The 288,358-nt window shown below is 31.8% G+C and overlaps 3 protein-coding genes, 2 long non-coding RNA genes and 18 other non-coding genes across 36 annotated transcripts; 22 read left to right on the top strand and 1 right to left on the bottom strand.

Annotated features, from left to right (window-relative positions):
• Positions 1-64,051: 64,051 nt before the first annotated feature.
• Positions 64,052-72,286, top strand: LOC143193655 (S-methyl-5'-thioadenosine phosphorylase-like). Its single transcript, XM_076399980.1, has 5 exons — positions 64,052-64,312; positions 64,389-64,523; positions 69,153-69,369; positions 69,643-69,805; positions 72,161-72,286. Exons 1-5 carry the CDS (start codon positions 64,123-64,125, stop codon positions 72,284-72,286), a joined length of 831 nt encoding a protein of 276 aa, XP_076256095.1. The 5' UTR covers positions 64,052-64,122.
• A 56,601-nt stretch (positions 72,287-128,887) lies between these two features.
• On the top strand, positions 128,888-173,697 carry LOC143192549 (uncharacterized). Of its 12 annotated transcripts, XM_076397948.1 has the most exons (51): positions 128,888-128,955; positions 138,892-138,959; positions 139,017-139,119; positions 139,169-140,965; positions 141,029-141,154; positions 142,556-142,696; positions 142,767-142,847; positions 142,980-143,060; positions 144,226-144,306; positions 145,715-145,795; positions 147,801-147,875; positions 148,281-148,415; positions 149,322-149,393; positions 149,465-149,539; positions 150,043-150,120; positions 152,345-152,419; positions 152,609-152,677; positions 152,794-152,862; positions 152,980-153,048; positions 153,166-153,240; positions 154,197-154,271; positions 154,422-154,496; positions 156,729-156,803; positions 156,934-157,008; positions 158,973-159,047; positions 160,337-160,468; positions 160,527-160,604; positions 160,660-160,734; positions 160,803-160,934; positions 161,505-161,579; positions 161,642-161,716; positions 161,779-161,853; positions 161,916-161,990; positions 162,098-162,172; positions 162,416-162,490; positions 163,115-163,189; positions 163,977-164,048; positions 164,176-164,247; positions 164,375-164,446; positions 164,574-164,645; positions 164,772-164,843; positions 164,953-165,024; positions 165,110-165,217; positions 166,863-166,937; positions 169,351-169,419; positions 169,509-169,580; positions 169,707-169,856; positions 170,424-170,498; positions 171,444-171,659; positions 171,715-171,869; positions 173,404-173,697. In XM_076397948.1, the coding sequence occupies exons 2-51, from the start codon at positions 138,903-138,905 to the stop codon at positions 173,560-173,562; spliced, it is 6,168 nt and encodes a 2,055-aa protein (XP_076254063.1). In that variant the 5' UTR covers positions 128,888-128,955; positions 138,892-138,902; the 3' UTR covers positions 173,563-173,697. The 12 variants fall into 12 exon arrangements, with proteins under 12 accessions (XP_076254063.1, XP_076254064.1, XP_076254065.1 ...); XM_076397949.1 differs by lacking the exon at positions 152,794-152,862; XM_076397950.1 differs by lacking the exon at positions 152,980-153,048.
• TRNAF-GAA (transfer RNA phenylalanine (anticodon GAA)) lies at positions 173,119-173,191 on the top strand. The gene has a single exon. It is a non-coding gene; the product is annotated as a tRNA-Phe (tRNA).
• Positions 173,698-175,138: 1,441 nt separating the features above from the next.
• TRNAF-GAA (transfer RNA phenylalanine (anticodon GAA)) lies at positions 175,139-175,211 on the top strand. Its single transcript has one exon. It is a non-coding gene; the product is annotated as a tRNA-Phe (tRNA).
• A 435-nt stretch (positions 175,212-175,646) lies between these two features.
• On the top strand, positions 175,647-175,719 carry TRNAF-GAA (transfer RNA phenylalanine (anticodon GAA)). The gene has a single exon. It is a non-coding gene; the product is annotated as a tRNA-Phe (tRNA).
• Positions 175,720-176,127: 408 nt separating this feature from the next.
• TRNAF-GAA (transfer RNA phenylalanine (anticodon GAA)) lies at positions 176,128-176,200 on the top strand. Its single transcript has one exon. It is a non-coding gene; the product is annotated as a tRNA-Phe (tRNA).
• Positions 176,201-176,616: 416 nt separating this feature from the next.
• Positions 176,617-176,689, top strand: TRNAF-GAA (transfer RNA phenylalanine (anticodon GAA)). Its single transcript has one exon. It is a non-coding gene; the product is annotated as a tRNA-Phe (tRNA).
• Positions 176,690-177,102: 413 nt separating this feature from the next.
• TRNAF-GAA (transfer RNA phenylalanine (anticodon GAA)) lies at positions 177,103-177,175 on the top strand. The gene has a single exon. It is a non-coding gene; the product is annotated as a tRNA-Phe (tRNA).
• Positions 177,176-177,588: 413 nt separating this feature from the next.
• TRNAF-GAA (transfer RNA phenylalanine (anticodon GAA)) lies at positions 177,589-177,661 on the top strand. Its single transcript has one exon. It is a non-coding gene; the product is annotated as a tRNA-Phe (tRNA).
• A 413-nt stretch (positions 177,662-178,074) lies between these two features.
• TRNAF-GAA (transfer RNA phenylalanine (anticodon GAA)) lies at positions 178,075-178,147 on the top strand. The gene has a single exon. It is a non-coding gene; the product is annotated as a tRNA-Phe (tRNA).
• Positions 178,148-178,560: 413 nt separating this feature from the next.
• TRNAF-GAA (transfer RNA phenylalanine (anticodon GAA)) lies at positions 178,561-178,633 on the top strand. Its single transcript has one exon. It is a non-coding gene; the product is annotated as a tRNA-Phe (tRNA).
• A 413-nt stretch (positions 178,634-179,046) lies between these two features.
• Positions 179,047-179,119, top strand: TRNAF-GAA (transfer RNA phenylalanine (anticodon GAA)). The gene has a single exon. It is a non-coding gene; the product is annotated as a tRNA-Phe (tRNA).
• Positions 179,120-179,532: 413 nt separating this feature from the next.
• TRNAF-GAA (transfer RNA phenylalanine (anticodon GAA)) lies at positions 179,533-179,605 on the top strand. Its single transcript has one exon. It is a non-coding gene; the product is annotated as a tRNA-Phe (tRNA).
• A 413-nt stretch (positions 179,606-180,018) lies between these two features.
• On the top strand, positions 180,019-180,091 carry TRNAF-GAA (transfer RNA phenylalanine (anticodon GAA)). Its single transcript has one exon. It is a non-coding gene; the product is annotated as a tRNA-Phe (tRNA).
• A 413-nt stretch (positions 180,092-180,504) lies between these two features.
• TRNAF-GAA (transfer RNA phenylalanine (anticodon GAA)) lies at positions 180,505-180,577 on the top strand. Its single transcript has one exon. It is a non-coding gene; the product is annotated as a tRNA-Phe (tRNA).
• Positions 180,578-180,990: 413 nt separating this feature from the next.
• TRNAF-GAA (transfer RNA phenylalanine (anticodon GAA)) lies at positions 180,991-181,063 on the top strand. The gene has a single exon. It is a non-coding gene; the product is annotated as a tRNA-Phe (tRNA).
• A 1,018-nt stretch (positions 181,064-182,081) lies between these two features.
• TRNAF-GAA (transfer RNA phenylalanine (anticodon GAA)) lies at positions 182,082-182,154 on the top strand. Its single transcript has one exon. It is a non-coding gene; the product is annotated as a tRNA-Phe (tRNA).
• Positions 182,155-182,710: 556 nt separating this feature from the next.
• On the top strand, positions 182,711-182,783 carry TRNAF-GAA (transfer RNA phenylalanine (anticodon GAA)). The gene has a single exon. It is a non-coding gene; the product is annotated as a tRNA-Phe (tRNA).
• Positions 182,784-185,797: 3,014 nt separating this feature from the next.
• TRNAF-GAA (transfer RNA phenylalanine (anticodon GAA)) lies at positions 185,798-185,870 on the top strand. The gene has a single exon. It is a non-coding gene; the product is annotated as a tRNA-Phe (tRNA).
• Positions 185,871-187,274: 1,404 nt separating this feature from the next.
• TRNAF-GAA (transfer RNA phenylalanine (anticodon GAA)) lies at positions 187,275-187,347 on the top strand. Its single transcript has one exon. It is a non-coding gene; the product is annotated as a tRNA-Phe (tRNA).
• A 16,211-nt stretch (positions 187,348-203,558) lies between these two features.
• Positions 203,559-245,212, top strand: LOC143192547 (uncharacterized). Of its 2 annotated transcripts, none has more exons than XM_076397945.1 (7): positions 203,559-203,719; positions 233,023-233,229; positions 233,281-233,526; positions 233,584-233,786; positions 236,303-236,431; positions 236,494-244,851; positions 244,905-245,212. In XM_076397945.1, exons 2-7 carry the CDS (start codon positions 233,043-233,045, stop codon positions 245,058-245,060), a joined length of 9,279 nt encoding a protein of 3,092 aa, XP_076254060.1. In that variant the 5' UTR covers positions 203,559-203,719; positions 233,023-233,042; the 3' UTR covers positions 245,061-245,212. The 2 variants fall into 2 exon arrangements, with proteins under 2 accessions (XP_076254060.1, XP_076254059.1); XM_076397944.1 differs by having other exon boundaries at positions 203,562-203,719; positions 233,581-233,786.
• A 1,101-nt stretch (positions 245,213-246,313) lies between these two features.
• Positions 246,314-248,184, top strand: LOC143192704 (uncharacterized). 2 transcript variants are annotated; one of them, XR_013004866.1, is made up of 3 exons: positions 246,314-246,443; positions 246,507-246,584; positions 246,644-248,184. It is a non-coding gene; the product is annotated as an uncharacterized LOC143192704 (long non-coding RNA). The 2 variants fall into 2 exon arrangements; XR_013004865.1 differs by having other exon boundaries at positions 246,630-248,184.
• Positions 248,185-271,204: 23,020 nt separating this feature from the next.
• LOC143194077 (uncharacterized) lies at positions 271,205-271,680 on the bottom strand. Its single transcript, XR_013005180.1, has 2 exons — positions 271,434-271,680; positions 271,205-271,349 (listed from the first exon to the last, which is right to left on the bottom strand). It is a non-coding gene; the product is annotated as an uncharacterized LOC143194077 (long non-coding RNA).
• Positions 271,681-288,358: the final 16,678 nt, after the last annotated feature.

The raw sequence follows: 288,358 nt of genomic DNA, 5'->3' as shown, positions 1-288,358 counted from the left end.
TGCCATTGTCTAATTTGGATACTAAGTAGTGGTATTTCGTCTTGTCTTGTGTGATTGTATTGGGTGCTTCCACTTGAACAAACTACAATGTTAGTTTGTCTGTACAGAAAGCGGTAAGTTTGATTTTTCCGGCTACATTTTTGGTATGATTCTTCTTGGTTGCTTGCTTCATTCGCGTGACTTTTGAGGGTCATCAATATCCGGCCAATTGTCGAAAATGTGGATAAAATCATGGAAATTACATCAAATAAGATCTGTTTCTATTGATAGGAAGCTAAACTAGATCGTATGGAACTATACGGAAAATGCAGTTTACAAAAAGGAGCCGGATGTATGGGTGTCAAACAAGTTAAAACAAAAAGCCTCACCGACTGAATTTCCATGTGTGAATCCTAACGAAAACGACCCATTTTTGAGTCGAACGGTGACTGGTGATGAATTTATGACAATGTCAAGCGAAAACGGTCGTGGTCGAATCTCGGTGCTTGAGCGATTGGAAAAATTTTGCTGTGCGTTTGGTGGGATTGGCAAGGAAAATTGACTGTCCCAGGTTTCTAGCATTAGAGACAAAAGACTTCTGTCAGTGAGAATTAATTTCAAAAAGGTAAGTTGTCGAACAAAACGGCTCTAAACCTAATCATCATAAAAATATGTAAAAACCTTCAATTTCATGTAAAATTAATGGATATCTTTTTACTATTTTTATAATATATACTTAAATAAAGAAATATGTATTTATGTACGTATGTATAATTTATTTAAAAATAATCCTTAATTCTTCTTCGCTCTTTCGAATTTGTATTTCCTTATCCTTGAATCATATCATTGGCAGATATACCAGTTTTAAATATACTTTCTTTCTTAATTCTGGTCTTATTTCTTTGCAAAACATTGAAATTAATTATAAATTGGTATATCATATTCTGCATCGTACGATTACAATATGTTTCAAGTTAAATCTTTGGAAACACTAATTACAGTCATTACCATGAGAAATAATGTAAAAGAGTATCAGATGAGGTGTGTGAAGGTGTGTAATTTAGTCGTAAGAATATAGTTTGAATATTACTATTACTTGATTCGAGATCCTTGATTATTTCGATGGACAGCTTTGCTGGTTAAAGGTTCCTCGGGTTCGGGCAAGTTGGATCTGTACGTGTCGAGGATAAATATGCTTTATAATTAAGTACCACACACAAAAATGAAAAAGATATTGTATTATTGGCATATAAAAATATCATTACGTAATTTAAAATATGTGTTAAATTGTTGCGAACAAACACCACTACTTACTTATTGTCAGTTAATCAAATTGAATCATATATTACTGAAATAAGGAAAGAATACAAACAAGTAGAAAATAAACATTATGTTGGGATTATTTGTAAATAAAAATGTATGCTTAAACAATTAATTCATTCATTTTTTGTATCTGGTATTCATGTTAATTTAATTTCATTCAAGTCTGCTTCAATATAATAAGGAATAATAATTTTTCCTAAATAAAAAGTGTATAGTTATTAGTGTAGTTTTGTTATAGTGTTAATTCCTCTACAAATAAAATTTGACCAAGAATAATCATTTTAAATAACACAGTAACAAGGCTACTTATCACCAGATGCGTTACAGCTTTTTGCTTATGCTTTATATAAATTTGCTTTATACGTTAGAATATTTTTGTAACATTCTAAAGACAACTTTTCCTGTTTAATTAGATTTTTATGGTTATATATGAAAGCAGAGATAATTTTACGAAGCTAATGTCATACTTATTAATATGAATACCATTCGTAACGATATAATCCTTAGAATGTATTATAAAACGTAATAGGTCAATTGTAACGATGCATTTTATTTTGAAATACTTAATGGGTTAATTAAGGACGATAAAAATTGTTTTGTAATAGTTAAATTAATAAAAGGAATGTTACCGTGTAATTTAATGTACAATGCTTGCCTAGATACGCTTTCCATTTTATTATGTAGGTAGAAACACGATTCAGTTATCTATTTATTTTAAATTGAATAATTTTTCACCTTCCAACAAGTAAATATGTATTATTAACAGGATATATAATCACTAAATAATAATCAATGATAAATTTGTATCTGTCTGATATATTGTTGTTCCTGCTATGCACTTTCCTTAATTAATTTTTATTTTATGCTTCCGGTCATGTCAATACGCTCGTATAGTCTAAATACATTGATCAAACGCGAAATTTAGAACAATAAAATAACTAAAACGAAAGCGTAACTAGATTTTAAAACAAATATTTTTTATTATTTAAGTAATTTTCTTTTGTTATATTCTGTAGTCTCTCAAGAGGAGTTTTTACCAACTGCTTAACATTCCGAACGACGGTCCTCTGCATTCCGACCGCAGGTCTTACCCGGCTTGGTTACTGGCGTGACTGGGATCATTTGTCGAATTTTACACTCATGTATTAGCAGACTATGCTTCAGTAGGATTGTGTGGCACTGTGGCAATCAAGCGGGCTTTAAATAATAATGTTATAGTGGTCATTGTAATATATATTAGCGAAAATTCCGGAAACTGTCGAAATGAGTACAGTTTAATTTTTTACACACCTTGTTTCTGAATCTTATCTGGCTTTAGAATTTGAAATACTGGGTTCAAACCACTTCTTGCCTCTTGTTTCCATCCATGATTATGGTAGTAGATGTTCAGTGTGGTTTTTATAGCTATATGACGGTACGTTGGGTCTCTCTGGCAGAATATTTTAATGGTGCAGCCTGGCCTCTAATTTACTTGGAAAAAGAAAAACCCTTATAAGTGGAGTTTTGTTGTCAAGAAAAGGTGATTGTCAGATACCATATAGTTTCAGAGTGGGTGAGACATACACACCACCTTAAATAGGGCGAACAAAGAGGTTCGCAAGCGTTCACGACCTATTCACAATAAAGCATTCATGAACGTTTTTAAGAAATATTCACGACTAGTTATTAGTCAAGTTTGTTTAATAAGATCGATCCGTATGATCGAAGATAGTTCAGGTATTTTATAGTGTTGTATACATGTCATATAAGTAATTAAGAAACAGTTTACTTTTATTCAAAGAAAGATACCCAGGAATTAATTGATTGTTGTAGTAATTCAGTTATATTGCTCAGGTATGTAAATTCTGATAGAGATGATAAACAGCTAAAAGTAAAAAAATATGCTGACCAGTAGCAAAGAAAAATTATAAAAGGAAGAGATTAAAAAATTACGTAGGAATTACAGAATATGTTGAGAAAATTGAACGATGGAAACGCACTGGACCGCATAAAATAGTACAATAAATGTTTAACTATGAAGGGACAGAAGGCATTTATTCCAATATATATTACTGTAAATTTATAGTAAAGACCAAGACGTCATTTAGCCTAATAAGCTAATTTCAGCCTAATACAAATCGCAGAACAGGTATAACTCAAAAAACTGATATTTATAGATTTGTAAAGTACATTTGACAGGGTAAGAAGAGTGGGATATTAAAATATAAATATTGAAAGAAACAGTAAGTGATAAAATAATTAGACTACTTATAATAATAACAATAAATATTTGAGATAAATTCAAATGCTGTAATTACAGATAACAATAAATAAAATACGCCGAAGTTTAAGCACAATTTTTTTCATAATATTTATTAATGATATAGGAAAAAAGTATGTGATCGAAAGGACAGGGCTGCATAATAATTTGAAAAAAATTGAAACAACAGAACTGGTCTTTATAGACTAAACAGTTGGTACCAAAGGAATATAGAATGATATTGAACAAAAGTAAAATGAAAGTCGTGGCAGTGAAAGAGCTACAGTAAATAAATATAAACATTGAAAAATTTATATAATATTAACAAAATATATATATCGAAAAAACGTATAGAAAATATAGAAAACTATAATATGAGTATGTTTCAATGTAGAGCCATTAGAAGAGTGTATAGAATCAGCAAATTTGTGTCACCAATTTGGGGAATTTTTGGTCTTGGATTATTGGGAAATTTGATAAATTGAAGTTGACAGCCCTGGTTATAAACGTCACATCTAATATGAAGTATCAAATTATTATATTGTTCTTGTAGTTAGGTAAAATTACTAAAGATTCCTCGGTTCTAAACATTAAGCAGATATTATGTATATTAGGGTTCTTGAACTATAGGTAGACATCAAAAATCTAGGGGTATATAAATATCTAATCCAATTCCATAATCATACTGAAGGAATTGTTAAGACCATTTATATGAACTCTATATGAATATTACATTATTGGGGGAACCGTATATGTCTTCAAGTATAATTTTTAAGATCCTAATTGGACATTTCTAGTAACACTGGACAATACTTCTTATTAATGCACTCCATGTATTTTATTTCTAATATATTCCTTCAATGAAAATTGTTAATGATCATTAGTTGCTACTTGATATTACGATGGGTCTGATATATGCGGGTATGTATTGTCTCATTTAATAGTATTTTCACGAAAGAACCGTTTTACTTTATTCATAATATGGGATTAACTATGCTATTAATTACACTTTAGAAAATGTCGGCGATACAAGCTTGGTATAGAGAAATGTTGAAAATTAATATCAAAATAGTTTTATACATTATATTTTAATAATATTTACGTAGGTATTGTGCTAACAGGTCAATTAAAAAGTCTCCGGCCTGACACATAGATGGCGCTACTACAATTAAATCCATATTTAGTTAGACCTAACCCTCAAAGGATGCGTGTATAAATTTGAAAGCTGCCGGATCATTAATTTACGAATTATAGCATTTTGAGTGAAGCAACTTTTGTTATTGTGAAAAAAAATGGATAAAAAGGAATTTCGAGTGTTGATAAAATATTGCTTTTGGAAAGGAAAAAATACAGTAAAATACAAAAAATACAAATAAATTTAAGCAAAAACTTAGCTTGATTCCGAGTTTCCGGACATTGCCCCAAGAAAATCAACTATCAAGGATTGGTATGCTATGTTTAGACGTGGTGAAATGAGCGCCGAAGACGATGAACGCAGTGGACGCCCAAAAGATGTTGTTACCGACGAAAATATTTAAAAAATTCACAAAATGCTTTTGAATGACCGTAAATTGAAAATGAATGAATAGCAGACACTCTAAAGACATCCACTGAACGTGTACATCATATTATTCACGAATATTTGGGTATGAGAAAGCTCTGTGAAAATGGGTGCCACGCGAGCTGACTATTGACCAAAAACAACGAGTCGGCTAGCAAGGTTATGGCGTCGTATTTTGGAATGTACATGGAATAATTTTCATTGACTACCTTGAAAAAGGAAGGACCATCAACAGCGACTATTACATAGCGTTATTGGATCGTTTGAAGGACGAAATCGCCGAAAAGCGGCCGCATTTAAAGAAAAAGGAAGTGCTGCTTCACCAAGAAAATGTACCGTGTCACAAGTCAGTGAAGACGATGGCAAAAATCCATGAATTGGGCTTCAAATTGCTTCCTCATCCACCGTATTCTCCATATTTAGCCGCCAGCGACTATTTCCTGTTTCAAAAGAATGCTCGCTGGGAAGACATTTTCGCCGAATGAAGAGGTGATCGTCGAAACTGAGACCTATTTTGAAGCAAAGGACAAATCGTACTACAAAAATGGTATCGAAAAGTTGGAGAGTCGCTATAATCAGTGTATCACCCTTGAAGGGAATTATGTTGAATAAAAAAAACTAATTTTGCCACAAAATGTGTTTTACTATGGTAGGCCGGGGACTTTTCAACTAACCTATAAACAATATTTTTAACGGTCTAAAGGCAAGAAATGTCCCATTTTAATTTCTTTAAAGTTAACAATTCTTAGCGATGCTTTTATTACTCATTCAACATAAAGATTACTGGAAAACCAATTGTACATATGAAAACATAAATAAACTCCGTATAATTTCCGTTAGCTTTTAATAGATGGTAATACAAATATTTAAAGAGAAAGGAAAAATTAGTTGAAGTTGTAATTATGTGAAAATTGACTGTGTCCAATTTTCAGTTAAAATCACAGTTGGAGCTATGACACGAACGTATTGGACAAGAAAATATCGGTTTGAAGAAATAGGAAGCGATGAAATAAATACAATTTCCTATTTTACTGCCAGTGGATTTATGGCTTTAATTATGGGAGACTATTATTATTAATGGGCTTAATGGATATGGCAGTAGGTAGTTATATAAATAAACTATAATCTAACTATAATAAGGGGTGAAGTTTAAATAATTTTTATACCGGGTAAAGCAAATACGTAGAATTGTCATAAGCTGTTTTTTCAAAAATAGTTATCTAGCAGATTTTTTATTTGCGCAACAAGGATCGTTATCAGAATTGCATAATTAATATACAAATTCAAAATAGTGACATTAAAAATACTTTTTGTCAACTCAATAAAACTCTAATTAATTACGTAACTTAATTCTTATGTATTATTGCATATCTTATATATACAGGCTGTATTTGACGAGTTTCCAAAATAGGCAATAGTACTACAAGATTTTTTTTATTACCATATATAAGACAGGAACGATTTCTAATACGTTTTTTATTCTGTTAAAACGTCGAATGTACTTTAGAACATTTTTCTGGTATAATACTAAACGACTTATCCGTACACGATTCAGCAATTTAGTTCACACCGCATGTAGGTTACAATCAAACTTTATAGTGGAAATCAGCCTCCGCTGTGTCTATCCATTAATTCTATTCCATGTCGTTGACTTTTAATTAGATAAACAACACCGTAATCGAACGATTTTCGGTAAATTACAGTGCACAAAGGCATGAGTTCGCGCCTAGCGAGAGGATGTTTCGCTATTTCCTGATGGGCGAAAGTCGACGATCGAGGTTATTACACATCATCGGGGTCCGATTAGATATATAATTATTCGCGACCGTAAATTGGTTTGTTGTTGATAAACGGTTTTACGAACGTGCAAAGTTCACGATTGTTTCGCCGATTTTCCTCGGCATGAATCGTGAGAAACTGGAACAAAATCATATTTGAATAGGGCGTTTTATATTCAGAGTGATAGAACTTTTAATGGGGTTAAATATTGTATGCAGATGATGGGTACCATCTTATGATATTTCTGTTTAGTAAGTGTTGACCAGTTACCATGAATTATTTGATTATGATGACTCAATCGCTCACTTTATTAGCAAGTAGTGGCTAGTCTATCGCAGAGCTCCAAGAAATAGACACATTTTTTAAAAATACCTAAAAAGCCATACATTTACTGACAGTTACATGAGAATGAGGTGCATAAGAACCATCAGTGTGTCGGAGGTAAAAAGCAAAAAACAAATGTAAAAACGAAACAAAAATGCTACGTTCCAGAATGTGTGACTCTTTTCCAAATGATCCTGCTTAGCCTAGACATGGTAATAATGATCATAAAGAATCATAAAGTTAAGGAAATCTCTTATCAGCTTATATATAACTAAAGTTTGTTATTTGCATTTCAGACCTGGTGATTATAGATTCAAATGCAGAAGTGCATTGCTTAACCAAGATGCAATATTTAATTATAATAGTAAGTCTTCTATTATAGTCGATGTTCATAATTGAATTGAAATACGTAACGTGTGGTTGTTCAGAGATCATTTCCTTAACCTATTCAAAAGGAAATTGTATCAATATAAGGTCAGTATTAGAGTCAGCAGAAGTTCAGATATCTGATTACTCACATCTCATTTATTTAAATTATCTAAAAGGAAAATATGGCTATATAAATTCAATATTAGAATAAGCAGAAGTTGTTCGGTCCACATTAAGATCTACAAAAACAATTAGAAGTACAAATGTTTATTTTCGAAGAAAGCAAACAGAGTTTTGAACGCTCAAAATTATGTGTTCTTCCACAAATTGCTTTGAAATACCTTCAAGCAATAAAGCACCAAAAACACCAAGAACTGAGTGTTTATCTAATAATACTGTACGCAAGAATTATTATATATTGAATTGAATAACTCTTGATTATTATACTCTTATGTTATTCATATATCTCTTAATTATTCAGTTATTACTACTATTTTGTGTTATCTGAATGTTACGTAACGCTGCCAGGAATCTATTTAATTCATTAGTATCAAATTCCTGTATTATTTTAAATATAATTAATTGTCTAGAGCATGTTAAAAAGTTTGAACAATTATAAATAAGTGTTGCTTATTGACCGGTGGTTGAAAAAAGTTACTAGAACGTTAAAGGTCCTTTTTACATCTATTTTCATATTGTAGAAATGGACAATTTTTCATTAATGTTGAATGAAGGGGATATGCTTTATGTACGTTATATTTAATATTTTACAGGATAAAAATTTTGGTAGGCGACTTGGTTGGCGCAGTGGTAAAGGGGCCAGGAAGGTCGTCCTACTGTTGAGATAGTCGCGGGTTCGAATCCTGCTGGAGCATGGTCGTAAATTTATGTTTGTGATTGTTTAATATCTGTAATTGTCCTAGGCAAGAGTGCAACATCCGACAATGAAAATGATCCCAGTCACGCCAGTAACCAGACTGGGTAAGACCGGATGTCTTCTGCGATGATTTCTAAGTTGGTTACTCACCAGTCGGTAGGCTTAATGCCGAAGACCGTGTTTCGGAGCCCACGTTAAACAGTCCAGATAAATTCCAGTCCAGGTATATTTATATTTAAAATTACATTATTGGGCTAATTTTTAACCACTATTTTTAATAGTTTTTATGATAGTAGAATTTTCCATATTGTTATCGTCCCAAATCGTTGCCTGATAATTGATGACACCATAATTGATAGTTGATTCACGACAACGTTTACATTTTATGAATTTTGTGATTTTTTAATTTATTTTTATTAATAATTTTCAAAACGCTCATCCACCATTATATTCTATTTTGATTTTGATAAAACTAATTTAAACTTTAAAAATAATAATAAAATAAATAATCGTTGAAAACTAACATTATTTGACCTCAGTTTTATTCCAATTTAAAATCTTATTCCAATTATAGCAATTAGGATTACGAATTAGTGGTGATGGTCATTTTGAAAAAGATTTTATCGTGAAATATTTTATAAATCATTGTTTTCCTTTACGTATCATTCGAATCTGAATGACGTTATATTGAATAATCAATGACAGATATAAGCAAGAAATTAATAGAAACTAAAATATGTTTAAAACTCTTTTAATGAGCTCAGTTCAGTAATTTCTAATCTATCTAGCTAATTATACTCATTTTTTACGCTTTTATCATATTTACAAATAGTTATGTCAGAGGGAGCTACATTTGGCGAATAAGGCGGATATTGTGACAATTTATACTTGAGCGAGTTCTTTGATTTTCGTAATTTTCGGCGTTTTAAGCTGTGCAAAAATGCTTTTTGTCTTAATAAAAATCATTATTTTCTTCTGTAAACTAGATCTGTTCCCATTATTTTTTAAATACAGCTATTCTGAAGGGTTATAGTAAAAATATAACTTTATTGTTTTACCATTTCATAATTAAAAAACCCAATTAACAAATACAATTTATTTTGCATTGTCAAGATCTGAAGCCTTCTTGTATCAAGCTTCAAAATATTGCTATGATTAAGTAATAATGCTTTATAAAATATTTCTTTATTTGTTAACTGAGATTAGTTAATGACTATTACATGTTTTTAAATAAATGTTTGTTTAATTTCATTATTTTAAATAATTTTAATGTAGTTGTTTTTATGAAATAACTTAATAGATGTGTTGTTTTTCTTATTAAAAACTTAAAAATTGAAAAAAAATGGCAGTTACTATATTTTATATTTTCAACTATATAGCAATGTTTTTTTATTTAATTAAGTTTTAACTTATTAGGTTAATAATAATATTGAAATAATAAATTATGATACTATATCTTAATAAAAATATTTTCCATAATTTAACGTTTTGCCAATCATCGATTCATCGCGCTTCTTTGGTATTTAGAAACTGTGTGCCAGCGAACCATCGATCTGAACAAGTGGTAGTCAGAAGTATCGCTATGTCTGGTGAATACGTTGACGTATCAGAAGTTGCAATAGTGTATCTGTTGTTGCATTTGTTAATCGCAATTGCCAGTCCGTTTTCAGTAATTGACTTTAGCAGACATCTATAGTAACAATTTCATTCTATGTTAACAGCTCCTATAGACTAGACTTTGCGAGGCCATTATTTGCACATCAATACTTTATATCCTTTAATATTTCTGGACCAATCTATGATTTTTCTGCCCTTGGGATTGACGTAGTAGATCTACTTCTTAACAGCTAGTCATAATTTGCCACGGATATCTCTTCCTTGTTTGCCTGATAAGCAATGAAACAGCGATATTGAAACGGTTCGTACTTTGACATTGACATCAAAATCACAACTTTTAGAATATTGAAACGTTGAAACTAAAGCCGAAATTTTGGTATATGGCGGAGCAGCATCACCATAAGTTTCTAAAAAGGTTTGGTGGGCTTCGATAGAAAATGTCTAAACAACTAAAGTAATGAATGTCAAAGATCAAATTTTGCGCGTTGCATGATTAACATCTGTATACACTGAATAACTTAATAAAACTCAATGAAAAGCTACTATTTTATGTAGAGAATTATCGAAACTATGGAATTTAACAGTTAGGTTAAGTTATTTAAGAATTATTTGTATTCATTGTATTTTCACTAATAGATATCGCTGATGAAAATGCAGTAAGTACGTAATAAAATACCGATAATTTAAAATCATATTTTAAACCATCTCTTCCACAGTACAGGCATGGTTGTATTTTATGCAGACAGATGTTTGAGAACACTATTTTATATATTTCAGTAAAATATGGTCGGTATTTATATTTAATAATAGGCTATGGGATACTTTTTCATAATAACATAATATGGTATATCTGTTCTTCAGATTTAAGATTTTTTCAGGCTAATATTATAAAAATTATATCGATTGGACATAAAAATTACAGTTATTTCGTGTAATAAATAAAAAGTTTTTGTGAATATTTGTCCTGCGTATGCTATAAAGATAAAATGAAAAAATATTTGTTGGAAATTCCCACGAACAATAATAAATATTAATTATATCGACTTACTGTTAAAATAATTAAACGCTTTTGAAAATAAACTTTCAAAATGGATGCAAAATGTAAATTAATATTACTGGAATTCAATAGGGGCTTGTTAGTGTTTGCGATTTTTATTAGCATATGTCCTTCAAAATCTCTTTTAAGTAAGAATAGGAACATTTCTTTAGTTTTTGTATCGAAGACATAGTTAATTTCTTGTAGTAGTATAAAGTAATGCATAACAAGTAAGAGAACTTGCAGTGAGTGCTTTTAATCGTTTAAAGACAGTGAATTTAGTTTCCAAGACAAGAAGGGTCCAAAGTGTGAGAAATTGCAGAATAGAAAGTTCAAGCTCAACGAAATTACTTTGATCACCAGATAGTAGCACATTGAAAATTAAAAGAAATAATTACTTTTTTTAGTGAGAAGGTATGGAAACATTTATTTTAACGCAGTTTTAACAGAGCATTACTCCTTCAGATTAATACTACTTGGAGCAAAGCACGTGATCTATTTAAGCAGCATATTATATCACACTGAGCACCAAAAAATGAGTTGATTCGCGTAAAGCTTCACAAGATCTTTCTTCTAAAGCGACTGTATGTTGACGGAAACAGGAAAAAAAAGGCTAATGATTGACTATATTTTGTATATTTTGAATATTGCCAATATATATATATATATATATATATATATATATATATATATATATATATATACTTACAATAATACTTATATATTATATGTATTATTGTAAGTAAACTGAGGACAATAAAAAGAGATTTTTTATATCATTGCCCAGGGGCCACCATCATTGCCACCAAACATTCATTGATGAATCATGCTTTTGATCAAAGGAATATCTCATTCGTTTGATCCACTACGGTGAAAATTTATGGCAAAATATACTTTTTGTCCTTTCAAAAATGGTCCAAATGTTGCTTGAATATGTTTTTGTTGGATTGTATTTGTATGTGGCATTACTGGCAGACAGCTTTTTAAAACCCACAATTTAATTTAAAATATTGTTCTCCGATTTGATCTTCTGAAACCATATCCTGTATTTTTGATTTCTGGTATTAAAGCAAATCTTGGACGTCCTTTGAACCGTCTTAAAATTTGGTACAACTACTTTCAAGCAACCACACCCACTTACAAACCATTGTTTTTAAAAACTAGATTTAATCACATTCACCATCTCGATATGAATTTTCATAGCGGTTAAACCTTTTTTTTTATAAAGAATTTAATCATTTCACTATGTTCAATGATTGGAATTATTAAGAACAAAAAAATGCGAATTCAAGATAACAGCTGGATAAAGGAAGTAAATAATGATATAAACATATCACTCGATATAAATATAAAATTAAAAATAACAAATAGATATTAATTTAGAGATTTCATATATGAATATTAGGTTTGAAATGTAAATAGACAAAGAAAAGTGAAGCCAAGAATTACATATAGATAAATTAAATAATACGAACTAGGAACAACATAGGTGATTCTAGAGACTAACTTTTTATACTAGAACTTATAGTAATGTTAAAGGTACTATATTGAATTCAGCTGCCTTTATCCCTAAAAAGCTTTTGAAAAAGAACTTCTCGTATGCATACGCAGCTGTTCATGTTAACTAATATAGACCACTATGGGAAAATACATACCCTGGATATACTGTTGTATTTCTGTTTTTTAAAAATAATTTCACCATTTAAGCTAAATAACTTAAAGGATTATTTGTGTTAATATTTATTATCACTAGTACCTGTTAATAATATTAAGATTGAAATTATTCAATCTATGTATTAAACTTATTATAAACTTTATTAATAAAAACAATTGAAAACAATAGCCACAAAATTTACTATGAATTAATAATTATAAAATAAATATAAATATTAAACTGGATATATTGCTGTATATAACATTTTATGTCTAATTCTTTTAATACTCTTTATATTAGTATGGTCTTCACTGTTAATTAATGTTGTTTGCTTCATTATTTATCATTTCAGAAAAAAAGTTGTTATCATAGTTATATTTGTGGTTAAAATAATATTTAATTTTAAATATAAACACTTTTTATTTGAATAGTATATATTTAATTCATATTCTCCTTCCTAATCTTTTATTTATTAATAGTAATTAAACTTAATAAAACCTGCATAAGCAAAATTAAGTTATATTATGTTATTAACACTGATTTTAAGTACTTTTAACACCAATTTTCTAATATATAAAATAGTCCTGAACAAAAAAAAGTTAATGCAGGTTCCAAGAATGTTATAAAATTAATCATTAATTCAGTTTAAAAATAATGGATATTCTTGAAGGAATAATATCATTAAGAGAAAATAATATATATGGATAGATTTAAAATTAAAAATTCTAAAAATATATTTAAAATCCTCCAAATGTAGTGAACTCGGCGCAGGGAGAGAGAACTTAGGAAATCGAGAAATAACAGTATTTAAAAAAAATTAAATATAATAAACTATTTGCACATCTTTTACGGTTTTAATAAACTTTCATATGTCGCTAATTGAGTTAAAATTAGCATCAGCATAGTCATGCAATTTATAATCCTCATAGCTATATATATTAATATGAAAATAATAAAAATCAAATGTCAATAAAAACCACTTTTAAGGATATTTTAAAATATAATTAATTAAAAATATAATTTTACAATATAATGTCTAAATAAATCATTTATAAAATATCTTTGCTATTTAGTATATATCAGTGCCTATCTTAAACGTATTGGGTTTATGTAGTTTGATATAAAGATGCCCCTTTAAATATTGGAAGACTGTAAAACGGAAATAAGTGGAAATCATTACAATTAGAAATAACGCACCCTTGGAAATATTTTATGTAATTTTTAGATGCTCAATTAAAAAAGAATATGTTGGTTATAAAAATATGAAAGATCAATAATTCTGTAGAAGTAACTGCGATGTTTCTGAATGTATTTACACACAAATACAACTAATTTTATTATTATGCATATTTAGTATAAAATCAAGGCGTCAATGAACCAAACGAGATTAGTCGCAAAATAAAAAAATTCATTTGTTTACGAACCTTTTTGCACTATAGAATTGGCAAACGTTCATCAAATCACATAAGCACAATAACGTACAAAACTGCCACCGTTCACCCTACAAAGAAACGTTGAGAATGACGAACGTTTTTCAACCCTCTGACCATCCCCTTTGAAGCTACCGTCCGTCACCCTTAAAACATGTATCTTTTGTTTACGATGTCGTCACGGAACAAAGTCAGTTTCATCGAGTTTTCTTCGGGCGGTCCGGCACCGCAAGCCGGATCAGGATCAATTTTTTTATTATTATTTCGCGCTTTCTTCTAACGCCTATTTCCACGCGTTTCCGATGTCTACTGCGATCGGCGTTATTCAATAGCATGCCCGCCGGTTATGACGGCGTTGCCGCTTCTGGCGGTAGTTTCGTTTGTTTTGAAAATTTGACAACGTCCTCCTAAGGTAGGTCGTGATGTTACATGAATTTTATAAGAGCTTGTTTTGTTTCTCTAATCTAAAACAAACGAGGACGAGAAAGAAATCCGTTCCAATAAATGTTATCGGTAAAGTAGATCCGATACATACGATATTGCTATGGTGCTAAATTATGTACTAATGATCATATAATACTGATTAGAACTCTTATGAATGTTAAAGCAACATTATATGTCTCAAAATAAAATTATATATTAACATAACAACCTAGCAAACACTTATAATAATCATATATTAATATAAAATAATACTATATTTAAACAGTAAACTCTTTTGACATAATAAGTTTATTAGCAAGAAATACGAATCAATTAATACAAAATTACAATTTTCAATTTTCTGAGTATGATTTCTACCAACCAGCAGCAAAAGCCAACTAGCAAAATGAAAAGTATACAAGATAAAATGTAAGGAACTGAATTATTTATAGAAAATTGTTGATTGCTTTATTATGGAACATTTGTAGTATGATTACGTTAAACATTGATTTATAATAAAATATGGAGTAAACAAGTTTGTATGCAACCTTCAAAATAAACAAAAAAGATCGACAAAATTTTAAGATGTCAGAAAGAAACACCTAAAGCTTTAAACTGTTGTTGGTGCAATTTGAAGATGTTTATAGTTTATCTGATCATAAAATTTGTTAATAAATACCAGAAAACCTGTTAAACTGTTGACGTAACACTATTAGTTGACGACTTGGGCTTGTTTGACGATAAATGTTCATATTAGCGTAGTATCTAGTGAATAATAAAATCAAGTGGCGGGAATGATGGCCAAAAATAATCATTATGTAGAGAGATTGGAAAAATAGGAGAAATTAAAAGCATTTATTTATCATTTTTCGCACTACTATTCCCAATTTTAATATCGAAATATCACAAAAAAAACTGTAAATTAAAAACTGAAACAAACATTTCTAAGATATATTTAATTACATATAAGAGCTTTTTTAAATCATAGGTATGTTAGGCGTAATTTTATACATATTTAAACATATCTAGGCTATAAGTTAAAGCAACAAAAAATAAGCAGTGGAAAAAGTATAATTGGTGTAAATAATAGGCGTCTTTGACTTCTTACATATCATAAAATAGTCTCGTTACAATTTGTGTGAAAAGTTGAAACGCAGTTGTGACATACACAAATAGAGATATTAAATTACCTTTTATAGAAAGGTGAAACAATTTTTATTTTCAACGGATATTAGAACAATACTTAGCAGACATAAAAAACAGATATCAGATAGAACAGATATTAAAATGATATGTTTATGTTAATGCATTAATGATATGAATGATTAAGATGTTAAAGTTGAAAGAAACAAAAGAATTCAGTCAAATTCCGCAATTTAAAGTGATTAGTTCTTTTGTGTGTTTGTATATTTAGAACGATTCTAGACGTAATTAAAAAGTAAATGATAAAATACCTATTACATAAATGTATAAGTTTGTTAGAACTAATATTAGATTATAATTTTTGTTGCTGTTTCTAATACTTTTGCCTATCACTTTGCTGGCTATAGCATAAAATAGAGGTAAGTTTAGTAATGCAAATTACATCAAAGTTTTATATAATATTTCTTTTAACCACCTACATCTATATTTATATATATATATATATATATATATATATATATATATATATATATATATATATTCATTGTCAAATTAACTAAGTTACATAGTAATATCATCTTTCAAATACAATAATAGTTCAGAGTAAAATAAAATACACTATCTAACTTAAACAATATCAAAACTATGAAACTAATTTCATCCATTGCAATAGCTTCAATGAACTCTAAATTGGAAAATAACAGTAAGTATCATACAGATAAATATAATTGAGCCTTTTCAAGCATTTTACGGTTTCCATTTATGCCCATAAATCACCAATTAAGTGTACCAGACCAGTGACAAAACTTTTTAAATTAATTGCACTATTTCTTTCTTTTGCAGCAAAAGCAAAACCACTTGACCTAAATAACTTTTTTGATTAAAACATATGTCTATATAAAATAAATCTTGACTTGAGTTAATATATTAAATGTAAATTAGGAAGGTCAATCATCAGTTTTCGTTTATTGATGTGAAAAATCAATATTCTTTTAAGTCTAAAAAGTAATATAAATTAATAGTAGTTTATTTCGCAAAAGGACTGTATAAGTTTAGGAGAAAAATACTAATAAATCAATGTTTCTAGCTGTTCTTTTATGAACATTGCGGTCAGGTTTTAGCTTTGTTATAATGTAATGTGAAATATGGTCTGAAAAGTCGTTGTAGTTTATGTTTAGTTTACAGTTTCATTGTTATGTGGTCGTTTAAGTTTAATTAATTAATTTTTAAATCGTTAGGTTCCATTAGATGAAAAAGGAACCATCGAAATAATACATCGAAATTAAAACTGTAACAAGATACGTATTTTTTATATTAAATGATTAAAAACACAAAGATTAAGATGAAATATTATTGTCTTAATATAACTGGCTGTTAAAGGATTAGAAAAAATAAATCAATTCGTCCCTTTTTTAAACCATAATGGATCATATATTGCGAAAGGATGAACACTTTTCTTGAGGCTATGGGCGTCCCAAGTTTTTGATATCTTCATATGATGTGGATTGTTGCTTAGACTATCATACCCTTTCGCTCAAAATAAATAGTAATCACAAGGAGTAATGTACGGTGAATAGAGTGGAACATCTAGTTTAAACGATTTCATGTAAATGTTAATAGATTTTACTTTATTTTATCATGTAGTTGAACGCTGTCATCTTGCTAATTCACTTGATCGCATTTTTAAGAAAAAAATCATTTCTTTCAACTCTCAGCCTTAAACTATTTTATACGAAATTTTGAAGAACAATAAAAGTGAAAAATACATACTCATATCAAATTGCAAATATTTCAAGGTTATGTTGTTAACAGATATCTAATGGCATCAAGTCGTAGGCAAAGGACGAAGATGCGTCACTTTATGTGGTTGAACACTATCATCTTGCTCAATCACTTGATCGCGTTTCTTCAAGAAAAATATTTGTTTCTTTTAATACTTGACTTTAACACATCAATTGCAGTATTTAATTACAGTTTCGATTTGAACTTCAAGTTATGCGAGTATTATTACTCTCCGCTACCTATTACTCTATGTCTCTTGTCTTCGAGGTTAATTTCACCAGCATTAAACTATAAGTCAGCCTTACCATTTACTTTTACAATTATACTTATTACATTATTACAATAAATTAATGCTATTTGACGCCTATTCGAAAGGAAATTTGGAAGAAGAATAAAAGAGAAAAAAATATATGCTCATATCAAATTGCAAATATTTCAAGGTTATGTTGTTAACAGATATTTAATTGCATCAAGTCAGAGGCAAAGGACATCACTTTATAGAAAGTTCCTATATAAATAAATACTAGAGAACGTTGCATTAAATCTCTTGACTAAGGTTATATTTAAAATATTATGAATATTTGTTTAAACCGGCAATTTTTTATTTCAAATGCAACTAAAATTTATTAAAAAATATATATAAAGTATGGAACCCTTATTAAAAATCTTTAATATAAATTTATTTTTGTAATATTTTACTACATTCCTAACAATCCGGCATCGTCGCTTCCGAACATGTGCCTTTTCGGCACTCTGACGCACGCGCTACGTCTATTTTGGGGCGCTTGTTCACGCTGTGTTTATATTCTTCTATTTACCGCTGCACAATAGACCTGGTGTCAACTATCGATCAGCGTCGAAGCAAACGAGGTAGTACACCACCTCTTTCGACCTTTAAATCACATTAAAGAAAATCCTATTAAAAAAATAAAGGTCACGCCGCCTTATTAAATTATTCTTGCGATCAATAGAATCTAGCAAATTGAATCGAGGGTATACTGAGCGATCGATAGTAAGCTCCGTTCTAAAAAAGTTGGTGTATAATTGCAATTTCAGTATAGAAAATAAAATAAAGTTTTACAGCATGAAAAGCGAAGAAGACACAAGAAAGATAAATGCACTAAAAAAGGACATGAAATGAATCATCTCTTTTAATACTAGCTCTATCAATGACATACATATATTTTAGTGAGTTTTTGTCACAACAATAGATTAGTTAAATAACTCTCTATTCTTACAAATAACATTCATTTACATTATGTTGTTTTCTTGAAAACGTAGAAAAATACAATTTATTACTTCATTGCAAAAAAGAGGACAGTTTTTCAATAATATTATCTTTATGAGAGGAATAAGCAGAAAATATTGATTATATGAAAATCGTGTTGACTAATCATTATTTATTAAATAGCGCAGTCGTTTATCTATCCAAGTCACTTTAGTTTTTGAAGTTCGACAGACTACTGGCTGAAAAATAATTGAAGAAGAACCTGTTAAATCAAAATAAAAATAAAAAAGGAGTTCTTAAGATGTAACTTTTAAGTTGAATGCGGTGAGAGGAAGATTTATAGGTGTAAAGAATTTGAACAAAGCTGTAACATGGTTATATACAGAAAAGAAGCTGTCCTCCTTTAACTGCTGTTAAAGTCGCTGTTGATATTGTTATAGCAGTGAAGAAAATGGTAGAGGAGAAAAATTAAATTTAAAATAGGACCGTAACATACAATATCGATCTGATCGAACTGCTGTAATAGAAAGTGTTTTAGGGTACCACTTTAGGGTAAATGATGTGGCTCGGTGAATGGAGGTAAAACGAATTGAAACAGTGGTGCTTACATTATGTGACCGTTATTTATTGGCTATATAAAAAAATGTGAAAAATACAATTAGATAAAACGGATGGCAGCGGTGTTACCTGGAGACGAGGCTTGGGCAGTCGATGGTGGCACGTCTAAACCAAAAGATAGTTGAGCACTGAATTAATGGAAATACCCTTCAATAACATCCGAGATAAATGTCTCGGGGTTGCCAGGTATTCGTTATCGGGTTCTAGTTGGCGCTGCTGACACCCCGCCCGTGTTCAACATCTGGGATTATATTTCTGGGTATTTTGTAGACCGTTATTCCACGATGTAAAATTCGACATGCCTCAAGGTCGCTACAATACTCCCCTGCCAGAATTTTACACACAATTATTTTAAGCAACAAAAATAGAAAAATTTATGAAAAAAAATCAAATGCAAAAAAAAAGATATACCAAACAAAATGTGCTGCATGAAAAGGGCTTTGTAAAATATGATAAATCGAAACGGTTGTGGTTGATCCGGTTGCGTTCTGGTACGGCTGTTGATATCTTCCGGTCCTACATATAACGTTGCTTTGGCACTTGAATGTGGTCCATCGACGACGTTGAGAACAAGCTATTTTTCGACCGTAATCGACGCTGTGGGAGGATCGATTGTTCGACGACGTGGTAGCTTATTTTCTTCGACGACGAGACGTTAGCAATTCTGGTACCTCGGCGAAGACATGACGAGTCTACGGTAGCTGCAATCGGTACCTAGCTTCTGGAGCTGCTCTGTGACTAATCCGTAGTCACATACGTTACGGTAATTCAGAAAGAACATGTAACGACGGTATCTGACCGAAGCTGCCCAAAGCCTTTCAAATCAAAATGTCTGCCATTATGACGGAGACGGCGAGCGACGGAAGACATTATGATTTAAACATAACGCCGAAAGAAATGTTTAGCTGAGACGGTGATGATTAAGCAGTGATGTAAAAATATCTATGAGTTCAAAAGATTGTGAAAGAAAATTTTGACAAAAAAATTTATAAAAATGAATTCATTGTTCCAGCACTAAAATAAAATTTAATGAGGAATAAATGTTTGATGAACAATGTTTGTTGTTGTAATATAGAAGGAATTTGAAAAGGAATAGGAATAAAATGAAAAGGAATATTGAAGCTAAAATCGAAAACGAATCGAATTAAAAATATTGAAAATTTGGAAACAAAAACAGTCCAAACCCAATTTTGCAAAAGATCACGTCGGGGTCACCACTTTAGGGTAAATGATGTGGCTCGGTGAATGGAGGTAAAACGAATTGAAACAGTGGTGTTTACATCATGTGACCGTTATTTATTGAAGTAATATAAAAATGTAAAAATACAAATGATAAAAAAAGGCTGGCAAGGGTGTTACCTGGAGACGAGGCTTGGACAGTCGATGGTGGCACGTCTAAACCAAACGATGGTTGAGCACTGAATGAATGGAAATACCCTTCAATAACATCCCAGATAAACGTCTCGGGGTTGCCAGTTATTCGTTATCGGGTTCTAGTTGGCGGACTGGCACCTCGCCCGTGTTCAACATCTGGGATTATATTTATGGGTATTTTGTAGACCGTTATTCCACGATGTAAAATTCGACATGCCTCAAGGTCGCTACAGTGTGAATGTGTTAGCAAATTATAAATATTGCATGTTGAATACAGGACGCCAATAAATTTTGGTATTATATCATCATCAGTATTAACACCTCTATTCGCAAGGAAGTGTTATTTAAGCTATAATCTGTATCTTGAAAGGTAAAATAGTAGACACTTGCATGTATTTTGATCATTAACATTTATAATTGAAAATACGAAGTATCAATGTAAACAACTGTTAAACAATCTAACTGTTAAATGGTTAAAATTTATTCTTTGACTTTTTTTACTTTTGATTTAAAAAAGCAATTTTCCATTTAGTATTATTTAATTATACAGGAAGCAGGTATTCGATATTCATTGCTTTTGTTAAAAAAATCTGTTGCCGAAGCCCATCAAACACTATTAGAAATCTTAAACGCTATAAAAATAGTGATTTTGTTGTTAATGACAAAGGACGAACTGAATTCAAAAATGTTCGAAGAAAATTGCTCGAAAGACTTATTGGACGAAATCCTAGTTCAAACTTTTAAAGGGCTTTCAGGCAGCTTAGCAGTTGATGAGTCATCTGTTTGCCAACGTTTATATTTTATATACGAGGGAATTTTCAAGGGAAGGAAGGAAAATGGTTTCCATGCGAATTAACCAAAAATGCAATTTTGAATTGTTTCAGCTCAGGATTTCATTGTTGCCAGGAAAAAAGAAGTGTTTTCTGTGGAATAGTATAACTCACGATGAAAAGGGTATCTACTATTTTTGGTTTTTCCAATATTTTATCTGAATCAGTATCAAACTTTTATATATTCAAATAAATTCAAACAAACAAATGTAACACGAATAATGATGTATATTTCATAGTCGCGGAATCAACGTTTTTATAAAACACTCAAAGGGAAAGTTACAAAGCCTCCAAAGAAATATCTTTCAGATAATATTTTTCAGACACATTATATAAGCATTTAAATATTGTATACCTAATGGAAAAACACATATTCCTAAGTTATAATAAATATTATTACATAATATTGTTTCGGATTCTGTGATATGTAACATTAATTTTTCTTCAATAAATTTCTAAATATAAATTAAAGAAGACACAAAAGTATGTTTATATAATTAAAAACGTATGCAAAATGTTTTCATTATATTATACGTACCCCGAATGCGTTGCAATGAGGCGTACATAAAAAGTGTTTGCTTTTATATGTTTTATAATTGTGCATCACAAACACTTTGTTTCTTCTTCATTACTTATTATTCATAACTTATCACTCACTTATAATTACGCAATCAAATGTAACAAATTCCGAATTTACAACTTCTTGTTACTTGAGATTTGAAGACTGAAGTTTTTTTTTGTTGAATTGATTATTATTTTGAGAAGACTTCTTTGAATTCGCTTGCTTTGTTATTAATTCTTTCAGATATTTACTGAATATTGAAACGATAACAAAACGGAAAGTGAATTTGTTAAACATTATTAAACGAAGTTATTTAATTTCGGCTATTCCCGTATTGTTGGAATTATTAAAGAGTTATGGCAAGTGTACCTTCTGATATCAGATAATAGCATGTTAAACATTCATCAGCATCACTACCACTTACATAAACTCTGACTGGTATGTTAAATTTTATATGCTTTTTCTATTATACGTTACGTTATAGTAGAGGCCATGATTGGACAAGAGAACTAAAAATAGTGTTTTCTTCAATATTGTATTGTGTTAGATAAATATAGTAGCTTATGATACACTCTGACCTGGTTATATACACATAAATATATAAATATGACGATTTTGTTAAATTTGATGCATAATATGTTAACATATATTCTCTATTGAGTGTTTAGTATGATTGCAATTTTATAATTAGTCAATAATAAATTCAATAGTAAGTATGGTCGATACATGTTAAAAAGAGCAATCAATACACGTTATCACAGCAAGTATTAATAAAAATACAATATTAATAAAGATAGTAAGATGGTTTGGTAGCCGCAATGGTTAAGGCGACAGGATGATCCTACTGGTACGATATGACATTTTATGTTTATAACTGTAAAAGTCTCTAAGCAATAGTGTAAAATCCGATAAAGAATAACCATATCAACAAGGCTGTAACCTGGGTAAAACCTAATGTGCTATGGGATGGTATTTAATTTGGTCAATAGTCAATGGCTCCATTCCAGATAATCATAGTTAGAAAGTATTTATATCATTTGTCGTATTTGCTAGTAATAAGTTGTCTAATAATGTATTTGCTAAGAGCACACAATGATATTTGGCTCTATCACCACTATTCCAAAACCAAAACAACAGCTCTTTTCTTCATTTCCACGATCTTATTACTTCGTCTCCTAAGTGACCTACGATTGAGAAATCGACCATAAAGGTTTCTGGTATATAAGTAATTATTGTAACTTTTTGGATTAAAGAATTAACATTTGTGAAGAAAGACTGAGCTTAAGTAGGAGAGCCATCCTTATCCATACAATATTCATGGTTTAAACCTTGCTATGCATATGGTGGGATCACTAGGGTTTAACGTATTATAAGTTGCTAAAACCGAATTAAACTCTTACTGCAAATCTCTACCGACATTAAATGAATAAATTGAATGACACATTGTTCCAACATTTTAATTATTTGTAAAAAAATACCTACGAGAAACAGACGCAAAGTCTTCCATAACAACCCACATAACAACTTAAGCTTAACACTTCTCTCTCTTTCATAATTTAAGAGCGCTATAGAAGCTGTCTCATAAATACTATGAACACTGTTGAAATTAGACTTTATTACAATATAAACCTCTTCTTTTGAACCTTTTCTATTGTCTTTCCAACATTGTTTAAGCTGGAAAATAAAATCTGCTGCATAAGGATTTTATTTTTTCAGACCATTACGATGAATCATGATTTACATTTTTTTTTCTAGCACTTAACATCTAGTTCAATTTTTGCATGCGTCCATCGCCATATTCACTACTCGCTGTTTCTTTTGCTATCAAAGGGATTTCATTTGCGTACATTTTGATCTCTGTCAAAGGATAAGTTGTCTTGACTAACATTATTTTTTCTACTTAAGCTCAGTCTTTCTTCCATCACTTCCTGAACGTAGAAATGCGGTAGTATATATATTTTTCATCGTCGATCACGATATGCTACAGAAAGCCCTTCCATTTCGCCTACTAGGCAATAAAACCGCGTTGAAATTGTTCGAAATGACATTTTCAGTCAATTCGTTTGGGAACTATTTTCCCCTATTTTAGATATTTTCCATCGTATGGGATATATCCAAAATAGACATATAAACATATGGAAATAGATAATTCATTAACTGAACTAAGCTGCTCTAATTTGCATAAAGATACAGTAAACACTGTAAATGATGGTACTACTATCAAAGTTGGAATACTAACGCTTTTATCATCTTTATATAAGGGTAGTCCACGTCTTATGAAACAGTAATTAACAATTTTTTATAGTGTTTTTTTAAATAATAACACAAACTCTTTGACTGATCTCATGTTCGCTGATGATTGCGCTATTCGTTGATACAGGTGTTGAGGTTTCTAGCATTCTCCCTGATATAGTTTGCATTGCAGAGCTATATGGCCTGACAATTAATGAAAGATCAAACTATCGACAACTAATGAATCGACTGCTGTTGTAATTCTCGGGATTCAGTTAGAGCAGGTGCAGGACTGCAGTATTTGGGATCAGTAATATAAGAGAAGAAAAATATTGAAGCTTTTGATTCTCTAAGATGGTTCTGTAAAAGAGGAGAAATATAACATCAATATTAAAATCCTCTTCTTTCGAATGCTTATCTTATCAATCCTTTTGTACGGCTCCGAGCGTATATTGATTGTGTAGATTGTGATAATGATGATGTTGTTCAGCATTTTAAACTCTTTTTACGGTTTAACTAGTTTCTAATAGCTCGGAAGAAAGCAGACCTACAATTTTGTCCAGATGAAGGGCAATGGGACAACTTTGTTTGTTGATTGTCGCTAAGAAAACTATGTAGTTTTCTTAGCGACAATGCATTTTTTAATATATTTTAAAGCCTCCTTTTTACCAACGAGGGTTTATCTAGACTAGACCTGTTTTATTCAATAAACATTAAACCTCCGAGTGGTCAGTGACCAACTCAGAGACTATCTCAGAAGACATCCCGTCTTACCCAGCCTGATTATTGGCGTCACTGTGATGGTTATTTCTTGTCGAAAATGTCTACTGTCCTATAAAAACATTTATAATTACAATCAGAACCTTAAAGTACATCCAAGCACAGCAAGATCCGAACCCGCGACTATCGCAGCAATTAGAGGACCGTCCTGTCGCCTTGACCACTGCACCAGCCAAGCTGACGCAACAATGTACTGTTTTGCCTGGGATCTACTCACAACTTTATATGTTTTTAATTCTCGTCAAAAGTTTTTTTGTTACCACACATCACAATTTTTAACGAAAGGTCTCTTAGTATTGAGCGATCCGTAAAAGCCACGTGTTCTTTTCTTATGTCCCGATAAATTGAGTTATGTTCGGTTCGGATTTCACTTTACGACATCTACTGAATTGGCGAGATTGGGCGTCATCAGAAAGATACTGATTTAGTAAAGGTAGGCCATATCGTATACTTGAGAAATTAGAAGACCTTAAAATTACACTTATAAAGTATAATTTTATTTTTCTTAATTTAGAATACAATAAAAAATGTATATTATAGTTACAAGTAAATGAGTGTTAAAAATGTTGTTGAAGAAAATTAAAATCTTACTTAGTCACATAATATTGATAGCATTTCTGTTTTTTTTTGGTTTTTAAGTATTCGAAATCTAAAAAATTCTTTTGTATGCTTTTAAAATTTTTTGATCTTAGGTCAAGATTTCTTATTGCTAGCTAAATTTGTATTGTGTTTGTGTTGATCTTGTGTTTGTTTATGAAGCTTTCCAAATCACTGCTGATCATTAAAATCAAAATACCGGTATTTAAAACAATTTTACCAATTATTACATGATTCATAAAGCACTAAGTACACTATAAATTGATATCCGTGTGGAAAAAACATTGCTATTTAAGAGTTGTTTCTTAAAACTGTTATTTTGTAAGACTACATAACGTATGTTGTTCGACGTTCTAAAATGTTGCACCCCATTGTTTAAAAACTACAAAAAACCGCTAAAATATTAACTTGAAGAATTAAACGACATAACATGAAATAATAAGTACTGGACTCTAATTTGCGCAGGACATTTAATATGACCGACCTGAAATATAGAGAATATAAAAATATTTTGACATATACTATGAAACTCGCGACTGTCAATATACAAGATACTTGTTCGTAAACAAATTCTCAAGCTCATATGGTATGCAGATGTGAATCTAAGCTAAAAATAGTAATGTCTAAATAACCGATTTCTAAAAAGTATTGTAGAACATTATCCATGGTTCATGTTATTCTAAAAATTTGCTCGGAGACATGGGACAACATCCTCCTTCTAAATACCAAAAACAAAACGACAATAATATAAGTAAACAAAAAGGACAAATCGTTATGAATATTTGTTCTAGGGATAAAATTAGGCCAGGGAAAAATATTATCTGTTAAATATCAAATAAAAATTCTTAATAACAATATAGTCAATGTATCATAAATTTTTACAGATTATATTATTAAGCATATATTTAAAGAATTATGAGTCCAAAAGAAACATCATACCAAGGCAGGAAATATTTTATCATCGTATTATGTTAAATTGTACAGAACTCTCGAATTGAAATTTATCTTAATACATCCTGTGATCTATATTTAAAAGTATATGTTTACTTGTACAAACTTACCCCCATTTTTAACTGATTTCCATCCCAGTAAGTCAAATCAATGCACAAAACTGTCGCCCGATTTAAACACTTCGCAAATTATTTTCGCCAGCGCACAAGTGCTCAGAGTGCATTTTTCTCTCTTCATTACAAGCCGATCGTAACCGAGAATACATTAATAAATAAATAATAAATACTCCTTTTCGACTCCTACGGGTTTTAGTTGTAAAAATTATCGTTACCTACGTCCAATATGAGCGAAATTTAGGTCGATTTACAACGAGAACTTTGCTTGATAAACGCTATAACTGAACACCGAAGTTCTTTAAAACGGAGGCAATAAATTGTTGTAAAATTAACCGCTTCCACTGTTTAATTTTTTTGTTTATAACAAATTAAATTTCCTATTTTATATCGTAACAATTTCTTGACAAACCGTCATTGTTTACGTTTCAATAATTAGACCGAGCTACGCTAGACATGTTTCCGTCTATCTCACTTTTTTATATATTATGAGTATACATTGATCTGTAATACGTTAGGCTTGGATACGTCTATTTCGCAATTCCGGCAACGACTTTTTATTTGAAACGGTTTTGCAATGAAATAACACAGGTAGAGTGCAAATAATTACAGTCTTGGGTAATTACTGCATGATTTATATTGTAGAGGGCTAATTAAAGTTATCAAAATAATTGTTCTGACATAGAACATAGCATTGAATTTTGCGTCTTAAAATTTATTTTTATTATAGTAGTAAAAATTGCTAGACAACACATATTACATATTGCTCACGAAATAATATTTCAATTATTAAAATGTTATTTAATATTTAGGTTAACTAGCTTATTTATGTATCTGAGAATTATTTATATTTTTCAAATAAATATATTATTATAACATATTAATTTAGTTAAATACTATTGGCGTATGCAACTAAATATACAAACAGGGAGAGCTGGTACTTGCGCATTCAACATTATCTTATATATATTTATCAATATGAGACATATTGTATAGACAGAGTTATATCAATTTGATAGAATGTTAATGTTGTTAATAAAATGTGGTAAATTTTAAAATATGAACAAAATGATAAAATATATACAAATTATTTCTTATATTTTTAACACAGATTTTGTCTTGATATATTTTCATGACAGTTTGATGACGATGATTTTTATCGAAATCACATTTTGCTTTTGTGGTATTTATTTTAATAAATTAACTAGTGCATTGAATAATATACTACTTTGAGCAGGAATCAATATCATATGGTCACTCAGTTAAATTTTACATTCGTCATTGAATATGACATGTTTATGTTATAGCTACTTATTACATTTTTAATTTATGTGTTATTATTGTTATTATGTTATTCATCTATTATTAATTGGTATTTAAAATGTAAATGTAATTAATTATTGGCAGTTATATTACAAGTACAATTTGTTAAAAAGTATATAATTGAAACATTAATTATATTATTCATCATATTACAACCTATAACGATAAAGATTTATTAAATACTCATTCGCCATTTTTGATTCTTTACAAATGAATTTCTATTTTAAAATATGGTACTGAAAATATTCAGTAGATTATATTTTTGATTGAGCAGATAAAATAATGGTTAAATTAAAATATGCTACTTTACTACTTTAATAGACAAATAAGTAAAGTAAATTCTATGAAATTAACATATTTTATGGTTGTTATATTTAATATATTTTGTAATATATCCTTGGTGTCATTCCATTCATAATATGTTACGTTTATAATTAATTACAATTACTTTTTTTATATAGTTATTATATTTGTATTATTGTTATCTGTATATTGGATACATTCAATTTGTTTATAACGCTAAATTCATCCATCAAATTATAGATAAATAATTTTAAGTAAATTATTCAAAGGGTAGTTCTTTAGAAAGTGATTTAATTGTTGATTAACCTTTACAGCAGGTAATTAATTTGTTCTTGAGCATTGCAATTAACATTATGTTAAAAATAACACTAAAGGAAAATTGTGGAAGGAAGGTGATTAAAAATTAACTGCTTTGATTGATTGATATTAGATTGATTGGTTTATAGTCTCCCGAAAGTTTTAGCATTTTTTGGAGACTATCAACATAGACCGAGAAAAGTTATAATGCTTCAAATTAATTTTTTTTAAATAAAGCAGTAACCAAACTAACACAATAAATATCGAGACAAAATAAATATGTATACAAATAATTAATAATTAATAGTAATAAATAATTAAATAAATAATAAAAGTGTGTCTAGATAAGTCACCTTAAAATAAAACAGTATAGGTTAAAATTGTATTTGAAAATGAAGACCGATTTCCTTGAGCAAATTAAATAATTTGGGCAGGTTTTGAGTCATATCCCTCAATGATTCAGAGAAGCTAAGACTTCTTAGATTGAATAAATTTTCGAATTTTACCAAAACATTGGTGACCTGTTCAATTGAAAAGGCCTTAATCTATCTTTTTTTTTGTTCTGGCCTAAAAACCAGGCGGTGGAATGCATGACGCATATCTGGTCGCGGAGACTTGCCCTGAAGTGACAAGTTGGACCGGGTTATGTGGGACTGCCTCTGGGCTTACCAATACACTAAACCGAAACCGCCTCACAGTTGACCCCTGTGGATCACTACTGCTACTGCATTAAATTTGGGGATATGGCAGCCGCTGATCGGGTAGCCGTTATTGGGCACGAGGGCCCTACGATTCTATTGATTCGCGAACCTGAGTTAACACACAACTGGGTACTGTTGTATGGGGGCAAAAGTTATGACTGTAGCGACGGATGAGGTCGTTTCAGCCTGGAAAAGGGGGAGAGCTTAGCGGTGACGCGGTGCTAAGCTCCCAGCATGTCGACCAGCTCGCGAACAAGCGCGTTTTCAGAAGAACTTGAGCTGAGTTGCTGTTTGTGGAATGATTGAGATATGAAGTGCTTGATTTCTGGAGTGTCAGTTTCCCTATGAATTTGATTATTTCTGACAAACCATGGAGCGTTTAATATTCTCCTGAGGAGCTTATTTTGGAAAACTTGAAGCCGTTTGACCTGGTTGGGTGTAACAAACTTGAAGTAAACATTAGATCCGTAGAGGAGTACGGACCGATTTAACATCTTGTAAAATAAGCATTTGATGGAGATTGGAAGTCTGCTAGAAGGGCAGATCAGAGGAGATAGCAGGTTTACTATCCCCGAACCTTTTTGGATTGCTTTCTGGATTTGGGAATGCCAACCGAACCGCCGGTCGAAGTGAAGACCTAGGTACGTGACGTTATCCAGCCATGGAATTATTGCGGTGTCGATCTTAAGTTGCGAGACGCGCAGTGCGTAACGCTTCTTGTGGAAAATGATGGCCTGGGTTTTCAGGGGGTTGATTTGACAACCTCCAGAATTTGAACCACTTGACCGCATGATCGAGCTGCTTCTGTAAACGTTCATGAATTGTAACTTCGAACCTGGCGGCCGTGAAGAAAGCAGTGTCGTCAGCGTAAAAGGCGACGTCAATATGCTCTTTTCTCGGCATATCTGAAATAAATAGATTAAATAAGGCTGGGGCCAGCGGGGAACCTTGAGGTACGCCAGTATAGATTTGTTTACGACTGGAAAGTGATTCCCTGATCTTGACCAGGAAAGATCTGTCCGAGAGATAGGACTTGATGAGAGCGGTTAGGTCTTCTGGGAGGCCTAGCCGCACGCACTTTGCGAACAATCCGTCGTGCCAGACCTTGTCGAAGGCTTTGGTTAGGTCCAGAAGAACTGCTCCAAGCTTTTTACGTTGGTCAAGAGCATGATGGATGTGTGCAGCCAGACGGAAAGCTTGATGGACGGATGAGTGGTGAGCGCGAAAACCGAATTGTTCATCTGGAATGATGTTGTTTTCCTTTGTGAAAGAGTTGAGAGCGTAGAGTATTGCCCTCTCGGCAAGCTTCGAAATGGCGCTGAGAAGGCTGATAGGCCTGTAATCAGATGGAGATGATTTTGCTCCTTTCTTGGGTATAACCGCTATATGTGCGTGTTTCCGAGACGCCGGGAAGTGTTGCAGTCTCATGATGGAGTTAATGATGTTTGTCAGTTCTGCGAGCTGCTTATGCGGGAGCTTTTTTAACTGGGTAATCGATATTCCATCGAAACCTGGAAATTTTTTGGTTTGAAGTTTGCCGATCATAGTCTGTAGAGACTTCGGAGACACGCCTTAACCTATCATAGTAAAACACAAAATTTTCTTTTGGCAAAATTTGTTTTTTTTTTCAACATAATTTCCTTCAATGGTGATGCACTGACTATAGCGACCCACCTACTTTTCGATACCATTTTTGTTGTACGATTTGTCCTTTACTTTAAAATAGGCTTCAGTTTTGTCGATCATCTCTTCATTCGACGAATATTTCTTCCCAACGAGCATTATTTTGAGATCTGAGAACAGGAAATAGTAGCAGGGGGGCAGATCTGGAGAATACGGTGGATGGATGGATTTTTGCCATCGATTTCACTGACTTGTGACATGGTGCATTGTCTTGGTAAAACAGCACACACACACACACCGATTTCGGCCTTCAAACTGTCCAATAACGCTATGTAATAGTGGCTGTTAATGCTCCTTTTTCAAGGTAGTCAATGAAAATTATTCCATGTGCATCTAAAAATACAGACGCCATAACCTTGCCAACCGACTGTCTTCACACACTTTAGAGCGGGTTTATCGTGTGCAGTTTAATGCACACGATGCAGATGTAACACACAGATGCAGATGTGCATGTGTGCAGATGCAAAAACTCGGGTTTATTACGCTTGCTCATCTTCAAGCACCATTTCGAATCATCAATTCGTCGTTGTTTTTGGACAAAAGTGAGCTCGTATGGCACCCACTTTGCACAGAGCTTTGTTATAACCCAAATATTTGTAAATGATATGATATACACTCCATTTCCATTTGATATCTTTGGAGTGTCTGCTATTTCATTCAATTTCAATTTACGGTCATTCATAATCATTTTGTGGATTTTTTAAAATGTTTTCGTCGCTAACAACCTCTTTTGGGTGTCCACTGCGTTCACCGATTTCGGTGTTCATTTCACCACGTCTAAACTTAGCATACCAAACCTTGATGGTTGATTTTCCTGGGGCAGTGTCCGGAAACTCGGCATCAAGCCAAGTTTTTGCTTCTACTGTATTTTTTCCTTCTAAAAGCAACATTTTATCACCACGCGAAATTCCTTTTAACCATTTTTTTCACAATAACAAAAGGTGCTTCACTCAAAATGCTATAATTCACAAATTAGTGATCCGACAGCTGTCAAATTTATACACGCATCTTTTGAGGGTTAGGGTTAACTGGCTAACTTAAAGGCTGGTGTAAAACATGGATTTAATTCTAGTAGCGCTCATCTATGTGTCAAGCCGAGAACTTTCCGATTGACTTGTTAGATATCTTTAAGAAAAAACTGTCAGTTATATTCTAATAAAATACTACTACGAAGTTTTATTGAAACGAATAATTTAGGTGCAATATTAATGCTTTATTCTTACTTTATGGTATTTATTATTACTTTATACATAGCTTATGGATATTTTGAAAAGGTTTGCATTGTTTGTCTATTTGAATCGTTGATTCTATATGTGGATAATATTCCAAAGAATTATAAGTAGCGTTGGGAACTATCGACTGAATATTGTCGAAACAGTCGATAGTAGCAAAACAGTCGAAACTGTCGATAGTCAAAAATATAGCGACTAAAAACAGTAATTAGTATTTTCAGTCAAATGCACGGTTCGACTGTTTTTTTCTATTCGTGATGTCAGACGAAGATGTACGAATTCTTATCTGTATAAAATGTGGGATAGGAGAGGACGGGGATAAATGCTTGGAGCAGTTAATTTTAAATGTATTTATATTCTCCAATGGTAGTATAAGAGAAACAGAGATGTATATATATTCATTCACGTGATAACTTTAAAAAAGAAAAGGAAAAATAAAACTAATTTCTACTAACATGTAATGAGTAATGTAATTTTAAAGGAAGTAGGACTACTTTTATATTGAATGTTCTGTGGATATGTAAAAAGGAATGGAATAATAACAACACAAATGTTTTATCGTGTTTTAATATATTAATTGCTATTTTTAAATAACATAGCATAATACATATAAATAGTACAATATAACTTAAACAAAACCTAAAAACTAAAGATTTTCAATAACCATAACTACTAAATAAAATGTAAACGTATACCAAATCACTGAAAAATTTAATCCATGATGAACCTAAAATTGACGGTACAATAACTACCAGACCCTTTTTAAATAAAAGTTTTATTTATTTTTGAACGGAGATATTTTTAAATTAGTGTGAATATTATCATGTTCAACTTTTCTCCTGTGAGGCGATTTCTTCGATCGTTAATTATTTGCCCAGATTTTGAAAAAACTCGTTCCGAGGGGACTGATGTTGCGGGTATAGAGGAATAGTTTAAGTGTAACTGATATAATTCACGTAGTGTCATTTTATGGGCTTGCCAAAAATCCAATGGGTTTTCTAAATGCCCAATAAATGGCATTTCCATGCATACTGCTTAATCTGTAATGTTGCTGCTGTACTTGGAGTAATTACTTCTGTCATTCTAGCCATTTTTTTAATCAAAATATCTTCAGATGTCAATATATTCGTGGTCAGCAGTTGTGTCTTTGAATTTCGAGTTGTGGAAAGATATTTGTATTTTTTCAAGTTGTGGAAGATACTTCTTTTATGATAACTTTATCGCCTCAGCATTATTGCCAATACCAAATCCTGCTTTTTTAAGTCTAGGATCTAAAAATGTGGATTTACCGCATATTGTGTTCATTTCTAAAATTGTCAGTCTTTTATTGATGACATCTAATAGATAATTTTGAAAAATATTTCTCCATTCACTTGTTAAAATCCTGGATTTGCTGGAATGCTGCAGTCCTCTTATTAACGGTATAATTAAAGACATCGTGGGATATCTTTCACCAGATAACTCGGTGGTCATTATTTCAAGGGGCTAAAAAATGTTGAACACAGTCTGTTAAGATAGTCTATTCGTCAACAAATAAAAATTGTGGTGCTTCTTAATATCCATTAAAATAAACAGTTGTTGAATATTAAAATAGAGATTTCCTATCAGAAAATTTATTTATTACATATATTTAATATACTTTATTCACCTCTTCACCGTTAATATTTTTAAAGGAAATTTAACAACCGTTACTGCAAAAACATCTTCAAATCTTTTGGAATCGATGCAATTTCTGAAGCCTTTAGAACCTAATTGTAGTTTTCAATATTAAAAAAAAAGTTTTGACAAACAAAAGGCTTGAACAAAAATTGTGAAAGTTTATTAAAAAAGTATTACCTATTATATCAGTCCAAACTATTACCTATTATGCCAGTCAAAAGTATCTTACTATTTATTATTTACAATTTTATTTTTTTGCCCTCGAAAACTAGCTTCCAAAATGCTGCTATATTAATTTACAATATATAGTTATTCACAAGCAAACTACAAAAAAAAAACATAAAACCACATATATTACATGTAAATCTAGATAAGCATAAATTTGGCGCATTACTTTTAAGGTCGCGGCTAGGACGGAAGGCCAGAATGTTAAAAATCAGTCGAATTAACTAGTAGAATCGAAAATAGTAACTAAAAGTAAACGACTGAAACAGTCGATAGTAAATAGTAATAAAATGAATCGGCGACTGAAAACAGTTACTAGTAAAAACAGTCGAACCAAAAATAGCGACCGAAATAGTCGATGGTAAAAAGTAGTCAATTACTGAACAGTCGATAGTCGATTTCATGTATTGCCATGGTTGTGTATTTAAGTAGTAATATATTTGCCATTCAAAGGTATCGACCAGCGTACATAATCAATCAAGCACATTTTATACTCACATTTCTAATAATTTGGATGATAGAAGGTTGTTAAAAACTGGTAATTGCATTTGTTTTTTATAAATAAATTTAGCATAGAAATATATAATTCTAACGTAAGTACATAAGTATGATATGTTATTAAAAAATCTGTTTGTCTTATGCATTGCATTATATTAATAACAATAATATTTCTCCAAAATATATTACATAATTGTCACGATATTTAAAAGGTACTCTTAGTCATTTGCTATTTAAGCATGATGCATATCTACTCTATGATGAAATAATTATAAAAACATGAATATGGTTTAACTTGAAGACTATATAATAAAATCTTGTTTGCGACATATTTTTTAAATATAAAGTTATTGTATTGCAGGCTGTTATTTAACAAAACTGTCATATTAAAATTTATTGCAACCTTAGTGTTAAAATAGGGATATTATTGTAATACAAGTTTTATTACGAGATAACATTAAATTAATATTTCGAGATTCGAAATATATTTGTGTAGAAGGAAATTACTTGACTAAACATGATTACCATTTTGGAACAATTATTGTTATTTATTATTACACCAGTATTTAGGTTGGGTTATAGTAGATGTTCTTGGATATTGAACATATTTTTAAAAACTTTCTTCATTAATTTGCTTGCTTGATCACCTTATTGTTTTATTTAATGATCTGATATTATGTATTAAGTCTATAAACTTCATGTCTACAATTAATTATAAGTATTGTCATATTACATCTTAAAACTAATTAGTAACCAAATTCTAATTTTTTCGCCATCTTAAGTAATTTTGAGAAACAGCTATATTTAATATTTAGTAATTAATTTTATGTTAACCGAAATGTGATGCTACATCCACTTGAAGTTATGATCAGTTAACTAAGAGGGTTTCATTAGTGAAGAAACTGTATGTACTTAAATGTCATATTCATTATAATATATATACGTTTTGTGCAATTATGTATGAATCTAGTGGATAACTGTTTAAACGTGGTATAGCATTGGATCTTAATAATATTGTTAAATATATTCGCTACCGTTTGACTGGAACCGCCTATTCTTTTCACAACATGCATTATTTCTTATCATCCATTACTTTTTGATGTCCAGCTGTCATTTCAGTGCCTAGTGTTCACTCGTCGGTTTCGAGAGCAGTGGTTAAGTGGTATATTTTAGGGTAATTTTATGCTTTCATTATACTTTAATTAATTTATTAAGATAATATAGGGAAATTAGCAGTAGACAATATGAAAATACGTGTGCAAGCTATTCATAATTAGCAAAATCTTATAATTCACTACTCAGTTTTATCGATTGAATTTTTTCAATATGAAGATCTTCACTTTCATCGAACCAGTGATTTAATGATTCATGTTGACTTTAGTCGCGAACAATCAAGAACCATCACTATGGAAAAAATTTGGATTACCAATAAAAGAAGAAGAGAGTTATGCCAATATTTCGTTTTCGCAAAGCGTGTTGGTCAAAATTTATAACTACAAGATGTTAATTTCATAACAAGATAATAAAGCAACAAATATTAATTATTATTATATCAACTTGGAGCAGCTAGATCTAAGAATTTATGTATAAGGTCCTGTAACGAAGGAATAATAACAGTAATCTTATATATAAAAATGAATCGCAAAATGTGTTGGTAAGCGCATAACTCAACAACGCCTGGACCAATTTGGCCAAATCTTTTTTTAAAATGTTCGTTGAAGTTCAAGGATGGTTTTTACGGCGAGAAAAATTAGAATTATTGCTGGAAAAACCCTAAAAATAGCCCTTTTCTTTTTCCCATACAAATGATTTGTAACTAAAACGTAGTCAATTTGAGCTTTATTGCTATGGTATAAAGTTCATATTAAATTACAAGCACTCACTGTTGTCTAAGCAATGTAGGTGTGTTCCTAACGTCAAAGATCATATCTATCAAAACAATGTGCGTGTGTGCGTTGGAGCACAGAATACATAGTTGGAGGAGTTTAATGTCGCGTTCCGAAACTCGCGTTTCTTTTGTATTAGTTTCGGCACGCGAGATAAAATGCATCAGTTTCCACGTCATTACATCAGTCAAACAAAAATCGCGTTACCAACAGTGTTTTATTATTTTTAATATCCAAATTTTAAATAAATAAAACAATTCGTACGGCTTAAAAGGATTTGAGTTCAAGTCATATCAAATTAAAAAAAAAAGTTGTCTGTTACAGATGACTTTTGACAGATGACAGATGAATTGTCAACTGATACACGAAACAAATTCGTATATCGTGTTTTGTGCAGAGTGTTTAGTTAGTTAGTGTTTGTTTAGTTCGTGATTAGTGAAAAAATAATTTATATTTGATATGCCTCCTATAAGACGAAGCAATTTAGGTAGAAGAACCAGAAATGCTATAAACCAAGCTAATTACCGATCTAATCGTACTGCACAAGAACGTGACGACGGAAATGAACGTGAAAGAATTCGGATATCACAAACGCGTGAAGCGCGAGCGCGACATTCAACTAATAATCGCGCAAGTTTGAATCGAGCTGCTTTCAGTTACGATGTGTCAATTGACTACAGTAACTACCAATGTGTTGTTATTGGTTCTATGAACTTGGTTTGCTCACACTGTAAGGCATTAAAATACAAAAACGAAGCCAATGGATTGTGTTGCGCAAATGGTAAAGTGAAATTGATACCATTGGATCCACCACCAGAACCATTGTACTCATTGGTTTCAGGAATAGGAACAGATTCTATACACTTTTTGACACATATCCAACAATATAACAATTGCTTTCAAAGGACTTCATTTGGGGCAACAAATGCAGTTCGGGAAAATTTTATGCCAACTTTCAAGGTATGTATTATAGCAGTTACTCATAATTATTTTAGCGAACAAAATTTTCTGTCACCAAAGTTAAGATGTGTTACTAATCTTCAATTTCTTAATCATTACGAAATATATCACTTAGTCATCATATTATATGGTGATTCAGTTTCAGTGACACTTTTAGTATATTTTATATTTGATAGATATTAGTTAAAACTAAATATATACTTTTTAAGATCAAATATTATTTAAGTTTGATCACTGACAATCCATTAATTTATACCACACCATAATATTTTTTTTATTTACAGATACAAGGGCAAATATATCACAGAGCAGGTTCACTGTTACCAGTGTCAGATAGCGACAACAAATTCCTGCAAATTTATTTTATGGGCAATTCACCACAAGAAATTGATCTGCGTTGTGCACATAACAATTTAGTAAAGAGGTCTATTGTAGAACCATTACAAACTTTATTTCATCAACACAATCAATTGATTATATTGTTTAAAACTGCCCTGGATCTGATGCCATCCGATAATCACAAAATTGTAATCAGAGCTGATAAAACACCTGCAGGTCAACATACAAGACATTTTAATGCACCAACTATTGATGAAGTTGCTATCGTTGTAGTTGGAGAAAAATTGGAATCCCGTGATATTGTTTTACATCGTCGGAATGATCAATTACAACGTATAAAGGAAACACGCCGCTCATATGATGCACTGCAATATCCCATTATATTTTGGCAAGGTGAAGATGGCTACCATTTATCAATAAAAATGATAAATCCCATTACAGGTAACTAAAATATTAGTTTAGCTATGGCGATAATATCTCAGTCACTATGTTATGTATTTGAATGTTATTAAAACAAAATCTGTTTACAGGTTCTGAAACCAACAAAAAAGTCAGTTCAATGAACTATTATTCATACCGCCTAATGATTCGGGAAACTGAAGATAATCACATATTGAAAGGTCGGCAATTATATCACAAATATGTTGTTGACATGTATGTTAAAATTGAAACGGAGAGATTAACATTCATCAGGTTGAATCAAACCAAACTCCGATCTGAAGAGTATATTCACCTTCGAGATGCGATTAATACTGATGGAAATGCACAGAATGTCGGTCGGATGACTATTCTTCCAGCAACATACATCGGAAGCCCTCGGCATATGCACGAATATGCTCAAGATGCCATGTCGTATGTTCGTCATTATGGTACAGCAGATTTGTTCATCACATTTACATGCAATCCGCAATGGATAGAAATTAAGCAGGAGTTATTCCCTGGGCAATTACCTATTGATCGTCATGATATTACAGCCAGAGTCTTTAGACAAAAGTTGAAATCTTTAATGAATTTCATCGTAAAACATAATGTGTTTGGCGAGACACGCTGCTGGATGTATTCTGTGGAGTGGCAGGATTGCGAGGATTGCCACATGCACACATTTTGATTTGGTTGGTTGAAAAGATAAGGCCAAATGAAGTTGATGCAGTGATATCAGCTGAAATCCCTAATGTACAAGTAGATCCTGGATTGCATGAAGTAGTTATCAAAAACATGATACATGGTCCCTGTGGAACTCTTAATCAAAATTCACCGTGTATGATGGATGGTAAATGTTCAAAACGATATCCACGGACATTAATATCGGAAACAATTACTGGTAATGACGGTTATCCATTGTATCGTCGCAGATCGGCAGCAGACAATGGAAAATCAACAATTGTCAAATTAAATCAACAAGATATTGAAATAGATAATCGTGGGATTGTTCCATATTCACCCATTTTATCAAAGACATTCAAAGCACACATCAACGTTGAATCTTGCCATTCAGTGAAATCGATTAAATACATTTGCAAATATGTAACCAAAGGGAGTGATATGGCTGTGATTGGAATTGGTGCAGAAAATTCTAATGATGAAGTTACCCAATACCAAATGGGCCGCTATGTCAGTAGTAATGAAGCAGTTTGGCGAATATTTTCTTTTCCTATTCATGAGAGACACCCTTCTGTTGTTCACTTAGCTGTGCATTTAGAAAATGGACAAAGAGTGTATTTTACAGCACAGAACGCAGTACAAAGAGCTGCTCAGCCACCATCTTCTACATTAACCAGTTTTTTTGAGACATGCCAAAACGATGATTTCGCACAAACATTGCTATATTCTGAAATGCCAAAATATTATACCTGGAATCAATCCTCAAGGAGATTTATACGACGGAAACAAGGAAAACCAGTTCCAGGATATACAGATGTATATTCCACCGATGCGATTGGCCGGATTTATTCAGTACATCCAAGCAATGATGAATGTTTTTATTTACGACTGCTATTAGTCAATGTACGTGGCCCAACATCATTCCAACAGTTACGAACTGTTGATGGTGAATTGTGTGGATCCTACAGAGAAGCCTGTCAACGTTTGCAATTGCTTGAAAATGACGCTCATTGGGATCAAACTCTCAATGATGCTGTAATATCATCACACGCTCATCAAATACGAACATTGTTTTCTATAATCATATCTACATGCTTCCCATCAAACCCAATTGATTTGTGGATGAAGTACAAAGATTATATGTGTGATGATATTTTGTATCAAATACGGAATAGAATGGGAAATCCAAATATACAAATCAGTGAAGAAATTTACAATGAAGCATTGATTTCAATTGAGGACATGTTCTTGATAATGTCAAACAAACTATTAATTCAATTAGGCCTGACCGCGCCCAATCGTCCAATGCATGACGCTTTTAGCCAAGAGTTGCATCGAGAAAGACTGTATGATCTCAACGCTTTGAAAGAATTAATTCAAACAAATCTTCCACTGTTAAGTGAACAACAGAAGTATGTATTTGAAACTCTTATGAAAGTAACAAATGATGAAACTGGAGGGATTTACTTCTTAGATGCACCTGGTGGTACAGGAAAAACTTTTTTGATTTCATTAATATTAGCAACAATTCGCTCACAAAATAAAATTGCACTTGCACTCGCTTCGTCGGGGCCCATTCAGCACTAAAATTGCCATTAAATATGCAAAGCAATGAAACTCTAACCTGCAACGTTTCGAAGAACTCTGCAATGGCAAAGGTTTTGCAGCAATGTAAATTGATTGTTTGGGATGAATGCACGATGGCACATAAAAAATCTTTGGAGGCTTTAGACAGAACCTTAAAAAATCTACTTAGCAATAATAACCGATTTGGTGGTGCAATGATTTTATTAGCAGGAGATTTTCGTCAAACATTGCCAGTGATTCCACGATCAACGCCAGCTGATGAACTCAATGCATGTCTAAAGTCCTCCAATTTGTGAAAACATGTCAAAGTACTTCATTTAAGCAAGAATATGCGTGTCGAGTTGCAAAATGACCAATCTGGAAACATATTCTCTAAACAACTCATTGACATTGGTAATGGCAAATTTCCTATAGACATGTTGACTGGCTGCATTAACTTTCCTCAAAGTTTTTGTCAGTTAACTCGATCAAAAGATGAACTTATTCAGAAGGTGTTTCCAGATGTTTCTCAAAATTACAGAAACCATGATTGGTTGAGCGAACGAGCTATACTGGCTGCAAAAAACATAGATGTAAATGAATTAAATTTCAAAATTCAAGAACAAATTACAGGCGAATTAAGGATACATAAATCAGTTGATTCGGCTACTAATCAAGATGATGTAGTCAACTATCCACCGGAATATTTAAACTCGCTGGATTTGCCAGGATTGCCACCTCACAATCTTCAATTAAAGGTTGGATCGGTGGTTATAATGTTGCGAAATATCAACCAACCGCGTCTTTGCAACGGTACACGGTTAGCGATAAAAAAATTACTAAACAATGTGATAGAAGCAACTATACTCAAAGGAAAGTATAAAGGAGAAGATGTTCTCATACCGCGCATCCCAATGATTCCGACTGATGTGCCATTTGAGTTTAAACGACTACAGTTTTCAGTGCGGCTTGCTTTTGCTATGACTATAAACAAGTCCCAGGGTCACACACATGGTCAATTGTATGTTGCCTGTTCCCGTGTTGGAAAACCATCAGATTTGTTTATCTATGCGCCGGGTAATCAAACAAAAAACATCGTATACCACAAAGCACTACAATGATAATAATAATAATAATTATGATTCACATGATTAACAATAAAGCGATTACATACTTTTCAATCCTTATATATGTTTTATTTAATTATTTTTTATTCACAACGCCCTATCACCAGGGTGATGGTTCTATTCAGGAGAATTTTTTAAAATACGTAGGCACAAAAACTGCCACATTACAAATCTTTTTGACAGGACGAAGTCTGTCGGGTCAGCTAGTAGTGAATTAAAAATGAATCGCCTAAGCGTATGTAAATACATGACTTCAGAACCATTGCACCTAAATGGATAATTATTTTTTCATCACAAACTCTTCATTACTATCAGGATAAGGTTTGTACAAAAAATTTACGCTTACGGAAAAGCTTTTTATATCTTAATCTCATAATATGAAGAAATAGTGACATAAGACAGATTGACGTTTTCCTCAAAATTGGTTTATATCACAAAACAGAAATATAGAATGGAAACTTAAATGTTTGTGGACACACCTGTAATCATTATTTAAGCGTCCAAACCACTGACGGCCGGCCAATTAAAAATTTAAACATTTTGTGACATATTTGCTATTTCCGTTTTGTACATAATTGGGAGGTAATTTGTTGTTATTACCTAATTTTTACAGCCTTTAAGGTAAATATATTTTTAAGTGTAAAATCATAATATGAGTATTATATTTAAGGGTGTAAAAGTTAAACTAAAATTAATTATTTTCCAAGGTATTCTGGTTAGGGTGCAATGGATTTTAAAAGCAAATAATGATAAACTACGGGAAACTTTTTATGACCTTCTACATGAAGTTTTCGAACAGGAAGGTTTATTCTTTGCGTTATATATATATATATATATATATATATATATATATATATATATATATATACCGATCATGGCGACCCTCCAACTTTTCGATTCCATTTTTGTAGTACGATTTCTCCTTTGCTTCAAAATAGGCATCAGTTTCGGCGATCACTTCTTCATTCGAAGAAAATTTCTTCCCAGTGGGCATTCTTTTGAGATCTGACAACAGGAAATAGTCGCAGGGGGGCAGATCTAGAGAATACGGTGGATAAGGAAGAAATTCGAAGCCCAATTCATAGATTTTTGCCATCGTTTTCACTGACTTGTGACACTGTGCATTGTCTTGGTGAAGCAGCACATTTCTTTTCTTCAAATGCAGCCGTTTTCGATTATTTCGTCGTTCAAACGGTCCAATAACGCTATGTAATAGTCGCTATGTAATAGTTGATGGTCTTTCTTTTTTCAAAGTAGTCAATAAAAATTATTCCATGCGCGTCCCAAAATACAGACGCCATAACCTTGCCAGCCGATTGGACTTCGGAGTGAAATGATGGAGCCATGATTCATTCATTGTTATATATCGAAGCAAAAACTCGGATTAATTACGCTTGATCATCTTGAGACACTGCCGCGAATCATCAACTCGTCGTTGTTTTTGGTCAAAAGTGAGCTCGCGGGGCACACTCTTTGCACATAGCTTTCTCATACCCAAATATTCGTGAATGATATGTTATACACGTTCAGTTGATATCTTTAGTGTGTCTGCTATTTCATTTTCAATTTACGGTCATTCAAAATCATTTTGTGGATTTTTTTTATGTTTTCGTCGGTAACAACATCTTTTGGGCGTCCACTGCGTTCATCGTCTTCGGTGCTCATTTCACGACGTCTAAACTTAGCATACCAATCCTTGATAAATCAACTATCCTGCGACAGCGTCTGGAAGTTCGGCACCAAGCCAATTTTTTGCTTCAAATGTATTTTTTCCCTTCAAAAAGCAATATTTTCTCAACACGCCAAATTCCTTTTTATCCATATTTTTCACAATAACAAGAGTTGCTTCTCTCAAAATGCTATAATTCACAAACCAATGATCCGACAGCTGTCAAATTTATACACGCATTTTTGAAGGTTAGGGCTAACTAAAAACATATGGCTTTAATTCCAGTAGCGCCATCTATGTGTTAGGTCGGGGACTTTTAATTAAATATTAAGGCCGATTAAGTTAAATATTGGAATCAGCAGTTGCTCAGTCGATATATTACATTTTTTTAAGGAAAAACTTAATTATAACTAATAATAACTGTAATGCATTTTAGAGATATTCATAATATATGCGAGAAATAATAGACAAATAATTTTAATATAGGAGTTTTTAAGTAGAATGAGTGGGAGTTGAGTAGAGTCCATGATATTTTGCAAGTATCTGTTTAACTTGTTTATCTTTTAATTGCTTTCAAACCAGACGAAACTAATATTGAACATAAGCTAAATAAAGCTGAAAGAGCTAACCAAAGTTATTAAAACTAACATTATTCCCAGGAAATCACCAGGCTAAGATTTAATAACAGGAGAATTACTGCAAAAGCTACCAAAAAAGGGAATTATAAAACTCATTAACTTGATCAATACAGCAATTAGATTAAAAGATGTTCCAGGTATTTGGAAGATGACGGAAATTATAATGATCTCAAAACCTGCGAAGTCACCAAACAAAATAAAAGCCTATAGACCTATATCACTGTTGACAGTAATATCTAAAGTTTTTGAAAAACTCCTGTTGTAAAGAATTAAACCGATCATAGAGAGAAAATACCTAATACCAACACACCAGTTTGGGTTTATTAACAAGCATTCAACAATTGACCAGGTCTAAAGAATAACAGATGTTATTGAAAAAGCCTACAAAAGTAAAAAAGTATGCTCAGCTATATTCTTAGATTTAGCACAAGCCTTCTATAAGGTTTGACATGATGTCATAAACTACAGAAACTACTTGTTCATAAACTACAGAAAATGTTACCAAAACAACAAACCGAACAATTAAAATTGTACATTACAACTAGAATATTTAGATTCAAACAAGAAGGAGCTTAGTCTACAATAAAAGAAGCTAAAACAGGTGTACTACAAGGAAGTGTACTGGGGCCAATACTTTATCTACTCTACACTAGTGATATACCACAAATGGAGAATATTACGATGGCTAAATTTGCTGATGATACTGCAATTATAGCTGTCGGAGACAATAGTAAAGAAGCCTCACGAATATTATAACAGGCAAGTGACAATATAAATAATTGGACACAAGCTTGAAAAATAAGAATTAATGAATGTAAATCTGTGCATGTGCAGTTCACCTACAATCAGACCATACAAGCATCAATAACATCAAATAATAGTATTATTCCATATAGTAACAACGCTAAATATCTCGGAATGAGATGCAAAACTTCGCTAGAAGGAACATATAAAGAAGAAAAGAAATGAACTGGAATTGAAATATAGGAAAATGTACTGGCTAATTGGAGGAAAATTACAATTATCAGTACATAATAAATTGCTATTATATAAGCAAATACTGAAACCTATATGGACATACGGAGTTCAATTATTGGGATGTTCTGTAAACAGTAACATAAAGAAAATACAAATTTTTCAAAACAAAGTTCTGAGAGGTATTGAGGGCGCACCCAAATACTATAGGACTGATTACCTACATCGAGACCTTCAGATACCCACAGTCAGTCAATAAATCAAGAGAATTGCTAGGGGTATGAGGAAAGACTTACTTATTCTTATTCTCATAAGAATATTGAGATACCACCAGAACAAGACACAGGCTCAAAAGAATCAAACTATCTGATCTTGTGTGGTGTTGTTTCATTATTATCCCCAGAGATTGAGATAGGGCCAATGGGCCATCCTGGTTATATAACTAGATTTAAGTTATCATAACGGAGACGACTAACCTACAATGTAATAATTAAATAATAATAAAAAAATTAGTTGCTGATGTCAATGGCATGGCCATGGCACTTACATTAAAATTACACGAATGAGAAGGATATTGATATGATAAAACTTTAGTTTTAAAATGTGTGTTTAGGCACAACGTTGCGTGAGTTACACCCATTTTACGGCTAATGTGGTGACCTTTCAAAGTAGATGTTTTGCTTGACCGCGCAATATTGGTTCGCAGCGTGTCGTGACGCACGCGGAACGCAGTGTTCTTGTCGTAGTTTTTCATCTAAAGTCACTGTGAGTGTTTAAAAATGGAAAAAGAATGAATCGAATCTGTGGATTCGACAAGTTTTATAGGGTATAAATCATGTAGGCTACATGAGGATTAATTTTTTTAATTAAAACTCTTCACTAAATTCTTTAATTAAAGTATATTCTACGCGAGTCTTTTTTCTTTTTAGATACAACTTCTTAGTTACCTTTTACTAGCCATATGGAAGATAAACTTTACCATTTCAGATTCAGAACTAAATTCCAGTTCAGTCGTTATTATGCAGTATCAATTGCCACTGTATCAGGCCTACTACTGTATACAGCTTTATCTCACTTTATTAGTCACCTCACAATCAAGCGGTGTCCCATTTTGCGCCTAGCCTTACATATTTTTTTTAGGAGTGTTCCTCCAGTATGGGAGTGTTAAAAATAAATATTTTTAGCAATACATTTTACAATGTATATTAAACCCAAAACCAACAAAAACAAAACAAAGAACTTTTTCTTGGTGAATCACCAAACTCGTTGTGGATATACCATGTATTGTCAGGTAGAAATACAGTTTTTGTGATAAAATTTCTACCTACCGAAAATATTCTATCTATTAAGATTAGTATTAAAAAGATTGCTGGTGCGCCTTGGTTACGGTATCAATACGGATATAAAATGATAAGGTCATTTTAATTATTAGGTGTGAAGTAGCAGCAGTATATATTTTTATTTGTATAAATACGTGAATAGATGAAACCTTAAATATTGATGGGTTAAAAAATTCCATGAAAACGTAAGCAATTCTATTATTTCATAAAATATTTCGTTTCTAAAAACTGACGGCTGTTGGACAATTTTTCACCGCCAATTCTACCATCTGAGATAAGATCTCATACCTTTGTCTAGATCTCCAATTTGACCTTTAACTAAGGAGTCTCTTGTAAGAATTATGGCAATGTGCTCGCTCAGCCATTTTTTATTGTGTAAAAACAGAACTTATGCTGATAAATATCTTGACATATCAAGTTATAATTGGATCCACACGGTGGGTCATCTTTTAATAATGCAGTTGAAACTACGTCTGTAACTATTTTAAATTATTGTTGTCCAATTTTGTTGTGTTTTGCCATTATAGGAACTAATTTAGAAATTATTGGAAATAAATTGGGTGGGTAAAATAGGTGGTTTTTGTTTTAGGTATGAATTAGATAGGGTTTAAGACTTTTAATTTACTTCGAAGTACTATTTCAATTTACGGAAAGAATAGGCGACTTTTGAACGGCGAAACTCTACTATAATTTACTAGAAAGTGAACAAAATCACTCTCGACGTCTATTTCTAGACATAAAACTGCTTACCTAATTCAGTCTCAAAACACATGGTGTCGTGTCCTCGAACACAGTGCAGTCCGTAGCTAGTGCCGTCAATAGTCGCGCGAAGTTACACCTCCTTCCTAAAGAAAAAACCAGAGGGATTTACGTAGTTGTGGTTCCGCCTGGATATCTTATAGTTTTAATAAAATTATATTTGATTGTTGCCTGTATTATCTTCCGCCAGTTTGACTTTAATGACCTTCAAAATGGGATTGTTTCTACCCAAATTTCTATGGTATCCCTGTACGGAATCGTTTCCCAGGTCTGAAAATGGGATGAAATGGATAAGATGAGAAACTGAGTCAGTGCAATACGTCTTTGGTGGCTATACACTTAGAACTGCAAGCTTATGCCCAAATTCTACTAGACGATATTAGTTCACAAGTTCAGTCCATCTTTGGTGGTTATATCCTCTCAACTATGGTGCATGTGCCAGGAAACCATGGACTAGGGGTATTTTTCAAAGTATGAATATTTCTTACTTATAATAATTTATGATTAGTGGTCTTTGAGCACTTTTTATTAATCTTTTGCGACTTTACAGTTTGAGATGCAATATTTTGTCCTAACTTCATCCTTAACTAACTAACGTCCTTAACTACACCAAATAATGCTTCGAGTAACTGTAGAACGATTACCAATCCAACGCCAACAAGTTTTTTTTTTGTAATTAATTGGACTCTTGTTAAATGAATGCAAGAGAACAGATTAATGCTCTCGCGGGAATCTAATGTAATATAGAAGGGTTTTAACTAAAAACTTTGAATTTTCCGGTGACTTGTTACACCATTATATCTTAACACTTGCACGTGGTCGCGTTTCTTTGATTGACTGTGGCCATTGACCAACTTAGAGACCATTCCAGAAGACATTTGGTCTTAATTGATCTAGTTCCTACCGTAACTGGGATGTTTACCATAATGGTAGTTTATGCTACTATTATGGTAACTACTACCATAATTACCATAACTACCTATACTACCATAATTGGTGGTTTAGCATTTTTGTACAATATTATCAATTTTTTCTGAGTTGGTTTCTATTATTCATTGTGTTTTTTTATATAACATATCTTGTTAGAAAAGCTTAGAATAATATTAATTTTAAATAAATGTATTACTACTTTTCTTTTGCACTGAGACCAGTTAGCAAAATGAGTGTGCGATAATTACATCAGTATGTATTTCTAAAATTACACATTATTTTATCCCTTTTTTACATTGTAAACAAATATAATTTAACACATAAATTAAATATATGCCGTTTTGGCAAATCTGTATAAAATTTTGCACATATTTATTATATAAAAATAGTTGAATATTTAGAAAGTTCAAGTGATGAATTTAATGATAATATCTAATAACTACTATGAAATTATTTTATAATAGCCAGTTTATTTTAATTTTTAGTACTTTTCCTGTTTAACATCTTTATTTGTCATAATAAATCAATGAGTATTTGGAAATGTATTATAATATATTTTTCGGAATAATATGTAGGTAGAACATCCTAAATATATCATATTGAGATGGTACAGTGAAACTATAATGGTTTTTACTTGAAAAATATTTGCTATTTGTGTCAATGGAATCCTGCCGTTGACCTTGCCCGTGGTTATTTTTTTAAGATTGTTTCATCATCAGTGAGATTCATTGAAGCTGATCAAAACCGTCTTTTCAATATGATGACGTAAAGGTCTGATAATTTGTCTCCTAAATTTATTCAGTTTCTATAAATGCGATATAGACTTAAATATTTGGATGATAGTGAGATGAAATCATTAAATACAGAATATTAAAATAATATATATGTTTATTAAATATAAACCCTGCTGGTTATAGTTTGTACTAAATAATCTGTTTTTCTGAACCTGTTGTTATTTAACTAAAACATTTCATGGAAAAAACCTGAGTTTTTTTGCTCTAAAACGCTTTTGTAATAATTTTTAGGATATACTAACATATGATTGAGCAGTAAGTACAAATAACGTAGTAAATAAATATACCTTTTTGTCAAAATGAGTGTACATTAAGACCCCAATTTTTTCAGAAATATCTTCTTTAGATTCTGGATAAATAGCTATGTTTACAAACATATTTTACTGTATATGGAATGATGCTAAGTAATATGAGGTTAGGTGATAATGCGCCCATAAAAGTTACGGTTTGGTGCGGATTTTGAGCAGGTGACGTCATTATTTCGTGTTTGATGGTAACCAATTTATTTATTACAGTTGAACAAGGTGACTAAAAGAACAAAGAAAAAGTAAAAGAGAGAAGAAAAAGCTAAAAAGAATATAGTTATAGAAATCTTCTGATGTATACCGATCCCAGTCATTATGCTTTAATTATTAATAATGCATTTAATTAACTATAATATTGCAACAAAAAAGTTTCAATAAAAAATCACATATAAAATTGTATTATATAATAACAGCTCAATTGAAAAGTCCCTGGCCTGACACATAGATGTCACTACTAGAATTTAACCCATATGTTTTTTAGTTAGCCCAAACCCTCAAAAGATGCGTGTATAAATTTGACAGCTGTCGGATCATTAGTTTGTGAACTATAGCATTTTGAGTGAAGAAACTTTTGTTATTGTGAAAAAAATTGATAAAAAGGAATTTCGTGTGTTGATAAAATATTGCTTTTTGAAGGGAAAAAATACAGTTGAAGCAATAACTTAGCTTGATGTCGAGTTTCCGGACACTGCCCCAGGAAAATCAACCATCAAGGATTGGTATGTTAAGTTTAGACATTTGACCAAAAACAACGACGAGTTGATGGTTTGGAGCAGGGTTTGAAGATGATGAAGCGTAATAATGGCCTAATTTCAAGAAAAGGAAACTGTCTGTTTCACCAAGATAATGCACCGTGTCACAAGTCAGTAAAAACGATGGCAAACATCCATGAATTGGGCTTCGAGGTGCTTCCTCATCCACCGTATTCTCCAGATCTGGTCCCAGCGAATATGCTCACTGGGGAGAAATTTTCGTCGAATGAAGAGGTGATCGCTGAAAGTGAGGCCTATTTTGAAGCAAAGGACAAATCGTACTACAAAATGGTATCGAAAAGTTGAGAGGTTTGAGGGTCCTTATAGTCAGTGTTTCACTCTTGAAGAGAATTATGTTGAATAAAAAAAACTAATTTTGCTAATAAAATGTGTTTTACTATGGTAGGCCGGGAAGTATTGCATCTAAATCTAGAGATGAATCAGAAACTTTATCGAAAAAGTTATTGAAATAATTGTTAATTTATTCCATAATCAAAGTGATATATAATGAAGAAATCTGAGATATAAATAGTAATTCGAGAACCGTACCTTTTACTTTCTTCTGAACAAGGGTTAATAACTTGAAAAACAATAAAATATGGCGAGCAAAATTACTATGATGATGGAATATTATATCAATATACTGAAAACTGGAATGATATTGTATTAGAAAAGCTTCACGGTTTACATTAATAATACAAATAAATATTCGCTGTTTTATATCAAAGATTGTAAAATACTGTCACTGTTCCCAGTCACTAATTTCTATCTATATTTTTACAATACAAACATGGCTTTTATAGAAAGGTATCGTCAAGATATAAAATAACTAATATTTCAAGGTTATGTTGTTGACAGGTTTCTAATTTTAAGATACGGCATTCGACACATCCGACAATATTAATTAATTTTTACTTTCGGAATCGGATATATAATATAATATAATATAATCGGAATTTGTGTCTTTTTATGTAGAGTAATGGATATTTGGGTTATCCTGATTTTAATAAGTCTTTCTTGAAGATATTTGCGATTATTTTGCCGGAACAAATGGTAGTCGTAGGGGGTAAACTATACGGTAGATGCATGAAAACCATCTGGTTAATTGTTTGATAATTGTTGTGATATAAAATATGCAAGTTGTTTATTCATATGTTTTTATACATTAGCATCATTTGGTGAAAAAATAAAAAACATAATTTATATAGATATTTAATTTTATAAAATTACTAGAAGTTATTATACTCTTGTTTGTGAAAATTATAGATACAGGAATGACTTTTAATTTAATAATTTGCAAACAAAACCGTTTTCTTAATAATAAACCGCCTATGAAGGTAGAAATATATATTCAGCTATATTCTTAGATGTAGCAGTGGCCTTCCAGAAGGTATGACCATGTCCATGACAGATTTGTTTGTGAACTACAGAAAATGTTACTGAAACAACACACTGGAGTACTAAAATCGTAAATGAATGAACAGAATGAATGTCTAGTGTGAAACAAGAGGAAGCTTATTCTGCAATAAAATAACCTAAAGCAGGTGTACAACAAAGAAGTATTTTGCCAATTCTAATTTTTTATATACTTGTGATATGTCACAAATGGAAAATATTATGATAGCTATATTTGCTGATGATGATATTCTTCCTGTCGGAGACAATAGGGAATAAGCCACATGAAAGTTGAAACAGGCAAGTGACGATATAAATAATTGGATTTCAAAAATAGGAAAATGTATTTTTTAATTGGAACAAAATCGCCATTATCAGTACATAATAAATAACTTTTATTTAAGTAAGTATAGGAATGTTCTGCGAAAGGTAATATAAGTACAATACAAAGTTATTTAGAATAAAATAATACATAGTTTAATAGAATAAAGTCCTGAAAAGTATTGTAGGTGCATCTAGACACTACTGGACCAACTATGGATACCGACTGTTACTCAGGAAATTCAGGGAATCTTAAGGAAAGATGAGGAGAGATTTCATTCTCATGTGAATATCGAAGTAAATAACACCAAAACATGATTCAGACTCAAAATAATCATACTATTTGATCTTGTTTAGTGTAGCATAGTGAGGTGAATTTAATAGAAAAATAACAGTATCAATACGTAAATATTATTAGAGACCAAGACCGATGGGCCTTTCTAAGTATATACATAGATTTAACTTATAGTAAAGACAAATTGTATGTTAGTCGGCTTTTTGCAAAGCTTTTTTCCATTAGGATTGAACATTATCATTTTATTTTCGAAGTGTACTTTGAATACAACCACCGATTCTTCAGATTTATAGGAATTTTGCCTTGGCAATTTTTTATTGGGAGTTGCAAACAAAAATAATTTGAAACTTGCCAAATTATTGTTATATTTTGTATATTTCGAAGGCACTTATTTACACTTATTTTTAAGGGTTTAGCTTGTGGTGAAGAATAATTTAATTTAAATTTAACTACAACTTTTAACTTGCAACAGTACTGATACGATATATTTATTCCATTAATACTATACAATATACACTACACGATATTCAATATTTTCATCTTTTGAGAAATTTATGGCATTCAGTTAAGTTAGTTTTAGTTACCTTTTTGCTAAACTTAATTTATTAGTGCACAATAATAAAATAAATGTATGTGAAAGAATGAATGATTAATTTAGATTTTGAAGCATTATGGCTACCGACCCGCCCTTCAGTTATAAATTGTGCTGTTGTAAGCCAGGCACAACCAAGCAGTTTAAAAATTCAGTTGAATAGTTGGTGGCTTCACCAACTCTACAACTGAATTCTTTTATGTTGCACATTTTGTTACACAGTTAATAGATGTAAATGAATGCAGAGTACCAACGATTGGATTCTGAATTACGGTAATATAGCTATCAAAATTATATTCCGACTTGAGCACTTTCTATATATTTCAATATCTTTCTATATTTGAATATTTTATTTTGCTTTTTTTTGTCACCGATTCGCGATGGACTTTAGTTATTACAAATAAGTAAGTTACTGTATAATTCTTTATATTTACTATTATAATTTTTTCCATTAACTTTTGCGACATTTTAATAGTGTGATATTCCGCTATTTGTAGATATATGGTATATATTGCTCATATTGTACGTAACGTATTCTTTTGAAATTTGAACAAAAAGAAACAAAACTACTAAAGAAATAACGAGAATTAACGAAATTTATTAAATCTCTACTTAAATAAATTGAATTTGAAACTATTCAAGTCTATTAAGTCAACCAATATCTCCGCTAAAGAGTGTAATTATTTAAACATACACATCTTAAAGCAATATTGCTACATATTACTTGTATATACGGTAAAATTAAATTTAATGTTTGACTCTAAGAATATCTTAAATTAGTTTAGTTTCCTTAGAATAAATATTAAATTTAATAATCCGATAATTAATAGAAATTTCAACAACTGATTGTATATTTAGCCTCCGGTTCTCTTATGACATTTTCGTTAAATACACAGTTTTCAGTTATTATGTTTACAGTTATGAAATATCTTGATGCCACTTTTGTAATGCTATATTTACCCTTTCATCGCTTTATATTCTAAAAGGTACCGTTTCTGATATAATTCGTGAGAATTATTTTTACGTTTGTTGAACAACAATGGAATGCGGTATAGATGATAAATAGTGCTTAAATTAATTAAGTGGCTTTTGGCGATAACATCAAAATGCTTTTAAAAGTTTAGTAATAATTATACACGCTCATTTTGATGTTGATTTGCTATAATGTAATAAGTTTTATTTTTTATTATTACTAATACTGTAAAAGTCTATTTTGTCATTAACATTTAGTGATTGTAAAGTAATATTATAGATGCATCAGAATTGCATAATTGTCGAAGCTATTATTTGTAATAAGAAAATAATATGTTTGCGCATCAATTGTCTTTTAAACAAAGTAATAACGTAAACCGGGGTTATAATACTTTGAAAGAATAGACAATCGAGGATGATAAATCAAACGAAACTTCAATTAACATATTTCTCAGTTGATATATACAGTTAATAAATCTTTTTTACATATTTTTGAAACTTACCTGCTAAAATATTCATCAAATCTTCGAGGATATGACGTGCAAAAGTAACGATGTATAAGTCTGGTATGAGTAACAATTTATCAAGGATAGTCAGGTGTGATGTTCAAGATCACCCATAATAAATTTATATAAAAAAGTCACCATTAGAGGCATCCGACGAATTTTAACCATGTATTTTGTTTTGGTTTAATCTAATTTCTGTTTATTCTCTTTTAGGTTTTAGATATTAATTTTTTGTTTTTTTTATAATAACACATTGGCTGAAAAGTCTCGGGCTTAAGACATAGATGGCGTTAGTTTTATTGCATTCATCGCTTTTTGAGTTAGTACTAACCTACAAAAAAAAGCTGTTAAAATTTTACGATATTCTATTCATAAGTTTGTGAGTTATCGTGCTAAGAGAGACACTACTTCTGTTATTTTCAAACAAATTAATCAAAAAAAATTTCGTGTTTTAATTTTGCTTCTTGATGGGAAAAATACTGTTCAAGCGAAGTAATAGCTTGGAACGTGTTATAAGGATTTCGCTCCATCAGAAACAACACTAAAACGTTGGTTTGCTGACTTCAAGCGTAATCGTAGAGACACCGATATGGCGAACGCAGTGGACGTCCAAATGAGGTGCCAACACCAGAAAATATTAGAAAAATTAACAAAACCGTACATCGCAATGATATCAAAAGAACGTGTTGGTTTTATATTTCATAAGCATTTGACTATGAGAAAGCCCTGTTCAAAATGGTTGGCGCGTTTGGTCATAGTTGACCAAAAACAAAAACGTTTTGATAATTCTGAGCAGTGTTTGGCCATTTTTGAACCTAACAGACCGGAATTTTTGCGTTAATATGTGACAATGGATGAAACATGGATCTATCACATCACTCTGGAATCAAAACGATCGTCATCTGAGTGGACAGTAACTGGTGAACCTAGTCTAAAGCGCCCGAAAGCACAACAACCGACTGGAAAGGTTATGGTCTCGTTATTATGGGATATGTGTGCTATAATATTCATCGACTATCTTAAACAAGGAAATATCATCAACAGTGAATATTATATAGCATTATTGGAGCGTTTGAAGGCCGAAATTGCAAACAAACGACCGCATATGACAAAGAAAAAATATATATTCCATCAAGACAACGCACCGTGTAACAAATCAATAAAAAAATGGAAAATCTACATGAATTAACTTTTGCCATTTTGGCAGAATTATGCGAAACATTTTTAAAATGAGACATGGCGTTTAATGATATCAAAAAATTCTTGGCCGGTTTAATGCTCTCTGATGATAGTGTTCTATTGTTGATTCAAGGGCTTCGACCCTTCTTTTCAATACAGTTATTGCAGTGCTATATATTTTTAGAATTAATGAAGAAAAAATTCCAAAGTATTGGCAACTGACGGATCAACTCTACTGGAGAAAGAAGTAGGATGTACGGCTTAAGTAATAAAACCCTTCGACCAAGCCACAGCAGCTTTCACTTCTTTAAAGTGTTAAGAGAAGATAAATTTTAAAATCCAAACGAACATATTACTTTTCCGAATTTTTATTTTGTCAATCTTCTTGTAATATTAAGGTGTTTTAAATAAGATGCTCAAGGAAAGTTCTACATGTCTCTCTTTGAGGTAGTATCGAAAACCAAGTTATACGATTAAGATTCGATTAGCAGTACATAGTTGAGGAATAAAACGAAAGAGCAGTAATGGGGTGGATGTGTCTGTCGAAGGATTGTGTTCATACATACTTGTATTGCTAAATCGATCTTTGGATAGAAAACGCAGCTGTAAGATAAAATTAATAAAACGGCCTCCAATTTTTATTGATTCCTTTAATATAGAATGAGATGTTTATACAATAATTTTCTATGTTTTATGATTTTATAATTAACTAGATGTTATTCTGGTCGAACATTGAATTTATGTTTGAGTAGAATACATATAGAGTAGTGGCAACATGGACCAATTGGTTATGGGTTTTCAGAAACGTCTCTAAAGTTGTTAAATTTCTCTGCTCGATGTGGCTGTATAGACAGCGTATGTTGATTAGATCATACAACGCTAAATATTGAAGGTCAAAATATCAAAATTACGGCCGTCCTCATTCTGAATTATATTTTTTGCTCGAAATAATGCCATATGGGAATAAGGCTGGCTCTAGCTAATAGTGTTTTCTATGGTTCTGGTGGTATATAATAATTGGCGTGAACTTTTTCCTGATGCGCGGCAAAGACAATGGTTTACAACTAATAAAAAAATAATAGAGAATATTCTTTGACGGTACTATTTTTTCAGCCTATTATTATTCAGAGTTATATAATCAAATATCTAAATTTACAGAAAGAGATTAACAGGTCATAAAAGTATTATTTACATACATATTTTACTTTTTTTCATAATTATACTAAGATTTTACATCATAGGTATTAATATTACTTTCACAATGTTCACATTTTGGGAATAAATTAAGAACTAAGAGCTACCGGGAACTCATTTTTAATACAAATGTATATAATATATTTAAATTTGACGAATTTGTATTACATTAATTCTGTTGGGCAAATAATTACTTAATATTCAACTTTTAATATCTTATTTTATTTTTTATATCTATTCACATCTTTTGCACTAATCTTTGGCAAGTCCTGAAGCCTATAGACTGGAAAGTGACCAATTTGGACATCTAAGCTATACTAGTAACAATTACAAATAACTATACAGGAGTAGCATTTAAATCTGCGAGATTTTGTAAACTATAAACTATCTGGTTGCCTATGTCTATCATAAAGTATATAATACAATAAATTACATAATACATAGTAAGCTAAAATGTTATTTTGTGTTATTTTATTATATCTTATTTTTAAGTTTTTTTTTTGGAGGACAAATATTTTTTCTGTTATTTTATAAGGGTTATGGCACCGATCCGTTGTAAAATAGAGAACATCTTCGTTGATTTTATCAAGACAAAAGGTCAAAAGTCGCCCCGGCTGTAGGAGGATGTGAAAGGTTAGTCAGTTAACGCAGCATATTTAAGTCACGTAATAGGACATACTAAATAGATTTATTTTAGCAGTATTCAAATAGTTGACAATCTATTTAAATTATATAATTTATTACTGTTATATAATTTATTCCGGGAATTATAATAGGAAAAATAGTATGTTCGAAAATATTTGAAACATAACGAATCAAGGATTTATAAAAGTAGGGTAAACAATATATATATATATATATAAACGATATAACTAATATATCTAAAAAAGTATTCTTGTAATTTTTAAGATTAAAATATATGTAAATAATTTTTATATAGGGTTGCAGAATATTTTATATTATATTAAATATTGCCTCTATACTTTGGATGGACCACTTATTTATTAGTTATTAAACGTTAGCATCATAAAATATTAGAGAGACAATTTTATCTGGTAGTTCGATATTTTATACCTTTTTATTTTGGGTCACTTGTTTTTTTTAAAAAGGGTTGAACAATTATCTAAAGGAACTAGTCGAGATTGCCGCTTCTTTCTAATAGTAGAATTTGTCGCTTTTGCCAATTCTTAGTAATGTATAGTATCATGCTTATGCTTAGTAACAGAAATAATTACCACGAATGGCAAAATTGTTGACGTTTCTTCGTGGTATGTGATATCTTGATAGAAGTCCAAGGGGCGTTAGAACTTTATGAGAGTTGATTTCTGAAGACGTGACGTTCAGAGTTACTGCCTTTTTCTTATTCAGTTTATTTTACTGTATTTTGTGCCGCCTAACCTGAGGTTCATCAAATGGTCAGTTTGTTCACTGAATATTTCAGTTTTCTCTTTTTAATTTTCAATTATTATTTATTCTGTCTACATTTATTATTTTCTATTTATTATTCTTATTTTTTATTTTCTGTTTGTTATTCTCTATTCATTATTATCTACTTATTTATTTATTTATCCATTTATTGTTATCCATTTTTGGCTAGAGTTACTGATGTGTAGTTATGAGCTATGGATAACTTAAAGCATATATAAACGCCACTGAAAGTGGTTTCTGTTGGTTCTTGGTAGCAGCGTATCTAGCGTGTGGCCTTTGGCTTTTTTTCTGAATGCATGGCACCTTCGTTATAGCTGGAGCTGGAGGAGTGAGTGCACAATCTTGCTGTTGTATTGTATTACTTTTATTGTACTGTGTAACATTACTTGCGTTTTTAGCTTAATCCTAGCGAGGCCTTCTAATCTTAGTGGCAGTATCTCGCACGTTGGCTTCCTTGATGTCATTGCACGTCAATTATTGTTAGCATTAGGACATAAGGTGGTATGTCGTATTTTACTTTCCTTTCACATCGTCTGTACATTATCTTAGCATAATTTATCATTGTTATCAGTTACCGTTATATTCTATTGTATTATGATTGTCCGTCAATTTTATTGACTACTATGGACTAAGATTAGAGGTTTTTAACAGTCCTTAGGCAAGAACATTTTTTATTTTAAAAATCAAAAACTAATTTCGAAAATTTAAATATTTTGTAAGCAAAAAAAAACAGACGATTCTTGTTTTTCTCGAATTTTGTTAATCTATGTTGGGATGAAGTTTTCACATATGTCGGGTTTTTCTTTCACAGTTGTATGTACCATCCGTTAGAGCGGACACATTAATTTGTTTTTTCTGCAAAAAAATGTAAAATATAACTTTACGTGACCATATTATTTTTAATAGTTTTTTATACAGTTATACGCCACAAATTTTTAATAATTCCAACAATACGGGAATAACCGAAAGTAACACAAAATCTTAACATTGCTTTAAATTAAAATAACTTCGTTTAATAATGTTTTAACCACTCATTTTCCGTTTTAATATTGTTTGTATAAAATTTAAGAATTTGTCTACCGATTCCAAATTGCCTGCCGGCATTTAGCGGTACACCATTGCCAGATTTTGATTTTCAAATTTACTCGTCCTTTGTTGATTTACGTACAATATAAATTACGAATAAACTACCGTATAAGAGTTAGAGTTGGCAGCGCGTCGGCGGAGCCTAAAATATTTGTTTATTATAATTTTTTAAATTTATTTATTTATAGTCGCCCAACATAGTTGTGTTATTTAGCGACATTAAATACTCATTTAATTTTAACGAATCCTATCTTGTTTTATCTGGACTGGACCTACAGTTTAACGTGGACTTCGAACCACGGTCTTCGGCATTAAGCCTACGGACTGGCGAGTGACCAACTTAGAATTCATCCCAGAAGACATCAGGTTTTACCAGCTTGGTTACTGGCGTGGCTGGGATCATTTTCCTTGTAGGATTTTGCACCCTTCCCTAAGGACAATCACACATGTCAATCAATCACAAACATAAATTTACGACCATGGCATTAGGATTTGAACCCACGACTATCCTAACAGCAGGTGGACCATCCTGTTGCCTTTACCAGTGCGCCAACCAAGTTAGGCCTTTAGCCCCAGTGAGATTCGATCCTACTACGTTATTGTCGGCAAGCCAAACTTTTAGCCCGCACTGTTAGTTGCTAAGTTTTTATAAAATATATTTTAAAATCTCCTTTTACCAACTAGCGGTTTATACGGACTGGGCCTACAGTTTAACGTGGGTTTCGAACCACGGTCCTCGGCATTAAGCCTACCGACTGGTGAGTGACCAACTTAGAAATCATCCCAGAAGACATCCGGTCTTAAATAGCCTGGTTACTGGCGTGACTGGGATTATTTTCCTTGTAGGATTTTGCAATCTTGCCTAGGACAATCATAAATATTAAGTAAGCACAAACACAAATTTACGACCATGTCCTGGCAGTATCCGAACCCGCGACTATCGCAGCAGTAGGTCGCCTTTACACTGCGCCAACACAAGCCGGCTGCCGCTAGTGTTTGCTATTTTATGTCATTGATTTAACGGCTATTCCTTGTCGCTTGATTTGGGCGTTTTTCGCTTGATGTGTCGCTTGATTGGAGCGAATATTACACAAAAATATTAGGCCTAAAAACTCTTCCTCGATATATGAGCTTTAACTGTGTCAAATTTCATGCTTAGAGATGCCCCAGTTTTTTTCATAAAGGGAGGCAAAATTTTCGCTAAGTCGATTAATATACAGATTTTTATATTGAATGTAAAAATGGAAAAATTTCCATTAATGTCGAATGAAGGGTATATGATTTATTATATAAAATATAATATTAAATATTAAATTAAAAATAAAATAAATGTAAAATAAATAATAAATATAAAATAAATTAAATAGAAGTAAAAATGTCAGTATATTTTCATATTTATTCATTCAAGTCTTCAATACTGAAATAAAGTATTTTTTAAAATCGCGTCCTCTAGTGATATAGATCCGCAAAACTTACAATTTACAATTTTATATATGAGATCATATTCTAATTCTTGTTATTTTATTTGAAAGATGTTATTATAATTTTTTTATTGATGGTAAATAGGTATCATTTTTTTAATAGAAGGAAGCACCAATTGCAAATTAAATCTGAATATTTACAACATAACTTTAAAATATTATTAGTTATTTTTTATCACCACCATGTTTATTGCTCCCGCAATATTGAATATTAAGTCATACAAGCGTTATTTACGGACACTGTTTTTTGGAGCTTGGTTTTATAACTCACCCGCAATATAAAAGACATGGGGCTGATACCAATTGCACGTCGATTAAAAATAGTACAACGGAAAGCAGAAATTGTACAAAGGTACAATTGTAAATATAATTGCTTAGAGCTTCGTATTTAATGCAAGAACAACATTTTATGACAAGAGTGAGTCAACAACAGCTAATTTTACATCAATTGGAATGATCCATAAGAAGAAAATCATGTGTAGAGATGTCAATAACAGATGCAAGAAGACAGCCGAGAGAAATATAAAAACTCATTATGTATATATATTTAGTATGATCAGGTTGGCTTTGGGAGATTATTTGATCAAACCGAATGGTTACTGCATTATTGTTAATACGCTTAAGTGAAAATAATTGATGATAATGAGCCTAGAATTCAAGGGAAACGCTTACTTACGATAAAAATCCCACCCGTCCTATTTAACTTAGATGTTCTGATTACTACTGGTCTCGATCGATATCGTTTCTTCTGCCTGAATGGTAATTTATATCATATAAACAAAGCAAACATTGGGCGATTCGAAGTTTTGTTCTATTAGACTATTTATCACGCTAACGTTTTTTTGAAGTTTCATAAAAACGTAAATTATTTTATCTTTAAATGCCTTATTAAAAATGTGTGTGTATTTTGGGTTTCCAATTCAAAATTCAAAAAAAAATTGTTTTTACTAATTTGGCGGTTTTTCGAATCTTTAACATTACGAAATATCAGAATGATATTGAGTTTTGGATGTTTAATAATTTAGTCATAATTTTATATTCATAACAAAAATATAAAATCCATTCGATCTTCATTGGAGATTGAGTTTGGAATTTCATATAAAATTGTTGATGATTTTTTCAGCAACTCAGAGGTGTCTTTTTCTAACAATTTTCATATATTAATATATGTAAATAACTAGTTACCTAAATAATATGATTAATAATATCTCTTTGAATCGCTATAGTAATATATTTGTTGAGTAAACCTACTTGAATGAGCAAAATATATTTTAGTAAGGTCAGTTAAGAAATTCAACTGAAATATACTTCTTTATTGGATCATCTGATATATCAAACAATAGAGGTGTGTTGACATTAAAATTTTATTTATGCCAATACAAAAAAATAGTTGTGAAATGTGTAGAATATAAGAACAGATCGATATATGGAATTTTCAAAGATCTCCGTTCAGGAGAAACTAACCGACTAAAGGTATGGTTTGTTTGAGTGATTGTATTTGTAAGTAATGGCTGTATATTCATCCGCCACTTTGCCTTTAATTGTTCGTAATTAAAGTAACAGTTGTTACCCAAATCTCCATGGTATAGCTAGTATGAAATGGTTTCCCAAGTTTTTTTTTATGTCTCCAAATTGCATTCTGAGCTACTGAGTTACTGCAAACTGCCTTTAGTGGGTGTACATTGTAAGCTCCTGTCCAAGTTCTTTTAGAGTATCTTAATTCATAACAACTTCAGTTCGCCTTTGGTGACCTTACACCTTGAACTACTATGCTCGTATCCATCTCAATCCATATGGGTTTTTCATAAAAATAGTTGTTTAATAATTCTAATTTTTCATGGTTAAACACATTTAATCTATCTTTGAACATTATAGCTTGAACTATTATAATTTTGTCAGAACAACATTAAACTACATCACAGAGCTGTTAAACATCAACGCTTAATTAAATTAATTTAAAAGAAAAGATCCTCTTATGATCTCCTTGGAACTATACCGACTGTGCTAGTTGTGAAAGCTACTGAGTTGAAAACAGAAATTTTAATTTACTCGAAATCTTTCTCTAACGGAAAGAAGAGGTAATTTATTCGAACGGCCCCATAAATACCGCAGACAAAATTTTGCTTTACTGAAATCCTTAATTACAAAAACTTCAACATATATTGAATAAGCATAAATATATGTAACATATTGTAGCGACCGCTACGACCCTTTCAGCCACCACGCATTCACTTACAGCAAGTTCAAATGTTGGCAACGCCGGTGGATTGGTACCATGCGGTTCCCGGCTAGAAAAGACCACCACGATGACGTCTCGCTCTCTTTTCTTTTCTCTACCCCCTTATAACCGTACCACTTCCACAGCGCTGCCTAAGTATTTCCTTTACCTTAACCTAATATCCTGCCAATTCTCCCATCGACCACATGTATCAGTTTAAATCGAAATAAACATGTATTTCTTCATCCAATGTTTTTAGTTCTCCTGCAAATTCCTTCCACAAAATCGTAGTGAGTGTTGGTACAAACAATCGCATCGACAACCACACATTCCGACCAACCGACCGATCAGACGAATATTCCTATAATATTATATTTTCCGTTAATATTTATTTGGAAAAAAGTACATAATTTTCAAGAAAGTGGATAAAATTATTTATTCAAAGTATTAACCATTTTATCCATCTTTCAGGTAATTTATGGATGCCATCCTAAAAATCTGGTTGTCCTTTGATCAAAACCATGTCTTCGGGCCCCTTCTGGACGTTTTTCGATCAACACATGATTCAAATTAATTATTTGTTTCGGTAGCGATCCCTATTAACTGCTTCACCAGGTTTCAACAGTTCGTAAAAGACCATGCCAGTCTGGTTTCAATAAACATAGAGTTTTGCGACCAAAACGATTTGGCCTTGGAGTTGATCGGCCGGCTTCGCCAGGAGTAACCATGATTTTTTGCGTTTAAGGTTTTCAAAATAAATTTTCTTTTCATCACCCTTTACTATTCGATGAAGAAATGATATTTGATCAAACCTTTGAAGCAGCATTTCACAGACAATTTTTCTATTTTCCATTTCCTTGCCATTCAATTTATGTGGGACCCCTCCTTTTATTGTTTTAGAGTTTCCTCATTGCTCGTAATTGGCTGTTAGTCATTTATTGGGCCACATTTAATGCCTTTGTCAATTGATTTTGAGTTTGGGTTGGGTTATCCAATAACTCTTGCAGTTTCGCATTTTTAAACTGTTCTGGTTTACCAGGAAGTTCTTTGTATAGCACATCGAAATCACCACTTTGAATTCTCGAAACCATGCCTCACATGATTTTAAAGTTAGAGCATGCTCACCAGAGAGCTCATCATTTCTACCAACAAATGCTGACATTCAACGGCTTTTTGCTTTTGATTAAATAAGAAAAGTATTGCATGCCGCACATCCACGTTTTCAGGCACGACAATTGACATTTTCAAGTAAGTATAAATCTGCAACGGTGTTACTTTCGCATAGCTTGTATAGCTCTGAAGCTTGATGTCAGCAGAATAAAATGACATATGTGCCAAATCATAATACTGCATACTTAAGCCTAACGACATCTGTTTGTAAAACCGGTAATGAGTTTCCGACACACCTGGTATATATCATATTTAGACTACCATATATATCGACGTTATAGTGTTGATTTGTCATAATTCGAAATAAATGTCATATAATATATATTTTGTGTCGTCAAATTAATATCTAGTTGTATTTTTATATAGAAAACTTTTTTGTATATCGTTGCTAATACAGAGAGTATGGCTCAAATTAAAATTGGAATTATTGGCGGATCAGGTCTAGACGATCCAGATATTTTAAAAAATCGTATTGAGAAAAGTGTAACAACTCCGTATGGCGAACCATCCGATGTAATGATATTAGGGGAAATTGGTGGCGTTGTATGTGTTTTATTGGCCAGACATGGCCGTAAGCATGACAAAATGCCTGGTAAATATAGTTTTGTTTAAAGTTATTTAGTTGTAAATTGTCATTCTATACTGTTAATTATTAACGCGTTTTTGAGGAAATGTTAATTATAGAGCGAATATTTGGGCTCTTAAGGAAGAGGGTTGTACTCACATCATAGCAACAAATGCCTGCGGTTCCTTGAGAGAAACTATACCACCGGGGTCATTGGTTATTGTTGATGGCTTCCTCGGTAAGAAAATATTATACATGACTTGTTTACAATGTTTCTATAGTACTACTATAACTCTATGGCATTAACTATATTCAGATTCAGATCTGTAGTATTAACTCTTCTAAGTAATATGTATATAATTAATTAATTTATTATATTGATTATTAATAGGTGTCATTATTAGCATTGTACAAATAAGATGACGAACGTAATTCATTGCAGCATTCTGTTGTTACTTTCAATAATTAATTCCTTGCCAATCAGCATCTATTCTTGTACTTGTTATCGAGTATGTTAAAAAGTTAGTAATAATAATTTATAATTGTGTCGAAAAGAGCATTTTAGGTTACTAATTTAACATGAAAAAAAGGTGGTGTAAAAATGTAACGTATTTTATAAACTAGTTATTTTTTACATAATCATCAATGTGTCGATGGTATTGATTTCAACAGCAAGTTTTAAGACTTAGAAAATGAAGTTCAGTGATAAAGACTTCTAGGAAAACTTCAAAATTCTAACAATAATCTAAAATCATTAAGGGGTTAATTGTGTATCAAAGACTAAAAAACGTATTTTTACTAATATTTTAATGTCTAAAATTAAATATGGAAGTTTAAATTTAAACAAATGGCAGTTTTTGTAAACTTACATAGACACCGTCACCGTAAAGTTGTCTCTAGATCAGCAATATCCAAAGTATCAATTGGCTCTTGCCTTAACAAGTTTTGCTACGTTAGCTTAGCGTTAGCTTTTTAGATATAAATATATAAATAGTTATGATGTAATTATGTTCTTTATGGGTAAACTCGTGGCTGTTTCGGACAAATTTGATATCCGTAATGTGTCCTAAAGCTGAGATTTCTTTGTTGAATGTGCCACCAGCGACAATCTCTATTATATTTAAATCTGTAGAAAGTATTTTCAAGTAATTTTCCGAATTAACTGGTTCAAAATCTCATTATTATTCTGCGTAAAGCTACCAATACACCGCTTCAGAAGCTCTTTTTTTGTCTTAAATGGGATTGATAGCTGATGAAATGTCACTAGGTAATGGAGAGTATTAGTGTTTGAATGGCAAGGAGTGTTCATAGGAGAAGCATGCTGGCAAGTGCGCCATAAGTCAGGGCCATTAGGACTTTTATTTATCAAGCTGTTGATTTTTATCCGTGTTGTTATAATGAAACTGAGTTACCTATAGTCAATTCAAAACCCTAGTGATACGGAAGACCTGTCAAAACGTCTCAAGGTTGCCGCAGCATCTCTGAGTTTTAGTACATTTTGGCTCTGACATATAACAAAATTTTAATATAAATAAAATAATAAAACAAAAATGTTATGTATTATAATTTATTTTAACATAGTACATCTAATGCCTATATTATCGAAGAACTTAAAACTACAATTAATTATACAGCCACAACAATTTATAGGTTTGAGTTGATTTATTATATATACATTGCACTTTTTTCCACACTAGTATAGGTAGGGTTTTAGGCGCGTTTTTTAATGTATCTCTCGAAGGCCTAATGCACCTACTTAACAATTGTATATCCGAGTAATGTATTTTACTTTCATTAGAGAGCATATTTATGGTTAATGCTTAGTTCTTGTTTCTTTCCAGCAATGTATATGTGTAAAGTCATAATGATATTACTATATTTCTCTTTAGTTTGCCCTGTTACTATCTCTGTACATCTTTTTTGATAAACTACATTTAATTACTGCATTCTCTCTAATACATTTGCCATATCTGCAAAACCGTTAGTATTAGTTCTCTCCTCATAAATGTTAACCAAATTTTCATGTATATTCTGAACAACAACAATCAATTAACACTAATCATGTTAATTACTAAGCTGTTTATTTCCAATCTCTCAAAAATTTGCTCAAGATTCAACCATTTGTCAATTTCTTCTTTAAGGTGTCTGATAGAGCTCACAAAAACCGAAGGTGTTATTTTCGACAATGCCTCTTTCCATAAATCCAGACAGTTCTGGTTTGAATATCCTTATAAAATGCAATTAAATATTTCATATATATTTACCTAGTAATAATTTGAAATAGTCCATTATTTTTAAGTTATGGCTCATTTCTCCACGGTCGTCACCATTGGACTTAGAGGAAAACACTAATTCTGCACCAGTAATAAAACATTCCAATTTCAAGCATCAAGAACTATATGTTCCTAATCGAGAATTATGCCAACGTTTACCTTTTACCATCAAATTTTGCTGTCTTTAAACTATATTTATTATCATCCTGGCATGAGCGACCCAATGTCAATACCATTCTGAAATATTTATGTCTCATTTAAATATATGAATTAATTTAATCATTCTTCCTTGATTTTGTTATATATTTTTAAAAATTGTGTTCTTTTAAAAGCAATCTCTGGAAGTTCCATTAAACCCCTTCGTGGGTTTTCTTTACACCACTTAAATCATATATTAGCCAATAATGTATGAAGGGATATTCTACATCCCTCAAATAACTGTGTATGTTTTGGCTTTTTATGGATATTTTCCAGACTAACAATGTGTTAAAATGACGTTTGCTGGTTTATAACCCTTAATTATAATATTTTGAAGAATTTTGTAGACGATTGACAAACGAACGGCTTTTGCAGGCTCATTCGGTTACACGATCGAACTTCTCTAACAGCACTCCGTCTCTTTTGAAATAGAATAAAATGAGAAGGATAATATTGTCTGACTGTAAAACGAATTTACGACTTTAGACAGACACATATTGACCCACGTGTCACTACTGTTTTGAATTGACTATATATAGCGTCTTCTATATTTTGTATTTAATTAACTTATTTGTAGCCAAACGATAAACTATTCATTTACTGATTAATCCCAATGGCGGCTGTAATGAACTGAATATCTAAAACCAATTGCCCTTAGAAAATGAGGGCAAGCGACAGACAAACAATGGTTAAATCGTTCTTTTAAAATATACCTTCGACGCGTCAGACTGGCATGGCTTGATGGGCGGCAGTTCCGATGACTCTATTATTTAGAATTTTACTCTAATCCACCTCAAATTTTGAAAGAATATTCTAAATATGCTGCTAATTAATAAGACAAAATATCAATATTCTGAGTTTTTGAAACCCCCTTCAAAATTGATTGCTCATTAGTAGTCAGTAGTTTAAATTCCACAAGAACAATGAAAGAAAACGATATTAGTTTCTTTACTAATTTGGATCCCCAATAGCTCGATTTTCTTCTGCGTCGATGACAAAAGCAAGCGATTTTTACAACCTGTTATTATTGTTAATAAAAAATGAGCCCATTACTTCAAAATTATAGACGCGAAATTCATTAATATCAGTTGTAATGTATAATATCTATGCGTAATGTCGTTTTAATTTTTTTTTACTTCGAAAACTCTATTAATTAATAATTACATTTAATAAGCTCCCAAACTCGTCATGGTATATATCTTCCTATCCCTAATTCTTTTAGCCCCTAAAATCAAATGTAAATAATTTTATTTTGTTTATTAAACCTATGTTTATACTAATCAATATCAACAATTCTTTTTATATAGTCTATACAGTCTACATCTTGTATTACTTTTAAACGTCATAGAGCATAAGGAGAATAATAAAGAGTAAAACAAAAACATCCCATTAGAAGAACTTTTATAATATTTGTTGGATTGGCCTTTATTTGGATTGTACATTAACTTGGCAGAAGCACATCTGGACCAAACGCAAACAACTTTACAGCAAATTTCTTGTGGTGTTGGTTAACAAGTCGTCATTTCCACTTAAATAATGAGATCAAAATTATGATATAGAAAGTCATCATCAAACCTACAATACACAATACATCTGTGCATACAATATTAAAAAATTATAGGGCATTGCAGACAAGAGCTTTATTGAAATATTAGGATTCCAGTTCAAAGCATTAAGGGACATGCTCAAATTTCCTAAAGCAAAAGAAACTGTTATATCCTAAACAAGATATGAGAACCTGTATCTATATGCATCTAGAACTCAACATGACAACAGTGAACTAGGGAATAAGCCAGCATACTATAAAACATCACAGGAGAATTGTACAACATACAAGCGAGCTGGTACTGGCGTTGAGTAGAGTAGGATGTCAAGAGTACGCGAGGCTGAAGAAATGTGACATCCTCAGTCTCAGCAACACATGCACGTTGAACATATGAGCTCGATGCGCAGGTGGAAGCTGTCTAATAAAAAAAAACAAACAAATAGTTTAGAAGTTGGACATCACTTATCGGCACCACTTGATGCAGTTGAGATTTATAATAGTAGGTGGTCTGGAAGTTAGTGCTAATAGTTTTTCATAAATTCGACCTTTTTAAATTTTTTCATAAATTCTTAAGACATATGTTTTGAAGGAGCGTCAATATCTGTATCAGCGAACATCACATCGATGTTTATGGCAAGTTTGTAGCACGTTATTAATACCATATTCCTTTCTAAATAATGTTTGCATAATTGTATCTAGGATTATGTTGAAAAATACTATCTTTCATTTATTATATATTATAGTATATTGAACAACATTTAGGGAATATATTAACTAAACATTTGAAACATTATTGTACCTTATTGAAAATGAGATGAAGATATGTAATTTTTCCCAATTTATAATCTAGATAGAACTACAAAAAGACAACAAACATTTTACGATGGCGAGTCTGGGCATCCACCGGGAGTTTGCCATATGCCCATGGAACCCGCCTTCCATCCTCTTATGCGACAAGTTATTTTGGAAGCAGCCTGCGGCGCTAAAATAAAGGTACTGAACGGTGGTTGTATAGTTGTCATTGAAGGTCCGAGATATTCCAGTAAAATGGAAAGTAACATGTATAGGTAAATTATGGTAGTCATAACATTTTAATATATAGTTATTCTGTTTGTAAAAAATCTCCTAAATAGGTACATAGCTAAAATAATTTATTACATCAATAACTTCATTTAGTTAATTTAACATATCGGCTTAGGCTTAAAATGACTAGCTTAAGAAATATTATTTCTGATTTATACCGATTCTGCAAATCGAAATCATTATGTTATGTAATCATGTTTCATTATATTCTTGTGTGGTCTGAAATATTTTTCTTCCTTATGCTCATTTGTTTGAAGGCTACTTGGAGGTGACTTAATCGGAATGACTACAGTACCTGAGGTTGTGTTGGCTAAAGAAGTAGGACTTTTATATGCTGTTATTGCCATGGCGACTGACTGGGATTGTTGGAGAGACTCCGGCGAAAAAGTATCTCATGACGCAGTACTGAAAGTGTTTCAGGTATTAGATTAATTTAAAATTATTAAACATATAAGCAACATATTATTAATAAGTTATCCCTTAAGGTAATTAATGCGTACATTTAATGCTACAATTGTTTTGAAAAATTATTGTCAAAATATAATTTTTAATTCGTTTGTATGGTTTTTGTAGGTACGCATTTAAATATTACAATCGAATAATTACAATGGATTATCAATATTACACACACTTTTATATTAAAAATAAGATAATACAAGCCTTGCAATATATTGCCCTCGAGCTTTTTTAATCCTCCTGGATATTCTTTGACTGACTTCTGATAATTGACTTTCAATTCCTCACTTTTAAATAATTTAAACGAAAATTGGCAATTTATTTTTTATGGTGGAGCATAATCGTATCGTACAATAATGTTAAATTCGACAATATTAAGTGGATATATAGTAACTAGTAATAAGTAATTTAAGCTTAATTGAAGTTTTATAATAGTTATTTAAGGGGTAAAATAAGTGTAGAGGCTTCGAAACATTTTTTGTTGTTTCATAAATCGATAATACAACTATTCAAGAAGATACACTGAATTCCAAACAAATTCCAAAGTAAAATTACACACTATTTAATAGTTATAAGTTCTTTAGTGAGCTTTTTTTGGTCTAATTTTAGTGAGCTTTTTTCGGTCTGGGTTGTTTTAGAGATTTTGGATATAAATGTATAGAAGTATTACTAACTCAGCAAGGATAATTATATTTTAAAGTCAGGCCTAATTTAAATTACATAGCGTGCATTTCATTTATACAAAAATGTCTTCGTAAAACGAGCATGGAGGTTCAAGCCTCCATAGTACTAGATAGTACTAAGTACTAAGCCATAGTACTAAGCCGTAGTACTAGAGCTCGTAAAAGATCCTTTTACGGAAATTGGTATACAATCGGCAGTCAAATAACTGTAGTGAAAATGAAGAATAATGAGAAGAAGAAGTGAAAGAAGAAGAAGGAGAAGCAAGGAAAGAAGAGAATGAAAGAAAGGAAAAAAATAGAAGAAAGTGAAAATGAAGAAAATAAAGATTTATCGAGAGATGATTTACTGATATTTAGGCGGTCATACTCAAAATGCAAATAAAAGCTTAAATTCAACAGTTTAAAAAGTTTTGAAGTTTCAGCATATTTGGCTGCGTGCTTATTTAATGAATGAACTTATCAGTATTTTAACCATTCTGAATCAGATTAATATTACCGTTCGTAGCAGGAGCTTCAATTATGCCCAAGAATTTGACAGTCGTCGCATAATCCGACCAAAGTGAAACAGCTCTCTTTATACGAAAATAATAGCAGTAAGTTGAAAATTGCGTATATGATGTTGTGATAGTTGATTAGTTAGTAAGTTTAATATCGTAAATTTATTTTTACTTTTTTTTTATTGCAGTAAATAGTAAAAAAATGCTAAAAAATCATACTTGATTTTAACATTCCGTAAAAAATATAAATTCTCGTTTTTTTAAAATGTTAGTTCACATAGAAGAGACACTTAAAAAACTAATTTTTTTGAAAAATTTAGTTCAGATGAAAATTGTGATAGATGAAAAACCACATCGCGCGGCAGCCGATATCTTCATTGTGTGATTTAAATCAATGAAATTTGAAAATGCGTTTAGAATCTCTTAACTATATACAACATGCTGTCAAAATATAAATAAAATTAATTTACTTCTGATTTGTTAAAGAAATTATAAAAACTACCCGAAATACGGCGCCCTACACCTATTTCCCCTCTTAAAATGAATACATCGTGTTTTCACCAATAAAAATCGCTGATTAAAACACATGCAAGCACTTGATAAAATTTGTGAATATCATATATCACAGTATCAGCAGACAGAATAAACGAAAAATAGTTATTATCATTATTTTAGATTATACAAAGCAAATAGAAACATATGAAATGTAAGTTAGTCATGGAATTCATAGGATTTTAGCAATCGAAATAGTCTGAATACAACACATTATTTAAACAAAGATCGATCTAATATGTACAAGAGTGCCCTTACTTTTGCTTATGTTTATGCCTTATACCTTTATCGATGACAAACTCTCTATTCTGATATTTTTGATTCATTGTTTAATGATTGTTGCTTGATTTTGCGTTCTAGCTTTGAAGTATGTATAATAGCGGTCTATTTTAGTAAATACTACCTAATGCGTTTACTAAACCATGGTCATAACCAATACCTAATTCTGCTTTGTAACAAGGTTTCTCAGTAATACGATCAAATCTTTGGTCGAGGACAAACATAATAGTGAAACGGCGCCCCAATAATTATCATTCTTTAATCTATGTTCCTAATACGCACGTCAAATCTAATTTTTATGATTTTAGGAAAATGTAAAGAAGATTTTAAGTTTATTACAAATTATTATACCTAAAATGGCTCAGGAGAATTGGTGTGAAGCAATCGAAGAAATGCAAAAATTAGCTAAAGATAGTGTAGTTTTACCAAATTGATAAAATGTGGTAAAATATAATTGCGAAATGGATATTGTTTTATTTTTTAATCGTCTTCGAAAAATATTTCTCCGTCAATTGTGGGCCGGTTCTCAAAATCCTTTATTCGAAAGTTTGCACTTGCACTTGCGGTGGTCCCATTGGAGCCAAATCAGGATCTGTTGAGAGGAAGGGGGGAAAATCGAGGGAAATTTTCAAATTTCAAAGGCACATACAAATTTTTCACATATTTTTTATTTAAGATAATCAGATATTTGGGTATAATGTTATTGCTGAATTGATGTAATGAAAAATAATAAAAAGTCGTTCAGTGTAAAAGGCATTCATATTGCTAACTGTCGCATATAAGACATCGTAAAAATAGTACAAAATATACAAATCTGAATTAATATAACTGTTTGGATTCAGCACCGACTTTAAGTTAGTCAGTTGGTAGTAATTAAAATAATATTGTAAATTGCTAACTAGGTTTGGGTAGATATGAGGCTATATTGTTTGTATACAGAAGAATATAAAATACGTGTAGTAGATAGGTTTAATAAGGTTTTTGATTATTTTTATTTAGTTATTACAACGATTATTATGTACATATTTTAATTTAAAATGTTTTTTTTGTGTTGAAAATCTCAGTTTGATTATTTTTTACCTTTTAGTGATTTTATTTAACTTATATAGTCCATATTTACTTTTTGAAGTCGGTTCAATTTTTTTTTGTTAAAAATACTTTATAATATAGGATAATTATAAAAACCACATTTGTGACAAGTCACAAATACTATTTTAAAAATTAAAAGCAAAAATAAAAGAATTTAGCATAAATTTATATGCAAATCAAAGGCTTTACATACATTTATATTATACGTTAAGAATTGGTGAATAATTTATGATTTTTGCGGAATATTTATGAGTAAGCATTTATATTGATTTAATATAACAGTAGGTAAATTACCATTAATAAATTAAAAGAGTAGCATTCAGCAAAGCTTTCATAGCTAACTGATAATTTTTATTGTATATTTTAACAATAATTATCATAAAGTGCTTATGAAAACTAGAATATAAATAAGAGTTATATACAGAGTCATAACGTAATAATACTTAAATACTAGCTTATAAAATAGGGGTGTCGCAATTTTATATAAAATATGGCATCTTAGTTACAGTGTCTATATAGAGTATGTTCTGAAAGGAAAATAATTTTTACAGAAGATAACACTTTAATTTTAATATTCAGCGTGGGATGTTTTATCATTAAAATAGAAATAATAATGTCATAAAATGGGTACATATTAACCGCTTTAGTTCTGACTTTGTCGACGAACAATACAGTTTCAAGCTTATGAATAAGTCAAACAATAATTGAATGGTCGAAAATTGAATGATTTTGAAGAAACATGTACTAAACGATTTCAACAGTAACGGATATTGTAATTAATTTTCTAAATATATTTATATATTGCATGATATCTTAAATATTACATTACATATTTTATAAAATTATATCTGGAACACTATCTATTCCTTAACAGTAGAATTACAAATTCCATGCTTTTTGAAGATGCTAACTTTCATTAAAATATGCTCATTTTCGATCAAGTTATAATTCACAATTTAACAGACCAAGAAATAGCTAAATTCAGTCAGTCTAAGTTTGAATTGTTTCAACATCTAACTCATGATGAATAAGCTGGCGTTCATTGAATTTGGGTTTTTATCAAATGAACAGGTAATAATGCTTAAAGTATTTCGCAAGCTCTAAAAATAATTATTGTGGTGGGATCCATAAATTGGATGAGGGTTGAAAGAAGTTTAATTTCCACATTTGAAAATGTTCATTTCATTTTCAGGAAATTATTGAACAATTGTTTTAATTAAGTTCATTCTTATATTGTATGTATATGAAGTTTGTATTAGATTCTACAATTACATTTTTAATTTATATAATCTTTATCTAATGTCTAATTATTAAATTTGGAAATGTATAGAAATGTCTAGAAAAACACATCGAAGCCACATTAAAATTAATTCATAATACACAATTAAGTTATTCTAGGGTTTTTATAGAGAATACTTATGACGAAATGTGGATTTACATTAGGAGATGTGGATCTACAATACATGTGGAGGTTTTTTCCAAATATAAGGTTCTTAACTTTTGTTCTGTGTAGGATGCGATCATTTTACATATGTACCGAAACAGAAAAACATTTTTGAGCTTCGAGATTATCTCTACCAGAAATATTAATATTCAGCAAAAAATAGATTAATTAAGTTAAACCTGAGAAGCTATATTAAATACGAGGATGATTGAGAGCATGGATATGAGCAGCATAGGTTTAAAGCTTCTCAGGATAATCTTCAAGGAATTCTATTCGATATCAGTGAATAGAATTGACGAAGGCATTTTGAAGGATTTGGGTGCTTGAATTTGAGTCAAATTACTCTCTTTTGGGTTAATTAATTTATTGATTTATTTTGCTGTTTGAACCAGCAAATGTTATAATTCAATTACTTTGAATCCTTTATTGAATGAGCGTGTTCTCCCTTTATGAGATAAATATAGAACGTATTATGTTTTTTTTTATAATAAAACCTTCATTATATTTTCATATTCTTGTTCTAATTATTTCAAGAAATTAGGTGAAGTCTTGATTCCGAAACCCTTAAAACACTTTTAGAAATTTATATTAATATTGCTCTGTCACATGTCAATTGAATGGTTCACTTTCAACGATTTTGAAGTCGCAATTTTTATGCAAATCATAAAAATGGCCTGGATGGAAATATATTTAAAGATTATGAATTGCAAGACTTATTGGGCGAAAATCCATCTCAAACTTCCAAAGAACTTTCGTATAGCTTAGCTGACCACGAATCGACTATTTATAGATGTTTATATATATTGGAAATAATCTAAAAGGAGAATGAATTGATTGAAACTGTTTTTGCAACTCGCAGTTTACTTTCTTGCTAGGCAAAAAAAGTTAAAGTGTGTTCTGTGGCATATTGTTACTAGAGCTAAAAAGTGCATCTATATATTAAGCAGAAAATGTTAAAGGTTAATCCAGGAAAGCCATCTACATCGACAACTATAAGTTCTTGCTGTATGTATATTGGGATCAATGTCTATTATATTAGGAGCTGCTAAGCCAGAATATTTTTTTTCGACACGGTGTCGCTATATCACTAATATTAATTGAGTTTATTATATTGAATTCATAGCAATCCATTTTTCAGTTTAACTGTAAAAATTCCAACAGGGTCAATAGGTCATCCTGTTAATTTAATTCTACTTACATTTTCTGTCATTTTCGTTAAATGACGTGAAAGAGGTGAACAAATCTTATAGGTATTTTTTTATATTAACTTTTGTAGTATAATCGATGATTTTTTAAATAATGCGAAATTAGTTCTCCTATCTGGCGGAATACATTTAAATGCGACGTTTGATATTTTCGGAATATGTCCTCAAATTGTTTTGACATATTAATACTAAATGTGTTATTTTCAATAGTAACCATAGTTAGTGAAGGACAAATATCGTGAAAGTTGTTGAAAATAATTTGTTATAATAAACAACAATGCGTACTATGATGTATTTCATATTTAATTGGATTTTTGCTTTCATGCAACCATGCTGTTGGAGGGTTCAATAATTATATTTCATTATTGCTTCAATTGTTTTTAATAAATAATTTATATTGATATATAATTTCCATTTCAGGTAATAGTTTTACTACATTACTTTTGATATTACACCAAACAGTGGATTCATCTAAATTATATATTAAAATTAAGACAGATTTGTAGACTGTCTATATATGCAACAATTTTCTGTCACAGTGTATATCGAATTGGTAAAGGATTCCCTTGAACTTGTTGAACCTTGAATTGTTGATTTTCCTATAATTGAATCTTTTATAATTACCCTAGATCTATGTTGAACTTATTACATTAAAATGACTAGATATATAATAGATAAACATCAGATATATTTTAAATAATACAGCTTTCATAATTCATAATAATTTGTTTAAAGAATAATTAAGTAACGTGCTTATTTAGCTTATTAGCTTATTTTGGTATCCAGTTTTATGTAAATTGTAAAAATCTGTTTAATAGTTGATCTTTGGTACCATAATTTTGTCACGAAAAACTTACTGGATTGTCCGTCATCTTTAACATCGAATTACCAAAATTTTCAGATTGAAAACGAACAAGGCAATTCTGATATTAAAGTTTACTTAAGAAATTATCACCATAAACACTATGCGATGTTTGGTCAATATGTACTTCATGCTTCTCTCATAATCTAAAATATCTCTCAACTTTTGTCTCGCTTTTGTTGATCTTGATTTGTTCTTTTCGTTTCTTAATATTTTCGTGAATTTTTACTACCATTTTTTACTGACCTAAATGCAACAAAGGAATAAGTTTATTTCCATCGACAGAAACCACCTGATATTATATACATTTTGATTGATACCATATATTATGACACCATGACTAGACACAGTAATTATTGAATTATTGGATAAGCTCAAAGTTGTAATTTTTTTAACGCAAATAGGAGAAGTTTGAGAAATAGTAATGTGCATAATATTTAGCAATAAAACCTTGAATTTAAAAAATAATCCCTCAAAATTAATTCACTGTCGTTGTTTAATATATTAAAGAAGTAAACAAACGAATTTTTGTAATTTAATTCCAGTATTAATAAAGATGTTTTGAATATTATAACTAAAATTAAAGTGACACAAATTAATTCGGCATAATAAAATGCTTATTAATATCTGAAATTCTAAGTGCTTTTAAATTAAAAATGTAATTTTAAGCAATATATCATGCTATGATATGCATCTCAAAAATCAACATTAATCCGCGTCGTCTTAGCGTCTACGTAAATTTTGGAATACAAAATAGATATTAAATTATTTAGATTTATTGGTCAAAAAAGCTTAAAGCCATTAACTTTTTACATTAGACCTTTTAAGTAGGTTATATAACATTTTGTTCCGAATAAATGTTTGGTTTAAAATGCTATTTTAATCGATCGGATGACCTTTATGGTCAATGTTTCCTCTAAGTTTACAGATTTTCGATGAGGCATGTCTAACCTTTATAGCATCGACACAACAGGTTTTTGTTGATAAAATCGTTTATAAGTAAATCAAATTGACAAGTGATTTTGAATTTCTTAATTAAATACTGATGAGCAGAATAACAGGCAAATATAATTTATTTCTGGAGAGAAACTGAATGCCGACATCAAATTTGGTAATTTTTTTTATTAATTATTATTATTATTAATATGTTTCAAGAACTAATTTAACTACTGATTTATATTTTTATATAAATATAAATATATATATATATATATATATATATATATATATATATATATATCTGAATCAATTTTTGTGCTTTTATAATTGTAATAGATAATACCATTTCTAATATCCACTTTTATAGCTTAAGGTTCACTAATGAAATAAGTGACAAAATAAAGACACATATAATGCAATCTTTCATATATAAAGTTGTAATCAAGTTTTACGTGCCTGCTTTATCACAGGGCACACTATCAAGCGGGGATAAAAAAGAGATTTTAAGATAGTTTATACAAATATGTGTTAACACTTTATTTGTAAAAAAACACAGATAGCCGGATAGTCTGGGCCGTATTACATAACATCTCCCCTCTAAACAACAGCCACATGGATGTACGTAGTCGTTATTTTGTCTGAATTGCTTATAGTTGTAAAATTATGTTTGAGCATCGCCTGCACGTTCGTCTGCCAGTTTGCCTTTAAAGATTTTCGAAATAATATTTTTTATAGCCAAACGTCCATGGTATCCCCATATGGAATGGTTTCCCAGATTCGATGACTCCAGATTCCTATAGTCTATGGCTCAGAAACTGTAAGAACTGCAGATAGGGAAAATTTATTAGGGAGAATGCAGTGATTAAATCTAATTTTATCAAAAAAATACACAAGGGCAATAACAGAAGAAACTAAGAATAAATACAGTGATATGAGAATGATTTGACAAGAAACACAGCAAAGAAGGAAACAGGAACTAAACATATAAAAGTAAATATGTTCTTTAATGGAAATAAAATTCATTACTTTAATATACATATATTAATCACGCGAATTAAGACTTCGGGGGTACCATAGATGGTTTAGAAAATAGTTCAATGTAATTTTAATTAAATAACTCGAGCCTACAAATTATTGTGGTTATTTAATTAACTGTAGTTTATGCCCTTAGATAAAACATGTATTAGATGTACAACAATGTTAGAATAAATTATACTTTATAGCATTTTTATTTCATTATTTTATGTATGTTAGAATGTTGTTATATATCAAAATTAAAATAAACTAAAACGCCCAAACTTAATGGAAACATTGCAACAATTTGAACTCATAAATTGAGATGACGTGAGTTCACTACTACTTTTGACAGACTAAGTGATGAACAATGTATACATAAAATCAACTTATAAATGTGACTCTAAAAATATTATATTAATATATATTGAACCAATAAGGTTAATTGGACCAGCTGTAGATTATTGGATTAAAATGCAGTAGTTAATGCAGTCAAAAAATATATTCAACGACTAGACAACTTCATCGACTGAATATGCATGTATTAGCATCAGAAATACATTGATTGACATTATATAGACTGATCTGAAAGATAGAACGTTAAGTGAACTTCTGAATAATAATTTAATAATAAGCTGAGCGAAGTATGTATATGTATATTTTGAGAAGGCACAAAATATATTTCATTTTTTATGTTCGATATTTGTATTGATAAAGTTATCACTCCTTAGAAAAGAATTATTTTATTTTTGATACTACTACACTTTGTGGCTTATGGACTAAACAAACGAGAGTCTATAGCTTTTAAAAATTATGCTGTAAAGCATATTACGTGATCTATTTAAAGCGTTTGAAAGTAATTATATTTGAATATTTACTATTTAATATAAAATTAATTCTCTAGATAACCCAATAGGAGTTGGACAAAATTTAATGTTACGGGAAAAATAGAATAATGATAAATAGTTTTTCTCTCTAAAACTATTCATAACTTAAAAATATTGTATTTGTGTTGATTTGTTTATTTATATTTTTGTTATAATCAGTTAATAATACGAAACTATATTTCAAAATACCACTACAATGTATATATATATATATATATATATATATATATATATATATATATATATATATATATATATATATATATATATATAGAGGGATTTAGGTTAAGTTATTCATGGTTCAGAGCTCTAGTATCTTCTATACTAAATATCTTCAGCATAATTGAAAAGAAAACGATCCCAGATAAAAAACTACTACTAATCTATTACAAAATGTCAAGTTAATTAACTATAATTATATAAAATCATAGCCATCTCTAATACAATACGACGAAATAATTAATTTATTAATTAAGAAGATTAGGATTTTATATCAAATATATTTTAGGAACTTTATCCTTTGGAATTATATGTTGCGTTATTTAATATTGTGAATCTTAATTATCATTCAATGAATTAATAGGCAATGAGCAGATTCAATAGCAAATATCACGGCATGCTTTAATTAATATGCCAATATTATCAGAAGCTTCTTTAGTTGTGATTTGGCGACTATTCAGAGTCAATTTAGATTTTCATCGGCTTCTGACGTGTTGCTGAGGAGTCGTGTATTCATATTCTCAACATCTTCACGGCCTTTTGAAAAATATATATACTATTCGTAAACATCAGATTTAGTCCGATAATAATTCCGGTAAGATATTCGCCGAAATCCATCAAAAAGTTTAAAGTTATTGCACTTTGTATTATTTTAAAACAAAATTTTATGGAATTTCTCTTATTCATTATTTAAAAATAATGTATGATCATTAATATTATATTATAATGTATTTAAAAATAGCAAATTAATTAAAATAATAAAATAATTAAGTAAATAATAAAATAACAGCATTTAAATCAGAAATCTCTTATAATGTCAAAATTGCTGTTTCTTTTTCAACAATTAGGAAAAAGCCAATATAGATACTTTACATTCTACTATTCTATTTCTTACAGGATTTCCAACACAACAGCAGGAAATTGAGGCAATCGTACCAATACAGCCCGTGATATTTTAAAGTTATTCAAATAGAGAGTGCTGACTCCAGAGAGTTTTCAGGGTTATTTTTTAGAACACCTCATATACCTATACAATATAGCTCTTCTATATATAATATACTTATATAGATACCTTAATGCACCAGTGATGTTTTAAATTATTTTTTATTATAAAATCACAACATATATGATGATATTTTATTTCTATGATATATTTATATACGATATATCTTGCGATTTTAGCCACATTAATCTATTACTGTATTTTTTACTTCTTAATGGTGGGTTGTGAACTGTGGTCCTCGGCATTAAGACGACTTGCCACTGAAAAATAATTTATAATTAAATTTAGAGACCATCCCGTACTATATTAGTTAATGGCGTGTCAGTTAATACGAGATGTTGTATTATTGTTTATGAATTATCAAAACATTAACAAACCCGTAATTATTGCAGCAGTAATAAACCTGTCGACTTCACCACTATATCTATCAAGCCCGCTATTTTATTAATAAACTTCAATATGAGCTGAATGTAATGTTGGTTGAAAAAGGGGTTAATTAACTTGATTCCAGATTTTTGTCCATAACTCCCAGAACTTCTACAGTAACGGAACTTAATATGTTATATCAATATGGTACAGAATATGTTACTGTTAATTCTTAAATTAAATTAGGAAATATTGATAGCACGAAGAAATAATTAAAACACTGTTAAGAAGGGTTGAAAAACTAGAAGTTATCAATAAGACAGCTGCCAAAGCCAAGAAATAAGGGCCAACTATTAGAATTGCTACCTGGAATAAAAATTGGTTATTACAGCAAGTAAGTCTACAAATTAGTTATATTTCTTTTAGACCAAAAAATAGACATCTAATTTATTTATTTAATTTGTGAAACACATTTTACGAAAGAAATTTCGCTAAAAAGGGAAGGTTGCCGTTGTACTATACTATCCATTTAAATAATACACTGGAGGATTCAGCTATAAAGAAGAATAATAAACGATATGACTTTATGTAGGAAAAATGCGAGGTATAAGCAATATCTGTAAAAATTCGTACAAAATCTAAGGGTTATACAGTTTTTGCGGTATACTGACCACCCAGATATGCACTAGAAAAATAGGAAAAATCGAACTATTTCCGATGTTAGGAAACAAGGGTTACAGCTATATTACACTTAATTTGAATTAAATATGCCAAATATATATACCAATCTACCAGTAAACTAACGGTCTAGCCATCAAATGTGAAGAAACATCAGACCAGCTTCTTCATATTGAAAAATATGTCAACTAATTATATTAATGCTGAAGACATCACTTTTCCGTTGTTTTTTACCAAAATACCAAAACAACGACAATAAAAACAAAAACACCGATTTGTTAAGAAAAAGGAGAGTGAGTAAAAAAGATAGCGAGAAGAAGTGCTAAGTGTTGCTGACAGATTTAGTCCCTTAACTAATCAAATAGATATGAAGATCGAGTTATAATTATATAATTAGAGTCCGACTAGGGCCCGACTATAATAGAGTTACTAGTTAATAATAAAAAATATGACTCAATAACTTTAAAGGAAGTTATCAACGGAATTTTGAAAAATTTCCGTATTAAAAAGGCTACAGGATATTGTAATAAATGGCCAAATGCTTAAAAAATTGCCAAGAAAGAGTATAATTAAAGTAGCAGCTATAATACGATTGCAATACGTGCCCATTTAGTGGGAGATTAAATAATTTATTATAACCCCTAAACCAGCTATATTGTACAAGAGCAAAACACCATACAAGCCAATATGCTGGGGGATGCAATTGAGAAAACATCTGAGAAAAATTAAATTTGTTCAGCTTAGTTTTCAGCTGAATATTTCTAGACGTGGCTCAAGCCCTTGATAAGTGTATTATGAGGACCTCGCATACAAGTTAACACACAGATTACCATGTGAGCCAGATTCGCAAATCTTACATCTTCTAACCGGGTGTATCACAAAGCAGTGTCCGTGGACCAATCTTGTATTTACTTCATACTAGTGATATCCCTAAATGCGAAGGAGTAATAATGGCCACATTTGCTGATTATACTGCACTACTCGCTGCAACTAACAATATTGAGACAACTGTAAGTAGAGTACAAACAGCTGAAAATAACATTACTGAGTCGACAAAAATTGGCGATAATAAAATTGAATGGTACGAAGCCTACATATGAAAATTTCGAATAATTCCGTATGCGAACACAGCAAAATACTAGGGCATGGTACTGGACTTCAAGCTCAAGCGGAAAAAGCATTTTAAAGAGAATCCAATTTTTAAGATATTCTGGTTACTTGGAAATAATCAACAATTAACACTTCACATTAAATTATAATGATAAAAACATCTTATTAGTTTAGATCAACGATTGCAATTATGGGGGTGATCCATACTTACCAAAACAAAGCTTTTCACGGTATCATTATCGTACCCTGGTATATTAGAAATGAGAATATATTCGAATCTAAGGGTATCAATAAGGTCAAAGGTCAGCGAAAAACACCAAGAGATTTCATAAACATAAAAACGTCGAAACATGAACTGCTTGACAACAATGGACTTACGCGGAGTTTGGGAAGACAAAAACCTTGTAAACCGATGTAGTTAAAATATATGTGAAAACTATGAATGTTTTAAAACTAAACGAAAACTAAACGTGTTTTAAAACTTCGCTACACCAGTGGGAGTGCGTCCATCATATGATAGTTAAGTTTAGATTTGAAATCTTACATCTGGGCTTTAAGAATAATATGAAGGAAAAATTACTAGATAGCTGTAGGTAATAGCTAGGTCTAATATGTGTGCTATATGCATTAAAACATATATCAATTGAAATTGTGTTTGAAATTTATTAACGTAAAAAATAGAAAAAACCTAAATTAATTTTTTCCAACCTATATTATGAGAAAGATATTTATCAAGTTGACGAAATATAGCCATTTCAGATTTTATCTTACGTAAACTTATATAATGATTAAATATACTAAGGTCTAATCGAGGATCTATCTATGCAGCATTCTCTGCAAATCATTCTGATTTTTGGAAATAAGACAAAAATATGATTAATAGCAGTGATGCTTATGATATTTTATTTGCTGTCACTCAAAAAATAACATTAGCTGGTTTAATCTACAATAAAAATGTCTGAGTAATGTTAAAAACATATTTCGGATTTATCATTGATGCAATTACAATGCAATTTTATTTTATATTACTTAATATTTATGAATAATGAATTTTCTTATATGGTATAAAGGATATTCTTCACTTTCTACTTATAACCTGGTTATCAAAATATCTAAGTAGGCTAGGCATTTTATTTATTTTAAGCTTCTCATTAGCTATAAATCCATCGTTCAAGTGGCGGCGAAACTGATGTTCTCCACTTCTTTCCCTTGTCATCATCATCATAATCAATCTATGCCTCAGGACTTAGTGGGCAGCATTGAATCCCGTTGATATTTTTGCTAGATAGGCGATCCGTTAGTTGGCAATACTTAGACGTTTTATTCATTCATTATCAAGCCATTAATGCAGATCTCTGTATCAGCAAATATAGAGCTATCTTTAGCGAACATTAGATCGGTTAAGGAGTTTGTAGCATCATAGTGTAAGCCATGTTTGTTTTAAAAACTATTGACATAATTGCAATTGCGACTATGTTGAAAAGCAGCGAAGAGATACATCTCCCTAATGAAAATCAGCTTGAATCTCAAATGGATTAAAAGGCGTCTGAAGAAGTTTAGTAACTCTTAGAGGGATATGTACAGCTTTCAAAGCTAGCCAAAGTGAAGACTATTGTATATATTGAAAACCAATAAATAATAAAAACGACAATCGAACTCTTTATATCTAATGGTTTTCCTATTAGTGATTGAGTAATCGCGCCTGCTCTTCTCTTATAGTCTGCTCGCGACTTCAAGTGTCATTTGTATGATCTTTATAAATACTTTCCGACAATTCATAGGAGAGCATCGATAATCCTTATACTGTTTACTGTCGCCTTGATTAATATAGGAACAATTGTCGTTTTCATTTATGCTGACAACTGTTTCAGATCGCCAAATGTATGTAAGCAGCGCTTGAAGCAGTTGAAGCGTTTTCTCATAATTTCTTTCGTCAGTTGGTCGATTCCAACAATCTTACTATACTTCAACAATTTTACTAATATCAACTAATATGATGTTTTTATGGAAGAGCTTCTCAAGCATTCAACATACAACACTTCCATTAAACGAACTGTATATGAAATATTTGAATTTGTATATAATATAAATTAAATTAGAAAATATATTTATTTTTTGCGTTTTGCAGAAAATAAAAACAACATCTTTAACAAATTATAATATGATATATTTAAAAAAGTGCCACTAGAAGATTATATATTAATATAAATGAAATCCTGAAAATGTAAATATTCCGCTCATCATATTCGTATTTCACAGCTAGCTATCAGTCATGCTATACGAGTGTAATGCCTCTTAAAGAAATGACCACAGGGATAAACGTAGTCTAATCTGCTTAGAGATGTAGTAAAATAATTTGAAAATATCGCTAGAACCTTAGTCAGCTGGTTTGCCTTTGATAATGTTTTGAACTTGGTGTCTGAACCCAAATTTCTATGCTATAGCCTGGAAGGAATGTTTTCCCAAGTTTTAGTGTCTCCAAGTTCTAGCAGTATAAGCTGATCAACTCACCTTTGGCCGTACATCCTGGATTGCTAGCTTCTATACAAATTCTAGTGAATTGTTAGTTTACAGCAATTTCAGTCCACCTTACATCTTGAACGGTTATGATTATAACAAAAGTAAACGGACCAGGGTGTTTTTTAAAGCACACATGTTTCATAATTCTAATAGTGTATGGCTAGAGGTTTTTGAGCAAATTCAGTCCGCATTTGGAGACCTAACAGCATGAAACTGCAGTACTTTCGCCCAAATACCAAGTTAATTCCTGTTAACTAAATGAATCCAAAGGAGAATAGTCTTATGTTCTCTCCGGATCTTGTCGACTGCGCCAGTTATGAAACGTATAATGTTTAGAAACAAACATTTTATAAATATTTTATTTGAGAAACATTTTATTTTAACGCAAATAAGTTATAAGACATAAAATTAATAATAAAACATTAAAAAAAATCAGTAAAAATGTAATCAGTAAAAAAGCTTTTATACAGTATTATGTTATAAATTAAAATTTCGTGTAAAATATTATATTTCATTCAGGCAATATAGGCAATAGGAAAACTTATACACATTGAAAATTTATTGTCAATATTTGGTTCAGAGATAATTTCTATATTATTTTTTATATTTCATTTTTAACTTGATATATCCGCAAGCTTACTGTTTTCCTGAATCCTTGAGATTTAAATATCCTTTCTATTTATTTGATCAATAATTTACTTACGTTTGATATATTGTGAAATGTCCGCCAATTTTTATTGTAAATTTATAGTATAATATTAATTATGAAAAATTCAACATAACAGATTTAGATACATAAATTATGTAGATGTTAATTAGTTGTTATAACTTTCTTGTGTTAAAAGTGTAATCGCCGATAAACAAATAGTTTCATTTGTTTTGTATATAGAAAGCACAAGCCCTCTTATCTAATATTTTATATACCACTAAAATATGTTTAATTTTGCAATAATCATAGTGTATTGATGATATAGTATTGTGAATTTTAAATAATTTAATTCCTAAATCTTTAATGGCTTTTTCAAGTGAGTCAAGGATTGTTATCTTCACACAATAAATTGTAATTAATGAATTTCTAGTCAAAATTGATTAATAATGATAAAGAAAGATGCTGTAACGTTAAATACTGTTTACCAGAATTATGAACCATAAATTATTCGTGAGATTTACTTTTCACCAGTCATTGCGTAATTGGTATGCTACAAGAGTTCTGTAATATTAACTGATAAATTTTACATTTGAAGTGTATTTACTTATATAATTTGGAGTTTTTCGAATCTAAATAAATACATCTTCAGTTGAGATTTTCCATGGTCATAGTAGCAATAATACCGTGCGACTATTTACATATAATTCTGAGTGTCTGACTACATTGCTATAAGGATTAAAGCGATTACGTGTAACTGAACAGTGTAGAATTATTATTACGCATGAAAATAAATCAATAGGGCATATAATAAAGCCATGTTTTTATTTATTAATATATTATTTATATTATCGACCAATTATTTCTATTTCACTTAAATAATTAATTAGTCATTGATGCCTCTTATCTCTGATAATCCTCATAAATACATTTTATCGCTTAAGTTAATCTATTTGGTTTTCAACACAATTGATTCACGGATTTTTAGTTTCCACCTCTAAAGTAATAATTTCGAGAAATCTCGACATACTTTCCCTCTTCTCGTTATATTTTCGATTGATATAAATTATTAAGCATAATAAAAGAACAGCCAGAAATCAGAAGTGCATGTTATTTTTATATTTGTAGTCTATTTTCGTATATTTTTAAATCCAGCTATTTTATCAATGTAGAGATACTCTGTGAGTGAATTTCCTCTTGCATTCGAGACAGAAGTGATCCTGGTATCATTCTGGAGATAATATCAGATCATGTTAGAAATTATGTCATTCATCATCATCTCTTGAAATCAGAAAAAATCTAAGAAGGTTGATTTTTGTAAAATATTGTTGGCCTTTGCAGGACTAAGTATTATCAGACGACATCTGATGTTTTTATAGGTAACATAACTTTTTGCCGAACAATATGTTATTTCAGCGCGTTTAGCGTTGTTCATAATAAAAATCACCTCCAGCAAAATTGCTAAAAATACTACAAAAATTTGTTCCAACGTACATTACATGGAAGTGCATTGATTTTCAAAGGGAATATCTTCAGAAACAATAAATTTTGATATAGAATATCAATATTATTATTATTTGACTAGAAATGTATATTGCAGTCCTCGGAGAATGACAACTTTTGGCTTTAAATTTACTACGGATAAATTTATCCGTTTCAATTTTGAACTTTTACTTCTATTATTATCTACTAAAGGAAAAAAAACATAATTGGATGAATATCAAATTTTAAAAATCCTGAGCGTTGCCTTTAGTCTTGCAATTAAGAGGCTTATGTTCCATATGAAAATTATTCCCAGCTTGGTTGGCGTAGTGGTAAAGGCGACTGGGCGGTCCACCTACTGTTGCGATAGTCGCGTTCGAATGCTGCTGGGGCATGGTCGTAAATTTATGTTTGTGATTGTTTAATATTTGCGATTGTCCTAAGCAAGAGTGTAAAATCCGACAAGGAAAATGTTTCCAGTAACGCCAGTAACCAGGCTGGATAAGACCGGATGTCTTCTGGGATGATTTCTAAGCTGGTCACTCGCCAGTCGGTAGGTTTAATGCCGACGACCGAGGTTCGCAGTCCACGTTAAACTATAAGTCCAGTCCCGATAAACCTTCGTTGGTAAAAAGGAGACTTTAAATATATAAAAAAAATATTCCCATATAAATTTTCTAGTTTAGGCATAAAAAAGAGTGTTTCATACAGAATAACAACACAACATTTGTGCTATTACTAGTAAAAACTAAGTCTAGAAAGAAATGGTATAAATAAGTAATTAAAAAAATTTGGGTATATTTGGTTAGAATAAAAAAATAAATAATGTCAGTAAAATATGTTAGAGCGGTAAGAATTGATACTATTAAATATTAAGTTACTGAGGTTTTCATTGAAAATATATTTTGTAGATGAATGAAGTGTTAGTATGGACACTCAAAAAATGAAGAAAAGTATAATGTTAGATTCAGTAAAGAGAAGCCGCTCACGTGCGATTCAAAATTGTATGATAAAAGTGAATAGTTCTAGGAAACTGTGGATCAGATCTTTGAGGGATGTAGGTAGTATTCATATACTGTTAGGAGATGAACTTCTAGACAACTACATGAATGATAAGAGCAGAAACAACTAAAAATGCGTATCTAATTAATATAACAGGTCAACTGAAATGTCTCCGACCTCACACGTAGATGGCGCTACTAGAATTAAATTAATATGCTTTTTAGTTAGCCTTAACCCTCAAAAGATGCGTGTATAAATTTGACAGCTGTCGGATCATTACTTTGTGAATTATAACATTTTGAGTGTAGCAAGTAATGTGAGAAAAATGGATAAAAAGGAATTTCGCGTGTTGATAAAATATTGCTTTTGAAGGGAAAAAATACAGTTGCAGGAAAAAATTGGTTTGATGTCCAGTTTCCGGATACTGCCCCAGGAAAATCAACCACCAAGGGTTGGTATACTTAGTTTAGACGTGGTGAAATCAGCACCGAAGACGGTGAATGCAGTGAACGTCCAAAAGAGGTTGTTATCGACGAAAACATTAAAAAAATCCACAAAACCTTTTGAATGACTGTAAATTGAAGCTGAATGAAATAACAGACACTATAAAGATATCAAATGAACGTGTACATCATATCATTCATGAATATTTGGGTATGAGAAAGCTCTGCGTAAAGTGAGTGCCATGCGAGCTCACTTTTGACTAAAAACAACGACGAGTTGATGATTCGGAGCAGTATTTGAAGATGATCAGGCGCAAAAAAAAGAGTTTTGCGTCGATATGTGACAATGGATAAAACACGGCTCCATCATTTCACTTCGAAGTCCATCGGCAGTCATCCCAGTGGACCGCACACGATGAACCCGCACCAAAGCGTGGGAAAACGCAACAGTCGGCTGTCAAGGTTATGGCGTCTGTATTTTGAGATGCGCATGGAAGGACCATCAACAGCGACAATTATATAGCGTTATTGGACCATTTGAAAGACGGCATCGCCGAAGAACGACCGCATTTGGAGAAAAAAAGTGCTGCTTCACCAAGACAATACACCGTGTCACAAGTCAGTGAAAACGATGGCAAAAACCATGAATTGGGCTTTAAATTGCTTCCTCATCCACCGTATTCTACACATGTGCCCCCCAGGGACAATTTTCTGTTCTCAGATCTCAAAACAATGACCGCTGGGAAGAAATTTTCGTCGAATAAAGAGGTGATCGACGAAACTGAGGCCTATTTTCGAGCAAAATACAAATCGTACTACAAAAATGGTATCGAAAAGTTGGAAGGTCGCTATAATTAGTGTATCACCCTTGAATTATGTTGAATAAAAAATAATTTTGCCAAGAATATATGTTTTACTATGGTAGGCCAGGGACTTTTCAATCGACCTGTTAGGATAATTGTAAAAATATATATTATGTGTAAGATTTAGTGCGTAGATTTGTGTGTAATTTTTAAGTATATACATGAGCATTTGTTTGGAATATATAGGAGGGATACGATCACATTAAATTTTTTTGACAAGGAAATGTAAAATGGAAACACAGCAATGAAGGTAACAAGAATTAAACATAAAAAGGTAATTATGCTCCTCAATGAAAATAAAATACATTACTTGGATATAAAAGTGTTAATTATTGAGATTGGCCCTCCAGTGGATAACACTACATAAAAAACGGGTTTTAACCTGCTTTTGATGGGTTGTGCGGAAAATAGTTCAATGTAAATATAATACAATAACACTACACTTCAAACTATTGTGGCAGCATAATTTACTGTAATTTACCAATTCACTTTTTGTCACAAAAGTTGTGTTTTGTTAGTGAATTTCTTGACTAGGGCATAGCATGTCGTATTTTCGAGAAAAAAAAATTAAGAATATTTTTGTAATTGTAACTGTTATTTCTGAGTATAAAACGTAACTTTTTCTGCCGCCCGCTTTTGCTCACACCATACGCCAGAAGGCGTTTTGTTTGCTCTCATTTTAACATTGAGTTTGTTGTCTAGATTTAAGTCCGTTCAATATGATTAAATGAAACTAAAGTTTTGCAGAACATTTTTAAATGAATATAAAAAATTAGTATATATTTTTTGTTTCTTAATGGTATAGATAACCTGTTCATGATATCAAACATAAATGGAAGTAGTAATATTGCAACAATCACTTGTTATTCGGTACATCTACAAAATAGTATAAACCTGTTAGTTGTTATAACAGATGACATTAAAAACGCATAAGGTATAAAATAGGTGTAAATCATCATATCAATGTGGGAGTGTAAAATTTTTAATGTATTAAAAACTCTGCACGTGCAATGTTCATAAATCATACGGATGAATGGGATAAAAACACACAATAGGGTAATAAAATAATATATATTGTTTATTCATCATATTATATAAAACTGTTTTGATATATTATTAATAAGCAATGGTTAAACTAAAAGTTACTTTAAAGTTATATAAGAGAGTTTTAAAGGAAACGCGATATATGAGTTTGAAATTGGCTGAAAATATCATAAGCATTAGTCAATATATTGAGCAATAGTACTATAGCAACGAAGTATTATGCATGTATTTTATTCAAGTGAATGTCTTGCATTTTCAGTGGCTGGATTTACTGTTTACTATAGGTGAATTATAGACAATGGCCACGTGTCACACCCTTGAGGGAACGTGATGAGAGGTTATACTTTAATTTTTCCATTTGCTTTTATAATTTTATTATTATTTGGAAATAAACTAAAGTTTGTGAATTAATATTGAAAATAACAATTTAATTTAAGTAGTTTCCTTGCTCTTCCCATTTTGTTGTTGTTTCCAAAATTATTCTCGTGATTGGTAAAGATTGTAAAAACGCTTCAGTTTATTTAATGTTGTAGCCATAGATGGTATACTTTTTCTTACAATTAGTATTTCTTCCAGTTCCGTATCTTCAAATCTTTTTTCGATCGATGTTTCGTTTTGTGTTATTTTTCTTTGTTCCTATGGCCAATATTACCACATTGCAACCGTCTAATTATTTATTAATTTAGGCATATACATTAATTTAAAAGGATATACAACAGTTTATGTAACTGTGTATTAAATCACATCGAACACATCTATAATCAACTTTATGTCACTGGCAGTGTTCACTTTTCAGTATGTGTCATTTTATCGAAGTGTGAACCAACATTTCTTTTAATGCTTTGAAAATGTCTAAATTTGCACCGAGTAATAGCATTTGCGGGAAGTTAAATTTTTTTATTTCAACTTGAAGAAAAAGGCTTTTGAAGGTCATTGAATGCTCTGTGAAGCATTTGACAACCATGATCTGAACCATGAAGAAGCTGAAGAAGTCTTTAAAACTAATTTATAGGCCATTAGATGATCATTAAATATGTATGTTAAAGTGATTTTTGTATCCTTTATGATTTTTTATAATAGAAAGAAATTACCCTATTTCATCGTTATAAACTACTGTTCATAGATATTCATAGATGTTCATAGTTAGAAATGTTAGAATCTATAATATCTCAGTCATTTGTAACATCTAAATATTCATTTAATAACTATTATTTTATTAATATTTGACTTTTCTAGGTTGGGTTAAAGGGACTACGGTAGGCTACAACCGCAAAATATTATAACTATAAATCTTTCTCTTAATCCCGTTTTATATTCAGAGTACCATATATGAAGATATTCAACATATATATTTTGTTTAATTTGACCGTTTAAAACTACTACTGTTGTTAAGAAATATACTGCAATTTAAAAGTAATATATTGTCGTACCTACGAAATATTAAGAATTTCTAAAAACTTCTATTATACATAAATCAATTAAACATTTTTGTTGTGACTACCACTGTGCTACTGATCTATTTGACTATAAGTTAATATAATACCAGAAATATGCTTTGAGTGTTATTAATTAATATATAGTAATATCTTGAAATTTTAACGTGAATTATTTAATTAGTTTTAATTAGTGTCGGGAACTATCGACTGAAAATAGTTAATAGTTGCAAAACAGTCGAAACAGTTGATAGTCAAAAAACTAGTGACTGAAAATAGTAATTACTTTAGTAATTACCGTAGTAATTACTATTTCATACATGATATCAGACGAAGATGTACGAATGTTGTACGAACTTCCTGCTTAAATTGTGAGAGAGGAAGAGACGGGGATAATTGCTTAGAGCAGTTTATTTTAAATGTGATTATTTTTTCCAACCGTAGTATAAGCGAGACGGAGATGTACATATTCTTTCTCGTACTAATTTTAAAAAGAGAGAAGGAAATAAATAATTACTGAATACCTCCATGCAATGAATAATTTCATTTTAAAGGAAGTAGAATTACTTATATTTGAATGTTCTGTGGATCTGTAAAAAGGAATTGAATAATGACCTTCTAAATATTTTATCGTATTTTAATATGATAACTGCTATTTTTAAATAACATACTATAATAAAAATAGATAATACAATAGAACTTAAACAAAACCTAAAAACTAAAGATGTACAATAAACATAAATACTGAGGAAAAATTAAACATATACCTAATAATAGAAAAAAAAACTAATCCATGACAACTATAAATGATCATACAATAACTACCAGAGCCTTTTTAAGTAAATAAATGTTGCATTTATTATTGAACGCAAATATTTTTTCATCGCTATTCAAAAATATAATCATATTCAGCGATTCTCCCGTGATGCGATTTCTTCGATAATTAATAATTTGGCCAGATTTTGAAAAAAACTCATTCCGAGGGGATAGATGTTGCGGATATAGCAGAATATTTTAAATGTAACTGATATAGCAAGGTTACAAGCAATATTTGATATAGCAACAAAACAAAATTCTTCGATTCATTACCAATGCCTGTCGCTACGTAACCAACGAAGAACTGCACGATGACCTGGAAATCAAATGGATTTGCGAAGTTATCCAAGTGTTCACCTTGAAACAAGAAAGAAGATTACTTAATCATACTAACGTGGAAGCAATACAACTGCTGGACAGTGCGCAGGATGTCAGGAGATTGAAGCGAACAAAACCATACGAACTTATATAAAGTGTATAACTTTAGTGTAAACTATAGCTATAAGTTATTATAATTTAATTATTGCGGAATATATATTGATGAATTTTCTCGCACTCTCTTGCTTGTGAATTAATCCATGTACATAGGAAAAGTAGTAATAAATTAATTGTAAATTAAGATTGTATTAAGCGTATCTAATAAAGATGTTATAAAAAAATGAATTTGCCAAAAATCTAATGGGTTTTCTAAAGGCCCAATAAGTGGCATTCCCAAATGCTGCTTAATTTGTAAAGTTGTTGTAGTGCCTGGTGTAATTATTTATTTTATTCTAGCTAGTTTTTCATCAAAAGATTTTCAGATGTAATACATTCTTCGTCAGTATTTGTGTCTTGAATTTCGAGTTTGCAGAACTGTATTTGTATTTTTTAAAGTTAAAATGGAAAATATCTGTTTTGTATTAGTTTCTCGTATTGCCTCAGTATTATATGCTATACCGAATACTGTTTTTTTCTAATAGAGGATCTACAAATATGGACTGCCTTTTATTGACTACATCTAATTGCAGAAAGCAGAAGTTGACGAATCCCTTTCTAAATATTCTCAAACCATAGAACGTTTCGTTGAATGCATGATTCTATTAAAATGTTGTAAAATAATAAAAATAGATTATAAAAAGATTTCTCTGTCTTACCTGCTGATAAAATAAATCTTAACCCAAAAGCGTCGCGACCATCATTATTTTCTTGTCATTTTTATTTTATATTATTGCCATAAAACAGTCTTTTATTATTTATGATTCACAATTTTAATCCTTTTGCCCTATTACATTACTGATCTTGAAAGTAGCGTTCCAAAATGCTGTTATATTAATGTATTATATATTGTTGTTCACAAGCATAAATATATGTAGTATAAGTATAAATTCGGCAAATTTTTGCCAAATTAGCGGCTAGGACGACAGATTAGTCGAAGGAAACTATTAGAATCGAAAATAAAAATTAAAAGTAAACGACTGAGACAGTTGATAGCAAATAGTAATAAAATCAGTCGGACCGAAAATAACGACTGAAAGAGTCACTAGTAAAAAGTAGTAATTTCAGTCGAACCAAAAATAGCGACTAAAAGAGTCTATAGTAGAAAATAGTCAATTACTAAACAAAAGTTTTAATAAACCGCAAACATGTACTGACTAAATACTAGTTTTAAATTTTACGTTTCTATCAGAGATCTAAGAGGAATTCCCTATTTGATAATCTATTCTGACATGTATTTATAGAGTTGGAAGTGAATGAATGAATAATGTATATAAAACAACATAATTACTAACCTAACGTTACTATAGCATAATACTGAAAAATCTTATATAACAATATCGTAGTATAATAGCGATTAATTAATGCTATTGGTTGTGATGAAATAGTTTTTTTATCCTACATAACTTGTCCTAGTTGTCATCTGTGGTGATAAAATGAATTAATTTTAATGCGTCGTAGGATGTTCTATTGATGCCATCGAAATACCACTGTTGATCTTAAAAAGTAAGTTTGATTGGTAGATCTGTATTATTGTGAATGTTGACCCCAAAAACATGTTCTTCTCGCTAAATCTATGACATAAATTTCAACACACGTTCGCTGTGGAGTCATAATCTTATTATTGTTTGGTACAAGTTCATTGTTAATTAATTCTTTGGTAAATTGAACAATGCAAAATCATTTATCTTTTATGACAAAAGCATTAATGGTCAATTAATGTTTAGAGGCAGTTTTCAACATGTTATTGATATTGAGGGGTGTGGATGTGAACAGTATAAAAATTGCTATATTTATTGCTATAATAAAGAAAATATTGCGTTAGTTTAAAAGATAAAGTAGCTGTATTTTGATATTTAGTAACACTAAATGTCATCATATCCCATGTGATCATATCTAATTCCTTAAAATACCTAAGCACGATTTGTGCAACTTCTTTAAACATTTTCCTACATTAAAACAATTCAAATCAGTCAATGACCTTACATTACAATGTTACTGTTGATCCTGATTCTTAGTTATTTTGAGAAGCTAGTTTAACGAGTGAGTCAATTCAAGTTGAAATATATTCAATAAAAGCACATACTAGAAGCGTTTTTAAATGAATTGTTATCTTGATTTGTCTAGTGTTTGTGCGTTCGTTTTGTCTGTATCGATCTGTTTAATTTATTTTAGGTACTAAATATTTAAAAGAAAATGATTAAGGAACATACATGGATGAAAATCAGGAAGAACATTATTAACAATATCGATTCTTCAATTGAACATGTCACAAATATATCTTTTCCAAAACAATTTAAACAATTTAAATGAAGAATTGATTTAACATATCAGGTGTACCGGGAAGTCGTTACAGGTTTTTCATATATCATTTTATTCTACTGACATCAACCTTCAAAGCTATACATGTTGTATTTTGCGAAAGTAAATTTCGTAATAGATTTATAACTCTTTGAAAATGTCAAGCTTCATGCCTAAAAATGTGCATGTGCATTGATATGTATTATTTTTCTCATTTAATAATAAGGAAAAAGCCGCTGACAGTCACTGTCGGCTGGTACAAACTTACGGTGAGCATATTCTATTTTGATGCAAGACAAAGAACGTTTTGGTAGACCGAAAAAGTTTGAAGATGCAAAATTGCAAGAGCTTGTGGATGAAGACCCACTCCAAACTCAAAAACAATTGGCAGAAGCGTTAAATGTTTAACAGGCCTAAGAAATGATTATCGACGAATTATGAGCAAATGGAAAATCGAAAAATCGTCTGTGAAATGCTGCTTTCGGAAGTCATTTCTGGAATAATGACGGGTTATGAAAAGTGGATTTATTTTGAAAACTCTAAGTGCAAACAATTAGGATTATCACCTGACGAAGCCGACCGATCGCCTCCAAGGCTAAATAGTTTTAATCGCAAGACAATGCTTTGTGTTACAAGACTAGCGTGGTGTATTACGAGCTGTTGAACCTAAGTGAAATAGTTAATAGTGATCTCTATCGACAACAAAATATTAATTTTAACCATGCATTGATCGTCTACAATGGGCCCGAAGACAGGGTAAAGTGAATTTTCTGCACGGTTAATCGTTGAAAGCGCTTGAATGGGACATATTACCGCACCTGCCGTACCATTCAAACCTTGCTTTGTCTGACTATCAACTTTTCGCATCAATGGAACACGCGCAGTGGTGAACTGCAATCACCACTTCGTCAATTTCGAAGAAGTTAGAAAATGCCTCGATGAATATTTTTTTGGGATGGCATCTATAAATTGTGTGTAAATGACCAGTTTTTTTTTCAGAAAAACGCCGTAAAGACTTTCTGGCACACCTGGTATATGGTTTGGGAAAAAGTAATTCTGTCTTTCAAGTTTAAAGGTAGTGTAAAATGTCCATCAATTAATATGTGACTTGGAGATTAAGAAGGTAGTTTCTTCTTTTTCCTCGAACTAAATATCAGTCATAAGAAACCGACAATTTATGTAAGAGTAAATACCAAATTAAACTCACTACTTAGATTTTACGTGAAGTAACAATGAAAATGTAATGAACCGCGTTTCTATTTAGGAATAGTTGCTGAAACAAAATGAAATCAAACCATTTTTGGAATTATCATTACAGTTGAAACAGTATTCGTATTGTACTTGTGCAAGCGGTTGAAAAGCTCGTATGAACGCCAAAGTAGTTGAGACTAAGTGTTTGGTGGAATTAGAAATAAAAATTCATCACGCACTGCATGAACCTAAACAAACCATTAATTCGACAATAATATCTACCGTCAACAAGTAAAGTCAGGCGATTTAAAAAATATATCAGAATTGATCTATATGAAAGGCTTCCATCATGATAACCTTGGATCGTATTGGACTTTGTCTCGTTTAATACTATGTGCTTTGGTCTCTGCAAAGCTCTCTCTCAAATAGTTTAAAGTTGTTTGTAAAAATAATTTATTTCAGTTTTAATGTAATTGATGTAATTGTTGTTAATGTAATTGATTCAATATATAAAGAAATTTTTAGTGGACAAGATTGTTTATGAGGCCATTAAATAAAGAAAATTAATTTTTGTTTTATTATATGTTAATGGATATAAGTATATAATATATTAATCAATTCGGTAACTACTACACCTACATTACAATTGGTCTACTGATTGGTCAGAAAAAGTTCTAAGCCGACCAAACTGACAATAAATATTAGATATCCACGTACATGAGCCGTCGGATATTTTGGAAACTAATCGGTGAAATATTAATAGAGCTCTGTACATTGTCTCTAGTTATTTGAACCATTAATTTAGATAATTAAATTGTAGTCATACTCATTAGTATTTGCTCACATATTTGAAATGGTAGCTTTACGAAAGATATGACCTCTATAGTGTTGTTGATATTTTCCTAGTTATGAAATAAAGGCTAAGTGATCCGTATACTTTTAACCAATAATTCAGGTAATATTTACATTCTATATCAAAGGCAAATGAATTTCCGCTGGTATTTGATATATATGATTATAATATTATTGTGGCTTCAAGTATTTTATATTTTAAGCATTAGTTTACATTAAAATGCTCGTATTTAAATATTTTAAGCATATTTTAAGAAGGAATACATTAAAAAAAAGTATATTTCAAAAATAAAACAAATACATTGATTATTGGAAGATAATCTTAATTATCCGTACATGATAAGTTGCTGGTGTATAAGCAATGGATCTATGGAATACAGTTAGGGGGATGTTCGGCAAAATAAAAAGTAATATAAATATTCTAAAATACAATTTTCTCTGAACAAAAAAAAACAGTTATCCTAGATTCATTCATCTCTAATAGGAATGATTATTTATATCGAAACCTTAAGATATCAACTGTTACTCAGGAAATCAAGATGATTATAAAGAGGTATTAGGACACTCTCATGTTAATACTGAAACATTGCAAGTTTTATATAACAATTGAGCATGGTGCAGACTCGAAAGAGTCAAACTATTTAATGTTGTAGTGTAGTGAAGGGTATTTAGCAGAATAAAACATAGCAGTGTTAATTATTTTTAACATTATTTTCTAATTAGTTAATTAGATTAAGTTATAGTAAAAACAGCTAGTAATAAAGTTAATTATTTATTGTAATAATAATTATTAAAAAAGCGAAATTAAGAGAAAGTAAATAAAGCGAAAATGTCTCCAGATTGCTAATGCCTTGGTTGGTCAAACATGTAACCACTACTTGTACTTGAAATAAAATTGTTTTCATCCCTACACTAATCCAATCTTATATGTGTTTTTATTATAAAGCATCTATAACAATTACCGATTATCTTTTTAAAAAATATACTAAAATATATTATTGAAAACTATAAAATATTATACGGCATTAAAAATTTAGAATTACTTCTTTTGGAAATGAATAGAAACATAATTAGTAAATGTAAATTTTATATTGAAAAATGCAATACTTCAACAACGTTCTCTTGATTTAATTGCTAAATAATAAAAGTTAATTTAAGTGCAAATGTAATTATGCTTCTTAAAATAATAATGAATAATTCTTCTATGATAATACTGAGTGTATAATTATGTTATACATATATGTGTATAATTAACATATTTGATAATGCATAATTATGTTCTATTACAGTGAATATTATTTTTAAGATATTTAAAAAGTCACCAACATCTGCTTGTTTTAGTAGTGGATTTGACATATTTGACAAAATAAGGACCCAGTCAAGCAAATCAAGTTGAAGACCACAAATGGTAAGCACAACTGAACAAAAATAAACATTAAATATGGCATCTTTAGGTTGAGTCAAGCAATAAGAAAGGAAATCAAAATCCTGTCGACAGTATCTATAAATAAGCGGATTGAAGAGATAATTTTCTAAGATGGGATTTAAATACTGTCGGAAAAATAAGAAAAAATACATACATAATAATATAATACAATAACAACAACAATATATGGATTATCACGATGCAACACATATAATTCAGACATACCAATCATTTACTTGAATCATTAGGATACATTCTTTCAAGTATATTGTAAATATTTTTTTGTTCTAAAGAGATGTTATTTACAGTCCAATTAAGTAGCGAATTAGGATATCAATTGATTTAAACGACGGTTTATCTAACAGGTCAATTGAAAAGGCCTCGGCTTGACACATAGATGGCTGTACTAGAATTAAATCCATATGTTTTCTTTAGTTCTTCCTAACCCTCAAATGATGCGTGTATGAAATTGACAGCTATCGAATCATTAGTTTGTGAATTATAGCATTTTGAGTGAAGAAACTTTTGTTATTGTGAAAAAAATGGATGAAAAGGAATTTCGCGTGTTGATAAAATATTGCTTTTTGAAGGGAAAAAATACAGTTGAAGCAATAACTTGGCTTGATGCCGAGTCTCCGGACACTGCCTAAGGAAAGTCAACCAATGATTGGTATGCTAAATTTAAACGTGGTGAAGTGAGCACGGAAAACGGTGAACGATATAGTACTAGATTGATAACTATATTAACAGTTTACTTCTTCTCTAAGTAATGTAACTAGTAAAATTGCTGTTGAGTAATGAATCAGCTTTACAGTTTTTGGTATCAAACACACCTGAATTAATTATGAATATATCTCTATAAATAACAGGACTACTCTGTAATATTCTGTTTTGTTTTATATTATTTTAAACCTCATGATTTTATGAATGTGTCTTATATGTAAAGAATAAAAAATAAAAAATGGAACCGAAAGAAATTAGTTTCTTAGACTTCAAAGATTATCTAATAAAGATTTGTTGTTCTTGAAAATATCAAAATATCGAAAAACACACAAAAAATTTAAATTACTCTCGGTTGCACAATTATTAGTAATATTTTCTGTTATTTCTTTCTTAACGGCTTTATGTGAAAGTTACACACAATAAAACTACGCTTAGTCAATTATGTATATATGCGTAGATATTTCCAATTATTTTCAAGATCAAGTCTTTTGATGAGTTTATTAGTTATTTGTTGATATTGTAGAACATCTGTTTATACAAACTACTATCTAATGTTTGTGCAAAATTTCATTAGACTATTTGAATACAGTGGCAAATAGTTATTGAGTAATTTATTTTACGAGTTAGTTCGACATTTGTTACCATGTACCAAAAGTTTAATGCAACATGTCATATGTGTTATTGATGATTGAAAGTAATTAATTTACATTGCTAGTTAAAGACTATTTTTCAACTAATATTTACACGTTCAACAACTAAAAAATATATAACTTTTTATGTAATAAAGTAAACTACGTATCTTATTAATTGTCCTATTTTAATTTTTATCGTGCATTGGAATTTATTGAAGTTTTTATGACACAAACAAGCTATTATTTGTTTGAATTATCGCTTTAGACCTTTTAATTCGGTAAATAAATAAAATAATGTAAATAAAATATTTAAGTGATTTGTGGATCATTTCAAAGATGACTAGTTTTTTTAGTAATGGCTATTAATGGAGAATCATAATCGGTATTCGGTAAACTACGGTAGTTTCCGTGTTTGCGACGTTGCCATCTATAAGTAATCGAGAGGTCGAATCCAACGAACTTCAGCGGCCATTTTGGATTTGACCCAGGCGCTGGTAATAGCTCTCTATTGTAACTTATTATTGTTGTTGTTGCTGTTGTTGTTTACAGTTTATTTGTTTTCGTAATGTTCATATTTTGACTAAAAATCGTAAGCAGTGAAGAATGACCTTGTAACATGATTTACAACACAAAAGCTATTATAATACTTTTAATATGAGCAGACATATGAGGACATTCCATCCAGGTGCGTGTACATTAATTTTTATTTTAATTTTGTAAATTGCATTCAGATATATAATAAATTCATTATTTTATGTATAGTTGACCCTAGGAAGTTAAGAGTGCAGATATATATGACTCGATATTCCTTATGTTACTATATTTTACAAAAATTACAGATCGTTGATGATATAATCATTCAACAGCATTAAAGAAGGTTTGGCTTATTTGAAGATTTTTAGGGTTGGAGGTTTCTATTTTGGTAAAAATATTACCACTACTAAATATGAGAATAATCGATCACGAATTTATAAGTGTATCAAAGAGTGTATCTAAAAATTAGATACAAGTGTGGTTGCAGTCGAAGTAGCTGCTAATATTCCAATGGATGCTATATTGCATGAAATCCACGCTAATGCTGCGATAAGCAGTGGATATTTGAGAAGACTAGATTATTGACTCATAAAGATTTATATAATATTAAATAAGCAAAGCAATTGATTTTTATAGGTACAAAATACAAAAGTGACGCTACAAGAGTTGAAATATGGGTAAATGGGGTAAAAAATACAGGATATGTGTTGTTATATAAGCCACAATCTTAGTTTCTGGATACCTATCCTACTTTAAAAGAAGAATATTTTTATGATAATCATAACGAAGAAAATATTAAAAGAATATAGCCATGAATGTATATTATTTAATTCATTCATTTTCATTTTTTAATAGACTGAGAGAGGGGTTTTCATATTATATGCAACATTAAACTTGAAGTTGAGTTTCAAATGATAATTTATGTTAACTTGTAAATTCGAGAATATATATTATATTCTTCAAGTATATGAATACTGTTTATATATTGATAAATAAATACATATTGTTATATTTTCTCTTTTTTCTTTTCAAAATTAATTTAAGACGGTCATAAACGGTTCTTCATATTTCATTTTTTATATTATGGAAGAATGAAAATGCACTAAAAAATTTTAACTTGAGTCTTAATAGAAATACTAGGTTAATTAAATCTTTGTGCGTATGAGTAGTCTTCATAATTAGACTGTGTTTCTCTTTCGTTTCGTACGCTCCACGATATTTCTTCGAAAATAGTGACAATAGTGATGCCTAACTATACAACCAGTTTTTTTTATAACGAAACCGAATTTAGCAAAAAAAAAACCGGCCGAAGCAAACTTGCACACCTGTTAACAGTTTTATAGTTATGATAAAACTATTCGAGTTTAGTATTGAATTTATTATTGCTGAGATGACATTAAATTTTGTCTAATATTTACAATCTATATAATTAAAATTAAAGGTGTTTAAATAACACAAATATTTTTTTAAATATATTTTTAAAGCCTCCATTTACCAACTATGGGTTTATCTGGACTGGGCCTAAAGTTTAACGTGGGCTCCGAACGACGGCCCTCAGCATTAAGCCTATCGACTGGCGGGTGACCAACTTTAGAAATCATCCCAGAAGACATCCGGTCTTATCCAGCCTGGTTACTGGCGTGACTGGGATCATTTTCCTTATCGGATTTTACACTCTTGCCTAGCACATTCACAAATTTTAAACAACCACAAACATAAATTTACACACGACCATGCCCCAGCAGGATTTGAACCCGCAGCTATCGCAACAGTAGGAGGACCGTCCTATCGCCTTTACCACTGCGCCATTAAGCCGGCTGTTTTTATTTTTATTTTTACAATTTTTGTAGTTAGACACTGATAAAAATATAAAATAAAACATTTCTACTCAACAGTTTTAGTTATATAAATATATAGAGTACTACAGAGTAAATTTTTATTTTACGATTTTACAGGTATTCGTTTTTTATATTAAACTAGCTGACCCGACAGACTTCGTCCTGTCAAAAAGATTTGTAATGTGGCAGTTTTAGTGCCTACGTATTTTAAAAAATTCTCCTGAACAGAACCATCACCCTGGTGATAGGGCGTTGTGAATAAAAAATAATTAAATAAAACATATATAAGGATTGAAAAGTAAGTAATCGCTTTATTGTTAATCATGTGAATCATAATTATTATTATTATTATCATTGTAGTGCTTTGTGATATACGATGTTTTTTGTTTGATTACCTGGCGCATAGATAAACAAATCTGATGGTTTTCCAACACGGGAACAGGCAACATACAATTGACCATGTGAGAAACATGGGTTTTCTAGATTAATACCACAAACACTTAATGATTGCCCCTGGGACTTGTTTATAGTCATAGCAAAAGCAAGCCGCACTGGAAACTGTAGTCGTTTAAACTCAAATGGCACATCAGTCGGAATCATTGGGATGCGCGGTATGAGAACATCTTCTCCTTTATACTTTCCTTTGAGTATAGTTGCTTCTATCACATTGTTTAGTAATTTTTTTATCGCTAACCGTGTACCGTTGCAAAGACGCGGTTGGTTGATATTTCGCAACATTATAACCACCGATCCAACCTTTAATTGAAGATTGTGAGGTGGCAATCCTGGCAAATCCAGCGAGGTTAAAAATTCCGGTGGATAGTTGACTACATCATCTTGATTAGTAGCCGAATCAACTGATTTATATATCCTCAATTCGCCTGAATTTTGAAATTTAATTCATTTACATCTATGTTTTTTGCAGCCAGTATAGCTCGTTCGCTCAACCAATCATGGTTTCTGTAATTTTGAGAAACATCTGGAAATACCTTCTGAATAAGTTCATCTTTTGATCGAGTTAACTGACAAAAACTTTGAGGAAAGTTAATGCAGCCAGTCAACATGTCTATAGGAAATTTGCCATTACCAATGTCAATGAGTTGTTTAGAGAATATGTTTCCAGATTGGTCATTTTGCAACTCGACACGCATATTCTTGCTTAAATGAAGTACTTTGACATGTTTCCACAAATTGGAGGACTTTAGACATGCATTGAGTTCATCAGCTGGCGTTGATCGTGGAATCAATGGCAATGTTTGACGAAAATCTCCTGCTAATAAAATCATTGCACCACCAAATCGGTTATTATTGCTACGTAGATCTTTTAAGGTTCTGTCTAAAGCCTCCAAAGATTTTTTATGTGCCATCGTGCATTCATCCCAAACAATCAATTTACATTGCTGCAAAACCTTTGCCATTGCAGAGTTCTTCGAAACGTTGCAGGTTGGAGTTTCATTGCTTTGCATATTTAATGGCAATTTTAGTGCTGAATGGGCTGTTCGACCACCTTCAAGCAAAGTTGCTGCGATTCCCGACGAAGCGAGTGCAAGTGCAATTTTATTTTGTGAGCGAATTGTTGCTAATATTAATGAAATCAAAAAAGTTTTTCCTGTACCACCAGGTGCATCTAAGAAGTAAATCCCTCCAGTTTCATCATTTGTTACTTTCATAAGAGTTTCAAATACATACTTCTGTTGTTCATTTAACAGTGGAAGATTTGTTTGAATTAATTCTTTCAAAGCGTTGAGATCATACAGTCTCGATGCAACTCTTGGTTAAAAGCGTCATGCATTGGACGATTGGGCGCGGTCAGGCCTAATTGAATTAATAGTTTGTTTGACATTATCAAGCACATGTCCTCAATTGAAGTCAATGCTTCATTGTAAATTTCTTCACTGATTTGTATATTTGGATTTCCCATTCTATTCCGTATTTGATACAAAATATCATCACACATATAACCTTTGTACTTCATCCACAAATCAATTGGGTTTGATGGGAAGCATGTAGATATGATTATAGAAAACATTGTTCGTATTTGATGAGCGTGTGATGATATTACAGCATCATTGAGAGTTTGATCCCAATGAGCGTCATTTTCAAGCAATTGCAAACGTTGACAGGCTTCTCTGTAGGATCCACACAATTCACCATCAACAGTTCGTAACTGTTGAAATGATGTTGGGCCACGTACATTGACTAATAGCAGTCGTAAATAAAAACATTCATCATTGCTTGGATGTACTGAATAAATCCGGCCAATCGCATCGGTGGAATATGCATCTGTATATCCTGGAACTGGTTTTCCTTGTTTCCGTCGTATAAATCTCCTTGAGGATTGATTCCAGGTGTAATATTTTGGCATTTCAGAATATAGCAATGTTTGTGCGAAATCATCGTTTTGGCATGTCTCAAAAAAACTGGTTAATGTAGTAGATGGTGGCTGAGCAGCTCTTTGTACTGCGTTCTGTGCTGTAAAATACACTCTTTGTCCATTTTCTAAATGCACAGCTAAGTGAACAACAGAAGGGTGTCTCTCATGAATAGGAAAAGAAAATATTCGCCAAACTGCTTCATTACTACTGACATAGCGGCCCATTTGGTATTGGGTAACTTCATCATTAGAATTCTCTGCACCAATTCCAATCACAGCCATATCACTCCCTTTGGTTACATATTTGCAAATGTATTTAATCGATTTCACTGAATGGCAAGATTCAACGTTGATGTGTGCTTTGAATGTCTTTGATAAAATGGGTGAATATGGAACAATCCAACGATTATCTATTTCAATATCTTGTTGATTTAATTTGACAATTGTTGATTTTCCATTGTCTGCTGTCGATCTGCGACGATACAATGGATAACCGTCATTACCAGTAATTGTTTCCGATATTAATGTCCGTGGATATCGTTTTGAACATTTACCATCCATCATACACGGTGAATTTTGATTAAGAGTTCCACAGGGACCATGTATCATGTTTTTGATAACTACCTCATGCAATCCAGGATCTACTTGTACATTAGGGATTTCAGCTGATATCACTGCATCAACTTCATTTGGCCTTATCTTTTCAACCAACCAAATCAAAATGTGTGCATGTGGCAATCCTCGTTTCTGCCACTCCACAGAATACATCTAGCAGCGTGTCTCACCAAACACATTATGTTTTACGATGAAATTCATTAAAGATTTCAACTTTTGTCTAAAGACTCTGGCTGTAATATCATGACGATCAATGGGTGATTGCCCAGGGAATAACTCCTGCTTAATTTCTATCCATTGCGGATTGCATGCAAATGTGATGAACAAATCTGCTGTACCATAATGACGAACATACGACATGGCATCTTGAGCATATTCGTGCATATGCCGAGGGCTTCCGATGTATGTTGCTGGAAGAATAGTCATCCGACCGACATTCTGTGCATTTCCATCAGTATTAATCGCATCTCGAAGGTGAATATACTCTTCAGATCGGAGTTTGGTTTGATTCAACCTGATGAATGTTAATCTCTCCGTTTCAATTTTAACATACATGTCAACAACATATTTGTGATATAATCGCCGACATTTCAATATGTGATTATCTTCATTTTCCCGAATCATTAGGCGGTATGAATAATAGTTCATTGAACTGACTTTTTTGTTGGTTTCAGAACCTGTAAACAGATTTTGTTTTAATAACATTCAAATACATAATATAGTGACTGAGATATTATCGCCATAGCTAAACTAATATTTTAGTTACCTGTAATGGGATTTATCATTTTTATTGATAAATCATAGCCATCTTCACCTTTCCAAAATATAATGGGATATTGCAGTGCATCATATGAGCGGCGTGTTTCCTTTATATGTTGTAATTCATCATTCCGACGATGTAAAACAATATCACGGGATTCCAAATTTTCTCCAACTACAACGATAGCAACTTCATCAATAGTTGGTGCATTAAAACGTCTTGTATGTTGACCTGCAGGTGTTTTATCAGCTCTGATTACAATTTTGTGATTATCGGATGGCATCAGATCCAGGGCAGTTTTAAACAATATAATCAATTGATTGTGTAGATGAAATAAAGTTTGTAATTGTTCTACAATAGACCTCTTTACTAAATTGTTATGTGCACAACGCAGATCAATTTCTTGTGGTGAATTGCCCATAAAATAAATTTGCAGGAATTTGTTGTCGCTATCTGACACTGGTAACAGTGAACCTGCTCTGTGATATATTTGCCCTTGTATTTGTAAATAAAAAAAATATTATGGTGTGGTATAAATTAATGGATTGTCAGTGATCAAACTTAAATAATATTTGATCTTAAAAAGTATATATTTAGTTTTAACTAATATCTATCAAATATAAAATATAATAAAAGTGTCACTGAAATTGAATCACCATATAATATGATGACTAAGTGATATATTTCGTAATGATTAAGAAATTGAAGATTAGTAACAGATCTTAACTTTGGTGACAGAAAATTTTGTTCGCTAAAATAATTATGAGTAACTGCTATAATACATACCTTGAAAGTTGGCATAAAATTTTCCCGAACTGCATTTGTTGCCCCAAATGAAGTCATTTGAAAGCAATTGTTATATTGTTGGATATGTGTCAAAAAGTATAAAGAATCTGTTCCTATTCCTGAAACCAATGAGTACAATGGTTCTGGTGGTGGATCCAATGGTATCAATTTCACTTTACCATTTGCGCAACACAATCCATTGGCTTCGTTTTTGTATTTTAATGCCTTACAGTGTGAGCAAACCAAGTTCATAGAACCAATAACAACACATTGGTAGTTACTGTAGTCAATTGACACATCGTAACTGAAAGCAACTCGATTCAAACTTGCACGATTATTAGTTGAATGTCGCGCTCGCGCTTCACGCGTTTGTGATATCCGAATTAATTCACGTTCATTTCCGTCGTCACGTTCTTGTGCAGTACGATTAGATCGGTAATTAGCTTGGTTTATAGCATTTCTGGTTCTTCTACCTAAATTGCTTCGTCTTATAGGAGGCATATCAAATATAAATTATTTTTTCACTAATCACGAACTAAACAAACACTAACTAACTAAACACTCTGCACAAAACACGATATACGAATTTGTTTCGTGTATCAGTTGACAATTCATCTGTCATCTGTCAAAAGTCATCTGTAACAGACAACTTTTTTTTTTAAATTTGATATGACTTGAACTCAAAGCCTTTTAAGCCGTACGAATTGTTTTTAAAACACTGTTGGTAACGCGATTTTTGTTTGACTGATGTAATGACGTGGAAACTGATGCATTTTATTTCGCGTGCCGAAACTAATACAAAAGAAACGCGAGTTTCGGAACGCGACATTAAACTCCTCCAACTATGTATTCTGTGCTCCAACGCACACACGCACATTGTTTTGATAGATATGATCTTTGACGTTAGGAACACACCTACATTGCTTAGACAACAGTGAGTGCTTGTAATTTAATATGAACTTTATACCATAGCAATAAAGCTCAAATTGACTACGTTTTAGTTACAAATCATTTGTATGGGAAAAAGAAAAGGGCTATTTTTAGGGTTTTTCCAGCAATAATTCTAATTTTTCTCGCCGTAAAAACCATCCTTGAACTTCAACGAACATTTTATAAAAAGATTTGACCAAATTGGTCCAGGCGTTGTTGAGTTATGCGCTTACCAACACATTTTGCGATTCATTTTTATATATAAGATTCGTTAATATTAAAATATTGATGAAAGATAATTAATGCAGTATTTTATTTTAGAGACTTGACTTTTTATGATGGCATGTCAATTTTGGTCTGAATTGATCCAAATATTGACGTATACCAGATGTGTCGGTAATTAATTTCCAGTTTCTTCTTCAGATTTCACTAACTATGCAATGTTTTGATTTGATATATAAATCATTTAAATTAAAAGTTACAGCGTTATTGATTTATAAATATATTTTTTAATTTTGAGTTGGCATCACGTTAGACAAAAAGCAAAACACATTAGAACCAAAACAAAACAAGTATACTGGTTAGTCGGAAGATACTCTCAACTTGATCTAAAATCAAAGAGGTTGATCTATAATACAATTATAAAGCCAATTTGGACCTATGGGGTGCAAATATGGGGTTGCACTAAAAATTCAAATCAGTTAGTCATACGGCGCTGTCAAAACAAGATTCTTCGATTGATTACCAATGCCTATCGCTATGTAACCAATGAAGAACTGCACGATGACCTGGAAATCAAATGGATTTGCGAAGTTGTGCAGGATTTCGCCTTGATACACGAAAGAAGATTACTAAATCATTCTAACGTGGAAGCAATACAACTGCTGGACAGCGCACAGGATGTCAGGAGATTGAAACGAACAAAACCATACGAACTTGTGTGAACATTTAGTGTGTATTATTGGTGTAAACTATAGCTATAAGTTAATAATTAATAAATAATTATAATTTTATAATTGAGGAATAAATACTGATGTATTTTCTCGCACTCGTCTTGCTTGTTAATTAATCCAAGCACATAGGAAAAGTAGTAATAAATTAATTGTAATAATAATAATAATTAAGATTGTACTAAGCGTATCTAATAAAGATGTTATAAAAAAATAAAAAAAATTGAGTTGGGTCATCGCTTGCTAGTAGAGTGTTACATTGAGCTTGCTCCAATCATAAGATCATGTGAAATGTGGATTTGACAATTCATATGTAGCGACATCAATGTTTAAGGCCAATAATCTTCTGGTAGGTCGAAAACATCGAGGAAACGAGAAGAAAATAAGATATGGAATTGCAAGAGTTATTGCCGGATAACCTAACTCAAACTAAAAAATAATTGGCAGAAAAATTGAATTTGTGTCGAGAAGCAATTTGTGAAGTTTGTTAAAATGTTTATCTCGTTACGCGTGACATTGTCGGCCCGATTTGATCAAAGCTGAAGCTCAACAGTCGTCTTAAAAAAGCTCTAAGCCCAGAGACAGTCTCATAAAATCTAGTTAAACTTGTCAACTAACAGACAAGTGCTTCCACCATGGATGTTTGCATCTTATAACTTTTTTCTATTGCAAATATAACAAGTGTATGCACTAAGTATCAGCTAGTGTTACGTGACTTCCCACTATATGTTTTAAATAACATACATGCAGACATAATACTTATTAATTTTTAATCTATATAGATGAAGCTTCCAATGTTACCAACATTTGGCGCATAGGAAAAAGGTCGAAAACAGAATGAACAAGTCTCTTAAAACTCATTAAAACTTGGAATATCAATTTCGATGGTCGATAACGCCACAAAGAAAAAACTTTTCGATATAACGAATATAGTTAGTTAAATTCTCATAGGTTTGTGACCTCATTACTTTTGGTGTACAAGATGATTCCAAAAAATTAAGAAAGATTAACTCCTCTATTTCATTTAAACCTACTCTGTATACACTAATGCATCTGTATGGCAACAGTAAGTTTGAATCCCGTTGTAATGCTCTAATTAAATAGAAGAGCTTCCCCCATAAATTCGCAACACAACAACTTAATGATCTCCAATTAATGTTAGGGTGTCTGTGGTCTTTAGTGGTCAACAGTGGTCTTTAGACGCTCCATTTTCATTGGTATTTTTGTGCTCCATCCTAATGAAATCGTTCACTTTCCTCTTCACTCATATTTTATTTACCATAGTTTCCCTAAAGTGGTCGAGATGGGATTGAAGAAAATGTGCTTTTAGATTCATTAGACAACCTAAAGTTAAAATGCTTTTAATATTGTTTTAACAATTTGTTTAGAATTAGGGTATTCATAATTACCTAAAAATTTCCCTATGTCCTGTTTAAAATCACTCCACCCTTCTTTTTGATAATCCGTCATAGTCGTGATTATTTATAAATAAGTTATAAGTGATGTAATTGCCTGTTCCGATAAAAACACTTTCTTTCACTTTTGATTCTGAGATGTCTCGAAATTTTGAAACTATGCATGTGAGCTATAATATACTAGCGACCCGCACGGGTGCAATGCTGATACTAAATTAAATACACTACAGAAAAAATATGAACGTTGTATGTAAAAACATAGCGGCGCGCTCCGACTTTGCACGGGCATAAAATATATATGCCTATGTCACTCAATGAAAACATGATTAAAATCGATCCACTATTTTTGGTTCATTCATTACTGCCCTTGGCCTGCACGCATTAAATTTGGAGTAAAACAATTCCTCTTCCCCTATACTTACTATGAAGATTTTCTGCTATCTTTGGAATATCTAAATTCATACAATTTTTATTACATTACACATTTTTAAACGCAAATTTTAAATTTGTAATATCTCCGAAAATATTTGTTTAATTTACATGCTGTAAGGAACCATATTGATCTATATTAATTGCACACTGTATTTAAGGTACTTAATTCGATAAGGATTAATGCCGTATTGCTTAAAATAGCTTCGTAAATAAGCCATTTTCTCACGTAAAAAGTAAACAATAAAAATGGTTAATGTGGGTTATCCCTAAAAGATAAACATATACCATCGCGGACTTTTTTGTAGACCTTTTTATGGTGTACAATACTGTAGTACATTAATTTGATCTAACTCGTAGGGTTAGGCAGCGTTTTTGCTAATTGCTAAATAAGCCTAAAAAAATAGGTTAATTTACGACATCACGTTAGAAACCTCTAAAATTAGCAATGTTGCCTTAGTATATTATGCATGTATTATACATATAAACCTTCCTCTTGAATCACTCTATCTATTGAAAAAAACCGCATCAAAATCCGTTGCGTAGTTTTAAAGATTTAAGCGCACATAGGGATATAGGGACAGAAAAGGCGACTTTGTTTTATACTATGTAGTGATGTGTGTTGGAAGTGATTTTAGAAATAGTTTTATTAATACCAACTTTATGTGCAGCGATTTTAAAATAAATATATATGGGGATACTAATATTTCTTGGAGGACATTCTATTCAAGAACTTTAAGCTTCCTCTGTGGTCAGTATTTTTTGGCCCAGTGATTTACTAGATTTCTGCTATTCTACAGATACAACAGGGAGGGAGAATTGGTTAATCCAGCTTGGAACAGCATGCCGAAGACTTTAAAATAACCGTACATCTTCCAGGTATGGTATTCAAATAATTAACTCCAAGTGCTTGAGGTACAGGAATGGAAGCATAAAACGTTTGTTGTGAAGCAGAATAGATTTAAGGCATGTTTTTAATGAATTTATGAAAGGCGCCATTGTGCCCTATCGAATTTAGTCGTGATGTCCTGGTCCGGAATTGTTTATATTATTTTAATTTTCAGAATACCAAAATAGATAGAAATGAGACGATTTCAGAAACTCAAGCAGCTTTTCTGTTACAAACCTGTGTATATAGCATAACATTATGGATGTCTTGCATATATTATAAATCAGCACGTTCAAGTTTTATATCTGTTTGTTATAAAACATTTCTTTACACTAGTTGTAAATAGTAGTCAAAATGGAAATGACCTACGTTACATAATTCCATTCTATATTATATTAAATATTTACATTGCAGGACGTTTTAATTTGAATATATCATCTCTTGTTTGTATAAGTGTTGTGGAGAAATTGATTACGAAAAGTCGCCACGAAATTTTTCGTATCTTGTTGCGACATTAGAGAAGTTTAACATAAATATTAATCTGCGCATTTTTTCTTAAAATTTAAACTGTAAATTTTATTATGTTTGTATTACTTTTTTATAGAATACCTAATTATTTAAAACTGGAAACCTAATAATTAACGGTATCCCGCAGCAACGGACTAATTGTTGTAATAATTGTAACTGTAACTAATTATCAAATTAATTAACTTTTGTTATTTTTATAATTTCTAAATTATTTTATTCATAAAATGAACTTATCTATTTGGAATTTATCCACTCTATGTATAATATATTATTTAAAACTGGAGACCTAATAATTAACGGTATCCCGCAGCAACGGACTAATTGTTGTAATAATTATAACTGTAACTAATTATCAAATTAATTAACTTTTGTTATTTTTATAATTTCTAAATTATTTCATTCATAAAATGAACTTATCTATTTGGAATTTATCCACTATATGTATAATATATTATTTAAAACTGAAAACCTAATAATTAACGGTATCCCGCTGCAACGGACTAATTGTTGTAATAAATGTAACTGTAACTAATTATCAAATTAATTAACTTTCGTTATTTTTATAATTTCTAAATTATTTCATTTTAAAACGAACTTATCTATTTGGAATGTATCCACTATATGTATAATAGAACACATTTTGTTTTTAAATAGATTCCTATAAAATGAAAATAATTACAATGCATATACTTATGCGGGTGTTTTAATTTATTATATTAAATATATCTAATATATTTATTATAACTGTGGTGTACAATTATTTAAGATAAATTATTTGATATAAAGTTAACAGTTAAGACATTATAAAATTCATTGCTTATTACAACATATGCCGATGATAAGGTATAAAAATAGCAAGTATCATTTATAAATTTTTAAATGTTTATAGTCCTTAAAATCTTTTATTTTAAGTTTAAATTATATACGAGATTACTGTTTAGAACTTTTGTGAGTTAAATGTTGTCTATAGCAAGTTTATCTTTATTTATATTTCCTATATTATTTTTCATCGAACAAGCAAAAACATGTGTCAGTCAAGCCAACTCAAAAGCCAAAATTCAAATAATTATGGTATTTTAAAGTCATCGAAGACCATTTGGTAATGTGATAATTGTGTTTATTTTTTCTATTCTGGGGCATGTATAACAGGTCAATTGAAAAGTCCTCGGCCTGACACATAGATGGCGCTATTAGAATTAAATCCATATGTTTTGTAGTTAGCCTTAACCCTCAAAAGATACGTGTATAAATTTGACGGCTGTCGGATTATTAGTTAATTATAGCATTTCGAATGAAGCAACTTTTGTTATTGTGAAAAAAATGGATAAAAAGGAATCTTGCGTGTTGATAAAATATCCTTAGATAAAATTAGTTAGTTAAGAAATTCATCAAAATTTTGGCGCATAAGATTCAATGAAGTGTCGAACAAGTTAGAGTTGAAGAGATCATGTCATGAGTCTTTTTTGGTCTCCAAAAGTAGCAACTATTGGATAATATTCTGTGTTTATACATTAATACTAGGACACGAAAAGCCAACAGCAGACTTAGTGGAAAGTCTTTGTAAAGTATAACAGAAGTAGATTGCCTTTTCCAATGGAATTAGAAAATACGTGTTTAATGTTTCATCATTTAACAACTGCTTGAGGAAACATGGAAAAGAGCAACACAAAATGAAATGAATTTTAACATAGCAGCAAAAGGTGGAAAATTAATTTAAAGTGTACTATATAGAAGACTAAAATGCAGTCTTAGGTACTCTTCGTTATTTGCGAGATCATAACAGATCAATTTGATAAACCAAAGGAAGTAACAACAGCCAACGATGATAGTGAAGAAATAATTAAAGATGTACCGTTTAGAAGATATTTAGATACACTAACAATAGGTGTATGGAAAGTTGCAAAAAGAGTACTACGATACCTCAGTGGTTGCGAAGGACCATTGATTGATGTATATTGTAAGGTGTTAATGGACTTGTAGGAGCAAGTTATGGAGACTGGGGTGGAAATCAACTAGGAAAAGTTTTAATGCATTTATAAGGCAACCCAGTGGCGCGGAATAAATTCATTCGAAAGCATATACATATGTATGTTTGGCAGTCCAAGAACGAACTAAATAATCGGTATTAAAAACGGACAGTGTATTGGTGGCTGTTTCTATGACTGTTCAAACTTTTTTGTCATTTTTTTTGAACAACAACATTATGTCTAAAAGGGAAAATTAAATGGAAGAAAAATTGTTGTGTTTGTTTATCACATAATTGTGCCCACTTATTCAATTAAATCATTAATTAGGATTAAATTCTCACCATGTAGAAATATTATAGTTCTAAGTTCAAACAAATTCGTATGTAGAATGTAATAGTTTTGTTCTGGCAATATAAATGTATTTTTGCAATCTTTGTTTATAATGTGAATTAAGTCTGAGGCTGTCAAAAATGTACAAAATATCGCCGATAAGTGGCGTTATTAATTCCATCCCGTACCGAATCATAAGTATATGTATAAGTATATATATATGTATGAATCATAGTAACATAAACTAAAATAAATGGACTACATAAATTACACCTGATTAAACACCCGCAATAGTTTTGTGTTGTAGGTTATTATTATTACGCTGAACTTACACTCTCCTACTAATGCACTTGATCATCTTCTATGGTACTACCATCATTTCTCTCCTCATATAAACATTTTTACACAACATATGTTTTAATATATACTCTGCGCAATCACAAACATATTAATGCACACAAATCTGGTACACTTTAGAGATTTTTGTAAATATACATTATAATTTATGAAGCCATGCTTGATAATTCTGTGATAATTCTTGTATTTGTATTTTTCTTGTATTTTGCCGGAATTAACGAACCCTCACCATTATTTATTGCTATTAAAATAAAAAAGCATATACATCAGCTTCTTTTTACACCAACTGGTAGCACCATTTATGGTCTCTGGTATGTTTGCCTAGATATTAAAATATTTTGGGCCATCATCGCTCATACTGTATGTTAAATACAATTACTGAACACATATACTGAATATAACTTCTTGGAAATATTTTCTTTTTAAGTTCGTTTAAAAGAGGTAATAGTTTAGGTGTCTGAGGAACTTAACTCATTAAAAATATTTCCTCAATTTACTGAACTATTGAAATGGCTAAAAAAATTCAACTAGGAATCTGGCATTTTTGTCATCCCTGTCTGTTACTTTTTTTACGTTTTTTTTTCTATGATTGAATTAATGAGAGCCACAGCAATATATGTTTTACCTTTGATAATTGTTATTTGTACTGAAGAGCCCGGCTACTGGAGTGAATGGGATGATTTTTCTTGTGAGGGTTTACTTTGTTGACTTATAGTCAGTCACAATTAGAAAATAACATGCATATAATACAAGCACAAATTTACAATCTTGCCCCAGCAGGATTCTAGTTCGCGGCTATAGCAACATTAGGAGAACGTGATATTATTGTATAAATTTATACTCAAGCCTGTTTGGTCTAATTATGGGGAAACGCTAGCAGGTCTAATATATCTATATCATACAACGGTTCCAAAATAAAGTGTTGCGTGCCATTGTCGATGCTGCGTACTATATTCCAAATGAAGTGACACAACGCGATTTTTATCTATAACCAATAACGAATATAATTCAACGTGTTTGTGTGAAGTACTTCGAAATAGTGTCAGCGCATCTCAATGTACTCGCTAATAAGCTAAATATAAGAAGTGACAGTGAAGTGCGTAGACTAGAAGGTTTGACACCATCCAATCTGATTATTAGAATTACTTAGGATAAGTTTTAAAATAAATATAATTAATTAAAATGGTATTTTATATAGGAGATCACTTGATGAAGTGATTTTCTACATGCCATGTATATATAAGTAACAAAACATTTCGATCCTTATTTCAAATAACATATAACTAATTCTGTTACGTATTTAAATTTTGGAATTTCCTTTATACTAATTAGGGGGAAATTTTCTTACGTAGCTTTATTCAACGTCCGTATAGTCTTCATAAAAATGTGTGATCATGCTGGTTGAATCTGTATTATCCACCAAACAAAACGCCCAATAAGGGAATTCGAGGGACGTTCTGCGAATATTAACGATATTGTGGAAAGTTGAGTTTTTATATCCTGAATATTTTAATAATTACTATTTTATTGTACTCATATGGAATATAAAGTACCACACCCGTCACATTTGGTTATATTAAGAGTGATAAAATAAAAAGATACAGTAACATTGCCTTCAATAAGTATTTCTTCATTTGAGTTGTGAAACTTGGTAGCATCTAAATTAAAACATTTATTTGATTCAACCTTAACGTAGGTCAGAATCTCTCAGAATTAGTAATAAGCTTTTTGCGGTTTCTTTATACGAGTTTCTTTTATTAGCCATTATTGACTAACCAATACGTGTATATACAATATATTATTTCATTAGTTCCCATAATACTAATACTAAAACATAATATAAACAAACATCTTCATCTGATATTGTAATATGTGTAGGGGTCAGATTCGTCGCTTTCTATTTCTTTTACATTGTTACAAGTTCGGAGATACGATTGTAGCTTAAGGCATATAAACTTTTGAATATTTAATAATGTCAAAATTTTAGATTCTGCGAAGGTTAGGGAATCCATGTTATTCATTTGTATGATGATTTTTAATTGTACTAGCATTTTTTCGTTATTTTTCTTATAGGCAGTGAAGGCTAAACTTTGGTAAAAGCAGAAATCCCTAGTGTTGAAATTCAATGACGACTGATATTTTTGAATGTTATTATAAATTTCACTAGACAGTACTGATTGGTATAACTGAGAATAAATATTTCCGATAAAATACGAATGAAATGGAAGCTTGATTAGCAGGACAGAAAATGTAGAACATATTGGAATATAACTAAGGTAAGTCTGGAGAGACGGTTTACAAAAAAAAAACCAATCGCTAGATGTTCCTATATACCAGTCAGGGTTTAGTTACAACACAATCGCTTGAACATGGACATATTTCGAGAGTATTAGTCTCATTGGACATATTGTGTTTATAACATATATAGGTTTATGCTTATGCGTTACGTGATTTAGTCACAATTGTTCAGGATAAATTGTCAGCTCATTATTTTTTGGTTTTGGGACAATATGTTTCAAAACCAATTATGACACTATGTTATACGAGACCAAGCTGACCAAGACCATATATTGCTATAATAACGAAATATTTTCTTTTAACAACTGATGGTGTCAGAAGTATCAGCCAGAGTAATATATATTTTTAGCAATGATATATCTAGTAGGTAGTCTGATTTCGTATTCAGAATGTAAGAGAAGGACTCACAGTTGTAATCGACTGTTTTGAACAAGCCAGAGATAAATGTTTACTTTTGGAACATTTATCTAACGTATATTACTATAACTGAATAATTATTTTGGATATGTAATTAGTAGAGTAGTAGTAAAAATATAACATTATGACAATTATAATTGTTAAATTCAATGAATCTTACGGACACGTATGAGGAAATACTTCCATTTTTGGATGTGCGTTCTGCTCAGTGTAGTTATGTTGTAATATTAGGATTTGTTGAAAGTTATTGAAAATTTATTTTTATGAACAATGTTGATTATAGCTTAAGTGAAAGCTTGTGGCAAGAGAGCTACTTTTGAGAATACTATTGCTGGCTGCAGATAAAAGCAGTAGGTCATATAAAAGCTCTATTTAAAATTTAGGGTTAATTGAATGGAGGTAAAACGAAATGATATATTGTTTCTTCATATGGTGTGACCGTTATTTCTTTGAGTTGTATAGAAAGTGGAAAAATGTAGCGGCGCTGGGTTTATCTGTAGCTTGGCCAGTCGATGGCAACACGTCTGAATTGAACGATGGTCGGCGACTGAATAATCGAAAGTAGCCTTCAATCATATCCCAGATAAACGTCGTGGGATTGCCAGATATTCGTTATCAGATACTAGATGGAGCTGCTGGTAGTACCCCTACCCTTTTCAATATCTGGGATTATATTTCTGGGTATTTTGTAGTTATTACACGACGTAAAGTTCGATATGTTTCAAGGTTGCTACAATACTCCTCTGTCAGAAATTTACATACAACTATCAAAATACAAAAGAAAATAAATATGGAGAAATAATTTTACTACCAAATACAGATATCAGAAAATACAGATACATAAGAAGAGCTTTGAAATACTGTTGTATGTTTGAATTGTTCTCCAATTTTGACTAATTATCCCAAGCTATATTGCTGTGCAATGTAAATTATGTTGTGAAGAAGGTTAGAAGTCTCAAAGGATCTATCAATGAATATAGAGCTATTATCGGAGAACATTAGATCTGTAAATTAGTTTGTGACATCATATCGAACACCATATCTGATCTTAAAGTTTTTCTTGTTACTTTCGTATTCAACACTGGCTGGGATCACAAATTGATTTGATCATTTGATCATTTAGCACCACTACGCAGCTAATGAACCCATAATAAGATGCCTGACGAACTTTCATGGGAGTAATAATTTTCAGGGAACGGGATAAGGTTTTAAAACTACGAACAGTGACGGCCTGTATACTCTATTCAAAATAACATTGAACTCGCGTCATCAACATGTTAAATGTATTACCTGCCATAGTTTTTAAATTCGATTTAGAATCAGACAATATTTTCTTTCTCATTTTATTCCAGTTGATAAGAGACAAAATGATATCTGATACGTTCGAACGCGTAATCGAATTTGACTCTAACTACATATTATAAACCGGCAAATGTTGTTTGTTTTTGATAAATTTTGTTTGCTTGCTTACTTTGATAAATTTAAAATCGCTGCTTATTATTATTACTCTGATTGAAAATGCCGAAGCCAGACAGAACAGATTTCGTCTCTAATCAGTTACTTCGAACAGGAACCAGATAATGGAGGCCTCCTCTTTCCATAATATTCGTTAAAGTGGTAAGCATTTTTATAGTAAATATTAAGTTCCTATGGTTTTATTGAAAAGGTATATTGTAGATATATTGTTTTTCATGCAGGAAACAGGAAGGGTTAATACCACCTTCGGTTTGGATGAACTCGACCAGACACATCTAAGAAGAAATTGACAAATGATGTGAACAAATGATGATGAAATTGTGAACAAATGTTGACAGATTCGAAATTAACAGCTTACTTATTCACTTGAATGAAACTTTCTGAATATGGGTTTATGATTCAAAGAGAGAGAAACAATTAAAGGTGAGTATATAATTAATATCCAATAATTGTAGAAAATCATGTTGTAGAGTATAAAAGATTTAATAAATGCGATAAAAAAATAAAAACTGCTGTGAAAGCTTTTAAATTCCATCACAAAATTAGTTAATACGCATTTTAATCGCATTTGTTCGGCAAAGATTGGCTGGGAATGATTTATGGGAAGTATTTATGGAAGTTCTGATGCATTTGTCATATAGTGCAGCCCAGGCTGCATTCGACTTACTTAATGGTTTGAAAATAGCTTCAGAAGGTACTTGTGAAGATCGCTTACTTGGAGGTCCCAAAGATTTTAGAATTACCTAATGAGAGTTTTACTAGAAAAATGGAAAATGGTCATCGATGAACACGGCACATATATCCTTAATTAATGTTTAACAATTATAAGAAAAATTTCTTAAAAAAGAAAAAAAACTTTTCCTTAACTCAATATATTAATATATTTTATATATTGGAACAATCTGTTATTTTAAAAATATCTCATAATGAAGTAAAATTATCCAAAGGCTAATAATTAATTACACTAAACATTTCCATTCTAATTGACCTTTAATCAAATTTGACATTTTCTTTCTGTGGATCTTAGCATTATAATACAAAAAACTTGAAATTTACTATGGTTTTTGACCTTATAGATTGTTTTGCAAACGTGTCGGCACCAAGAGACATTTTATAACTATTTATAATTATGTAGTATTATATATTGTTTTATTTATATAATATTCAAAGTTTATCATGTCTACTTATTTTAAGATAAATTTATTTTTTTATATATAGGTGTTTGCTTGTCGTTTTTGATTTTTTTGATGTTTTCGGTTTGTTTGTCAAATTAGTGTCGAAAATGTTGATTGTTCCATGTGTCTGTATAGAATGATTAACCTGGATCAAGATGCAAGATTGTTATTTTATTTAGATAAATGTCAATGTTATAACTTTTTGCAGTTGTACGACTTCAACTTGGACTCTAATATGGCTAAATTGCAGGGCGGAAATATCGTATTATTCAGATAGTCTTCTAATTCACATCACTAGCCAGATTACTGCGAGAGAATATCTCGATATCCGCAATGATGAAGTTCTGCCATGACTATATTGCTGCCAAACACTGCGATATTCCAAGATGATAATGCGTCTGTACACAGAGCCAAAAATATTCATGCTTGGTTTGAATAGCAATCTTTAGATCTGTATCTATTTGAAAAGTTTAAAGCAGAGAGTGTGGAGCATATTTTCGTCTCCAACATTAACGAAACAATTGGGGGATGATTCGGTATAAGAATGGGTCAATAATCCCATTGTCTGGATACTATACTATATGAATTTATTTCGCGAAAAATTAAAGCTAATTTAAAAGCAAATCAGTTTAAACATATCTTATTAATTACTAAATGTTGTTTATGTGATAGCTTAAAACCGATAATTTGAGCAATATTAAGACTAAATTCTTTTTGGCAAGAGTTTTCTTAATAAAGGATTGTGTTAAACCATATAAAAGAAATCTTTCTAACAAATATATCGATCGCAGGCACATTATATATGTATATATATATATATACTGTACACATGTATATAATAAAAACAAACTATTCAATCAATCTGAGACTTGATAGAGCAGATTCGGCCAGCTGCAAAAGTAGTTATCCCAACAACAACAAACAAAATAACAATTAGAATAAATTAACAAAATCATCGATATTATCGGTGATATCCAAATGATTTCAAAAACTATTATTAAAACGTCTTAAACCTCTTATCATACTACCAAATATTTAGTTTGGATTTTGAAAACACCTCTTAACAATTGACCAAGTTCATAAAGTCACGGTGTTTATTGTAAAGTCATTTTAAGAAAAGGCTTGTATATTTGCCGACGACACAGTCATTAAAGCAAAAACATTTCTCCGTCTCTACAATATCTGCAAATGAACTAAGGACCGAAAAACACGGCTTAATAGCTCGAAGTCTGCCAATGTCAAGTTGGTGTTACAGATGTCCAATTCCTGAAGCAAATTCAACTAAATATCTTATCGTCCATCTCGATAGTAAGTTAAATTGAATATATTACTTTAGACAAAAGGCTTATCAGATCAGAAAAATTAAACAACTCTGCAGCTTAGTTGAAATATATTCCCACCTTAATTTAATTTCAGTAAATTATTAAGCCTATTTGGATTTATGGGGTCCAAATATGGGGTTGCACTAAAACGTCAAACCGACTACTAATCCAAGTCTGCCAAAACAAAGTTCTTCGATTAACTATAAATGTTTACAGCTACGTAACTAATGAAGATCTACACGAAGATTTCGAAATCATATACATCCACGAAGTTATCCAAGGTTTCGTTTTAAAACATGAAAAAAGGTTACTAAATTACAACAACGTGGAAAAAATATAACTGAACGATGTGCAGGAAGTCATAAGATCAAATAAATAAAACCATACGAATTTGGTTAGTGTATAAGTATTACCTTAAACATTAGTTTAAGTAATATGGTATAAGTTTATTTAACTTGCATCTTGCTTGTGTATTGATGTAAGTGTAACAGAACAATAGTCATAAATTAATTCGTAAAATAAGATGATACTAAGCATATTTAATCTAAGATATAATTAAAATAAAATGAAGTGTGCTTTTTGGAAAAGGGGTTACTCCAAAAACGATACAATGAAATTGGAACAATAATAGCTACTTTATGATCTACTGACTTTACAATACTTTTTGGACAGACTGACGTAGTAAACATATGATACTGATTTAATAATATTCAATTTGTTATATAATATAATATTCATCCAACAACTCAGTACATTTTCTCGTATGACTGATTAGTTGGTTTTAGTTTACTGATTACATTCTAGTACCAAAACAAATTGCTTCTATTTGAATTGCATATGCATTCTGGGGTCATTCGAGTTCTTTCATTCACGAAAGATTAAACACTATAATCCTGAGGCTTATATAAGTTTACTGTATGAAGAAAACAAATGCATATAACAATTTTAATAGTTATTTTGAGTGCGTTTAGGACGATGTATTAAAACTTTCATCAATTGTTGTGGATTTATATATGCCTTCTAAAGTTTATGATAGTCATTACATTGAAGAAAATATTAATTACGCAAGGAATGTGTTTTTTAACCTTTTATTCTTACTAAAATTTCACGTCTAATAAAATTATTACTTAGTTAGCTTTCTAATATATATTTTTTAATTTATAAAGTAGTTCTATATTAACTGCTTAATATTCAATAAAATTATCATTCATGTTTCAAGTTTATATAACATACGCTTTTCGTTGATGTCAGCTATGTTTTTTTATTATTGTACTACCTTTAGTAACAATTAACAAATAATTACTAAAATTTTTTTAAATTTTATGACTCCATTCTTTCTTTATTTAAGTTGTAATTGTTAATATAAATTTAATCATCTACATTATTTTAACTTGATAATCAAACGTCTCTGAATAACCTACAGCTTTTTCGAAGATATAAAAATATTTCAATAAAAAATATTTGCATATACATTATGTTGTTAAAGATTGTTGAAAAGTTACGAAAAATGTGTAACGGCGGTACTAGTAGTAGTATAACATCGAATAACAGAGTATTTCGTAGTAGTAGTGATTGCTTAAGAAATGTTTTCATTATCTCAGGTGTCAAATCAGGACTGTGCAGCGTATGACCTATAAATTTGATATTTGACCTGACAAGATTGACTAGAGTGCTTGTGTTGGAGTGATAGAGAACGATTCGTCCAGTCCTCTAATTTTTTCGAATATCTCTGAAGATTTATGGCTGACAAACGGTCACATACCATTCAGAATTAATAGTCCAATATTGCTCTAATGTCAACCATCCACTTTGACGTGCTTCTTATGTAAGTAAGTTTTTTGGCTTAATCCGTCGATTTTGTTTGGTTCTTATTTATAGGCATATATCCATGGTTTGTTTCATGTTTGATGATATATTTAGCTGTAGGTAAGCCTTGAATATCTTTTATATACATTTTCTTGCACCTATAGATACCATGAATTATTTTGACCATTTGTCAGTATACATAAAAAAAAATTTGACAACAGAAATTGCGTTGAAAATACAAAATATTCTGAACAAATTTTTGATGAAACGGTTGGATAATGTCAGGCCTCCAATGGTACCAACGCCCGAAATATAAATATGAACCTTCGTATAGAACCATATATTGCCATCGATTATAACTGATAAATTTGAGTGAAATTTTAAAATCTCATGATTTTGTGGAATGACAATGTTTAGTGCGTATAGATTTTCTCAAAATACATGAATCTACAAAAAATCATAGAGTTCATATAATAATATTTTTACACAGACAATTATTAAAATGTTTTTTTAAAGATTAGAAAATTTGCCCTTGATTAGTTTTTTGATTATATTTAAATACATTGCTCTGATGATTGAAAAATGTTTAATTATATTTTAAATCAATTTTGGCACGTGTATTCAGTTATGTAATCAAAATAACTTTTAATTTATGTTGAATTCATTAGATTTTAATTTAAAATAAGTATATTGTATATTTAAGGAACAATATTGAATTTGAACATGAATTTTAGAAATGAAAATATGACTCTCAATTTTACAATACATTTTGTACAGAACTGAAATTACCTTCTCAACAATCTATTAGTATTTGGACAGCATGATTTATCAGTAATTTAATTAAATTTCTTTAAGTCCGGTTAGCGATGGGAATTTTTAATGACAATTTATGATTTTAGATATTCGGCTTCTCTAGTCTGGATGTTTATTTTTAGTAAATATATTTGCTTTTCGGCTGAATAACAATGAACTTCAAGGCTATGAAGTGATTATGTTAACTAGACGTAACATAATTTATGAGTATGTAGTAGATAAATAAAAATGTTATTCATCTCTTAGTCAAAATTATTTTGTTACAAGGTGAAGGTGTGACAGAAATAGCCAAATAAATTACTAAAAATGGTAACATCACTGTAGAAATATTTAATATATTTGAATCAACCAACATTTATCAAAATGTTATTTTGGGAGGTAACTGAACTAGTAAGAAGTTATGGTTATTAATAAAAATAGTTTAAGCAATTCAGGGCTGTTTTAATTTTTTTTAATTGAACCTGATACATAACAGATTTATAGAATTAGTAATTTTTTTCAAGTTCAATACACTTACACAAGAGATCTTCTGATATATGTATCCTCATATCATTCTTGTTTTTTTCTTTTCATTATCTAAATTTAATCAGGACATTTTATTATGTTATTTTATTAATGGTGTGTGTATAATCTCTCGCAACATTCATCCTGGAAAATTATATATTTATTTAAGCTTTCTAAAATCTCCATGAGATTTTAATACGTATGTATTATAAAAAGTTATTTCACTAATAAATTAGGTGATTTTCAATACATTTTTAAATATGAAATATTAAATTATTTGCATTAAATACTTGGAAAATTATACTGATTGATTCGAAATTCTATGTCGAACCGCTTGAACATCGCGGTTTTATTTATCTGTCATTTGTTGTTTTTGCTTGTCATGAATAAAGGAAAAGTTTTATCTAGGATTTTCTGACTGGCAATGAAAGGTAAGTTTACTGAGACAATATCAAGCGTAAGAAGTCTTGAGTTCGTTGCAAAAAGAAAGCAGTAACAGACGAAAAGTTATCCTCTTACATGATACTCGGTCACACGTTGCAAAAGTTGTGAATAATTCACCGTTTCAGCTTGAATGAAAAGTTTTGCCGCGTTCAGAATATTCACCAGACATAGCGTTTTTCTGATTACCAGTAGTTCTGATCCATACACTAGGAGTGTCGGCTGTCGAGAAAAATATCGATATTTAAAAAAATATTGATATATCGTTTTCGATATTTAAAAATAAATATGAATATATCGATATATCGGAAGAAACAAATAGGAAAAATATTGGTGTTTTACAAAAAATATATCGATAATTGCATTTGTAAGAAAGAATAAAAATATTTATTTATCGGCTTAAAATATATCTATATTTTCTACATTGTAACATATCGATATTAACAAGATTGTAAAGAATAGCGATATTTTTAACAGACGTTTAAAATTATGTACCAATTTTAATGGTGTAGTAGGAACAATTAAAGGTTTTTTATAATGTCTCAAATAAATATTTTTTTTTTTTTTAAAAATATCGAAAAATATACATATCGGCCAAAAATATCGTACAGTCGAAAAGCCGAAGGAGTAAAAAACTTTACTCTTTTGTTTATTAGAACCAGACTAGAAGTTCTCTTACAGCAAAATCCTACTTTATATCTTTTGATTTTATAGCCATTTTATTTAATAAATTTGTTCTACGTTAATTACAAGTATTCAATAAACAAAGAAAAATAAACACAGTTGATTATTTAATAGTAATTAAATTCAATAATCTGGAATTCAGTTGAAATAAGCTTATATGGCTGTTATATCTTAATCAGTTAAAGAATGTTTTTCTCACAAGAATATTTGAGTTGGGAAAAGCGAGAAATCTGAGGAAGTCAAATCTGGTGCATATTGTTGATTATCGCAATTAAATTTGGTGAGAGGATATTTTCCTAGAATTTCTTTTTTTGTAATTAGTTTTATTTCATAAATTAATCTGCAAGGAAAGTAAAGTTTGAAAGCAACTTATCAGGTATAACTCCTTTTCTATTGGACAAACTGATAGTAACTCAATTTTGTCATCTTTTCTATTCATTTGTCATTTTGTTAAGATTAGGTATTATTATGTAAAACTATCATGTATCCATAGTGATGCAATTGAACACACAATAATTTTAATCCTTTTTAACGTCGCATTCGAGTATGTTCTTGGATTATTTTTAGTAGATCGATTGAATACACAGTTTTATTTTTCAAATTTTCACTAACAGTAACACTTTAAAATATAGTAGTTATGGGCTCTAGAGGAATATGAAGCCGTATCACTTCATTACAGACGTAGTACGGAGCATCCACTATAGCACGCAACACTCATACATATAACATAATATCTGGTTATTAAATGATGTGTTTCTTCCAATTTAGATCTCAGTGTAGAAGCACACCAATATATTTAGTATGTTTCGATTGGGGAAGTTGGTCTGGTGGGGAAGTTATTATTATTATTGAAAATTTACAGGTGTATATTACAGATACCAGACTAAAAAATGGCCAGATAAGAGTTCCAAAGAGCCGGATTTTAGTCTTCATTGTTATATTTTCTCCCTCCCACACGTATTATTTTAAAGAAGCAAAAGATCCTGCTTGGCCAATTGGACTTAATCCTTGGGAAATGGATACCATTTTCATGACATGTACTTCTGATCCCAAGCACTTGAACTCCTGCATTTCCTCTAACAGGATTCCGTTGAGATTTACTACAGCAAGCATTCCGTCAGTTGTAACTAGTATGCTTTTTTCTTCATTAATTTCCGAGCCATACGTTTCTGCAGTTTGAACTATATTATGAAGAATGCTAGAAGTTTCAATATCTGTATCAGGGAATATAGCTATCACCAGCGAATATCAGGTCGGAGTTTGTCGAATCATATGGAGCGCCATTCTTATTATTTTTAAAATTAACATAATTACCACTAAAGAGGAGTGGAGAGACGAGATCTCATTGACGAGTACCGACTGGGATATCAAATGAATTTAATAATCATTTTGTACTGACGTACATCTAATAGAACCATAGTAAGAGGTCTGAAGGGATAAAATTTAAGGGAACATGTTCAGCTTCCTTAGCTGCCCAAAGTGAAGTGTAATTGTCAAAAGCAGAGTGAAAATCAATAAAAGTATCAATCCACATCTAATAGGTTCCTCCATAAACTAGCGGAGTGCGAAAATTTTAGCTATACAATCCCGATTGTGTCTAAATATCTCCTTTTAATCTCGGCTTGTCCCCCGCGAACGTTTCGAAGTTTTTTTGTTCATAAATACCATACCTAGTCTCTACTGTTTTCATTATAAGAAGAAATATCGGTTTCTTCCATGAAGCCATTACCAATGTTTGAAGACATTGAAGCAATGTTTCCCCATCGACATTGATTATTTTTATCGTCACATGGTCGACTCACGCGGTCTTACTACATTTTAATTACTTTAAAATGATCCAAAATCAATTTAAAATTACTAAAAAATGAACAATATTAGCAAGCGGCAATTGTTCATTTTTATCTTAATACCTGATAAAGTGGCTAAACACCGTAGAGGTTCATAAAGTTGAACGAAAAAATGTATTGCTAATTTTAAAAGCATCGTTGCAGTTGTTGGAGGTTTCTGTATTTTTTTGTGAACTAAATTGATCTATTCGTCTTTTCTATTGCAAAAACTTTATTTTTTTTGTTATTAATTTAACTTTAGCTTTGTTTTTGAACTCTTGTTATTGTTTCATCCTCAAATTTGTTTTATTGGATGAGATTCCATATAAAATATTTAAAATATTTTATTTCTTTTATATACTAGAAAAACTGTTTCATGAGATGTTATCTTATATTTTATTAAGATGACTTACAGGATTTGAGATTCTTTTATATGGATTTACCCTGACAAGCATTTAAATAGCCGTTGTTAACCTTTGATGTTCAGTAAAAATAGTTTTTATTTTCAAGGTAATTAGTGTGGACTTTAAGTTGAGACATATTGAATTTTGATCCTACGATTTTTTAAATTTTTATTTGCTTTTCTCAAGATTGTATAATTAACATGGTATAATAGTTATTCTTAAATAACATTAAATTATATTTCTTAAAACATTTCGGTGTAACTAAATATTTGAACATCAGCTTTTACTGGTTGGCGTTTACATGCTAACATTTACTCTTTCTTCATCAATTTCAACACCCATTTCGGAGTCTGTATTATACCAGGATGCGCATCTTTAGACGCGTTACCTACGAGTAACGATTGTTCAAGGCATACCACCTGCGTTGTCTTTGGTGGTGGTGTGGATGGCCGATTGAATTGTGGAGACGCATCGTTTAATATAAAAACGAAATAACGACACTTGGAGGGATCAGTAGCCATTTTCAATCAGGGCGAAGAGTAGTTTTGATAGTTGAGATCGATTGCTCATTGTAAGTACGAGAATGCGAGGTTCCTGAATAATAACACGCGTTCCGTTTTCGGTTTAGAGCAGGAAGTAGGGGCGGGGGTAGGGGATTGATTAGTGCTAATCTGGTGTGTTTTTGTGTTCTATTGGAGGATTATTTAGTGCTCAATCAGTCAATTTAAGGAATTAAAATATTAGTTTTGCAAAGAAATAGCAAATCTCTCTCTTTCGATTTTCTTAAAAAATATACTATAAAATATTCGTTTTTATAATTTATAAATAATTAAATATTATTTTATTATATTGTTAAAATCAGGTAAGTTGTTTTCCCAATAAATTTCAATGGTTTTATTATTGAATTCAACAATAAATATTGTTATAAATTTAATATATTTTTAAATGAAAAATATGTAATAATGAATATTAAAACTGTTCGGAAAAAACTGTTTAAAAAGCAAAATATCTAAATAAAAAAGGATTTAATTAAAACTCAATTAACAATATTAATTTTTATAAACATAAGAAGATATAATATATTTTTTTAATTTTGATTAAAACTCTTTTTTCCCTTTATTATAGCACCTTGAAAATAAGCATTAGTTTATTTGAATTTATTGCACATCGTCAGTCAACATGTCGATTCTTTAGAATATAAAAAAAACTGTTTGAGTAGTAATTACACTTCCTTGTTATATTAGGGAGTTAATTATTGTAATTAGTTAATTGAACATGTCCTTGTTAATTTTCATTGTTAAAATAGTGCACTAAGTAGAATCCAGCGTCAAAAATAGTAAACAGCTCGGTCGGTAGCAATAAGACCAAGAACGTTAACAGTTCTTGAACAGTTTTAACATTATAATCCCAGCTAATAATTTTCTCTGAATATAGCCATTTATTGATATTAAGTTGGTAAAGAAAGAACTTTTATTGTAAAAAATCATATATGCGTTAGAAGTTAATTGTGATCATTATAAATAGACTGAATCCGAAAAATCGGTATTCTTTCTTTATTGCCGTAACCCTAAACACATGGTGTACAAAATAAAAAAATAATTATTCATGAAGACAAGGCATTCAGGATCTATTGGTCAGATTAAGCTCCATGTAACTTTGGGCTGTCCTCAAATCTTGTTAATAATTATACAATGACGGAATTAAGAATAATTCTGACTTTGGTAATTATTTCCAATTCCAAGATCAGGCAGATTACACTAAATTAAAAATATATTTGTAAAGCATTTGAAAACTATGAAACATGGTTTCTATTATTGAACCATAAAAATTATTAAACAAACCAATAAAGCATAAAAATATATTATTTATATTAAATTTCTAAATATACTTTATTTTAGTTTCAAAATTTCCTTTGATTTGATTATTCAATTATTTAGAAATTTATGAAAATTCAGTAAAATATATTTACGACATATTTATAAATTATGTAATTTTTTGAATAGTAATAATATATGCGAAATAAAATGGTAATGAGATAATTAAAATTTAATTTTACTAATTTAACGGCAGTCGTAGATTTTTTTGTCGTCACTTAATATAGTCGAAAATACGCACGAAATTACAAAGACGAACGAGATGAAATCGAAAACTGAAAACGGTGTTTTGTGAATTAATATTCGTGAGTTGCGTAACTGCTTTGTATAACCTTCCACCTGAAGAAAGCAATTTAACATATTTTGTGTAAAAAGAAAATATACGCTGTAGGTTATAAATATTACATCTATTTACTGAGAAGAAGAAAGCTTCATCTCTCATGTGATACTTTATATATTGTTCAAGCGTGGAAACTCATTATATCATCACCTTTTGTGAAATCCTTAACGTTAAGATTTAGTGATAGCATAACGTAAGTTTTGTTAACACACGTTTTGATTTTTGATGAATGGAAAATTTTTTAAAGGAAGCTATTTGTTGACAAAATAATACTCTTGATTCCCTGCCATATATGTAAGTTTTCATATTAATACATTTTACGGGTTGGCTAAATTTTAAATGTTTAAGTTAACAAATGTTTATTCGTAGAGTTTCTGGATTGTTTTCAATACAATGTTGTTTCACTCTTATGCCAAAACCATATTGCATTGTTTTAAAAAATCCCTTAAATATATAATATTACTGTCGGAAATAAATGTTTCCAGAAAGAATTTCTCGCTGGTATCATATGACGTTAATATAGAGTTAGTAAATGGTGAATATGCGTCGAAAGCATACAAATAGTGATCTTGCATTAAGCTGACGTATGCATTTCAGTATTGAAAATATCTTCATCGTTCATCTCTGAAAATATATCTATAAAATCCATTAAAAACCTATTATCTCTCCTAATATTAAGACTGTATAATAAATGAAATTTTTGCCTTTTCTGGTTAAGGTATTTGGACTGGTGTAATTTTCTTTGAATGGTGCTCAACTTATTATGGCGACTTGATGTATTATATGCTTATATTTATCAATTAACGTATCAATCCTTTTTCGAATGTTCATTACTTACTCCATTTTGCTGATCAGGGAACATAGTTGATAAAAAAGATTAACAATTTAGATGTACGTATATTTTGGCACAGTATTACTTTGAAATAAGAGGGTATGATAGCAATTTGATATTAATGGTAATATAATGGTATCAGTGGTTTGGTTCGACCGAGATAATGATTCGCCAAAAAATTCTTATTTCGGTGATTAATATGAATGAATACCATTATAGTCGCCCAAATATTAATATAATGACCTCTTTACCATTCATCAGATAATACGGGTCTGCAAAAAATTAAGATCTGTTTAGGTCTTATGACTTATCTTCATGCTTTTCTTTTAGTTATAGGACGACATATTTCTTGCCAATTTGAGTAACTCTGTATAACGAGTTGTTACATACCTGATATATGTTCAGTAGAACATACTAAAAATGTTTCTTTTTCTTAGTGATGCTCCTCTTTGTACATCTTTGCTTCTGCGAAAAATCTGGATGGTCTCTATAAAATCCAACACTAATCTGATATTATAGAGTCGCTGGATATTCCTCGGCGTCTTTTCTCTATCTTTTTAACATCCTGGTCAAATCCTTCCTTCACGAAGAAATTGTACTTTCTGGCTCATTAATCAACCTAAAGCTTAAATGATTTTAGCACTCTATTGACGAGTTGTTTATATTTGTAAAAGGTCATTGTGATAAAATTTTCTCTATGACCTACTTTAAAAGCGAATTAGAGTATCTTTTTTTAGTATCCATCATAGTCATGATGAATTGTGAATGAATAAGTCGTCTAATGTCTGTCCAACGACAACGATTATAATATTTGTAGTCCTCAGTATCACATATTTCACCGGTTGGTTGTTCAGGTCTTAAAGACACTGAACATAATTGATAAGCAATGTTGCAACACACAATAAAATGTACGATGTTAAAGTGAAAAGTTCCCGGTCTGGCAAAATGGTTAAAAATGGTTTTCTTCCTAGGTTTTGTTTTCTCAAATAATTTGTTTTTATTAATTTTTAAAGTGTTTTTCGTTAAAATAGCTAAAATTGAATATCTTCTGATCAAGAAAGTTTTCCTAAGTTGACAAGTCTTCAGGGGCAGTGTATTACTGACAAGCTTTAAAAAATGGGCAGCTAAATTAATTCGAATATGGTTCTCGTGAAGTTCTGCTAAAAACAGCAACTAGGTCGAAAACCAACTTAAAAGTGCATGATCGAGTTGGTCTGTCTACGAGTAAAGGTGAGTGTAACAACGAAGGTTGTAGGTATAATAGAAGAAAAGGTATGAAACATCTCAGGCAAATAATTAGGGATACGAAATCTCTACGCGTAATGAGTGCCGCATTTGTTTCTCTGGATGAGTCCAGTACTACACGCTATAGACGCATAGTCGTCTAAGCAGTAGGGGCAATGAAAGCAAAGACAAGTGAATTTATTGAAAAGGTCATGGCAGGTCGATTGGACTGGTTTTGAGATGTGAAGGGAATCGATTTAAAGAATTGCCTTGAATAAAAAACAGTACGAATTCATCGGCATTCCCATATTCTCCTAATTTAACACCATCAGACTTCCATCCCCAATTTGATTTTCTATTTTTATGATTTCTGGGAATGCATTTTCTCTGGGAAGAGCTTTTCATTGAGAAGTTGGGGAAACGCTGTACCAAGTTATTTGAAGTGAAAGGAGATTATGCAGAAGAATAAATTACCCTCCTATGATATTGGCTAAATGTGCTACAAAGAATACTGGCTCTTGAATTCTATTTTGCTCATCCTTGTTTTAACATCTTCATAATTTTTTGTATTTCTTTGACAAAATGTAGCAGGCAATCAATAAACCAACATATCAGCGTTGGTTGTTGCATGACGTAATACAACTAAAAAATAGATATATAGCGAATTCAATTCCTTTCAAGTAAATATTTCTATATAAAAGCATCATATTTTTTAAATGGCCGTAAAATCTCGTTTTCTGGAACCACTATATTAGATCTAAGACCAAATATTAATAGTTAGATTGAATTAGCACATTAAATGAGTAATTACTTCAATTTTTTAATCTAGGATACCGAAATTAATTATTTTGTAAAATATTAAGATATAGTTTATTAAATTAGTGTTTAGTTACAATTTTTATAGCGGAAATACCTCTTTTTAATTATTTTATTTTAAAGTAAAAAACTTTATTCTCATTTATAAAACATTAAAATTGTTATAATATTATGTTTATGTTATATACACTTATTGATAGAGGGTCAACAACAAGGTTATCATTATGGCGCATTAATATCATCAAAGTTGCTCAAAATATCCCTAAATGTGGCCCAATGTGAGAAAATGAAATCTTTCAAAAACACTATTTATCTTTATACTAGTGAGTTCTGATAGTATCTAACCTAAAAAAAACTATTAAAATTGAAGGGCCACTAATAGGTTCCAAATTATTATTCTAAATAATTATCTGAAAAATAATTTACTAAATATTCAGTAAATATATTTCAGGAAAAATATTTTTGATTGAACTTTTTTGGGCTATATAATTCTACAAGTCGAATTCATTGTTCATTCAGACATGATTTTCAATGATTAATTTCAAATGCTATTCACTTGGATCTTACGAACCCATCTGATATGAACAGACATCAATGAGCAACATTAACAATAATTTATTTTAAATGATTACAATTTTAGCTCGACCCTCGTAAGCTTACTTAATTTTAAAGTAGAAAACTTAGCACAAAAAGCTAATTACAATATTTATTTAAATGTCACTTACTTTAACTAAACGAAAAAACGTGATTATAGTGGTAAAAGTAGTTTCGCAATATGAGACAAGAAATACAGATATAAGATGAACTATCACGATAAAGAAAACTAAACTTTCTTTTTACAATGGATATAAAGAAATTATCACTCAAAATATATTATTTAACAGTTATATCGCACATTTTTAATATAACGTTGGTTGAGTGATAAGCACATTAATAGTAAATAGGCCTTCCATCTTATATATGGAATTTCTCGATAATGATATATTGTGATTTCACTTTTTTTATGCGATCTTCGTTTAAATATTTCACATCATGATTTTGATTTATAGATGATAAGTAATGTTTAATGAAGTTAATGTTTAAAGTGAGTTTTGTTCAGTAAATTGGTAACACATATTTAACGCATTAGGTGTTTGCTGTAAATGCTGATGAGTTTTTCACTTAATAAATTTAGGATTTTATTATGAAAAATTCATACAGCATATGCTAATCGAATTATTTTCCACAAATCTCTGTTATTTTTACCATTTTCTGGCAACATGGCTATACCAAGTCGAAAAAAAGTTGCTTGTTGATTTTTCCACTTTCATAACGATTACGAAGCATTTTGTGTGCCAACCAAGCCATGCTGCATCATTCTAAAAATTATGATCAGAAGGCGGTACACCTGATGAGTATGCTGGTTGCGGCAGAATTTTACGTTTGTGTTACAACAGCATATACTTCATAATTCATGTTGCTAAGTGGTGTCATGCAAGAGGATTACTTTGCCGCTGTTACTCGCTATAACTGGTCTCTTCCGCAACACTAAGTTGTCCAGATTGTTTAACTGACGTTGGTAGACACCTGCTATAACAATTTAATTTCGTTTTAGGAGTTCGTAATATATTATACTTTACTGATCCCGTAATATAATGGATATATTTTATAGCTATGAATATTTAATTTTGATATCGATATGGATAGTTCTTCGGGATTAATCCATTACTTTTTGTAAATCCACATTTCATGTCCAGTCACAGTACGGTACATGCAATATCTCTTTTTGCCTCATAATCATTTAAACAAGCAATGAAAGTGTGATAGTTCTTTTCGCATCTTTTGCATCCTACCTGTTGTATGTAGGGATCTCGAAGCTGATAATGGATCAGCTAAGAGTTCTGAGAGTTCTGCTGCTGTTCTGAAGCTGCCTGAGAGTTCTTTGAGACAGTTTAAGTGTTTAGTATGCTTTCGAAGTAGATATATTCAAATCAAACAACAAATATAATGAAATCCGAAAGTGTAACTTTGATCCTTCCATGATTAGCGTCATAATAATAATAACTGAATGATGCACAATGGAAAACTATTACAGGGGATAGACAAAATAATAGGACGAAATATGTTTTGCTCAGTTTAGATACCAAGAGATTTTGCGGGGTCTTGTAAGTTATATTTAAATATGTTATACATTTTATTCTGCGACTGTGAAAATAAGCGATTGGGGTGAAATAAGTGATCTCTCTGATCTAATTTGAACGTTTCACGAGCGATATAACAGTAGCCACGGTAATGACAGCATATATAAAACATGGTAAACCATCATCGATGAAGAAGAATACTTGGCGAAACTAACTGTTAACTGACAAAGACTGACGAATATTAAAAAGGAGTGAGACAATATAAAACTACCACGGCAAACGTAACAGCAAAACTCAATAGTCACTTAAGTCATTCTGTTACGACAAGAACATTACGACGGTAGCAAAATAATGCTCCATATTTAAGAAAGGGCGGCAATTGTGAAATCTTTTATAACGGACAAAAACACCAAGTTGTGAAAAAGGTGCAACGATCACAAAACTTGGACGCTCATTCACATCACTAGCCGGAATGATGGAGTTTTTACTAATGACTACAACCAGTCAAACAGATTTAGTCTGGGTTTAAGGAGCGTCAGAATATCATTAAACGTCTTCCAATTCAATTGAACTATTTTGTGCAGTTTTAGAGCACAGAGTGAGTAGTAAACTTCTACCTCCATCATCATTAAAGCAATTGGCAGATGGTTTGGAACAAAAATGGGATAATATTCCATTGTTAACTATTCAGACACTTTACGAATCTTTTCAGTAAAGAACTGTAGTTGCTTTAAAAGCAGACGGTGGCTCAACAACTTTTTAATAAATAAATATTTTTATATATCAGGGTTCATATTACTTTATCAATACACTGTATTATATATATGCAAGCACCTAATATTTATAAAAATCAGAATGTGTAAGAATATATGAACAAACCTTATATATTACTGTTGACGTTTGCTGAGAAACTATTAGGGGAATTATTGCTGGCGATGAAGGTAATATATTTTTGTTGCTCCTATTTGCACATATGAGAGTCCAAAATAATATTTATACATAAATATAAGAAAATGTCTATTATGATATAATTATATGAATAATCAACAATAACGTCAATTTACTACGCATGTACTGTAATCTGATGGCTGCAATCACATTAGAGCAGTTGAAGATAATTAGCACTAAATAGTAGACAGAACATTTTTTGCAGCGGTAATTCTTGGCATGTAGTACTGCAGAAAACATTTGCAAGCCAATATATATTGGTAAGGATAACTGATTATAAGTGTTTTAAGTACTACATTAGAGAAATATGATCATATTTAAAACAAAAATTCTGAAAACTTGTACTAATGTCTTGAACTGTCTAATTCTGAATAAAAATATCGGTCGCCGTGTATAGATTAACACGTCAATTAAAAATTAACTGGCCAACAATAGTAAAACACATTTTTTTGGCAAAATTAGTTTTTTTTATTCAACATAATTCCCTTAAGGGATGATACACTGATTATAGCGACTCTGCAACTTTTCGATACCATTTTTGTAGTACAATTTGTCCTTTGCTTCAAAATAGGCCTCAGTTTCGGAGGGTTATTTCCAAAATCACCTCTTCATTCGACAAGCATTTCCTCCCAGTGAGCATTCCTTTGAGATCTGAGAACAGGAAATAGTCGCTGTGGGCGAGATCTGGAGAATACTGTGGATGAGAAAACATTTCGAAGCCCAATTCATGGATTTTTGCCATCGTTTTCACTGACGTGTGACACGGAGCATTGTTTTGACAAAGCAGCACTTTTTTTTTCTTCAAATTGCGGACATTTTCAGCGATTTCGTCATTCAAACGGTCCAATAACGCTATGTAATAGTCGCTGTTCGTGGTCTTTCCTTTTTCAAGGTAGTCAATGAAAATTATTCCATGCGCATCCCAAAATACAGACGCCATAACCTTGCCAGTCAACTGTTCATCATCGATCAGCGACTCATCTTGTGCAGTCTACTCGGATGACTGTCGATTGGACTTCGGAGTGAAATGATGGAGCCATGTTTCATCCATTGCCACATATCGACGCAAAAACTCGGGTTTATTACGCTTGATCATCTTCAAACGCTACTCCGAATCATCAATTCGTCGTTGTTTTTGGTCAAACGTGAGCTCGCACGGCACCCACTTTACACAGAGCTTTCTGATACCCAAATATTCGTGAATGATATGATGTAGACATTCAGTTGATATCTTTAGAGTGTTTGTTATTTCATTTAATTTCAATTTACTAACTAAGGTCTTACTGAAAAACATATGGACTTAATTCTATTAGCGCCATCTATGTGTCAGGCCGGGGACATTTCAATTGAACTAATTAAGTCCACATTGTCAGTAATAATTAAAATTGATAGATTTAAGCTTTCATGTTGTTGAGTGTAATTGCATAGTCGTTCATGTATAACTTTATTATAATAATCATAATCCCTACCACGCAAGCACTTAAATATTAGGTTTATCACAAGTATTTCGAGATTTGGATGCATATCTTAACAAATTATTCCAATTAAAGGGTTGATTTCAAAAGGAATGGTGCATTGTTATGTTATAAAGCTACTTTATTAAATTATCATTAATTGAAAATATTACTCTTCATCAGTGCTTAGTTTATTTGGATAAAGCTGTTGATGGTACATGCACTAACTCTGCAAATAAGCCTTGTCGTTGATGTCGACTCCGTTTGTTAATTCTAGTTTTCTTTAAGTAGTGGTATAAGTTTTTGATTCTTGTACTAATGGGCAAGTTTTGGAGAATATATCACATACGGGAGAACTTGTAGTGTTAAATTCAAAAGGGTGTGTGATTTATGAAACAAAATTGTGGTTGAATTCTGTCATGTGGTTGTATGGTTTGTGTTGGATTTCAATAACGCATAGTGTTAAATTGAATACAGATTTAATTAATAGTATGTAAAAACTAAGCATTAAAATACAAATGAATGTATGAACTCTTTTGAGATATGAAAGAACAAAAAGTGAAAAGTTATAACTATTATATAGTTAATGGTATAATAGTAATATTATATAATAAGAGCATTGAAATAATATTTTGAATATTATATATTTCCAAGTAGTTTACATATTCCTTTGTCCAGTAAATAGCTTTGTATAACGAAGATCTTCGCTCAGTTTGTTTATTGTTAGCATTTTTTATTGTTTTGGAATTTTCATATATGTTTATACATATTATAGAAACCTAGAAGTATAATTTAAAAGTTTTTTTATATTCCTGGCTCTAATTCGAAAACGTATGGTGTTAAATGTACATAATGTTCATATTGATAAACATATAAAAGAGTATTTATATATTTTTTAGATTCGCCCAATATGTCTCCACTTTTTATAGTGGGGATAACACTTCTTGCTATCGCATGGGGAAATCAGGTATGTAAAACAGCAAATTTATCAATGTGCAATAAACTAGTTTGAATATTTTTTTAGGATGCTAGATTAACACGAGATGTATCACATGTTATATCAGCCTATGGCAACAATGACGTTAGATTTTCCAACTTAGAAAGTGCTGGTTACCTACCACCTGATGGTATGTGTAGTAATGGAATAATATTTTGATTTAATATACTTTTTTATAGACTCACCTCCAGTTTCATGCGCACCAGGATATATACTCGGACCTTTTGGGCAATGTATTCAAATTACTCCTCCCCCTCCTCCACCAACCCCTCCAACTTGTCAACCAGGTTACAGACTTGGGCCTTATGGTCAATGCGTTAAAGTAACTCCTCCTCCAACACCATCTCCAACCTGTCAACCAGGATATAGAGTAGGACTTAATGGTCAATGCGTAAAAGTTACACCTCCACCGCCTCCTCCAACTTCACCAACATGTCAGCCGGGTTATAGAATTGGACCATATGGACAATGTATTAAAGTAACCCCGCCAACACCACCTCCAACTCCACCGCCGACTTGCCAACCAGGATTTAGACTTGGACCTCACGGTCAATGCATTCAAGTTACACCTCCTCCTCCACCACCTCCACCAACATGTCAACCAGGATATAGACTTGGACCTCATGGACAATGTATTCAAGTCACACCTCCCCCTCCACCACCTCCACCACCAACTTGTCAACCTGGATATAAACGAGGACCATATGGACAGTGTGTCAGAGAGACTCCTCCACCACCTCCACCAACATGTCAACCAGGATATAGACTTGGAACACATGGTCAATGTGTACAGGTCACACCTCCTCCTCCACCACCTCCACCACCAACTTGTCAACCTGGATATAGACTTGGACCTCATGGACAATGTATTCAAGTCACACCTCCCCCTCCACCACCTCCACCACCAACTTGTCAACCTGGATATAAACGAGGACCATATGGACAGTGTGTCAGGGAAAGTCCTCCATCACCTCCAGCAACGTGTCAACCAGGATATAGACTTGGACCACATGGTCAATGTGTACAGGTCACCCCTCCTCCACCACCACCTCCACCACCAACCTGTCAACCAGGATATAGACTTGGACCTCATGGACAATGTATTCAAGTCACACCTCCCCCTCCACCACCTCCACCACCAACTTGTCAACCTGGATATAAACGAGGACCATATGGACAGTGTGTCAGGGAAAGTCCTCCACCACCTCCAGCAACGTGTCAACCAGGATATAGACTTGGACCACATGGTCAATGTGTACAGGTCACCCCTCCTCCACCACCACCTCCACCAACTTGCGAGCCAGGATATAGACTTGGTCCATATGGTCAATGTATAAAAGTCACACCGCCTCCACCGCCACCTCCACCGCCAACTTGTCAACCTGGATATAAGCGAGGGCCATACGGACAGTGTGTTAAGGACACTCCCCCAACACCTCCGCCAACCTGTCAACCAGGATATAGACTTGGACCATATGGTCAATGTGTACAGGTAACACCTCCTCCACCACCACCTCCACCGCCAACTTGTCAACCTGGATATAAGCGAGGGCCATACGGACAGTGTGTTAAGGAAACTCCCCCAACACCTCTGCCAACCTGTCAGCCAGGATATAGACTCGGACCTTACGGGCAATGTATACAAATCACACCTCCTCCTCCACCACCTACACCAACCTGCGAAACCGGATATAGACTCGGACCTCACGGTCAATGTATAAAAGTTACGCTTCCTCCTCCACCACCACCCCCACCAACTTGTCAACCTGGATATAAAGTAGGGCCATATGGCCAATGCGTAAAAGTAACCCCGCCATCACCGTCACCTACACCTCTAACATGTCAGCCAGGATATGTATTGAGTCCCTTTGGTCAGTGTATTAAACAAACTCCCATTACTACTCCTAGACCGTATTGCGGACCTGGACAACGTGAAGGTCCAAATCACGAATGTATTGATATTTCTTGTCCCCCAGGTAATATTTTGATTTCAAACAGTGTAGTTAAGAAACTGTAATAACGTTACTTCATTTATTTAGGGTATAAAATCGGGCCATTTAGTGAATGTACAAAGATAATACCACCAACTACTACTGAAGCATATTGTCCATCTGGATATCGTACAGGACCTAACGGAGAATGCATAGAAGTAACATGTGGCCCTGGTAATTGTTTTCACCTATATTTGGAAGAAATACTGTTAAACAACATAATTTTTGGGAACAATTTTTGCACATTTTTTAAAGAACATTTATTTACCGGTATTTCAATTTTAAATTGAATTTTATTATTTTATGCTAACACTTTTTGCATTAGTGTAACAGAAATTGTAATTATAATATGATTAATTGGCGGTCTCCACATCAAAATTCAATCAAATTATAACGATTTTTCTTTCCTTGTGTTTGAAACCTCTAGGAGGACTCCGTGTATTATCTTCGTCCGCCGGTTTACCTTTAAAGATCTTCAAAATCGTTTATACTGAAAATTCAGATCTATTTTGAAATTTTTGATGGCTTGCCAAGTTTTGGTGACACTGCATTCCAATTATCTACAGATGAGAAACTTAACTATTGCTATCCGTCTCTGGTAAGTGTACACCTTGAACTCCAAGCCTCTGTCCAAATTCCTGTAGACTATATGAGTTCACTGCAATTTCAGTCTACCTTTGGTGATCTTACACCCTGAACTGTGATGCATGTGCCGAGAAACCACGGACAGGGAGTGTTTTTGAAGCATGAATGTTGCTTATGTGTAATCGACTGTGGCTAGGGGTCTTTGAGCACCATCAATCCACCTTTTTTAATCTTACAGCTTTAGTTGCGTTTTTGTTTTCGAATACCACTTAGTAACTGCGGAACGTCAGTCCAACATCAACTTAACTTCTTTTATTGTTAATTTCCAGTTATGTAATGTGAATGGGTTTAAAACTCAAATCTTTTAATTTGCTTTAAAATACTATTTTACGTTAAAAAAAAGGAAAAACGACTTGTTGAATGGTGATACAAAACGATACTGAAGGTTTTAATCTATTACAAAACAAACCAGACCTCTTCTTCGACGACGTCCATTTTGAGATATCCTACTCGTTACATGTTACTTGCGGAATAAGCAATTTAATCTCACTCTAAAGCCAGAATAAGCAATGCATGTATTAAGTAAAAGCGTTTTTTCGTCTCTGTTTGAAAATTATATATTTTAAAATTATTTTCGCAGATTGGATAACTGGTAGAAAAAGCTAAAAGATCTACTTATTTTTTATTTATAAAAACATTTTTTCTATTACAAATTATTTATAAGTGCTGACAATATTTTAAATAACGAGAACCTTGTTAGTATCTGTAATTGTTATATTTAATATTATTATATAAATATAAATTTTTTAAACTAGTTTGGTATAATTATACACAACACAGTCTGTGAGCAATGGAGCATGTCGTGAGCATTAACTTAACCACCTGGTCTGTCTAAACGTTACGAATAATTATTGTTAAATCATGGTTTTATAGTTTTAATATATACGGTCATATTAACTATATAATATTTACAGTATAATATTTTTATAGGTTTTGTAACAGGACCTTTCGGCCAATGCGTTAGAGTAACCCCTAAACCAACTCCGCCTTCTCCCACAACCGAAGGATATTGCCCATCTGGATACCGCACTGGACCCAATGGAGAATGCATTGAAGTTACATGTCCTCCTGGTAAGCTCTAGTTAATTTTAATTGAATTATTAAACGGCTATCAACAGTTTTGTTAACATTGATTATTTAGGTTCCACTGTCGGGCCATTTGGTGAGTGTACTCGACCAACAACTACCACTACAACTCCTCGTCCTATAACCTGTCAACCAGGTAAATAACTTATTTCACGCTGAAAAAGTCGAAAATAATTGTTTAAATAAAATTATTATAGGAATATGTTTATAATTAAATGCCACATCTAATGGACAATTTATTTTTACCTGTTTTATTTGTTATATTTAGGTTATCACTTGGGACCATTTGGACAATGTATTCGACCAACCACTACCACCACAACTCCTCGAACTGTAACTTGCCAGCCAGGTAAAAAATGTTGATGTTTTATGCTCAAAATATTGACCAAAAATCACTACATTTAATACCTTCTGAACTATAATCTTACATACTTCTAATTTTGATTTTGTGTAATATTGGGTGCTTGAACGTATTGTATTAAGTTTTCTAATTAGTGTTACTCAATTATATCATGTATATCGAAGCTAATCATGAAATTCTCAAATAAGAATTTTTGATTTGAACTGCCACCGAAGCCTATCAAACTCTTCTAGAAATTTTTGATGATGTCATATCACAATTGCTCGTTTTGGTTTCAATGATTTAAAAGTCGTAATTTTGATGTTAATGGTAACTAAAGGAGGATTAAAATAGTTGGAATATCATTAAAAGCAAGACTTATTGGACGAATATTGAAAACCTAGAAGTGCGATGGGAAAAATTTCAAAGGAAAAAAATGGCTACCACCCGAATTGATGAAAATTCCATTTTGATTCCATTACTTGTGAGGTAAAAAAATATTTCATTGTGCTGTCGATGAAAAAATAATTTCTTGCGACAATCCCAAATGTAAGAAGATGTTGGTTAGTCCAAGAGAGCCACCCGCATCGACCACCATCGAAATATTCATGGCCACAAAGCTTTGCTCTGCATATGTTGGAATCAGCAAGTTAAAGTATATTACGACCTGCTAAAATTGAACTAAACGGTTACTGCATATGTCTAGCGATGTCAATTGAATATATATTGTTTTAAAAAAATTACAACGCTTGATCATACGTTGCAAGAATGTCAATGATACACTGAGTGTACTCACCAGAAGTTGTGAACAGTACTTGTTCACAACGTTACGAAATGCTTAAAAAATGCAAAAATAGATCAACGATTGGATCTCTACCAAACAATGTTGTCAGAAAAGATTGGAAAACTGTAAAAAAATATAGAAAATATTTTGTTGAATATATATTTTTTCAATTTTTTTCAATACAAGTCCTTTCCTTAATAACTGGCTTTCTAAATTGAAGAGATGGCGAGAAAACGAGAAAGCACCTAATAATTATATATGCTCTTTAGTATTACTTATTTGCACTCTCAAAATATGTATCAGCATTAACAACGCCAGCCATTAAAATGTCACTATAATCATCATAATAAAGAACTTATAGATATTCTATATTCTAATTACTATATTTAGGTTATCACTTGGGACCATTTGGACAATGCATTCGACCAACCACTACTACAACAACTCCTCGTCCGGTAACTTGTCAACCAGGTAAATTATTTTGATATTCTATACTAAAAAAGGCATTAAGACTATAAAATTTGTAAATACGTTTAGAATTTAAATTTTTCATGGTTTCTAATTGTGGAATTCTAGTTTTGGTTCAGTAGATAGATATAGAATTCTGTACTATATAATTGTATTGATTTATTCTATAACATGATTGATTATGCTAGATGTGCCTATGTATGGGCCTAAGAATTATCTTCAAGGAATTTGTTTAATTTGTAGCTTTATAGTTGTAAAATTGATACAATGTATTTTTTGAAATCTATTTTCCATCGCTAGCCGCAACTTTTTCCTATCTTTTAGAGAATTTACGAATTCCATTTCGAAACAACATACATTTTGATTCATTGATGGGTCACCACTTATATTTCGGAACAAGTAGTTATCAGAAGGACCAAGGTCGAATTTTAGGGTTTCCAAGTATGCTTTCACTACTTTTGCAAAATGTGGTCGAGCGTTGAAGTTTTATTGAAGAATTATATTGTTATGATTTTGCTCGCTTTTGGTCACTACTGTCACAGTGCTCGGTTTAAACGCATCAAATGTAGTCGACAGCGATTCCCATTGATAACTTCATTAAGTATACCACACCAAGCTGGTTCCACCAAATATAGCTTAAAAGTTGATAGAGAAGGACATTCGGCTTTGCCGTTATTGTTGATCCATGACGAGGTAGTGATTATTCTAATTGTTCTAGCTTTGGATTGTTGTAATTGATCTACTTTTCATCACCATTAATAATAGGATATAAAAATTTTTGCTGTTGAAGCAGCTTTTTACACAGGACCAAACAATATCATGCCTTTCAATATATCTTAGCCTCAATTCATATGGCACAAACTATCCAAGTTTCTGGGTCATTCCCATGTCTTGCGTTTTACACGGATCATCACATAGTAACGCCTTCAAAACTCCGTCTTCCAATTTTTTTCCTGTCAAGAACGCTCTTTGTCCTCGGTGTCAAAATCAGTACTTTTAAACGTTAAAACTAGTATTCACATGTTCCAATTGATGAAGTATTGTTGCCAGAAGCTTCATACAGCATTTGAGAGCCTTCACTCCCCTTTTTCTTCAAATCGAAGCAAAAAACTAAAACTTTCCCGATAAACGATTTACTCAGACAATTTCAGCATACTGAGAAACATTTTTCTCCCACTTTAACGAAATAAAACATACTGAATGCCTGTCTGTCAGGTAGTCCTCAATATGAAGTTTGTTACATATATACCCGATTCAATTTAATACCCAGTAACACCATCTGTTTTAAATCCTTTAAAATTAATTTATAAGCTATGCTATATTCCATAAAATACTTTCAAGCATTAATAAGGCTAGCTATTAAAATTCCTTTATAATATAATTTATTTATATATTTGTTTGCTGTATTTAGGTTATCATTTAGGACCATTGGGACAATGTGTTCGACCAACTACAACTACAACAACTCCCAAACCCGTAACATGTGGACCAGGTAAATAAACATTTTACAGCTATTGAATTATTTCTTTTAGAAGCACCATACATGATAATATGCTAAGTTGATCAATATGTTTGCGGAGCACCATCTGAAAAGTAAAACTAAAAATCCGATGCCATTTTAATATTTCTTTAGTCAAAAGAACATCATCATGTTATTTTTACATAACTAGTTCTTCAGAATGCGAATTTTTAAGCAGTTTATTCACAATATCCTTTAAAATAATTAACAAAAAAGCAGAACAAACAAGTTGAATAAATTAATATTAGATTTCTTTATGTATATATTTCATTTCTATATAATAATATATGTCCCAGGCTCTAATATACTCTGACCATGTACTTTTATGCTTCTTTGAACATATGCGATTAAAAGTCTTAATAATATAATAATCATCTCAGTTATGCCAGTAATCCGGCTGGATAAGGTAGAATCGTATATGAGAATTAGCTATTTTTACATTGGTAATCACTACCCCGTAAGTTCAACGAATTCTTGGTGACAATAAGATGTTGATCAGGATGTGTGATTCGGAAGTCGCTTTCACCAGTAGTATTTACTGTAAATATATTTGAATAACCAGCAAGAAAATTGTCTGAATTTATCCAATTATTGAGCAGCATTGAGATGATTACTTACCACAGATTTTTTAAATCTCGTCTATAAACAAATTTTATTATACTCTGGTTTATTATAGTGGAAACAACCGTGCTAGTGATAACAGTTCAATTGAAAGTCCCCGGCCTGACACATAAATGGCGCTACTAGAATTAAATCCACTTGTTTTTAGTTAGCCCTAACCCTCAAAAGATGCGTGTATAGATTTGTGAATTAGTTTGTGAATTATAGCATTTTGAGTGAAGCAACTTTTGTTATTGTGAAAAAAAAATGGATAAAAAGGAATTTCGCGTGGCTTGATGCCGATTTTCCGGACACTGCCCCAGGAAAATCAACCATTAAGCGTTGGTATGCTAAGTTTAGATGTGGTGGAATGAGTACCGAAAACGGTAAACGCAGTGAACGCCCAAAAGGGATTGTTACCGATGAATACATAAAAAAGTCTACAAAATGAATTTGAATAACCGTGAAATAACAGATACTCTATCAACTATAACAAACACAGATATAAAATGAACGTGTACATCATATTATTCACGAATATTTAGATATGAGAAAGCTCTGTGCAAAGTGAGTGCCGCACGAGCTCACTTTTGACCAAAAACAACGTCGAGTTGATGATTCGGAGCAGTGTTTGAAGATGATCAAGCATTATAAACCCGAGTTTTCGCGTCGATATGTGACAATGAATAAAACATGGCCCGATCATTTCATTTCGAGTCAAATCGACAGTCATCCGAGTGGACTGCACACAATGAACCCGCTCCAAAGCATGGGAAAACGCAACAGTAAGCTGGCAAGGTTATGGTGTCTGTATTTTGGGATGCACATGGAATAATTTTCATTTACTACCTTGAAAAAGAAGGACCGTCAACAGTGATTTTTATATAGCGTTCTTGGATCGTTTGAAGGAAGAAATCGCCGAAAAACCGCCGCATTTTAAGAAAAAGAAAGTGCTGTTTTATAAAGGCGATGCACCGTGTCACAAGTCACAGAAAACGATTTCAAAAATCCATGAATTGGGCTTTGAATTGCTTCCCCGTCCAACGTATTCTCCAGATCTGACCTCCAGCGACTATTTTCTGTTCTCAGATCTCAAAAGAATGCTCGCTGGGAAGAAATTTCCATCGAATGAGGAGGTGATCAGCGAAACCGGGCCTATTTTGAGGCAAAGGACAAATCGTACTACAAAAATGGTATCGAAAAGTTGGAGGGTTGCTATAATAAGTGCTGTAACCTTGCTGTAAAGGAATTATATTGAAAAAAAAACTAATTTTACCAAAAAAATGTGTTTTACTATGGTAGGCCGAGGACTTTTCAATAGACCTGTTATTGTGATGAAATCAATTTTAGCATTCACTATAAATACTTTCATTTTTAGGGTACCACCTTGGACCATTTGGACAATGTATTCGGCCAACTACCACTACACCACGTCCTTTAACTTGTCAGCCAGGTACTAAATATAAGTTAATATTACAGCAAAAGTCAATGCAATCATTTATAATATATTCTGTTTTCAAATCTAAATATATATCCTCCCGTTATCATATTACCATATACATTATGTAATACACATTAATTTAAAAACAAAAACTTTTAATTTACTTATTTTATTTTACGGAAATAAGTGGCGACTTACTGAATTGAAAACACAAAGGAACCAATGCTTTCAACCTTATCCTAATGTAAAAGAGACCTTTATAATGCGATTACATTATTTGTCACATTATAACATCAGACACTAGACCAATAACTTATATATAAATGGTCTAAATTTAACATAAAAATGTTACAAATTTTTAGTCAACCTTTCATAAATACTGTAACTTTAAATTATAAATTTTATTGATCTACACAGGATATATAAAGGGACCTTCAGGCCAATGCGTCATAATAACTTCTACAACTCCTGCCTCAGTGACAGAAGGGTATTGCCCGTCTGGAACTCGTACTGGACCAAATGGAGAATGTATCGACATTAAATGCCCCCCTGGTAAGCATATTGATTGTTTTTGTAATATTTTTGGACTGTCTTATATTGGAATATTCCATGCATTTCTTGAACAGTTTTACAGGCAGGCTTTTGCTGCATTACCTGTTGTAAACTTTTTAATTTGGAATTTTTGAATTAATGTGGTTAATATTGCAGTTACCAAAGGAGCTTGCTTTTAGATGTGTAAAACACTTTAATAATCAGTTAAGGCCAATAGGCATTGTATTTATAACATATATAAAGTTTTGCATATATAAAACACATACATGTTTATTTTCATAACATGATTTAAATGCACAGTGAAATAACCAGCAATGTATGTATAAGGAAAGGTTTGCTGAGGTTACCATTTAGTTTTTGATATATAGACTACATATTTTTCCTGATTTAACTCTATATATTTGAACTGATTCTTATGACTCATTTTTTGTATTGATGTGGTTTTGTTAGTCTGAGTTTAAAATGTTTTTAGCATAAGGCGCCTGAAAATAAAGTTTATTATATTTATTACTTAATGTACTGATTAAAAAAATTATTTTGATAAAATATTATCAAAGAATAATTGGATCATGCTCTCCAGTAGCAGCTGCTTTGATTATTTATCTGTTTACTGAAAGGAAAATGAACTTAATGAATTTAAAACAAGATTTTCACTTGATTTTGAATGTCAAAAAACAATTAATTGTCTGGTTAATGAAGTCAAACTACAAATTGGCATCCTAAAACTTTAAATCTTGGCCCTTGTTAATGTCTGTAAGTGTCTATTAATCACATTTAAACAGTTGATAGAGTAAAAGGGATAAAGTTGCGTGTAAAGTGATAAAGACAAAAATGTTATACAGTTATTTTTAATATATTAAAAATAATTTATAAATGTTAATCTAAATTTCAATTATTTTTGTTTAGGTTATAGCGAAGGGCCATTTGGACAATGCATTGCTCCTACAACAACAACTGTACGACCAACTTGCCCTCCAGGTAATTAATATTAATATATAAACGATAAGCATTTTAACAGTTAATACCTATATAACTTATGTTCATTTTAGGTTACACTCATGGGCCATATGGTCAATGTATTCCGCCTGCAACTACTTCAACCCCAAGGCCAACTTGTCCACCAGGTGAGTAAATTAATAAATCTGACTTGTTTTAAATAAACTTGCTACATAGTTAATTAGAAAATGCTAGAATACAAATGTTCGGTGGCTTATTAAATATGTTCAAATTAAACTCGGAAACTGATGTGTTTTAACTTAATTTGTGTTATTTACTCATATTAATTAATACAGAATATGTCTGCTGTGCGCTTTTTTATCACGATACTAAATAATCATCTCAGAATAGTTATATGTAATTGATACCGTATTTGACTTATGATTTTGTAATACATGTATTTATAATATGCGGATTGTGTGTTCCCAAGTACAACAAGTTGTCGATTCTTACATGTTTTATACGGTATAAATGTTAAAAACCAAATTCTAGAAAATTGAGGTTATGACCTTATGTTTTGAAATTTTACTTGTAATATATAATCTTTGATTATTACTGCATACAATTTGGTGATTGTTTATGCAGATTTTCGTCATATTGATGTAATTATTTTAATGTTGACTTTATTCAGGTTACAGTCACGGCCCCTTCGGTCAATGCATTGCCCCAACAATAACAACCACAACACCACGACCAACTTGTCCACCAGGTAATTAACTAAATTATTTATTTATTTATTATTTATTTTTAACATTTGATATATACACAATATTTATTTATTAATAAGGTGATGCGGTAATTTGCTTTTAAAACAGCTACAATTCTTTATGGAATAGATTCGTAGAATAGTTTATGTTGTCTCATTTTTGTACCATAATATCCGACAATTGTTTAACGCTGTTGGAGATGGAAATATACTCTTCACTCTCTAATTTAAAACTTCTCATACTGTTCGATTATATTGAGATCTGGCGATTGTGCTGTGTAGGGGACATGTTTGATGCTCCTCAAAGCAAAAGTGAACCTTCTCGATGTCTGCATGTAGGTAGTCGTAATACGTTCATCAATGAAATATTTATTCATATTAATCCGGATAGTGATGTGAATGAAAGTTATATTAATATTATTTAGTTTATTATTATTTAGTTATATATCTGTAGGAATGTTCGTCGGGTCGGTCAGTATTATTTGTCAGAACACTCACTACTATTTTTGGAAGGAATTTGCACGAGAACTGAAAACACTGGTTGAAGAAATACTGTTTATTTCAATGTTAAATGATACATGTGTTCGACGGGAGAATTGAAAGGATATTAGGTTAGGTAGAGGAAGTACGGTAGCACTGTGGAAGTGGTACTATTACAAGTGGATTGAGAAAAGAAAAGAGAGCGAGACGTCGTCGTGATGGTCTTTTATAGCCTGGAACTGCATAGTACCAATCCACCGGCGTTGCCAAACTTTGTACTTGTTGGTGAATTCGTGGTGGCCTAAAGGGTCGTGGCGGTCGCCACATAACTCCCCTCCTAGTGGAACTGCCGTGGAACGCACCTCTATGTGGTGCAAGTTCCAGAGTGCACCCGCAATCACGCAAACAAACGCCCGGGGCTGCTGATGAGATGGGGATCCTAACCTGAGCGAGGAGTTTTACGGGATCAGTTGCCATCGGAGCTGTAGCAGGACGTCTTTCGTCTTTTGGCGTTTAGCTTTGCTTGAGGGTACCTATAAATGTGTTACGTGTCCCGTTTTGTGATGCGAGGGTGTTCATGTGTTGATGGTATACATGGTGGGCTTCTGTGGTTTTCGTTCATCAGGCTAGTCTCGTGGGATGTCGTCGACTATGTGATGTTGATGGGTTCCGTTCCTCGTGCTATCCTTTCATGCACGTGTCAAGCACCTGTCGCGTGGCTTATGTTGACTTGATTTACCTGTTAGGCACTTTGATCACGTCGGGGTCACCAATTGTAGGAATGTTCGTCGGGTCGGTCAGTGGTCGAAATGTGTGGCTGCCGCTGCGATTATTTGTCCGAACACTCACTACTATTTTTGGAAGGAATTTGCACGAGAACTGAAAACACTAGTTGAAGAAATACTGTTTATTTGAATGTTAAATGATACATGTGGTTGACGGGAGAATTGAAAGGATATTAGGTTAGGTAGAGGAATTACAGTAGCGCTGTGGAAATGCTACTATTACAAGGGGATGGAGAAAAGAAAAGAGAGCTAGACGTCGTCGTAATGGTCTTTTATAGCCTGGAACTGCATGGTACCAATCCACCGGCGTTGCCAACCTTTGTACTTGTTGGTGAATTCGTGGTGGCCTAAAGGGTCGTGGCGGTCGCCACATATCAAATCAGAGTTATACCACGATATTTCCACCAAAATCATAACGGAACTTCCCCCATTTCCATTTAACTGTAGAAACCAGGCAGTCAAAATAATTGTTCACAAAGAACTGGTACCAGATATTTCACAAAATATTTTATAAGTCACTTCATTTCCTTGATGTTTTCTTATGTCTACATTAATGTTATTGATGCTTGATTTATATTAGATTCAATATGCGCTTCAAGAAAGGCCAACATTTTAAAATTCTGGATCCTTAAATATGCAAACCACAAGTGCTTCAGTACTAAGTTATAATCTGAATAACAGTTGGCAGAAAACACAGGAGAAACTGTGGAACGGCGATTTTAAACCAATTGAAAATTGGAAGATCTGCAGCATACATTATTATTAAATGTAATGAATGTGCAAAACGTTCCTCATTACTTAACGACAAGCACATTTTTTTTCAAAACCTCGATATGAAATATGTGGTGTAAAAATATCTAAAATTATAGATATGAATAAAATTCATTATTTATTTTATATTATATCTATCTTTAGATTAGACATTAGTTCATGAATTATTCAAAAATTACTTTCCATTTTAGGATATACACATGGACCATATGGCCAATGTGTTCCTCCCTCAACAACCACAACTCCAAGACCTACATGTCCACCGGGTAAGTGAACATGTTCAATCACTTATAATATATGTTCGAGCAGTAAATTTACATTAATTTATTTATAATCTATGTAAATATTTAGTTAATTAAATGTTTCTAGGTAATATTACCTTTAATTATTTTGAGTTTGGGTATAGTTAGTCAATAACTATGTAAACCCTTTCATTTATTCTATTATCGATTTAGGTTATAGCCTAGGACCATTTGGTCAATGCATTGCCCCAACTACAACTCCACGACCAACTTGTCCACCAGGTAATTAAATAGAATAATTGTTTTGCTTATAATTTATTAGACATTGTGTAATAATAAAGGTGTACAAATATTGCAAGGAGCAATTTATAAAAAAATAATACATCATTTTATTTTAGGTTATACTCATGGACCATATGGTCAATGTGTTGCCCCAACTACAACTCCACGACCAACTTGTCCACCAGGTAATTAAATAGAATAATTGTTTTGATTATAATTTATTAGACATTGTGTAATAATAAAGGTGTACAAATATTGAAAGGAACAATTTATAAAAAAATTAATACATCATTTTATTTTAGGTTATACTAATGGACCATATGGTCAATGTGTTGCCCCAACTACAACTCCACGACCAACTTGTCCACCAGGTAATTAAATAGAATAATTATTTTGATTATAATTTATTAGACATTGTGTAATAATAAAGGTGTACAAATATTGAAAGGAACAATTTATAAAAAAATTAATACATCATTTTATTTTAGGTTATACTCATGGACCATATGGTCAATGTGTTGCCCCCACGACTACCACAACTCCAAGGCCAACATGTCCACCAGGTAATTTAGTAGAATATTTTGGAAGTTATCGTTAAATAAAAATATATAAAACTAATATGCTATATAGTTCCCTACATTGTTAAATTCTTATTCTATTAATTATTGTGCAATGCTAAATGAATTATGATATTATTAACTAGATATTTATTTGCATTAATATGACGTTTAAGCAAAAGATTGCTATGATTATTAACATATTATATTAATCATGAATAGTGGTCAACATGTTAAGTATTCCGCAGCTATAAGTAATTTAGTAACTCGTAAATTTCATCAAATTTTTTTAAAGGGCAAATTATAAAAATATTTACATTATCAAATATTTTGTGTGCCGATAATTTTGCAGGCAGCTTTACATCTCCTATTTTAGTGATATAGAAACTGAATACTAACCATATCCCCGAAAATTTTGAATACGTCGCTCCATCCGAATACAATTTGTTTCGATAATAGCTTATCGAGATAAGAGTCTAATAGGTTGTATTTAATTTTAATCTTACTTGTAAATACGCAAAGATCTTCGAATTCCAAGGAGGTATCCAAAAGTCAGTCTAGTGGACTACAGGCCAATCGGAATGCTCAGTTCTCTATCATATATATGCAATACATGCACCACAAATCATAATATTATTCCCGACAACCGCGCTTTCCAATTGAAAATTAAAAAATGATCAAGAAAACGGTGTTCTCAGACTAATCGCAGAAGAAGTTAACTTCCCAGCTACATGAAAATTTTCCTTCATACGGAGCGCAGTTGTGGTTAAGGTGTATTATTTCAATAAAATAAAACAAATATAAAATTTTTATTTCATTTGTCGAGAATTATCATCAAGTATTAAGTTTTTCATTTGACGCACAAGACTCCAAAACCGAAATAAGTTTTCTATACTTTTCTTCCATTTTATTATTACATTCAATATAATTCGTTAATTATTAAATACATTTTATCACTTTAGGTTATACACGTGGACCATACGGGCAATGCATTCCTCCCACAACTACTACAACTCCAAAACCTACTTGCCCACCAGGTAAACAAACTAGTTTGCATGATCATAATAAGTAAATGTTACAATTAATTACTCTACAGAAAATATAAAATTTTATTAGTTTATAGATTATTACAAAATGTTGCTTGTATACCATATAACAGCTTTATCATTAACATATTATCATTTTAGGTTATAGTCAGGGACCATATGGCCAATGTATAGCTCCGACAACAACCACAACTCCAAGACCAACATGTCCACCAGGTAATTGATTAAAAATCCTATAATAAAACCTAAACATTAGCTGTACAAGTCTACGTGTTACTGTAGCTCAGATACATGTAGATTTTATCCACTAGAGGTTTGGCCAGATTCAATATAACAGGTCAATTGAAAAGTCCCCGGCCTACCATAGTAAAACACATTTTTTTTGGCAAATTAGTTTTTATTCAACATAATTCCCAACAAGGGTGTCACACTGATTATAGCGACCGTCCAACCAGTTTTGTAGTACGATTTGTCCTTTGCTTCAAAATAGGTCTCAGTTTCGGCGATCACCTCTTCATTCGACGAAAATTTCTTCTCAGCGAGTGTTCTTTTGAGATATGAGAACAGGAAATAGTCGCTGGGGGCCAGATCTGGAGAATACGGTGGTTGAGGATGCAATTCGGAGACCAAGTCATGGATTTTTGCCATAATTTTCACTGACTTGTGACACGGGCATTGTCTTAGTGAAGCAGCACTTTCTTTTTCTTCAAATGCGGCTGTTTTTTTTTTGGCGATTTCGTCCTTCAAATGGTCCAATAACGCTATGTAATAGTTGCTGTTGATGGCCCTTCCTTTCTTAAGGTAGTCAATTCCATGCGTATCCCAAAATACAGACGCCATAAGCTTGCCAGCCGACTGTTTCGTTTTCTCAGCATTTGCCCAGGTTCATCCTGTGCAGTACACTGGGATGACTGTCGATTGGACTTCAGAGTGAAATGATGGAGCCAGTTTTATCCATTGTCACATCCCGCCGCAAAAACTTGGGTTTATTACGCTTGATCATCTTCAAACATTGTCTCGAATCATTAACTCGCAGTTGTTTTTGATCAAAAGTGAGCTCGCGCGGCACCCACTTTGCACAGAGCTTTCTCAAACCCATTATTCCATATTCTTGAATGATATGATTTACACGTTCAGTTGATATCTCTAGAATGTCTACTATTTCATTCAATGTTAATTTACGGTCATTCAAAATTAATTTGTGGATTGTTTAAATGTTTTCATCGGAGAACACGGAGTCTTAAGTAACCTCTTTTGGGCGTCTACTGCGTTCACCGTCTTCGGTGCTCATTTCACCACATCTAAACTTAGCATACCAATCCTTGATGGTTGATTTTCCCGGGACATTGTGCGGAAACTCGGCATCAAGCCAAATTCTTGCTTCAACTGTATTTCTTCCCTTCAAAAAGCAATATTTTATCAACACTCGAAATTCCTTTTTATCTTTATTTTTCACAATAACAAAAGTTGCTTCACTCAAAATGCTGTAATTCGCAAACTAATTATCCGACTGCTGTCAAATTTATACATGCATCTTTTGAGGGTTAGGGCTAACTAAAAACGTATGGCTTTAATTCTAGTAGCACCATCTATGTGTCAGGCCGGGGACTTTTCAATTGACCTGTTAATAATGAAATTACTCACACCAGTTTAATGGAACAATTAATCACTATGCATAATAATTGCAATGGCCATAATCCCAAAAATTATTTGGAATTGTCAACAATTAAGTTTATTTATTATTTAATTATTCTACCCTTATGGTATACTCTGACAATTTCTGGTTCATATATATTTGGACCATTACATTTTCGTATATATTCTTTAACCCCACCTTAGATTTTTTAAAGGGAGAAATTTTGCTTAATGTAATATATGTGTTTTCCATCCATATGGAAACAGAAAAAGGGGATTGATTTTATGATAAATTTATGATTTAACATAAATTCACGTCTATGGCATGTTAGGCGAGTTGTTTAAATGCATCGCATGTTTTCGTATATATGTTCTTTCATTCGGACTAACTCTCGCACTCCTTTCGCTTGAAGATTATTACATTGTAAGTTTCAGCAACCAAATTAGATTACTTTAGCATGCTCAGGCAAACCTTTTGAAGTGAGAAAGCAGAACATTTCACATAAAATATTTATTAATTTCCTCATTCTACACCGTGTCAATATAGACAAAAAAATTGCGTATTTAGTCAAAACATCCATCTTATTTTTGTGAGAGGGGGCTTTAAGCTGAGGTAATTTTAAATATTGTTAATATAGTTTAAAAATTAGATGTTTAATTGCTGCAGGTGTAACACTATATAGATAATTTTTATAGGTATAAACGTATTAATGTACTAATGCTAGCATATTTTTGAATAATAATATACTAGAGCCTATAATATATTTAAAAAACAAAAATTGTTTGCTTTTAATGAATACTTTTTTATTTTAGGTTATACTCCTGGACCATATGGTCAATGCATTGCACCTACAACTACCACCACTCCACGACCAACTTGCCCACCAGGTAATTAAACATATTTAATTGTAGTACTGTAATTACATTAATACATTACATTTACATTTACGTTTGTAAAACTTTATTTTGTTTCCTATTATTTAGGTCAAGTTATTATTACTTGTTAATTATGTTTTAGGCTACAGTCACGGGCCATATGGTCAATGTATTGCACCTACAACAACTACAACACCGCGACCAACGTGCCCACCAGGTGAGTCAATAGAGGCGGTTCGGTTGGCATTCCCAAATCCAGAAAGCAATCCAAAAAGGTTCGGGGATAGCAAACCTGCTATCTTCTCTGATCTGCCCTTCTAGCAGACGATCTCCATCAAATGCTTATTTTACAAGATGTTAATTCGGTCCGTTCTCCTCTGCGGATCTAATGTCTACTTCAAGTTTGTTACACCCAACCAGGTCAAACGGCTTTTTCCAAAATAAGCTCCTCAGGAGAATATTAAACGCTCCATGGTTTGTCAGAAATAATCAAATTCATAGGGAAACTGACACACCAGAAATCAAGCACTTCATATCTCAATCATTCCACAAACAACAACTCAGCTCAAGTTCTTCTGAAAACGCGCTTCTTCGCGAGCTGGTCGACATGCTGGGAGCTTAGCACCGCGTCACCGCCAAGCTCCCCCCCTTTCCCAGGCTGAAACGACCTCATCCGTCGCTACAGTCATAACTTTTGCCCCCATACAACAGCACCCAGTTGTGTGTTAACTCAGGTTCGCGAATCAATAGAATCGCCGGGCTCTCGTGCCCAATAACGGCTGCCCGATCAGCGGGTGCCATATCCCCAAATTTAATGCAGTAGCAGTAGTGATCCACAGGGGTCAACTGTGAGGCGGTTTCGGTTTAGTGTATTGGTAAGCCCAGAGGCAGTCCCACATAACCCGGTCCAACTTGTCACACCAGGGCAAGTCTCCGCGACCAGGTATGCGTCATGCATTCCACCGCCTGGCTTTTAGGCCAGAACAAACAACTTTGATGAAAGTACTTCTAGATTTATTTCCTATTTCCAGTAGAATAATTTTATTTCAGAATTAGATGACCTCGTGAGCGTCATACCACTCTCTCTCTCTCTCTCCTGTAATTTCTCCGACAATAACGCTAGTCACTTCATCGATTGTCGATGAATTAAACCTCCTGACATACTAACTAGCAGGTATTTTTCTGATGATTATGTATCGGATGGCATATGATCCAATGCTATTTGAAATATTTTGACTAAAATCCTTCTTGAAAAGAAACGTCGATAATTCCTGGGCATAATATCTATTAATTTCCGAATCCGGATTGCTCGCAAAATAAATTTTTAAGAATATATAATTTGCATCTGGTAATCATAGAATATTTTGTTATATTATTTATGAATAAAATTGTAATGTTGTTACTAAACAACTTTTATCGCATAATATCTCGAAAGCCGTTATTAAATTATCGTGTATAATATGTGTTATACCAAAGGACGCTATTTGGAAGCAACTGTGATGTTTTGAATGTTGGTCAAGTAGTGGCTAGAATAATTTTCCACCCCAGATTGTAATGAGAGTCAATCTGGTGGTGGGAAGAATAGTGGCAATTTTAATTTTTGAAAATTACAATATAATCTAGTAGATTCACTGCTCTAGTTTAATATCTTAAAATACTGACAAGAAATTGTTATTTGCCTAAATGTAACTGATTTGTTGACACCGCAATCTATTTCCGGATCCGTGCTCGTTCCTGGATTACAGTGCACTGGGTCTGCGGAATCGCCCAAATCCTCTGCTCGCCGTTATTGTGTGTGATGTGCACAAACTCGTTGCATTCTAAGCTTATCCACTTCATTTCCAGTCTCAAATGTGATTGTCGCATGCCAATATGATTAATTTTTTGTCTCTCGCTGGTTATCAGTGCGGTTAGTATATGTAGTTTGCCACACATTTGTTGACTTCTGGTTTTCTTTCTTCCTAAGTCAGGTCAGTCAGTCAGCTTTTTTGCATGTTTAATAATAAAACTAAAAAAAGTTCTGGCTCACTAAATTTGTGACTAAATAATAGGAAATGTAAAATATATTTACAAGTATACTTTAGCACAGACAGTCATTATATATTTCAACACTTTACTTGAAAAATGTTCATCTGAATTTATATTAAATGTATCTCCTAATAATTATTTAATTTTGTTTAGGTTACAGCTATGGTCCATTTGGTCAATGTATCGCTCCAACAACTACCACTCCGGCTCCAGTAACCTGTGCTCCAGGTACTTATTTTACATATAGCTATATAAAGAGTATGGGCAAAACAAAATCAACACCTGACATATAAACATTATTTATTTATTAATAAAGCGTTCAATCACCATTTGCTTTTAAAATGGCCGACATTATTTTCGGAATAGATTCACAAATTGTCTGAATGGTTTTCAATGGAATGTTGCACTATTCTTACACCAAAATATCTGCTAATTACTTTAATAATGTTGAAAGTGAAAATCTACTCCTCACTCTCTGCTAACTCATTCCCCCTAAATTTTTAATTATGTTATGATCTAGCGATTGTATTAAATAATAAAATATTATACTAGGAAAGATACACGATTATATTTTGATGCTTAACACCAGAGTGAATCTGTTTGGTTTTGTGTATAGGCGCATTATCATTTTGGAAGATGGCAGCATTTGGCAGTAATCTGCTAGTCATAGAAATAATATTGTCACTGAGGATGTGTTGACACACTTATTCGAAGTAATCCACGATTCGTTTAATCGCAATATATACCATATTGCCCTCCAAATTATAATAGAACATCATCCAGGCTTGAATATAGGAAGTAAGCTGATGGGATTGTAGGCTTCTTTTGGGGCTCTCCATATATCAATACAATCAAACAAGCAGGAAAAATGCAAACAATGATTCCTCAGTATATGCTACATTGTTCCTATGATTAAGTGTCCAGCTTTTATGATTGCTGTCCTATATTTCTCGCAGCAGAGGGTTGGCTGCCATTATAAAGGGTTTCGCAATAGCAGTCTTTCCATGAATGTTAGCTTTGCACTTTTGTACTGAATAGTATTACTAAAATGAGTTGAGTTCTTCTGTTACTTTTGCCGGGATGTTTCTATGTTATCTGGACGCAATTCTTTTTAATATTCCTTGGTTTCTATATGTTTTTCTTAATTTGGGTTCCGCCTACTATTCCTGTTTACCTATAACATCTTATCATATTTTGTATATGCTGTCTCTTGTGAAACATTTCAGCTGTTTTCATAATAGACCGCTAACCTAACACCAGCCATTTGCCTCCTTTGGAAGTCTGAGAGATCACACATTTTACTGATTGCTTATTTTAACCGTGACAGAACAAATCTGGTAATACACTGAAATATAATCTACAAAGATTGGCATGTAAACTAAACAATACATACACGAAAAAGTGTTTTCAACATACAGTAAGATGTAATATATTTCATGATTATCATATTAATTTGTCTATACTCTTTATACAAGGTGTTAATTATTTAGAAATTAATTTAACTAATATATTGATAGGATTTATAATTGGACCTCTTGGTCGTTGTGTGCGAACAAGTACTCCAACTACCAAACCACCAAAGGGATATTGTCCTTCCGGATACCGCACTGGCCCCAACGGAGAATGCATCGAAGTTACATGTCCTCCAGGTAACGTCTGTTTACTTGCAAGTAAATATAGTGTGACAAAACATTTTTGAAATTTCAGGTCATAGTATAGGACCATTTGGGCAATGTATAGCACCAACAACTACTACAACTCTACGACCTGTAACTTGTCGACCAGGTAACTATTATGAAACAATTTGCTATTATGACAATTAACAATCTACCTATTTCAGGTTATACACTAGGCGCACATGGACAATGCATTCCCCCAACATCCACAATTCCTCCTCCGGTTACCTGCGCACCAGGTAATGTTCATGAAAAAATACAACATATGCATTTAAACCCTATATGCGAATTTTCCATATTTCTATAGGATTCGTAATAGGACCTTTTGGTCGTTGTGTCAGAACAACTACGCCAACTACCAAACCGCCAAAGGGATATTGCCCATCTGGATATCGCACTGGCCCTAATGGAGAATGTATCGAGGTTACTTGTCCGCCAGGTGAAAATTTTTGATTCATTTTCTATATATAGCCGTTCAATAAAACAGTGAATGCACGTCGTCTAAATTTATGATATCAAAACCTGGCAGTGCCGCCGCATCAACTTGGACTTTTAGTTCATTTTGGCTTGATAACACAATTTTCATCTAAATAAAATAATAAGACAAAAATAATGTTATAAAATAAAGTGTATTTTCATATTATAGTACATCTAATGCGTATATTACCTCGTTCAAAATAAACAAAACTTCAAAAATAAAAACTTTTGCCGGTTTATAATCTGTTATTATTATCACTAATATTTGGAAGAATTTTGCGTTTGACAACCAGGCGAATTTGGTAAGCTGATTCGGTTACGTGTTCGAATGTAAATCATACAGAATTTATTTGTACTAGAATAAATTGAGAGGTAAAATTTTGTCTTATTTTAACACGAAATTACAAATTGCGATAGGCAACACATTCGACATCTTCATGACGTGAGTTCACTGCTATTTTGAATAGACAATATATAATTCATCATTAATTTATACAATTCTGTTTATTAAATAAAATATGGAATATTATAGGCCATAATATCGGCCCATTAGGCCAATGTATTGCGCCAACAACTACCACAACACCACGACCAACTTGTCCACCAGGTAATTAATTAACTGTAGTATTTCAATAATATTTCAATCTAATACGATGTAATTATTAATAGGTTACACTCATGGACCATATGGCCAATGTATTGCCCCAACAACTACCACAACTCCGAGACCTACTTGTCCACCAGGTACATAATGAAACGCAGTAGTTTAAAGATATTTCATTTTAATACGGTGTAATTATTAATAGGTTACACTCGTGGGCCACATGGTCAATGTATAGCTCCAACAACAACTACAACTCCAAGACCAACCTGTCCACCAGGTATTTAATAAAATGCAGTAGTTTAAAAATATTTCATTGTAATACGGTGTAATTATTGGCAGGTTACACTCATGGACCTTATGGTCAATGTATTCCTCCCACAACTACTACAACTCCAAGACCTACTTGTCCACCAGGTAATTTATTCAATGCACGATTAATATATAAAAAAGTTTTGCATAATTTTAAATCGCTTATCAAGTAAAATATGTTTAGCCATACTAATCATAACTGTTTCTTTTAGGTTATAGCCACGGACCATACGGCCAATGTATAGCTCCAACGACAACTACAACTCCACGACCAACGTGTCCACCAGGTAATTATTTAATGTTATACTAAAAGAAAATGAGATAAAACTGCGCTATAAGTGTTGTTTTCAATTAGGTTTTCAATTATTATTAAACATTAAATTATCTGTTTTTGGTGTATATTTTCACTCATATTTTGATCTAAATTATGAAAGCACCATATAATAAGCTTGTTTTCAATTAATATTCTTGTACTATATATAAGTATATTAGACAAATTATTTATGCAGGTGTACATTTGTTAATTTCAGGTTACAGTCGTGGACCTTATGGTCAATGTGTTCCTCCGACAACTACTACAACCCCACGGCCAACATGTCCACCAGGTAATCTAGGATTGGTTTTTATTTTTTTCTATTAATTATAATTTATGTTAATTAAATAATATCTTTTATGTTTTTCAGTACGAATTTAAAGATATTTTGAAAAAAGTTATAATAAATAAATTTTATAAATTATTAAACATTATTTAGATTTAATTAACGGTTCTATTTCTAAATATAAAATATCGTTTGCAATATATCGCTTAAAGAAAATAGCCATTATTGATTGGAATTATTTTGATGCTTTAACTGAACGTTGAAAATTCTATATATAACTTTAGCAATATAACTTTATGATAATGTATAAGTACATTAAAAGTCTTTGATATTATGTTATAATGGAAATTTTGGATTTACTGTTTTATTACATATTACATAAAGCTTAAACAGCTTTAAGTGATTGTTTTAATTGGTATATTAGTTTGGAGTTTATGTATTGTCGTTTCTTGTATTACATACCCCGGATGATTAGATCTCAAGATATCTATAAGAAAGATATTTTCCTCTGTCTTAATAACAATGGTTGGTTTTTTATTAATTTTAGTAGTATATTTTTTATAATGCAAAACGTAATGAAAATTTGGTTATATTGTATTTGATGCACAACGTAATAACGTGTTATTTCAGGTTATACTCACGGACCCTATGGTCAATGTATTCCCCCAACAACTACCACAACTCCAAGACCAACCTGTCCTCCAGGTATTTGATTTTTTTAATATAATTAAAATCTATGTCGATCTTTTATTAATATTATTTATAAGATATTTCAAATTATTTACTGATTAAACAATTGTTACTTTAATATTCCATTCAACATACAACATTCAACATCATTATAGAAAGGATACTATTTATATTTTGAACCTTAGAAAAACAAAATTATTGCAGATACTATCTAATGTTTAATATCAAAATTTATCTGCTAACTGAAAGCATAATATATGTAACTATTTTTTTTTGAATAAACGGAAAATTATGTTTCAGTTAGAAAATCATAACTATTTCGTGAATCGTTCTTTATATAATTTAATATGACTGTATAGGAGAGGATACACGTTAAACTAAAATATACAAGCGTATTTTCACTCTTGTACAAATTAATTCGCAAAGAGGTTACTGAATTGATTTTAATAGCCGAGAATATATCATTAATAATTAGATTTGAGTTTGTTTAGTTAATTTAAGAAAAACTTACGAGACTGACGAATATCTATCCGTTTTATCCCTTATGAGAGTGAGTGCTTCTTAATTGATTGAATTCGGCTTGAACGAAAATTCTGTTTTGATAATATTGATTTAATGATGAGTTGTTGATAGATTTTTCGAAATTTAATCCGAACGAACTAGATTAGATTAGATTATTCAGCTACATCTGCTGTTTTTTTCCTATTGCTATATTCTTAACTCATAGTACCATCTCTCACTTACCATATACTTCTATAAGTAATAGATGGTTAAACTATAAATTATATATTATTCTTTCCAGGTCACACCCAAGGGCCATATGGCCAGTGTATTGCTCCAACTACCACAACTCCACGGCCAACTTGCCCACCAGGTAATTAAAAACAAATTAAATCATAATCCTTTATATATACTAATTCACTATAAGACAATATGAATTTCTTATTAAAACATTTCGCTTGATTTAGTTTGTTTATTCTGAAATGAATTATTCTTTCCAGGTCACACTCAAGGGCCATATGGCCAGTGTATTGCTCCAACCACTACAACTCCACGGCCAACTTGCCCACCAGGTAATTAAAAACAAATTAAATCATAATCCTTTATATATACTAATTCACTATAAGACAATATGTATTTCTTATTAAAACATTTCGCTTGATTTGGTTTGTTTATTCTGAAATGTATTATTCTTTCCAGGTCACACTCAAGGGCCATATGGCCAGTGTATTGCTCCAACCACTACAACTCCACGGCCAACTTGCCCACCAGGTAATTAAAAACAAATTAAATCATAATTCTTTATATACTCTAATGCACCATAAGACAATATGAATTTCTTATTGAAATAATTCGTTTGATTTAGTTTGTTTATTCTAAAATATATGATCCCTTCCAGGTCACACTCAAGGGCCATATGGCCAGTGTATTGCTCCAACTACCACAACTCTACGGCCAACTTGCCCACCAGGTAATTAGAAATAATGAAATCATAATTCCTTGTATACACTAATGCACTATAAGACAATATGAATTTTTTATTAAAATAATTCGTTTGATTTAGCTTGTTTGTTCTAAAATAAATTATTCTTTCCAGGTCACACTCAAGGGCCATATGGGCAATGTATTGCTCCAACTACCACAACTCCACGACCAACTTGTCCACCAGGTAATTAAACGATAATTTAATAATAATACACTATATGGTCTAATTGATGACAGCAAAATGAGGAAAATGTTTAGGCAATTAATTATTTAATATACCTGCTTATTTTTAGGCTATACCCAAGGATCATATGGCCAGTGTATTGCTCCAACTACCACAACTCCACGACCAACTTGCCCACCAGGTAACTAAAAGAAAAATATATCCTTTTGAAATTTGAAATGATGGCAGACTCTTATTAAAATACTTTATAAATCGAATAATTTTAGGTCACACCCAAGGACCATTTGGTCAGTGTATTGCTCCTTCTCCACCAACAACAACAACATTAGTTCCTACTTATTTACCACCATCAACAACTCCACCATGTCCACCAGGTATGTATATATAAATATATGTTAGATTTTAAAATTTTGTTCACTTTCATTTATTAGTTGTTATATATGTATACTGTTCTACTAATAACGTGTATACTTTCATGTTTAATTTTCATGTTTTGTGGTTTATTATTGGTCTATTAATACTATTTTATCACATCCCGTTGGTTTTAGTTGTTGAAAAATATGAATTTTATGTTAACGATGAAGATCTCAAACTGACACAAACTTAAGTCGAAGTATTATTGTATATAAATCTCTGCCAAGAGCATAAAGAATATATGAATGAGCTAGCAGTTCATCACTTACAGTTAAAAGTGTTTAACTGAGCCAGGAAAGCTTTAAAATGATTGAAAATGTCAATACTTGACAGTTCATTCAGTTTTGTATATTTTTGTGCTCGTCATGTTGAATAACTAAAATTGACGGTACATTTAGTATAATAAGATATAATAAGTTATCGTAATGGTAACGCTTGACCCGTATTATCGTGATATGTATACACACATGTGTCTGATTATCATTGACGTATGATTATCGCGGTTGGATGTACGCGGAGTGGTTGATGCTCTTTTGAAATGCTGAAGAGTTACGAAAATTTGTACGCCAAGCTATCCATAAAATGTGACATCAATATATCGACGTGTTATATTAAGCACTTATATGTATTTAACAAATGAACAACTGTTAATTATTGTATTACTTAATTATTCACTGTATACAGGCGCTAATAATATACTACTATATTCGACATTTCATTTTCGACATTTATTAGTTTTGTTGTTGAAATAATTGAAACTTGTTACCGAAGTCCATAAAACGTTTTTCGAAACGCATGATGATGCTGCTCTATGATATCTCAATTGTCAGTTGTGGTTTCAACTATTGAAAAGTTGAGATCAAAAAAGTTCGAAGGAAATAAATGTAAATGAATTAAAAGGCTTATTGGGACAAAACCCCAACTCAAATCTTCAAAAACATTTCAATTGTTGAGTAATCAGCTGTTTCTGGATATTTAAATACGATGAGAATGATTTAAAACTGAAGAAAATTATTATCATACAAGTTCACTAACAATGCCAATTCTTTAAAACAATTTTAACAGTTTCCTGTGACGCTTCAAGCGTTTTACTACATACTTCAATACTTACTATTTAATGCTACAATTATACGACCAATATAACAGGTCAATTGAAAAGTTCTCGGCCTACCATAGTAAAACAAATTTTTTTGGTAAAATAAATTTTTTTGTATTCAACATAATTCCCTTCAAAGTTAATACACTGTTTATAGCGACCCTCCAACTTTTCGATACCATTTTTGTAGCACGATTTATCCTCTTCTTCAAAATAGAATCACCTCGTCATTCGACGGAAATTTCTTCTCAGCGAGCATTCTTCTGAGAACAGGAAATAGTCGCTGGGATCACATCTGGAGAAGACGGTGGATGAGGATTCATAGATTTTGACACGGTGCATTGTCTTGGTGAAGCAGCACTTTCTTTTTCTTTAAATGCGGCCGTATATATATAGCTAGCTATATTGAAGAAAATTGTGTTGCCTGAAAGAGAATTTATAGAAAATAATAATAAGATTATATATAGCAGTAACTAATACAATTGATAATCATAAATTTACTATTCCAGGATACAGTCGCGGACCATACGGACAATGCGTTCCACCTACAACAACTACAACTCCAAGGCCAACTTGTCCACCAGGTAATAAACGGTTTTATAGTTAATATAATAGTTTTATAGTTTATAGTTAAGATATTGGCATAATAATGTATATGATATGGATTAGGCATATAGTCAAAATGTTTCTAGATAAAATTTGATAGTAATAATTGAAATTTATAATTTTCTGTTCCGACTGTAGTACCAGAATCACTTGCCGACACCTCTGAGGGTAGTACCGGAATTTAAAGTTAAGAAAAAAATAATTTAGGCAAATACACCTTTGTGTCTTAATATATTGTACAGTTAATTCCTTACGTTTGTAACAGATATAAGAGTCCAAAGCCTTCTTTGTTGGCAAAGTAGTCGATCAAAGCATTCTTCAATTATAGACCCTGAAAATATTTCGAGTAGAAAAGTAGTAAGAGAGTAGTTTGAATTTTGACTTTTGGTTTGTAGCTTGATTGTTAATTACATTTCTAATCAACTTCCTGTAGAAGTTCACTTTTCAGTATTTGTCATTTCAACAAAAAAGTGTGAACAAAAAAAATTTCACTGCATTGAAAATGTCGGAATTTGTACCGAGTAAATCAAATAGGCGGGACGATTTGGAAGGAAAGTCATCGAATACTATGTGAAGTTTATGACAACTATGCTCCATCGATTTTAAAACGTGATTTGTGGTTTTTCTGTGTTTTAAAAGTGATGATTTTGACACCGATCAGTGCGGATCGCTAGCGACTACAATGGATTCATTTGAGCTGAGAACTGTGCGAGAAACGGCCGGAATACAAACAAAGACACAACAGTGTTATTCTTCCACAAGATAACGCACGACCACATATTGCAAAATCGGCGTATGTTTTCACCTTCATGTTTCATCTTGGAAACATTAAAATGGGAAGTGCTACCCACCCGCTGTATTTTTTAGACTTTTCTCCTTCTGATTACTATTTGTTCAAAAGATAGATCGCTCTTTCGAGATGGAAGCAGTAAAGTAGCGGCTATCGATACACTATACTTACATAAATAAAATATATTGTACCTATTTTTTACAACAAATTTCAAATTAATACAAATTCTTTAAAATAAATTTATAGCCCTATAATATAATTATTTTCTGATGTCATATTTTTTGAATTTTTATAATATTTCATTAAACATTTAATGCATTTATTGCAGCGATGCTTCACAATTTTCTGAATAAGTGACCCTTGCAATTTATTTATAGATATGCCAAATGTAAGCCACACTGAAAATTGCAAGTGTTTAAAATTGAATGGCACGTCGTGCGGAATCATAGAGTAGTGTGGAATCAAAACGTCTTCGCCCTTGTGCTCCCCTTTAAACTCTCTTTTTTTGGGGCTTCGATGACATTTATTAATTTCTCCACCGTAAACCGGATGCCACTGCGCTAGAATAATTACCGATCTGACTTTTAATTGTAGATGGTAATTCGGACAATTCAAACGAAGTTGTCAACATCATCTTGGTTAGTAATGGAATCAAACCAATTGTGTGTCGTCAATTCGCCAGCTACCTTATTTTGAGTCTGAAAATTAATTTCGCTGACATCAACTTTTGGCGCGAATATAATACGTTCGCAGACATGATTTGTATAATTTTGAGCAAAGTCTGAGAACTCCATTTCAATGAGTTGTTTCGGTAAACTGACAAAAATTAGCTAGACGATGGGCTAGCAGAAATTTTTCCATTATCTATGTCGAGCAGATGTTTGGAAAAAAACTTCTCCATGCCAGTCGTCTTGCAATTTGACTTAGCTTCAAATATGCATTAAGTTCGTCGGTTGGCGCAAAAAAGAAAAATCAGCTGCCAATAAAATCATTACACGACCAGACCTGTTATAGTTGTTTCGAAAATCTTGCATCGTTTATTATCTCCAAAGTCATTTTGTTTGCTATTATGCATTTGTTCCAAACGATCAATTTGCTTTGCTGAATTACTTTGGTCATCGCAGGATTCCCTAAAGTTTCATGAGTTTGCATATTAAATGGTTACCTGAGTGAGCCGAATGGGCTCTTCGAATAATGTAGCCGTAACACCTGTTGAAGCAAGTGCAAGTTCAATTCCATTTTGTGATTGAATTGTTGCTGAAATAAGTTATATCAAACACATTTTTCCAGTTCTACAGCATTATTATTAAACCTAAATGCTTTATAATACAGTGTTTTGCCATTTTGTTCAATGGTCCAATACCAAAATTCTCAATTGTCTTAAGTTCTTCTAATTCGAAATTCGTTAAGTTATTGCTTTCATAAGGAGGTTCTATGAAGTATTAGAAAAAAAAAAGAAATTGAATAGATGAATAAAATTAAAGTTGGTTAAAGGTATAGTTGGCTCCAACGTTATGACGTGACCAAGGGAAATAAGGATTCATTTATATCTATACATTCATATTCATAAGCATATGATATTCAAATTCTTTCAATTACAGGTTACAGTCACGGGCCATTTGGTCAATGTATCCCCCCTCCACCACCAACAACTCCATCATGTCGAACAGGTAGTTTCTTTGTGCTTTACAAATTTGTCGTAACTTTCTCTTGAAAGTCATTTTTTTTATATGAACCCCTATAATGTGTATTGTTTTAGGTTATACTCGTGGCCCACATGGTCAATGCATTCCCCCTCCAACAACCACAACGCCAAAACCATGCCCACCAGGTAATTAATTATAATCTCTATATATATATATATATATATATATATATATATATATATATATATATATATATATATATATATATATATATAGACATTTATTTCTTTAAAAATATGTTACAATTAAAGGCTATAGCCAAGGACCATTTGGTCAGTGCATCGCACCGCCCACCACAACTACTCCGCAACCTTGTCCACCAGGTTATAGAAGAGGAGCTGGTGGTCGATGTATTCCGCCTCCCCCACCACCACCACCAACAACTCCACAGTGTCCAGCAGGTACTGTGATTAAATATTTATATATTTTATTACATTTACTGAGAGAATAAATTAGTCTCTGTTTAAATAAGAATTGAAACTGAATAATTGTGGAGTTATATATTCTTCTCTTTAACTACTACTGCTAACCTCATCCATTTGGCAGCCTGGATATGGTACTAGACGAAATTAAGCTATGCTATTACAGTACCACTTTTTGCTCAATTTTTTATATGTAGATACGTTTTAATTTTAGTACTTATATATAGGCTTTTATTTTATGAAGAGAGATATTATTAATGTGCACTCTTTTGCTTTTTTTATGTTGATATTATTTTTCTTTAATATTTTATATCCCTTTGCATTTTCCATATCCACCCAACTTACTCTCATAATCATAACTTGAAACAAACTTGAAAAACTTTTAACTTTATTTTAAAAGCCTTTTCAATATATTTAAAGAGACATTGTGAAAATGTTTTTGTCATCTAAACCTTAGTTCTTAAGTATAACATAATATTGATATATGCCATTTGAACATAAACTTACGTTCATGTAAAATTTGATTGAATATGATAATTGGTTTAGGATACACCCGTGGACCATATGGACAGTGTATTCCCCCTCCACCGACCACAACTCCAAGACCACGTTGCCCACCAGGTAAATATTTTTGTTGAAAAAATATCAATATATCAATGTTTTTATTTCAATATCTTATTATAAGCTTATATTATTAGGTATTTTAACGGAATGTATGTGCGGTGTCTTAAAACACGTACTCTGGTAACTTCTTTATTTTAAAGATACATTTATTGAAAAATTGTTACACTTTATATTAATAACAATATTTTGCACAAGTTTTTGACAACATGGCGAAACAAGGATATTGACTTGATCCAATCATAGGTTCATTTTCGCACTTTTTCACTTCATAATTCAGCCAAAGCATGCTGCTTAGATATGAGCAAGTATTAATCTATGTCTGGTTAATCTATTTTTCACAACTTTTCCTGTATCTGACAGTTATCATACAAATATCATACAATTTTTTTACAACAATATGTCATTAAAATTGTTTACTTAACATCGGTAAATATTTGCAGTAACAGTTTTAGTGAGTTTAGTAGCTGTAGTATAAACCTTGCTGATACCACCATATGCTCAGTAAGTCATTTTAGCCATCCGTATTCTGTTTCGGTTTCGTTGTTGTTTATCATTAATGTCAAAATTCCTACTTTTAAATCGTTGAAGCCAAAATCTCCAATTGGTATATAATGGGTTAGGATGATCGTAAGTTCAGTAAGTTCATAACTAGTATATGGGTTTCGGTATAATATATATGCATATCATACAAGAAAATTAATGAATGTTGAACATGCAAGTTTGGACATTCGATGACTCGCGTCTGTGAGCACTCTGTAGCACAATAACGCTAAATGGAAAGGAAATATTAAATTTAATATTAAAGGAAAAATGTCGGAGATATAAATATCGGAGAAAAAAAATAATTTTTTTTGTAAAACCAAAAATAAAAAAACAAAAAAATATATCGCTATTCATAGTATTCTTCAATATAATATTGGCAATAAATATGAAATTTTCAAGGTTACAAACATGGATATAATGGTGACTGTGTCCCAACATGCCAACCTGGCCAAAAACTTAACGAATATGGAGTTTGTATCAATGTTGTGCCACCAACTATAAAGCCATGCAAAGATGGAGAAACCTTATCAGCTAATGGAGAATGTGTAAGGCATTCCACGTTCCCACCAAAAGGTTATTTGCCACCATGCACACATGAAAATTGCACTAAAGAAGGTAATTATATAGTTATTGAGTTAGATTTGTTATCACATTCATATTATTGTTACAGAGACAGCGTCGGAAAATCAATTTGTACCTAACACTGTACGACCAGAGTGTCCAGCGGCTTTTAAATGCGTACAATCGATTTACTGCACGGCTGCAGGTTATATAAGCCCTGTTCCTGTTATCCGTTCCGAAAATGAAAAATCTAGAGAGTCATCGGTAAGTATATAAAGTATAACTATGTATTTCATATATTTGTTGAATCGTAATGGTCGAATAATTAAATGGAAAATAATTAACTATAATATCTTCTAGATATATGTTAACTATGTCTTATAATTCAGGATTCAATATATTTCACATCTGAGCCTCCATGGACTCAGCCCATTATCAAAATAAATTGAACATTACCGTTACTAGTCATAAGTTTATTAGTATTTGAGAAATTATTTCTTCAAATCCTTTTAGAGTACTCAAATTGTGATATTTTTTATATATGTTTTTATATAAGTTATTTATAAGAGTAAGAGCAACAATATATCATAGGTCCTAAAATATTTTTTTACTCTGCGTTGAGTTCACTTTCCACTATACTCAAAACTGAAATGATCTTTAAAAAAGATACCCTAAACCGTGTAATATCTCTTAATAGCCATGCCATTTGGCTTATATGTTCTGGCCTACGAAACACACTCTAATCTATCGATAATCTATTTTCTTCGTATCCGCTGGTCGTACAAATCCCTAAATCCTATATTATATTTATGCCACGACAAAATAATATGGTATTCATCTGGATTCTCATCCATAAGGGCATACCTGTGAATGAATTGGGTGATTAACCACGCGGAAGACGCTATTACACGCGGTCAACAAATTATAAATGCTTTATATTTTAAAGATCGTTCCCCATTTATACGATAGAGATAGATATAGTACGATAGAAAGCCTGAAGAAGAAGTCAGGCTTGTCTGATTCATTCAAAGATGCGTTCTTGTGTCAAAACGATTTATTAGATTTCATTTCCTTCATCAGTTTTTGTTTTGAAACATAATTTTAGCCAGTGTGTAGCTTCATTTTAAGATGACTCTATCTATGCATACATTTATTATATATTTATTTAAAATGTCTAGATGTGTTTGTCTAGATGTATGTTTCTATGTTTATTGCATATGTTTGGTTACTGATTTATTTAATTGTTTTTAAATTCTGATTATTAGAACTGTTGAATGGCTCTACCTTATAGTATTGGAACTCCATGGAATTTGAAACTGATGGAGGAAATTTAGCCTCTGTTTATTTGTTTGGTCACTTCAATTTGACAAATATCATATAGTACTATAGCTACATTACGATAATATTGGTGAATATATTTTTATTATGTATCAGTTTCGGATAGTACTTATTACACTTGACAGTACTTGACACCTTACTTGGCTCATTCAAATTTACTTATAGAATAACACAAGCCGAAATAGCTCAGCTGGGAGAGCGTTAGACTGAAGATCTAAAGGTCCCTGGTTCGATCCCGGGTTTCGGCAAGGTTGTTTTTGACCGAAATGTAAATTCCGAATGTTACCTCATAAATCTGGTCTCCTGAGATGTATTATTCATGTTGTATTTTTATTATTTTATTACATTAATTGTTGCCGTTAAAATATAAATTATAAATTTAAATGAACACCGTATATAATATTTTATTGCTTGTTGGTTTATAATGTTTTCTTTGTAATAATTTAATTATTCTTTTCAGATTTGTCAAGTCCCCGGATCAAGAAGCGCTGGTGTGTGTTGTCAAGAGCTGCATTATGTTGATCCATGGCCATCTGCCAATTTGATAAATGGAATTGACGATGGCAAATATGCAGAAGATGATTCCCTAGGACAATATCATAAGGCAGGAAGAACATAATCTCTATAGTATAAGATCGAAAGGCTCGTATTTAAGAAATAGGTGAAATTTGACATCTTTTAACTTCCTTAAAGGTCGGATTATTCCCACTGCCATAACAATAATATTAAACCATTATTGATGCCGTAACAACATAAATTTTAAATGTATATATAATTTTAATATATGTGTATCATACAAACAAAATTGTAAAATATATAACACAGAACAGGATGATGTATTTTGTAACTATGTAAGCCTTTGTTTATATGAGTATTAAAATATTTTTTATAAATTTGTATGTGAAAAATAAAAGGTAATAAAAACTAGCTCTATTATTTCTACCAAACTATATACTATATATAATATAATAACTATATACAAACATTTTGCAACATTCAATTAAGCTTTTTACATTTACAATATCTTTACGACTTACTTCAATAGAATAAAAGTATTATTAAAAGTTAGTTTCGTATAAAAACCTTTCTAAATAATTATGTAACTATTATTTATAACTCTGTTACAATTCTGTTCCATTTCGGCGATCTTTCTTCAGCGACTTCTCAATATGAATTTGCTTTGTCAATGTATTAATAATTGACGAATGGTCTGTTATTGTAAATCTTAACGAAGTCCAGTTAGAACAAGTGCAGGTGTTCAAGTATTTGGGATTAGTAATATTGAAGAAGAAAATGGCATATACTAACGAAGTGATAAGCCGAATTGGCCAAGCTACAGGAGCTTTTGCTTCTCTAAGATTGTGCTTGTGGAAGAGAAGTAGTATTACACTCAAGACTAAAATCCGCCTCTTTCGAAATTATCTTGCCAAGGTTTCTGTAGAGATTCTAGAGTAGGGCACTATAAGCTTGAGGTCTTTCAAATACTATGCCTAAGGTAAATTATACAAGTTTCTCTTCGAAATCGTGTTAGGAGCCAAGCCATTTGTTTAGGATGCGGCAATCAATTTTCGACAATTAAAGAATACATTCCGAGAAGCAGATTATAATCGTCTGGATATGTCTGTTTAATAAAAGGCGAACCCATTCCTCATGCGAAATTGACCTTGTATATGGAAGATACAGATCCGAAAAATATATGGAGCAAAATCGGAGAAAGGGATCTGAAAGCAAAATACATGACAAACATTGTGCGATATCAGAATATTTGCGGCCGACTGCCAATGGTGAGATTTAGTGAAGAGTGCTAGTACTGCGGTACCAACGGAAGTATATTGGATGAGAAGTAGATAAGCGTAGGCTACGGATTCATGGTGATGATGAGCATATAATATTGGTTTGTTTTTTTTCATAGAATTGTGTAATTATTTCTGCTTGATATTAGTGTGTTTTCCGTTAAACCGGAGAATATAATTTAGCTTATTTCAACTTAATTAATAAATAACAAACGCAGATATAGTTTGGTCCATTTTAGGATTTCGCCATATAATGTTGATTTTTGGTGAAAATCAAAGCACAGTAAAATATTTTTTTTTACAGAATCCTTTGTCTGCTTGCTTGTATATATACATATGTTTTTATGTCAGATATTAAGTGTAAAACTTAGAGGATCAATGTTTGATTACGGAAAGATAAGAGCCGAAATAGCTCAGTTGGGAGAGCGTTAGACTGAAGATCTAAAGGTCCCTGGTTCAATCCCGGGTTTCGGCATGTACCTTTTTTTGGAAAATTTATTTTAAAGAAAATTAATTGATATAGTAGATTAATTGATATTCATAGAGTGATATAATTATTTCCGCTTGATTCCCGCATGAAATAGCATGGATGCACTAATGCGCATCCATGCTATTTGTGTGATGTTGGTGTTTTTCGTTGTACTGAAGAATAATTTAGATAATCTAATCTTAGTTCATAGACAACATAAGCAGAAATACTTTGGTTGGGTTCATTCGCGGATTTTGGAATATAGTGATCGTTCTTGGTGACCTCGAATGTGCTGTGTAGCAATACAATTTTTATATCCACAGCTATCTTCAGTGTATTTGTTATATTAGAACATATCTGCGTATTTGTATATGTATGTTCCTATGTTGGTGTTAAGGTATATAATTTAGTCGATCTAAGCTTGTTTGGCGAAGAACAACAGCCGAAATAGCTCAGTTGGGAGAGCGTTAGACTGAAGATCTAAAGGTTCCTGGTTCAATCCCGGGTTTCGGCAGGTGTATTTTTTTGCTTAATTGAATTTTATGAAAATTAATAGATATAGTAGATTAGTGTTTGACATTCATAGGATCATATAATTATCTCTGCTTGATATTAGTGCATCCATGCTATTCATGTAAAGTTGGTGGTTTTCGTTGTACTGAAGAATACAATTTAGTTTATTTAATCTTTATTCATAGACAACATAAGCAGAAATAGTATGGTTGGATTCATTCGCGGGTTTTAGAATATTGTGATCGCTCTTGGTGACCTCGAATGCGCTGTGAAGCAAAACAATTTTTATATCTACAGCTATCTTCGATGTATTTAGTATATTCGAACATATCTGCGCATTTGGATATATCTATGTTGGAGATTAGGTATATAATTTAGTCGATCTAAGATTGCTTCGTGAAGAACTACAGCCGAAATAGCTCAGTTGGGAGAACGTTAGACTGAAGATCTAAAGGTGCCTGATTCAATCCCGGGTTTCGGCAACTATATTTTTTGCTTTATTGAATATGATGAAAATTAATAGATTTAGTAGATTAGTGTTAGTTATTTATAGAGTCATATAGTTATCTCCGCTTGATATTACTGCATCCATGCTATTGGGGTGATGTTGGTGGTTTTCGTTGTACTGAACAATACAATTTAGTTTATCTAATCTTTATTCATAGACAACATAAGCAGAAATAGTATGGTTGGATTCATTCGCGGGTTTTAGAATATTGTGATCGCTCTTGGTGACCTCGAATGCGCTGTGAAGCAAAACAATTTTTATATCTACAGCTATCTTCGGTGTATTTAGTATATTCGAACATATCTGCGCATTTGGATATATATGTTCCTATGTTGGAGATTAGGTATATAATTTAGTCGATCTAAGCTTGCTTCGTGAAGCCGAACTACAGCCGAAATAGCTCAGTTGGGAGAACGTTAGACTGAAGATCTAAAGGTGCCTGATTCAATCCCGGGTTTCGGCAACTATATTTTTTGCTTTATTGAATATGATGAAAATTAATAGATATAGTAGATTAGTGTTTGTTATTTATAGAGTCATATAGTTATCTCCGCTTGATATTACTGCATCCATGCTATTGGGGTGATGTTGGTGGTTTTCGTTGTACTGAACAATATAATTTAGTTTATCTAATCTTTATTCATAGACAACATAAGCAGAAATAGTATGTTTGGATTCATTCGCGGGTTTTAGAATATTGTGATCGCTCTTAGTGACCTCGAATGCGCTCTGAAGCAAAACAATTTTTATATCTACAGCTATCTTCGGTGTATTTAGTATATTCGAACATATCTGCGCATTTGGATATATATGTTCCTATGTTAGAGATTAGGTATATAATTTAGTCGATCTAAGCTTGCTTCGTGAAGAACTACAGCCGAAATAGCTCAGTTGGGAGAACGTTAGACTGAAGATCTAAAGGTGCCTGATTCAATCCCGGGTTTCGGCAACTATATTTTTTGCTTTATTGAATATGATGAAAATTAATAGATATAGTAGATTAGTGTTTGTTATTTATAGAGTCATATAGTTATCTCCGCTTGATATTACTGCATCCATGCTATTGGGGTGATGTTGGTGGTTTTCGTTGTACTGAACAATATAATTTAGTTTATCTAATCTTTATTCATAGACAACATAAGCAGAAATAGTATGGTTGGATTCATTCGCGGGTTTTAGAATATTGTGATCGCTCTTGGTGACCTCGAATGCGCTCTGAAGCAAAACAATTTTTATATCTACAGCTATCTTCGGTGTATTTAGTATATTCGAACATATCTGCGCATGTGGATATATATGTTCCTATGTTGGAGATTAGGTATATAATTTAGTTGATCTAAGCTTGCTTCGTGAAGAACTACAGCCGAAATAGCTCAGTTGGGAGAACGTTAGACTGAAGATCTAAAGGTGCCTGATTCAATCCCGGGTTTCGGCAACTATATTTTTTGCTTTATTGAATATGATGAAAATTAATAGATTTAGTAGATTAGTGTTTGTTATTTATAGAGTCATATAGTTATCTCTGCTTGATATTACTGCATCCATGCTATTGGGGTGATGTTTGTGGTTTTCGTTGTACTGAACAATACAATTTAGTTTATCTAATCTTTATTCATAGACAACATAAGCAGAAATAGTATGGTTGGATTCATTCGCGGGTTTTAGAATATTGTGATCGCTCTTGGTGACCTCGAATGCGCTCTGAAGCAAAACAATTTTTATATCTACAGCTATCTTCGGTGTATTTAGTATATTCGAACATATCTGCGCATTTGGATATATATGTTCCTATGTTGGAGATTAGGTATATAATTTAGTCGATCTAAGCTTGCTTCGTGAAGAACTACAGCCGAAATATCTCAGTTGGGAGAACGTTAGACTGAAGATCTAAAGGTGCCTGATTCAATCCCGGGTTTCGGCAACTATATTTTTTGCTTTATTGAATATGATGAAAATTAATAGATATAGTAGATTAGTGTTTGTTATTTAAAGAGTCATATAGTTATCTCCGCTTGATATTACTGCATCCATTCTATTGGGGTGATGTTGGTGGTTTTCGTTGCACTGAACAATATAATTTAGTTTATCTAATCTTTATTCATAGACAACATAAGCAGAAATAGTATGGTTTGATTCATTCGCGGGTTTTAGAATATTGTGATCGCTCTTGGTGACCTCGAATGCGCTCTGAAGCAAAACAATTTTTATATCTACAGCTATCTTCGGTGTATTTAGTATATTCGAACATATCTGCGCATTTGGATATATATGTTCCTATGTTAGAGATTAGGTATATAATTTAGTCGATCTAAGCTTGCTTCGTGAAGAACTACAGCCGAAATAGCTCAGTTGGGAGAACGTTAGACTGAAGATCTAAAGGTGCCTGATTCAATCCCGGGTTTCGGCAACTATATTTTTTGCTTTATTGAATATGATGAAAATTAATAGATTTAGTAGATTAGTGTTTGTTATTTATAGAGTCATATAGTTTTCTTCGCTTGATATTACTGCATCCATGCTATTGGGGTGATGTTGGTGGTTTTCGTTGTACTGAACAATATAATTTAGTTTATCTAATCTTTATTCATAGACAACATAAGCAGAAATAGTATGGTTGGATTCATTCGCGGGTTTTAGAATATTGTGATCGCTCTTGGTGACCTCGAATGCGCTGTGAAGCAAAACAATTTTTATATCTACAGCTATCTTCGGTGTATTTAGTATATTCGAACATATCTGCGCATTTGGATATATATGTTCCTATGTTAGAGATTAGGTATATAATTTAGTCGATCTAAGCTTGCTTCGTGAAGAACTACAGCCGAAATAGCTCAGTTGGGAGAACGTTAGACTGAAGATCTAAAGGTGCCTGATTCAATCCCGGGTTTCGGCAACTATATTTTTTGCTTTATTGAGTATGATGAAAATTAATAGATATAGTAGATTAGTGTTTGTTATTTAAAGAGTCATATAGTTATCTCCGCTTGATATTACTGCATCCATGCTATTGGGGTGATGTTGGTGGTTTTCGTTGTACTGAACAATATAATTTAGTTTATCTAATCTTTATTCATAGACAACATAAGCAGAAATAGTATGGTTGGATTCATTCGCGGGTTTTAGAATATTGTGATCGCTCTTGGTGACCTCGAATGCGCTCTGTAGCAAAACAATTTTTATATCTACAGCTATCTTCGGTGTATTTAGTATATTCGAACATATCTGCGCATTTGGATATATATGTTCCTATGTTAGAGATTAGGTATATAATTTAGTCGATCTAAGCTTGCTTCGTGAAGAACTACAGCCGAAATAGCTCAGTTGGGAGAACGTTAGACTGAAGATCTAAAGGTGCCTGATTCAATCCCGGGTTTCGGCAACTATATTTTTTGCTTTATTGAATATGATGAAAATTAATAGATATAGCAGATTAGTGTTTGTTATTTATAGAGTCATATAGTTATCTCCGCTTGATATTACTGCATCCATGCTATTGGGGTGATGTTGGTGGTTTTCGTTGTACTGAACAATATAATTTAGTTTATCTAATCTTTATTCATAGACAACATAAGCAGAAATAGTATGGTTGGATTCATTCGCGGGTTTTAGAATATTGTGATCGCTCTTGGTGACCTCGAATGCGCTCTGAAGCAAAACAATTTTTATATCTACAGCTATCTTCGGTGTATTTAGTATATTCGAACATATCTGCGCATGTGGATATATATGTTCCTATGTTGGAGATTAGGTATATAATTTAGTTGATCTAAGCTTGCTTCGTGAAGAACTACAGCCGAAATAGCTCAGTTGGGAGAACGTTAGACTGAAGATCTAAAGGTGCCTGATTCAATCCCGGGTTTCGGCAACTATATTTTTTGCTTTATTGAATATGATGAAAATTAATAGATTTAGTAGATTAGTGTTTGTTATTTATAGAGTCATATAGTTTTCTTCGCTTGATATTACTGCATCCATGCTATTGGGGTGATGTTGGTGGTTTTCGTTGTACTGAACAATATAATTTAGTTTATCTAATCTTTATTCATAGACAACATAAGCAGAAATAGTATGGTTGGATTCATTCGCGGGTTTTAGAATATTGTGATCGCTCTTGGTGACCTCGAATGCGCTGTGAAGCAAAACAATTTTTATATCTACAGCTATCTTCGGTGTATTTAGTATATTCGAACATATCTGCGCATTTGGATATATATGTTCCTATGTTGGAGATTAGGTATATAATTTAGTCGATCTAAGCTTGCTTCGTGAAGAACTACAGCCGAAATAGCTCAGTTGGGAGAACGTTAGACTGAAGATCTAAAGGTGCCTGATTCAATCCCGGGTTTCGGCAACTATATTTTTTGCTTTATTGAATATGATGAAAATTAATAGATTTAGTAGATTAATGTTTGTTATTTATAGAGTCATATAGTTATCTCCGCTTGATATTACTGCATCCATGCTATTGGGGTGATGTTGGTGGTTTTCGTTGTACTGAACAATATAATTTAGTTTTTCTAATCTTTATTCATAGGCAACATAAGCAGAAATAGTTTAGTTGGATTCATTCGCGAGTTTTGGAATATAGTGATCGTTCTTGGTGACACCGAATGCGCTGTGAAGCAATACAATAATTATATCAACAGCTGTCTTCGGTGTATTTATTATATTAGTACATATCTGGGTATTTGTATATGTATGTTCCTAAGTTGGAGATTAGGTATATAATTTAGTCGATCTACGCTTGTTTGGCGAAGAAAAACAGCCGAAATAGCTCAGTTGGGAGAGCGTTAGACTGAAGGTCTAATGGTCCCTGGTTCAATCCTGGGTTTCCGCAGGTGCATTTTTTTGCTTAATTGAATTTAATGAAAATTAATAGATATAGTAGATTAATAACATAAAACTATCGATTGTGGCAAAAGTGTCGATTTCTGGACACTCATCCTTTACATTGTTTCCAAACGGCTGGGTTTATGTATGGAGAACCCCAAAGGAATAATATAATATTGATTGCTTGCTTCCTACAGTGAAGCTCAGCTGGGGTTCAATATCGTTATAAACATTTGGCTCACATCACTGGTCTGAGCACTGAGAATGAATATTTTGACATCCTCAATGATGAAGTTCTTACCCTGACTAGCATATTGTTGCTAAACATTGACATATTCCCAGATGATAATACGGTCATACAGAGACCCGAACAGGTTTAGTCTTGCTTTGAGGAGCATTATAATATTAACATCGCCAGATCTCAACATAGTTGACTCGTTTTGTGGAGTTTTAGAGCTGAAAGTGGTAGGTCTTCCATCTTCAACATCATTGAAGCAGTTAGTGGCTGTTTTGGAACGTTTATTATAAATTAGCTTGATTGGCGAACAATAGAAGCCGAAATAAATCAGTTGGAAGAGCTTTAGACTGAAGGTCTAAATGTCCCTATTTCAATCCCGGGTTTTGGCGGGTGTATATTTGTTTAATTCAAGTTAATGAAAATTAATAGATTTAGTATACTAATGTTTGATATTCATAGAGTCATAATTATTTACGCTTGATATTAGTGCATCCATGCTAATTGTGTGATGTTGGTGTTTTTCATTGTACTGAAGAATACAATTAAGTTTATCTAATCTTTATTCATAGACAACATAAGCAGAAATAGCTAGGTTGGGTTCTTTCGCAGGTTTTGGAATATAGTGATCGTTCTTGGTGACCTCGAATGCGCTGTGAAGCAATACAATCTTTATATCCACAGCTATCTTCGGTTTATTTATTATATGAGAACATATCTGTATATCTGTATATGTTGGAGATTAGGTATATAATTTAGCCGATCTAAGCTTATTTGGCGAAGAACAACAGCCGAAATAGCTCAGTTGGGAGAGCGTTAGACTGAAGATCTAAAGGTCCCTGTTTCGACCCCGGGTTTCGGCACATATTTTAGGTAAATTTAATGTATTGAAAATTAATGCATTGGTAAGTTAATCTTTTTTCCAGAGAATTTGGTAATTATTTCTGCTTGATACTAAGGTATATATAGGTGAATATATTAACAAAATGTGGTAATGGCAAAAAAGGTGTAATATACAAAAGCAGAAATAGTTTTATTGGGTTAATTCCAGAATTTCGTCATATAATGTTGATTTTGGTAAAAGTCAATGCGCTTTAAAGTAATATATTTTGTAGAATCACACAGCTTTGTCCCATTGATCTTAGTATCTATCTGCTTACCTTTATATACTTAATGAACATGAATATAAAAGTTATTGTTTCAATCCCAGATTTCCGCGCAGTTTTTCTTTTTCGGTAACTTAATTTTATGAAAATCAATGTGTTAGTTAGTTAATTTTTTTTTCGTAGAATTATGTAATCATTTCTGCTTGATATTTGTGTTATATGTTATTTCCAGGTTTCTGCATATAATGTTGACTTTGGGTCAAAATCAAGTACATCATTTAGCCGACCCAAGCTTGATTGGCGTACAATAGCAGCCGAAATAGCTCAGTTGGGAGAGCGTTAGACTGAAGATCTAAAGGTCCCTGGTTCGATCCCGGGTTTCGGCACATACATTTTTTTGGTTAATTTAATTTAATGAAAATCTATATATTAACTTGTAAAAGCTTTTCTCGTAGAATCATATAATAATTTTTCCTTGATACTACTATGCATGAGTTTTTGTAGGTCTTTATGATTGCTGATATAAGTAAATATGATACTAGTATGGCCGAACCTGGAGATGGATAATCTGCGACCGCCCGCCAACTCCGGTGAGATTTAGTGAAGAATGTTCGAAGAGCTGCGGCACTGTCGGTAGCGTATTGATTGAGAAGTAGACGTTTTTCCTAAGCGCTGGCTCTGGAATGATGATGATGATGGAGACTATACTTTTCCCATGTAGACCTAAGTCCAATCCATATATATTTGCACTTAAATCGATATTATTTTTGTTACAGAATACAATACCCATTGCTTACACAGTACCGTGATATTAAAAGTTCAAGTTATAGTTCATTAAATGATTGATGGTGCCTAACGAAATTTTTGAACAAACTAATATTTATATTGATTGCTTTAATTGGCAAAAATGAATATAATACAATAAAACTATGTAGAATCCTATAACTATTTTTCATAGGTATATTGACCTGGCCCCTCTCATACGTGCCAGGCCTCTTATCCAACCCCTTCTATATGCATTTATAACTTCATATCCCATATAAGGGCTTATGTCATCATAGAGATACAGATGCTAGATGAAATAATATGAATACTATGCTATGTAGTACATCTTGTTGTAAGTTGGCAACACTGCTTTGGTGTAAATAATTCGACGAATAGTACTCAATTTACATACCAAGTCACTTAGGGTATATTTTAATGTTTTGTCGCGACGGTTAAAAGATGTGATCGGTGAAATTTTTGATTTCTGAATGTTTATTAAACGTTTCACAGCACTCTCAAAATATGGTAAAATATCATTGGTGAAGAGGAATAGTAAGCGAAATCCTAAGTAAACTAACATATAAAGACGAACAAAAAATTACGACTTAAAAAATGTTTAACGAGAACAGTAAAAATTGTCGCTAGACAACATAAAACTATCGATTGTGGCAAAAATTTCGATTTCTGGACACTCATCGTTTACATTGTCTCCAAACGACTGGATTTATGTATGGGGAACTCCAAAAAAAGAATAAGATCTTGACTGCCTGCTTCCTACAGTGAAGCTTATCTAATCTGGAAATATTGTCATAAACATTTGGCTTACATCATTGGTCTGATCAATGAGGATGAATATTTCGATATCCTTAATGATGAAATTCTTACCCCGACTAGCATATTGTTGCTAAACATTAACATATTGTAAGATGATAATGCGCTCATACAGAACAGGTTCAGTTTTTCTTGGGGCGCATTAGAATATCAACATCGCCAGACCTCAACATAATTGAAGCAGTTAGGTTAGTAGCTGTTTCGGAACATTTTGTGAGAAATTATTCAGGAAAGTTATGACTCTATGAATGAAGTATTCTAGCTACTTTAAAAGCAAATGGTTATTAAGAGCTTATTAATAAAAATATATTGTGTATATGTCATAAAATATATATATATATATATATATATATATATATATATATATATATATAAATCTAGTAACAAGTTTGGGGTAAAGGATTGTTAGTTCCTTTTGTTTTTTTTAAATGTATTTTAAAGTTTCCTTTTACCAACTAGGGGTTTATGTGGACTGAATCTGGACATTTTAACGTGGGTTCCGAGCCACGGCCCTAGCCTACCGACTGGTGAGTGACCATCTATAGAAATGTTCCCAGAAGACATCCGTTCTTACCCAGCCTGGTTACTGGTGTGATTGGGATCATTTTTCTTGTCGGATTTTACACTCCTACCTAGGACAGTCATAAATTTCGAACAATCACAAACATAAATTTACGACCATGCCCCAGCCGGATTCGAACCCGCGAACAGTGATAGCCTTCGAAAGAGTTGTAGTTCAATATTATTAGTCAAATCAAACGAGTTTATGTATTTTGACGTTATTTTTTGTATGGTTATTTATTTCTACTTTCCCCATTAGAACAGGTTTGGTAGTAACATTATTTAAACTCTAAAGATTTGTTAATTCTAGAATCGTATTCAATGGTATATGTTTAAATTTGAAACATTTTGATTAAGTGTTTGATTGTTTTGTTTTAGTACAATTTATTATTACTGATAAGAAATAATTAAATAATTCTTATGCCTTCCATTTTCTCATACGTTCAAGGATAAGTCAGTTGAAAACAAATTTTATTAAACCTGGCTTGTTAAATATTGAAAAATTTCATATTAATGGTTACTTCAAAAATATATGTAAAAAATAACCAAGTAGAGAAGCTCTAGAAAACCTTTTTTAGGCTTTTTATAGTTCAGACAATACTTTGTTTGATAGTCTATTTAGATGATCTTGAGAATAATATTTGGTGAAATAACCATGTGTAGATTGTTCTAAGTTCTCTACTACACTTTGTCCGTGCCTTTGAAATTTGATAATTTCCCAAGTTTTCCCCGGATCCACCATCAGATACTGACTTCTTTCCAATGGGACTATCTCGGAAGTGTACTCTTTCGAATAAAAAAAAATTTGAAAATTGTTCAGTAATTGACGGAGAAAGCAGTGAACATACAAAAATAAAATATACAGTCGAACACAGAACCTCCTGCATTTTTGGAGTCAGTTAACAAAATACGCAGCGCTAGGCTGAATATCTAAAAGTCCTTAGTTAAATTGCGAGTTTCGCCACCTGTTTCTTTTTAGTTAATTTGTTTTAAAGAGAACCAATGAATTAGAAGGTAGCAATTTTTTCTCATAGAATAATATAATCGTTATTGGTCGATATTAATATGCATAAGTTTCGATAGAGCTTATACATATAACGTAACCTATTTAAACGTAATTAATGAAGAACATATCTAACAAAAATTACGACTTTTCATTGAAAATTGCTTATTTATATATCTTATGTTGAAGATATTTTAGTATATATTTAGCCAATTCAAGCTTGATTACCAGGAAGCAGCAGCCGAAATAGCTCAGTTGGGAGAGCGTTAGACTGAAGATCTAAAGGTCCCTGGTTCGATCCCGGGTTTCGGCACAAATTTTCCTTACTCTTTAAATTAATTTATTAAAAATTAATTAATTGAGGTTAAGTTTTCTGACAATGCTTTGACATATTGATAGTTTTCGGTGGACTTATCAGTATAATTTGGCATATTTAAGCACAATTAATAAACAACCTAAGCGGAAATAGTTTTGCTGTACAGGTATTTATTTCAGGTTGTTTTAAATTAATATTTTTTCAATAAATTGATAATTGCTGGGGCACGGTCGTAAATGTTTGTATGTCATTGTATAAAATTTTCTATTGTCCTTGGACGAGAGTGCAAAATCCGACAAGGAAAATAATCGAACTCACGCTACTAACCACGTTGACATACGGCCTTACGTCTTCTGAGATGATCTTCAAGTTGGTCACTTGCCAGTCGGCAGGCTTAATGCCGAGGACCGTAGTTCCGAGCCCACGTTAAAGAGTAGGTCCAGTTCAGGTAAACCCTACTTACTAAAAAGGAGACTTTAAAATATATTTAAAAATAACCTATCGTGTTATATTGATAGATAAATTAATTTTGCAGCAATTTCCTCAGGCATAAGTATTTTATCTTCCTTTTAAGAGAAATTGCTTTTTTACACTTACGTTGTATGAAATGTACCCTCATGTTAACATTATTGGTAACACTGTGAAGTTTATATGGTTATCGTTTTTATTAATTATTTGAGTAATGTTGATTATAACACTTAATTATGTAATTGAATCAAATTAAAGTGCGTAGTAAAATACTAAATGCAAAGTGAAACAAGGAAATCGTGTAGCATTTGTAACACCCGCCTCACGATTTATTACTAATTGTTACTAGTTTTGTTTTTTTGTCCCACTCTAGAGTTACTACTTAGTGCGCATTTTGTTCTGTGGTGCCATTGGTTCATGCTTTTTTACGTCGTTATGGTAATCCATTTATACAATAATAATAGCATGTGGTTATAATAGTATAGATCATATGGTTATAATAGGATCTCTTGACCTTCTCTTGTAATATTTTCTGTGATTTTTCGTAAGTAATGCCAATAAGCAATGCTGTAATAACTATCAACTAATGCCAATCAAGTGATACATTTATAATATAACCAGGGTTCAAATTAGCTAAATCTAATTGGACCACTTCATTTCATAGAGGCATACATGGGCTTTTCAAATGAAAAAAGAATTTCTCTTTCAATAATTCAGGCACATATTGTTTATTTCCGTTTCTACATCGATACATCTATACTGAAAATATATCAAAGACAAATAAATCAATTTAATAACTAAAAATGTAATATAAATGAAATCAATATATAAATAAAATATCATTTAATAACAGAATCGAAAAATGTATTGATTTTATCCCTAAATATATCATTTGGATACAGCATCTTCAGTGATAAAAAATATTGACCAACTGCCGAAATAGCTCAGTTGGGAGAGCGTTAGACTGAAGATCTAAAGGTCCCTGGTTCGATCCCTGGTTTCGGCAAAACAATTTTTTCTTGGTACATGTTAAAGTTAATTTTGTATTTATGACATATTAAAAAAGTTGTTGGTATCCGAAAAGTATGTATGACATTTTTGTCTCCTTATCGGGAGGTTATATAGTTAAATATAATAGTTAAAGGGAGATAAAAAGCAAATGTAATAAAATAAGTAAACTTGTTGTTATGATGTTATTTTGTAGTAGTTAAGGTCAGGTATATATTGGGTTAGACGCAAAATTATAATAAGAGTTGTTCTTCAGGATGTGAAATTTGAAGTAAAATTGATTATTTTCCAAATGAATCTGCTCTAGCGCACAAAGTATTTAAAAAAGTTAATTGTGATAAATTTCAGGAACCTTCTTATTATTTCCTACATGAAATTTTCAAACGGGAGGGATTCTCCTTTGCATTTCAGACTGACCAAATGTCTATGGACTCAATTGTGGAAAATTCTTGTTTAACCTCTTTCATGTATCTTGATATTGACTTCTTCCAGCGGGTACTCTTTTCATTATACTTGTCATTAGCTGACTGGACCAACACAGTGGTTAAGACGACACGACGTCTTTCTATTTTTGCTATAATCGCTGGTTTGAATCCGGCAAGGGATGGATATATTTTATGTCGTATTTACGAATGTCTTTAGGCAACAGTGTAAAATCCAACAACCAATAACAATCCCAATTACGCTAGTAACCAGGATGGGTAGGACCGGATGTCCTCTGGGATGGCATCTAAGTTGATCGCTGGCCAGTCTATAAGCTTAATACCTTTGGTGCCCACGTTAAGCAATAGGTGCAGTCCAGATAAACCATGGTTGGTGAAAAGGAGATTTATAAAATAATTTTATAAAATTGTTATATTTTTTGATTTTTATTCCCTTACATTTTATTGCATTGGCTCTGCATGATATATCATTATAGGCACTAACGTTTTTGAAACATAGCTTTCACCTTTACTCGGTAATCTTAATAGACATTTTACTTATCAGATTTAAAGAGATTATAAACTTTGAACTACAGAGATTATAAATAAAGAGTATATGTGGTGCGCTAAAGTATAAGATAAAGAGTGAAAATGTTATTACATGGTGTTATTAAGGAAGATGGGTGCTTTGCTGTTAATTTATTATACTTATATTATTGTTAATAAGTTAATCAAGGAAAGCAAATTATCATGTCGCGGGGTTCCAGTCCTATAACAAATTAAACAAGGAAATAGTCTTTGGTACTCCTGGTAATTCAAATAAACATATCTAGTAAGAGTAAATTCCCATAACCTGCCATAAAAACGTGACTTATTTTACAATAGACGTTAATACTCTTCTATTATGCCAGCTCGAACTTGATGATTGTAACAGAAAAAAAAACACATAATTTATTGATGTTTTCATTTTATTGAACAGGTTGCGTATGCGTGATTAACCAAATTGTTTAAACGCAGGTCGATCATAATGAATCATTATAGGCAAAGAAGACATTATTATAATGAAATCCGTTTTAGCATAACATCCTTGTGTTTTGATGTTTTTTGATTGTATTTGGGTACGTTGATGTAAATTATTGTGTAGTTTCGAAAATATCAGAAATAACGGAGTTTATTAAAAGATTTATTAACTATGCTCATGTTAGCGATTATCGAAATTTATTTTATTTTATCTCGATGCTAATAGATTTTGACTCATCCTGACTAAAATATTTGCAATATGTTCGACGGATTTGAGAATGGCAATGAGTGAATAAACCTTGTTATTTACTAAAATCCGATATTATGTAATATAGTATTTATTAATTTTAAATCATAAAATGCTTATATACTGGGTATTTTGACGCTACAGCTTCTTCGTGTGAATCAAATTTTCTTTCGTTCGAAAACATTAAAATATTTGATGGAGAAGTAACTAAATCTTAAATTAAAATATATTAAGTTTTTGTTGGTTATATTTTAGAGTTTCATTTTACTAACTAGGATTTATTTGGAGAGGACCTACTGCTTAAAGTGGGTTCCGTACCACGGTCTCCTAGTACGTATTGGCGAGTGTCCAATTTACAGATCATTCCAGAAGACATCCGGTCTTAACCTTTGATTTTGAAACAACCTTTGATAAATTGTGGTGCACTCCACATATGTTTAAAACTCCCACCTTTAACACAATGTCACTTCACTACACTAGCTTGAACCTGAACACTGTTTAAACTCCAACTAACATCACTGTTAGCCAGTAATTGAAAATTTTTCTCTTAAAAAAAAACTTGAATCTCACTTAGTTTTTTTTCTAAAACTTTATCTTTAGATCTCCGTGAATGTCCTCCTTTTTAATATACCATGAAGTAGTGATAAGACTCTGTGGAACTTTGTTCTGATATGTTTTTATCATATTGACGTTGGACTTAAATTTTGTTTAGATAATAACAATTTGTTAATATTGCTTTATTTTTTAACTTGATTTATTCACTTCAGCATGGCATTGACTAAAATACGCAAGTATTTCCCTTTGTTCGCAAACGGAATAATTCTAAACTTAATTAACTCTGGTAGGTAATCTGCTTTCTTATAACCATAATTTATATATGTGGATTTTATATAACTTCATTTGCCGTTTCTTGATTCTACGTTCTTAACGTCTGTTTGTAATTTATTTGTCTGTATTAATTTTATTTTTTGTATCAAATAAAGCAGTATTACACTTTATTTTCAAACGTATTTTCTCTTGTATCCATAATAAGATGTCTTCGATGCCAAATGACTGCTGCAAATTGATTAGCCGAGTTATATTACCTTTTTAAAATCTTATATAGATATTTTCTATCGACTATTTGTTTTTGTATTATTATTTAGTATCTGTATATAACTATTTTTTTTTCTTAATGGAACAAATTAAGGATTTCTCATGTGATGTGATTTGACACAAAAAATATTAATGATAATAATTTGAGTATTAAAAACAATTTTATAGCGTGACGAAAGCATTGTTTTGCAGAATTTTTTAGAAATGTTTCTATTAAGTTAGTATAGGATCAATTAATATTAGAGGAAAGGTTTCAAAAAATGTGCAATAAATGTACATTACAATGTCATTTACATATGATAGTTTAATGTTTATTTATTCAAGAAAATTGAAAAATATTTGTCATTTATTTATGATACTTAGGCAGTAATAAAAGGGAATGTACCATATCATTAGTGTCTTCGTTGTTTACACACAATAAGTCAGGGCCGGGTTTCTGTCGTTAGCATTTAAGCATATTAAATGTTTAAATTCATGTCAAATATTTGTCAATAAGCTAAATATTTATAAATATATTTTTATAAAAAGTGCTATTAAAAGTTTATTGAGATTTATTGGAATCTTACTGTGTCAATTTATTCTGAATATAACCTACAAATATTGGATGCTTATATGTTTTCTGATTATTTTCTCAGCACTTGTATATAAAAGTTGTCCATGTTTTTTTAACAACCATCTTTTATTAATATAGAGATAACGTTCCGAAAGAACGACGGTGGTTTAATCCATCGATCCGTCTTCATACCTCTTCAGTATATTGAAATTGTATGCTAGCCAAGCCACGTTGCATCGATTTTAATAAGTAATAGTTAACGATAAGAAGAAGAATATGAGGAAGAAGGAGGTTGATGTGCGTAACGTTAAACCTTAGAACATGCAACGGAACCATTCCAGATAAAGAAATTCCTTTAAGAGATTACTTTTTTTAATAAAAGAAAGCTTTGTTTGGTTTCAATAAACGAAAGTGCCGCGAGTGCGTGGTTGAGTTATTGTAGATCCATAGCATTCTATAGGTAAGTATTTAGTTATTTTAGATATTCCCAAGTCGACTATTAGTCATGAAGAAAATATTACATTTCCATCCTTGCAAAATTCTATTAGTGTAAGCTTTAAAGGAAATTTAATGTTTACCCAAATCAATGACATTCAAGGATTATACTGTCCGAAGGCCTAAAATTTAGTGAGTTGCATCTACTAGCTTTATAATTTTTTCTTTTTTATTAGAAAATTAAAACCGCTAACTAATGCCAGTTAAATCAGGCAATGCCGATAGAGAGAAGGACATGAATGAAACTTAAATTCCCATTAAGGAAATGGATTCTCGATTTCAGTCCCTCTCGTGGTTCCAACAGGATGCGGTCATTTCGCATACAGTTAAGAGGAGAAGGTGAAGGAGAACATTCTCCACCTTCTCGTTTTTCGAAAAAGAGACATCAAGTTGTGGGAGACATATACTCCACTATATATTACCATATCCCACTTTTTTGTAAGGTTTTTCCATGGGGTTTTATTTTAAATTCAAAGTTAATTTCAATAAACTATAAGCCCTGAATATTTCTCCACAACCGTGTAGGTGTTAGTGAATTTATCCTTTAGCTTAGAGCATTAGAATGGGCGAAATACTGTTGAAGGGTAGTTTATACGGAGATTTTATACTAAAAATAACACACTCTAGAATTATCATCTAGTTAATTGAAAGAGTAGAAGGAAAACTGGACAAGAGTAATTTTATCGAATAATAAGTTCATTGTTACCAAACTATACTACGGAAAGTTTCTACGTTCATCTGTCCCTGTCAAAGAACAGTGAAACATATCTGAGGCTTAGAAACAGGTGACAATACGAGAAGCTGTTTTAAATTTGCACAAGGTCAGTTGTTATGAGCCAAAGAACTTTTGGTAAAAAAATCAAGAGATTTCAATAATTATCATTAATTTAATTGCTGCTTTCAATTTTCATTTTCATAACTGTAAGCGTAACGAAAGCTTTATCGACTGAAATAATTCATCTAGAAGATATGTAGGTACTTGGTTCGATCTCTCGATCTCTTCTACTTAAATCAATTTTCAACTTCGTTATAATAATAGATTTTTTTGATTAACATATGAATACCATAAGTGATATAATATACAATTTGAAATACATTTTCAGTTATATTCAGAAAATTACTAGTAAATTGTTCTATGTTAATGAAAAGTCATTGGAAGATCCGTAAGGTTTTTGTGGCTGTAGATCTAATAGATTTTTCATGAGCTAATATAGGTTCTTTCGTTTACAAATATTTGCCGAGAATATTAGTAAAGTTAATGTGTTAGCTAATACAAAAACAACGCTCTAATTAGTTTTGTTATTATTACCTTGCGACATAGTTCATGAGAGTGTTGAAGGTGTTTATCGGATTAGGGTACTGGTGCTGCATTTACGAATATCCTTTTGCCAATTGTTCAAATTTCCTTCTGATATATAAAATGTTTATATTTCGAGATTCGAAATGTATTTTTTAGTAATAAATCTACCGAGTATTAGGCAATTGAGACTATCCAACGACAGGTTAGTTTGGCCGACTATTAGCCAGTACCCAGGCTACAAGTTATTTAGTCTTGGCCAGTATAGTTAGTAGCAGGATTCATCAATAGGAGGATTGTTTCGTCACCTTGGCTACCAAATAGATTACAAATTATTAATTTATAGTAATGTACTAGAGACAGATAATAAAAATAAGATTTATATTTAAATCACAAGTGAGATTACTAAGATTTTAGTAAAAATTAAAGCAGAACATTTAAAAATTCCCCATATTAAGTATAAAAGAGTAATCAGAGACGTTACGAAACATTGACGTCACTTAACGATTCCTAATCATTATTTCCGCATTTAGACATCTGAATTTTCACACGTGTCCATATCATTTATATTATATTTAATAACTAAAATATTGGTTTTGTGCTACCAACGGGAAGAAAAGCTAAACGAACAAATTGAACTGGGATTAAATAACTGTACGCTGTGACTCTGACTATAATTTATTTAATTAAAAATAATTTTTTAAATATTACCTGAACTCTTAAATAATTGAAGTGTTTGAGTATTCTATATAAAATAGCCATGAAATGTGGTAGAATAATGAAGAAAATCAGTAAATAATGCTTGGTAAATATAGGTAGTAGTAAAATACTTGGGAATAAAATTAATAAGTACAGGTAATAAGTTTGAAGAGTACCCAATGAGAGTGTAGTTTCCCGTTGGTAATTGTGTGCTAACACACCACAATTATATCGATAATAAATCTAGTGAAACATTTTATGGTGACAATTTGAAGATAAATATGCAATGTATTTGACAGTGCTACCAGAATGTTAAGTGTACATTGTTGAAATTAACTACAACAAAAAAAGGTTTAAATTATGTATATTTGATTATGAATAATAGATTCTCTTAAATTGTTATGTGAAAGGAGTGCTGTGGAACGAAAAAGTTTATTTGGTACGAAATTACCTTGTATTATGCGGGTAAATAAAATGTATAAAAAATGCAACAAATTCATGTAGTTAAAATAGTAAATACTTATATTAGAATTTTAAATATCTTCAAAAGATCTTCAATTTAATAAATTCCCAATCTTCGAGCTAGACTAGGTGGTTCGAGCCTTGATAAAATTAACCAAATTTCTCTTTTTCACCATTTAAACGAAAATATTAAATTTTTATGAATTTTTAACCAATATTTAATTACACTGGAGAACCTATTCTAATTATAACACAAAATTATTTATTATTATTATTATTATTAGTTTGGTTAGTGGTCTCTATAAAGTCTAAGAGATTCCCAATTGGTCACTATCTAGTTTTGAATTCTAACTAATTGAACATAACAGAAATATCCAATGCAAATAATCTGCAAATAAGATCTTTACTTATTTTATATGTAATGAAGATTTAATTTGTATTTATATTATATTTATATTATATTTATATTTTAATTACCTCAGGATTTTGTTTTTTATATTTTAAAAATATTGTGTACCATATATTCTACAATACTCTAATTGTAAAATAATTCTAATTTTGTTATACATGTCTTTGGATCTTTTGAAACTACATGATCTATATTTTTACACGATTGGTCTGAAATTTGCTTTGTTTATATCTCATTTGTTAATTCCTTGTTAAATAGTCTCAGAAACCAACAGAAGATTTTTTGCAGGGTCAAGTTTAAAAACAATAAGGCATGTTTTTATGTATAGAGTATTATGTTATCGTTCAAATATCTGATGCAGTAGAATAGATTCAATTCATTCAATTTGATAAATTACAGCAAAAATACCCCTTAATGAAACTTTTTATGAAATTTTTATTTCAAATTATTGGCTGAATAATAAACAAGATATTAAATAGACAAACATCCATTCGCCCTTATTGAAAAATCATATATTTACCAATAAACCTAGAAGAAAACATTTTGTGACTAAAAAATATTACATCATTATTTACAGTTTTATGTGACTGTTTTGTCATAAAAATAATAACTTTGTCAAGCGTAGAAACCATCTAAGCGTTATTATGAGATATATAAAAATTTATTACTTAACTAATTTTTTTGTTGTTACTTTATTCTTACGAGATCCGTTTGCGGATATATCAAATTAATAAAATATAATAGTTTTGACAAGAGCCGGATCTAGTTTTAAAAGAATTTTGGAACCCGTTACCTCTCTTCGTCTGTGCAATAATATATAAATTATGAAGTTGAAAAACCCAAGCCACAAGAAGCAATATGGACTGCCTGTGGCATAGGCATAATAATCGATGAATTATGAATTCTTCTTTAACTTATGGAATCTGTTTTGCATTCGTGGAGATTTATTATTGTCTTTCTATAACTGTATTTTTATGTGCCTAAATGTAAAAATATGTATTTATAGATTTATTATTTATGAATATTCAATACATTTTATTTATTATTAAGATATTATATAGTTTCTTGAATCAGTGTTATATATAAGTTTTTTTCTTATGAAAGTTATAATTTTATATGTTGCTGATGATTATGAATTTTGATCTAACCATTTACTTTTAAATGTCTTATTAGTAAATAGATTTTTTATATTCGAATGGAAAATAAAAGCATATGTCCCTATCATGTGATTCTTTTACATTCCCTCAGTTGACTACTACATGTAAATGATTCACGGAAATTTTATTTTGCTTCAGCAGGAGTACCTGTGTTTATAAACAGATGATTCCGAAATGACGCAATGTCCACTTAAAAAGAATTTGTATCATATAAATATGATAATAACGATATTAGTCTTCAAAAAGAAAGGATCTGCATCAGGCATAAATATCTGAACGATTCAGATATACATATATTAAGGCAGAGTTACCAATTAAGAAAACATCCTAGAGCAATTCTTACATTATTTGCTATCTGTTAGTGACATTACAGCATGATTTCACTATGAATTTCATAATTCTAACATCTCTGAATCTCCAATGCCTGTTTATTTATATGATCACCTCTCTTATAAATTGTCCTTTTCTTGACCTCTGCCAATTTTTAACCTATTAAATAAACAACTGAAGGAATCTGAAGCAACATCCTAAGAGCTGAAGAGATATGACAAAATTGCCTGTTTGAAATTAGAAATACATAGAATGAGTCATAAAAGTTAAATTAAAAACACAAATTGACAGTTAAAAACATAAATTATACTGTTTTAGTAAAAACTGTTAACCAATTCATATGCACTCCCGAAATTAGAAAATAAATACCATTCAGGTTTCAGTTAATTTGACTATATATCTGTATATTAATTTTATAATACCTGTTCAAATCTTATTTTAAATCTTTCTTAAAAGTCCATATCTGATCATTAATCAGATCACAAGGTAGTAAACGTTTTAGTCTAGGTATTTCATTGCTATCACGATTGCAAGAATGTTGCTAGAAGGTATCATCTCATTAGGGACTTAGTATGGAGTATAAACTATAGCACGCACTATAATACTTTGTTTTGGAATTGAACGTATTGAACGTCCGATATTGATTTCTACAGTAATATTTTGTTGCCTAAGAATACCTTTCATTTTGTGCGGCAAGTCAAGACATTTGCTGTAATTTAAGTTCAAACTCGTTTAGCATGTGCCACACTTGGGGGGAAATTATTACTATTCGATGGTAGCATCTTCTACTTTTTTATTACAATTATTGAAATGTGTCTAGATGAGACTAGGTGAGATGTTAAGACTGTCATTTTGTCTGCGATGTCTGTGTTACATGCTAACTCAGCAGTAATTTTTATAGTCGGCAGTTTAGCAGTATACAGGATATACAATAATGGGTTCTTTACATTGCCTTATGGTACTCTTCTAGCGTTCTTGTAGAATATAGAGAGACTATTCCAAGGTGTTTCGAGGTAGTCGAACTATACTGTCTACTATAGTCGAAATATTCCTGTAAACAGAATGAAAATGGTTAAGGACAAATGTTTATGAAATAAATCGGGTCTATAATTATATAATTTAGTATTATGACATTAGTATAAATATACATTAACAGTTAAAATAAATGAAAATTGTAGTCTTTATTTAAATTCAAGCAGTTTATGTTATCAGTTTTAATAACACTTAAAGACAAGTTATTAGAACTGCATCTTGAGAATAGAACAAAGAGCTAAAGCTTGGCGAATAAATTTGAATGAATCATTTTATTTGATCATCGTTCCCAGTACAAAATTAAGTTGTTTGGGAAAGTTGAATACTGTAACTTCTACGAATATTAACATTGTTTAATAATATATTGATATGTGCAAGTTCTTAAAATTAAATGATGTTAGGATATACATTAATTATTGTCCATTATATTGTGTGTATGATGGCTGTATGAATTTATTTTAAAAATCTATTTTGTACATTCAAGGTATTGTCATTTTGAGAAATCGTGTACATTATTATATTTCAAAGTATTCTGTATCTATTTCTACTGCTATTTTGACTCTTTCTGGAAGTATTTTAATTTTACTTTAATTTAATTATAATGATGCTTTTTTGCAGACTCATTCATTTCATGGAGTAGATGTTTCCATTGTAAAAGCGAGTTTCATTTGTTTATATTTTCTCAATATTTTTAGCACGTTCAACATAGCTGGAGCTGGAGAAGTGAGTGCGCAATAACAACAGTACTGTTCATTTATTTGGGAATTTGGGTTAATCCTGGCGAGACCTACTACTCTTAGCGGCAGCAGATCTCGCGCGATACTCACTTGTCATTGCACGCCATTATTGTTAGTGGTAGGACATAAGCTGGTACGTGGTGCATTACTTTCCCTTCGTACCGTATGCATATGTCATACTTCATCCAGCATAATTTAGTTTACCAATGCTATCAATTATTGTTATTATCGCTATTATCCATTATATCTTGTTTGTTGTTGTTGGCTATATGTTATAATTATGGTCTATTGAAAACCTAAAGCATACGTAAATGCCACCAAATGTGGTTTCAGTCAGCTCTTCGTGACAGCGTGTCTAGCGTGTTTAAAAAGTAGATGCAGATATCCTGACATTATAGTTAGTAGTACTCGCTATGATAAAGCTAAAATTATCTAGTATATAAATAAGTAAATCAATATATAGATAACTCTGTTACTATTATGCATAGTTACCTTACATTAGAGGTATCTATCGTAATAATCCCCAATCCCTGTTATATTTCATGTATATTTAAATTCACCCTTGTCATTGAAAATTAATTGCTCATGTACGATTTCATTATGTTTTCAGAACTATCATCCGACCACCTCGACATCTCTCGTTCTTCTCATCGAAGATCTCGCCCGCTTATTTGCTTTATTTATTTTGTCATTTATTGAGTAAGTAGCTGTTATATAATTTATTGGGATCGCTGTTATTATTTATTTAATATGTTTAATTGGTACTTATTGTTTTATTAAATATACATAAGTTCAATTAGCATGACACAAATTACGCCCTTAATTACAAGAAAAGTAAGTAAATTAAGTTTGTAAATAAATTTTTGCCACACAAATATACAAACAAAGTTAAGGAAAAACAACTATGATTCTGTGACTCGGAGAATCATTTATCTGTTCAAATTATATTTCTATAATTTCCATTATTTCTGCTTTACTTAGATCGAAAGTCTAAGTTCATAATTTAGCATATTTTCTGCTAAAAAATGTTTACATTACTATTTATATTTTACAATTTTACTATTATATTATGTTATTTAATCCATTTTAAATTAGTATTGAATCACAACAACATATCTTCATATGAGTTCAAGCGAAATTGATTTCTTAGCTCACAATTTAAACTTAATGAATTGGGCAGATTACTTAATTAAGGAGGTTAATAAATCTTAATTATATAATAGTTAATATAATAACTAATTAATGAATTTAATAAGGAAAATTATATTTTAATTAAATAATTTCCATCTTGTTTTTTTGTCTAATCAATTTAATGAAAAACAAACGATAATTTTAACGACAATCATTTCGGTCAACAGCCAACTATGGCTTGATAACTATATATGCTCAGTATGGTGAATATACCGAGTGCAACAGTGCTTTCATTCAAACGGCAATAGTGTATCTTTCACAATTCATGCAACGTTTGGCCGACCGTTGTCATGCAAAGGGATAACTTTGCGTCTGTAGCTCACTATAGCTGCCAACTTTTATAGTAATACATCATTTAGTTTATTTAATTGACATATCATCAGTATCAGTTTCATTCGGTTTTTGGCGATACCACTATAAGCACAGCAATATTTTATGGCTATGAATATTACTGTTCAGTGTTCTTATAGATGGCAATTCAGAACTAATCTATTACTTTTTACACTTGGGTTTGGTTTGCTAATAATCAAGCTGCCATATTGGAATATGCGATAATGGATAAATATGGAAATTTCAGTAAATTCGTGTGGTAGGCATCTACATACCTACTTTTGAGTCTTCCCCATCGCATTTAAATATCTGGAAGCAATTATTTCACCGACTGATAAGTTGTTTGAAAATCATTTGATATTTGGAGCTGGGTTTTTGTCTAATACGCTTTCCGCTAACGAGCATGTCGTTTAGGTCGTTTTTATATCAGTGACATCAAAATCATCACTTTTAAATTATTGAAACCAAAACTTATAATTGAGATATGACTGAATATTACTATAAGTATTAAAGGTAGTTGAAGGGTTTAATACTATTTCGAAGTATTTTATGCTTAAAGATGATATGTAAGGTGTCCTAATTATTTGGTTGATTTATAGTCTCTTAAACGCATTAGAATTCTTGAGTTTATTTGCGATAGTGATTTTATTAATATCAAAATTGATAATTAGCAAAGATATGGAGACAAAATTTAAAAGAGAATACGTTCCCATACGAAATCATAACTATTTGCACCGTTATTCATTTCATGCTATATTTATGTGTTTTGTTAAATAAATTTAATTAATTATTTTAATTACTTAGCTCAAAGGATTCGTAAGGTTCTATAAGTATATTCTTTTTTTGTTTTGAATACATTTACTTTTATTAAAAAACTAAAATTATTATATTAAGATATATTTTAATAAATATGTTTTTAATCCCATTGATTCCTTAAATAAATGGAAATATGTTCATATTAATTGTATATAATACGAACAGTCAAATTATATATATATATTATATTGAATTTAACATATATTGTTTTTACATTTTAGTTTTATTTGCTTCTCATCATAAGCTCCTTTTTGCGTGATTGCCAATTTATGGTCTTCGGCATTAAATCTATAAAATGGTGAATGATTAATGTAAAAGTCCATCCCTAGTCTGCTTTGCTTGATGGTTAATGAAACTGTATTATATTTTATCACACTGTTCACTTTTGCTTTCCGCACACGAATTTTTCATTATTGCAGTTTCAGGACTGCCACTTGGTCCATTGTTCTATCAAGTTAGTTATTATCACACATTTTAATTGAACAAAACATTTGAATAAAAATACATAACAGTTTTAATTTTACTTATGCATTGGTTTACTATTATCTTATTACCTTAAATTTTTTCAGTATCTCTAATCAGATGTTAATTATCGTATTAGCTTTTAAATATTTGCTGGTGTATGCTAAAACCGCAATGTCATGAAAATTTGGTATAACTAAACTGAGTGGAAGTATGTTTAAAGATAATTTATATTCATTCTGAATTATTCATACTTTATGTGCATAAATAGTGAATGGCAAATACTATCTTGATGTAATAGAATTTAGTCACAACGCTTGTAGTTTCATTAAAGCAAACAAGGAAGTTGTTGTCTTTTGCATTATAATGCATCTGTCCATCCTTGCGAAACCGTTATTAATTCTTATACATAATTATTATATTTAGAAAATAAATGTATTTGTTCTACGATAAATAAATTATATAATTATTAATATTTGATTTAAATGTTAGATACAAATTTAGATAATTTGATTTATATATTATAATATCTATCTTTTTTATATTATGTAATCGCTTGTTTTAATACCGTAGTTAACTATTTAATAAGGCACTGTTATACGAGACTGTTCAATACGACTGCGGAGCACTATTTGGTCAATAGTATAATTTCAAGTTTCGATCTTTTGTGGTTCAGTGGTTAAGGCGACATGATGCTCCTACTGCTGCGATAATCGCGAGTTCGAATGCTGCTGGGGCATGGATGTGCTTTATGACTGTGATTATCTTTATAGGCAAGAGTGGAAAATGGAATAACCATCCCAGTAACGCTAGTAATCAGGCAGGATTAGAATACTCTGGGATGATCTCTAAGTTTGCCACTGGCCAGTCGGTAAGCTTACTACCGAGGACCGTGGTTGGGAGCCCAAGTTAAACAGTAGGTCCAGTCCATATAAACACTCGATAGTAAACAAGAAACTTTAAAATATATGAAAAACAAATTTTGATATCATTTTTGTATAAAATTTAATTTAATTTAAAAATTTTAAGGTGATATTAACTAATGGGTATCATGTTCGGTCAAAATGGAACAAAAAATGCGAATTTAAATGTGTTTAAATAGGTTTTGGTTTAAATGAATACAGTATCATCGAATATGAAATTTGTGAAAAAAAGTGTTATTGAAGTTTAAAATACGAATTGCTTCAATATTAGTTTATCAATAGTTTACTCTGATATCTGCATCTTTTTGCTTTCATTAAATTACCTGTTCATTTATAGCTGTCTTATTTTGCTGTCCTGTTGGAATACAGTTGCAATCATATGATCCATAAACTAGAGAGTTGAAATTAGAGATATATTAAAGTAAATAAATTTTTTTGAGAACATTTTCTTGTATTTGTGCCTGGGCTTGGGAGTACTTTTTTTCATATATCTATATCTATTTCTACTTTTCACCATATATTTCTACTGCCTAATATATATCATAAATAAATAGAATATATTAATTAACCATAAATAAATAGAATATATTAATTAACCATATTAATTAATCTTAGGATAGATGCTAAACTTTTTTTAAACTTTAGTATCCACTTATTTAGTTATCAGTTAATATTAAGCATCAAGAAGATCTGCGCCAATATCGTTACAAATTGAATTAATAGCAGCAATCAAGCTTGGGAAGATCGGATAACTTTTGAGAACGACTATTTTCCATTAGAGATCGAGATTCTTAGCTCAAAATTTACGATAATTAGTCGGTACTTGCATGTATTTGGATCATGAATATGTATTGGTGAAATTGCAAACAGTCAATCTAAGCAACCGTTTAACAAACATACTTTTTAATTAGATAACATTGACATTTCTATTTGTAAAGTAAGAGCTTTAGTGTTATTAAGTAAGCAGGTGCTAATCACGGAACGCTCAAAATTGCATTTCTGAGATTCAGTACTTTTGTTGTTTTAAAGAAATATGTAGCCAAAACCATTCAAATACTTTTGAAAACGTATAGTAACAATGGTCCGTCATATCTCAATTATTAGTTTAAGTATCAACGATTTAAAAGTGTTGATTTTCATACTAATGACACAAAAAACGGCCTGGAGGACAAAAATGTGGGAAGACGAGAACTCAATTCAAACTCTCAGAGAATTTTCAAACAGTTTAACAGTTGATAAATTAACTGTTTCCAGAGGTTTAGAGGTGATGAGGAAGATCCAAATATAGGGAAATTGGAAATAATTCAATATCGCAGTTTAATTATTTCTTGGGGAAAAAGAAGAGTTTTCTGACAGACGATGAAAATTGGGTGTAATGAAATAAACTCAAGCGTTAAAAGTAATGGGTTCCAGGAGCACATAGATACGAAAACGGAATATTCATGGTCAAAAAGTCTTGTTGTGCATATAGTGGTAATAGCATGGCATAGTGTATTAACAGCTCCTAAAACCGAATGAATCTGATACTGCAGATAATACGTCGTTTGAATAAACTAAATGTATTACTCTAAAAAATCTCAGTAATAGTGAGCTACAGGCGCTAAGTTATCCTTTTGCGTGACAAAACTCGGTCACACAAGAATCTTGAAAGATACAATATTGCAGCTCGAATCGAAAGTTCTGTCGCTAGTTTTTTCCACGCACATAGCGTCTTTTGAGTACGATTTGATGTATGTAATATGGCTTGGATAAAATACGGTTTCGAATTAATGAAGAAGTATGAAAATGGAACTCTGCCAAACTGAAAAAATGTTAGAATTAATATACATTGTAAAACATTTTTTGAATAAAGACCATTTAAACTCAAAAGTGATCAGAATACATGCAAGCACCAATTTTAAAATTGAAGACTCTGTCATCTAGAAATTCTCAAATCACAGCTATTAATATACTAGAAAAATTTGGAAATTAATTCAGTACAAGAGCTAAATTTTTAATAAATTTAAATTTTAATAAAAGTATAATGGAATAAATAATAAAAAATACACACAAAAACACTACACACCTACTGCTTGTTTATTACGCACTTAAAATAAATGATAGATCATCTCGTTATAAAAAGTATATAACCATTAGAATAATGTAACAAAAACTTTTGGCATAATAACTAAACTTATTTATTTGCCTTTATGATAATAGGTAATTAGTTTTACACTTATTCTTGTATAGTTTAAAAAAAGGCAAACCTTGCAATGCTGAAAATATAAAGATTCTTAATCTTTTAATACCACACGCCAAAAAACAATGTATGTTATTTATTTTTATTGTTCTTCACCATATCATCATATTCTTCCCTCCCCTCTACAAGACTCATATCTTACCAGGATGCTGGCGGTAACGATTAATTAAAAAAAACGTCTCCGACAATTTTTAGACTCATCGCGTTCAAGGAGCACCAGAACGCTGGAGGCGGTACCGCCGTCCGCAAAGGATGCTTCACGTCTATAAAAACCACTATCCTGATTGTGACCATTTAGTATTCGAGGCGGCAGCTTGCTTTCTTTCTAGTTGTGTGATCTGACGTGAGCCATTTAGTGTCATCAATCGGGAGAATATTTCTAAACAATACAGATGAGACTGGAAGCATTTGAATGGCCTCAAAAATAGAAATTAGTTGCTGAATTCTTATTTGTGTAAGTGATAAATAGCGTTATGTCATTATTTATAACAATGATTTTACATAAAATGACTCATTGGTAATGCAAGATTATTTGTGGTACAGTAAAGTGAATGATAAATATATATTAAATATTATGAAAAAGATTTACGGCTTTTTAAGGATGAAAATTGCATGGTAATAAAATAAAAAACATATCTATTTCCTTAACGAATGGACAGTTAATATAAAGTGTTACCAAAATATAATATAATCTAATTAAATTATTTATTAAATATTTTAATTGATATATCAAGAAAAATTATTATTTGAAGCAATATTTGTTTATATATAATATAAATAATATATATATATATATATATATATATATATATATATATATATATATATATATATATATATATATATAAATAAAAAATTAATATAAATAATAATAATAAAAATAAAAAATATAAAAATATTAAATAAATAATAAATAATATAAATAAAAAAATATTATTTTAAACTAATACTAGAATTGCTTAAATAATAGTAGGCACTTAATTAAATAACCGTAGAAAACCGGAAAAACTAATAAACAATAGTAAAATATCAATATTTATTTATATAGAATCATTAAATAAATATTTACTAATATTATTTTATCCAAAAGCTTTGAGTTTTTGAAATTAATTTCTAGGCTAGACTTTTAAATATATTTCATAAAAGAAATAAGTTTTGGATATTTGGAGTACATATTTTTTAAACTGGCTGTTTTTTTATATATATATTTTAAAGTCTCCTTTTACCAACTATGGGTTTATATGGACTGGGCCTAAAGTTTGACGTGGGCTCCGAACCACAGTCCTCAGCATCAATCCTACCGTCTGGCGAGTGACCAACTTTAAAAATAATCTCAGTGGACATCCGGTCTTACCCAGCCTGGTTATTGGCGTGTCTGGGATCATTTTCCTTGTCGGATTTTACACTCTTACCTAGAATAGTCACAAATTTTAAACAATCACAAACATAAATTTACGACCATGCCCGAGCAGGATTCGAACCCGCGGCTATCGCAACAGTAGGAGGACCGTCCCATCGCCTTTACCACTGCGCCACCAAACCGGCTGCCTGTTTTTAAAGGAATCATTAATTTTAATTTATTTTATTAAATGCATTTTATTGATCAATTATACTTGAAAGGAAATATAGTGTTATACATTCAAGATATTTTAGAGTAAATTGCTACGTTTTATATAACATGTTAATATTTTTCGGTGCTCTGATCTGATTTTAGACATTTTGACCAATCATATTAATATTATTATTAAAAAAGTCGGCTTCTAGAGCTTTATTTTTAAGATATTACTCTAGAGAGTTTATTCTAATTTTATTATTAGGGATGATTTCCCTAATAATAGAAGTACTCGAATTAGTTATAATATAAATAAAACAATTGATACAAGGAAATTTACAATTTTTATCGATTGAAATTGTCAATAATCAATTAATTATATTTTATTGTATATTGTATACATTATTTTATAATTAATTCGTATAAATTAATATAATATTATATGATATGTTGATATAGACACCTTTTAAGACAATTTTAACTACAGAATTAATTAAAGAAATACGCCGAAGGTAAACATTTAGTAGATTGCCGTTGCCTAATTACATTCAGTATTTTTAGCGATGCAAATCCAATGAATATTTACATCAGATTACTGAATAGAATACAACTAGATGAATGACATAATATTGTTTCTTTGGTGCTGAACAAAGAGCCGTAAATTTATATGTAGGTATTAAACATATATATAAGACTAACAGTGTTTAATTCAATATAAAGGACAACTTATAATTGATTCTCCTAGTCAATTGTGTTGTCTGATACAATTTTTTATAGCGTATTTGCAGTAATGATCACATGTGCATAATTATCATATACATAATAGAAATGAAATAGAAAATATCATTATATTAATAATTTTATTGGCTAATTTTATACTTATTTATTTTCGATTAGAAAATATAAATATTTAAAACATTTTAAACATTTTAAACATTTTAAAGAATGTGTAAATAATTGGAAATATATCCAATAACAATATAATATGATGTAGATGATATAGATCTAACGATATTTAACAGGAATTTTAATATTTTGAAACAATTCCAAAATATTTTCTCAAATTATAAGGGTACAACGACGAATTTAATTTTGGAGATATTGTCTAATGATTTTTATTACCTTAAGGCATCTTTCAATATTTCATCTTTCTTAATACGTATAAAATCATTGACTAATTTACGTACGTCATCTAATGATTTTGATTGTTTATCCCCTAAGACGTGGTGCATTAACTAAATAAATAATAATGCGATGGGACTGGTGAATATAACGTATGCGCGAGAGCTTACCAAGTTCAAAGATTCTTTTTGAGGAGTGTATGCTCATTAAAGAGAGAAATCAGAATTTCGAAATTTATTACTAATCAATAAGTACATGTTTCGTAAGGCGCTATATCAGCATCAAGAACGTTAACAGTCTTATTATTATAACTGTTTATAATTACTTGGTTAATAATATACAGTTTTATATTGTGAATATGTTTTGCTGAGCATTACTCAGTCAATTAATTATATTTAAAAGTTGTGGAATTTGCTAGATACAAATATGTTTGAGAATTTAGTGAATTTAAGTTTGAATAATTTTGGTGATTAGAAATAAGGATATATTATCATCAACCAATAAATTAAAATCGATTCCTGCATCGTTAAATAACATTTAGATAGCATAATAACAATAGTAGAATAATTAAAGGGAAATAATAGTTTCTGCTTGGAATTCTACCTTATATACACTTAGTCCTCAGACAACTTTTTGGTATTGTACTCTCTGGTACCTATCTGCATGAAGTTAAAAGCATATATTCATATATTTCAAATATATCAGCTGAGAAAGACATGTTATAAATTTAAGTATTCAAACCTTCCAATATACTTAATTAAAAAAAAACATTATATTTGTAATTCTTTTTGGAGATTCTAATGTGAAGTGTTGATTTCAATATTTAACTTATATATTATTTTTCGATAAGTTTAGGTAAAGGTTCTGTGAATATACATATATTATCAATTTTAGTTCAACTATCGATTAGGAATTGTCTGGTATGTAATGCAAAGAACAAATATTTCTCTCTAATAATCTCATCAGCGCTTCTCTTAAGTTCGTTTACATTGTTTACTTTAGAAAAACATTTCCTGGCTAGAGTATAACCTTTTGAATATAACTCTCTCTGTGAAGGTTAACCCCACATCCTGTAAGACAATTGTTGTTTTAGTTTAGCATTTAAACAAATAATGTTTACATTAAACTCTATAATAATCGCACCATAAGACCTGTAAAACTTCAGACCGATTGACCTACAGATTGCTACATATCAAAGTATAAGAGCAAAGGAAAAGGATCTTGATACAACGAAAATGTCCAGCTAAAACTAATTCGTCTATTGCTGATGTTGCTTCGGGTTCTGAAGATGTAATTTAGTGGGGATCAGATACACTGGAATACGACTGGAAGGTGCCAAGGGAGAAACTCATACTGAGCATGTTCGTGTAGCCTTTCACGAAAAGGATGCCTGATTCGATATGAGTATCCGCGTTCTTCGCAAACTAAGGGGCATTAAGTAACGCGTGGACTTTCTTGGAATAGAATACTTGGAGTTGTTACAAGTTAGCTCTACTTATACCACATAGGTGCTCCAAATAGGCAGACTGATCGGCCTAGCATTTTATATAGTGTCGCTTTCTGGGGGATTGGGAGTTTGAGGAAATGAATCAGACAGGTTCCTGCATTTATAACCCCGGCCTCAGTTATACAGGCGCACAATCTCCGTAAAAAGGTTTTGTTTCGCATCAGAGCCAATATGAGTACCGGGAAAATGAAGAGTAAAAATACGAAAGTAATAAATACATTTCTTTTAAGTATATCTAACAATTTAAGTAAATATTTGGAAAACACATAAAAAATGATATATTATATTTACAATCAAAGATATATTTATATACAATAGTAATATTATGTTAAATGGGATTTATAGAACTTTCTGGTTTTAATGAAAATATATAAATATTTAACACATAATATAAAAATTTGACCCAGAGCAATTTATACCTCGAAGATGAAACATTTTTCATAATAATTAGCGGTCATATTCATTATCATAGCTGCATAATATAGGACAATATATATTATCTTGAGTATTTATTGTAAATATATAATTGTAAGTCATCCATATGAGCTTTAGATGTTTCAATATTTAATTTTGCCTTTTGCGATTTTGTTGAGTTTTTTCGCCCAACAAAGCAAACAACAGTTAAATATTATTTTTTAACTTAATATCTCGCTGAGAATGCCCAATACATTACTTGTTAATTGAATTGATAGTGTCGAAATTGTCAATCTAAATATTTAATATAAATGCTGCATTGTGGAGAGTGTCATTGTTTACCGGGATGTCTGGATGATCTGAAATAAATTATAAGAATTATTAATGAAGTATATTGGCCAGGTTAGATCATTATTTAACATAGTGATGGCATGAAAAATAAAAAACTTACTCCATTATAAACCATAAAAATAAATCATATATTGTTTTTTTACCATATAAAATTGTTCAGATTTAAATATATTATTTTAACTAAAAAAAAATGTAAAAAAACGTGACGATATATTATTATATATTATATTATATAATCCATTAATATTTAGGGGTTCAAATATAAATCATAAAACAAGAAAGATTTGAAGTGGAAATATAAATTTTATAATATTTTTTAAATATATTGGGTTTTTGTTGATTTTCGATTAATTTACAAAGTGCTTTTAGCTTTTAGGCAGTGGTAGCTTCAATGCTTCTGGTATATTAACATAAACGTTAGTATTAATTTCTATCTACGTTCCACAAAACATTGAAAGGCTTTGTTTTTTGTTAAATTCAGCAACAGTTACTTATTCATGGTCACAGTATCAATAAAGAATCAAAAATAATTTACCTTATAATTTTAACAATTAACGTTTGTGTTAAGCATTTTTATTTAATAAATACAAGAACTAATAGAAGACGATCCTAGTTTTCTACAAAACAACTTCCTGAAAAGTAATGGCGAAGAGAACTATTGATAAATGTTCATGAACCATGAGACTTATACAGAAAAAAAACTCATAGTGTATGACCTGGTAGAAGGAAGTGTCGAAATATGTTTAGTGATCTATAACCGGAAATAAAAAATGGGATTTTTCAAGGATCGCTAAAGATTCATACAACGAAATTTACAACACGTGTTTGATTCATCAGCGTTTGAGGCTTGCTTGAAATATGATGATTTAAAATGTCTTAAATGGTCTTATGGTTTGAAATCTGATGTTTCTAAAGTAATTTATGAATGTGTTATTGTAATGTCTTTTAGAAAGATGTATCTGAACATAATCCGCATAAGTTAAATTTTGTTTCAAAACCAACAAATAATTGACGAAAGGTGTTAATTTTTGTTTAAATAGTACGTAAGCGGTAATAACACTGTGCAAATCTTTAGAAATTTGTTTTTCATTATGTAATTCTGATTTTGTAGTATTACATTTTCCCAATTATACTCTTACTTTTTTATTATTCTGTTTTTTCCAAATTCAACGATTTGTATCAAATTTTCATTGCAATGATTAGTTTACCTGTTATAAGGATTTTAGTGGCAACTACTGTTCCTGTGTTGATCTCAAAGGAATGTTTTAGAGTAGAATATTTCTATTGTTGTTAAGTTATTTGTGAGTATCGCCTGTAACTTCGTAATTCAGTTTACCATTGATGATTTTGTGAATAGCACTGTTTTTATTCCAATATCCATGGTTTCCCAAGTTTAGATGAACCCCAATTCCAATAATCTAGGGTTGAACCCGGCCGAAGAATCTTTTGAGGTTTGGGAGGTTATGGCAATCCAACGTCAACCTGTCTTCATTTCTTGATAAGTAAGTTGACTCCGGTTTACCGAATGAATTAAAAAGCAAATAGCCTTTTGATCTCTTCATAATACTAACGACTGCGCCAGCTACGAAATGTGTAAGGTTTAAAATGAAAAACCATCATCCAATATAACTATAATAATTCTTAAAATACAACTACCACTTAATTTTAAACTTAAACTTAAAATAATTTTTAAATTCAATAGTACTGGATTAATTTTCAGTAGTGATTGATTTGTTTATGTCAACATCAAGTCACGCAATAAGCTTTCTCAATGTATTCTCATTACCAAAAATAGATGTTTTGTGGGTGGATGGAGAAATTAACTATGGCTAATATTTAACACATGTATTGTTTAATAGAAACTGCTGTCAACTTTAGTGTGTTAATAAATAATTGACAGTCTTTGTGGTTTCATAATGGATTTTATATTTCTCAGATATTTATACTGTCGTATTTAATATATTTTGCAGATATACAGTGTGTCTAGTGAGAAAGTTGAAATTTCACTGTATAGTAGAAGAACAAGTAATGATAATAAATAAGGTAATGTAGAAAACTATTTATTTATTAGAAAGCTATTTTTGCATGAAACAGCCTCCAGACGATTTCACTCAATAAGTATTAAACATAATTGATATGTATTAAAATTTAATTTAAATTATTGGTGTACCAAAAGCAAATTTTATTACTTTCAAAACGATGGATAAAATAAGCATATTATCGGGCCAAACTTCTGAATTCAAATAATCTCTTCGAGAAAAGTTTCTGAGAAAAGCAAATTTATAGTAAGTAATATTAAATAATTGAATAACTAGAATGAGTGCGTGCATAATCCCAAATTAGCTCAAAAGGATGATTCAAGGAGAAATAAATAAATTACAAATAATATTGGCTCAAATCAATAAGCTATTACCGAAAATACCATCTATATGTTTTCTACGAACTTATCTAACTATCTTCCTAATGGACATCTTGTACATATTTTACCTTCATAATATTTTTATAATAGAGTACTTTACTTATTTTATTTTTACATGCCGAACATTGGGATGTTTCCTGTTCTTGAAATCTTTAAGTATAGATAAAGTTCATGCGTGTTTTCTTATTATAATCCTTGTTTTATGCCATAGAGCTTTGTATTATTTAGTTTGAACTTTGTATACAAATTATATTCAGCAGAAAGCACTTTTAGCATAATTTGAAATAATTGTAGTTATATAAAGAAATTCCTAAAATTACAATTTAATCAATACATTTCTACAATTACATTCTTATGTTTCACATACATATTTGATTCTTGTGTGCGAGTGAATCTTCCGGGATATTTTAAGTAAGTAATTATTTTTAAAAATCTGAAAAACCGACCGAAACTTTCAGCTTTTACGAACCAATCTTACCTGCCGGATCTTATCCTATAATTCATCTAAAATGTGAGCTTCGCCACTAATGATTGGTGGTTTCTTATAGGAGGCGCAAGGGAATATTTCTGCTGAAAAATGGATAGATATTTTGGGACTTTATAGGTAGATTTGGTATTTTATATGCTGTAAACTGGAAGAAAAGGTTAATAGATGGAGTCATGTTTTTTCTAAAAAAATTGAGTGTCTCATGAAGACCATTTTCAACATATAAGTCTATTTTGGCTGGCGTTCCAATATGAACTAAAATCTGCAAAATATAGCCAATAGCTCGAAATATCTGCATGCCAATTTTAAGAGGAGGTAAACATTTATAAAACTAATTATATTACTTCAGAGATGCCCATATCCTTTAGCAAAATCAATAAAATCTTATGCATCCAATTTGATGATAGATTAAATTAGAAATATAACGTTTGCCAGAAAATCGCAAAAAGATCAGACTGACTCGCCTATTTGGACTTATGGGTGTAAAAATGCAAATCTATCAAACTTAATAGTAGTCCAACGCTGTCAATACAACATTAACTTGTATAAAGTGTTATTGTGTAAATATAAAACTGTTACTATTAAGTTTTTTTTAAATTAGTCCAAGCATAAATGAAAATAATTAGTAAATTAATTTAATAATTAATTAATAAAATTAATATTAATAATTATATATTAATAATTAATTAAATTAACACCAATTGTTTCATTAAGTATCAGTTATTTATAATTTGGAAAAATGAACCTTTCTAATATAGAAACTACAATGTATTTTGGACATATATAAAGAACATATGAATAATGAAGATATATTAGCACCAATTATACATTTTACTACGACTTGCTTAAAATATTTGTTTTCATCTAGCTTGTCAAAGCATTTAATACTTATTTTTTAAAACTAATTCGCAATTAAATAATTTAAAAGTTGCGCATCATGAGAAATTTTCGAAATTCACGCTATTATATTGTGTATTTTTTCTATTTGAATTTTTGTTTTCATTTACATAATAATAGTAAAGAGATGTAATTAACCTTGTAAATGCGTAGTTAAGAGTTCATCATAAAACATTTAATATAAACAACATTTATAAATGTACGAAGTTAGGCTAAAAAATAGTATAACAAGAAGGATATATTAATTAAAATTGTTCATAATTAATTTAAATATTCTGATTGTAATTTCTATTATATGTAAACATTATTGTTTATTTGATATATATTCAAATCAAATGACATTTATAGATAGGAATAGATATTCAAATATATTTTTGGAGTGTATAATTAACTAGCTTTAAAACACCATAGGTTGACATTGATTTTTATATTTTCATGTTGAATGATGTTTTTTGATGTAAAAAATAAATATTTTAAAATGGAAGAAAACTTGTCAAGTCGCATCAGAGATTTAGATAACTTTTATTTTAAGTTTAATCGAAAGATAATATGCACTCTTAATCTGAAGACTTACTAGACCGTAGAAATAGGATCAACTTTTTGATTCTATATACATGATAGATAAAAAAAAAAGTACCGGTTGAAAGCATGTATTGACGTCAACCATGGAACCATTTTCGCGCTTTTTCATCATTTTGAAACCATGTACTAGCCAAACCATATTGTATTGATTCCATCAATCAAAAGACGCTATCCCAATAGAACTGCGACAATATACACAATTCTTGCAACGTGTGTCCAATCGTTGTCATGTCAGAGGGTGACAATGGGTTTGTTATTCACCAGTGCTGGTCCTTATTGCAGCAATAGTTTGTTTAATTAGTTCAATTGATATCGGTCGATGTTCGCAGTTAGAATTTCATATGCACAAGCTAATGGTCAAAAATATTCTGCTTCGGTTGTCGATGTGGATAACTCTCTTGGGCTAAGGCATGACTATTTGCTGGCTTGGTATTGTCGCAGATGATATATATTTAATCTCCAGTCACATTGCGCCAGAGAAAACTTTTATTTATAGTGTTTTATAATTTTATTTATAGGCGGCAGGTTATCTGCCCTTAAACTGTTGAAATCATTCGAAACAACTTGTTTAACTTAGGTCAGCATTCTGATTCTGAAAAAAATTAATTTATCGTATCTGTACACTTACTTAAATTGAAGAAATTAAAGGTACTTGAAGATTGAATTAGACTTCTGTCCAATGTTACAATACTTAATTGTTGATTTCTTTAACAATTTGGTCGACATATAAATATCTATTGCTTCAATATTACCATTATTATATAATCATTTGGAAAATTTCAACATATATACATATATATATATATATATATATATATATATATATATATATATATATATATATATATATATATATATTAATTTAAAAACATTTGCAATAGATGTTGTTACTCTGTATTAAAGCGCATCGGATACATTTGTAACCAACTTCATGTTTGTCTACGCTGACGAGGCTTCCATTTTCATTATGTGCCATTTTACCGAGTAAATCACATTTGCGCAAAGTTTTATTTTTTTACATCAATTTTAAGAAAAATGAGGCTGAAGGTCATCGAATGCTGTGTGAGGCTTATGGCAACGAAACTCTATTAATATCAACATTTGGTGGCGCAAAAAATGCTTAAAATACAAACGAAGATACAATAATGTTATTATACAGCATGAAAACGCTCGATCACATCTTGCAAAACTGGTGAAAATATACTGAAAATTTTAAAACTTGCTATCCCACCCGCTGTATTTTCTAGACCTTGCTCCTTCTGATTTATACTTGTCCCTATATATGGCCCGTGACTTATCTGAGCAGCGTTTCACTTTTTACGAATGTTTCAAAGAATGGGTCGATTCGTGGATAGCCTCAAAAGATGCATCGGTATTTCGAGATGGAATCAGGAAATTGCCTGAACAATGGGAAATATTAGTTGCTATCTATGGGCAATATTTGGAATAAAATATCAAAATAAAGCTTCAAGTTGAAGAAAATCCTTTAAAACTGTAACATATGCCTGACATTTACATTAAATAACGTGAAATATTATTTAGAAAGATTGCTAATAATCATGTTAGATCTAACAATTTAGACTGTTTATTCGTAAATATTCGTAATTTACTAATATTAGTCAGAATGTAGGCAGGTTACATTATCATGTTAATTTATAAAATTATTATTTTTTCCGTAAAATTCCACAGTTGTGATGATAGAAAATTAGCATTCCAAAAACCACACTGGTCATTTGATGATCTCTGAAAATAACTTCATAACTCAACCAGTCAGCACGATGCCTAATCTCTTCGTGAATGATGTTCGTTGTAATCCTGAATAACTTAATATATGACAATAAGTCGGCGATGCTTATGACACTTGTTTATGGACCGGTCATTCGAACATGGAATATTTTTTCATAAATAAATTCGTTCCGTTTTCATCGTTTGAGAGAAAACCAGCTGTCCTTCTTCGTTTATATGTTATTTCTGAATGTTAAACAACGCTTTATTATTTTTAAATTGCGATGTACACGATTTAACAATTATGCATGCGTTCAGTTATTTTTAAAAGTTGATCATTAATAAATAATTCTTCTGTTAAAGCTGGAAATAATTAACGGATTGACGGATTCATGAATGAGCGCTGATGAATATTTTTTTATATATATATATATATAATCTTTTATATTTTATTCAGACAGTGATGATGATGCTATTTTGTAATGTTTTAAATACCTATTAATCCAAGTATTTCCAGCACAAATATTGGAAGTGTTTAAATATAGTTACTTTAGTAAAGTAACCTTAAATTCATTAGCATATGATATGTTATCTTAAAAGGATGGTTGCCTAAAGTACTTAACTTTAAGATGGTAAGCATTAGTCTACTAATAAATACCTTAGTCGAGATAAAGTTTTAGTTTATCCGTATTATTTCAGTAATTACTCGTACTTAAATTAGTGAAACTAAATGAATATATTTGGCGGGTCAAAAATATTATTGTAAGTTTATGCATTTGTATTACCGGTTAAGTGTAATACATATGAATTAGAATAGAAGTATTGCATAGTTTATTTTATTCTAGTTAATAAATAAATACAGCTTTTATTCAAAAATAATATATTACATTTATATAATTTTCTGTAAGAGATATTCTTTAACATAATTTGCTAATTTAAGCAAGAAATCTGTGGCAGTATAGTATATTTTAGTAGAAAATAGCTTGTGGGCTCCTTGAGTCTTTTATTTTTGGACCAGAAAAAGCGGAGACGGACAAGAAAAGTTAGAGAGAATTGAGACTTTTTGTCATGACTTAAGTAGCAGCATAAGTAGCATTATAGCAGTAGCCATAATTAATAGTTTTGGGACAAAAACATTTTTATATATTAAATTGTGGGGCAAAATCAGAAACAGAACATCTTTTCTTTAATGAGTTCTAATGACACCCATTTACTGAGTTAAAAAGTATAAATTAGAAATGAGCGTAGGTTGACCTGAGTTTTTTATACTGATTGTAATGCAGTTTTACGCATTAACGTTCAGCAGTAATCGATCACCGGCTTTGATTCTGATTATACGTTAGGATAAATATATTTTGCTATTTTTTGTATTTATACCGACTACAATCATCGAGCAATCGTCTACGTGATTTTTCTGTTCTCTCGAGGATGTTGGCACAGAAAATGAAAAGCATACATTTCCAACATTATTTTTATACATTCCAAGTGACCACCGTTACAAATCAATTTCCGTACCGATGGTCAGCGTTTACTGCAGCAAAACCAAAGTTTTGCAAATATGTTATGCATCATTGAGTGCATCTTTTATGATTTTTCCAATTTTTTTGGGGATATAACATCCAAAAACGTAATAAAAAAATAAATAAAAACGACTTTGAAATTCTGTTCTGCATTTTCGAAGGTCCCGAAGCCCAAAAATCAATCTTGAGACACGGATTGAAGATCTGAGTTCAGGACATCAAATAACGTCAAGCATCGTTTTCATCTCGTCGGGTCCAAAAGTCGACCCGAATTTGTAAACTTGTGTTTACATTATTTTCAGAATATATTGATGGTATTTCATAATATTTTTTCAAAAACATAAATAATATTTTCCTTATTATTTCTAATTTATTAAAAAAAAACAATGATAAAACCACAATTCAATGTTGTTAATCGTCTCTTGAGGATTGAAAACTGACCAGTAGGTATATTTTACATTTTATTGTACATTTAGGCTATTAAGGATGTTTTTTTATAAATGACAAATATATTTAATTATCATAATTGAACTTCACATTGTTTTAGTTATTGTCTTTATGTTATTGCGTCAACTGGTTTGGGGTATTCAACAACTAGAGATTCTGAATTAATATATCAGAACAAAATTATTTTAAGAAGGAATATTTTATACGGAAGGATAAGCTTTAATTTATATTTAAATTTAAATTTTACTTAAGATGTTTGTGTTAGGCTGGTTTTTGAAATGGATATAATTAGTTCTGTATTTTAGAAATTCGCATCTTGCAAAGCTCAAGCTGAGATGTTAAATAGTGAAGAAATATCTGAGTATTGTACGCAAATTAGTACCTAGATGATTTAATATTTCTGTATTTATTTTACATTTGCATGTTCTTATATAACCTGACGATTCACAATCAGTGGCATGCTTTTATATATCAAGGTTGATTATGATATATATTACGGTAGTTAATTGATTTAAATGTGTTATACAATAATTTAAAATCTATGAAAGATTTTCCACATTTTATCTTCCACAAGGTATTAATTTACTTTTTAGAAAAGAGGTAATTATAATTACATATATACGTATTTAAAAAAAATTGCAGTAATCAGAGTCTATTTCGAAATTTAAGTGCTATCTGAGTAGTTAAATTCTAAGGACTTACTTTAGTATAGCGATTAGAAGGACAGTGTTTGGGAAGATCAAAATTTTGAGTATTACTTTATCGTATTACGAGAGTTGCGAGAATAACTTTTCTCCAACAAAATGATGGTAACTGGTAGTAAGCACTTTTTCATAATATTTTAAGAGACATTTATTATTAACAGTTGAAAGAAGGAAATGGATCCAGGAAAGGTAATTACGTTTTCTTCTTATTTTTCAAAGCAGATTTACTTAATATATATTTGAAATATAATTTGGATCGATAACCTTTTCTGCTTTTCTAGTAAAATAATTCCGTTTTTGTCTAAATTTTCTCTCTGAAGCTATATTTAGGATTCAGATAATTTTGTAGAGAGTGAAAAAATGGTAGATGGGCGAGGAAAATTCAGGGCTACATATATGCATCAGACAGTCTTTTTTATGTTTGACACAACATCAAATATGTATGTTATCGTAATAAAAGAGTTTTTAATCGCCAGTCTCAATCGCATTAGAGAGCTGAATTAGTACTTAACTGGATATGAGCAGCGTATTCGTAATCATTTGTTTAAAAAATGACGGAAATGGTACAGTAGTACTTCACAAATTCATTCAATCTTAAGTATATACATATCATATACATATTATATACATATGAATAGTTTTGAAAATGAAAACATTTACTTTCTTTTACGTCACTTATTTTCATAAACATAACTCAATGATGGATGAGTTTGAATTCCCCTTTTCAAAGATCAATGATTTTTCACTAAATAAACGACTTACGCTACCGTTATATCTAAAATAATCTACCTGTCGTTACATTTCAAACAGGCTATAGTATGATTGATTGAATCAGTAAAATTAAAGCAATTGGGAATTTAAAATAATCTGTTAATTATAGCCAAAATTATTTTTCTTCAAAATTGTATAACCAACGGATATTTAAAGGCAAAAATATGGTTTTCTACTGTGATAATTTCGAATTAATGGTCAAAAAATTTCGCCTTTCGCCTAAAATGATCAATCAATTAAGATTAAAGATGTTCCTTCTTTACAGATCTTCCTTTTTCTACTGTTTGGGCTTAACATTAATTTTGACGGATATACAATAGAGAGTGTTTTATTTCATTGAAATTGAAAAACATAAACATATTTTTCGGAAAGAAACAGTACTCCAGTTGTTCAAATATTTTTATTGTTTCTGATTAATTTGATTTGGGAATTCAAAGCAAAATAGTCGTATATGAAACGGAAATGTAACAAATTGTGTTATAAGTTTAAATGAGTGGTCCTACCCCAACCACTATATTTAGCAGATATTGTACTTTCGGTTTTCATATAGTTGTGACTTGAATAAGGAGAGCACTTCAATTTTTGTTAAAATACTCGAAAATTGTCTTATTTTTACTGAGTACTGAGTTAATAAAAATACTTTAAATAGACAATGATAATACTAAATATCGTATCTCATCTTTCATCTATTCTATTTTAATATTCTTCTATTTAAATAATTGCTATAATATAGTGCCAAAATAATATTTTTGATGTTACCTTATTGTTTTCAAAATATATAAAAGCGCACTTTTATTTTATTCTTTTTACCTTTTATAGTTCATAATTTTTTATGTTATCCTACTACTTATTCAGTTTGTTTAGGTACATTTTACATATTGTGTAAACACTAAATATAAATTTAATATATAAATTACAATAACAAGGAATACTTGGGCGCGTGATTTAACAGAACGCAACTTAGTGTGAAATATACATTTGATAAAAATGAGCTGGTGAGCCCTTGGCTCTTCGATATTGGGAGTCTTATAAATGTATCAAAAAAAATCTGAAATATATTCTTTTTTCAATAATAACTTCATGTTTTCCAAGCAAATCTTAGGTTTACTCATTCTAGTAACGTAAAATTCTTCACAACTTCCGACGTTCGTCAATTTATGTTAAATGCGTTTACTATTATATAATTGGCTGTAATTTTCTCTACGGACTTTTCTTGCACGACTGTTTTTAAATTTGAATTCAAAATAGAACCTCCTTGTTTATTTCAAACGGTAATTATACTATTGTTAGGTTTAAACGCGTTATATAGATACCATCTCTGCTGAGTGGACGTTCCTGAATAATAATATATTTTTTTCAACATTTCAAGAAATAAATCTACTGGCTTTATTACATCTGACAACTTAGCAATTGCACAATGATCTGAAAACATCCGGTAGGTAAAAGTTCAAGGACAAATCTCTCTTAGGTTCATGATACTTGCATGTTACGTCACATGTAATTGAATATTCTAATGGAAATTTAAATTAAGTTTTCTATTCAATAAATTGTAATGCATAAAAAACGAATCAAAGCATAATAAAGTTTATACCTATACATCCTAAAATATCATTGCATTTTTTCTATGTATATTTTTTTTAGATTCTGAGGTTTTGTTTTTAAAATAAGATGATTAAATATTATTATGAGACATATGTTTTTCTAACGAATCAGCATCAGCATAGTTTAAAATTTAATTTGTTAATCAAATCACTTTAATCGAGTAATAATATACCAAATATATACGGAATTTTAACTTGTTTTTTTCTCATTAGGGTTTAATATTCGATCAATATTTCTTTTAACATTATATTTCAGCGTGCAATATATTGGTTCATACGAGGGCTTTATGAGAAGTTATTAATATTATTAATATTATTAATTAATAATATTAATATAATTATTATTATTATATCAATATAATATAATATATTATTATATATAATAATATTATATTATTAATTATACTAATTATATTAATTATTATATTATTATATAATTATAATATTATTATTAATTTCCGCGCAGTAACTTTAAATTTTTACTATGTACTTAAACATTTGGTTTGTATTTCATACCATAGATTGCAAAAATCATATCGAATTCTAATAAAAATGGAAAAATCAGATTTTCGATTATTTATATATTTCATTCAAAGAGTCAGTGCCTTATCAAACTGCCCTCGTATATAAATCAGTTTGTAATTAGTGATGATATATCAATTCTAAAATAATTAAACAGAAATATAATTTTATGTAAATCTTGTAAATTATATAAATTATACACAAATGTTTAATTAAAAATAGCATGAATAAGGCATGACGCAAAATGCAAGTGCCGTGAACTCAAAAAACGTTCGGCCTTGAACTTTTGAATTCAGGTTCTTCTGCGATCATTATGCAATTTTCAATATTTCATATGTAATAAAATAAGCAAATTTATTTCTACAAAATGTCTATTATTCATAGACGTTCACTAAACAATAAATGTTAGTTGTTGCCGAATAATTTTACTTGAAAATTGTTGAAATGTATATAAGTTACGAAATGTTGAGGATTTAAAAACAAAAATTTTTTTTACTTAGACCTATTTCATTTTACCGCAATAATTCGAAACTTATTTGACCGAGATCTCAAAGGATGCTGTAATGTATCCATGTTTTTTTTAACAACCAGATATATTTATAGTTCAACGCATTTGTGTAAACATTTTTTCAGATTTTCAAATAGATATCCTATTTGATATCTGAAAAAGCCTTTAAAGTTTCTTTTTTATCCTCTTCCTTTATGTTTATCTTTTTACTTTATCAATTTATTTAAAGTGATATCATCAAAAGACTTTTTAGTGTATGAAATAAACCATGTAGTCCGAAGTAGTTAATATTTTTTCTGAAGACCATATACTTGAATAATGTTAATAGTATTTTGACCAAAGGGAAGGAATTTGTAATGAATAACATCATGACTATCGAAAAAAACTGTTAACATTACATTGATTTTTAACATACATTGGCATTGTGTGTTCGACCTGGGCTCTCCTCTAGCGTTATATTCGTTTGATTTGTCGACATACTCGGGTTGTATGCGTTCATATGGCTTTTGTAATAATGCCCTTAATAGCGTTTTATTGCACACGAGGTTCTTTATTGAACAAATAGGATATTTTTGAAACTATTGTGGTGCTCAGAACGTTCGTCGTGCTTTACTCGTTCTCCAAAGAAAAACCCTTGCCCTGGATGACGAAATCATTTTTTGATTACTAATTTTGAATGGTCGGATAGCTGATGTTTTCGATAAAGTATGTATTAAGGTAGATTGTCTTGGATACGTTTTTATATTCTCAAGTTTTCAGTTTTATGTCTGCCAGCTTTTTGCATATTGATGCAGGAAGTATTTATCTGGATATATTTTAACGTTTTGTAAAATATTTTTTTAATTTTATATGCAAATGGCATGATTTTAGTCAGAAGAGCTATAATTTAAAATTTCTTTTACATTTCTTTGTTTTGCTATGCTTTTAACATTTAGGAATTAATTGATTATATCAGTTATCATTGGAAGTTAAGCTCCTTGAAAATTTCAAAATTCTTAAGTTTAAATTGTATTAAATTGGTTTGTAGTTATGCTTTTTTAAATTGTATTTTACATTAGATATGCTTAGTGTTGGCTGGTTCTTCCTTATCTATGCAGCGATAAGGTATGATAATTAATTAAAAAGGGTTGTTTGGGCAGTGTGGAATTACTAACCAGTTTTCGCACTGCATAACCCCAAAACGGATCTATAATTGATTAACAAATCACTCTCGTTGATATTAGGTCAAGTTTATAGAATAATTCAACTAACCAGTTCAGTTCCTTGATTTTGAATTTGATATATTCTGCATTTTGTAGTGTTATGATAAAAAATTGTGTTAAGGGATTCTTCTGAAGTAGAGTGCGATAACCAACAAAAAATTTAAGTAGAGTATAACAAATAACGTGATTAAATACAGTTTATTTATTCATTAAGTTTTTGAAGCAAATATAATGAATTGCAGATTTGGAAAAATCATTCAAATCGTATTCTGAATATTACTATATTACTAGTAAATTTGAGTTCATATACTGCTCTGCTGAAAACGTGAATATTATTTGAGGTCTATGTAATCGATAATTATTCTGGTCAGCTGTTTATTAACCATTTATATTCCAACAATAGATTGTTTGTATACTATCCTGACTTTTTACCTGTTATCATTTCTATAATAAGTGTTAAATTTAATTACCATATTAGTTAATATATAATTAATATCAGTTAATATAAATCGATAGTCAAAATTCAAATCCAATATCCATCCCCATCAATTTGAGCAATGATCTGGATTGTGATTAAAGATATTATTTGATTACAGTTTTTCATGGTTTCCATAACTTGGTAGGGAGTTCATTTCATATCTGCGAGACGTAACAGTACTTCCAAATTGTTCATGTAGAATCAGAAAAATGCAGTCGCTAGAAATTATTTTGCTGCTGCCTTGCTTCAAAACTAGGTGAGCGAATAATTAGCGAACTTTGAGCTGCTGGGATAGTTGTATATGATAAGAGAGCCGGTCTAAGCAAAACTTAACTTTACTGCTTTAGATTCTCCTATCATGGATAACGCGAAGGCTCTCAGCCGAATCAGAATTCTTTGAGGACGTATGAGGGTTGGCTAAAAAAATAAAATTTTATCATTTGACGATAATGGTGCTCCTAATCAGCTTTTTATGGGGATTTTGTATTAGTGACTTAATGATAAAAAACCATGACCACCATAGGCTGATAACATCGACCTTTCTAGAAAATCTTAAAATATATAAAAATTAAATTAATAGATTAATGATTAGATTAATAGAATTTATAAGTCAAATATCAAACTCTTTTCTTAAAGATATATTTGGTTAAATGATACGATAGAAAGTATGGCCAATTTATGATGTCATATTTTGTCATGCTTTTAAATAAAAAATAAATTCAAATTAGTATGTTATACCGTAGAAAAAATTAGTGAAAGTGGAATCAAATTAACAAACGAAATTGAAAATCCGTTTTTACTGTTGATTTAGTGTAGTGTTAATAACTGTATAACATCCTACTATATATTAACACCATGGTGTGATGTTTTAGTGATTCTATTGTTAAAACTGTTTATAGTTATTTTAATTAGTCTATACCAAGGAATATGTAGCGTTTACGTGCTAAGCAATATATAGTTTTGTGTTACTTTCGCAAAAGTGTTTCTTCATTTACGTATGTATTATTAAATCCTTAATTTATTAGTTCTATGAATGCTATAATTTCTATGTAAACATATAAAATGTAATTTATTAATTATTGCAATTTGAATGTAGTATTTTATTATTTATATAAATTTTTAACAAAATATATACCATTTTGTTTTTAAAGTATTTCATTCATAATTATATTGTATTATTTAGTTTAAATTTGCTAACTTATGTTTTATTAATGCAAAAAACGCATTAGATAATAACAGAGTTATTTAAATATATATAGCCTAATACTGAAACGGAGAGTTAAGTTGTCATTAAATATTATTTTATTTTTTCAAAATATTCTTTTTATTATATATACATTAGTTATTGCGTTCGCTTTTATTCTTTTTGTTTGAGATATCGCTGAGAAAGATGTGAGATTTATATTTGGAACATTTTTCAATGAAATATACCAAAAAGTTATCTTACTGACGAGCAATTGTCTTAGTTTCTTTTGTGCCCCTGTTTGTACCAATTTACTTCTTTTTCTTCATCCCTCAACATCTATTTGTTCTGATTAATTAAGATCTAACGAAGATAAACTTTCCTTGTTGTTAAATAATAATAATTTTCTGCTATTCGCTGATATACTTTCCTAGACACCATAAGCCAAAAGCAGCCTTTAATGAGGTAATAGCGAGGTGAAGGGCGCATTGGTTTTAGATGCAATGTTGGGAAAAATAATTTCGATTGATCTTAATGGATTAATATATTTAGCGATATATCTTTAGTATTTTACATAATTAATTGAATTCAATCGATAGAAAATTGAGTGATGTTTATAGCTACCAGTACTCAAGTGAACACCAGTGTTCAAACGTTTTCAATTCGGAATCATTGAAGAACTCGGTTAAATTCTTAAAAATATCAAGATACACGGACACATTTTATTTAAACGAAGCCAATTCAGACAAATCAAGCCATTTTTGAAACACATAATTAAGGGCGATAAAAGTATGAGAATAACGTACGAAAAAAGACTTTAGACAAACAGATCAATTTAATTCGGATCATGAGGATGATGATCATGATATTGATCAAAAGCACGACAGCACTATTTATTCAGTTCTTGTAAGATCTTGGTGATATCATAATATGGATAGTTATAATCATAAAGTTGTTCAATAATTTCTCCTAAATTAATTTGAAGTAATAAATAGATCTCTTTGTTTATCAGTAAGAACAAAATTCCATTAGTAATGAAAACAACAAATTAAGTTAGTAACAAATGTTCTCTTATTCTTGAACATGAACTGACTTCAAGGCTTATGAGCTACACATATTGCTACGCGGACTATTAACAACCATGTATACCCACCTTTGCAAAACGATGCAAAAATCATTTAAATCCTTTTCAAAATCACATGAATGAAATGTTGTTAGACTTTGTTCCATTGTTAGCAAGCACGATACCCTTTAAATAGTCTATTCAAAGTTTTTTTAGTAATGCATCATGGATACTTGTGACGTCGAAATATTGCAATGTTGCCGAATTAACTCTGAGTTTTAGTTCAGTTTGGCTTTGACATACAAAAAAATTCTAATATAAATAAAATAATCGAATAAAAATATTATGAAATATAATTTATTTTAACATTATAGTAAATCTAATAAATATAATATCGAATGACTTAAAACTACAATAAAGATACAGCTATAATAGTTTGTAGGTTAGATTTGTTTTATTTACATTTAACTCTTTTCCACACCATTTATGAGGTAGAGTTTCTAGGCGCGTTTTTTATGTAGTGGTATTCCCCTGGAGGCCTAATTCGCCTAATCAACAACTGTATATTTAAAAAACGTATTTTACTTTCATTCGAGAGCATATTTACTTTTTACGTTTTGTTCTTGTTTCCTTCAATGGTGTGTTTACTTGTTAAGTCGTCTTGGTGTCTTGGTATCTTGGTCTAATGCTCATGTTTAATTTTGAACAATCACAAACATATCTGTGTACACAAATCTTTCATGCCCTATTATACCATTTTTTACAGTTATATTCAATTAATTATGTGCATACCTTTAGTTATTTCCACTCTCATCATTCTGTTTCAGGAATTTCTAGAAGTGCAGAGCATTATCACATATCCTGAAAGTTTCCTTCAGTCATTTTCACTTTTCCACTCATTATCTAATTCAATTACTAAACTGTTAATTTCTCATCTGCCCGAAACATGTTCACACTTCCACCATTTATCAATTTCTTCCTCTGTATGTCTAATCGAGTCCATCCAAACCCAAAGTGTTATGGTTGACAATGTACACCACAATGACAATGACAATCCACATCAAACAGTTTTTGATGGAATATCCTTCTCGACCAGCAATATATCTGTAATTAATTATTAATAAATATAATGATCAACAAAACCTAATCGAATGCTTTTGCAACTTTTACCTTTTTCCATCAATTTTTGTTGTCTTTACACTCTATTTATTACCATCTTGCCAAGAGTGCCACAATGAACCATTTTGAAATATCTAAGTTTCATCAAGATACACAAATTCAAATAGTTTATCTTCCTTGGTTTCATTTTATGCCTTTAAAAATTTAATTCTTTTTAAGGTAATGTCTGGAAGTTATATTAAACCTCTCCGAGGGTTATTTTTACAACATTTAAACCCTATGCCCTGTAAGAGAGTATAAAAGGATGTTTTACATCCCTCAAAAAACTGCATGTCCCTAATTCTGTTATGTATACTTCTCAGATAGACAATTTTCTCTAAAATAATTTTATTAAATTACGTTTATATCGATAAAGTAGTTTGTGTACTTACTGTTCTTATACATTTCGTATATTTGGTCTCGAATAGAGCCAATATCATGATGGTCAAGATTCGTCAGCCAGTTTGTATGTAGATGGGTTTTCTTGGGTGAATCTAAGTTATTATTCTTTATATCTTTATAATTTTTTATTTTGTAGGCAATGTTATTCACAATACTCAGAGTAATATTTAGCCCCGCAACAACCCGCTAAAAACATTTTCAATAAAATTGTAGGGACTTATATTATTTAATATCATCAATAATTACGTCTCTAACGGAATTTGCCAGAAAAAGAAGGCCAACATTATCTCGTTCCTTTTCAAAATAACCTCTTAAAGCTGTAATCAATTTGTGACTCTGAATATCTATTGTTTTCGACATTTTCAAACAAAGTAATATGATATATATTACGCAGCGACTTAAATTCTCAAAATAATCAACGGGCTAAAATAATGTTTGCCGGTTTATAACCTGTGGTAATTGTAACTAATATTTTGAATAATTTACCGTACATCTGACAACCAGACGACAACTGGCTATCAGATATATGAAAAATTCTTGAATGCAATAGTGATAAGAGATTTTAGCGCTTACCTATAAATTATTGTGGCTCTATAAACAACTGTAGTTTTTAGATTTACTATAATGTTAAAATAAATTATATTTCATAATATTTTTGTTCAATTATTTTATTTAGATTAGAATTTTTTGGTATGTTAAAGCCAAACTGAACTAAAACCCAGAGTTAATTCGGCAACATTGCAACATTTCGACGTCACAAATATCCATGATGCGTTACTAAAAAAACATTGAATAGTCTATATACATAGTCTAGTGAATTGATCACAAAATTATGGTTATATTCTTTTTTAAAGATGAACTACCAAACTGCTATTTGATTGTTAACGAATGTGAGTGTATCGCCAAGTTAGAAAACCATAAATACGAAATCAGTAATTGTAATCAATAGATATATAATGGGGGGTTGAATCGAGACGTAGTAAATATATATTTAAATTATTGTCAACATAAATTAATATTTTCTGTCCACGTTAATTTTGCATTAAGGCGAAATAATAAAAACTTAATTATATCACTGCTATATTGAGTCCTCCGATTCCTCAAGCAGAATCAGCAAAATACCTTGGAATCCATCTTGACGGTAGATTAAATTAGAAGCATCACGTTAGACAAAGAGCAAAACACATTAGAACCAAAATAAAACAAATATACTGGTTAGTTGGAAGATACTCTCAACTTGATCTAAAATCAAAGAGGTTGATCTATAATACAGTTATAAAGCCAATTTGGACCTATGGGGTGCAAATATGGAGTTGCACTAAAAATTCAAAACAGTTAGTCATACAGCGCTGTCAAAACAAGGTTCTTCGATTGATTACCAATGCCTATCGCGATGTAACCAACGAAGAATTGCACGATGACCTGGAAATCAAATGGATTTGCGAAGTTGTGCAGGATTTCGCCTTGAAACACGAAAGAAGATTACTAAATCATACTAACGTGGAAGCAATACAACTGCTGGACAGCGCGCAGGATGTCAGGAGATTGAAAGGAACAAAACCATACGAATTTATATAAAGTGTATACATTTAGTGTAAACTATAGCTATAAGTTAATAATTAATAAATAATTATAATTTTATAATTGAGGAATACATACTGATGTATTTTCTCGCTCTCGTCTTGCTTGTTAATTAATCCAAGTACAGTGTATACATTTAGGAAAAGTAGTAATAAATTAATTGTAAATTAAGATTGTACTAAGCCTATTAATCCAAGTACATAATAAAGATGTTATAAAAAATAATATTTAGGTTAGAATTAAGCTTTGATGTTGCTATGACTAAAATAGTATTAATAATGATGAGAATGTCTTATTAGTTTCAAGGAGGACATAAAATAAATCGATATGTTTATATGTTACATTACATTAATTCGATACGTCAGGTGTATGTTCATAATTAAATTGTATTGTTTCATGGGTTATGTTTAATTATATTTATGTCGATTTGTAATTTTACGTCAGTGATTTAGAGTCAATAAAGCTTCTAAATATAGCATTATATAAATTAATATCTTTAATTTTTTACTATATTTTGATTGCGTTTTTAACTAATGTTATTGGCGTGACCATTCAATTAAGGTGTTAAGGAGTTTTTAGAATTTATTAGCGTCATAATTAATATTTAGAGCTTTCGATATTCTTAAAAAATATAATGATATAGATATATATTCGGTGCTAGCATGCATTTATGTATTTATGTATTCATGTATTTATGTATTATTTCGAAAATGTAGTATCCATGTAGTCAACTGTTAAAATCGATAATTTTTCAATTAATTTCACTGATTTCAATTAATATTAACTAACAATTAATATTACTAATTAATATTACTAATTTATTCAGTGCATTTGTGACTTTCATTACTTTTGTTGTCTGGAGCGATATGCTGCCGAAGACAGCCGAAAGCTCTAAGAAATCTATGAAGATTGGTTTTAACGATTTAAAATTTTCAATTTTATGACAGCGACAAAAAAAGAAAAAAATGATCAAAGACGACTAATTGTAAAGCTTATATGAGGAAAAAACAGGTAAAACTCCCAAAGAAATTTCAAACAACTTTTGAATCAACTTTTTACGGGCGTACTGAACGAGAGAAAGTGACAACCACACCAATTTAGTGAAAATGTAATTTTTAATCATTTTTACATTGCGGTTCCATTGCTTTTCAGGTAAAAAGAAGACTTTTGTTTATTGACAGTCTTTGACTTTAAACTCAAGATCTACTACCTCAATCCCATGCGCAAGCATGTTTTAGTCCAGGAGAGCCATCCAAGCCATCGACACCCAAGCGGAACATTTATGGCTATAGAGTCTTATTCTGCATATTGTGGAATCTGAAAGGTGTGGTAGTCGTGCATATATCGCAAGTTGCTAAAACCGAATGAAGGTGTTATTGCTGACATTTCTCGTAAATAAACAGACCAGCAACATTATCGATCAGTACATTATATAACAGTTACAGCTAGAATAGGAAGTTTTGTCGCACCCTCTCTCTGACTACCACTGATTCATATCGATGCAGCATGGTTTGCTGGTACATCGCTTAAAGATGTGTGAAAATCGATCGATGACTGTATCGCTACCAAACTAACAACCAAATTCTTAATAATTTTTGTTCGTTCGATCAACATGGTACAGCCATGCTAATATAAAGATAGAAAAAGTTATAGATAATGATAAAAATTATTTCGATTGATAATATTATACCAATTTTTCTCAATAAATGCCGTTATAAAGTGAAAACTAAGAAAAATACGTGGGAGCATCTAATATTAATAAATATATGCGTTCTATGAAATATTTCGGAGTTGCACCGAATAATATGTTTCTGCGGAGATCTTGTTGAAGAAAGTCAGTAGTAATATTTTAATAATTCATAAAAATAATTCATCGCCGATTTGCTTTTTTTTTGTATTTTGTACATTTAGTGTATGTCTATATTTTTGTTTAAATCATGATCAAAAACTGAACATTTATAAAATTCGATTTGAATTGTAAACTGAACATTGTTATTATGGACTAATAAAATTTTCTTATTAAAATAATGCTTTTATAAAATGAAATAAATTGTTTATATTGGGAAAATATATCAATACAAAAATGCTTGTTTTCCTATCTAGTTTTATCTTTTATACAGGTATCAAAATTATGAATTTACTCAAATATTTCACATTAATCCTTAAATCTGAATTTATAACTTGGAAATAATGGTTATATTCAAACATATTCCGAATATGATATTCAAAATTTTATATTCAAATTTTATTAATTTTGTTGATGATTGAAATATTAACGTCATCTATAGAAATTTTAAGCAAAAAATATAAAATTGAAGGTTGTCCAGAAGAGTAACTTGATCATGCAAATACATGGTCAAACAATTAACATATCCAATATTTTGCCCATTACCATTTTTTATTATAGACACGATGATTCGTTCTACGCTTTGTTTCGAAGTGATTCCGGTTGTGATTGCTAAGGTACGCTATTATTTGTGGCTGTTAAACGTTGTTTAATAATCTGACATTTGACGGTATATTGTAGAAAGGTATTATTTATGCCATTCGATTAATATATCTAGGAAAAAATATTTTGCTAAACATGAATTCGAATACTATTTGTAATTTTCCTTACATAATTTGATAATATATTTAGTAATTCTGTTTAGAATCCCTGAATATTTTACGTTACGTTTTTTTTAAAGAATTTATAAAATTTATCAAGCCTATAAATTAAAAAGATGGTTTTTTAAATTTGAAGCTTTGTACAAATGTTGTCTGTCAATGGCCGCTACTTTTTTCCATCTTTACGCAACTTATGGATTCCGTCACGAAATAATGATGTATCTTTTAATGCTATTCACCAATGGATCCAATTTTGGTATCCTCACTAGAAGATAAACTCTTCGCAGGCAGTTCACGACTCTTGTGTCGGAAGAAGTAGCTCTGGAGAATGCGGCGGGTGGAGTACCACTTTACATTTTTATGTTTCCAAGGGTGGTTTCACTGGTTTTGTAACGACCATTGTCATGATGAAGAATTGCATTGTTGTGTTTGCTCGTATTTCGGCCATTTTCGCACAGTTCTCGACTCAAACCCATCAATTCTATTCGATATCGATCCCCATTGATGGTGCCATTAGATTTTAGCAGCTTATAGTATAACGCTAAGCTGATCCCTAGCAAATACAGAACGTTAGGTTGAAGCCATATTCGGCTTTGCCGTTCATGTTGATGCATGAGCTGGTGGCCCTGAAGAATGTTTTCGTATTGGATGATCGTAATGGATCCACTCTTCATTACCAGATACAAGACCATAAAAAAACCTTTATGATATTGACTTTGAAGCTCCATTTCACACTTTACCAAAGGCCTTTCGATGTCTATTGGCTTAATTCAAACGGCAGAATATATCAGAGTTTTTGGATCATCCTTTAAGCGATTGGAAATTGTTTCTTGTACTACTTCCAATAATTTAGCATATTCTGCTTGCCTTTGGCATGAATGATAATCGACTAGTGTCTTCAGATACATGTCTAAAAATTTTTTTTGCCTGAGCAGAAATTACTTTGCTTTCGGTATCAAAATTACCACTTTTGAAACGTTGAAACCAGTATTCGCATATTGAATCGAACACACTAAAACAATATTTTGGTCACGTCACACACGACGAAATGGTACATATTGAAAAGTGAAGTATGTCAGTGAGGTTAGTTACATATACCCGATGTAATACATAGTAATACCATCAGTTCTAACTCCTCTATAATTATTTTATTAGAAAAGTAGAAGCCCTGACAAGTCATGTTTTATTGTTAAACGAAGTACCAGTCAGTCAGTCAGTAGGTAGGTCTTCTTACTAGAAGTATCTAAGTATTTCTTAACATTTTTTTACCAATTTTGAGGTGTATTGACAAGCATTATTGAATTGAAAAGTGATTTTGTCATGCCTATCGGAGTTTTATGGTTGCTTTTTCCTGCAGAGCACCTTTAGTTAAATTACCTGGTGTAATTCACTAAATAATTTTCGGAACGCTGATTCAAATCAATAAATAAGCAATCAATATAGAAATATAGATGATTCAATAATCAATATAGAAGTTAGTAATTCCACGCAATTGGCTTCATTTAGCTGCTGGCTATTCATTGTGTTTCATTTAATAAAAATAAACTGTTTCTTAATTACTTAAAGTTATGTTTACAGTTTATAATAAAGCACAATACTATAAAATACCTGAACTGTCTTCGATCATACGGATTAATTTAATATTATAAACTTAACTTGACTAATACCTAGTTGTGAATATAAACTTATCGTGAATGCTTGCGTATCTATTGATTCACTCTATTTAAGGTGGTGTGTGTGTCACACCCACTCTGAAACTATATTGTATCTGATTCACTATTCAAGCATATGACATATAGCCGGTGGTTTTAGTTTTATATTTCTTTAAAGGCACCTAAATCGAACTTGTTGAATTTATAATCATTGTTGATAGTTCACCAGCATTAACTTAGTCTTTTTAGCCAGCCAGTCAGCTTTCAGTCAATGAGTAAACATTTCCTGTGGTTTATTTTGTGGACTAATTTCTTCGACAATGATAAACCAGTGAAAAAATGCTTAATTTTTTTTTCTAGATTATTTTTGCAAAATATAAAAACAGAGCTTTCTAAAGAATTGGAATATTAATATAATTGGGTTGCAATTGGTATTTTTGGTAAATTAATCCTCAATGATTTATATAATTAACATAACCTTAGCAACTGTCTGGATTGTGGTTTGGACGATCTCGACATTATTAAAAATAACCCTATTTAGATCACTAAATCCACTTTCGATATGACAATGACTTGTGGCTGTACATCTTTCATAATAAAATGGCACAGTAGAGTTTCTTACTAAAATGTATACTATTTTACAGACGATTATGTCATTTTCGTCATTTTTGTCATTTGAGTCCAGAATAGCCAAATTTTAGTCTTGATTGTAATATTTCTCCTTTACTACGTATTTAGGATTCAAAATGTTTTAACTTTTACACTTGCCTTCATCGGATGACGTTTATATGAGTAGGCGTTGCATCATTTGTTAATACTTTGGGTCTTTCTTCATTGACTTTGCTCATCTGGCTTTGCTATGCAGCCCATATTCCTAAATACATGCCACCTCCCAAATACATTTCTCCTATTTAAATCTAGTATTATGTTGAAAAGTAGTTCTATCACATGCGGCATATTTACCAGACTTGGATTCATGTGAAATAAACTATGCGGTTGTGAGTTTATTTTATGGCCGCATTCGTATATTAACTGAGTGATAGCGTAACGAGATATCAATATGTATTTATAATCAAGAAATTAGCAATATTATACCTACCAGCTAGAACAATAAAAATACGTTAGTGTTAAGCGATCGGGGTTCATTTATTTATTTTAGGCGTAAAAGTATTTTTATATAACTCTAATAAAATTATGTCATATTTAAAAGGTCACTAAATTTAGTAAGCAATCATAGAAACATATAAAAATTAAGAAATTTATCTATTAATTTTATTATATTAATTATATTTATGTTATTAGATATTCCGAAGAAAGCCAAAATGAGACTACCACTGTATTTAATTGTGGTGTTAGTGACAATTTATTCAACATCAGCGGATGTTAGCCATATCAAAGATGCAGCTTTAAGTGAAAAACGTAATGGTAAAACGATAACCTTCTGGTGGATGAGTGACGATAGTCCATTCAAGGCATCTTATCAATATTTCAAAAAATGTACTGCAGAAGGTAAATAATAAAAATGTGTATATGAAGTATTATTCAACAAGATTTTTCTAGGTAATTGCCTTACTCAAAGACATGTTATTAAATCGCTACCTGCTGACGTAAAATCGGAAATATCTAAATCAATTGATATACAAGGCAATGTTTTCTTGAATGGCGGTTTTAACGCAAATCAGCTTAAATATTCAGCTTCGTTTACCGCTTCAGGATCTAATTTAGATTTAGATGACCAAAACACCATTCAAGTTAAAACGGATTTCAGCAAGAATCCATTCCTGAATGGCGCGTATGCCCATGCCGGTAAAATTTTCAGTTACAATATCTTTACCAAAAATTGTATCACATTTATTTCAGCAGCTAATGGAGATGCTGTTCAAGATAAAAATGGATTTATTGGAGTACAACCTTCTGTACCTTTTAAAGGGCTAAAAAAAGGTGAAGTGTTTAAAACATTCGAAGGGTTCAGTGATGCCTCTGCTTGTGTTGGTACCTCAAAAGTATGTGTACCTAAAGACAAGTGTATAAATGGAATAGCAACAAACACTTCTCATTTAAATAAGGTTAGTACAGTATTTATAAATATTACTTATAATATTTAATATAGTTGAAAATATATAGTCAATCCAGTTAAACAACGTATACAAAATGTATGAAATCAGCAGATTGCATATCAAGTTTTTCCACAATATTTTTAACTCAAACGCATGTAGCACATACAGGGTACAGACAAAAGATATATGAAAACCATGCAATAGAATACATCTTGTAGCATGTTAATGAAATTGCTTCCGTGTAAATAATGAGACGCGTATGAAAGTATTGCGGGTTGTAATTAGAAATAGCCCAATGGTTGTCTTAATTCTGTAACAATATATCATATCATATAACAATTTCATTCCACATATTAAAAGTGAAAATAATAATAATTAATGAAAACGTTTCAACTTTGATATATTTCTAACAAAATTATTTTATTTAAATTGTAGAGCGTTTGAGTTGTAATTTGTATATTTTGTAAATTTGACGTGAGGTTCCTTTTCTTTTACTTAAAAAGTTTACAGTTTAGAAATCCCGTAAGGAATGTTTTTTCAAGTTTATGACATAGTATAGTATTTGTATGATAGATCAATACAGATGCAGGTCAATGGAGGTACCTGGAAGAACACTGTACAACACAAATTAAATTAAACTATGATCGCCCTCATCTCATCATTTTCTCAGCCCGATCGTTCCATGTGAAGATTAAGAAAACTCTCTCCAGTCGTAAAGTCGTTTTAGAGATCATGGCTCAATAAATGGAGGTAAAATGAAATAAAACGATGATGGTTGACATAACGTCACGTTATAAAAGATGTAATGGAAAACAAATAGATAAAAAGGCAACGGCGCGATATTGCCTAAGAAGACACTTGGGAAGTCGATAGTGTCATGTCTGAATCTAATGATCAGTGGCTGAATAATCCAAAATATCGACCGCTTCTGGCATTCCGCGCTTATTCAACACCTGATATAATATTTTCTGAGGTTTCTTCTTACAGGGTTCTACCGACTATTTCAAGCTTTACACTTTCCAAAATGAGCTTCTCGCGAGAATTATTAACGCTACATGGTTTATCACAAATGATCAAATTTACAGAAAAATAACACCCCAAAAATGAACTTCTTTTCCCACGCTTTCCATAAAAAATAACTGAGCTTCAGATCTTCAGTGAATGTACTCAATCGTGAGCTGCTCCCTCTCTCCAGGCAGCAACGACCATTTTCCCGTTATTGCATTTCTTACATTTGTTGAACACGACACTATCCCGTCATGTGTAAACTCAAGTTCGCAGAACCACATTTAGTTAGTATTAGGTAGATTCCATTGAATCTAAGATTCTCTTTCATTTTTTGAGATATTTAAGGTGTCCATACTAATATTCAATGCAGCTACAAAACGCCAAAAATAATAATTTTAATTTTCAATAAAACCGTAGCAAATTAATATTTCTATATAAATAAAAAAACTTTATTTTTAATTGATTACCTCTCTAATGAATATTATGGCAAGGGGAGGCCTCCATTTTCTTGTTCCTGTTCGAGGTAACTGATTAGAGAGGCAATCTGTTCTATCTGGCATCGGAATTTTTAATCGGAGTAATAATAAGCAGCGATTTGAAATGTATTAAAACAATCAGAGCGTTAGGATAACATTTGCAGGTTTATAACCTCTTAGATCTATTGTTTTGGAGAATTTTGTATACGTCCACAGGGTTGTCCGTTTACGTGTTCCAATATATCAGCCAGCAGTGTATCTTTTTTCAGTTAGAATAAAATGGGAAGGATAATATTGCCTCATTCTAAAACGAATTCAAAATTGCGACAGTCAATGTATTAAATATATTTATGACGTATGTTCACAGCAACTTTGGATCGACTGTAATTTATTTTTTTAACATACTTGTTTAAGTTCAGTCCTTTAAAAATGGATTCCTTAATTGACGCCACTTCAGTAAAAGGAGGTTTAAGTTTGTTAAAGGCCAGTACAGTTTGACACTATTCAAATGTTGACTGAGTTTACGATAAGTCTTTTTAAAATGTGGTCACATTGATCCCTTGTTATATTAACATAGTTACATTTGAATAATTAGCTCGTTACCAGGTCAAAAATAGGAGAATATTCTGAAAAACAAAACAGTATATAGTTTATTAAAAGGGGCTAGAAACTTCCGAAAGCAGACCATATCCTTCAATGAAGATGTATTACAAACAAACTAATTTTTATTATAATTTAGTCATGATTCATACTCTGTCCTGCATACAGCAAATGTTGGCTAAAACAACGAAACGCGCCAGAAATATGGTATGAAACAATTAAGCCACGGGTTTTGTAGTACCCATTGCTGCAATCTCAATTAATTCTTATGTATTATAATTAATAATTGAAAAGGGGATTGTAGTGTCAGCTGGATGGATATTGGAGTTGCCTTTTAAGTTAAATTTCTATTTTCCCTATGATTAGTTTGGGCTTACAACAAACAATAATCAGAACATATTACTCATATAGAAAACAAAATAATGAAACTATTGATTTTAGGCAACACATTGTGGTGATACCGAAGTTTGTTGTAACTTACCAAGCGCTGATACGAAATCAGTAATAAATCACGTTAAAAACTTGTTTACCACCGCAGGAAAATCTAGTGTTCAAAACAATGGTTTGAAGGTAATATTTGATGATTATATTGTTACTTGTTTAATTTATATATTGTAACTCAACTTTTTCAGATTTCATCACAAAAGCAATCATTCCTAAATTTAGTCGGAGATATAAATCTTTCAACTGTAAAACCAATAAGAGATGTTACATTATACATTTCACCAGATCCTCAAAATGATTTGACAAATACTTATGAACATGGAAATGACTTTAGGCATTCTAATCGTCCGACGCCTGGATATTTACCGCCATTTCCATCGACAGAACCCACTCCCGTAAACTCTTGTAAACCCGGACAAAAAACAGACCAACAAGGCCAATGTACAAGCAACAGTATAGATTCTAGTCAAACCATAAATACCGATAATTCTTGCGCCAACGGACAAAAGGTTGGTCCATATGGCCAATGTGTCAGTATTAAGGTTGAACCGATACCAAAACCATCAGTACCATCTTGCGCGCCAGGCGAGAAGCTTGGTTCATATGGACAATGTGTAAGCATCACTGTTAGCCCTAGACCTAGTCCTTCCAAGCCATCCTGCAAACCTGGCCAATCTATTGGACCATATGGTCAATGCATTAGTAGCGGTGTAACCTCAAATCCATCATCATTAGGGTCTTGTGGTACTGGACAAAAACCTGGTCAAAATGGACAATGTATAAGTAGTGGGGTGTCTCCGAGTCCGCCATCTTCCCAACTCTCTTGTGGGCCTGGGCAGAAAGTAGGACCTTTTGGTCAATGTGTTAGTATAAGTGTAAACCCCACTCCACAACCTTCCCAACCGTCTTGTGGCCCTGGACAAAAACCTAGTCCATATGGCCATTGTATAAGTAGTGGCCTGTCACCTAGACCGCCATCTCCTCATCCAACTTGTGAACCGGGACAGAAAGTCGGACCTCATGGTCAATGCATCAGTATCGGCGTAACACCAACTCCACAAACTTCCCAGCCTTCTTGTGGCCCTGGACAAAAACCTGGTCCATATGGACAATGTACAAGTAGTGGCGCATTTCCTAGTCCGCCATCTTCTCAACCATCTTGCGGACAAGGACAGAAAGTCGGACCTAATGGTAAATGCATCAGTATCAGTGTAACATCCGCTCCACAACAATCCCAAACCTCTTGTGGCCCAGGACAAAAACCTGGCCAATATGGCCAATGTTTGAATAGTGGCGAGTCTTCTAGTCCGCCATCTTTTCAACCAACTTGTGGACTGGGACAAAAAGTCGGACCTTATGGTCAATGCATCAGTATCACTATAACTCCCACTCCACAACTTTCCCAGCCTTCTTGTGGTCCTGGACAAAAACCTGGTCCATATGGCCAATGTATAAGTAGTGGCATGTCTCCTAGCCCGCCATCCTTTCAACCAACATGTGGACCGGGCCAGAAAGCCGGACCTTATGGTCAATGCATCAGTATCAGTGTTACTCCCACTCCACAAACTTCCCAGCCCTCTTGTGGCCCTGGACAAAAACCTGGTCCATATGGCCAATGTATAAGTAGTGGCGTGTCTCCTAGTCCGCCATCTTCACAACCAACTTGTGGACCGGGCCAGAAAGCCGGACCTTATGGTCAATGCATCAGTATCAATGTTACTCCCACTCCAAAACCATCTCAGTCCTCTTGTAGGCCTGGACATAAACCTGGTCCATATGGCCAATGTATAAGTAGTGGCGTGTCTCCTAGTCCACCATCTTCTCAACCATCTTGTGGACCAGGACAGAAAGCCGGACCTTATGGTCAATGCATCAGTATCAGTGTAACTGCCGCTCCACAACCACCCCAGTCTTCTTGTGGCCCTGGACAAAAACTTGGTCCATATGGCCAATGTATAAATAGTGGCGTGTCTCCCAGTCCGCCATCTTTTCAACCAACTTGTGGACCGGGCCAGAATGCCGGATCTTATGGTCAATGCATCAGTATCAGTGTTACTCCCACTCCACAACCTTCCCAGCCCTCTTGTGACCCTGGACAAAAACCTGGTCCATATGGCAAATGTATAAATAGTGGCGTGACACCTAGTCCGCCATTTTCCCAACTGTCTTGTGGGCCTGGGCAGAAAGTAGGACCTTTTGGTCAATGTGTTAGTATAAGTGTAACCCCCACTCCACAACCTTCCCAACCCTCTTGTGGCCCTGGACGAAAACCTGGTCCATATGGCCAATGTATAGATGTTGGTGTGTCTCCAAGTCCACCATCTTCTCAACCATCTTGTGGACCAGGACAGAAAGCCGGACCTTATGGTCAATGCATCAGTATCAGTGTTACTCCCACTCCACAACCTTCCCAGCCCTCTTGTGACCCTGGACAAAAACCTGGTCCATATAGCCAATGTATAGGTAGTGGCGTGTCTCCTAGTCCGCCATCTTCCCAAATATCTTGTGGGCCTGGGCAGAAAGTAGGACCTTTTGGTCAATGCATCAGTATCAGTGTTACTCCCACTCCACAACATTCCCAGTCCTCTTGTAGTCCTGGACTAAAGCCTGGTCCATATGGCCAATGTATAAGTAGTGGCGTGTCTCCTAATCCGCCATCTTCACAACCTTCTTGTGGACCCGGACAGAAAGTCGGACCTTATGGTCAGTGCGTCAGCATCAGTGTTACTCCCACTCCACAACCTTCCCAGCCTTCTTGTGGCCCTGGACTAAAGCCTGGTCCATATGGCCAATGTATAAGTAGTGGCGTGTCTCCTAGTCCGTCATCTTCACAGCCTTCTTGTGGACCAGGACAGAAAGTCGGACCTTATGGTCAGTGCGTCAGCATCAGTGTTACTCCCACTCCACAACCTTCCCAGCCTTCTTGTGGCCCTGGACTAAAGCCTGGTCCATATGGCCAATGTATAAGTAGTGGCGTGTCTCCTAGTCCGCCATCTTCACAACCTTCTTGTGGACCAGGACAGAAAGTCGGACCTTATGGTCAGTGCGTCAGCATCAGTGTTACTTTCACTCCACAACCTTCCCAACCTTCTTGTGGCCCTGGACTAAAGCCTGGTCCATATGGCCAATGTATAAGTAGTGGCGTGTCTCCTAGCCCGCCATCTTCACAACCTTCTTGTGGACCAGGCCAGAAAGTCGGACCTTATAGTCAGTGCATCAGCATCAGTGTTACTCCCACTCCACAACCTTCCCAGCCTTCTTGTGGCCCTGGACTAAAGCCTGGTCCATATGACCAATGTGTAAGTAGTGGCGTGTCTCCTAGTCCGCCATCTTCACAACCTTCTTGTGGACCACGACAGAAAGTCGGACCTTATGGTCAGTGCGTCAGCATCAGTGTTACTCCCACTCCACAACCTTCCCAGCCTTCTTGTGGCCCTGGACTAAAGCCTGGTCCATATGGCCAATGTATAAGTAGTGGCGTGTCCCCTAGTCCGCCATCTTCACAACCTTCTTGTGCACCAGGACAGAAAGTCGGACCTTTTGGTCAGTGCGTCAGCATCAGTGTTACTCCCACTCCAGAACCTTCCGAGCCTTCTTGTGGCCCTGGACTAAAGCCTGGTCCATATGGCCAATGTATAAGTAGTGGCGTGTCTCCTAGTCCGCCATCTTCACAGCCTTCTTGTGGACCAGGACAGAAAGTCGGACCTTATGGTCAGTGCGTCAGCATCAGTGTCACTCCCACTCCACAACCTTCCCAACCTTCTTGTGGCCCTGGACTAAAGCCTGGTCCATATGGCCAATGTATAAGTAGTGGCGTGTCTCCTAATCCGCCATCTTCACAACCTTCTTGTGGACCAGGACAGAAAGTCGGACCTTATGGTCAGTGCGTCAGCATCAGTGTTACTCCCACTCCACAACCTTCCCAGCCTTCTTGTGGCCCAGGACTAAAGCCTGGTCCATATGGCCAATGTATAAGTAGTGGCGTGACTCCTAGTCCGCCATCTTCACAACCTTCTTGTGGACCAGGACAGAAAGTCGGACCTTATGGTCAGTGCGTCAGCATCAGTGTTACTCCCACTCCACAACCTTCCCAGCCTTCTTGTGGCCCTGGACTAAAGCCTGGTCCATATGGCCAATGTATAAGTAGTGGCGTGTCTCCTAGTCCGCCATCTTCACAACCTTCTTGTGAACCAGGACAGAAAGTCGGACCTTATGGTCAGTGCGTCAGCATCAGTGTTACTCCCACTCCACAACCTTCCCAGCCTTCTTGTGGCCCTGGACTTAAGCCTGGTCCATATGGCCAATGTATAAGTAGTGGCGTGTCTCCTAGTCCGCCATCTTCACAACCTTCTTGTGGACCAGGGCAGAAAGTCGGATCTTATGGTCAGTGCGTCAGCATCAGTGTTACTCCCACTTTCCAACCTTCCCAGCCTTCTTGTGGCCCTGGACTAAAGCCTGGTCCATATGGCCAATGTATAAGTAGTGGCGTGTCTCCTAGTCCGCCATCTTCACAACCTTCTTGTGGACCAGCACAGAAAGTCGGACCTTATGGTCAGTGCGTCAGCATCAGTGTTACTCCCACTCCACAACCTTCCCAGCCTTCTTGTGGCCCTGGACTAAAGCCTGGTCCATATGGCCAATGTATAAGTAGTGGCGTGTCTCCTAGTCCGCCATCTTCACAGCCTTCTTGTGGACCAGGACAGAAAGTCGGACCTTATGGTCAGTGCGTCAGCATCAGTGTCACTCCCACTCCACAACCTTCCCAACCTTCTTGTGGCCCTGGACTAAAGCCTGGTCCATATGGCCAATGTATAAGTAGTGGCGTGTCTCCTAGTCCGCCATCTTCACAACCTTCTTGTGGACCAGGACAGAAAGTCGGACCTTATGGTCAGTGCGTCAGCATCAGTGTTACTCCCACTCCACAACCTTCCCAGCCTTCTTGTGGCCCTGGACTAAAGCCTGGTCCATATGGCCAATGTATAAGTAGTGGCGTGTCTCCTAGTCCGCCATCTTCACAACCTTCTTGTGAACCAGGACAGAAAGTCGGACCTTATGGTCAGTGCGTCAGCATCAGTGTTACTCCCACTCCACAACCTTCCCAGCCTTCTTGTGGCCCTGGACTTAAGCCTGGTCCATATGGCCAATGTATAAGTAGTGGCGTGTCTCCTAGTCCGCCATCTTCACAACCTTCTTGTGGACCAGGACAGAAAGTCGGACCTTATGGTCAGTGCGTCAGCATCAGTGTTACTCCCACTCCAGAACCTTCCCAGCCTTCTTGTGGCCCTGGACTAAAGCCTGGTCCATATGGCCAATGTATAAGTAGTGGCGTGTCTCCTAGTCCGCCATCTTCACAACCTTCTTGTGGACCAGGACAGAAAGTCGGATCTTATGGTCAGTGCGTCAGCATCAGTGTTACTCCCACTCCACAACCTTCCCAGCCTTCTTGTGGCCCAGGACTAAAGCCTGGTCCATATGGCCAATGTATAAGTAGTGGCGTGTCTCCTAGTCCGCCATCTTCACAACCTTCTTGTGGACCAGGACAGAAAGTCGGACCTTATGGTCAGTGCGTCAGCATCAGTGTTACTCCCACTCCACAACCTTCCCAGCCTTCTTGTGGCCCTGGACTAAAGCCTGGTCCATATGGCCAATGTATAAGTAGTGGCGTGTCTCCTAGTCCGCCATCTTCACAACCTTCTTGTGAACCAGGACAGAAAGTCGGACCTTATGGTCAGTGCGTCAGCATCAGTGTTACTCCCACTCCACAACCTTCCCAGCCTTCTTGTGGCCCTGGACTTAAGCCTGGTCCATATGGCCAATGTATAAGTAGTGGCGTGTCTCCTAGTCCGCCATCTTCACAACCTTCTTGTGGACCAGGGCAGAAAGTCGGATCTTATGGTCAGTGCGTCAGCATCAGTGTTACTCCCACTTTCCAACCTTCCCAGCCTTCTTGTGGCCCTGGACTAAAGCCTGGTCCATATGGCCAATGTATAAGTAGTGGCGTGTCTCCTAGTCCGCCATCTTCACAACCTTCTTGTGGACCAGCACAGAAAGTCGGACCTTATGGTCAGTGCGTCAGCATCAGTGTTACTCCCACTCCACAACCTTCCCAGCCTTCTTGTGGCCCTGGACTAAAGCCTGGTCCATATGGCCAATGTATAAGTAGTGGCGTGTCTCCTAGTCCGCCATCTTCACAGCCTTCTTGTGGACCAGGACAGAAAGTCGGACCTTATGGTCAGTGCGTCAGCATCAGTGTCACTCCCACTCCACAACCTTCCCAACCTTCTTGTGGCCCTGGACTAAAGCCTGGTCCATATGGCCAATGTATAAGTAGTGGCGTGACTCCTAGTCCGCCATCTTCACAACCTTCTTGTGGACCAGGACAGAAAGTCGGACCTTATGGTCAGTGCGTCAGCATCAGTGTTACTCCCACTCCACAACCTTCCCAGCCTTCTTGTGGCCCTGGACTAAAGCCTGGTCCATATGGCCAATGTATAAGTAGTGGCGTGTCTCCTAGTCCGCCATCTTCACAACCTTCTTGTGAACCAGGACAGAAAGTCGGACCTTATGGTCAGTGCGTCAGCATCAGTGTTACTCCCACTCCACAACCTTCCCAGCCTTCTTGTGGCCCTGGACTTAAGCCTGGTCCATATGGCCAATGTATAAGTAGTGGCGTGTCTCCTAGTCCGCCATCTTCACAACCTTCTTGTGGACCAGGACAGAAAGTCGGACCTTATGGTCAGTGCGTCAGCATCAGTGTTACTCCCACTCCAGAACCTTCCCAGCCTTCTTGTGGCCCTGGACTAAAGCCTGGTCCATATGGCCAATGTATAAGTAGTGGCGTGTCTCCTAGTCCGCCATCTTCACAACCTTCTTGTGGACCAGGACAGAAAGTCGGATCTTATGGTCAGTGCGTCAGCATCAGTGTTACTCCCACTCCACAACCTTCCCAGCCTTCTTGTGGCCCTGGACTAAAGCCTGGTCCATATGGCCAATGTATAAGTAGTGGCGTGTCTCCTAGTCCGCCATCTTCACAACCTTCTTGTGGACCAGGACAGAAAGTCGGACCTTATGGTCAGTGCGTCAGCATCAGTGTTACTCCCACTCCACAACCTTCCCAGCCTTCTTGTGGCCCTGGACTAAAGCCTGGTCCATATGGCCAATGTATAAGTAGTGGCGTGTCTGCTAGTCCGCCATCTTCACAACCTTATTGTGAACCAGGACAGAAAGTCGGACCTTATGGTCAGTGCGTCAGCATCAGTGTTACTCCCACTCCAGAACCTTCCGAGCCTTCTTGTGGCCCTGGACTAAAGCCTGGTCCATATGGCCAATGTATAAGTAGTGGCGTGTCTCCTAGTCCGCCATCTTCACGGCCTTCTTGTGGACCAGGACAGAAAGTCGGACCTTATGGTCAGTGCATCAGCATCAGTGGTACTCCCACTCCAGAACCTTCCCAGCCTTCTTGTGGCCCTGGACTAAAGCCTGGTCCATATGGCCAATGTATAAGTAGTGGCGTGTCTCCTAATCCGCCATCTTCACAACCTTCTTGTGGACCAGGACAGAAAGTCGGACCTTATGGTCAGTGCGTCAGCATCAGTGTTACTCCCACTCCACAACCTTCCCAGCTTTCTTGTGGCCCTGGACTAAAGCCTGGTCCATATGGCCAATGTATAAGTAGTGGCGTGTCTCCTAGTCCGCCATCTTCACAACCTTCTTGTGGACCAGGACAAAAAGTCGGACCTTATGGTCAGTGCGTCAGCATCAGTGTTACTCCCACTTCACAACCTTCCCAGCCTTCTTGTGGCCCTGGACTAAAGCCTGGTCCATATGGCCAATGTATAAGTAGTGGCGTGTCTCCTAGTCCGTCATCTTCACAACCTTCTTGTGGACCAGGACAGAAAGTCGGACCATATGGTCAGTGCGTCAGCATCAGTGGTACTCCCACTCCACAACCTTCCCAGCCTTCTTGTGGCCCTGGACTAAAGCCTGGTCCATATGGCCAATGTATAAGTAGTGGCGTGTCTCCTAATCCGCCATCTTCACAACCTTCTTGTGGACCAGGACAGAAAGTCGGACCTTATGGTCAGTGCGTCAGCATCAGTGTTACTCCCACTCCACGACCTTCCCAATCTTTTTGTGGTGCTGGACAGAAAGTCGGGCCATATGGTCAATGTGTGAGTAGTAGCGCATTACCTAGTCCACCATCTTACCAACCTTCTTGTGGCCCGGGACAAAATATAGGCCCTTATGGCACATGTGTAAATATTAATGTTAATCCTGACATACCACATATTGGACCGACCTGCGGACCTGGCCAAACCTCAGGATTAAATGGACATTGTGTTGCAATAAATTCTACTCCTGATAAGACTGGCTCTTCAAGTAGTAACTTAGAAATTACGAATTTCAACAATACTGCGGTACCACCTGTTGGTTGTGCTGCAGCTTTGAAGTGTGTCCAAGAAACCTATTGTACAGCTGATGGATTTGTAAGCTCTGTACCTGTAATTTTGAGCCCACAACAGCAATTACTTAAAGTAGTAACAACGGTAAAGTAATTATATTAGTGAAATTATTGCATTTCAATACACTTGGTTTTTAGGCTTGCTTGGATATCGAGTCTGGTCGACAAGGAGTTTGTTGTAGAGACTCAAATTATAAAGATCCTTGGCCATCTGCTAACTTAAAAGACGGTATAGATGACGGTCAATATGCTGAGGATGATTCAATAGGACAGTATCACGGAGAAAGAAAATAACACATTTCAGTAATATCGTATAAGGACAATTCGTATCAAAAAACCTTGGGTTTCATGGCCAGTATATTTTGTGTTATTTAATATATTGAATGTTTTCTATTTTTGTATAAAAATCATTAATACTGCCTAATAAATTAAGTTTTTGATAACTACGTTTGTGTGTATTTTTGGCATTTATTAACTAATTTGCGAAACGTTTTGAGAGGTTGTATAGATAAATTGTAATAAAACATTTTACAAAAATTTTTGTGCTCTGCAGCTTGTCTACTCGATGGGTAGCTTTTCTTGTTTAAGCATTTGCATGGAGATCTCTGCTTCTTTCTCTAAGTCATCACCATTTCCCACAATCGTCACCACATGCTATCAAAAATAAAAAGATGCCTTGTCTGTATTTTTTCTTAAATTAAATGATTTCCCCGCATTTGATTCTTACTAGGTTTAAAATAATTAGAGAAGAACCGAAAAATGTATGAATCGAATAATACGATATTATGAAACAGTCAGTTTTGTATTCTATGGGACTCATCTATACACTTCTTTGGTCAGTTGTTTTTTTTTATTTTCTTCATTGTAGAATTCTGCTTTATTAGTGATCGCCCTGTGACCAAAATTCTGTTACGAGTCACTTATGATTCGGGACGGGACGGGATTTATAAGACCACTTATGTCTTTGGAACAAAAGAGAAACTTTATTTACATCGCTGGTCTTTTATAAGTTTTTGAACAGCCTCGATACAAATTACAGCACCCTTTACTAGTTATTTTTCATTTCTATATTGACCCTTGTACCGACATAGATCATATATTTAACAATCAATCTCAATTTAAATTACAAAACATTCTAATATAGAATGGGAACTTAAATGGGCATACCTGTAACAATGATCTCAGGGTTCTGCCATGCCGCTAGAGTGCCGCCGATAAAAATGTTACAGATTTCTTTCTTTCGATTTGAATAATTATATCACAAATTTGTTTGTTTTGATGCTTTATGAAATATTGGGTGTAGTGTTTATTCAAATTTATTACTTAAAATTTAAGCTTTAAGGAAGAAATTACTCCCGTATATTCTCTACTTAAGTTATTGTAATAGGTACGATTTTTTTAGGAATCAGGAGCTTTTTATCATTAAATTTTTGCAGAAGTTCCTGCAAAAAAAGTGTTCTGTTCCAGAATAGTAAAGTTCTAACAGAATGGATAATTTTCCCATAAGTTCTGGTTTAAACCAGAAATGTCTTAATTAGATAAACAATGACAAACTTAAGCGATTCTCTCATGAGAATTTCTCTTTATATTTTAAATCAGAAGACTATTGACCTATATGTGGCAAACTATCGCTTAACAAAGTTGCAGTTCCTAGCTGCAACTTATACAGTGTTAAAAGTAAGTGCAATATTTTTCAAAATTGGGATGCTTCAATACTTATATATATAGTTTATATTGAAGTAGAGGAATATGTTCCTTCAACTTCAGGCAAGCGGGAGCAATTTTAATGGCCACACCATACAACACCAAATAGAACAAGTAAGTGTATGTAATATCTTTTTATTATTTTGCTATTTTTTATAGTTCTTATTTTATAGAATCTAGAAGTCAGTTAGCTCCGGAAGCCCGGCCTTTTTGCAAAGGTTTTGCAAGTGGTTCCTATTTGTATAGAAATGTATTGAGTAAATAGACAAGAAACAGAGCTGAGGAAGTATGCTCGCCAAAATGACAAATGTTGTCTTACTGTACCAGGAATTTATTTTAATTTATATTCATATGAAGCCATATCTAGACTTTTTTATGTAATGCTAAATATATGTGCCAAGCAAAGCAAAGTATGTATAAGCAAATATAATGAAAATTCTAGATAATTTGTTATGCCAGCATATGTCACTATTTTCCAAACTATTGTGTTCAACATCTGGATGATGATCTTTAATACATTTAAATATTCTATTTTCCAGTATATTTTACACAAATTATTTTTTTATTTATAGGTTTATATTTTAAAATATTTAAAGCAATAATAATGTACAATTAGAAAATAAGTTATGTTAATTTTAGTTTTAATTTCCTCCTGTAATATTAATAAAGTTATATTATTTTTTAAATTGCCCCACCGTACTAAATAAATACGCTTTGCGTGACCTCTGGTGACATGGCAGACCATAATTTGGTTATAATTTTATACAGGAGAGATCGCATTCAAAGTCTATCTATTTTGGATTTAAAAGTATCTAACAACTAACATAGTTAACAATATAAATAAAGATTACTAAAATACATTTAAATTGCCAGAACAAACCTATTACATTCTACATTGAAATATGTTTGAACTGAAAATCAAAAAAATTGTTCTGTTTCAGAATGAGAAGCTTGTAATAGAATGCATCGATTTCCTATAACTTGTGGTTTAAGCCAGAAATGGTTTAATAAGATGAATAGTGACAAACCTAAGAGATTCTCACATGAGGGTTTCTCTTTATATTTTAAATCAGATGACTATTGATCCATATGTGGTAAACTATCGCTTAACAAAGATGCAGTTCCTAGTTGCAACTTATATAGTGTAAAATGTAAGTAAAATATTTTTTAAAAATTGGGATGCTTCAATACTTGAAATTATCTTTTGTGTCCATATGGTTTATATTGAAATAGAGGAATATGTTCCTTGAACTTCAGGCATGCGGGAGCCACACCATACAATGTCAAAAAGAAGAAGTAAGTGGGTGTAATATTTTTTTATTATTTTCTATTTTTTATAATTGCTATTTTATATAATCTAGAGATCAGATACTATATGTAGTTAATGTTACTCGATAACTTATGTTAGCTTCAGCAGCCCGGCATTTTTACAAAAAGTAGTTTCTATTTCTAAAGAAGATTATAGAGTAAATAGACAAAAAAAACAGAGCTGAACTGAGCACGGTTCCAGAGATTTATTATAATTTATATGTGTTTGAAGCCATTTCTATATTTTTTTATGTATTGCCGAAAGTATGTCCCAAAGCAAATTTAAAGAAAATTCTGGATAAAATGTTTTGTCAGAATATGTCACTATTTTTCAAAACTATTGTGCCCAACATCTCGATGATGATCTTTAATTTATCTAAATATTCTATTTTTAAGTATATTTTAAACACATTATTTTTTAATTTATAGGTTTATAGTATTTAAGGCAATAATAATGTACAATTATAAAATAGATTATAAGTTGTCATATTAGATATTTTTCATGTATTTAGAAAGTATTTTAAATAAATTTTAATTAGTATTTAAATAAAATAGTTTATTAAAATTCTACTTTTAATTTTCCCCTGTAATATTAATAAATTTTAATATTATTTTCCAGATACCTCCTCCCCGTACTAAATAAACACGCCTTGCGCGACCTCTGGTGGCATGACAGAGCATAAATTGATTACAATTTTATACAGGGGAGATCGCATTCAAAGTCTATATTGGATTTAAAAGTATTTAGCAACTAACCTAGTTAACATTATAAACAAAGATTACTAAAATACATTTGAATTGCCAGAACAAACCTATTAAATTCTACATTGAAATATGTTTGAAATTAAGAACTATTCTGTTTCTACATGGTGAGAATTTAATGTTACTTAATGATTCAATTGAATAAATCTGCACAATTATGTGATTAACACAGGTAACAATTAATTTTTTTTCAGATATAATTCTATCTTAAACTTTTTTACTTACACACTTCTTCCACTTTTAATGACAATTATTCAGTTGGTTCTTGGGCTGCCAAACGCACATTTGTATTTGTCTTCGAATGAATTTATTTCATGCCACTGGGTTACCTTTATGAAATGGTATGAAATCATTAAAACTTTTTCTAGTTGGTCACCACCCCAGTTTTCATAAGTTCTTCCTTCACTATCGCTTTACGTTATATATCATTTCATGATCCTTCGTACCACTGAGTTATCGTAGTACTTTTTTGCAACTTTCCATGCCCCTTTTGTTAGTCTATCTAAATACCTTTAAGAAACTTAAACGGTACATCTTTAATTATTTCATCATTATCATCCATGTTATAGTTGACTTCTATTGCTATATCAAATTGGTCTGTTTAGATATAGTCTATTCAAAGTTTATTTGTATATGCATCATCGAAATTTGTGATGTCAAAACGTCGCAATATTGCTGCATCAACTCTGAGTTTTTGATCAGTATGGAGTTGGATAACAACAAAATTCTATGTTATTCTAAATAAAATAATTGAACACAAATATATAGTATACGAGTATATCTAAAAACTATAGTTAATTATACAGCCAGAATAGTTTATAGCTTAGAATTAAAACCACTTATCACTATTGCTTTCAAGAATTTTGCATATGTTTGACAACAGGACGACGTCTACAGGTTATAAATCGGCAAAAGCTATTTTAGAGCTTTGATTATTGGGATAAATTTTAAATCGCTCCGTAATATATCATCTTCTTTATCATCACTTTGTTTGAAAATGCTGAAAACAATAGATATTCAGGGTCACAAATTGATTGCGGCTTTAATAAGTTATTTTAAAAAGGAATGATATAATGAAGGCCCCATTTTGCCCGTAAATTCCATTAGAGTGGTAATTATTGATGATATTAAATATTATAGGTTGCTGCAATGTTTTTTTTAAATTATAAAAAAATAAAATATTATAAATTTTTAAATTCCATTAGAGTGGTAATTATTGATGATATTAAATATTATAGGTTGCTGCAATGTCTTTTTTTTAATGTTTTTAGCGTGTTGATGCTACGGTATATATTAGTGTAGGTACTGTTAATAATATCGCCTACAAAATGAAGAACAATACATTAGATTCAACCAAGAAAACTTCACCATTTTGATATTGGCTCTATTCAAGGTCAAATATAAGAAGTGTATAAGAACAGTGACTACACAAACTGTTTTATCGATATAAACATAATTTAATAAAATTATTTCAGAAAAAATTGTTAGACTGGAAAGTATACATAAAAGAGTTGCGGACATTCAGCTTTTTGGAGGGATATAAAGCATCCTTTCATACACTCTCACAGGGCATAGGATTTAAATGGTGTAAAGATAACTTTATCGGAAAATTTAAAATATATCATAGCATTTAATTAGGTTTTGTTGATCACAATATTTATTAATAATTAATTGCAGATATATTGTTATTCAGGCAGGGAATAGGAATGGTTTTATACCTGGTGCAGAAAGCCCACTGCTTCTTCCCATTTATACCGAGAAATCTAAGTCCATAACTTTCATAATCATTTATGATTCGTGACGAGACCGAATTAATAGTACCACTTATGGCTTTGGAACAATAGAGAAATTTTATTTATATCCTTTATACAAATTACAGCACCCTCTACTAGCTATTCTTCTTTATTTCTAGATTGGCTCTTGTATCAAATTCGACCACAATGTATTAATTTAATCATGCCTTTTCATAATAGAATAAAAGGAATAATTTAAAAAAGATATGTAGCTAAATCTTGTTTTCACAGTATTTTAATATAAGATGAGAAATGTATTTGGTATAGAACATGAATTAAAATAATAAATGTCTGTATATTAAAACATATTAAATGTATGCTAACTATCTCAAAAACTAATGCTTACTAATATTTACTAACATTTAACAAGTATTAATAATTATAAATTACTACGTCGTTGAACGATATAACAAGGTATCATAAGTAAGATTATTTTCAGAACTGTAAGAAATCCAGAACATCAAATGTAAGTGTACATGAACTTTCTTTATTTTTATGTTATAAACATAAGTATAGAATAATAAAGGTAAACTAATACATGTTTGCTATTTGTTAGTTCTATAATGTGAATGATTCAAATAATTATATAAGGTTCAAAGAATAAAGTGTCATATTGCCATGTGTAATTTATCAATGCTTTAAAATACTCATTCATCATTTGTTCTATTTGTCCTATGTGAAATTTATGGAGTTAGTTTCTTTTTAACTTCTGCATATTCCCATTACTTCATTAATATATTCATACAGTCGTTATCTTTAATTCATAATTGTTACCAGGTTGATTAAAACAATAAATTGTTTACCTGAATTTATATATAAAATTGCATTGTTTTTTGCTAATTTATTTCACTTTTTAGTATCCGCCTTACAGTTCCTCTTTAGTTTGTTTCGTATGGTTTTCATTTATTTATTGCCTTCTACTTTATCTTATGCTCCACGTGGAAACTGGTATATTCGGTTAATGCTTTGTTAAGAAATACATTTACTAATGAAACCTGAAATTAATCCGAGAATAGTACCACTAACATTTACAGAAAATTCATAACAACATTTAGAATTAACTTTAATACAATGATATGCCATATCTCCAGAAGCACATGAATTAGTAACAGTCCTTAAGCAAGAACAAATTTTCTTTTTTTCTTTTTCTTCATCAGATATCAAAATATATCAAAGGTTGATTACGAAAATCTAAATATCTTCTAAGCAAAAAAAATCTGACTATGTAGGGATAAACTTTTTATATACACCGAGTTTTTTCACAGCTTTATATAACTTCCAATAAAGCGGCACATTTATTAGTTTTCTGTACAAGAAATGTAAAATATAACTTTAATTTTAACGAACACTGTCCTTTATTTTATTTTTAATTTTTTTTCAAACTTTAGACCCAGCGAGATTCGATCCTGGGACCCTAGGTTATTATCCGCGAGCTAAACTCTTAGTCCGCACAATTGCCCGCTGGATTTGTTAATACATTTTATATTAATGATCTGACGGCTATTTCAGGTTGATTGATTTGGGCGTTTTTTGTTTCATTTGAATATATTTATTTGTAGCGCATATTACAAAAACTTATTTGGCTTTAAGATGTTTCCTCCGTATACGCTTCAATCTTCTTCTTTAATAATCCGAATGTTTGCTAAGCCGATTGATAAATATATAGATTATTAACAGCCGTTAGAAGATTCACAATTGCCTCCCGTACTTTGTATTGCATTCCGTAACAATTAATTTTTTCCATAACGCGTTTATTTATTGATAATTATATAGATTATTTCTTTAAATAAACCAGCCTAGCTATATCCAAATTATAATAACTGAGGGTGATAAAATCTGTTTTGCATGATTAACTAAACTTTTCTGTTCATAACCGTTGTTTATATATCTTTATATCTATCTAAGGTTAGCAAAACGTCAAATCTTTCAGATAATATTTACTTACTTTATAATAAATAATCAATTTACACTAAGTAATATTTATCATTAAAAATGAATATGGTTGAGGAAATAGGAATATTCAATTAATATTGAGTATTTTTTCGTATATATAAGGCATTATTGTGAGGAATTATGTAATGTTATAATTTTGTGACCTAGTTTATTGGCATTTTAACACCACGTTTGAGCTCGTCACAGAAATTTGATAATGTGGAGAAAAAAGGTCGGACCCTGTGACGATCGGTAGTACTACAAATGCAACCACACATTCTTCAGCGAGAAACTGTAACATCCTGTCCTTTCTGCCACCGATGTAAAATTAAATAAATATGTAAAAATTACAAGTTGTTCTATTCCTCTGAAAACTTCAAGAAACCTGATTGTTAACAACCCAGAGCCGCCGTGGGAGGAGAGAGTGTAGTTTACAACTCAATGAAAGTGTCCTCCAACATACTTTATCAATGATCGCTATATATATGCACAAACGTTCTGGCCTCGAACAATGTTTATCTTATACGTTTCAGATTGTTTGCTATCGTCTTAGTCCAAGTCTTTTTCCAAGCTGTTCTCTGCCTTCTTCTAAGTAAAAAGATTCGATTTCGCCATTCATAACAGTATGTAAGAATTTCTTTCAGTTTTGGACAGGCATGTTCAAGCCGTAGTAATTTGTGTCTTTTAGTTTTTTCTTTATTGGTGCATTGATTGTCGCATAATCGAAGAACTGCATTTCGAGTATACGGAATTTGATTTCTGGATGGACAAAAAAGCTTTCGAAATAGCCGGATTTAATTTTGATTTAAGAAAGGAAGTAAGCAAAGAACCATTTTTGACATAAATAAGTAATTAAAAAAAGTTTCTTCGCCATTTTGTCGTGAACAATTCGAAGTAATAGAAATGTTAAGAAATTAATATAATATATTTTAGTTTACTAATTATATTAACTAAAAATTAAAGTAGACTGTATTCTGCATTATCTAATATATTTAATATTGTTTTATTTGTTAATCGGTTTGTTGTTGGAAATCTTAAATTAGCGTCATAATTTTGTCAAGAAAAAATATTGAACGTCGATACGCTATTCATAAAATTTTGCTATTAAGGATGCAAGTTTGAAATAATTTGCTGTAATATATTATATTAGTGAGTCATTATGTATTACATATTATATTAGTGATTCATTATGTATTACATATTATATTAGTGATTTACTATGTCTGGAATTCAAATGATTTCTTGTTTTTTACGTTTTTGATAAAACTGTGACAAATTTATAAAAATTTTGGACTTTTTAACTAAACAGTTGGTCTCGCACCTCTAATCAGGTAATATGAAATAGTTTTATTATAACAGCACTTCATATAACGTAAAAGAAGCTTTAATAAATATTACTAATTTAATTGCATTTTTTCATAATTGGTACCTTTATTAACAGAATATGTTATTTCAATTTATTAATTAAGTTTTTTTTCGTTTATAATTTTAGAAGTGAAAAACTTATTGGATAAAATCTCAGGTCAAATTTTCAAAGAACTTTTAAACATCTTAGCAAATGATACAGTATTTTCAGACAGTTTTACTATTTGTTCCATTATTAGGCAATAAAAAAGGAAAGTTCTTTGTGGCATATTTTAATTGATAATGGATCTTCTACGGTAATCTCAAATATGACATTCATCCATATTAACGTCCAAGCAAAATATTCATAATGTCTCTGTCTGTATGTAGAGGAAATAGCAGCAATAGGGAGTAACAACCGCAAAGTAGTTCCCCTTCATAACATTTAGTTACATGTTGCAAGATCTCTGAACATAGAATACACACGGACGGACGTTGAATGCCATCTACCTTATATAAAGTAGTAGCCAAGTTTTCATCGTCTAAACCACCTCAAGGCTTTTCAAGCGGGTTTATATACAGGGGGCAATTAACAAATATAAGTGTTGGAATGTTGTCGTCTAACGGTATAGGGTAATGGTACTCCACGTAAACGTTTCCTAATCGTTTACGGAAATAATATGTTTTATTCAAATATAATATACAATAAACCAAACTCAAAGTACAAGTGCAGTTTTCCGCGAAAATGGCCGACCAACAGGCGCAGCCAAAATCGAGTGCATAATCAAAATCCCAAAGTGTAGCCAAAATGACCGGTTCACAGAAAGATCATCATATCAGACTTCTTGAGGGACATATAGCGATTGTACAGAACCTAGTCAATTAACTAATAAATATGAGAATGACGACCAGCGAAACCGACAATGAACTAATCGACCTTGGAAAGTACGAAATTGAAGCAAGTTCCGAGAGTGAAGGAGAGTTCCAACCTGTCCGCCAAAAAAAGGGCAGAAGGTTAAAATCGATTACGGATGAAGAATTCCCGATCTTGAACAACACCAAAAACAACAAGTCAATAGACCAGTTGTAGGCCAAAATAGGTGTGAGCTTCTCCGCGAATTAACGCAACACAAATCGATGAACCGATGGATCACACCACAACAAATACGAACGATCATATCAATTCGATTCAAAATATTGATATTTCCGTACCAACCCTAGCTAGCTCCAAAAAAACCCGAGTTCCGCCGATTATCCTTCTCGATAAACACTCGGAGTTGATTCGCATCCTGACATTCCAAGGTACCCAATTCGGATCCATACAAACCAAACCTGAAGGGGTATCATACTTTCCCCCCACACCTGGTGATTACATAATGATTATTAATATTCTAAATGATCGTAAATACGGTTACCATACTTTTTGCCCGCCGGAGAAACGACGTCTCCGGACCATTATCAAGGACGTTCTCGAAAGCATATCGGTAGACGAAGTTCCATCTGCGCTCATGAAGGTCGCATGTAATTCCATCCACGTCGAACGGTTGAATACGAAGACGGGAAAACCAATTGCCACCATGCAAGTGGTCGTTCCCCACGAAGAGCACCGTATCTTCGCGGTCGACCATCTAATGCATCAAGTAGTAAAAATTCAAGCCCAGCGCAGCATTGGTAGGCACGTCCAATGCTTCAACTGCCAAATTTTCGGCCAATCATCGGCCAATTGTAAGGCTACCCCCGGCCTGCGTCAAGTACGCAGGCAAGCAGGACTCACGAACTTGTCCTAAAACAAAAATTCCCCGCCACAATGTGCCAACTGTGGTGAACCAATTAATCAACTAGCAATTACTAGGGAAGCAGATGCCAATCAACTTCTAAAGCACCTAAACCAAAAAGACCAATCCCTCCTCCCACCAATGTATGGGGAACTCAGGATAACAGTCGTCTGGCTGCTCCTTCCGCATCGTCACAAACTCGATCTCCACTGGCGAAATACTCTCCTGAGCATCTTCAGATGATCGAAGAGACCATTTTCAACGCCATCAGTACCCAGCTTCTAGAAGAATTAGTATCGACCCGCCATGGACAGTTCCCCTCCCCGATCGTTAACAATAATGTCCTGGAATATATTTTCTATGCGTGGTAAGGAGGACGAACTTATCACAGAACTGTCGACACACAATGTCGACATTTTGTTTCTCTAGGAAACTTTTCTAAGCCTCCATCCGATTCAAGATTTCAAATAATTCGATTTATCGAAACGACAGAACAACAGGTCACGGCGGTGGCACAGCCATTGCCGTTAAAAATAACATCAAGCACATCCAACTGCAATCGCAGTCTCTTTCAAGACTTGAACACACCTCCATAGCAATCGAGTCGAATAGCAGGCAAATTCAATTCACATCAATCGTTCGAAAAAACTATCGATTCATTTAAGAGTAATTTAAGTCATTATTTCAAAGAAATACCTCCAAATTCATTGGAGACGATTTTAACGCACATCATCCACTTTGGAACACAAGCAGACCAAACACTGCTGGTTGTGGTCGTCGCCGGGGTAATAGACGAGATAGAACTTGGACTAATTACTCCAAGCGAACCAACTCATTATTTAACCAATCAACAAACAATATTTGACTTCTTCATTTATCAAAATGTCAATCAATCTTCTGACCTCTAAGTACTCCAAGACCTCGATTTCGACTACAGGCCAATCGTCCTTACTATCAGCGAATTTCCCCTGATTTCTATTTCTCCTATGCCCAAGAAAACTACCGACTGGGGTTTGTTTCAAGTCGAGCTTCAGCGGAGAGGACCTATCCAAAGTATAAATTCTCTAGACGATCTAGAAAGAGCAGTCTCGAAACTCGCTCTAGATATTCAATCAGCCGCAGACAGAGCTACTAAAACAAGCTGCCCTGAACCTTTTCAATTTAACCTCCCTAGATAAATAAATAAACTAATCAGGTACAAGAACCGATTAGCGAGAAGAGCTCGTGCCACTCTGGATTCTGAGTATAAACGCGTTATAGCGCGCTATCAGAGAAGTCAGGGACCGTGTTAGAGCCTGGAACGAGAAGAAATGGGAATCATTTCTTTAAACTCTAGGCAACCGCACTGCCCCAAACAACCTCTGGCACGCCGCCAAAAGCGTAAAGGGGTAAAACTGGAACGCAATCCTCCTTCTGAAGGCTGATTCCTCTACGGATATCGTCTTTATAAATCTGGAAAAAGCTGAGCTCGGTAATTCATTCGAAAATCAAATAAAATGCAATCCATTTTTGACCCTCCTGAATAGACATTATCCATCATAAAAGACACTATCCCGTCTCTAATGAGGGAATACTTCCAGTCAGTTCATCTTCTGAAAAGCATGGAATCTCCCAGAGACCTTCAGCTCTCCACAGAACGTCTGTCTCCTAAAAAAGCTCCAGGCCCACATGGTATAACAGAAAATTATCTGAAAAACCTCACTAGCAAGTAACTATCAGAACTTGCTAACATTATTAACTCCATTCTGAAGTTAAAGCATTTCCCAAAGAACTGGAAACATGCGCTTGTCGCTGTCATTCCTAAAAAGAAAGACCAATCCATCTAACTACAGGCCCATCAGCCTGATTAGTTCACTCTCCAAACTTCCCGAAAAAGCGATATTACACGTTTTAAACAACCTCACAGACGCACATCACATAATCCCAAACGAAACATCACATAATCCCAAACGAACAATTCGGTTTCCGTGCCAAACATTCATGCCTCCATCTAGCTGCCCGTGTCGCGGCAATAATCCAGCAGGCATTAATAAAAGGTTGAAAAACTGGAGCCATCTTTTTTGATGTCTCCAAAGCTTTCGATCAAGTATGGCACCACGGACTAATATTCAAAGCGAAACAGCGAGTTCCTTTCAATTGAGGATCGGTGATTTAGTTTCCTCTCATAAACAGATTTCCGCAGGAGTCCATATCCTCTGGCTCCACAATTTTTCATACCTCAGTTTCCAGTTCAATTCCAATAGTCAGCCCAACAGCGGGCGTGTACAGTCTATTATTGCCACTCCTCTGCAGAAAAAGTAAACTTCCAATCCCCCAAAAAGCGACTCTGTATAAAATGCTAGTCCGTTCAGTCTGCCTCAATGGAGCACAGGTGTGGTACAGATATGTCTCTGAGAGACAACTTGAACTACTCCAACTGATCCAATCCAAAAAAGTCCGCGTTACTCAATGCCACATGGTTTATGAGGAACGCCAACACTCACGTCGAATCAGACATCCCGTTTGTGAAGAATTTCACGAACTTGCTCAGTGTAAGGTTCTCCATAGGCGCCTTAGAACACGAGAACACCTTGATTAAATCCCTACCCATCCACAAACCTCGTTAGAAAACCAACGACGACAATCTCAGTCGTAACCCAGGGTCTCTGCCGCCCACAAAACAATCATACCCCGAACCGGAAGCGAAATCAGCAGAAGACCAGTTGGTTCTAACTGGTCATCATGGAAAAAGAAAAAGAAATTTAATAAAATAATTTATTTAAGTACCAGTTAGCATTTGTATAACACATTCTCAAAATACATTAGAAAACAATATATAAACTGACAACTAATAACTTATTTTCTAATTGTATATTGTTATTGGCATAAATTTTGAAAAATAACAACCTATAACTTAAAAAGCTCCGTTATACACAATAATCATTATTAAAAATACTTTATTTGCTGATAGTATCTTAATGAGAATTTTCGCCAATTTGGTTTTGTGCATTCTTTTGACAATAAATAAAAAGTCTAAAAATAGTTCCGCAAACAAACGAATTCAAATAGGTTTCTGGTACCGTTAAATAACATTTAGTTAATATAACAATTTAGTAAAATTCCAGCTTGGTGGCGTAGTGGTAAAGGCGATAGGACAGTCCTCCCACTATTACGATAGCCGCGGGTTCGAATCCTGCTGGGGCATGGTCGTAAATTTATATTTGTGATTGTTTAAAATTTGTGATTGTTCTGGGCAAAAGTGTAAAATCCGACAAGGAAAATAATCTCAGTAACCAAGCTGATGCTGAGATCGGATGTCTTTTGGGATGATTTCTGAAGTTGGTCACTTGCCAGTCGGTAGGTTCAATGCTAAGGACCGTGGTCTGGAGCCCACGTTAAACTTTGAAAAAGTTTGTATTTGTATATTTAATTCCTTTTGAAGATTCTAATATGGTCGATGAACTGTTTATTTTAATATTGCTAGTTTTGTGGTTCTGAATGATTCTAGCATGAATGGAATTTCTGCGGCCATTAGTGTATTCTAAATTCCTTTTTTAAATGAAATAGTGATCAGAATATATACAGTTCTTACTGCATAAAATTACAATTAAGGGGATGTTATTATTTATATTGAAATAAAAAGAACATGTTTTTTCTAGCTACTCGTATTAAAATTTTGGTACTATATGAATATGTACCTGGTATCTAATGCAAATAATATTTATTATTATGGGCAAATTAAATTTAAGAAAGAGGCAACGTTCTATTGCCAATTAAATAAATTTAAGTAAAAATATAATTTGCAACAATACAGTTGTTTTAATGTCGATGAGCAAGCAAAGTGCCAAATGCAAACTTGTGAACAGAGATATTCTAAAAAGCATTAGAAGAAATATATTGAAGAAAACTCATCATGAATGAAAATATGAAAAAAATTAATTTCTTATTTTATGTACTAATTCTTGTATTATAAATTTAATTTCGTTGGGGACTACAGCAGAGGGATGTCGGCCGCCGAGAAAAATACGGATATTTCGATATTTTTTAAAGAATATAGGTCGGAGAAAAAATGTAAATATCTAAAATGTTTACGAGATAATTTAAATTATTCTTGAAAAAGTGCCAACTAAGAGATATACATATATCGGATATATCGATAAAAAAATATCGGCTAATAAATTAATGTTATTTCGGTATTTTCCTCAATTTTATTTCGAAAAACAAATTGTTTTACAAATTTACTAATAGGTGAAAGAGCTCAGGTGCGTGAAGACACCTTCTTAATATTATATGAAAGGTTTTCCAACAACATCCGGTAGAGTATATTGATGATAGTATCAAAATCGTCATTTTATCTATGGGTTGGGTGAAATTAAAATCGAAATAAAAAATTTCAATATATCAACCTAAAGGTTACTAGGCAATACAGATAAAAATAAAAACAGTTAAAACAGGTGATTAATTTTAATAGACCAATTGTCCTTCTTGATCTCCTTCGTATCGAGACGATGAGAACCACGGCAGATTATCCCAGAGAAACAAGTTTAACTTGCACGAATTTAGATACATTTTCAACACCAAACCAGTTTGTAAATGCATAATCTAGTTTACGCATACTTTTAGTTACGATTGAGTAACTCCAAGGACCAAACCATCTTTATTTTTGACCTAGTTTCGGTATAAATATTTGTGTAGGCTGTGGCGACAATAGACGCCGCGCTTGAAAGGTGAGACCACTTTTTTATAAGCCAACTATTAGTGCATTGCAAAATATCGATATTTTGTGTCTGAAGAATGTAATAACGTTCGTCCTTATTTGTAATACTAGATGTATTTAATCTTTTAATAGAATTGTTCATCACATTCAACAGGTTTAGAGTAGCCTTAGCAGGTTGAGTAAATGAAATTTTACGTTTGTTTGATTTATAATTTCATTATTGACTGGATTAAGATCTTATTGTGTATTATGCTAGTAGCATGAAAAATATCGATTTTTTAACCATTACATTGCATAACTTGCTCCAGCATTCTGGTTTAATTATTACTTTTTTCAGAGCTAAATACATTTGAAGTTGTGTGGTATAATGAATATTGTTGATATATGAATAAAACCATAAAAATAATAATAGGTATTTTTTTTTAAATTTTAGTTCGGAGTTTTTGCTTGTTGTAGTTTGTACTTTTACCTTATGACAGTTACAGTTAAAGCTGTAAACAGTCACAAATATAAATTTACAACCCTGTCCCAGTAGGATTCGAACCCTAAAGATATCGAACAATAGGAAGATCGTCCTGTGTTTCAGGCCATTGTGTTAACAAAGCCAGCTATATTAGTTTCAGTTCGCACAACGGAAATTAAATATAGATTATAGTTGCAAAAATTGCATTGTTTTTTTAGTATAATTTCTGTTAACTTGTATGCACATATTTCAATAATTTTCCAATTAACAGATCGCATCACGCCATCAGAATGGTTTTCCGAAAAAATCTTTTACGGTCATTACCAACCCTCTTCATGTAATAATAAATGTTTGAGGTAATAATTATTTAGTCAGTCAGAAAAGCCGAGAAGTCAGACGAAACTAAATATATCTGGCGATGCGAATACACTAAATCTCGTATTTTAATTAAGTGATTTTAGCGATGGTTTTTTTCTCTCTAAAAAGTCATATATAATAAGACCTGATATCTTTTGTATGAATTCTAAATTTGTTACGGTCAAGTCGGTAGGCTTAATTTTGAAGACTATTCGGGGTCCATATCATTCCGAATAGTCTCTCACGCAGTAGGTCCAGTTCAGATCAGATTTTAGTTGGTAGGAGGGAAAAAAAGCATCAGCGTATGCTTACAGTTTTTATCGAGTAGGGAACATGGCAGGTTTTATCTTTCTTCAGGGCTTGTATGATCACAGTTATCATTATAATATGAATTTCCACAGTCTTTCAATTCCTTTTTAAAAAGAGTATAATTAAATCGCTACCCTAATCATTTTTATTTGTGCACCTTCAAATAGCTTGTAAACAAGGAGAAAATGGACGGGTCGAAATATTAATTATGTTCATATCAAAAATAAGATATTACAACTTCTGCACAAGAGTTTGCTTTATTTGTTTGATATTTTCCATTTAGGAATAATATATGACCTAACATCACAGTCTTAATCATGTTTCAGCTAAAATTTTTATATTGCGAAATTGATATTAATGATATTTGTTTTTAGTACGATGACCACGAATTAAATAATTTTATTCAACATTTTGCTTTAAAACTTGAAATATGGTTACTAAATCACAGCAACGTGGAAGCAATACAGCTATTGGACAACCCGCAGGAAATCAAAAAATTAAAGCGAACCACATCACACGAGCTTATATAGTGTAAAATTTTACTTTTTATTTAGTTTAAATAGTTTAATTTTAATTTAATTTGGGAAATACATACTGATGTATTTATCCTGTTCGCCTTGAATCACTATTGATGTATGTATAATAGAACAGTAGTAATAAATGAATATGTGAATTAATATTGTACTAAGCATACATAATGTAATGCTATGTAATGTAATGTAATATTATAACACCATAAGATCTAATTATAAAAAAAAATCTTTAAAATATTTCACATGCGGGGTATTGTTTTTTTTTAAGTAACTGTTAAAGTACCTCAGTAATACAACTTCTGAAAAGTTTTTATCAATGTAATACATTTACCATACTTTTCCAATAACTCTAAATAAGTTCTGTGTACTACAGCTGGCAGTGGTATATATTGCGGACCAACTTTAAGCATACAGTGTCTGTAGGAAACATCTGGATGGAAATGTATATCTTGTATCATAAAACTTCATGATATATGTCCGTTGGAAGAATATTTTTTATGCTATTGGACAAATTAAAGCATACATTGCAAACGTTTACTAAACTGTTAAATTTATGTAGACAGTTAATCTGTTCAGATATTTTATGAGAGAATTCTAGACCTTAAATAAGAGGATTGCTTCATTTCTTTTGAACCATATTAGGCGTTTTAGTATATCATAGGAATAAAATTATATATTTATTTATTTATTTGTTATTTTAAAAGCCCATCAAACTCTTGGGCTATTTAGGGTCGAGTTGCAATGTATTTTTAAATAAAGTATACAAAAATGATAATGACATTCAAAAATAATATACTATACAAATTACAATATAGAAGAATTACAAAAGGTGTATCAATCCAGAGGTCGTTAAATAGTTGAAAAGCGTATCCAAATGCTTGGGTTGGACCAGTTGTTTTAATGACCTTGGCATTCCGAGCTGCCGTCTCAGTATCTCAAACTTTTCACACTCCAGAAAGATGTGCCTGACACTCTGTTGTGTTTGGCATTCGTCACATTGTGGGGGGTTTCTTCCTTTTAACAGATGCTCATGCGTTAGTCTACTATTCCTTATTCGCAGCCGAGCAAGGATGCTGAATTGGAACCTGTTGAGATTATTAATATTAGGAGATTGGTGAAAAACCCCATTGATTTCCCACAACTTGTTATTTTCCATAAGGAGATCCCAATTTAGTTGATCCAATTTTTTGTATATAGTTTTTATATGTGTTTTAGCATCTTCCTTACTGAATAGAATGCTAAGTTTGACTAAATCTTCCTTTCTGCTTGCCAGCTAGTCGGCTCTTTCGTTACCGGGAATTCCCCTATGAGACGGAACCCATAGATAATTTATTCTTACTCCCTTCCTCTCCAGTGTTGTGGTGTGGCTTTCTGATAGTTATAACCAGAGGGTGGACTGTCTTCACTGAAATCAGGCTGTCTAAAGAACTCATTGAGTCTGATACCACAAGTATTGATGCGCCCACCGATATTCGATCCAGGGCAGATAGGGCCTTTTAAATGGCCAAAAGCTCCGAGGAAAAAATGCCAGTAATTATAGGAAACCAAAAGTGCTCCTCCAACAGTCCCGAAGTGTATGCGGTACCAACTAAATCTCCCCGTTTAGAACCATCCGTATAAACGGCGAAATGATTTGGGTAATTCTCCTCAAGTGTCTGGGCGAAGAGCTGTTTTACTATGGAGGACTAATATATATATTCTAATATATTCTTTGTTTAGTACCTTCATAGATAGGTCTATAGATATATTGGAGTACTGCGAGTGTGGTATTGTCGTAGTATCTCAAAGCGGCATTCTGAACTGGGTCAAGTCTCCTAACATAGGAAGTAGATGCAGTGATGTAACATTGACTTCCGTAATTTAGTTTACTTTCAATTAAAGTTTTGTATATGTTACTCAGTGAAATTCTATGAGCACCCCAGTAGTGAATAGAGAGAGTCTTTATTAATTGAATATCTGTTAAGCATTTTCCCTTTATGTAATTTATGTAAGGGATCTAGTTTAGTTTGTCGTCAAATATCAACACAAGAAATGTATGTTTCGGTTTATTTGTTAAACTATTGCCATCCATCGTCAGTGCAGCCATCCGTGGGCAATTTCTTCATCTACAAAAATGAACGTTTACAGACTTTTCGACGGAGAATTTTAGTCCGTTTTGATTGGCCCAATTTTATTGAGGTAATTCTGTAGAAGATGTTGGCTATATTTGTGATCCGAGTGCTTATGATAAATAATCACATCGTCTGCATGAAACGGAGTATTGTTGTGTGGCGGGATAATCTGATTAATCGAGTTAATAGCGACAATGAATAATAGTGGGCTGATGCAGGGACCTTGTGGAACCCCACTGGTCAGACGATAAGATGATGATGTCACTCCATTTACTCTAACTCGATAACATCGGTTGGCCAAGAAGGACGTAATGAATTTATATACATTCCCTCCTATTTTCCATTTCAAAAGTTCTTTTTGAATACTGGAGATTTTTAAGGTGCCAAAAGCTTTTTCTAAATCGAGGAAGACGTCGGTCGCAAGTTGTCCTGAATTGAATGCTTCACATAGATCCTCCTGGAATCCGACCAGATGGTCAAGTGGAGTATACTCCTAGGAATTCCAATTGACGATCATTCAGTAAATTCTGATTTTTAATTAGATATATGAGTGTACTGCAGACCATACGCTGTAGTGATTTGCACAAATGGCTAGTTAGGGCATTAGGTCTATAGCTCTTAACTAAATGTCTCGGTTTACCCGGTTTATGTATAGGTATCAAAAGCGATTCTTTCCGTTTTAGAGGCTATTGCCCCTGTCTCCAAATATCATTGTATATTTTAAGCAGGTGCGTTAGTTGGGAATGTGTGAGATTCTTTATCAGAGGGAAATTAATTTCGTCAGGTCCGCAAGACGAATCCCTGACCTTGTTTAAAGCTCTATCAAGCTTCTCCATTGTGAATGGGTCGTCCAATTCATATGCGCCCCAATCTCCTCAGATCCACCGCTCTCATCCTCTCTCCCGTATGTGTTTAGTATGTTGTCGTAGTGTGTTGCAAACAAGTTCGATATCTCGTAGGGTTGCGCAAATCGATGATCTCCATCTATCATCGCTGGGATTTTAGGCGGTGGGATGCCCTTCAGAATTCTTACTTTCCTCCACTACTCATGGAATATAGTTATGATTTTTCGTGCGATTGCTTTTGTTCTTTTGTAATTTACAAAACATTCAGTCGTCGGGTTTAATTTAAACCGATTGAGAGCCTTTTTTCTGTCCTTTATAACTCTGGGGCAGTTCTTGTTCCACCATGGTACTGGTAATCTATTTGTTCCCGTAGTAACGGTGGGAGTGGCCGCTTTTATGATAGAGGTTGTAAATTCCTCCACACTAGTGTCCACGTCCTCGGAAATTTTTTCGATTTTCAATTAGGATCTAAATTTATCCCAGTTTATGCCTCTAATGCTCAGCCTTGTTGTTGTAGGTGATGCTTTTATTGAATCTTAAGTTCTATCAGCTCAAATCCAGAGATGCCTGAAGATGCCGATACAAATGTGGGTGACCCATCATTCATTATGTGTAGATTATTTTTGTCAATTTCCTCCATCAGCCATCGGACTTTTTGATTGTAAAATGACTCTCCCCACTCAGGTGAACGTGCATTAAGGTCTCCCATTATGATTTTGGGGCTTGGTAATTGAGTTATAATATTATTAAAGTTCGTTATGTCCACATTCGCTGATGGAGACAGATATAGGTTACATAGTGTTATATTTATTCCTACTAGATGTGTTCTGATTGCCATCGCTTCCAGTTCTGTTACTATGTTCACCTCCAGAAGGACCTGCACAATTGTTTCTGTCTCATCTTATCATTTTATAGCCACGTATCTGAATGGGATCAGTAGGGGATAAGTTGGTCTCTTGGTGAAAGACTATCGATGGCTTGTATAGGCCCAAGATTATTTGAAGCTCTTTCTGCTTCCTTTTTAATCCGTTAATATTCCACTGAATAATGATGGACATTATGGACGTTGTTATAATGTTTCTATGTCCATATCGTTCCAGGATCTATTTTTTTGTACTTAATTTTGAGTGATTTTTTTTTGTGGTATGTGTTTTTTTTGCTTAGTGGCGGGGAGCCACGCGAGGATCCAGGCATGGGGTTCCGACTGTTTTGGAAACAGTCTGTGTTTTTTACCCTTGTCAGGTTGCTTAGAATGGGTATCTACTCTCCGTTGGGATGAAGATCGGGACGAACGGGAGTGGGGGATGGTAGTAGGATGGGAAAGAAATCGATCCCCCCACCCGAGGCAACCCGGGCCGGTGAATATCTTTGGTGTGATGGAAAGGGGCTCCTTGATGTGTTGCCAATGTACTTTCAATAGGGGTTTTATCCTTAGTTGTGAGAGCCCTACGAGTGGAGGTGGATGATTTCAATATAGGTGCTGCCTTAGGTTCATATTTGTCCATATTACATTGGATGGCTATGGTAATATAAGTCTTTTTGACAACATTGGCAAAGTTCAACTGTGTTTTTCCTCGTTGCTGCTTAGCTAAATTTCTGGCTATAAAATATGAGATTTTTTCCTGTACCTTAATTCTTTGTATCAAAAATTCTTCTTTATAAACAGGGCATCCCCTATATCTAGGAGAGTGCTCCTGTCCAAAATTTACAAAATGAGGCGGTGGAGAACATTAATTTTCATCATGCGCATTTTTTCCCACAGAAGGGACAAGTAGTTGCGTACGTGCAGTTAATAGAAACATGTCCAAATCTCTGACACTGATAACATCTCATTGGATTTGGAATATAATGCCTAACTCTCAGACTAAGATATCCCACTTTGATCCTATCGGGTATACGATCCTTTCTGAAGGTAAGGATGAAACTGTTGGTTTCTGTGTTATCTCCATTCCTTCCCGAAACAATCCGCTTAACCGATTTTTCTCCATGCGATAAAAGACCCTGCAAAATGTCTTCATCCGGACACATTTCCTGCGTATATCTGTTTAAAAATTCTATCTTGCTCCTGGGTCTTGTTAGATCTATATTCTGGGTGCCAGTAGTAGTTATCTGCATTCCGAACTGGTCACCTAACGGAACTGCTGCGCAATCGAAGGCTAACGGTCGAGCGGGGCCTGCGCGACCACCCACGGTCTCGACCGGTACTATGGTTCCAAATCCCTGCACCGTAATTTGATTTTCTATTTTATGTACTTCCATAATTTATAGAAAAGGACATAGAACATGCACGGAACGTCACAAAAACACCACACAACTGGGGCCCCGGAGTCGTAACGCCCGTACTATGGCTGCGACACATAAGCCTTGGTCAACACTTCACAACCACAGCCCCCGGTATTTTAAATATTGCTTTTAACATTTATTCTTTAAAATATTAAAAATTCACCACTGATAGATAGACGCCAACTGTCAACTTCATCTAAACTAAGTGGAAATTTACGTTTTATAAAAGCGTTGTAAAAATATCTTTTTTTCATTTTAATTTTTTTTAATTCAACCAATCCAATCCAACAAATCCCATCTCTATAATAGTTTACCAGAATATACTACTGTAAAAAACCTTTCGTTTGATCAACAATGCTTTTAGCGAAAACGAAGAGCCTAAGACGAAATGTATCTAAATGTGCCTATTAAGTTGGATTTTGAAAAAAACATTATTAATTATTTTAATTTGCATATTTGCACATGATTTCTAAAGGATAATACAATCATATTCTGAGTTAATTGTTTTTTTAATTATTTTTGCATCCAAAAAATCACAGGCAAATAGTTTTTGGTTCAAAGCAAATTCTGCCTGAGGCGAATAGCCGTAATTACAATACTCCCTAACCTATTGTTTTGATTGATAGTTAAAAAGAATATATTGAGATGACTGATTATTCAAGTTTTAATTCTTTAAATTTGTTGTAATTTTGAGTTTTAATCTAATATTTTGAGGGTCAATATTTATAATTCTGGCGTTGGTAGAACTAACTTCTTGAATATAATTATTTAATTTTTAAATCTATCTTACCAGCTTCTATATTAAATCTGATCTTCTCTTTTCTTTTAATATACCACCCACTTTTACCCAAAATGTATTGTCCATTTAATGACTGAAAAGCCTTAGAGTTTTAATGAATGCCACTTCTTGGTCTCGAAGTCGGTCTTCGTTGCTTACACCTTACCTTATTCTGAAGACCCTGCAGTTATATTCAACACGTTCATATTGGTTTAACCATCGAAGTAATCTTTTATCACAGTTACAGACATATCACAGTTCAAGATTAACTGAAATTAATAAACAATAAAGTAAGTTTTATTCAATAGTCTGACAATTTATGGACATAAATAAATACAATTTAAAGTTGAGTACATGAAGGTGAATGAAATCAAATCTATTAACGTGACATTTACATTGCATAAAGAAACGTGCTTTCCCATAAAAATAAATAACTGCCTACTTTCACAATCTGAAGAAGGTAAATGTGTCGCAATGCACTTGTATCGATCTTGATATAATGAAAACACAAATAAAATCAACTTGAACTTAATCTGGAAATGATAGTGATTGAAACATAGCGTTTAAAGCTTTAATATCAACGGTCGAATGTGGTGTTTTACGGTATCTTGTGTATATGTTATTCTAGCAAAAGTTTGTTTTTTACTTGCATTAACTTATTTCAATAAGAAATAGTTCCTTATATTGCAGAAGTAATATCATTAAGAAATAATAATAAAATGTAGCAATTAAAAACATCCAAAAATAATTATTACTTTAATTAGTTCTTTGCTCAAATAACAATTTGTAAGAAATAAAATTACAAAATTGGAGATTTTTCGTTCCGCTTGACATTTTTTAATATGAGGAAGTGACATTTATTTTATTTTCAATATTATTTAACCAATTTAATGACTAGTATTTACTAGTTTAACAATGTGCTTTTCATAATGTTATATACAGTAACTTTTGATCATTCTACATTTTCTACATTTCTAAAAGTACTATGATATCTTCAGTTGTGTCCAGTATGTGTATATTGATCCTATAATAATATATTAGGACGACTAATATGTTCTATATATATACATACATGTATGTATATAACTATGTGCTATGTGCCAATGGTAATTTCAAATCGTATTCTAATTGTGGTCGAGTAAATATTCTTTCGAGTTTAAACCAAGAATAGAGCTGAAATATGCAGCGATTTTTTGTGATACACAAGGTTGTCAACCTTTAAAAATATAATAGTTGTTTCCAAATTCTGTCGTTTGGCGCAACGCATGATGTGTGCAGAAGAATTACATGACCACGCTAAAGGTATTGTACCATGAAAGCTATTTGATAACGTTCAAATTTGTATCAGAAAAAAGTTAACAAAATTCGAAACAATTACAGATATCAAAACAATATTACTTTTTTGGAGCGCTGTTACCATTAGCAGATGCATATCATCAATGCTTACCAATTTATGTTATGGGCAATACGGTTGTGAAAATTTATAGACATTGTGCTCATAATCCAACAGTGAAGCAAGCTGTTGTCCAAGAACATTAAACATTTGTTTATCAAAACAACTATTTAGCCAAAAAGTTTAAAATAACATCCGATTGGATTCCATCTCTCATAATATTAATATCAGACCTAAGAAAACACCTGAGGGTGTGCACGTAAGGAGGTTTTATTCACCGACAAACGACGAAGAGGCTATTGTTACTGTCGGAGAAAATTTGCAAGATAGATCTCGAGATTATGATATGAAAATCATCGGGTCCTCTAGTCTGAAATAAATATTGCCGTCAAATATTCATATATCTTCTTAAAATCATCTTGCAGAACAAATTATCTAATTACTGTAATAGCTTAGTCTTTAGGAAAAACATGAATGTGAAAAAATCCGTTTATCTGTTGTACTTTACATACATTTTTAACAAAACTTTATTGCATCTCAATTTTCTTTTGTATTTTGTAGAATAATGCAAATGACTAAAGCAGACATACGTTATTTCTAAAATAGATGATTATGCGACGGGTTTTCTTCTGGTTGATTGATGTTTTGACCAAAAATTCCTTGTAGTAAGTCAAATATTTACCTGTCGTATCGTTCACTAACCGGACTTGGGTTACACAACGCAATTGGTTAATATGTACCGCAAACAGTTGAAAAATAAACATTTCAACACGGATTTGCGTGCCAATATATTCAGGGATTTATTTGCAAACCCATCGTCAATGTCACCTACCTGGGAGAAAAATCCATTATTGGTTGTATTACTTGTCATGTATTTGAATAGGAATAAGGTAATATGCTAAAATTATTAAGAGATTTAACTGAATCTTTGGTCATTAATATGAGGAGAGAGAATCGAAAATACATTTTTTTTATTAATAATAATATATTCTATTCGAGTACTTTTAAAATTTTTCTTTTACTTTCTGAATTTGAAAAAATCTGTTGACGAGGTAGATTAATTATTGTAGGAGCTTATGGTATCTTATGTGGAACAAGTGGTTCCAAAACCTTATTAATTTGGCGAAAATGTGCGAAAACACGAACTGAGCCATTTATTGGTTTTTCCATTTCATTCGTTTTAAAAGATTGTTAAAAATTAAAAGCCTATGCTTATATTTGTTTTGCGTATTTGTACTTTGTTTAGTAATAACACTATGGGGCTCACGGATACTATTCATGGTTAATGAACCTATATACTAGTTTTTTATAAAGCGCTTTCGATGGCAGGTGAAGTACCAGAATTTTTACCCCTATTTATGCAGGAGCATAATAGATTTGGCTAGTGCGTTTTGATGCAGAACAGTGATCTTACGTTATCAAAATTTAAGATATCCAAACTTCGTAATGTTGCCGAAACAAAAATAATGTTATCAAATACTAAAAGCTAATTATATAGCAAAAATAGTTTGTAGCTGAAGTTGTTTTTTAATATATACTGGAGCCCTAATCTACCTAATAGACAATTATATATCCCTGTAATGTTTTTAACTTTAATTAGAGAGCATATTTAACTTTTTGTGTTTAATTCTTCTTTCCTTCGTTGCGGTGTTTATCTGTCACTATTTTTCTCATTAGCTTCTGCTACTACGCCTGTACATTTTTCTTGATAAAATTATATTTAATCGCTACATTCTCCCTAATGCATATGCCATATTTGCAGTTACAGTTGGTATTCATTCTTTCTTTATTTATTCTGACCAAATGCTGATGTATATTCTGACCGTTTGTACACATATCTAAGCATAGAATAAAGAAACCTAGAAACGCATCTCCTATGTTAAAATAGGTTCTAAGTTTCACTCGGAATCTTCGCGTGAGGGCGCTTGCGCATGCGCCGTATGACAGTTAGTTACGGCGGGAAATTTAAAAATGTTTAGCGGGAATTTTAAAAACTTGAGGGGGAAATTTAAAAAAATTCTTTTAGTTTTACTGGGAAAATAAAAAAACAAATATATTTAAATATATTCTATTTATATATTACAATTACATTAATTTTCCATGACCATAAAGACATTAATATAATCACAGAGATATCTCCACTACCCAAAACACGTAATCTAGTGATATTATCTTCTCTCTAATATTTAAAACAAACCTAAAACAAACATTAAAATAAAATAATATAACTATTAGTGGTTCTGTTGTAATATTTTTAGAATCAACTAAATTAACAACCTACCTAAATTGAGGTACATTTTATCAAATATGACAACTGCAGTTCGGTCTATACAGTCAAGTTTCTGAACTAAAGACCAAAATTAGAGGTTACTACTCCAGCAGCAAAAAGGAACCTTATACAGTATTTGCATTAATGTTCTTCTAGAAGGCAAGAAGAATATCTTCGATAACAGTTTATATCCTCTGCCATTGCATTTCAATAAGAATAAAGCCTTTAGTTTTTCATCCAACCTGAAACGAAGCTGATGGGATAGGCTGAGTTATCTGTAAATGAACATATAAATTTCAAATTACTTACTATTTAAATTACTAGTAGGAATTACATCTTGTTTCAGCCATGGCTTTCCACATTTTGGTCTATAGTCTTCCTCTTTAAAATGATTAAAGCATTCCTGGGCCTACATAGGAGATCACAAGAGATCCCCTTAAGGTTTTCTTTTTATTACATTAATAAATTAAAATACACAGAATAATCTAAAGTAATTGTCAAATATGTATAAAAATACATACCGAAAAACTTGACGTAAATAAACAACACAAATTATATCACCTAAAAATGGCAGTTAACTGCTTAGGTTAGAATTATTAATACCGAGGCCGAACGAGAGATAAACGGGAGTAACGGGGATTTCGAAAAGTTTAAATGTGGGACCCGATTTTTCCATATAAATTTCACTTCTAAATTTCTTTATTCTATGTATCTAAGTACAAAAGTCTTTCAAAATGGATTTCTATAGTTATCTCATATTAATCTATTTATCTTTAGTTGTTTCCGCTGGAATCCGGGCAAAACGTATTGTTGTTATTGCCTTTATCCCATTTCGACCTGCATGTCCATTGTAGTAACTTTTTATCAATTCGATTAGATTGAATGTGCAATGATACTGATTTTCAAATCTGAGCAAAAAATATTGTCAATTACGCCAAGGTAATCGCCCTTGGACTTGGAGAAAAATATTAACCCTGTTCCATGAATAAAACCATTCTAGTTTCCAGCATGGCACATCTGCAATGAATTATTAAAAATATTATGACTAACAAAGCTTAATCAAATGTTGTTCTAACTTTAACGCTTTTCCATAAGCATCTGTTGTCTTTTTATTAGCGTCTTACCAAGAGTGGCCCAATGTACCATTTTGAAATATCCATATCTTGTCTAGATATTCAAATTGAAATAAAAAATCTTCCTTAATTTTATTTTATTCTGTAAACTGTAATCTTTTAAAACCAATGTCTGGAAGTTACATAAAACTTATATGTGGGTTTTCTTTACATTTATGTAAATCGTATTTTTCCTAACAGTGTATAAAAGGATGGCTTACCTTAAAGAAAAAGTCCCAAAGTGTCTGCCGTATCCCTACATTTTCTATGGATACTTTTCAGACTAACAGTTTTCTTTGAAATCATAAATATGAAATCAAATTATTCATAAGTGTCATTTTTAATAGCGCTAATAAATAAAGGTGATTTTAATTGATTAGCCCGGTTTTATGTGGATGCTAATTTTAGTCAATGTGCCCATACTAATAATGAGTTCAACTGCAACAGGCTAAAAATATTTCTGATAAACCTCATGAACTTAATATTTAATAGTATCAACACTTACTTCTCTAACGCATCTTAGTAGCAATCTCGTTCATGTTCGAAGTAAGTGATTAGAGAGGCAATATGTCTGTTTATTTTTAATTTATTGGATTCAGCATTTGCAATCAAAAATATTGAAGAGCGATTTGAAATTTATACAATGTGCCATATCATTTAAAACGAATTTACAAACTGCGTTAAGAAATACATTCGACATCGTGATTCCGTGAGTTCACTATTATTTTATCCAAGAAAGAAGAAACTTATCATCATCAGTCCATAGCTGCCATAAGACTACGCATATTCTTGATCAAATCTGAATACTTTGATTATGGGTTCCAAAGTTTCTGGCATTGGAATATTTTTTCTATTAATTTTCAGATCATTCCCTATGATTACGATTCATTTTTTAGCTAGGAACTAGTCCTTGCATATTCAATTCAAAGGGTGGATTTTGCAAGAGGTCTCTGTGAATTTTTTTCAAGTTAGACAAACACTTATATTTCTGGATTTCTTTCCTAACTATGTATATATTGCTACATCAGAAGAGAATAACATCATTCCTAATGTAATCTCAGAAAGAAACATGTCAAGTTTACAGAGGTGAAACGGAATAATTTTATTTATAATATGTTGTCTTATGTTGAAGAACCTATTCGATATCTACTGAATGAAATTCCATTACAGCCCTTTTGTTTCTATTTAGTTATAATATTTCTCTATTTAGTAGATTCTATTTAGTAACAATTGCAATTGATGATCTGGCGCCAGTTACTTCTTCTAAACGCCTCGGCTAGTCACCAGTGGAATTCAATTAGAATTCGATGTAAACAAACACTTGCGGTATTTAACATATTTATTCAGTAATCGTCCTTCCTACATCTAATTATATGCAATCAAGTGAATCAGGTGATAATTAACTATGAAACTACTTCCTCGACTTCTCAAATGTGAATACTTCATACCATGCTCTTTGGCTGCATTCTAATATTGTGAGCATACAACTGTACCCTGACAGAGTAATATATTTTCCAAAAACCTTTCAAAGGATATACAAATGGTATCAATAAACGCTCATATGTTAAAACCCCCCAAGGTTTATTTCCATGCAATAAATAAGGTTCGGGGCAAGACGGCGGTAGACTAAAAAAGATACGTTATTATAAATAGGATTATACACAACATGATCAACAATGATCATTGATCCATTAAAAAGCCCTCCAACAGTAATAGTGTCTAAGTCTTGAAGCCATACTAGAGAATTGGCAACACACAGCGTTTAGAAAAACTGGGTTTTAATGTTGATTGAAATATTTGCCTTCTTCTACATGTATCATTTTGTATAAGCAATAGCACCTGTGACGTCTCAACTAACCGAGCGCTTACTCTAACTAGGTACCGTTTGGTCATTTGTCAATATTTTGACCATTTAATTATCAATTCCCCGTTCTTATGGCTCTGAAATCCTAACTACGAGTATATCGCAAATAATATTATGGTTTAGTCAAGAAGTTCGTAACATCATATGGGTTGCCATCTCTGTTTTGAAATACTTTTTCTATAACTGGACGAATAGTTTCAAAAAATCGTTTGTTTTTCTAGTTTTCCAATGTCAGTATCGTCAAGCTATTCAATTTATTCGTCATTGCAATTTGCAATATTCGCTGATAATTTAGATTCACAACTATATTCAGTCACGTTTGAGTATAGACGATATTTTAAAGTTTTCGCCTTGAAGTCGTAGTCGCATTATTGCGTAGACGATATAATGACTAGATCCACACTCAGGTATACAGATCTCCCCATATCGCTGAGCGTTGAATGACACCGAGCGCTAATCAAGTCCTAATTCAATATTGCTGAGTTAATGCCTCCTGCATTTCTCTACATTAGCTGATGTTTCAGAAGGTGTTGAAATATGCTGTTATCCATTACAAAATTATTTAATAAAGAAAATGACAGCAGGCGTAATCTATTTTCATTAATGGCTGCAAAACAAAATGTGTTAAATAGTGTTCGTGGAAGATAATTAATCACTTGTTTGTAGACTTGTACGGGTCCTATATGTTTTTTCAGCATACCATGAATCGTGAGAATTGTGACACGATCGGAACTAAGTTGGAAAGCAACTGCAATTTGCCTTTTTTACCATGAAGCCGACACTCGCAGATCGCTGGTTTCGTGAAAGGTAAATATTTTTTCCATGGTCAGTAAGACGCTGTTCCTGATGCAATCATGCGTAGCGCGAAGAGAACTCACAATATCAGCAATTAAAATATTGAGACATATACTATTGAATAAGTTACTTCTTAAAGGATATTAACAATATAGTTGATTTCGTCATTATGTTAGAATATAAATTAAGCTGTCTATGTGTAAAATTACAGGCTACAAACAAATAATTGATATATATCTCTAGCACTTCGTTTACCGTCATGCCGTCAAGTATCTTAAGTTATTTTTTAAGGCATATTTAATATTTTTAAAGTAATTATTTATAATTTTTTGATTTTAGAATTATTAAATTGTTGAGAAATACGATTATATTGAAAAATATACAAATTCAGATACCTTAGCAATAAAGTTTATGCTAATTCTTCTATTTTTAAAAATTTTATAATATCCAAAATTAATTTACATATTAGGTAGCTTTTCAGAATTATTTATAGCATATAACACATGGCTTGAAGAGTCCCGGGCGTAACAAAGAAAACGTTTTTCTTGTTCAAATTTGATTTTATTCATCAACGTAATCTCCATCAAGAGCCGCACAATTATTCTAGCGCCGCTCAAACATTTCAATACCATTCTCGAAGAACGATTTATCTATTGCCTCAAAATAGGCCTCAGTTTCACAATATTCTCTTCATTCGAGCAAAATTTCTTACCGGTGAGGTCTGCGAATGGCCTGTAGTCCTTGGGAGTGAAATTTGGTGAATATGGTTGTGGCAGCAATTTGAAGTTCAATTTATGTAGCTTTGCCATTGTTTTGATTGACTTATGAGACGGTGCGTTGTCTTGATGAAACATATTTTTTTCTTTGCCATATGTTGTCGTTCTTTTGCAATTTCGGCCTTCAAATGGTCCATTCTCAAGTCTATGAATTTATATTTAGTCTATGAATATTACAGGATGCACATCCCAAAATAATGAGGCTGTAACCTTTCCAGTCGATTGTTGTACTTTGGGGTGATTTGGACCAGGTTCGCCAGTTGTTACTCAGATGACTATCGATTTGATTCCATAGTGCAGTGATGGATCCATGTTTCATCCATTATCACATATTGATGCAAAAATGTCGGTTTTTTACGTTTAAATATGGACAAACACTGTTCAGAATCATCAAAACGTTTTTGTTTTTGGTCAACAGTGAGCAAACGTGGCACCTACTTTGAACAGAGCTTTCTCATACTCAAATGCTCATGCAATATAAAACTAACACGTTTTTCTGATATCCTTACGAAGTTAGCTAACTCACACAACTTAACTGTTCGATCATTCAAAACGATTTCCTGGATTTTGTTTTTGTTTTCTGGTGTTACCAGAAAGAAAGTCAGCAAATCAACATTTTATTGTTGTTTCTGAAGGAGCACTCTTCAATCCACTGCTTCTCTTGAACGGTAATTTTCCCATCTAGAAACAGTGTAAAATTGAAACACGAAATTGTTTTTAATGCATTGTTTTGAAAAAAAAAACAAAAGTAGTGTCATCTTAGCACAATTACTCACAAACTTATTTAGTAACATTAAGAGCTCTCTTTTGTAGCTTAATACTAACTGAAAAAGTGCTGAATTCTATAAAACTAGCGTCATAGTTAGGAATTATAAATAAAGGCCCAATTTGTTTAAATAAAAGCCTGAATTCTACAAAAATACTGGTTTATTTGTTCGACAGGCAAGACCAGGCAATGTGTCAATGTCTATCTATATCCAAGGGAGACTGTTCTGGAACCATTCCGTGGTGTTGACATCGCTCATTTATGCTGACTTGTATCTGATTGTTGCACAGGGATTGGATATTGCATTTAAATGCTAATTTAAATTTAAATATTTAATTTAATATTTTAATGCAACCGGACTTAAATGTTACATCTGATGGTTTTGACATTTCTCTATATAAATTAATAGTTTTTGATTTAAAAGTATTGAGCCATTCAGTGTATATAGATGCATAATCGCTTTTTAGATATTCAGTACTTTTGTAGTCTAACTTGTTTCAAACAACTTTAACAAATTTTCTGCTGAAACCCATTAAAGGCTGCGGATCCTGATATTGCCAAAGACATGACAGGACGTAGTAGAAAATTACGGCAAATATTTGGGTTAATAAGTATTGCACCAGTGTTTCTTAATATATAATTCTAAAGTGGAAAAATGCTGACAGTATATGTAAGAACCTAATATATTTGTATAAATCGGCCTAATTAAAAATAAATATGTACGATGTCAGTATAAATTCAAATTGATATTAGAAAATCTCCGTGGTTTTTTACATTATAGTAAAACAACAACATAACAAACAATATCACAAATACTACTAAAGTTTACGATATGTTATGAAACATCAATAAAGATACACTTAATACCTTAATGAGAAAACATAGTTTCGGTTCATGTAGAATACAAGTTATCAAAAAAATGTTATTAATGCTTATTTATGTAACAAAAATAATTTGAAACTAATATAATACGTGACGCAATAATGCATCTCTTATCACGAAATACTAATTTATTTTTATAACCAATAGTAAATTATAAAACAACACATATATCACAGTCAGATGTACTTTCTAAAAATTCTTTTTGGAATTCTTCGTTCAGCTGACTTAATATTTTGCGGCGATTTTAATGAGAAAAATATTAAAACAAGCTAAAGCCAACATCAATAGGCTTAGGTGAAAAGGTTAATGGATGCATCAGCATTTTAATATCATATTATTTATCAACATAGAATGGGCTTATTTAATTCTATATATTGAAAAGCATTCTTTTAGCTGTGTTTTGCGTATTAATATCAAACGATTCAGCTTTGAGTTGAATTAATTGTTACGTTATTTATTATTAATTATTTCATAGTTTTATTAAACTACATGTTATTTTATTGTGGGAATATTATATAACTTCAACTTTATATTTCTAGTCATCACATGTTACTTTTGGTGTATAATTTGTTATATATTAACAAAAAAAAATTTTCATACCTCGTCGAAAGTACGTACTTTCGTCCCTAATAACAGGGAAGAAAGTTAAAAATTTACTCGCTGTGGGAAGTACGTCCGCGCCCTCTCTATAACGGCGGGAGGAAAATTTTTTTATGCGTATTTATACTCGTAACTAGGGACTATTTATTCTGTCGCTACAACAAATTGTTTACCGCTGTCATTAACGCTGCTACCTCTAACATTAAAAATAATCATCAATGTTGTTTTTCGTCACTCGATTCAATAATCCAGAAAAATTGAACAATACGTTATCATCTACGGACGAGGAAGATGTTATATGAAATTTTGACGCAGAAGCGCGATTAATAATAAATACGTTGCCGAAGAAGTTTATTGATGTCGTAGGCAGGTATCAAAAACAAACCCATCAAAACTTAAAGTTAAATTAATAACATACTTTCGTAAAATGTAATATACTATTGTAGTATATTGTTTATTGTTAACAGATTATATTTTTGTTGGAGCCTTATATAAGTTTAATGTTTATTATGTTAGCTTTATGTTTTTAATTGCTACGTAGTTGGAAAGTTGCATCATTTATTAAAAAAAATAATATAATTTACACATAATACATATCACAAAGTGAAAAAATTGGTGAAGAAATATAATGAAGCCAATTTTTTTCTTGGATCAAAGCCTATTTTACTTTTTATTGCAATGCTACCTACTCCCATTTTCGCTTACATAACAGCTTGTATCTGTTGTTATTGTCTGGTGCTATCAATTAGTTTAGTTTTATTAATAGTACTGGACATAATCCATATAATCCTCGTAAACGTTTTAAACAATAGAATACTCATTTCATCACACAATACTAAAGTATACATACGTTGTGTTAAGATATATAAGTATATAAATGTTAATATTATAAGTATTTATATATTATTATTGTTATATCTATTACATTACTATATTAGGAAACTCAGTTTTAAAATTAAAACATAATATAACTTATATAATCTAACACAGAAACAAGATTGTAATATCAGTTATGAAATATTATTGTTGTATTATGAGTTAAAAATATAATACTCTTTGGTCTGAAATATTGTAGGACATCATAGGTTATATTTTTGTCCATATATTTTAAGGCAGTTTGGTTTTTACGACGTTATTTTTATGCCACTAAAGTTAAAAATAATTTGTTTAAATATGAAAACGAACGAAATTTATGTTCCAGGACGTGAAGGGTCAAATATAAAGCATACATTTTCAAATCCTGCTCTAGTTTAGTTTAAAAAACATTAGTAATAAGTATAAATATAATATTTTCTTCAAAGGATTTTTTTATATTTGCGTTTGAATTGTTTTATATATGAGATAGGAATGCCAAAAAAATCGTCGTATTCATATAATATTGATATTATTTTGCCTGGTATATCGATTTTTTGTTGGTCGATAGTCCCGATATTTTTTCAAAAAAAATATATATAAAATTTAAAGATATTTCTTTAAAAAAAATTTTTTTTTTTATTATTACTCTTCGTAAGTCCACAATCTGCCCTATTGGCAATAAGTATTTCTTCTGTTTATATTATATATACATGGCATGTAGAAAATCACTTCATTAAGCAATCTTCTGTATAAAATATTATCTTAATTAATTAGTCTTATTCTAATGCTTATTCTAAACTCTACATATGTCCAGTAATCAGATCAGATGGTGTTAAACGTTTTAGTCTACGCACTTCACTATCACGTCGCATATTTAGCTGATTAGCGAGTACATTGGGATGCACTGACACTCTTTCGAAGTACTTCACACAAACACGTTGGATTACACTCGTTATAGGTTCTAGAGGAATATCGCGTTGTATCACTTTATTTGAAATATAGTACGGAGCATCAACAATGGCACGCAACACCTTATTTTGGAACCGTTGAATGATGGATATATTGGATTTGCTAGCGGTACCCCATAGTTGAATTCCATATGTCCAAATGGGCTTGAGTATAGACTCATACAGCAATACCTTGTTATCTAATGATAACTTGGATTTGCGCCCGATGAGCCAATACATTTGATATAATTTTAGTCCTAGTTGTTTCCGTTTAGAGAGTATGTGCTTCTTCCAGGTTAGGCGTCGATCTAAATGCATACCAAGATATTTAACATGGTCTGCTTGGGGGAGTTGGCGATGATTGATATTTACTGGTGGACATGTTCTTCTACGCAGGGTAAACGTTATATGCGTGGATTTTGATTCATTGGCTTTAATGCGCCATGTCTTCAACCATAATTGTATTTGCTCCAGGTGGGTTTGTAGGTTTATTGATGCTGTGACTGGATCTTCATGGGATGCTAAGATTGCTGTATCGTCTGCATATGTTGCCACAGTAGTTATTTTTGTGGTGGGCAGATCAGCCGTATACAGAAGATACAGTACTGGACCCAGTACACTACCTTGCGGAACTCCTGAATATATGGGATTTAATTCGGTATGTTCATCGCCTTGATTTACAATAAAATGTCTGTCAGTGAGATACGATTTTAGTAGCTGATAGTCCGGATGAGGGAGAAGTTTCTTTAGTTTAACCTGCAAGCCCGTATGCCATACTTTGTCAAAAGCCTGAGATATGTCTAGGAAAGCAGCCGAACAATATCTTTTGGCATTTAGGTCAGCGTTTATTTGGTTTACAAGTCTATGCACTTGTTCTATAGTCCCATGCTTATTGCGAAAGCCAAACTGATGTTCTGGAATAATTTTTCTTTTTTCTATTATATAGTTTAGTTTTTTTATGTATAACTTCTCGAAAACTTTCGAGATTATTGGTAATAAACTTATAGGTCGGTAGGAGGTCACATCTTCTGGTATTTTTCCTGGTTTAAGTATCATTAATATTTTAGCTACTTTCCAGATACTAGGGAAGTAATTAATTCGTAGCATAGCATTAAATATATATGTTAATAGTTTTATAGCCTTTTCTGATAGTTCTTTTAAAATTTTGCCAGTAATTAAGTCATAACCAGGAGCTTTTTTAATATTAATCTCTCTCATTATTGTATGTTTAACTTTTTTGACCGTTAATTTCTCGTGCGGTAAATCCATTTGAAATGGCGAATCTAGAAAGCTAGTAATTTTATTTTCGTCATCTTTATGTAGCTGAGACTGGAAAGGTTTAAAAACATTTTTTAAGTGTTTTGAGAAAATGTCGGCCTTCTCTTTATTGCTTCTCGCCCAATTATTTTCGCTTGTTTTAATAGGTGGGTTATGCTGCTGGGATCTCCTAATCTTTTTTGTTGCTTTCCACAACGAATAGTCTGTAGCCTCAGTTGATGTCAAGTTTTCTAGGTATTCTTGAATGCCTTGGTTCTGTTCGATTTGGATTAGATCTCTCAGCTCTTTTATGGCCCTATTAAATTTTCTTTTATTCTCTTCAGTCCTTTGCTGTTGCCAATTTCGTCGTAACTTTCTTTTTTCTGCTATCTTTTTCTGTATTGTACATGATATATGTGTATTTTTTCTTGGAAATGTTTCAATGTTGGGAGTCGCGGAATATGCTGCCTCCTGTATATTTTTTGTAAGATTTATTGCTGCTATTTCTATATCCATTTCAGTTTGTAACGGTAAGTTTAGAGAGATATTTTGGTCTAAGTTTTCTCTAAATGAGGGCCAGTTAGTTCTATTATTGCACAGAGAAGGGGGTTTATCTTTGATGGTAATTTTTGAAGAAATTGTTACTATTATTGGTGAATGATCAGAAGACAGGTCGAAACATGATTCTGCCTGACACTTTTTTGGATCAATATTTTTTGTAATACAGAAATCTATTGTATCTGGTTTTTTATTTCTGTCTGAAGGCCAATATGTTGGTTCACCAGTAGAGATATGTTGTAAGTTATCTATCCTTATGGCTTTGAGCAGTTCTCTACCTTTTGAGGTTATTATTCTTGAACCCCACATTAAATGTTTTGCATTATAATCTCCTCCTGCTATAAATCTATTACCTAGCGTACGGAAGAATTCTTGAAATTGTTCTGCCTTGTTGTTATGTTTGGGTGGGCAATAAATCGCAGAAATTGTTAATGGTCCATGGGCTTCCTCTATGGTTATACTGGTGGCTTGCAGGTAGTCTTTGCGGAATTTTTCTTTTTCGAAATGCTTTATATCATCTCGAATTATTATGGCTGTACCTCCATGTGCTTTATCATCAGGGTGATTTGTATGATAAAGCTTATATTTAGGAACTTTCAAATAATTTTTGTCCGTAAAGTGTGTTTCGGAAACCATCATAACGTCAATATTTTGTTCAATTACGAACATTTTTAGTTCCCTGGCATGTTGTTGGAGCCCATTGGCATTCCAGACGGCGATTTTGTAGCTATTGGTTTCAGGCATTAGGCAAGTTTGCTTACGACGGTTGTGAGTAGACCAAGCATCGTACTCATTTGATCCATTAGTTTGGCCATCATATTTTCTAATCTTGAGATGTTGCTAGTTTCAGTAGGTTGAGATATTGTCTCTCGTTTTTGTGCTGAACCATTTTCAACTATTTGGGCATAAGTTATGTCTGGTTGACTTGTTCTGGTGGGTAGTGGTAGATTGGTAGTAGTGGATTGTTTTTGTTGATGCCTTTTTTCCCTTAAGGCAGGATAGAGTTTCTGCTGTAGTTGCTTGTGAACTGCGCAACCCTTGTAGTTCGCTGGATGATTTCCGTTACAGTTGACACATTTCACTTTTTCATCGCGAACTTTACGAGTACAATCTCCTGTCTTATGTTCTCCTGCACATTTTACGCATCTATATGATTTGCGACAGTAAGTCTTTGTGTGCCCGTGCGCTTGACACCTTGTGCATTGTGGTATAATTCTTTTTATATGTGGTGGTTCGCATTTAATAATATTATTTTCCAATTTGGTGATTTCATACACCGCCTTATTGTTTCCATTAGGTTTTATGTCTATATAAAACATAGGCAGAGGTTTTTTTGTCGTGTGATGTCGTATATTGTGAATATTTACGACCTCGTGGCCTTTTTCAGCTAGTGCTACCTTGATGGTGTTAAAGTCCGTCCCGTGATGTAATCCTTTTAATACGAATTTGAATGTTCTCTCGGATTTTGGCCTGAATGTATGGTATTGGGTGTTTCTTTCATCTAATTCTTTTATAAGAACTTTAAAGTGATCCGCTTCGAACAATTGGATTTTAATTGTTTCATAGCTCACTGTTTTAATTGTGTAGTTCGTAGTAATGGTTTTTAATAAATCATGGATGTTTTTTATTATTCCTACCTTATAGACTGTTATTGGTGGTGGTTTGGGAACAACTTTTTCAGGGCTTGGTTGTATGTTCTCTTCAATTTCTTCCGACAGGTTGCTAAAACTGTTTTTTGTCTCTATCGGTTTCTGCAACCAATAGTCACTGATTCTTGTTTGTTTCCTCGCGATTTCTTCTTCTGGACTTCTCAATCGTTTTTTGTTAACGACTGTAGTCCATTCTGATGGTGGAGTTTGCGTTATTGCTGTTTGTTCTAATCTTATATCAAAGTGTGCAGGTGATTTGGTTGAATCGCTATTGTTTGCCATTTTTTAATTTTTAATATTTTATTTAATTTACTTCCAGAGGATAAAAAAAATAAAATAAATACATTGTTTATTTCACGCACTTCATTTTTCACTTACGTTATTTTAGCACTAGTTTTTTACTATAATACTATAAATGAATTTCAAAAGGACTGTTATAAAATAAGATGAAATAATTTTAAACACTAATAAAAATGAGATGCAGTCCTTTTGTCTGGTCACGTAAACACGTATTCACTACACTTTAGGTCCACTGAGAGACGGATAGCCGCATCTGTTATGCGTTTTTAACACTCAATTAAATAACCGTAATAAAATACTGGGTTTTTTTAAAGAAAGGTATCTTTTTATAGCTTGGACCGTATTGAAAATACGTCTTCACCCTACGAAGGTTGGAACTGTACTCTTTAAAAAAAATAAAAACATTTTAATGTTTATTATTTATGTTTAGTGAGTTCTGATTCTTAATTTTTAAGGTTTATTAAAAATATCGTTGCCTTTTAAACATTTAGAGAGAATCAATATTTTTTGGGCCAATATATCAATATTTTTATCTTTTCTTAATAATATCGATATATCTTTTCTAAAATATCGGTATTTTTGTTCTCCGATATATCGATATTTTTCTTGGCATTGGACATCCCTAATATGAGGCATGGCCTATTTTATTTTATGCCTAACACAGCATATAATGACTGACTTATTTTAAGGTCCATATATATAATCGAATTTATGTGTTATATATACAATCTTCTTCTTATTTTGTGTCGTGGGTTAATATATTTTAATATACTAGGAATAAACCAAGTATATTTCTATTATATGAGATAATCTTTTTGATTATAGGGATTAATAAATAATATGTAATTACTATGCCCAACACTAATGATTTAAACTAAGGTAATTTTTAGTTTTATGATTACCGAACAACAAGTGTTAATTTTATTATGTTAATAGGTTATTTATTGCAATAATATATAGAAGAATATAAAATATTTGCAAAAATGAAATAAATATTTTGTAATATAACTTAAAATTCATGAATGCCAAATCTATGTAACCAATGTAATCAGGTGCCAAATGTAACTTTTTATGAAATTATTTTGTACACGAATACTTATTTATATGTAATTTAATGTTATTTGTTTTGAAACATTATGTAATACTGTCAATCAATATCAACGGTGCTTTGGAAACTTCGATATTAAAGATGAGTTTTGCCTTGGCCAGTTAATCGTTGAAAATATCCATGAAATTTGTAAAATCTGACAAAACTGCTAGAGCACTAAATATTTTTGAAAACAGTTTTGAACCATTTACATAAAACTAAGTATCAAAAGAAACTCGATAATTAGATTTAAAATTAATTATCAGTCAAATATTCCATCAATCCAGTTGCGTCACCTCAACTCAAATCATCTTTTTTGAATATAATGATTACAGGAGATGAAAACTGGATTCGTATGATAATAAAGTGAGGAAATATCGTGATCGAAACTCAAAGTTTTACAAAAGTTAGTAAAGCCCGCAGTGGTCCCAGATAATGTGATGTTAGACAAACTTTACAATTAAATCGACTCTCTATTGTCAACATTGATTGAGAATTGATCTATAGCAAAGGTGTTGTCTTTCTTCAGGACAACGCTGGACCACAAACTAGTGACTACACAAAATTGAAAAAGATCTTCTAGGACATTTTGATACAGTAGCCATATAGCCCTGATCTTGCATCACACAACTGTCTTTTGTTTCAGCCTCTGCAAAGCTACCTTAATGGCGTAAAGTTGGCTTCAAAAGAATCTTATGGAAATTGATTTTATTCTGATAATATTGCGTTAATATATAGATAACAATATTTAATAATATAAATCGGTAATAGTGAACAAAAGTTATTTACGCGTATATTTAATTATATGCACTTATTCATCTAGATATAGTCAAGATGTATATTATTTGATAGTCATATCCCAAAAACACTGATTTGCCAGTTTTGTGAATCAATTCTGAGGTACTTACAATATATTGGTTTAAATTTCAAGCTATATCGCCTCGGACACTTGTAACTTCATTAAATGTTTAAGTTTGTCACATGATTTTGATTATTATTAGGTGCCAATATTTATTCTGCGTTGTTTCACGAAAAAATTTTGTTCTCTTTGAAAATAACCAATTACGAACCAACTTAGTATCCACGAGGAGTCTATTTTACTGTTTAGATCATAGAATAATTGCTACTAAATGTCATCAAATGCTGTTTTCAGATGGCGATTTACGCAAAATTAATAAATAATGTCCTAGTCAATCTTGCATTGGATATGCTTGGTAAAGTCTTAATTTGTAAATTGGTTTATTGTTACTGTTCTGTTGTGCTTGCTGGTGCACAATCAGGGCGATGATGTGCGGGATTTCTTTTTATCAGTATGTATTTCCCAAATTTAAAAAAAATGAGAGGCAGTACCTCTGGTGGAAGGTTCAGAGCGTTCAGTACGGCTGGTAAAAAAAATATTGAGAGGGAGTACCTCTGTTGAAAATACCAGGGCGGGAGCACCGCTAGTTAAATTAGTTGAGAGATAGTACCTCTGGTGGAAGTTTCAGAGCGGCACTAGGGCTGCTAAAAAAATATTGAGAGGGAATACCTCTGTTGAAACTCCCAGGGCGGGAGGACCGCCAGTTAAATAGGGTGAGAGGCAGTACCGCTGGTGGACATGATGTCCAATAAAAAAAAATTAAAATATTAAATAAAAATTAGAATATATAGATTAAAAAAAGCTGGTACACCCATTATAGAAATTATTTTGCAATGAAAAAATTCTGCTTCTTAACTATAACATAATTTTCTTTCAGATTTGTCTGTTATTGTACTATTCTAATTATCTGACACTTGCAACTTCATTAAATGTTTAAGTTTGTCACATGATTTTGATTATTATTAGGTGCCAATATTTATTCTGCGTTGTTTCACGAAATAATTATGTTCTCATACACCAATATCTACGAGGAGTCTTTATTTTACTGTTTAGATCATAGAATAATTGCTAATGTCATCAAATGTTGTTTTGAAATGGTGATTTCCGCAAATTAATAAATAGTGTCCTAGTCAAAAACTGCGAATAACATTATTAAGATGGGAGTTAACGCTTCAAATATACCACTTCAAGTAGATTTAGTGGGGTCGTTGTACTCTCTTTAGGAGACTCAACACAACAGTTTATCAATTATGGATAAATAACGGCATACGTTCTAAAATATAATGGTATTATCAGAGTCATATTGATGTGTTATGTCTAAACTATGGTACTTTCCTGTGCTGTAACGACAGTTCAGCCATTTTAACTATTTCTAAATCATGAAGATGATTCATGGTTCATAAAGATAAGATGGAATTTCTATACTTGTAATATTTTATTAAAGCAAATTTTAAAGCAAAATATTTTAGAAAAACTGTGCTGAAACAATAGCGTTTTTTTTAAGACAGTACAGACTAATTAATATAATCTTTAGTAACGAAGACCATTTGAATTTAGATGGTTAAATAAGCAAAACAGCAGATATTGATCTCCAACTAAACCAAAGAGGGGACATCGAATATTGCTATAAAGTCAAAAAGTAGTTACAGAGATTATACTAATATATAAACAAATTAGTGTGTAATAATTCATCGGAAATATTTCGAGGATATTTAGTATACAAAAATAAAATCCACCGAAATTATGAATATTTTTATAATTAAATACTTTAAATGTATAATTACTTTGCTTTTGCAATAGTTTTTGCAATTTTTCCAATACTTTCCCACTGAACCCTTTCCTTTATTGTTTCGTTTAGCCAACAGTGTTTTAGCAAACTGTGGTATTGCTATATTTTTATATCAAGCGAACTACTGAGTTACCATTGCAGCATAACCTTATTGTTCAGTACTGACTGAAACTCTTTTTCTAGTTTAAGTACTGCTGCCAGAGATAGACGGATAACGGAGTATCTCATTTTCACCGAGGTGTATTTGATTTTCTTACCAGGCCAATATGACAAAAAAAGTGTGAATGTAGGTTTTATGAAAATAATTGAATGGGTTTCAACGTGCAATATATCTAAACTTGGTTTACACATTTTAACACTTTTTGGTTGCTTTTATATCGGTTAGACAATGAGTTATCTTATAAATCTTACAAATATCCTCAAACATTATTTTTCATAAAACATCGACTTTATTTTTCATTTTCAAATAGGTAATTCGGTTGTCCTCCTATACCGGCGTTTCCCAAACATTGTTCTGTCATGGACCGGTAATTTTCACACTGCCCCTTCGTGGCCAACTTTGTACTTTTAAATCCAAGCTGGGTCTCATTAGGTAAAATAATACACATTTATTAATAGTAAAAATGTTTTATTGATACTATATATTTTGGTATCACCTATTTATTCACTAAATATTAGTGCGAAATACGGAGCTGATTTTTCACTAAAGAATCCAAGTTCGCGGAAAATGACGAATGTTTTATCGCAAGGTCTGGTTAAACTTCAAGTCGGTTTTTATATTTATTTTTACTAGTGTTAAACTAGTGTTAAAATCCCAGCTTCACATTTATAAGTTGTGGCA

Source organism: Rhynchophorus ferrugineus, unplaced genomic scaffold, assembly GCF_030347505.1.
Source record: "Rhynchophorus ferrugineus isolate W39M unplaced genomic scaffold, kcgeb_rfMv2 rfM3, whole genome shotgun sequence".
NCBI classification, from domain to species: Eukaryota; Metazoa; Arthropoda; class Insecta; order Coleoptera; family Curculionidae; genus Rhynchophorus; species Rhynchophorus ferrugineus.
This window is presented reverse-complemented; position numbering and strand designations above follow the sequence as displayed.

Excerpts from the sequence above, each read along its gene's own strand:
- LOC143193655 (XM_076399980.1), top strand. The coding sequence starts at position 64,123 with ATGGCTCAAATTAAAATTGGAATTATTGGCGGATCAGGTCTAGACGAT. Across the intron at positions 64,524-69,152 it reads TATTGTTGATGGCTTCCTCG|ATAGAACTACAAAAAGACAA; the intron begins GTAAGAAAATAT and ends TTTATAATCTAG. Across the intron at positions 69,370-69,642 it reads ATGGAAAGTAACATGTATAG|GCTACTTGGAGGTGACTTAA; the intron begins GTAAATTATGGT and ends ATTTGTTTGAAG.
- LOC143192549 (XM_076397948.1), top strand. The coding sequence starts at position 138,903 with ATGTCTCCACTTTTTATAGTGGGGATAACACTTCTTGCTATCGCATGG. Across the intron at positions 138,960-139,016 it reads CTATCGCATGGGGAAATCAG|GATGCTAGATTAACACGAGA; the intron begins GTATGTAAAACA and ends ATATTTTTTTAG. Across the intron at positions 147,876-148,280 it reads TCCTTTAACTTGTCAGCCAG|GATATATAAAGGGACCTTCA; the intron begins GTACTAAATATA and ends TGATCTACACAG.
- LOC143192547 (XM_076397944.1), top strand. The coding sequence starts at position 233,043 with ATGAGACTACCACTGTATTTAATTGTGGTGTTAGTGACAATTTATTCA. Across the intron at positions 233,230-233,280 it reads CAAAAAATGTACTGCAGAAG|GTAATTGCCTTACTCAAAGA; the intron begins GTAAATAATAAA and ends AGATTTTTCTAG. Across the intron at positions 236,432-236,493 it reads TTCAAAACAATGGTTTGAAG|ATTTCATCACAAAAGCAATC; the intron begins GTAATATTTGAT and ends CAACTTTTTCAG.